Below are 288,358 nucleotides of genomic sequence, written 5' to 3'. Positions count from 1 at the left end.
GAGAAGGCAACAGCATGATCCCTGGCCCCCTCACTGGCTGGAGAGGTAAAAGATGTTGCCCTGAGCGACTGTGACCTTTGCTGCTTTCAGATTCCTCAGGAATCCAAGGACACCTTTCAAACAAGAAAATTAAACTAACAGCAATGTACTATTTTAATCATTTAGATCACAAATGATTTTCCCAGAATGATTGGCTCAAATTTCAGAAGGAATCTGGAAACGGATTCAACATGAGGTCCAAACCTGCAAGTTCCCTATGAATCATGAACTCATTTCTGCTTGCTAGGGAACTGCCTGCTGACATTGAAGTATGGACGTTTGATGGCGAATTCATTTCTCTTTGTAGAGCAGCAACTACCTAATGAATCAGGAAAAATGGCAGCAGCTTTTATATCTTTATTTGCTCAAAACAGATAAAAATCTTTTCATTCCACCTTGTGAAACATCAAATAACCCACTAATAGCAAAAGTCTAAAACCTGCATTTTCACAGGACTTTTTTTTTTAAGTGAATTACATTTGTAAAGGTGCAGCAATATTTTAAATAAAAATTGCACACACTTCAAAATATATCCATTGTGGAGCCAACTGAGACCTCAATCATTTAGTAATTTTTCTCTCTGGAAATGGGGGATTTCAGAAACACATACAGAATCTTCCATTTTTACCTCTTGGGGAACTGAGGAAAGGAACTGATGTTGCTTACTGGCAGATAATGATAGCCCGGACACTGACATTCTTCCAGACATTAAGTCATTTGCAGTTTCCCTCTGACAGGTATAAAGCCTCAGAAATTAATTGTGGGAGCTTGTCCTGATTCACCCTAGAACATGCAGCAGCTGCAAGAACACCTTTTTTTCAAAAGCTTAAAGATGAATCAAGTTTGCTTGTTAAAATGTCCAGCACAGAGCAGAATAAACATGGTCATATATTCCAGTTTGAATTAAAAAGTACAGCAGACTTTAGAGCTATTAATGAAGAAGCAAAAGAGAAACTGAAATATTAGAGTCTGCAAGAGAACCTGATTTTAATTCATGGTTTTTTTGTTGTTGTTGTTCCAGTAAAATCTTGATTAAGCAGGGGAATTGAGAAAAAGAGATATCTAAGCAAAGAAAATTTTGATTTGGCTGGAAAATAAACTATTTTTTCTTATGTGTACAACTATACTATTGAAAATCTTCCTAGAGAGATGATCCTTCAGCCTTAAATTCAATTGACCTTTTATTGGGCACATAGCACATGCTGGCTATGATGGCAGGAGGCTAGAGAGATTACTAAGCAAATAATTCTCCTGCTACCAAGGAATTCTTAGACTCAGTGAATACAGCATATTGAATGTAAGTGAGTAGGTTTGAAAAATATTTATTCCTGGGGTCTTCTAGATCTATCATTTTGAGTTTCAGTTGGCACTGCTTCATGCTGGAGATGGGAATGGAGAAGAATGGGAGGAGGGTCATCGCATTTGGATGGAAGAGTCTTGAGGATAAAATGAAATGAAATAATATGCGTGAATGCTCTTAGCACAATGTATGCTACATTATAAATGTCAACATCATGCATATGTATTTCTTTATTGTATCAAAGGTATATGGTAGACATTATTGTGATTAAATCCTTGGCAAGAGCTTGGAGGTGGGAAGGGAGTTGGATGTCACCAATTTTCTTGGTCAACCAACCAGACATGCACTGTGTACCTACCAGAATAAGATTGAGCTATATAAACCAGGTTGCTCTGAGAATACACAGGAAGGACTCTGAAACCAAATTTGGGATGCCAGGAACTCATTATTTCAGGAGACTGATATATGAAGAGTACTGAAGAAGGTACATTTTAAGATAACATTTTGCAATTTCCAGGCACGCCTGGGTGGCTCAGTCGGTTAAGTGTCCGACTTCAGCTCAGGTCACGATCTCGAGGTTCGTGGGTTTGAGGCCCTTGTCAGGCTCTGTGCAGACAGCTCAGAGCCTGGAGCTTGCTTCAATTTCTGTGTCTCTCTCTGCCCCTCCCCTGCTCATTCTCTGTCTCTATCTCTCTTTCTCTCTCAGAAATAAACATTAAAAAAAGATAACTTTTGCAATTTCCAGCAGTTGTTTCTATGAAATAAATGAACTTTTGGTTCAAAGATTCAGCAGTCAAATTTCTTTTTTTTAAGTGTATTTATTTATGAGAGAGAGAGTGGGGAGGGGCAGAGAGAGAGAGAGAAGGAGAGAGAGAATGTCAAGCAGGCTGAGCTGTCAGCACAGAGCCCAACTTGGGCCTGGGCGCCCCAGACAGCAGTCAAATCTCTAAGATAAATAGCAAAGTGCAATTATTCAAAAACTAAAAGAGAATCCTTTCTTGATATAAAATTTATCACAAACTTCTGGAATGAACTTTAATGGCTCCTCGATTGCTACTTAACACTGACAGAGACGCTAGGATTTCATTTTTCAATAATGATATAATACGAAATGCACACTATATATTTATCAAAAAATGTACTGAGCTTCTGTTATATTGACAGAATTCTCAGGTGATGAAGAAGTACAAAACAAATTTTGAAGTTGTGTCTCTCCTTCAGGAATTTACAATATATTGGGGAAGACAGACTTGTAAAGACATGACTAAAATACTAAGCTCAAAATAGAATAAATACAAATAATTGCTATACCAGTTAAATAAAGTAGGGAACAGTTATTTTTAATATATGTTAAGGATTTAGAAATAATTTTATGGTTATGAAGCAAACTATGAAAATGAGCAGTGACAGTTAATACTTATTCTCTATTTAGCTCTGGGGATTTGAAAACCACCTAAAGGCAGAATTGTTTCTGTGCTCAGAAATGCGGATATTGGCTTTCCTTTCTCCCTTTCCATTTACCTAAACAAATCCTTTACAATCATAGCTTTTCTGCCCACATCCTTGCCTATGGGCATTTGTAATCCTAAAAAGGATGCGTATTTCTCAGTGTTCTATCAGAATTGGATAGTTTAGGATCTTCAACATTGAGATGTGGGTCTCAGCTCCCCAGAAAGGCTGAGGAAGTCTAGAGAACAGTTGAGTTGCTCTTTGCCATGGGAGATCATGAAAAATCTATGACATCAGAAAGAATGAGTATCAAAAAATTCTCTTCCTGCTATACCTTTCAGAGTAGGAATACTGTGATTCTGTGTAAGTACTGGTTTAAACCTCTACTGTGGTCTACAAAACACTAGATAATGTGACTCTTGCCTGCCTTATTTTTAAGCTTTTTTTTTTTTTTTTGAGAGAGAGAGGAACAGAGAGCATGTGAGTAGGGAAGGGGCAAAGAGAGAGGGAGAGAGAGAATCCCAAGCAGGCTCCATGCTTAGTGCAAAGCCCAACATGAGGCTCGATCTCACAAACCATTAGATCATGACCTGAGCTGAAATCAAGAGGCAGAGGCTTAACTGACTAAGCCACCCAGGTGCCCCTCTTGCCTGCCTTTCAATGTGGTCTTATCCCCTTCTCCCCTTCATTCACTCTTCTCTGACTCCCCTGGCTTCTTTCTGTTTGTCCAAAAGCTGCCAGTTATTTCTTCCCTCTTTAGGGACTTTATATTGCCTGTTTTCAAATCCTCTAGATCTTTGGCCAGATGGCTCCTTCTCCTTACTTAGGCTTCAGTTCAAATGTCACATTTTCAGAGTGGTCTTACCTCACCACCCAGCCTTTTGTGTCATTTGCTTTCAGGTACAAGTGAAAGAAAATGTGGTTGAAATCCACTTAAACAATAGGAAACTTTAGCTCACACAAGGAGAAATCCTGAGGTGGGGTGAGTTTCAGGTGGTTGGTTTAGCAGTTCTTTCCTTTTCTTTACTCCAACTTCCACAGCATCATTTCCTTCCAAAGCTGATTCCCTTTATGATTGTAAAATGGATCCGGGGAACGTCTGGGCTATAGGCTCCTTGTTAATACCATTAGACTACTCATTGCTCATGACTGTTTCTTAAAGAAGAGAGAGGAAAAAAAAAAAAAAAGAAAACTTTTGTCAAATGCCTGCAGCAAAATTGTTGTACTTTCATTGGTTGGAGCTGTGTCACATGATGATGCTTGAACCAATCATTAATAAAGGGGTTGGGATGTATTCATAATAATAAGAGTATGAGGTCCTTTCCTCAAACCACATTGCTGCTATTTGTCACGTGAAGATGGATGAAGTGCTAGCGATTCAGCCAAAATGTCTACCCTCCTCTCAAGCACAATCCCATTATCTTTTAAATTTTTTACACTCACAACAATTTTAAGTTATATATTTCTGTTATTTATATATTATCATTGTCTGTCTTCCTTGCCATAGTTGAAGTTTCATAAGAGGATGGCCCTTGTTGTATTCAATGATGTATCTTTACTTAGAAAAATAGAATATTTTGTGCACAATAAAAATTTATTGAATCAGTGAATGAGCTTGAGATCCTGCATCACTTTTTCTTATTTCTGATTTCATGAGGATGAAAAAAATTGCCAATTTATTATATATTGACTTTTTCTTTCTATTACCCAGAGACACTTAGGTCTCAGAAGGTCCCAACTATTGGGTAAAGATTCTTAAGAAAGTGATGATCTTGGGGCGCCTGGGTGGCTTAGTCGGTTAAGCGTCCGACTTCAACTCAGGTCACGATCTCGCAGTCTGTGAGTTGGAGCCCCGCGTTGGGCTCTGGGCTGACGGCTCAGAGCCTGGAGCTGCTTCGGATTCTGTGTCTCCCTCTCTCTCTGACCCTCCCCCATTCATGCTCTGTCTCTCTCTGTCTCAAAAATAAATAAACGTTAAAAAAAATTAAAAAAAAAAAAAGAAAGTGATGATCTTATCAATCTTGGGAATTTTTTAACTAAACCAGAGAATGAATACAATGAAAAGTAAATCAATTATTTGAGAAGAAATAATGAGGAAAGTAAATGGGGAACAGGAACAGTACCAAGGCAAGATAAAATAGCATAAGGGTGGGCTCAGACGTGAAAGCAATCTGGTGTGGCTGGGGCTAGGATGTGTCAAGTGACAGGGTCAGGGGACAGGAAGGGAGGCAGTGAAATTGACTTTCTCCAGGTGTTTTTTCTCAGTTATTTCCCCAATTGTGATCACCTGGTCACTACCTTACTCATTTCACATTTGTGATTTGTTTTATACTGTTATCTTACAAATATTCCTATTTCTCTATACTTGACCCCTTAGGTATATTTTGCTTCTTTGCCTAGTTCAGAAACTCATTGATGGCAATGAATAGGTTTACTGTGTGTTAAAATGGAATTGAACCGACCTACGCTTAAGATAAGTTTCATAAAACCAACGACCTTGAGTGACTTTTTCACCACTGTTTCTTCAGTGCACATGGAAAGCACACATTAATATTGGTAGAGTAACTGAATGAAAGAGGGAATGATTCAGAAAATCTGTTTTTTAAATCCGGCTTCCCCTTCACTCATAGGATCTTGAAAGAGAGTCAGTGAATCCCTTTTAAGTCTTGATTTCCTTATCTGTCAAGTGGGTGTGTGGCTGCTGATGATAAAGCATTGCTGGGAGAGTTAAGTGAGATGGTGAAGGCACTTTGGGAAATGAAAATGTTACAAAAGTAACTGTGATACACAGTGCCAGGCATTATTGTGAAGTCAGTAGCTGCAGTCCAGGTACAGAGATGGGACCAGGAAGAAGATAAAATTGTCAATTTGGCCTCCAAATGGGAAAACCTAATTCTTACATTTTTTGGCCTGTCTTGAAGATTTCAAGCTGTTAGTACATTGTTTTCTAAAAGTTGCACATTTCACTGTAAGAAATGGAGACAGATGATCAGCTCAATAAACAGCTATAGAAAGCCAAGCCCAAAGACCTCTAGAATTTCAAGATATTGTGGTAAGTAAATATTCTTGAGTTGGAATGGGCTTCTTGGTAAGCAGGAATCTCTGGGAATCATGGCCTAAGTCAGATGGCTCTTTTCTTCCTCCTCCTATTCTCTCCTGAGAAGGAACGAAGACATTTTCTTGCCTTGATATAGAAAAATGATTACTGCACCAGGGGTCAGGAAACAAATTATAGTACCAGCTCTCCACTAATAACTTATGAAACCTGACATTAACTCGCATATCAGTTTTTCCTCTCTAAAATGAAGGGATGGTGTGAGATAAACTCTGAGTTTCTTCTATTCTCTAAAATTTGATAATCCCTAAGCATTCAGAGAAAATAGCAAATTTGAATCCCAGGCAACTTTTCATGACCACTCAGTTTCCTGAGTCCCTTATTCTACCAGTATTTGTCCCTTCAGCACGTATTACTACAGAATACTTTTCTTCTGATTTTGACAGGCTTACTTTAGGGAGTCATTTTGCTGGCTAATTGAGGTCACATCCTGTTTTCCAGCTGGATGATAACAATAATAGCTACCACTTATATAACACTACATGTGAGGCAGTATTCTTTTTTTCTTTTTAAAGTTTATTTATTTACTTGGAAAGAGAGAGTGCAAGTGAGGGAGGAGCAGAGAGAGAGGGAGAGACAATCCTGAGCAGGCTCCATGCTGTTAGCACAGAGCCTGACGCGGGGCTTGATCTCACGACCTGTGAGACCAGACCTGAGCCGAAATCAAGAGTCATATGCTTAACCATCTGAGCCACCCAGGCACCTCCCCTCCCCCTGCTTTGTTTTAAACTCGACACATTATTCTAAGCACTTTCATGTCTTAACTCATTCATTCCTCATATTAGCTTTATAAGGTAGATGTTATTGTGATTTTTATGAGTAAACTGAGGCAAAGGTAGGTTATGTAATTTGTCCGAAGTCATACTACTATTAAGTACCAGAGTAGCAATTCAGATCCAGACTGTTTTATATCTCCACATATGAGTGCTAAAGAAATAAAGTATACTGAATATGGAGGGTGGGAGGAGGCCTGGCAAGAGGAGGTCTACAGCTAAAAAGCACAGAGCTAGGCTTACAGATCAATATGTCAGGTACACAGGACAGGTAAACTATCCTAACAAAGGACAGAGAGAAACCAGAAGTCTGAGTTATATCCCATAGGCCAGTTTGCCCCCCAGATTTTGTCTTTGGGATTGCCTGCCAAAAATGTGACTTTAAATATAAGACTAACAAAATGAAATCATTTCTTGGAGAACATTGCTGTGGTTCGCTCTGGAATGCCAAGTTAAGAATAATCTGTCTTACATTTTCAAGCACATGTGTTGTAGTAATTTTATGGGGTAATGAGTTGGCTTCCATTAAAGATATTTTATTTTTACAGGGGCTGGGGCTGGAAAAACGTTACGTGGCAAGCAGTGAAATACCTTACGTTTTCAGATTGCTTTAGCTAATCACCTACAGGTGAATTTTCTAGGAACTCTGGTTTTAACCATTTGACTGCTATGCACTTCAGCGACTGAAAACTTTGGACCTAATGACACGGGACTCAGTAGTGAGCAAAGGAGGAGTTCAGGATATGAAGGAAGTGATCAGAGTATAATGGAAGAAATATGGGATTTTCGTCTCAACTTTAAAACTTTAAATGAGACTTACAGACCATTCATTGGATTCCGTAGAAAATAATTCAAAATGTGACAACAGCTAATAAATGGAGACAGACGGAATTTATAAAAGCTAGTGTAGCTTTCCACTTCCTAGTTTATCATGTGGCAGATGTTGCTAGTTATCTGCCCAATATCCATTGTCTCCTTCTTCCTTACTAACAGAAGCCAAATTTTGCAACTAAAACATTTTATTCCCCAGATTATCTCACAACTGGAGGTGGTGGCCACAAGACGCTATTAGGTGATAGAGATAAGAGAGGATGATGGCCAGGCAAATCAGCAGCTATCTTGTAACTGTAAATGAGGCAAGAGAAATGAGAGGTACAGAAATTATGGTGGTATGGGAAAATAGAAACACTTAGATCCTTGATTCTGCATGGAGTTGATGCAGCTACCCTAGGCTGCTTAGGCATAGCATTCTTGTTTTCTGAAAAAGAATTACATCTTTTTGATGGGTAAGCAGTTGCCTAATTCTGAGGCTGAAGGAAATACTCCTGCTGTGCTCTCCTCTTACCTACTCCCTTCCAGTGCCCCAACTTTTATTTATTAATTTTTATTTATCTTTAAAGTTTATTTATTTTGAGAGAGAGAGAGAGGCAGAGAAAGAGAGAGAATCCCAAGCAGACTCCATACGGCCAGTGCAAAGCCCAGTGAGGAGCTGAAACCCACGAACTGTGAGATCATTACCTGAGCTGAAGTCAGACACTTAATTGACTGAGCCACCCAGGCATCCCATGGTGTCCCAACTTTTAGGACTGTCATGTTTGCACCTAGTCATTTGTGGTGGGCTGGGGATTGGCAAGATAGGATTTGATGCCATTTCCTCCACCGTGACCATTGTTCTTGAATGGGGCCAACTATTCTTGGTGTTCTCTGAGAAATAAAAGGGTTTGACCCAAGATGAGATCAGTTGTAACACTACATTGAAGTTCAACATAACATACATATTAGTCGGTGGAGTAAAATAATCTTAATGAGCATTCTACCAGGAAGGGCAAGTGAACACGAAAGAAGTTGGTGCCCAGTCTTGGTCCTCATAGTAGGGTACAGGAATGTCACCCAAGAGACACCAAGCCCTTCTGCTAGAGAAAAAGTGGCAAAAGGGTGGTGGCAGCTGTCAGTGTTCTGGGACTGAAATGTAGCCCCACTGGGTAGAATTCCTCTGAGGCTAAAAAACAACAGGACAGGAGATCAGGTCAGTAAGTGCTTCTAAGGAAATTTTAAAGAACTTGGAGGGGAAGAGTTCAAGAGTTACCAGAGAGTTAAATGGGTGCTGTTTGTGTAATTTATCTGATGTTTCAAAGAAGACACAAATGTGAGGTTGAAAGTCTGCATGTGAAGGATGGCAGGTTAGAAAGGTCTCTGATGTCATCATTACACTTAAACTAACTGGCCTGGGGCTTCTTTTTGTCGGAGCCACATAAATCCTTTACTTCTTAAAAGTGCCGTTTGTTGGATTTCCTGTTATTTGCAGCTGAACTTTTTTTCACACTGACACAGCCCTTCTCTCTTCGCTGGGCAGGGTGCCCCGCAGATATTTAATAAAGCAGAGAAAGATATCCGGGTGGAAGACAGACCCTGTAACAGAGGACTTTGTGATTATCTAGGCCTCCATGATGTGTGCTTCATGCTTACATTTGTTCGAGATTTTTTTTTTTTTTTTTTTTGGTCCAGAAGTATTTAGGCTCATTATATTTGGATGAGTTCCATGAATATCCGTTTCTTTTTAATTTGAGGTGGGTTGAAATCTTCCAAGGAAACATGGGCATTTTGATTTTCTAAAGACAGCTTGAGGAATGCAGAATGGAATGCAGAGAAGAAGAAGGAAAATGAAGTAAAAAGAAAAAATATATGGGGGGTGAACACCTAAAATGTGCCTGATATGGTATAAACCATTACGGCATCTTCTTTATTCCTCAGCACTCTTTTTCAGGCATGTTTTGTTGAAACTATTTTATAAAGTCAGAAATCTGAAACTCAAAGTGGGCAAAATACCTTACAAATAAGTGTGAAGCCAGATTTCTTCTCCAGATAATCTGACTGAGCATCCAGATTTTCTGTGGCCGTTGCCCAGGAAGGAGACAGCTCCTTTGGTAAACTGGACAGTTATCAAGCCTGCCTGTTGCTCAGAATGGAGACACTATCTCTATATTCCAAGGCCATACAAACATCCTTGAGAAGAAAACATGGAACCTGGGCAGGCTGCCCGTGCCTCTGCTTGCGAACAGTGCAAAAATAAGAAAGGCCCATGGAGAATGATCTGCCCAACGTGTCTACCTTCGTGTTCCTCTTCCCTGCTCTCTCTGACACCCCTTGCCACAGTGCTACCCAAGCGTCCCTTTCTCTTGGGGGATTTCAGGGTTTTTAAGCTCTTTATTCTATCTTTTCGCCAAAGAAAAGTTTTAAAACCACATTTCAGGCAATAAAATATTTAGAATATATTCTAAGGGGTTCTCACAGGATCTTTTCAGGCAACAGAAGCATACACATTAATTCATTAGCTTATTTATTTATTTAATGTTTATCATATAACTACTATACTTAGCAGGTACTAAGTGCTTTCATTACAGAGAGGACAGCTTTTACTAAATAAACCAATTAGCCATTCAGATACCAGTGATAATAAAGAAGAAAATACTAACAAGTGTGAGTTTCATGGGGTGGGGGGTGAGGTTGGTGCTTTGACATGGATGTTTTCAGAAGGCCTCTGTAAAGAATGAAACTGGAGCTAAAAACTCAAGGATAAGAGAGAGCCAGTTATGAAAAGAACTGGAAAAGGAATGTTTCATACAAAAGTATTAGCAACAGCAAAGACCTGAGGAACAAGTCCCAAAGCTCTTTGGTTGAGCCAGGTGGACCTACTAATGTACACGCAAGTAGGCAAATCTTGAAAATCTCATGTAGTTTGACCTATGTTAACAGGAAAGTAGTCAAGAATTTTTTGTGTTTCTGAGTATCCGTTTACTTAATTTCATTGCAAATAAGTTTAAAAATTCTACATGTTACTAACTTTGAAATTAATTCACTGCATGAAAGTCTAAACACTGTGTGATTTTTTGAGTTTCTTTATTAATCAATAGGTTAAAAGCTTCAAGAAAATTGCTGAACAATTTGCAAGAACCTTGAGAAACCATACACAAATATTAATGCCAATTTAGAGTGTAGATTAAAGAACCTATTAGACCCAAATGACTTAAATGAAACTCAACAAGGAGAATAATTTCAAATTAAAGGAAGAGAAAAAATAGGAAAAACAAAAATACTGAACATCAACACATTTTTATCAGCACAGAGGAGTTTAACATAGAGAATATGAGTTTTAATGTGGGTTGTATGAGGCAAAATATTGGAAATAAATAAAATATTTCACTGGGATTGCTAAATTATGCTTAGAATATATACTTTACCTTTAGGGACAGTTATTTCACAATATCTTGTGTGTTAGTTAATTTTATGTGTTGACTTGACTGGGCCTCCAAGTGTCCACATACTTGGTCAAACAGTATTCTGGATGTGTCTGTGAGGGTGTTTCTGAGTGAGACTAACACTGAATCCATAGACCTAACACAAGTTTCCCTTACCAATGTGGGTAGGACTGTTCCAATCCTTTGGAGGCCTGAATAGAACAAAAGGGAAGAGTAAGGGAAAATTCTCTCTCTTCACCTGTTTCCAAGGTGGGACATCAGCATTCTCATGCACTCAGATCAGACCTTACACCCCTGGCTCTCTTGATTCTCATGCCTTCATACTTGAACTGGAACTATGGTACTGACTTTCCTGGGTTTCCAACTTGCAAATGGCAAGTCTTGTCAGCCTCCATAATTGTGTGATCCAATTCCTTATAATAAATCTGCATCACTGTGTGTACACACACACACACACACACACACACACACACACACAATCTCCTATTAGTTCTGCTTCTCTGGAGAACACTAATACTTTGTGTTAGTGATTTAACATGTTAACTGTTATCAGGAATATTGGCATTAAAAATAATGGTGGAGTTTTCAAAGACACTTTTACAGTAGGAATAGCCTTTGTAAGGTAGCCTTTCAATTACAGAACCTAAAATAAAACTACTACCTTGAGTAATTAAGAGATCAGCTTGAATCTGAACCTTGGCTCCAGTACATAATTGCTGCCCTATGAGAAAGAAACTTAACCTAGCTTAGCTTAGTTTATTCATCTGTAAAATAGGAATAACAGTATCACAAAGAACCATCCATCTCAGGGAACTGTTACAGGGATTAGGCAGACCCATGTATGTGTTTTCTAACGTTAGTCTAACATGTGGTAATCATTAAATAAGTGTTAAAATTTATTATTACTGCTGTTATCATCTATATAAACTTAGCTCTGAATGACGTTATTCTAATAACTGCTAACGTGCTCAAAGATGAATAAGATTATAAAAAATGTGAGTTCAGGAGTAGGAGCTACTTGTGGAGAAGAAATAGCATTACCCTTTAGACAAAATGCAGAAGTTAAGAGATCTCACATTTCCACATCTAGTCAGCATCGACTGGAGCAGAAGACCCAGGGCTCCCACAGCAAATCATGATGGAAGTTGGGAACTCCTGGGCTAGATCTTTTAAGGAGGCTCCATTAGACTGAGTTCCAAGAGGACAGGGCTAAGATCATTTATTTCCCCATTCTCAGTGTTCACTGTGACACAGGCACTGGCCTGTACACTTTTCCCATTCTTGCTCAGGATAACCTGATGAGGTGCATATTCTTATTGCCCTTATTTTACAGATAAGGAAACTGAAGTGCACATGGAGTTAAGACCCTTATTCAAAAACAAACACAGTAATGGGGAAACGAGGTCTGGGAACAAAGGCTACATTATTGACCACCAAGTGATACTGCTTCTCATTGTCTGTTGAGTGCATGTATACATGTGGTATAAAAGAGGCTTCAGAATGGAATCTTATTCTTTTGCAATTTTAACCTAATCATTTGTTCCGGAATGGAAAAGGAAAGAGATTATTGACATCATAAACACATTCTCAAAAGTTAACATCAAACTTTTATTTATCGAACACCTATGTGTTGGGGCACCAGTTGAGCGTTGTTCTGACTCTTGATTTCTGCTTGGGTCATGATCCCAGGGGCATGGGATGGAGCCCCTAGTCAAGCTCTGTGCTGAGTGTGGAGCCTGCTTGGGATTCTCTCTTCTTCTGCCCCTCCCCGCACCCCCCCCATGTGAGCATGCACTCTCTCTGTCTCAAATAAATTTTTTAAAAATGTAAAAAAAAAAAACCCACCTATGTTTCCCATATCCATGATTCCTGAGCACCCAAGCTCCTATGAGAATTGATGAAAACTATAAGCACTCTGTATACAAAAATTCTGTTGCTGTTTTAGGGACTTCACAGTCAACCTGAAGGTGGTTCAAATATCTCAGTTTACGAACCCCCTGTGATACCTCAGAATAATCCTGATAAGCAGTTATTCCTACACCCTTCTTCCAATGAAGACATTAAGATTAGAGATTGAAAATAATTTGTGCAAGGTGACATCATTGATGAGAAGCAACACTGAGACTAAAATCCAGGTCAATCTGGGTCCAAGTTTGGTCTGTTTAAGTTATATCATACAGCTTAACATCTAGTGGGCTGTTTTTTCCCTTTTTTTAATTGTCTCTATCATTTGGCATCTAATATTTTTCCTCTCAATTCAGAGAAATTAAAAAAGAAAAAGATCTGAGTTCTCTGGTTGTCCTGTGGCAATTAGAATTTGAACTTTGAAACCTGGAGTATAAAAATGAAATGATTAAAAATGTCTGTCTGCTAGGAGGTTTTGACTTTAGAAAATAATGCCTCATTAGTTGACACAGAAAGGCATTCTTACTGAATGCCTTACTTTGATTTTGCACTGGTGCTATGGTTTGATATGGCTCTGGGGTCACAGGGTTTACGGTCAGTTAATTTAGTTCAACATTTGGCCTAAGACAGGAACTGGCTTCAGATGCAAAAGTTTATACAAATTGTATGGAATTTTAAGCGACATAGTACAAATCAAAAAGTACAATTAAGTTATTAGCGTAAAGCTGGAAATGACTTGTGGCTTGGGAAGGGGGTCCAGGTCCAAAGGGATTGTGAAGACTCGGGGCTTTGAGAAAGCATCGTACTGACATTAACATTTCTACAGATGCTTGAAAAATTCTAATTGAAATGGCGATATCAATCCAAGAGCAAAGAACATCTCATTGTTTATTGTTTTTCCCATAAGGGAAAAAGTCTGGAAGAAAAATTTATAAATGAATGCAGCCATCAACATGCAATTTAAAACCAATTGACATCTTACCTATAGTATGATTTCTATGTGGCCTTGGTCTTTAATAAAAATGAGAACTGTTTATTGTATTTCACTCCTAATTGACTGTTGGGGGAAAAATAATGCTTAACAATATTCTTTTAAAGTTTTTAAAGAAATTAACTTTGTGGTCTTGAATCAAAAGCAAACAGTGCTGAGAAAGGATTCCAAATAAAGAATGCTTCCATATTAGAAAGTCACCTCTAACTATGTTTGACTTCTGAGAACTAAGGTCTTATGATCAATAGCTCATTTTGACGTTCTTTTAATGACCAGAAATACTTATAAAATAAAATTAATATTTTCATAAAGGAATATGACAGATGAGGGAGGAGAAAGTGTTAGGATTCATGGGTCAACTCTATCATGAATCACTACACTACTTCTTTTCTTAAATGTTTTGCCCCATAGCTTTGCTAGGCCAAAATTCACTCAAATGTAAGTATTGTCAGTACATTTACAGAGTTCTACAACCATCACCAGCATCCAGTTTTTGAACATTTCTATTATTCCCAAAAGTTCTCTTGTGCACCTTTGCAGTTCAATCCCGAATTCCACTCCCAACCTCAGACAACCATTGATTTATTTTTGCCGCTATAGATTTGTCTTTTCTGGATATTTTATGTAAATGCAATCACACAAAATGTTGTTTTTCTGTGTGTCTGGCTGCTTTAACTTAGCATGATGTATTTGATGTTCCTCCATGTTGTGGTGGGATCAATAGTGTGCTCCTTTTCCATTGCTAAATATCATTTCATTGGATGGATAGATTACATTTTGTTTTCCCACTCACCAGTTCATGAACATTAAAACTGCATCATGTTTGTGGCCATTGTGAGTGACACTACTATGAATATTCACATACAAGTCTTTGTGTAAGCATATATTTTCATTTAATTTGGGGACATAAATAGGGACATAAATATTCACATACAAGTCTTTGTGTAAGCATATATTTTCATTTAATTTGGGGACATAAATAGGGGTGGAATTGTTAGATTGCGTGGTAAATGTTATAGACTGAATTGTGTTCCTTTCAAATTTATATGTCACTCTACTTGGAGATAGAGCCTTTAAAAAATAATTCAGGTTCAATGAGATGACAAGGGTGGAGCCCTAATCCAATATGACTGGTGTCCTTATAAGAAGAGGAAGAGACCTCAGGGACGCTCATGCATAGAGGAAAGGCCTTGTGAAGACACAATGAGAAGGCAGCCATTTGCACATCAAGGAGAAAGGCCTCAGGAGAAACCAGACCTGCCAGCACCTTGATCTTGGACTTCCAGCCTCCAGAGCTGTGAAAAAATACATTTCTGTTGTTTAAGCTTCCTAATCTGTGGTATTTTTTTTAATGGAGGCCCTAGAAAACTATTTCAGTAAGTTTAACTTTTTAGTAAACAGTCAAACTGTTTTCTGTACCAACTGTACCCTTTTTACATTCCCACCAGTAATATATGGGAGTTCCATTTTCTCTCCATTCTGCCCAACACCTGATGCTGTTTGCCTTTTTGATTTTTAGCATTCTGATGGGCATAAAGTGGTATGGTGTGGTAGTTTTAATTTATGTTTCCCTGATGATTGGTTATATGGAGCATTTATACGCATGCTTATTAGCCATTTACCATCTTTATTTTCTTTCATAAGTATCTGTTCATGCCTTTGACCATTTTAAATTGGGTTATGTTTCGTATTGAGTGGAAAGAGTTCTTTATATAGTACAGACAAAAGTCCTTTATCAATATATGATTTACAAATATCTGTGTGCAGCAGATGGCTTGTCTTTTCCTTTTTTAATGATACATTCTGAAGCATAAAATGATAAATTTTAATTAAGCCCAATACATTCACTTTTAATGGATTTTGCTATTGTTTTCCTACCTAAGTGTCTTTTGCCTAACCCACAATTTTCTCCTATGTTTTCCTCTAGAAGCTGTATAGTTTTAGCTCTTACATTTAGGTCTGTGATCCATTTTGAGGTAAGTTTTGTGTATTCTGTGAGATAAGGTTATAGATACATCTTATTTCATATAAATACCCAAGTGTCCTAGCAGAATATCATCCATTGAATTGCCTTGGCACTTTTGTTAAACATTAATTTATCATAAATATAAGGATTAATTTTTATATTTTCAATTCTGTTGCATTGATCTAGATTGCTTATCCTTATGTCTAAATTACACTCTCTTAATTAATGCACCTTTATAGTATGTTTGAAATAGAGTAGAGTCCTCCAAATTTATTCATTTTTTGAAAAAAAAAATTGTTTTGGTTTTTCAGGACCATTTGCATTCCCATATAAATTTTAGGGCCAGTTTGTCAATTCTCACAAAACTCCTGCTAAGATTTTGATTGGAATTATTTTGAATCTATAAATCAATTAAGGGAATTTTTCTTGGCAATATTGAGTCTTTCAATATACAAACATGGAATAGCTTTTATTTAGACCTATATTTATTTATTTAGATTTATTTAGATAATTTAGAGTTTAATTTCTTTCAGCAATGTTTGTAACTTCCAGCATGTCTTACACTTCCTTTGTCAACTTCATTGCTAAATATTTTGTTATTTTGATGTTACTGTAAATGAAATTGTTTCCTAATTTCATTTTCAGATTATTCATTGTCAGTATGTTGAAATAGAGACAGTACATGTATATTGATCTTAAATCCTGAAAACTTGCCGAACTAATTTATAAGTTCTTGTACTTTAAAGAAATTCCCTTAATATTTTCGATATAGAGAATAATGTCATCTGTATTAAGACAGTTATACTTTTTGTCCTCCAGTCTGGATGACTTTAATTTCTTCTTCCTTTCTTTTTCCTTTTCTTCCTTTCTCTCCTTCCTTTCCTCCCTTCCTCCCTGCTCTCCGCCCCCCCTTTGTTTTTAATTTCCTTTCCTCTTTTCCTTCCCTGTCTCTCCTTTCTTTCCTCCCTCTCCTCCCCCATTGTTGGCAATGGCTAAGATGCCTATTACAATGCTGAATAGGATTGGCAAGAACATATTTCTTGCTTTTTATCTTGTTTTAGAAGGAAAGTATTTGTGGGGCGCCTGGGTGGCTCAGTTGGTTAAGCGTCTGACTTCAGGTCATGATCTCATGGATTGTGAGTTCAAGACCCACTGTCGGGCTCTGTGCTGACAGCTTGGAGCCTGGAGCCTGCTTTGGATTTTGTGTCTCCCTCTCTCTGCCCCTCCACCTCCCCTGCTCACACTCTGTCCCTCTCTCTCTCAAAAAAAATAAACATTTAAAAATTTTTTTTAAAAAGAAAGCATTGGGTCTAAATGTGTGTGTATTCTGTTTTTGATTCTATCTTTTATTGCATTCATGTTTTTATCAATCCAGTCCCAATGCCATACACTTTTAAAGTTTGAATTACTCTAGTTTTATAAGTAATAGTGTGATAGAGTGATTCTCATTGCCTTCTTGCCTGAATATTGGACTTGACTTTTCCAGGTTCATTACTTTTTTGTGTAAATGTGATCAATTTTTCAAAAACTTCATTGGAATTTGACTGAAATAGCATTGAATTCATAGATTGATTTAGGAAAAAGATACACATTTAGCAAATTGAACCACTACATCCATGTGTATGGTATGTCTCTTTACATAGTTTGATCTTACGTTTTGCTTTTATTTTTTTATTTAGTCTGAGAGAGAGAGAGAGAGAGAGAGAAGAGCGAGAGAGAGAGAGAGAGAGAGAGAGAGAGAGAAAGCATGCAAGCAGGGGAGGTGGAGAAAGAATTCCAAGCAGGCTCTCCATGATGTCAGTGTGTAGCCCAATGCGGGGCTCCATCTCACAACTGTGAGATCATGACGTAAACCAAAATCAAGAATTGGACACTTAACTGGCTGAGCCACCCAGGCACCCCTTATGTTTTGTTTTTAAATAAAACTTTATGGGGTACCTGTATGTCTTGGTCAGTTGGGCTTCTGACTCTTGATATCTGCTCAGGTTGTGATCTTCAGCTACAAAGGTTGCAGCCAGCTTGAGATTCTCTTTCTACCTCTTTCTCTCTGCCCCTCCCCCCACTTGTTCTCTCTCTCTCTCTCTCTCTCTCTCACACACACACACACACACACACACACAATAAATAAACTTTAAAGCAAACAAACAAACAAATAAATAAAACAAAACTTTATAATAACCTCAACTAAATCTTATATTATATTGATAGACAATTCTTAAGTAACTTATAGTTTTGAGGCTGTTAGGAATGAATGTCTACCTATCATTTACTTATAGCTCATTAGCTGTTGGTAATTTATGAAAAAGCTACTTATTTTTTTTGTGTTAATTTATTGGTCAGCCACCTTGATGATTTCTCTCTCTCTCTCTCTCTCTCTCTCTCTTTTTAAGTAGGCTTCATGCCCAGTGCAGAGCCCAATGTGGGGTTTGAACTCACAACTCTGAGATCAAGACCTGACTTGAGATCAAGAATTGGATGCTCAACTCACTGAGCCACCCAGGTGCCCCTAATGACTTCTTCACTTATTGATTTCTTTTCTTAATTCTAGGAGAATTTGAATTTTCTTTCAGAATTTTTTCATATAAAGCATCATCTTACCTGTAATAACTATTCCTTTTATTTCTCCTTCTCTAATTGTTTTACCTCCTATTTTCTTCTTTTTTCTTATTGTACTAGATAGAATTAACATCATAATTTTAGAAGAAATAGCAAAACAGCTATCATTTTGGTTACTGGCTCTAAAGGGACTTTGAAAGTTTCCTCATTAATAAGGATGTATTTTTATGCATAGCTACTTACTCACTAGGATTAAGCATAATCTTACAAATAAAATTGGTTTATACTTTTTTCTCACACTTTTTAGATTTAGGATCAAGTGTATGCAAGTTTATAAAGTGATTCAAATTTTCTTTGTCTTGTTTTGCTTCAGTTTTATTCTTTGTAACAGTACAAAATATGAAGTAGCAACTGCCAGTTATTTGAAAGTTTTCTAAAACTAACCTCTGTAACCATCTGGGCTTAGTAACTTTTTTGTGAGTGGCTTTCTGATTGCTGATTTAGTTGCTTCACTATTTTAGAAATCCATTTGAATTTGCCATTTCCTTCTGGGGTGAATTTTGATAAGAATTTTCTTAAAACGCCCTTCAATTTTCAAATAATTTCTTTTAAATTATATTTTATCAATAGTTCTTTGTAGTTCGTATCATTGCTTTTATGTGCCTTTCCCCTCATTCTTGTTCTACGTCTACTAGGATTACAACTACCACCATGGCCACCTCCACTAGTCTGCCAAAGATTTATCTACTTTATTAAGTCTTTTCAAAGAAATAGATTTTGAATTTATTGAAATCTTTTATACCCTTAATAATTTTTTGTTGGATTGATTTAGCAATTGATTTTGACAGAGGCATCTTAATCTTTCATCTTATTGGGCATATTTTTCCATCGTCCCCTGACTACTTGCTGCTGAAAAATCGAATTATTATTCCTTTTAAGATAATCTGGTATTTCTCTTTGGCTGCTTCCTAAGATGTTCTCTTTGAATTCAGGGTCCTGCACTCTTATGACAATATGTCTATGTGGGGACTTATTTGTATTTGCTCTAGTTCTGTCCTGATATGATTTGTAAATGTATGGATTCTGTTTCTCATCAATTATGAAACAATCTCAATCATTATCTTTTTGACTATTAATTATCTCCAATGCCTTTTACTCACTTATTCAAGGACCTATACGAGATACATATTGAACCATCACACTTTCTCCTAAATTTCTCTTAACCAAAATTTTTGTTTCTGGTGGGCGGCTTTCTTTCCCACTCCCTTACCTTTTTTCTTGACTGGGACTTTTTCAGTCCCACGTACATGAAGGAAGCTACTGTAATCATGTCCTTGCTTTAGAGATGGTCCCTAGTTCTAGCCTGCAGCCACCACTCTTATGCTCTTGGGTCAGGTATAAACCCTAGACCCTAGATTATAGGAACTGTTTCAGGGTTTTCTCTTTTGCAGGATGTTATAGGCTAAAGCAGTTGCTTATCTTTGTCAGTACGAGTTTCTGTATTTTTTTCCTGAAATCTGAGATTTCCATGATGTCTTCTGAGTTCAGCTATTTATTTATTACACTTTATCCAGCATGACCATGTCTTTTTGAGGAGGAGAAGAGTCTGTATTAGATCAGTTGCCAAATCACAAGTGTCCTCTTACCTATTTTTATATATTTAATTTTGTGCAAAAGTAGCTGCAATCGCAAGGGGCTTTCCCTGGAAAAATCAGTGACAACTCAATGGCTAGTGTCATTACAATCATCTCATCTCACACTAAATCCACACTCTGCAACCATTTGCCATTTAGAGCCATATTACCGAGGAATCTCCTTCTTTAAAAATTAAAGAAATAACAACTCCTTCAGGGACAAGCCAGGATTTTTTTTTTCAAACAAATGAAGAGTCTAAATTGGATTTAAATCAGCTCAAAGAATGTGGCAGAAATAATTGCTGCTTTTTGGAAACCATTATTGTATTGATGTCTTCTTAGGCAATTTCTTCAGCTCCCACTGAATTTTAGTCATTTGCTCCCAGGTCTCTGAGTGCTGCTAATAAGAAGGGGAAAAGTAAAGAGTGAATATAAGAAGGAAACTCAAGTCATAAATATGCCAACTGCATATAAGCACTATTAATTATAGGCACTTGTGAATGACAGAAAATTAAAATAACCTTCTACAAGTTGCTTGAGTTTTAAACCTCCACTTGCTCTCTTATTAAAATACTTCACTGTGTACTTTGGCAAGAGCTGCATGACATTACTCTGAAGGTACCTAGAGTTGGAACACCAGACTCGGGAGTCCAACCCTCCCACTTCTTATATACTGTGTTCTGTTGGGAGACTGCCATTTCTCTTATTGTCTTTATTGAGACCAAATGGCAGGAGAGAGTTAAACTGAAATTTTCTTAAGCTTTTATGTTCTGTTGGAAATGGTCATTATGGATTTATATTATACTACACTTTTGCTTAAATACATACAAAATAAATGATTTATTTAACTTGAGTCAAGCTTTAGGCAGGTAATCCTCATTGTGTAAGACTTCTTGAGAGTGAGAGAATTATGCATGGTGGGGCTGAAGGAATATGTGGTGTAGTAAGAAGGACAGGAGCTTTGTCATTCATTGCTGGATGACCTTTGTTTGGCACGTTATAGAATACCAGCTTCCTCACTTGGAGAACAGACACAGTCTTCCTCACAGGATTGTAGTAAGAATTTAAAAATAAGAGATGTGCAGCACTGAGCCCAGCCTTAGGTGCTCAATAAATGTCAACTTCCTTTCTTGCCTTTCTAAAATTTTGGATTAAGTGTTCCAGTTCGAAGGCAAAGATTTTTTAGATGGAATTTAAGAACTAGCCATTATAGTCTGTTTACAAGAAAAAGATTGGAAACATAAGGTTTCAAGAAAGTTGAAAGTAAAAGAATAAAAAATATATGCCATGGAAATAGAAAATTGGTGGAATTTTTATGAGACAAGTAGACTTTCAGATAGAAAACATTGCATTAGAGTGAGTCACTTCATGATAAAATGTTCAAACTGCTAGAAGGGACAATAATTCTAAAATTGCAGTTCCTGTAAGCATTTACAAATTTGTAACTTGTGTGATTTCTTATCTCATTCTAATATAAACTTATTTTTGTACATGAAAATGTTTGAATTAATTCATAAAATTTGCAACTATAAATCTGAAAAGAACCTTGGAAGTATTCTTTTCTAACACTTGCTACTGTCTGGAGGCTAGGAGATAAGGAGTAGGTCAAGTTCACACAGAAGCTATGTCATAGACCCACTTCTGATTCCATGTTAAATATGTCACCAAAGCTAATGGCTGCGTAGTTTTTTTTATTGTTTAATATAAAGAAAACTTGTGTTATCCCTGTGACATCAGAGGATTATCTTTTTCTGTGGGATTTAAAATAGTATCATTTGCCCTTTATGTTACTGCTAGTCTCTTGTCTACACTTCCCCCATCTCTGTGATATGCTTTGTTGTGCTGCTTGCTACCTCAGAGATTTGCCTCCAATCCCTTACCTCAGCTCAGGTACAAAGGATTCTGTGAAAGTTCAACCCCTCCCTGACACACAGGCGATACACAACCTTCTGCTGTAGGGAAACATCCAGAACGATAGACTCCAAGGGATAGATAAAATAAGAAAATAAAAAACAAAAAGGGAGAAGGGTCTGTAAAAGGTCAGACTTCCACAGACTCTTGAGGAGAAAATGCCTTTCCTTTTCTATGGGGACATGAGTGAGCTTTTTATCTAAACCAAGCTCAGAGATGCAATAGCTAGAAAATGAAGAGCATTAATAATGTCTTCTTTTAGAGGTGCGACTATAAAATTAAAGAATGAGTCATATTCTACTGTTTAGTCTATGAAACTAAGAACTGGTTTTTCCTTTGTTTCTTTTTCTCTTCCCGTCCTCAAAGGAACACACAGATGATTTAAACAGACTTGAGTTACAACATACCTAAAATAATAAAGCAATTGAGGGGGAAAAATCAGCTGAAGGTGTAAACCCCCTCCAGGCTAAATGGCTACGGCATATTTCATCCCCTCAGTCTAAATCAATGCTAAGCAAAGCACAGAAATGTTTACCTTTGTCTGATCTCTAATTCCCTAAATTTATGTGGAATCATGCACAGATGCGCTGGAAACCAGCCTGGAAAAGCCTGGCATTTTAATTGATCCCAGAGCTTCTTGCCTCATGGCTCCTGCTGTGATGAAGTCTCCTACTTGCTCCAAAGATTCTCCGCCTGGTTGCCTAGCCACCGGCAGCTGGCCAATCAAGGTGTCCACAGGCAGCCGAGGAAGTAACCAATCAATTTTTTAATTTCCTTCTGTAAACGGGAGTGAATCAGGAAGGATCTGAAATGTCATTAGTCAAATGTAAGACATGTAGAGTGCATTTTAACATATGTATTAGTTGAATACATTTGGCATTTAGTCATAAATTCTGATGAATATTTGAAAGTCCATTTCAGAGAAGTTTGAACCTTGAATTACTTATTTTTTTAATGTTTACTTATTTATTTTGAGACAGAGAGAAAAAGAGCATGCGTGCTCACACAGGGTAGGGGCAGAGAGAGGGAGAGGGAGAATCTGAAGTACGTTCTGTGCTGTTAGCACAGAGCCCAACTGGGGGCTCAATCCCATGAACCGTGAGATCATGACCTGAGCTGAAATCTGGAGTTGGTACTGACTGAGCCATCCAGGCACTCCTAACTTATTTTTTAAAATCAGTTTTATGGGGCGCCTGGGTGGCTCAGTCGGTTAAGAGTCCGACTTCAGCTCAGGTCACGATCTCGTGGTCTGTGAGTTCGAGCCCCGCGTCAGGCTCTGGGCTGGTGGCTCAGAGCCTGGAGCCTGCTTCCCATTCTGTGTCCCCCTCTCTCTCTGCCCCTCCCCTGTTCATGCTCTGTCTCTCTCTGTCTCAAAAATAAATAAATGTAATAAATAAATAAATAAATAAATAAAATCAGTTTTATATTCTTACTAGTCCAGTCTATATAGAAAGTTTCAATAGACTTTTCTCTTCCTAATTAACACCTGCCACTTTGATAACCAGTTTCTCTCAATAAAATTTCCTTCTAGAGACAATGGCATCTTTTATTTCCAAATCTTCCGAATTCACTATGTTACAGCCATAATTAACTATTTGCCTTCATTCCCCAATGCACCCAGTCCTATGTTTTTGCTTTTGATTCCCCCTCCCTCCTTATTCTGACCCTATGTCTCCATTCTCATGACCAATAGTCTGGTCTACAGCCCAGATTTCTTCACATTTGGACTCAGAATCTGCCCTTGGCTCTAGTTCTTTCAGTGCATTCTATAAGCCATCCTCAGCTGTCATCACTTCAATCTTCTTCTGGAAAACCTTTACTGAAATGCAGGCGGACATGAGTTGAAGTCAGCGCTTAATGATTGGCGTATTGCGGTAAATTGTTTTGGATCTCTGTGCCTGTTTCCTCATCTATGAATATGGAGAAAATTAAAGGAGATAATGTCTAAGCTTAATCTGGCTCATATTACATATGTATTTATTATATAATTATATATACATATATATCTTCTATTTAATTTTCACTACTATTATTTAATGGCTCCTATTTTGTTAACAGTTTCCTTATATTTTCAAGGTCCTTCATAATCTGGCCTCCATCCCATCCATCTGTCCACCCTTATTTCCAATATTATTTTTCCCACACCCCCTTTGCTCACTACCATGTGCCCATCATTCTAATCAGTCTCCTGGCTGAACTTCACATTCCCCATATTACACTCATTCGGGCCATCCCCTGTGTCCTTCAGATCTCAAACCCAAGCACCACTTCCAAGTGAAAGGTTCCTTTATTATATGCTTTCAAAAGGTCTTTGACTTTTGAAGACTTCAGTCTTCAGACTGAAAGTCTTCAGGAGACTTTTCTCAGTTTGTAATTATATATTACCAGTACAGCTATTTAATTAATATTTGCCTCTGCTACTATTCAGATTTCTGTGAAAACAGGAACAGTGTAAATTTGTGTTTACCACTCTATTCCTATTGTCTAATATGGTAACTGTGCTATAAATATATGTATGAGAATGTTGTTGAATTCTTATTAACTGAAATGGCCTCTCTTCTTTTTTTGCCTTCAGGTCTCAAAAATCTTATCTTTTGAAACCCTATATGAATTCCAATAGAGAGGATCAATAGTCAAATAAACATTAATTGTGAACATTTTGTGTGCCCTATATTATCATGGGCAATGTAGTGGGATCATTTTCCCAGACTTCATGAGGAAATCCAATATGGTAGAATGGGAGGTGACTAAAAGGAAGGAGTAGAATGAGGCTGTGTAATCTAGTAGAAAAAGAGCAAGAGACTGAGAAATAAGAATCCTGATAGGTAATAATTGATCCTAGATAAATATGAGTAACTCATTTCTCTATGCCTTATTCCTTGTCTGTAATATAAACACGTTGGACCAGTATTCTTTAAAATGTTTTCCAACTTTGTGGATCGAACCAAAACACATGATGGTATTGAGAAATCACCTGTTTTCTTTTTCTTGTAATTCCTTTTCGTCCGAGTTTATATAGATGAATACATGTATTTAATGATCTGTACTTACAATCTTATATTATGATTTTCTCTTGAATAGAGTAACAAACGTTTCTCATGGTGCTACAATAGACTCTACAACATTTATTTTTGTTTTTTTAATCATTCAATTAATATATATCGAAGAAGGGTTTTGTGATAGGCACTGTGTAAGGTACTGGAGGTAAAATGCAGAATGGGAGAGATGTGGTGTTAGTCCTTAGGGAGCTGCTGGTATGGGCTGCATCTAAAACAGGACTCACCCTGTCTTAGGGTTGCGATTTTACACATGTCAACATGTGATAATTCGGGTTTCTATTGATCTTTTTTGTTAATCACATGCCTGTAATGCTTTCCTGTCAAAATTATGAATTTCTTAGAAGCTATATTGGTGTGTGTGTTCTTAAACCACAGAATTTTCATGTCAAATTTAGATTAAATATTTTATGTGGTTACCATAAAGGCACATAAGAATTTCCTGACAAAGTATCCCATATATGTTTAGAAAATTTTGTCCTTACTTGTAACTGTATGCCATGACTAATATATGTGGGAATGCTTCTTATGAACCAGCACCTACCATGGATTATTTTATCTAATCCTCACAACTAATTTATGTGATGAATACTATTAGTAAGCCCACTTAATGGATGGGAAAACTGAGGCCTACAGTAATTAAAACACTTACCTGAAATCACACAGATAGCACATGGTGTATGTGGGATTCCAAGCCAGATTCTGACCACTATGTCGTACTAAGCCTTTTGCGTGCTATGCTTTTTCATATACTCCTGTTTCTCTCACATCACTGAGCAAAATACAATTACTCTTATAACATAATAAGTGCCCAAAAAATTCTTATTGAATTATATTTTTAGTATAATCACAAAAGTTTATTTTGTAACCACATATATCTTTGTGTTTTTTCTGATAAGCTGTATCAGATTCCACGGAATGGTATGTAGGAGAGAAAGGAGACAAAACATATTTCACGCTAACTCGTGAGTTGCAATTATTTTAAATATTGGGAAAATTTTTCAAAGACATCTACTTTCCAAGCACCAGTCTTTAGTACTTTGGCTGCGTGATATTATATAAGCTTCAAAACAACCCTATGGGGTAGGTGCTATAATCATTCCCTTCTTAAGGATGGGGAAATTAAAGCTTTCTATTAAGATACTTGCCTAAATTATTTAGTCTGTATTATAATACATATTGCTTTAAAAATACTGATTTGCTGGGGTGCCTGGGTGGCTCAGTCAGTTAAGAGTCTGACTCTTGATTTCTGTTCAGGTCATGACCTCCCAGTTTGTGGGTTTGAGTCCCGCATCAGGCTCTGCACTGACAGCATAGAGCCTGCTTGGGATTCTCTCTCTCTCTCTCTCTCTCTCTCTCTCTCTCTCTCTCCCTTTGTCTCTGCCCCTCCTTCTCTCTTTCTCAAATAAATAAATGAACTTTAAAAAATGCCAATTTGCCTCTACCCATATTAGAATAAATAGTTAGACACCTTTCTTTCTTTTCTTCTCATTCCCTTTCTCTCTGCTTCCTTACCAAATTTGTAATCTCCAGCACTTATGGCTTATTGGTGTTCTATTATTATTCCTTGGTGCAAGGAATAATAGTAAGAGCAAGAAGAATTAACATTCATTCAACATTTACTATGTGTCAGGCACGGTTCTAAGTGTTTTATTTGTATTAATTTAATTCTTATAATGTCCCTTTAAGCTACTACTATGATTAGTAGTATCTCATCAACTAAATGAGATAATGTATTACATGTCTTAAACACATCTGGTATACTTTAGAGGTTCAATTAATATTAGCTAATATTATGATAAATATTATAATCATTATTTAAACTTGCATTTGGGACACACATAGTATTAATTAAGCTTGTTACTGTACCTCGACACTGTGAGCACTTCCTATGTATGTGTACGTATGTGTGTGTAGTATGTCTGTCTATCTGTACTTGGTAAATAATCATAAGGTTTAGACCAAGAGGGAAATGTAATGCCTAGCATTCCAACAGAGTAATTTATATTCCTCTGACCTCTGGTTGAATTTTCTTAGTGAATTCAATAGGTTTGAAGACATTTATTTATTTGATAGCTTTAGTTTTTAGAAAGTCTCATTTCATATTGAGTTAAAATCAGCTTTCCTAGAGAGGCAGGTGAGTGTAGGGAAAAAAAATGGTGCACCCTTAGATATCAAAATCTACTAGGTTTTGGGGGGCACCTGGGTGGCTCAGTCGGTTAAGCGTCCGACTTTGACTCAGGTCACGATCTTGCGGTCCGTGAGTTCGAGCCCCGCATCGGGCTCTGGGCTGATGGCTTGGAGCCTGGAGCCTGCTTCCAATTCTGTGTCTCCCTCTCTCTCTGCCCCTCTGCCGTTCATGCTCTGTCTCTCTCTGTCTCAAAAATAAATAAACGTTAAAAAAATTTTTTTTTAAAGAAATCAACTAGGATTGCCCTTAAAATCTGACTCTATCACTTACTAGTTGTGGATCTACCTGAAGTTTTCAGTGTCTCAGTACCTCATTTTCTATTCTCTGTAAACAGGGCGTCATAATCCTTACTGCAGAGGGTTACTGTGATGTTTGAGGTATGTTTACATTGTTTTGAAGTGCACTCACAGAGTGCTTTGTACTCATTCATTCTGCCCCTGTTCTTTTCACATCTGGCAGGCAGTGCCCTCTCTTCTGAGCCACGTTAGGCTAGCAGGAGGCATCGTAGTTCAAATAGATGGAGAACAGGGGCTAAGGTGCTTGCCAGGGAAATGTGTGCTGCCTTCATTAGCTTCTATTAGATCCAGCTTGCCCTGTTGCTCATAAGCTGGCCTTTCACAATATCAAAGAGCAGAAACCCTCACAGAACTACTGACCTTACCTTCAAATGGCTACAGGGGTTTATTCAGTCACAAATCAAATCTGGAAATAAGTTCCCTAGAGAATTCAGTTATTAAGCTGTGCAGTAGCAATAGTCACCAGGGTAAAGGGAGCATGGGCGAAAGCTATTCATGACTGTGGAGCAGGAGACTGAACAGCTCACAATGTCTGAGATGGCCTGGAGGAGGGTAGTGGGTACTGACTTTATGAAAAAATCAGCCCTCTCCATGCCATAATGTAAAAAATACTTCCAGAAAAAAATATGGTCTAATGATACAAATAACACTTCAATACGTATTTTGTGGCCAACTAAATGCATCCATGATTGAATGAGTTAATGAGTGACTAGCGAGTGCATAAGAGTGATTCAAAGGTACAATTCATCATCTGTCCTTCAAAGTGTCCATTCATTTATTTATCCGACATTAGATGCCAGACATTATGGTGGATTTTAGGGATCGAATGTTAACATGATGTAACAGCTATCAAATAATTCTTAATCAAGTAGGAAAAGATGGGAATATATAATCATGAAGAAACATAGTTAAGGTAGTAACATCATAGTGGGAACTATATTGGAGAAAAAATGTTATTTGTGCTGGAGGGTCAGGAATAGAAATGAAAGCCACATTGAAGAAGACATTTCAGTTGGGACCTAAGGAATAAGTAGGAATTTCCCAGGTGAGTAAAGGAGGGTGAGAAGTGCATTCCAGGGAGAAGGAATAGCATTTACATATATATGCACTTTGGGGAATGAACAAATAATCTAGGGTAATCAGTTCATTGAGAAAAAGCTGTAGGATGTGAAGCTTAAAAGAAAGGCTGAACTATGACTTGGATGGACTCCAGTTTGAGAAGGGAATTTCACGTGGTAGATAACTGCAACATTTGTCCATGCCTTCTAGCTTTGGTTCACTTTCCACCCAAGTTCATCCTTTGGATGAACTGCCACATCCACTGGTCACTCTGCCTATGGTGTCCTGCAATATTTACAGCTTTGCCCCCTCGGACCTGGAAACGTGCTGTCCTGATTAGGAGTCTTTGAATTCCTCATAAAGCTGTAAAACCCTTGAGGTGGCCAAATAACATTACTGTTATGACTTTGTTAAATTACTATTTATTACCATTTATTTATTGCCATTACCACTTAATAAATGGTGAGCCATGGTTGAAGAAAAGAACACAAGAGAAATTGAAATAGAGAAGCTTACTACTCACAAGTTCTGGATCGAGTATGGGACATGCCTGGAGGGGTCACATGGGGAGTCAGAGCAGAGTGCAGGCAGAGAAAGAGCCAGGATCTAGGGCATCTACCTTTATTAGGGTCTGTGAGTGGAGTGCTTTGGGGTTCCTAGGCTAAAACTGGATTGGTCAGTTCAAACCAAAGAGAGGAGGGTTTGGGGAGCTCCACGGTGCTCTTATCTAAGGCACACAAAGGGAAGGCCCTTTGAGCTGGGGAGACTTACTCACAAGAGTTGTTGGAGGAGTTGTTTCAGGAACGCTTGCATTTGCATGTGACTCTGCAGGCTGCTTTCAAGGGCATGCACTTGCATGAGGGGCTAGTGTCAGTTTAAGGTTGGCCAAACTAAATGGACATCCAGCAGTAATACCATGGAATAGTTTAGCTAACCTCTTGACAGTTACATTCTCCTGGTCATAAAGTCTCTTTGTCTTGTCCCTTTTCTTTAAATTTTCCTTCAAGCTTTTCCTTAAAGTTTCCTTCTTTAACCTTTGCTTACCCAGTTTGAGAAGGCATCATTCATTTATTCATTCATTCATGTATTTATTAATTCAATAGGGATTTAGCAAATACCTGTGAAGAACCAGGCACTCTAGTAATCCCTGGACATCATCACATCTCCATCATGCCCTTCATATTTGCCTTATTCTTTTCCAGATAACTCTTAATCATTTTGGTGTTTCTGGGATACAAAAAAAAGATTCCTCATGCATATTTGCCCTCTGAGCTGTTTATCTTCATTGGAAAAATTGACAAACCCTCAATCCCAGGATTTACCTGCCAGAACCCTTTAGCAAAGAAGCTTACCATAGGAAAAAAAAACTCACTTTTAAGACTGTAAGAGCCAGCTGGACTTGCAGAATCCATTGTTGAGGGGGTACTGTTGATTCATTAGAGAATACGAAAACAACCCAAAATATTTAGTGTTTCGTTGTGCATAGGCCACATTCCAAGAAATCCCAATTCTCTGCTCACTCCAAACTGTAATTATGTGCATCTCCTTTTGGATTACAGGTTTTTTAAATTAAGAAATGTATTTTGAATATCTAGCATTATCTTTCCATGAAAATGAAATTTGATGGTGGAAAATAAGGTAAAAATTTAAAAGGCTAAAAAAAAAGTCCAAACATTCCAATGAACATTGACTAATTCCAGAGCATTACAAAATGTAAGTTTTTTACTGTGCAGAATAATTTTGAAAAACAAAATGGCTACTAGTATGTAAAAATCTTGTAAACCCTATATTTTTTGAAAATACTTAAAATGTTGTTTATCACTGTTTTGCAAACATGGAAAATGTGTAACCAAATTTATGTTCCCTTTTGCAGGATGCTCATTGAAATATTTAAGGTGATACTCATACCTTCTACTTTTTTAAAGTAGATACACAGTTGGTCACTCAGTTCATCAACTGAATTCACCAGACAGCTCCAGTTGGAATGTGGTTAGCTTGGAGAACAGCGGTACCTCTTGATTATGTTAGAACACACTATTACTATTTAATACTACAATCTAAGAATTTTTAATTAATTTGTTGACAGAGAGAGAGAAAGGGAGCAAGAGTAAGGGAGAGGCAGAGTGAGAGGGAGAGAGAAAATCACAAGCAGGGCTCCATCTCATGAACCAGGAGGTCATGACCTGAGCCAACACCAAGAATCGGACACTTAACAGACTGAGCCACCTAGGTGCCCCTAGGATGGTTTTTATAACTGTTTCTATAGGGTATGGGTTAGTGAAGATGTTAAATGCCCAATTCAATGGCAAAATTCTAGGGCAAAAATTGCGAACACAAGTCCAGTTTAAGAGACTGACAATACCTCATTAAGTGAGCAAAGTAGAGTTTTATGGTATCTTTTAGATTTTTATTTTGTATTATTTCATTTATCTTTTTTCCTTTGGCTAAGTTTTTATTTCTTTGAGATGCATGTATTTTACTTATAATTCCCATCCCCTCCCTAATAGAATTGCAATGACAATCATATGAGGCAGCACATACAAATATATGTTAGGGATTATAAAACTCTACAGGTTATAACTGTGATTTTTCGCCACTCACCAAAAACATTCACTAAATATATCTGATTTGTTAATGAGCACTCTGTCTGTGTCTCTTCAGCACCAAAGGAGATTAGACATTACTGTAAATTATACATTTAGTTTCTTCTAAATAATTCAGTTTATAAAGCTGGTATCCACAAAGAAGAACTGATGAGTAAAACATATATTTAAAGAGAAGGAGGTTTAAAAATCATAACTGTAATAATGTTATTCTCTATCTTTGGTCTTTATTATGAGAATATTTTTAAAACCACCAGTAAAAGGATTTCTGTAGTTTTTGGCCTGAAAGGAACAAGTCCCATAGTGATCACAACGTGCTCGAGCCCTTCCTGCTCTGTGAGTTTTACAATCCTGAGTTCAACAGAATACAGATGTCTGCAGATGAAAAGAAAACATATGAAATTCTCACTCTCAAGCCAGGAGAATTCAAGCCAATCCAAGTGTGAAGGCTAATGTCACAGCTGAAATAGAAGTCAAGAGGGTAGCTTTGAATATAATTAAGATATGACAGTTTCACTCAGATCCAAAACCCAGGCACCTAAAAGCAGAATTTTCTCAAAGGGTGTGAAGGTGAAAATAAAATGTTTCTGGGATTTGGGCTGTGACCCAAAACTAATGAATTTCCCATTGAGTTACTAATCATCTAGAGCCATGGTCATCAGACAAGAGGCCAGGGAGATGACAATCCTCATTTTAGAGTTATTTGGCTCTCTCTTCTCTTCGAGGTCTGTGGAAACTATTCTTCTGGTAGAGAGAAAAAAAAACAAGAGGGTCAAAAAGAACAGAATTCAGATCTTGTCACTATAACTCGATCCCTATCATCTAGATATACTGTTTGTGTCGACTGTTTGCTAAGATTGTCAGTCATCAGGAGAATATCAGCACAGTTAGTTTAATATTCACATGGTATAACCAGGATATGGATCCTTTGTTCTACCATGAGCTATGCTTTCCCAGACGATTTCCACTTTATTAAGAATTACACAGAAAAAAAAGCAAAACTAAATCAAATAAAGTGAAAATCTTTATTTAGTTGTGTTTATTTGTACACACGCACACTATAAAATGTTAGTTTTTATCTTCTCTTAAGGAACAGGAAAGATTAGTTATTCGACAAAGGTCAGCCCATACAAAAAGATATTAGAAAAATAGATAGCAGGATGGGAAAGGAAATGGAAGAAAACAGAAAAGAAGTGACAGAAACAAAGGGACAGAAAAAGGAAAGAAAGCAGAAAGAAGAGAAGTGGAAAAGAAAAAAGGCTGCAACTTGATTTTTTTTTACCTGATCCTTAAAGTTGATTATGTCAAACCAATGAAGAGATTAGCCTCCAACTATATGGTGAAAACTGTATTTCAGAACTGGATGAATGAGACCTGGTGCCTGTCTCAAGGGCTTTACCATCTACTGAAATGTTGAGCTGTAAAGTAAGGAGAACCAGTATTTATAAAAACCAAGTATGTCCAGGCACAACTATAGGTGCTGTAAATATGTTGTTTTATTTGTACACATTCAGCATTGCATCCCACTTTTACAAATGAAGAAATTGAGTCTCGAAGATCCCCTGTTACATGATGGAAGCAAGAATAAAACCCAGATAGATTTGATGAGACAGTCCATGCTCTTTCCACTGTATCTTACAAAATCATAAGTACTACAATCGAGCTGTGACCACAATGTTTTTGGAGAGCAGAGAACAATTTATCTTGTCTTGAAAATGTAAGTAGTTATTGTTTTCAACTCTAATTTCTCCAATTTTCACAACCTGAATGTAAAACAGTGTTTACTAAAGTATATTTTTGCAAGTTTCTAACTCTTCAAGTTACTGGCCAGTGAGAGGTTCAGTGGTCAAAAAGGTAAGAGAACTCTGCAATTCATATACTTCTTTTGAAAAATCTCAGTGCCTATTGGTCTGTTAAGCCTATAAGATCACTTGTTAAATATTATTGATTGGTTGAAGATCCAAGGTTAATGTAGTCATGGAATCTTCTCTTGGAAATGCTGATTTAGAGGCCATATCTTGAATGAGATAATTAGAACATTTCTCAACAGTGTTCTGTGATCAGAATTATAATACAAGTGCTCATTTTTCTCTTTTTCCTTTGAATTAGTTTTTATGAAAAATTATAGATTACTAGAATTCTAAACCAAAAGTTGATAAGAATTATTATGGTAAATGATTGACTTGCCACAAACCAATGATCACCATTCTTGCTTTTGCATCATCCAGGAGTGTTTCCAATTGTTCCAGAGAGTTTGTAAGTCATAGAAATCATAATTCATTCTCATGAAAATAAACATAGTTAATATTCATGATTACCAAATATTTCTGTTGGGACAATCTCTACTTCACACCCTCCACTTAGTCCCTATGTCTTCATTTTTAACTAAAAAATATGGCCTTAATATTCAAGTTAGTCACTTATTGTTCATTTTTCTCTTTTTTTTAAACGTTTACTTATTTTGAGAGAGCATGTGCGTGGGAGAGGAAATTGCAGAGACAGAGGGTGAAAGAGAATCCCATTGGCATTGTCAGTGCAGAGCCCACCCAATGTGAACTCAGTACCATGACCTTGGGATCATGCCCTGAGCCAAAATCCAAAAACCCAAACTCCTAATTTAGGAATCAAAACCTAATCAAAACCCTAAAATCCAAATTCCTAAGTATTTTATATACCTAGGAATAAGCCTAACCGAAAAGGTGAAAAATCTATACACTGAAAACTATAGAAAGCTTATGAAAGAAATTGAAGAAGACTTTAAAACATGGAAAAACATTCCAAGCTCATGGATTGGAAGAACAAGTATTGCGAAAATGCCAATACTACCCAAAGCAAACTACATAATCAACCCCACTCCTTATCAAAATAACTCCAGCATTCTTCACAGAGCTAGAACAATCCTAAAATTTGTATTGAACCAGAAAAGACCCCGAATAGCCAAAGCAATTGTGAAAAAGAAAACAAAAGCTGGAGGCATCACAATTCTGGACTTCAAGCTGTATTACAAAGCTGTAATCATCAAGACACTATGGTACTGTGACAAAAACAGACACTTAGATCAATGGAACAGAATACAGAACCCAGAAATGGACCCACAAATGTATGGCCAACTAATCTTTGACAAAGCAGGAAGGAATATCCAATGGAAAAAAAGACCCTTTTCAGCAAGTGGTGCTGGGAAAACTGGACAGCGACATGCAGAAGAATGAACCTGGACCACTTTCTTCAACCATACACAAAAATAAACTCAAAATGGATGAAAGATCTAAATGCACGACAGGAAGCCATCAAAATTCTAGATAAGAAAACAGGCAGCAACCTCTTTGACCTTGGCCACAGCAGCTTCTTACTAGACATGTATCTGGAGGCAAGGGAAACAAAAGCAAAAATGAACTATTGGGACCTCATCAAGACAAAAAGCTTCTGTACAGTGAAGGAAACAATCAGCAAAACTAAAAGACAACCAATGGAATGGGAGAAGATATTTGCAAATGACATATCAGATAAAGGGTTAGTATCCAAAATCTATAAAAAAGCCTTATCAAACTTAACACCCAAAGAACACATAATCCAGTGAAGAAATAGGCAAAAAAACATGAATAGACACTTTTCCAAAGAAGACATCCATATGGCTAACAGACACATGAAAAGATGCTCAACGTCACTCATCATCAGGGAAATACAAATCAAAACCACAACGACTTACCACCTCACACCTGTCAGAATGGCTAACATTAACAATTTAGGCAACAAAAGATGTTGGTGAGGATGCGGAGAAAAAAGAACCCTTTTGCACTGCTGGTGGGAATGCAAACTGGTGCAGCCACTCTAGAAAACAGTATAGAGATTCCTTAAAAAATTAAAAACAGAACTACCCTACAATCCAGCAATTGCACTACTAGGCATCTATACAAAAGACATGAGAATGCTGTTTTGAATGAGCACATGCACCCCAATGTTTATAGCAGCATTATCGACAACAAAGTATGGAAATATACATATATGAATATTACAATGGAATATTACTTGACGATCAAAAAGAATGAAATCTTACAATTTGCAACAACATGGATGGAACCAGAGTGTATTATGCTAAACAAAATAAGTCAGAGAAAGACAAATATCATATGATTTCACTCATATGTGGAATTTAAGATACAAAATATACGAACATAAGGGAAGGGAAGCAAAAATAATATAAAAACAGAGAGGGAGACAATCGATAAGAGACTCTTAAATACAGAGAACAAACTGAGGGTTAATGGAGGGGTGTTGGGTGAGGAGATGGGCTAAATGGGGAAGGGGCATTAAGGAGGACACTTGTTGGGATGAGCACTGGGTATTATAAGTAAGTGATGAATCACTAAATTCTATTCCTGAAATCATTATTACACCATATATTAACTAACTTGTATTTAAATTAAAAAAAAAGAGTCAACAGCTAACTGACTGAGCCACTCAAGTGTTCTTTTTCATTTTTCATTAATTTATACTTTTATTATTAAAGTAAAGCATATTTATGGTAAAAAATAAGTTTAATAAGTAAAGAAAATGAGATGAAAAAAATTTAAAGGGCCCTTTCCCTACCCTCAAACACTACTTCTTTGCCCTAGAATTTAACTACCTATTACTTTTCATACTTTGAGAAAGCCACATGCCTATGCATATAGTTTTTCAAAAAACTAGATCATTTTATACATATTATCCCATAATGATTTTGACATTTAATTCTGTATCTTGATTATCTTCCTATAACCAAAACATAATAATTTACTTTATTTTAAAGTCAGCTTTATTGAGGTATAATTTATAATAAAACTCACCAATTTTAAGTGCACATTTTGATGGGATTTGACAAATGTGCAGTTAATAGAGTCACTGACACAATCATATGTACATTACTAGTGAAGTTTCCCTTATATAAATTTGCACCCAAGCTCCTTCTTGTCTTTTAAAAATCATTGATCTGATTTTCTATTTCTATTGGTTTTACCTTTTTTTAAAACAATTCAAATAAATGAAATCATACAGCTTGTAATCTTCTATGGCTAGTTTTTTTTTTTTTTTTTTCACTCAGAAAAATGCCCTTGAGGTTGATCTAAGCTATTGTATGTATTAATAGTTAATTTTCTCTCAGGGCCAAATATTATTACATTGTATGGATATACCACATTTGTCTATTCATTCATCATCTGATGGACATTTGGATGCTGCCCAACTTTTGGCTGTTATAAACAAAGCAATGTGAATATTCAAGCACAGATCATTGTGTGGACATATGGTTTCATTTTTCTTGGGTAAACACGTAAAAGTGGAATTGCTGGTTCATATGGTAAATGTGTGTCAATGAGTAACTGCCAAACAGTTTTCCATCAAACTGTATTCTCCCGACTGTACCTGAGGAATCCAGTTAGTTGATAACCTTGCCAAACCTGGTATTGTCAATCTTGGTGATTTTGGTTATTTTAGTGGCTAGGTAGTGACATCTCATCGTGGTGCTTTTAATTTGCATTCCTCTAATGACTAATGGCTTGGAGCATCTTTTTGTATGCTTATTTTCCATTTGTATATCTTCTCAGTGAAATGTTTCTTCAAAATTTTTGCCCATGTTTAACTGGCTCATTTTTATTCTTGTTATTGATTTATAAGAATTATTTATACATTCTAAAAATAAATTCTTTATCAGATAGATATATGGTTTTTGCAAATGTTACTCCCAGTCTGTGGCTTGCCTTTTGATTCTTGTAACAATGTCTTTTGAAAAGCAAATTATTTTTATTCTATTGAGATCTAATTTATACATATATATATGCATATATATTTATATATATGTATATATTTTATTATCTATTGTTTTTTGTGTTCTAGATAAGGTATCTTTGCTCAACCCAGGATCACCAAGATTTTCTCCTGTATTTTCTTCTATAAGTTTTATGTGTGTGTTTCTTACATTTAAGTTTATTATCCAATTCAAATCAATTTTTCTGTGCCTCATGAAGCAAGAGTGAAGGTTCATTTCTCATGAGGTAATAGTGAAGAGTGTGTGGTTATCAATTGTCCCAGCACAATTTGTTGAAAAAATTATATTTTGAATTGCTTGGTGACTTTGTTGAAAATCAATGGATAATATAAAAAGGGACCTATTTCTGGACTATCTACTCTGTCCTATGTATGTATACTCTATTTTTACATTAGTACTACACTGTCTTGATTATTGCAGCTTTATATGAACTCTTGAAATCAAGAATGAAATTTACTTAACTTTATTCTTATTTTTCAAACTTATTTTTGTTACTCTATGTTCTTTACATTTTCATATAAATTTCAAGTTCAGCTTATTAACTTCTACCAAAAAAAGGCTGCTGAAATTTTAAAGAAATGAAAAAAAATATTTTTTAATGTTTATTTATTTTTGAGAGAGAGAGAGAGAGAGAGAGAGAGAGAGCGTGATGGGGGAGGGGCAAAGGGAGAGGGAGACACAGAATCCAAAGCAGGCTCCAGGCTCTGAGCTGTCAGCACAATGCCCGATGAAGGGCTCAAAGTCACAAACTGTGAGATAATGATCTGAGCCGAAGTCTGATGCTTATCCAACTGAGCCAACCAGGTGCCCCTCAAACGTATTTTTGTTACTCTGTGTTCTTCACATTTTCATATAAATTTCAAATTTAGCTTATTAATTTCTACTAACAAGAGGCTGCTGAGTTTTTTTTTTTTTTTAATGTTTGTTTATTTTTGAGAGAGACAGAGACAGAATGCGAGTGGGTTAGGGACAGAGAGAGAGGGAGACACAGAATCCGAAGCAGGATCCAAGCTCCAAGCTGTCAGCACCAGAGCCCGACGTGGGGCTCAAACTCACGAGCTGTGAGATCATGACCTGAGCCAAAATCGGACACTCAACCGGCTGAGCCACCCAGGCGCCCCCACATTTTAATTGGTATTGTGTAGGTCGATTTGGAGGAAACAGACTTCTTGGCAGTATTGAATCTTCTGGTCCTTGAGCATAGTGTTTCTTCATTTATTTAGATCTTTAGTTTCTATCAGCAATATTTAGTAGTTTTAAGGGTATAGCTTTTGCAAATATTTAATTAATGTATTTCTAAATATGTCATAATTTTGCTATTCTTTTAAATGTCAGTTTCTGCTTTTTGCCAGCAAAGAGAAATACAGTTGACTTTTGTATGTATACCTTATATCCAGTAACATTAAACTCACTTATTAATTCTGGTAATTTTTTTTTCTTTGAGGCTACATAGAGTTTTCTATGTAGACATTGATGTCAAGTGGGCATAATACAATTTTATGTGTTCCTATTGTCTTGCCTTAGACTTCCAATACAATGTTGGATAAAAGTTGAGAGAGAACATCCTTGTGTTCTTTCTAATCTTACAGAAAAAAACATTGTCTTTCACTATTAATTATGATGTTAGTTATGGGTTTTCATAGATATCTTTCAGCAGATTGAGGAAGTTCCTTTTTATTCCTAGCTTGCTGAGAGGTTTTTTGCTTTTTTTTTTTTTTTTTTTTTTTTGGTTTGTTTGTTTGTTTTACCATCAATGGCTATTGAGTTTTGTTAAATACTATTTCTGAATTTATTAAGATTATCATACAGTTTTGACTTTTCAATTTGTTAATATGATGGTTAGAGTGATTTACATATGCATATACTGTAGAAATGTTTAATATAATTCATATATTTTATATAGTTTTCTGTACCTTGTTTGTGACATTTGTGCAAATAATTAGTTCTTAAACCATATGTCTAGAACTAGAATTCCTGGGTCTGGGTTTATGCATTAAATACGCCTTTAATATTTTGGCCGGTATTGCCAACTGCCCTCCAAAGAAGGTTTCGGTAAACACTGCTACCTATAATTATTAAAAGTATTTTCACTGTTGCTGGTACTGCATTCTAGAAAATGTTTAAATCCTTGCCACTATGCCAGGCATTGTGGTTTCTTGTTTTAAGTTTTAATTCACTTTCCCTTATGCAGTTGGAAATGATGCAGAATGATGTTGTGACATCAAACAGATGCTGATACGCTATTCCAGCTCCAGAAGGTGAGGCGTGAGGGCTGTATGCACAAGAATAACACCAGCCATCACTTGAGAAGAATTTAGCATGTGCCAGACACTGCCCTAAGCACTTTTCTCCTATCCTACCATTTAATTGTCATGGCAAGTCTATGACAAATGTAATGGATGGAGGAAATAAGCTATCTGCCTAATTTCCCAGCATTAGAAGGAGACTGCTCATGTTTCCCACATGGTGAAAGCAACCAACCAACAACCAAAGTAAAATGCCAGTCCTAGCTAATGGAGTAGGAATGAAAATTCCAGCTTCGAATCTTCCTAAAGACAAATTAAGGGGCCAGACAAACCATGTCTTTAACATGTTTGTTATTAGGGCAAGCATATTGTGCTTATATTTTTCCCCTAAATACAGAAGATAATACCTCCAATGACTGATTTCTATGCTTTATTCCAAAGCTTTCAAAACAAGTGCTGGATCAAATATGGAGTAAGAGTGTTGCAGTGATAAACGGTTTCATTTACAGGCCTCAGTACTTCCCAAACCCAACTCATTAGGTTTGAAGTGGTACAATTAGAGCAGTATGGGGGATGGTCTGGTAATGGGAAGACCCGAGGGTTTGCAGGAATTACAATTTTAATTTAAATTTGTGGTCTTTCACTTCTGATTTCTTCTCTTTTCGCTTCCAATCAGGGCTGTAAACTACTCCTTACATGCTTTCTGCAGGCTTCTCTTGACTTCCCCGAGGAACTTACACTTGTTTTCCTCTCCATTAATGTGAGATTTCTCCTCCCGTTTCATTGTGCACAGCTACAGAGGTGAAGTAATTGAAAGCACCCCTTTCTTTTCACTCTGGTAAATAAGGAGATCTTTTTTCATGCTGACAGTGGGGTCTCAGAGGCCAGATTCTGTTTGTACCAGAAACTTGTTTTTCCAAACCTCAAAACACTTCACCATATGTTCAGCTCACATGTTCTCCTGGCTGGTTAATTTAACCCATGCAAAGTTCCTCCCTGCTTGGGGTGAGCACTGGAGACATAGCCTACTTGTGAATTATTATTTATGGTGATGTCAATTCACAGGTCACTTGCAGTGACCCCTGAGTGCTTCACTGAACTGTGAAAGACACCTATGAGGAGTGATTACAGATACAAGATATCTGGAATTTTAAGACGAAACATAATACCCAGGTCTGACACCTAGAGTTTTATTTAGTTCATATTCAGTTCATAAATTGAAAGCAAAACATACTTAAAAAATTATCAATTTGTTGTATACTTTGGTGACATCCGACTCACTCCAAAATGTCAGTTTACATGCGTACATATAATGCCACTGGGTAAAATAAATATGAGACAAAAGAATAGGGGTGACAGAAAAATTAAAGAATAAAAATGACTTGTTGCCCAAAGGTACGCCATATGATCCTATAACATTGCTGCAAATAGGTTGTATATTTGACTCTGAATTTCCTAGCAGCCAATGCAAAAACTTAAACAAAGTACGTTTCAAAATTCACTGTAGACCTAACATACAAACTGTCCACTTTCTCAGCAGTATATTTTAGCCAGTTCCAAGATTTAAGTTACTTTTCTCCTGGAACTGCACATTAAAGGGTCTCTGAAAGAGCGTTTTCAGTAAGATTAAAGTGATCAGCATCCTCATTCATAGTCCCAGAATCAATATTAGATGATTCCTTAATATACTCCAATGAAGTTTTATCTCTTTGATACTGATCAGTTTTATAAAAGCCATTTTATTACGTAGGGTCAAGACACCATAGTCCACGTGCTCATCTCACAGGTACTTTGTTCATTTCAAGAACAAAATGTCGACCCTCCAGAGGGGAAAGTGAACAAAATACTACTAAGGTAGTCTTTTATACGTATCACCTCTTTACAGACACGGTCTGATTATAGCTAGCAAGCAAAGAATTCTAGGTTATATTCTTCAGCGTGAGCTCAGAGTGCAGATAGGTTTTGGTAATCATCTGAAGAGGGAGTAGAGCTGATATTTTAAAAGACTGTCATTAAGAACCGTGTTGTTTATTTTGGTCTTCATTTATTGCTTCCAGGCCCGAAGCTACGGTGGCGCACGAGTGAGCCTACATGCTGTTCTAGCCGTGAAAAGCCAAGTTGCAGAAAAGGTTGAAGAAATATGGCAAGGGTCCAAACAGGGGCCGCTGGAGTTGTAATAGCCCTGAGGCCCTAAATTATGCTTGTGCACACCCCACCCACCTCTCTGCTGGGCCCGTGAGGACTGAGTCTGGCAGGATGCCACTACCTCATCACCTCCACTCTTTATCATGAGCTTGGAACATTCTAGGATGCTTCAAGAGATTAAAGCAATAGTCTCCACTCCAAACTTCTTTTGAATCTACTCTCTCCCAGAAACCATAGGGTGGAGAATAAATCATATTTTGTCAGTCCTTTTCTTAAATCATGGAGACTTTGAGACCCCAAGGAAAGCTGTGAGCCTTCTTTCCTTCTCCAGAGCCACTCTGCTCAGGACTCTGACATCCTTATGCAGTATTTTGTGCAGTTTTGGAGGGTTTATGTAACCTTAGATAACTAGATCAGGCGCTCATGTTTCTAAAGACTTTGCAACTTATAAGAAAGTCCAGACTCTTTAGGTGGCCTGCATATCTTTTCAGATGGGCCATGCTTCTGTGTGCCTGTCTCTCTCATGGCTCATCTTCTGCCATGTCTCCTACCCCGGGATCCTGAATACTGCAGTTTTGTAAAGCATGCCATGCCCATTCATGCCTCAGAGTATTTGATTATGCCCTTCTCTTTTCCACCTTCCTGGTGAATTCTCATAGAGCTTTCCAGAAACAACGCTGAAAACTAAGTTCTCCATAGTGTGTCTCCTCATTCTCCCATAATCGCTCCCTTGCCTCTTTGCCCACAACATACTAAGCAGACTTCTATACAACATCGGTCATTCCCTGTTGTAGGTATTTGCTGACATCTTCAATATTAGAAAATTACTTTTAAGAGAATTCACCATTTTTTAGTCACGTCTGGATCCCAAGAATATAGTATAATTCCTAAAACATAGTTGTTTCAGAAGCCTTTCAGTTTCTTAGAAAACTATCCAGATCCTTAAAATCTTCCTGTTAGTTATGGACTCAGAGGCTCAGAGAAGCATTTGTGGAATCAAATGCTGTTAGAGATTCCAGGACTCAGAAGATTTATAGTATTTTGGAATATGTTCCTGTGCAGAAAATTGGTTTGGCCAAACATCTCAATGTGTTAAAGAGAAGTATTTACAAGGAATCTGATTTAATTAAGGTACATTCCCTGTGATTAACTGCTAGACACTGTAATTACTGAGTTGGAAGTGTTACAGGAATGTCTAATACCATAGGATTTTGTAGAATAGCTTTTCCCCCTCACTTTTAAAATACACAATCATCATTTAAATTAGTTGGGATATTTTACAAGTGGATCATAGATTGATACCTTTATATTCTTCCAGACTTGAAGAATGAGAATCTTTGCTGAAAATGATGCATTGTATATATAACATAATATATAACAGAAAGAGAATATATAATATATTATATTCATAATATAACAGATAATGGAAAGAGAAGGGCTTAATGATATAACAGAAAGAGTAGGGCTTAATCCTAGCTTTTCACCCAGTCGTGTTTTGAACCTGTTAGGGTCCTCAGATATGAAATGGATGCAGATGCAAGGTGAGGATTACATGAGATAAGAGACAGGGAGAGGAATGGGATATTTCACAGGACCAGTCCATGGAGAGACGTTCTTTAGAGTTGCCTCATGCTGAATGCATGGAGTGTTCTGGGAGCAGGAGTTACCGGTTATGGGGCAAGATGGAGACAGTGGCCCCACAGGAGGATGGAACCTGATGCTGGCCTTTGAAAGCAGAACAGCCTCCAATTATTTTTGCAAAATTCTTCCATTGCTTTAAAATCTTCCTGGAATAGTTAAACAATTAGAGGGAATCAATAGTGCAGAGTGACTAGAACATTGCTTTGGATTTAATGTGTGACCCTGCCTCACATTAATATCTACCATTTGAACCTTTAATAAGATGATAAACACAGTGTGCACATGCATATAGTTTTACTTCATTCTTAGAACAACCCCATGGAAGCCAAGAAATCATTTTGTTATTATTTTCATTCCATACACAGCTCTGTAGACTGTCTTAGAAAGGTTAAATGACTTGTTCAAAGTAAGGCCACCTGAATGGATGCAGATCCAGGTCATTTAGGACATAATCACCTCACTACATTGCCACTTGAGCTTGTTGAGCTTTTGATCCCTTCCCAGTGAGATGCAGGTCATGATTTCTGCCCCCCGCCCACTCTCTTTATTTATTTTTTAATGTTTTTATTTATTGTTGACAGAGAGAGAGCACAAGTGGGAGAGGGGCAGAGAGGGAGGGACACAGAGGATCCGAAGCAGGCTCTGCACTGACAGCTTCAGCGCTGAACGCAGGGAGCCTGATGCAGGATTCAAACTCACGAACTGTGAGATCATGACCTGAGCATGATCTTGATCGTGATCTTGAGGTTGGACGCTCAACCAGGTGCTGCTTGCTATAATATTTAAATGAGATAATATATGAAAAGTGCCTCATGATAACTGCAGGATCTGTGTAGCTTGTTAAAAATAAAGATCCATCTCAGAAGAGGGTGTGTGTGTGTGTGTGTGTGTGTGTGTGTTCTTGTATCAGCCTGAGGAGTGGGATGTATTTTACCTGCTCACATGGAGGTGCCATAGGAAATTGGCTGGCAGTCAGCATGCAGTCTAGGGTTTATGATCCTGGCTCAGGACTCCAGAGCTGGCCAGCGTGCAAAGCAGTCAGTCTCTGAGGTAGGTAGGAGGGATCCAAGTCAGGATGGCGATATGAGGAGGTGGTTTCCACCCAGTGTATGTGCCTTTTAAGGAGCTTATAAAGAAAGAAACAACCTCATACACAATGCCTGAATTTACACAGTGGGGACCTGAGAGGTGGGACAAAGGAGCTGGGCTGGAATAAAGGATTTGTTTATTTTTTCTCCTTCTTCATGAGCAGACAAGGCCAAAGTGTTTTTGCAGCTTCTCCCCCTCCCCACCAAAAACACTTGTTTGGAAAGACAGCAAAGGTAGTAAAGCACCTGTAATTCTATTATCTAGGCATAAGTACTTCAAGGATTCTTTCTAAATAGTGGAATAGTGGGTTATACACTCACAGGGATTGCTACAGAATAACTAGGAAACAAATTCCACACTGTATCTTAGACATATTAAGAACTTAATTAGCCTTCACCATTACATAGTTGGAAGCTTACAGATTAGTGATCAGACAGACCTAATGTAAAATCCCACTTCTACCACATGTGACATTTGGTCCACTCCCTAACCTCATCTAGCCTCCATTTTGCACGTCTATAAAATAGGACGAATAATATCTGCCTTGCAGAGATTGTTCATGAATAAGTGACATGGAAAATATAATGCAACCAGAGCAGTGACTGGATCAGCAAATGTGAGTTGCTTTTCCATACAAGAGGGATCTCCAATAGATTCCTTGACAATTTTGACCACATTGACCGTCACTACTACTCCCTCACCCCATCACCATCCATTCTTCTGCAATTTTTTTTTCAAGATGTAGCATTTGTCCTCTACCTCTAGAGGAAGGAAACTCTTTTTCTGCTTTTTTACTTTACTCCCACCCATAATATCCATTTGATGATCGCACTTTTGACTGAAGAGCAAAGAAAATGGGCTGTGCATGATAGAGAAATGGTGCCTTTTGAACGCCCTTCTCCCGGCAGCAGAAATCCTGCTCAGTATGAAAGGGATTGCCTGATGCATGTGCATTATTTGGATATTCCATGCCCTGAATCCCTAACTTGACTATTCCATGCTGTACTGCTCGCTCCATTTTCTTAACTTCTCTAGTTACCAATCTTTCATTTTTCTATCATTTCATTCTTGGCTCCAAGTATGTTGCCATCTCTCTGAGTTGTCAATTTTGAATATCCTTCTGATTAAGTAGCATCTTTTAGTTTGGACTTGACGTACTCCTGGATCAATAGATCATCACTCAAGATGAAGGGAAGCAAGATGCCACATAAAGGACCTGACATCAAGTTCTGAAGTTGAAGCAGTCAGAGTGGCTGCTTTTCAGTCCAATGACACAGCAAGTGGGACTTTCCGTATCAGTCCGCATCCCAAGGAGGATGGGCACAGAGAAAATCAGGCATGCAGCTAACTACTGCAGGGTCTCTGGAGGCTTATCAAGAAGGGAGACTAAAGATTTCGTTGCAGAGAATGACAAGTGCAAACCAGAGCGATTCCTTCCCAAAGGGAGCAGTGCTTTTTCTAGGGTTCCTGTGGCTTTCAAGTGGTTAGGAATGAAGCAATTAAAGAAATAATGTGTGTAGTACACAACCATGGGTTTTCCGATCAATACTACATTTCTAGAAATCACTTCTCCTCCCAAACTTGTATTTGCAGTGACAGCAGCTACGTTTTTATTTTTATTTTCCAGTTCATTGGCCGCTATTATTTGACCCATGGGAGGGAACCTGACCCAAACTGGGCCAAACAATTTCTCCAAGACTGTTGGACTTGGACTTGAGGTCTGAAGTATTAAAAAAAAAAAAATGCTCAGGGTCTATCTTGGACACGTATAAGAAGAAAGAAGCTAGTCTTTTGAGAAGGAGAAGAATGGACGTACAAAACAGTGATATTGAGAAAGAGAGAGATCTGACAAAATTGGAATCTTGAGACATCCCATGTGTTTATAACACATTCTTTTTATTTAAGGTAGTGATGTTCACTTTGGTCACTAAAATATAAAATTGTCCAACTAAACATGCCAAGCAAATTGTCATCATTAAGCTTTTGCTGAAGCCATTTTCCTGACTGGGAATGCCTCCTTTCCTTTTTTACTTTGTCTATATCTATTGTTATCTGCTCATTAAGTCTCCTCCTCTGAGAAGCCCTCCTTGACCATATCTAGTGCAAGTTTTCTGGGATATCTGGCATAGTTCATGGGCAACTTGATGAAACTATTCATGGATTGAAAATAAAAAGGTTTTTTGTATGCTGTGTTTTCTTTACTTTGAGTTTGGGCAACCCATCATCTTCTCTAAGTAATTTTTACACCTCTAACTTGAAAAACAATTAGTTATGCATTAAAGCCAAAGAATTCTGTATCAGAAAAAGCACTTTTCAATGTCACAGAGTAGAGATGTCCATTACTGAAGTATAAAGAAGTAGAACATTCTATTAGAAAAATTTCCACTGGCCACAAGAAGTAGTATTACCTGGCAATGTGCTGTTGGCCAAGTGAGGGCCTAGGCTTGTGCTTTTGGAAGATAAGAGTGTATAAAGAGAACACAAATAATCTGCTTGGTCTGAGTATTTAAATAAAGCTCAGAGAAATGTATTTGGATTTTCAGTTCTCTATATAGTAGGGTTCAGGATAGCCCTCTTGTCTCAGCCCAGATTTTAAAATGGAAAACAACAACAACAACAAACCCAACATTGGCCCAAAAAAGAGAAGACTCATGCACACGCATCTGCGCGCACACACACACACACACACAGGCACCCATGCATGTGTGGTCGCCTTCAGCTCTGGCTGTCTGCGGCAGCATTACGAAATGCAGCTGCCGGACCCAGTGATGAGTATTGACAATAGGAGAGGCGACACAGCAGACGGTCAGCACATTCGCCCAAATGTCAAGCAGTCGCATCATTAACGTAGTGCAGTGTCCAATAACTCTGAGCTCCCCACAGTGTGGACTCTGCAGGAATAATTACTTGGACATCACATGTACTTCATCACTTCCAAATTAGATTTTACTAATCCACCGCTTTATTTTCAGCATAATCTCATTACTACATTGGTGTTTCTTTCTTTCCTTTTTTTTTTTTTTTCAATGCCTTGGAAGATTTATTGCTTTACGCTAGTAACGAGATTTAGCGATTGCCAGAGGACATATTATTTTAAGATTTAGACTGATGGGAGTGGGGCTGTGGAAATCCATTCCTCCTTCTCTTCCATCCCCCACACCCTAAGAAAGATTTTAGGGTGGAAAACAAATTATAGCTCCATACCTCGATGTTCTTTTTCACAGTGATACAAATAAAACTATATTAAAGAATGCAGGTGATTATCTAGAAAAAAGAATAAGGGTCAAATGATCATTGCACACAATCTTTCTTTGTAAAAATGCACTTAGGAAACAATGTCATATGTTCTCCGTGGAAATGCTGTCATGTATATTTTATTTTTTCTCCATTAATACATTTTTTTTTCATGTTGACCCTGAGAAGATGAAGTTAGAGAACACTGAATGATTTCTTCCTCCAAGATACTGTAGTGTCTCAGGAGCTACAAATTTTAGACCATGCCAGACAGGAATTCTTTTGTTCTTTCACGGGGTTAATCCCACATAGCCTGGTTATTTTAATTGACAAAAAAATGTTTCTAAATATTATGGAGAACAAAACAAATTATGATGAAAAATTACCAAAAACCAATGTCCTGCTCTGAGATTTATTAATTGCTCTCAGGATATTTTCCTAATTATACACATACTTATACATACCCTATATATAATTTCATCCATCATCTAATTTCCATATTAGGGAATCAAAAAATAGTGATTAATGATCAACTGAATGAATGAACACTAATATATATAGTTATAATAATTACTTGTATTCCCATTACAGGAAGATTTTTCAGCACAGAAGCATTTAAACTATCAGCAAAAACTCAAATAGGCATTGACATTAGAAAAAAAAATCAAGATTAGCATGTTTTCTGCACCACTCCTCCCCGCCCTGCCCAGGGCACATAAAAAGTAATGGGGAAGCCAGAGAATTAGATGCACTGTAGTTCTTTAACGTGATGAGTGAAGTACAGGGTGCAAGAGACAGATTCTTCTTCACTGAGCAGGGCTGAAGAAGGAAGAGGAGGACAAGGAGGAAGAGACAGGGTACTTGATATCTTCCCAATTCTCCTTTCAATGACCCAACTTTGTCATTTGGACCATGTACTTTCTGAGTATTCCTAGGAGTTTGTTGACTGATTTCCATCATATGCCCTATATTCAGGGTGTTAGCTGGTACCTTTTCTGCTAAAGGAAGAAATAGAAAGCATTTGAAGACCCAGCATTTGGTCCTGATTTGGTCAGTAAACAATGCTCCATTTTGGGGAAGAGCTTACAGTGTGTCTAGGCTTCAATCTCCATATGATGAAAATGGTGAAGATTTGAACTAAAGAATCCCTTAGAATGTTTAGAGTTCTGAAAGCTCATGCAATTAGTCATATTTCCAGACTATTTCCTCTGCTCTTTAGAGGGTATATTTGAAGACTGTCGAGACTCATGAAAAGAAGAAAGAGAGGAAGAGGAGAATTAATAACAACTGAGTACCTGTTATGTCATGTGGCATTGCTACTTCATAAAAAAAAAAATCTAAAAGTAGAGATTACATCCCAGGAGTACTCTGCAAGATTTACTAACCTGCACACAGCGTACATACGCGCACACACACACACGCGCGTGTGTGGTAAGATGAGACTCAAACACAAACACAATGCCTAAACACTAGTGATGACATTCCAGGTATCTAGACATAGAATTAGGAACAGAAATTGAAGATAGAGAAGGCTTCTTGGAATCTGGGGACAGACAATTTTTTAAAGGCTAACACTCTACCTATGAAATAAACATGTTTGGGAAGACAAGGACAAACAGAAAAACAAACAACAAAAACTGAGGAAAGCCTTTGGCTGAAGATGCCCCCTTCTGGAAGGTGATCTTTTTTACTCGTAAAGTATACTTCCTAAAGTGTACTTACTCTTTTTATCTCTAAAGATAATACTGTCCTCCACCTGGAAAACATGTCATACTGACAGGATGGTACAGAGTCAGAGGACTGGCTGGAGTCTGGTGAGGAAGGAGGACCATTCAAAACGGTTTGATGATCCCACACTTTTCTCATACTTAGTAGTCCCAATAAATGAGTTGACTACATGTTTTCACTTTTGTATGGTTGCTATGGTAATACAGCTCAACTCTTATCTAAATTTCTACCCTTAGTAAAATGTGTTACATAAAAAAAGAGTTGTTTTTGCTCAACCTTGTGGGAGGAAGTGGCAACTATTCTAGCTGTCAGCACCTAAGGGGGACTGGCAAAACCGGAACTAGGGAAGAGGTGGAGGTCCGAGATCCTTGAGAGGTGGGAGGGATATCAAATCCTAGCTATTTGGTCTTGGTATCCGACTGAGGTGTCAGAACTGGGGTGGACTGAATAGGGGTCTGGACCAAAAAGTAGGACCCATGAGCAGGAAACCCAAACATACTACAGTTCAGTATTCTGTTATGTGGGGGAATACTTTGAGTGACTGCAACTCCCTAAATGCACCATGACTTTTCTTAAAGGCACAGTAGTTCTATTTAAAAATAAAAATTTTGGAGGTTTCTGGGTGGCTCAGTCAGTTGAGCATCTGACTCTTGATTTGAGCTCAGGTGATGATCACCGGGTCATGGGATTGAGCCCATGCTCATTGTGGAGCCTGCTTAAGATTCTCTCTCTCCCTCTGCCCCTCTTCCCCACTTGAGTTCTCACCGTCTCTCTGTAAAAATAAAATAAATTTAAAAAAATAAATACAAGAAAATATAAATAAATAAATAAATAAATAAATAAATAAATTTTTACTTTGGAATAGAACACTTGCAAAGATAGTCCAGAGAGCTCTTGTATAACTTTCATATCAGCTTTCTGTAGCTATTATAACAAATTACCACAAACTAGGTGACTTAAACAACACAGTGTACAATTCTGGAGGTCAGAAGTCCAAAATGGAGTTCACTGGGTAAAATAAAGGCACTGACAAGGCTGTGTTCCTTATGGGAACTCTAGAGAAGAAACCATCTTCTTGCATTTTCCAGTTCTTAGAGGTGTCTCACTTATCTTTGATGTGTGGTCTTCTTCCATTTTGCAAAGCCAGTAATGGCTGATCAAGTCTTTCTCCTACTACATCACCCTGACATTGATTTTTCTACCTCCGTTTTCCTCATTTAAGGACCCTTGCAATTAGATTGTGTCCACCTGGGTACTCCAGGATTGTCTCCCTACTGTAAAATCAACTGGTTAGCAACCTTGATTCCATCTGCTGCCTTAATTCCCTTTTGCCGTATAATTTAACACATTCATAGGTTCCAGAGCTTTGGACATGGGCATTTTTGGAAAGCCATTATTCTTCCCATCACAACCTTTAATCCAGTTCCCCTCGTTGTTAACACCGTATATTACCTTCTCTGGTACATTTTTCAAACCTGAGAAATTGGCATTGGTACATAACTAAAGATTAAACCTATAATTCATTCAGATTTCACCCATTTTTCCATTAATGTCCTATTCTTATGCCAAGATCTGATCCAGTATACCACGCTATATATAGTTGTCATGTGTCTCCAGTCTCCTCTAGTCTGTGACAATTTCTCAGTCTCTCTTGATTTCTACCGCTTTAGGAATGCCAAATGACAGTGTTTTGACTGTTTGCCACTACTCTGTACACATCACATTTATTATTACAGTCCATTAACAAACTTAGGGAAGCAAAATCTTTTCGTAATTTGCAATCGCATCATATTCCAACTCTGCAAGCAGTCCAGAGAAAATGTGCTGCTATGAATGGGCTCTTTCAAAGCAGTGTTCAGTCGTTGGCTCTAGAAGACAAACAGAGCTCAGTGGTCAAAGCCAAGCCTTCAAGGATTTTTCTCCATTCGTTATAAAAATACATAGGTTCACCATTAATGATGTAGCATGGTATAATGCAAAGAAAGGGAGTTGGGATCAGAATGTATAAGATTTTTTATTCTCGTTATTGTTGCTGCTGTTCTCATTCCTATTTTTAAAAAGTTTATCAAAGAAAATGGGAAAATGCAAGTAAGAAAATATTTAAAATTAAATGTAAACCATGTAGAAATAACCTTGTAAATGCCCTGCTGTACACTGTTTCTGAAAATAATTTGAAAATTATGATTATATAACACTTCAGGTTTGATCTTTATCACTTATTGTCATCTTGAATTTCTAAATGTACCTAGACGAACTATGATTTATTTGAAAGTGTAGTTTAGCTCCAAGTTCGCTGTCATGAAGATGAAGTTAGCTAAAATTTTGTGAACATAATTAACTATTTTTGTAGGATAAATCCTCAGTGGAAAAATTTCTGCCACCCCTGGGTAGCTCAGTCTGTTAAGCACCCACCTTCAGCTCAGGTCATGATCTCCTCCTGATTCTTGAGTTCAAGCCCTGCATTGGGCTCACTGCTATTAATGCAGAGCCAGCTTGCGATCCTGTCCCCTTCTTTCTGTCCCTACCCCCTTGCATGCTCTCTCTCTCTCTCTCAAAAATAAATAAACATTAAAACTTTTTTCTGATATGGTACATTATATTGAGTTAGCAGCAACTCAGTACCAGGGGCTTATGGCAGTGGTTCATGAGCAGCTGCTTGAGATCTGTCCCGTGTCACCTTCTTCCCCCTGAACCAGGCCATCAGAGTAGGCATTATGTTAAGATGCTGCTGGTGATGGAGGCAGTGAGCAGAGAGTAGTGAAGCACTTGATGGCCTTCCAAGTTTCTCTTTAGCTCACGAGAATTCATTAGCCCTGTCAAGTCACGTAGCTAAATGTGACTTCAAGGAGGTAGAAAAATATAATAATCTGGTAGAAATGCACTGCCAAGTGACCCTTGTAACAAGTTTTATCAGTTTCCATTTCCACCACAATATGTGAAAGTGGTGATTTCCATAAAGCTTTGTGAATGTAAATATTAATCATGTTTATATACTTGTCAAATTGACAGAACATTGTATTTTATTGTTTTTTTAAAAAATTATGTTTAAAAATTTTTTTTAATAAAAATTATATCTGGCTTTTTACTAGTAAAGAAGAGCCCAGGGGAGCCTGGGTGGCTCAGTCGGTTAGGCGTCTGACTTCAGCTCAGGTCACTATCTCGTGGTCCATGAATTCGAGCCCCGCGTCAGGCTCTGGGCTGATGGCTCAGAGCCTGGAGCCTGCTTCCGATTCTGTGTCTTCCTCTCTCTCTGCCCCTCCCCCGTTCATGCTCTGTCTCTCTCTGTTCCAAAAATAAATAAACGTTAAAAAAAATAATAATAAAAAAAAGAAGAGCCCAGTTTAGGTTTAGTTTTGCATTTAACAGATGTAAAGCCTTAGGGAGGTTAATCTACCTCTCTAGCCTCAGTTTACTTATCTGTATAATGGGAAGAGGGAAAATTTCTAGCTCATTGAATTATGGTAAAGATTAAATTTGATAATATATGGGACTATTTCGTAAACTGTGAAAATTTTGAAAGAGGAATCCATTTCATAATCATCTATATAGTATTGAATACCCAATCCAGTATAACAATGAAAATAATAATGGAGACTACAATAACATTATGTGCTGAAGACTGAGGTATACAAGGATGATCAGGGTATTGCAATCAAGAAAATTCTGGTCCCATGCATACTAGTCATAATTCATCCAACTTTTAAAGGATTATAATACCTTTCTGCAGAACTACTATGAGGATTCAATGAAATAGATTATGTAGGGATGTATTAAAGTATTGGAAAATATTTGCCATTAATGGAAATATAGTAGTAAATAAATATCTAGTGAATGAATTCTATCATCAGTACCATTTGAAAATAATTATTAAACTCATAAAAACAATGTTCCAAGTTCTAAAGTTTTTAAATTTATCTTTGTCTTTTGTGGATTTCTCTTCATCTTGGGGCCTGTTAAGCATGTTTTTATAGCTTTGTGTAAATTTTTTTTAAGGTTTATTCATTTTTTAGAGAGAGAGGCAGAGAGACAGAGCACGAGCGGGGGAGGGACAGAGAGAGAGGGAGACACAGAATCCAAAGCAGGCTCCAAACACAGGGCTGGAACTCACAAACCTTGAGAGCTTGACCTGAGCCTAAGTCAGATGCTTAACCAACTGAACCACCCAAGCTCCCCTCTGGCTTTATTTAAAGTAGGATTTGTTAAGCATTGTAGCCAACACGTCTTTGAAGAACATAAAAATGATATTAACTGGAGACCTTTTATCTATTAAATGTGCCATCTAGTGAAAAGAGAATTACTGAATTGTTTGTGCACAGTTTGTTCATGTAACTTTCCACAGTTGTGTATAAGGACATACTATTCATTTTAACTTCTCTGATTTTTCTTTCTTTTTCTATTTTAATAAGTGTTGGTGCAAATCACAGATGTCAAGTATAGAGAAGAAAATGGAAGTCTGTTGACTTATTTAAATTATTTATTAATTTGCTCATTCATTCATTCAGATCATATATACCAAGCCCTTATTCTCTGCCAGGCTCTGCTCTAAACCTTCTACATGGCTTATCTTATGGAATCCTCCTAAATAAATGCATAAAATAGATATTATGAATACCTTAATGATTTATAAAATACGAAATAAACTTAGTGCATTGAAGTAATTTGTCAAAGACTGCAGTAGGGAATTGGCCAGCTGAGATCACATGCCTTCAGGAAGCATACTCTTAATCGTTATCCTAGGCTAGCCCAAGGCAAATAAATTTTGGGAATAAGAATAAGTAGAATATTTGTCAAAGCTACAGGTATAAGGTAAGAAAAAGAGTTAAATATTATTCAGAGTTTTTGACCCTGGATAACCTGGAAGATATGTGTTGCTAAATGGAATTCATATCATCCAAGATAATTTATTTTAGTGCATTTCTCAAGATATGATCAAGGCAACAATTATTGGTACATTCTACCTATATTTTACCCTAAATACCTGAGCAAAGAAATAGATTAATATGGATAAAGCCCTATGGAGATTTTGTACATGGAATTAATTGTATAAACTCACTATTAACCTAATTTATAGGTGCACCGTAGTACCATAAAGTCGAGGTCCTTGGATGACAATTTTAAGCAGGACAAAAACCAGGAACGTGTTTTCATTATTCTTCATTTGAACTTTTACAATCATGACTTGAAATTTCTGGATTATATTGATGCATACCATTCTGCCACTGAGAAACGAAAAATACATAGTTTTCTCTATGACAAAAACATGATATGAAGCTGCATACTAAGGATTGCCTTAGAAAACAATGGGTCACCTGCTTAAGATTCTGTCTCCATCTCTCTACCCCTCCCCCGCTTGCATCCTGTCTCTCCCTATCACTCTCAAAAATAAATAAACACTAAAAAAAAATTTGAGGTGCCTGGTGGGTCAGTTGGTTAAGCGTCAAACTTTGGCTCAGGTCATGACCTTTGGGTTGGTGAGTTCAAGCCCCACGTGGGGCTCTGTGTTGATAGCTGGGAGTCTGGAGCTTGCTTTGGATCCTGTCTCCCTCTCCCTCTGCCCCTCCCCCACTCATGCTCTGTCTCTCTGTTTCTCAAAAATAAATAAACGTTTAAAATTTTTTTAAAAAATTTTGAAGAAAGCAATGGGTCACACATCCTAATTATTTTCAGTAAAAAAATGCCTTAAGATTCTACAATGAAAATCATTTTTATGGCAGAGATCTCCCAATATTTATTTGGCTTACCATTAACAGTTTGATGCACCAGGTCAAATCTCTCAGCTACCAAGGAAGTACATTTAGCAATTAATTTAATTCCAAGAGATTGCCAGGAAGTTGCTCTATTGTGAATTTTTTATGGCAACAGTGAGTGATTAGTAACACCTGTTTCAAAAATTTCCGGTCATGATTAATAGTGTAGAACATTGAGCTTTGGCTACAGATTTATTTCTGTGTTAGAGTAAAGCCAAATCTCTTTCCTGAGGAAAATGTGGACCTGACTCCTAAGCATTTATTCAAATCTCTGTTTAGACCCATGCTAGCCAAATAGCCAAATATGCTGGGTAACTCCTCAACTTTCCATATTATATGTAAACCTTACCCTATTCTAAGCTGATTGGAAATATATGGAATTGCTCTGAATCAGAAATCTACCTTCTCTGTACTCCAGGCCCTTGCTGGAGGATATTACCACAAACTAACTGCCATCCATTTCTTACTTAAAGCCCAATGAAAAGAATTAACACCCATGGAAGATTATCTGAAAGATATTCAGTCTAATTTCTCTGAATATTCTAAATTATCTTTTAGATTCTTGGATCAAGACAGAGTATGAGGGCGCCACATGCCTGGATAGCGTTGCTTCACCACTTTGCTGAGTTGGTTTCACTAAATCACTGCTGGTTATGGTGGCAACAGTCTTCACTGAAGGACATTGCAATAGACAGACCTTTTATCAAAGAGATATTACTGAAAGTGTTGTTCATTACCTGGTTTGTAATACTAGGAAAAGATGTGCTACGAAACCCAGTGTTGACTTGCCAGGCGACTATAGCCAATAATGTGTACCTTATAATTTACCCATTGTACACAGGCATTTTCTCTACTTTTCTGCTCTCATTGTCGTTTTGGTCTGATTTTTTCCAGCATTTAGTTTTTGGCCTATTATATTGTATATAATTATAAAAAATATTCATTTAATAAGGCTATTTATTAAATAACCATACACAGCTTGGTGTGTAGCACAAAAGAGCACAGCTTGGTGATTTTTTACTAAGTGAATACACATATTCGTCAACAACCTATGAATAGTGAAGAAATACATTGTCAGCGCCCAAAAACCATCTCTTACGCTTCTTTTCTTTTTCTCTGTATTTATTTAAAAATTTTTTTTTCTTAATGTTTATTTATTTTTGAGAGAGAGCGCAAGCAGGGTGAAGAGCAGAGAAAGGGAGACACAGAATCTGAAGCAGGCTCCAGGCTCTGAGCTGTCAGCAAGCTTTCAATCCTTTCTCACTGCCTGCAAAGTAAGACCAAACTCTCAATGTCAGTATTCAAGGCCGAAGTGCAAAATAGTCTCATCTCTCACTCCTATAATCCAATCAAACGAAACAATTTGCCATTCCCTGAATATACCCAGGAATTGATACTACCAGTTCTTTAGTTGGCAAAAAATCTCACCTTCCAAATCCTGTTGTGAACACCAACTATCCCATGAAGAATTGTTTCATCCTCCTAAATTATGTTCCTCTCTGAGCATGTTTCCCCATCAGAGAAATGGGAATATTAACATCGAACCCACAGACTTGTGCTAGAGCAACTTTTCTTTAATGTCTCCCCTTTTGGACGCTCATAGTTGAGTATCTGCTCCCTTCTTTTATCCCTGTAACTTATATATTCTAAAGTTGAATGAGTGCTTGTAGCCTTCTGGCTACATAGCAAATATATCAGGGATTATGAAGTACCTAGGGTTGGGACCTTGCCTCATTTTTCTTTGTATCCCCAGCCCCTAACTCTCTGCCCAGTACTAACTAGGTGCTTAATAAATTCTTGAAGTATTAATTTGGATCGATTAATACCCCACCACAGGCTGCCTTCTCAGCATCTAGTCCTCAAGCACTGAGTATTGCTGGAGAAAAATTTACATGTTGGGGCAGTCTGGGGGCTGCAAACATGAATCCTTCCAACAGCCCTGTGGTTTTCTATCCATCCCTAGGCAGCACTCCCGTCCTTTCATCCCAGTAGCTATTAAACCTTCTCAGCTCTTTTCAAACTCCCTGCTACTCTTATCTTCTCCCTCTCTTTATCCATCACCTAGGATGTATGGCATGCCCTCCCATATCACAACGAAAATAGACTCTCTCAGTTTTCTGCAACCTCATCCACCAATTTATTTCTATTCCCCTGACAACATTGCCCTGTTCTCCTCCCCGCTGCCCCATTCTTACTTCCATTTTCGCTCTCCCAATAGACTAGTCACTCCTTCTATGTAAGATTAATTTCTTCAACTGTGTTCTTGATTTCAAAACTTGCCCACTTTCGCAGGTGTTCCTCTACTACTTATTTTCCTTCTCTCTCTTTTCTCCACTGACTCCTTTATAACAACACTTGAACATACTTAGATACTTACTGGTCTCAAACCTTAAAACAACTAAGTCATCCATCAATGCTAAAGATTTCTGAGGTAGCAGACCATCATGCCACTCTCTTTCTTGAGTCAGCTACGTTTATTGCTTCTTCTCTTGTGTACCCCACAACCTACCTACCTGGAGTCTCTCTTTTGCCACTACCACTAAAATAAAAATGTTCATCGAGAATGCCAGTGGTTTCTTGACTGGCAAATCTGACAGACTCTCTCTCCTCTGTGGCCCCCACATTACTCCCCCGACACTCTACTGCCACCTTCATGGTCTCCTTGACCTCAGCCTCTTCTACAAATCTCCATGTGCCGCAGATCCTCTGCCCTCCTCTTTCCCTTCTCTCCAAGTGATCCTATCCTTTCCCTATAAAATGATTCTGAATTCTGTAATTCCAGACCTGATCTCTTTTCCCACCTCTGGACCTGCATCTCCATCCAGCCATGAAACATACCCACAGTGTGCCTAACCATGAAGTTCTAACCTTCCTCTTACCTCTTTATAGCTCTTCCTACTCCTTGCCTTCAGGAAAAGCTCCACCATCAACCCAGGGGTCCAAATCAGAATTTATAGGTTCATCAGTGGTAACTCCTTTCCCTTACTCTCTTTCTTAGCACACTGAATGACTCACCACTTTGTGTCAACCTTGTCTTGTTACTAAGCCTCAACCCTGCGCACTCTTTCTACCCCCACAGCCATAACTGTGTTTCAAGCCAACATGCCTTTTTGTTTGTATTGCTTGTGTACCAGATTGCTAGGGATGCAGTAACAAAATGCCACAGGATGATGACTTCAACAAAGGAAGTTTATTTATTTGCTGTCCTGGAGGCTAGAAGTTCAAGATCAAGGTGTCAGCAAGGTTGGTTTCTCCTGAGGCTTCTTTCCTTGGCTTGCAGATGGCTGGCTTTTCATTGTATCTTTACATGGTCTTTCCTCTGTATGCACACATGATTCTGGTATCTCTTTTCGTGTCCAAATTTCTTCTTATAAGGGCCCCAGGAAGATTGGATCAAGGCCCACTCTAAGCCTCACTTTAATTTAATAACCATTTTACAGGTCCTTTCTCCAAACACAGTCACTTTCTGAGGCACTGTGGGTTAGGGCTTCAACATATGAATTAAGGGGAGCTTACGATGCTTAACACCGTAATTGTTTCTGCATTAGCTCCTTATGGCTTCCATTAAAAATTATCATAAACTGGCTCATAATAACAGAAATTTATTGTCTCACAGTTCTGGAAGCCAGAAATCTGAAATTAAAGTGTTGGCTGGGCCATAAGCTCTCTAAAGTCTCTAGGAATGATTCTTCCTTACCTTTCCTAGCCTCTGGGGGTTGCCAGCAATCTTTGGCTTTCCTTGGCTTGTAAACACATCACTCCAATCTCTGCCTATGTAGTCACATGATATTTTTCTTTGTATAAATTTCTTTCATTTCATAAGGATACTAGTCATGGGATTAAAGCCCAAACTAATACAGTGTGACCTCATTCCAACTTAGTTGTATCTCAAAGAATTTTTTTTTAATTTATTTTTATTTATTTTGAGACAGAGATAGAAAGCAAGCAGACAGGGGCAGAGAGAGAGGGAGACAGACAGAATCCCAAACAGTCTCCACACTGTCAGTGCAGAGCCCAGTGTGGGGCTCAAACCCACGAACCATGAGATCATGACCTGATCTGAAATCGAGTCAGATGCTTAACTGACCAAGCCACCCAGGCACCCCTCAAAGACCTTTTTACTATTAAAGAAGTTCACATTAACAAGTACCAGGGGTTAGGACTTCAACACATCTTTTTGGGGGACACATTTCAAATCACAAAAGTTTTTCAAATGGCTTAACTGTCTCCCCAGATCAACTTCACTCCCTTCATCCTGGTACAGTTTACCAATGATGAACCTACATTGACACAATCCCTTGAAGTATGTGGTTTACCTTAGGGTTCAACACTTGACGGTGTATATTCCTTGGGCTTGGACAAATATATAATGACATATATTCATTACTTTAATATCATAAAGAATATTCTTGGGGGGCCTGGGTGGTTCAGTCAGTTGAGCGTCTGACTTCGGCTCAGGTCATGATCTCACAATTTGTAGGTTCGAGCCCTGCATTGGACTCTGTGCTGACAGCTCAGAGCCTGGAACCTGCTTTGGATTCTGTGTCTCCCTCTCTCTCTGCATCTCCTCTGCTTGTGCTTTCTCTCTCTCTCTCTCTCAAAAGTAAATAAACATTTAAAAAATTTAAAAATGGGTATTCTCACTGCCCTAAAAATCTTCCATATTCTGCCTATTCATTCGTCTCCCATCTAGCCCTGATGCAACTACTGATCTTTTTATTGTCTTCATAGCTCTGCCTTTTCCAGAAAGGCATATAGTTGGAATCATAGAGTATATAGGCTTTCAGATTGGCGTCTTTCACTTAATAATATGCACTTAAGCTTCCTACATGGTTTTCCATGGCTTGGTAACTCATTTCTTTTTAGCAAGGAATAGTATTTCTTTGTCTATGTGTAGCACAGTTTATTTTTCCATTAGCCTATGGAAGGATATTTTGGTTTTTTCCCAAGTTTTGGCAATTATGAATAAAGCCATATTTGTGTGTACAGATTTTTGTGTGAAAGTAAGTTTTCAACTCTTATGGGTTAATAATACCAAGAAGTGTAGTTGCTGGATCACATGGTAAAAGTATGTTAAGTTTTATAAGAAATAGCCAAACTATCTTCCAAAGTGGCTGTACCATGTTGCATTCCCACTGGCAATGTGTGAGAGACTTCCTGCTGACCCACATCCTTGTCAGCATTTGGTGTTGCCGCTGTTCCAGGTTTTGGCCATTTTAATAGGTGTGTGTGCTGGTATGTCATTTGTTGTTTTAATTTGCATTTCTCTGATGACATGAGATATGGGGCATCTTTTCATTTGTTTGTTGGCCATCTTTATATCTTCTTTGGTGAAATGTCTGTTAAGTTCTTTGGTCCATTTGAAAATCAGGTTGTTTGCTTTCTTATTGTTGAGTTTCAAGAGTTTCTTGGTACATTTTGGATAACAGTCTTTTATTACAAGTGGGCTTTGGAAATGTTTTCTGCTAGTTTAGAGCTTGTCTTCTCATGCTCGTGAACTTCTTTTGTTGAGCAAAACTTTTGTATTTTAATGAAGTCCAGCTTATCAATTATTTCCTCCAGGGATTGTGTTTTGGATAGTGTATCTAAAAAGGCATGAATGATTATGTTTTTCAAGTCACCCAAAAATGTTTCCAAAAATGATTTCAGGTTGAAAAGTTGAGAAAAAGATTTGTGTTGGAAAATTTCAAAACAAAATTTTGCCTGTGAGTTTCAATGACTTAGTCTGTGCGTTTCTTTTACCCAGTCTTCCTGTCTTGATAAGTTCCTCTGCAAGTTTTATAATCATAGAAAGTATTAATATTTAAAATCTTGGTTATTTGTAGAGTAAGAAGAATCAGGGAAATTAAATGTAATGGCATTAGGCTCTCATTTTCCTTCTGCAGAACACATCCATCTTTAGGAAATATAATTATTCTCCTTTATATTAGTTCTTTCCTTAACAAAAATTAATGACCCTATAATCCAAAACCTTTTCCTTTGACTTAGATGAGAACATCACCAGGACTCAAATAGCCTTCTGACTTTTAGTCAGTTGTGTAGAAAGGGAAAAGGATGGCATTTTAATAGGTCAGATCGCATTAAGAAGCTCTAAGAAACCACACACATTCTTTGTGTAGAAATGCAATTGATCTTGGTATATTCACAGAATGGATGACTTCCTTGACTCCTATGAATTCTAACTGTTCAGTGTGCGATCTTTTGACTTATGAAGCAAACACTTGTTGTTTGTGACTGAAGACAAGTTTTTTTCTTTCCACTTTAATACTTTCAGTTTTTTTCAATCATTAGCACACTGTCTGGAACTGCAATGGTGGCCAAACTTGTTTTGTATGTAAATTTAAAAAGAAAGCTTCTAACCTTTCATTATTAAAATTGATGTTGGCTGAAAATTTATTGAACATGCCCTTTATCAGATAAAGGAAATTGCTTTCTATTCCTTGTCTGCTAACACTCTTTATCATAAATGGGCACTCAATTTTATCAAAGGCTTTTTCTTCATCTGTTGATTATGATCACATGTTTTATCCTTTAATCAGTCAATGTTGTGGGTAATATATGTTTTTCTATTAATAAAGTCTGTGAATGTGGTTTTTTTCTGTTAACAGTTACTTCAGCTCTTTTGGTTCCTTTCTGCCTAGCATATCTTTTTTTATCCTTGGAATCTTAGCCTTTTTGTGTCCTTAATTTTAGATGTGCTCCTGGCACATAGAATATTTAGCAATCATTTATTGGATGTCTCCTGGAAGCCACATTCAGTTAGGCACTGGAGAGACAATGGAGAATAAGAGATCTAAGTTCCCTGGCCTCATGGAAAGTTCACGACCTGGAGAAATAAGATAAAAATGCACACAAATAATAAACAACTAGATGGTTATACATTGTGATCAGTACTATGAGGTACAGAAGCAAGTGCTAAGGTAGGACAGGGAATAATGGTGCAGACTATTTCAGGCAGTATGGGCAGGAAGATAGCTAAAGAAGGCAATGCTTAAGCTGAGACCTGAAAGAAGAGGAGAAGCCAACCATGCGAGGAGCTCGGAAATCAAACATACCTGAGAGGAAAATGTGCACATCCTGTGCCAGTATCAATTTAGTATGCTCTAGAAAACTGCAGAACAGCACTCTACCTTGAACATTGTGAGCAAGAGATTGGAGGATCCTAAGAGAATATTCAAAAGAGAGGAAAGGGAGAGAAGGTACAGAACATTCGTGTTATAATAAAGAATTTGTATTTAAGTATAACGGGAAAACATTGAGAATTTTTACACAGGGATGCAACATTTCTCACTTATGTTTGTAAAAGTTCACAATGTTTCCTATGTAGAAGCTGGATCTAATGGATGGAGAGATAGGGAGAGGAAACACAGACACAAGATAGGATACTATTTCAGTGAGTGATGTGGGTGGCTTGGATTAAGTCGAGAAGAGTGGACAGATTTGGAATACATTTTGGATATAAACTTAATAGGTCTTGTAGGTATTTTGGACTTGCAGGGTGAGAAACCAGGAAGTCAGGCATGCTTCTCATGGTCATGTCTCAGAATGGTAACTTTAATTGAAATGAGAGACATAACAGGGCTATGTCTTGAGGTATATCTATGTGACCTCTGGGGAATGGTTGTGGAAATAAAGAGATCAATTTTGGACATGTTATCACTGAGGTGCCTTTGAGACATCCAAGTGAAAACATCAAGTTAACCATTCTATATACACATCTTCAACTTAGAGGAAATGTATAAACTAGAGATACAAATTTGGGAATTGCCATCCTATTGGATAGTGGTTAAAAGTATGGGTTTGATTCTAGACTGCCTGAATTTATCTGGTCTTGCTAGCTGTGTAACCTTGGGCAAGTTATTTAGCCTAACTGTATCTCAGATTTGTCATCTATAAAACCATGATAATGATGCTAGCAACTACCTTATGTAAACAAATTAATACATGTATAGATTCCAGAAACATTTCTGCTTGTATTAAGCCTAAGTAAATGTTAGTTGCTGGCATCGTCATCATCAGACCATCATCATCATCATCATCAGCTCTATGGGTTATCTCTCTTGGGTAAATTTTTCTTTTTAACTAACGTATCTTGGAAATACTACTTTGCTCTAAAGGTGATGACTCTCTAATATTAAAATTTAAGATGGAAAATTATTATAGAAGAAATACTCTTGGAAGCAGCATATTTCTGTAGCCTTCAATCAGAATGGTAAATTAATAACCTATGCTACTTTCTGTCTGAAATCCACACTAGAACGCACTTTATCCAGTGCATAGCACATAGTAGGTGCTAAGAAAATGTTTGTGGGCTGAATAACATTGAAATGTATTGATAATACTCTGGATTTTTTTAAATTGTGTATTCCCTAGAGTGTGCTAGGAATTTGTAGAACATTGCTGGCTCACTGACATGTCAAAAGGATCTTTTGCCAAATTTCATACTAGGATTGCGTGTATGTCAAGCTGTTCTATTACATTTGCCAAACAGACTCCCTTCTCCACTTCCAGTACAAACTTACAATTCGAAATACACACACCAAAAAGAGCGATGCGTTACAATTTTGGCCACTGAATGAAGTCATAATCTTTGTTTGATTCAAATGACTGGATTTTTTGTTTCCAATCAGCTAGGGGTCCTGGTCTATGTAAAATCTCTTACAGACATGTAAATGTTTATGTGATAGAATTGTCAAATAGAGAGAAAGAATGAGAATCTATAGTTGAACCATAGTCACTGAGCTTTCCATGCCAGTAGTAAATATTCTGGTGCACTCTAGTGGTGGAAGAAAATAGGCTGGAGGACTTGGAGGGGCATGAGGATTAGCAGTTGTGATTGTTATTTTGAAAAATGTGCCACCAGTTGTGGGCTTCAAAACGTGACCAAGGTAATGTTTCATGTAAAAGCTAGAATTCACACATAAGCCTTGCTCCTCTCCACTCCTAAAATATCTGGAAGAGGATAACTACTTTAATAATAAAACATCTCAGTTTAAATAGAAATACAGTGTGTGTTGCTGAAGGTGTCTTGTTATTTTGTGATCATTTTATTTTGAACAGGAGTGAAGTTCATTGTTATCTTCCCATAGGTAGAGTAAGAAGTATTTTTTGTATTTTTAAATTTTGTTTTAGAGAGAGTGAGCAAGAGAGAGAGAGCACGCACGGGGTGGGGGGTGGGGGACAGAGAGAGAGAGAGAATCTTAAGTAGGCTCTATGCTCAGCGTGGAGCCAGATGCAGGGGCTCAACCTCACGACCCTAGGATCATGACCTGAGCCAAATTCAAGAGTTGGATGCTTAACCAACTGAGCCACCCCTGTGCCCCAAGAACTATTTTTCAATAAAAAGCTGTCAGGGACTAGAGTAGGTGCATGTGAATAAAACAAAAATGGTCATAAATGCAAATTATACATTCGTACATACATTGAAAAATGTTCATTTTTGATGATTTTGTAGTTTCTTCCTATCTTCCCATCATACTTCCGGCTTTTCCTCTCTGTAATCAACCCTAACTCCCAGATCTCTGATCATTCATTCCTTGCTTCACAAAAGCTTCTTTTGGGCGCCTCTTGTTTTATTCCCTTGCTGCCGTTAATGCCTTTTTCTGTTACTTTGTACAGCCACGGATCGTAAATTTCCGGACGACTCAGCTGCGCCTGATCATCCCGGCCACTTGCCCAGCACCCTGCACAGTGCTTGGTGCATAAGGGGCATTTAGAAATTTCTGATGAGTGAACACATTTATGAACATCCTGACCTGCTGTTTTAGAGACTCATTATAATGATGGATTATATTCATAAGTCTGCATCTTCCCAGGTCCCCAGCTCAGTCCCAAAAGCTGGATAGCAGGGAGTTTGGATCTCTTCAGAGCTGTTGCACTTTGAGAAACCATGAGCCATACCAACAAGAACTGAATTCACACTTATTTCTTTCCTTTGAAGGGACAAGCGTAATCTTGTCACTTGGGATACCCCAGGGGGGAAGGGAAAATGCGCTCAGACAGTTCGGTGTCCAAATTATTTTACTAAATTAAAAAGTGTGTGCCTGTGCGTGCATCTGTGCATAATCAAGGGTGAGAGTGGAACAAAACCCAACTCTACGTGGTCCAGGAGAAAGACCCTGGGTTTAGGAATCTAGAGAACTGACACGGATGCTCTAAAATCAGCTCACCGCATGACCTAAAACAAGTTCATCCATAGGTCCCAGATATCTTATTTATCACATAGAACCATAATACACAGACTCTAATGACACAATAGATGTGAAGTGTTTGGCAAAAAGAATAGTGCGCTAAGAGCTAACTTTTTTGTTTTAAGCATCGGGCCTTTGGAAGTATCATGCATAATACAGCTTTAGGGGAAACATTTGAGTTCATTCATTGACTTCTTTACTTATTTTTAAGGTTTATTTATTTAGTTTGAGAGAGTGCATGAGTTGGGGGGGGGGGGGTACAGAGAGAGAGAGGGAGTACAAAGCCCACAAACCGAGAGATCATGACCTGAACTAAAACCAAGAGTTGGGTGCTCAGCCAACTGAGGCACTCAGGTGCCCCCATTCATTTGTTTAACAACTATTTTGTGGAGCATCTATTATGTGCCGAGTACTTTTCTTGGAGCAGGAAATAAATATAACATGAGAAAAGCACACACACCTCTGTCTTCATGGAACTTGTATTTAATGAGAGAGAACAACAATGAATAAAGAAATAACATGTAATAAATGAACATAACAAATTCAGTGTTGAGGACAGAGAATGACAGAGGATACAATTTTATAAAAGGTGGCCAGGTATATACTCTGCAGAGGTGTGCAGAGTATTGGTTTTTAAACCAAAACCTGAGCAAAGCAAGAGAATGAGCTGTGGGAATATCTAGGGGAGGAACATCTGAGACAAAGGACACAGAACATAAGCCCTGAGGTAGGAGAATGCTTGTATAGGCTCAAGGAATACCAAGAATGTCATTGTTGCTGAAGTGAGTTAGCAAAAGAGGCAGTGGAAGGAGATAAGATCTAGAGAGATAGCTAGGGGGTCGGTCATTTTATGCAATATCTTGCAGGCCGTGAAGAACTTTTTAAAATATATTTTTTTACAATAGGGGAGCCTGGGGGGTTCAGTTGGTTAAGCATCTGACATTGGCTCAGGTCATGATCTTGTGGTCTGTGAGTTCGAGCCCAGGGTCGGGCTCTGTGCTGACAGCTCAGAGCCTGGAGCCTGCTTTGTGTTCTGTGTCCCCGCCTCTCTCTGCCCTTCCCCCACTCGTGTTCTGTCTCACTCTGTCTCTCAAAAATAAATAAATGTTAAAAAAAATTTTAATTTTTTTACAATAGCTTTGGAATTGTAGAAAAGATGCAAAGATAGTACAAATAATTTCCCACATACCGCATGCCTAGTTTCCCCTATTATTAACATCTTACATTAGTATGTGACTTTGTCGCAACTAATATACTAATATTAACATATTATTACTAACTAGAGTTCATACCTGATTCATATTTCCTAAACTTTTACACAACAATAATTTCTTCTGTCTCAAAATCTTATTCAAGATACTACATTACATTTAGGCATTGTGTCTCTTTGAGAGCCTCTTGGATTATGACTGTTTCTTAGACTTTCTCTGTTTTCAAGGATTTTAAGAATTTGGGGAAGTACAGGTGAAATGTTTTATATAATGTCCCTCAGTCTGGGTTTGCTCTGTTTAGGCTGGGGTTATGGATTCTTGAGTGGAAAACCACAGAAGTAAAGGGCCCCTCTCATCCTATCATATCAGGGGTACATGTTACTAACATGACTTATCATTGATTTTGCTAATCTTTCACCTGACTAAGGTAGTTTTGCCAAATTTCTGTTGTTATTTTCCCCCTGTTTTCATACAGTACTCTTCTTCAGAAGGGCATCAATATCAGCATCCCCCACTTAAGTGGTGGGGGCTTGTTCTCCATCTTCTTCAGGGTAGAATATCCACATAACCTATTTGAAACGCCTACATTTGTCTATTCTTTTATATTTTAATTAGTTCACCAATTAATTAATCATTCATTCATTCATATATTTACATCAGTGTGGATTCATGGATACTGAGTTTACACTTTGGGTTAGAATCCAATACTACATTATTTATCAGTTGCTCAGGTTGCTCCAGGTATAGCCACTGGGAGTTCTTTCAGTGGGTTCCCATGTCCCTTTGACACAGCCCATCATTTTGTTTACTTGAGCTACAGAGAGACTTTGGTATGCAAAGTAACCAGACTGGAAGCCATTGAAGAGTTTTGGGAAGGGGAGTGACATGATCCCATTTGCATTTTGGACTCCCATGGCTGCAGTGTTGAAAATAAATTACATGGTGGCAAGTATGGAAGGAAGGATATGGTAGGATAGCTCTTACTCTAGTGTGGGTGAGTGATGATAGTGGCTTGGAAAAAAGGTACAACAGTAAAGATGAAAAGGGACAGGATTTGAGATATAATTTGTACATTGAATTGCAGTATTTCCTGATGGATTGAATGTGGAGTGTGACATAAAGAAGAGTCAAGTCCAAGGTTTTTGTTCTGAGCAATTGAATAACAGGTGTAGTATTTACTCCTATAGTGAACTCTGGAGAGGGAGCAATTTTGGAACTATATATATACATTTAGTATGCATTGGAAGTTACAGTATGATATATATATGATATAGTATATATGATATAGTATGAGATATATCTACCTATCTAGATAGATAGAGATACTTATATATCAGAGCACATTAAATAAAGCTCTACTTAAAAGAGCAGTTGCCTTGAAAACCTTGTTTTGACTGGTTTTTCTGAGGGAAATCAGCAGCATGATTCAAACACAGGCTCTTGGGCCAAGAGAGGCAGATGGTAGCTGTTCCTCAGGCTTAGGCTTAAGGGAAGAGTTTCCATTTATTTTTCTGAATATAGTTCCCAGTATCTTAGTTTATAAATATTTCTCTCAGACTGTGAATCTGGGCTTGTTTTGTCTGTGTATATTCAACTCACATAGCCCTGGGTGAAGTTAGTCATTGGGAAATCAGAGAGCTCACCAAGAAAAGCAAATCGAGGCAGCCCTAAAAAAAAGGTAAAATTGCTCCTTCCAAGGAGTGAGAGAATACTAAAAATGAGACTTGATTTTGAGGGACTTGGGTTTTGGATTAAGATATTATATAAATTTTCTGAAAGAGTTTATGGGTAATTCTGTCAGCCAACAGATATCTGCTATGGGACTACTGTGCACTACCCTTGCTTATGGTACCAGGGAAAGAGTTGAAGTTCTCTAATCAACTAGGGGATTAGAGATACTGTGCAGAAGGAGTCCAGGCTAGGACAGGGTATCCCATCAATGAGATAAATGATTACATATACTCTGTATCAAGTACTTTTACCACGTTGGACCACTGTGCATGCTGCTGTCTCCATCTGGATGATACTTCTCTTCCTTCCCTGCCACTGATACCATTATTAACTATACAATTTGCATTATATTGGCTCATTATTTTTACTTAATTCAGCTTCACTTAGGCAATATTACTCACAAAATCAAATAAAAAATTCCAGGCACCTATTGTATTATTCAACACATGACAATGAATATATAGTATTAACATAAAAACAATGTTTTCTTAAATTTCAAACACAATAAAAAAATCATTTCTCATACCACCATTAAAATGTATACATCCAAACACAGGCTCTTGGGCCAAGAGAGGCTGATGGTAGCTATTCGAGACCCTTGGGTTATGTTTTATTAGGATGAATTATTAATAGATTGCCAATTCTCAAGTCTTCATTATTAGGATGAATTATTAATAGATTGCCAATTCTCAAGTCTACCCTCCCTTTATCCATACCCTTTGTTATGCATCTTTGTGGTGTTCTCCCACTGTGGACCAGGTACAAATCCCCACTCTCGGGCTTGGGGCTTGGCCTTGTGACACTCTGGCTGATGGGATGTTGCAGACAGAGTCTAAGTGAAGGATTTCAAGCCTGGACTATCGTGCTTCCAGTGAGGTACCTGGGGTACAAAATTTAAGGGAGCACTCACTTTCAGGGAGCAATCCAAGTCTCAGGGCTTGGAGTTTTGAAAAAGCTATTGGACTTCTCTCTGGCATATATCCCAAGACCATGAAAACAATATACCAACTGGCCTCAGGAGAAATATGAGACACATATGTAGCAGAGCTGCCCCACCCTAGCTGCCTGAGTCAAGCTCGGTCTAAGGTAGGTCGCGGCCAACAAATGGAAGCATGTGCAAGCCAGTCAAGATCTACCAACCCTCAGACAGCTTCCAGCGGACATTGGCTCATGAACTTCAATAGCAAATAATTATGGTTTTTAGCCACTGAAATTTGGGGTGTCTGCAATGCATAAATTAAGATGTATGTGTTTTCAATTCTGTATTTTGAGCCCATCAAGGGGAAAGACTATTTTAAACATAGGCTCAGCTGGGGCTTAGTACTCAGGAGATGCTACCAAAAACATGTTAAGTGATGATTGATGCTATTACCGTGAATGTGATATCAGCGAAAGCCACACAAGCTCCCGCTCCAAGGTATTTGCACTTGCCACTCCCTTCCCTTGGAAAACTTTTCCCTCAATATCCACACAGCCCCCTCTCTTATGTCTTCAGTATTCTGTTACAATACTATTTTATCAGAGGCCTTCCCTGTGATAGGCATTCTACCTGATTTATCACCACCCAGCCTCTGTCATCCCTCTGCCAATGGTTCTCATCCTGGGATACAGGGCCCCTCCAGGGGGGTTCTGAGCAAGGACGGTCAATCCTTTGAAATTATGTATAAAATAGTGAATATGGTACAAATGTTCATTTTTCTTGTGAAAAATTCAATAACTTTCAACAATGCTTAGCAGCACCAGTGCCCCAAAAGAGGTTAAGGACCACTGTGAGTTTACTGAGGTGTTTTTTTTGTTGTTGTTTTTCCTCAGAGCACTATCACCTTCTTATATAATGCTGATTTGCTTAGTATCTGTCTCCTTGCAGACATGTAGCAGGGATATCACACTGGCCAATTTGTTCCTCCTTGCATTTAAAATTTTGGTTATTCGATTTCATAATTAATCACTACAAAATTGGGTAATCTTTATGATAAACCTGCAGGGCAGTGGAAGTCATTTTACCTGGGAGACACTTGTAACTTCCTTCTGCCAAGGGAATGAAGCATCTTCCTACAAACTCTGCATCCCACGCAGAAATCTTTCTTGGTCATTCATAAACAACCCACTTTTTAAATTGCCTTTTATTCAAAGAAAGGCACTGTATTTGTAGCTGTCAAAACATGCTATGATTCAGTCTCCTTTTTGAATGTCAGCTTTCTGTGTTCGTGGAATAAGTGGCTTGATTTAAATTCTGGCTCTGGTAACTGACTAGTGGCAAAACCTGAGATAAGGTGCTTCCTTTCTAGTTGTCTCAGTTCTTCTTCTGAAGTTAGAATACAAATAGTATTTACATCATGAAATTATTCTGAGTTTTATATGAATTAATGGTTATAAAGTGATTCAATAGTTCGTAGCATATAATAAGCATTCAGTAAACTTTCAGTAATGGTTATTGCTAGTGGTTATACCTAAGGTGAGTTTCTCAGCCTGACACAGAAAGGACTATATTAATAACTACCTCTCAGGATCAAACAGGATTGCATATGGGGAGGATGTGTATTGCACATTGTATTGTGTTTATGCATTCTTCCTTAATATTTCCACCTTTTTGAATTATCAATGTGTGCAGTTTGCTCATCTATCCCTTGTAATCTTGATTTTTCCTTTATTGCCTTGTATTTTTCCAATAAAACACGTTTTTCTGATTTGATTTTGTGTAAGTAATTCCGTAAGTTATTGCCTCTGTCTTTCCACTGCAAAATTTAAAAGATTATGTTAAAAATTAAATTATTTCAGTAGGAGATAGAGGTGACTGTAATTATTTCTAGGGGATAATATTTTCCAGACAAAATATTTTACATACACAGATCAAAGAAGTTGTACTTGGTTATGGGGCATATAGTCTAAATATGCATCACTGAATCCTCCTGTGCCATATTTTTGTCAAGGAGACTAGTTATTTATGAAATTCTCTGAAAGTCATAAATAAAATGAAATATATTGGCACCTAACATCCAGTATGAATACTGCTTTGAAAGAACATAAAATAATTTTAAAATCCATAGATATTTTTAGAAAGCTATTCATTTATTGGATTGAATAAGCATCACTGAATTATAAATTTCATAATTAAGTATTCTTTTTCTAGAAGAGGAACATTAAGCTTTGAGTTATTATTCACATAGTTTTTAAAAACCTGTGATTTTTGTATTTTACCTCAAGCTAGACCCATCTCCCATGAATCTCTTTATAGATACTCTATGACAGCTTCAAAGGTGTCATGGCAGCAATTAACTAGCTCATAACTTACAATAATGCCAACCCTTTCCTAAACCTTGGATTTGAATGTTAATTAAGCAATTAGAGGCACAGGGGGCAATCACCAGATGATGCCTCCTGGTAGACTTTTAGTCAGCAGACAAAAATGATGAATTCTATTAGGATTGTGTTCAAAAATAAAAAAAAAAAATCTCAAGCAGCCTAAAATAAAAACCAAAATAGCAATCACAAAAGCAATCTGAGAAATAAGAGCTTATTTTGTTGTGGGGCTTTTTTTCATTTTTATGAGAGTGTTGGCAAATTCCATTAATAAAACAGGAACAGGAACTCTTCATCCAAGCTCTTCCCCTGTGAATCATTTTTGAACTGTTGATTTGAGCAAATCCTTCAAAATGGAGCACCATATTAAAACCAAATCCACGAGGTACAGATGGAAAGGAAAGCTCTTAGCATATGTTTGGATTTTATGGATGAATGGTTCATTCTGATGTGCCCTACCTATTAATGAATTTCCCCATCTTCATATAACCCACACTAGATCAGCAAGTTCAATGTCCTCTTCTGCTGCAGTTGATTCTCATCCTCTCTTTTACGTATCTCCCTCTCAACACCTGCCCTCTGACTCTATCCTGAGGAAGGGCTCTCCACAATCATGTCACCATGCAGGGTTCCAGATCCCCATTTGCCGGGTCTGTGGACAAAAATCTTTGTTTGGAGGGGTGAAAGCAGTAAGAGAGCTACCCATGCAGAACTTAAATACAAACCTGCAAAGGGCACCATCTTTTGAGATTAACTATCTTTCAAATTTATGATTTCAGGAAGGTAATGACTCCACCCAAGTTAATTTTGATACCAACCCCAAGAGATTTAGGATCGAATTTTTAAATGGAGGTCGTTCAGGTTCTCTATGAGTTTCACTCCTCACTCTCTCTTTTGTTTTGTTTTCTTTCTTTTTTTTTTTTTTAAGAAAGTTCAAGTCACAGTCACTAGTTTCATGCGGCTCAATAAGCTAGACTACTTCTACCATTCTAGACTATTGTTTTTTTTTTTTACATTTTTTAATGTTTATTTATTTTTAGAGAGAGAGAAAGAGAGAGAGAGAGAATCCAAACCAGGCTCCAGGCTCTGAGCTGTCAGCACAGAGCCTGACATGGAGCTAGAACCCATTAGCTGCGAGGTCATGACTTGAGCCAAAGCCATTCACTTAACCGACTGCGCCACCCAGGTGCCCCTAGACTGTTTTTTAGGGGTCCAAATCTCCCTTGTAACTTAGCTGCTGCTGGACTTTTTGCCCTGCAGCTCACCAAAAAAAGTCAATGTCTTTCTGACTCAAACATTTGAACAGTGTAAGCTTTGCATTTCCACAGATGAAAATGTGAGGACCATGAAACTGAATATATGCTAATAAGTATAGCAGCAATCAGGGAGAGTGCCTTAATACTGCCTATTGTGGTTTTAAAATCAACTCCACCACTCGGGGCGCCTGGGTGGCTCAGTCTGTTAAGCGTCCATCTTCAGCTCAGGGCACTATCTCGTGGTCCGTGAGTTTGAGCCCCACGTCGGGCTCTGGGCTGATGGCTCAGAGCCTGGAGCCTGCTTCCAATTCTGTGTCTCCCGGAGAACAGAAGATGGCGGCGTAGGGGGACGCTGGGCTCACCTCGCATCCTGCTGATCACTTAGATTCCACCTACACCTGCCTAAAGAACCCAGAAAACCGCCAGAGGATTAGCAGAACGGAGTCTCCAGAGCCAAGCGCAGACGAGAGGCCCACGGAAGAGGGGCCCCTCCTGAAGTGGATCACCTAAGGAGAAGCGAGCTAAGCCTGCCCCTCCTGCCCCCGTGCACCTTGCCTACCCACCCCAGCTAATACGCCAGATCCCCAGCACCATAAGCCTGGCAGTGTGCAAGTAGCCCAGACAGGCCACGCCACCCCACAGTGAATCCCGCCCCTAGGAGAGGGGAAGAGAAGGCACACACCAGTCTGACTGTGGCCCCAGCGGTGGGCTGGGGGCAGACATCGGGTCGGACTGTGGCCCCGCCCACCAACTCCAGTTATACACCACAGCACAGGGGAAGTGCCCTGCAGGTCCTCACCACTCCAGGGACTATCCAAAATGACCAAACGGAAGAATTCCCCTCAGAAGAATCTCCAGGAAATAACAACAGCTAATGAACTGATCAAAAAGGATTTAAATAATATAACAGAAAGTGAATTTAGAATAATAGTCATAAAATTAATCACTGGGCTTGAAAACAGTATACAAGACAGCAGAGAATCTCTTGCCACAGAGATCAAGGGACTAAGGAACAGTCACGAGGAGCTGAAAAATGCTTTAAACGAAATGCAAAACAAAATGGAAACCACGACGGCTCGGCTTGAAGAGGCAGAGGAGAGAATAGGTGAACTAGAAGATAAAGTTATGGAGAAAGAGGAAGCTGAAAGAAAGAGAGATAAAAAAATCCAGGAGTATGAGGGAAAAATTAGAGAACTAAGTGATACACTAAAAAGAAATAATATACGCATAATTGGTATCCCAGAGGAGGAAGAGAGAGGGAAAGGTGCTGAAGGGGTACTTGAAGAAATTATAGCTGAGAACTTCCCTGAACTGGGGAAGGAAAAAGGCATTGAAATCCAAGAGGCACAGAGAACTCCCTTCAGACGTAACTTGAATCGATCTTCTGCACGACATATCATAGTGAAACTGGCAAAATACAAGGATAAAGAGAAAATTCTGAAAGCAGCAAGGGATAAACGTGCCCTCACATATAAAGGGAGACCTATAAGACTCGTGACTGATCTCTCCTTTGAAACTTGGCAGGCCAGAAAGGCTTGGCACGATATCTTCAGTGTGCTAAACAGAAAAAATATGCAGCCGAGAATCCTTTATCCAGCAAGTCTGTCATTTAGAATAGAAGGAGAGATAAAGGTCTTCCCAAACAAACAAAAACTGAAGGAATTTGTCACCACGAAACCAGCCCTACAAGAGATCCTAAGGGGGATCCTGTGAGACAAAGTACCAGAGACATCACTACAAGCATAAAACATACAGACATCACAATGACTCTAAACCCGTATCTTTCTATAATAACACTGAATGTAAATGGATTAAATGCACCAACCAAAAGACATAGGGTATCAGAATGGATAAAAAAACAAGACCCATCTATTTGCTGTCTACAAGAGACTCATTTTAGATCTGAGGACACCTTTAGATTGAGAGTGAGGGGATGGAGAACTATTTATCATGCTACTGGAAGCCAAAAGAAAGCTGGAGTAGCCATACTTATATCAGACAAACTAGACTTTAAATTAAAGGCTGTAACAAGAGATGAAGAAGGGCATTATATAATAATTACAGGGTCTATTCATCAGGAAGAGTTAACAATTATAAATGTCTATGCGCCAAATACCGGAGCCCCCAGATATATAAAACAATTACTCATAAACATAAGCAACCTTATTGATAAGAATGTGGTCATTGCAGGGGACTTTAACACCCCACTTACAGAAATGGATAGATCATCTAGACACACAGTCAATAAAGAAACAAGGGCCCTGAATGATACATTGGATCAGATGGACTTGACAGATGTATTTAGAACTCTGCATCCCAAAGCAACAGAATATACTTTCTTCTCGAGTGCACATGGAACATTCTCCAAGATAGATCATATACTGGGTCACAAAACAGCCCTTCATAAGTTTACAAGAATTGAAATTATACCATGCATACTTTCAGACCACAATGCTATGAAGCTTGAAATCAACCACAGGAAAAAGTCTGGAAAACCTCCAAAAGCATGGAGGTTAAAGAACACCCTACTAACGAATGAGTGGGTCAACCAGGCAATTAGAGAAGAAATTAAAAAATATATGGAAACAAATGAAAATGAAAATACAACAATCCAAACGCTTTGGGACGCAGCGAAGGCAGTCCTGAGAGGAAAATACATTGCAATCCAGGCCTATCTCAAGAAACAATTCTGTGTCTCCCTCTCTCTCTGCCCCTCCCCCGGTCATGCTCTGTCTCTCTCTGTCTCAAAAATAAATAAACATTAAAAAAAAATCAACTCCACCAGACTAGAACACGACATAACAGAAATCAATATGGTAAAATGAAAATGTCACAATGCATCTCATGTAGTTAGAGTAGGCATTGTAGTGAGGTTTTTTTTTTTTCATTTATATATCTTAAGTGAACTTAAGATCCTGCCACACTGGGATCCCAAGGGTTCATTGTTGTATATTGTACATATGAATGTACAATAGCTCAGTTCAATAAACACTTATGAGATGCCATATCCTTGACACTATGCTAGACACTGGGCACAGATAAGAAGCCATGAGTTTGCTTATTGAATGGGTGAATCAATGGTAGGACACACGGAATCCTGTAAGAAAGAATGTGGGCTCTTGATGCACCCGAAGTGAGGACAAAGGGAGAGAAGAAGATTACCATGATAGTAATAATAGTAAACCACACTCAGAGAATTTTTATTCTGAGCCAGACCCTAAAGACTTTGCATGTATTAAGTCATTTGTCCTCAAAAAAATCCTATAAGCTTGAATTGCTTCCACTTTATAGATGAGAAAAATTAAGTGTAAAGAGGTGACATAATATGTTTCAGATCACACAGCTCATAAGGTAGAGCAGAGACTGGAGCCCAGCCCTCCAGCTCAAGAGTAAATTCTTTGTCACCATGTCATCTTTTTTCTCACCACAAGAGACAGAGGAGAGAAAGTGGCAAGACAGTTTTCCAGGATTTTCTCTTCTCTCCCACCTCCCCAAGGCTGAAGCAGAAACCCTTCCAGTTTCTTCTAGAGGAGCTGTGAACATGAATTTAGCTCCCTTTATCACCAACACTCTCCACCCCATGGGGCCTTCATATCAGCTTGTCTTGTGAATGAGGAAGAATTGGAAGCAAGTTGGTTAAGTGAATGACTTTGGCTCAGGTCATGACCTTGCAGTTAATGGGTTCTAGCCCCATGTCAGGCTGTGTGCTGACAGCTCAGAGCCTGGAGTCTGGTTTGGATTCAGTCTCTCTCTCTCTCTCTCTCTCTCTCTCTCTCAAAAATAAATAAACATTAAAAAAAACAATAGTCTAGCATGGTACAAGTAGTCTAGTTTATTGAGCTGCATGCATGCTTAATCTTCCTTTTATGCTCTGACTTAGCAAGCAGATGCTAACAAGTCCATTTCTCACAGCTAATTTTTGTGCTGGTTGGCCTCCATTTCATCTGATTTCTGTATCCTGAGCATGTCATTGTTTTGAAATTGGCAATCTACCTGAAAACTTTCAAAATAAAAATAAGAAATAAAAAAAAAAGATCAGTTACTGTCTTTTTTCTTTTCTTCTACGTTTTGTGTTTTCTTTCCCTTCACTGGAAGCTTGCCTTCAAGATTCTAATGTTTGGAAAAAATATTCAGAGAGAACAGAGAACAATCAAAATCCTACATACAAGAACCAAGAAAATGAAGTGTGAGTTCGGGAGAATTGAGTGTGATTGCCTGGGAGCATTCCAGTGGGACAGGGCCTGGCTTCTAAATCAACAGACCAATCACGCCTTCTTCGTTTCTCCTCATATACAGGTTTTCCTGAGTACTTGGCTCAGAAATCAAGCAGCTGTCTTATTAATTACTTTAGGCCTCTAGTGTTAGTTGTTAAAAATACTTCCCCAGAAGGAGTACTGCCCTCACTGGTTGGTACTGGGCAAAAGACAATTTCTTGGGTTATGTGATTTGGTGGAAATTAGAAAGCCAACACCTTAGCCCACCCACAGCTGGCTAAAACAAATATCTCTGCCCTGGCAGACCTAGTTTTCTCTGTCTCTACCAGCAGAGTGCTATGTCTGCTGAGGCCTCTATGACTCCCTTTCCAGGAGCAATCCATCAATTTCTGAACCACTACTGGGGAGATTAGGAGGAAAGTAGAATGGCCAATAATAACTAAATTTGAGCATCTACACTGTGTTAATGGTGTGTTAAACACCATCCATAAGGTAAATACAATTCATTCTCTTTTTGCAGAAGAGAAATACAAAGCAGGAAACAGTTAAACAGTGTCAGAAGCTAATGGGACAGAGAAGTAAGCCATCACTAGGACGACAATACATTCTGGTTTACCCAAAGACAGCCCCTCCGACACTCATTGTCTTCCTATTATTCTTAATAATACCCCTCCTCTGCACTCTCAAATGTTAATTATATGGTCACCCTGGTGATCAACCTTGTTTGAACTGGGGTTCTGTGGCCCCAGCAATTCTTCTGAGTTTCAATGCCCTTTTTATCTCCCATCCAGAGTCTTACTTACTTCCAGTGAGGCAGGAAATCTAGCATAAAAAAATGGTGTAGGGCCTAGATGTTACCTTTAGACACTAAATTGTGGTTTTTCCTAATCCTGGAGTAGGCCAACTTTGAACCCTGAGTTTTGACTAGTTTGTCCCTCTGCCAGTTATCCTGTCTAGTATTCAAACCTTCTATACGGCTAAGGATATGCCTTTAAGTAGTCAGAATTCTGATACAGCTAATTAATATTCTACCAAACCCTGAAGTAGGAACCAAATTAGTTTCCTGTTGTTCCTAAACAATTTGGGAAACACTTCTTATATGCACAAGACAAGACCCTTGATGCTTTTGGTTAAAGTCTGGTTGGTGTCATTTCCTATGCTTGGATTTAAAAAAAATGGGGGGAAGGATAAAGGTGAAAATATAACAGCACCACTGAAGGAAAAACATTCTATGAGTCAATGAGGCCATGAAGGGTGTTGTGGTTACCAAAACACTAAATGAGACCTTGGGCCACATTAAAATTATTATAATATTTAAGTAAGGGATACAACAGATCCATTCTATGGTTTGCTAAATGAAACAATCCTGGGAAACTCTCTTACAGTGAAAAGATTCTTGGTTGTTTAGATGATCACGCCCATGACATATGAGGAATTATTTCATTCACTCAACAACTATTTATTGAATACCTACTATGTACTTGGCACTGTGCCAGTGTTGGGGATCCAGAGTTCTCTGCCCTAGAGATCATAGAGTCTACTGGGGGACGCAGACATTTATCTAATAGTCACATAGATGAAAAAAGTGCTGACAGTAATAAAAGCAAAGAGGATTTCAGTGTGCTCGAAATAGAGCATCACTGGGGACTCTCTGGACAGCGCATGACACTGCTTCTCTTGAGGAAATGACAGCTGGACTAAAAAAGATGCGTTAACAATAATCAGGGTAGTTTAACATAGTGTTGCAAGTTCTAGCATGAGCAATCAGACAACAAAAGGAAATCAAAGGCATCAAAATTGGCAAAGATGAAGTCAAGCTTTCACTTTTTGCAGATGACATGATATTATACATGGAAAATCCGATAGACTCCACCAAAAGTCTGCTAGAACTGATACATGAATTCAACAAAGTTGCAGGATACAAAATCAATGTACAGAAATCAGTTGCATTCTTATACACTAATAATGAAGCACCAGAAAGACAAATAAAGAAACTGATCACATTCACAATTGCACCAAGAATCATAAAATACCTAGGAATAAACCTAACCAAAGATGTAAAAGATCTATATGCTGAAAACTATAGAAAGCTTATGAGGGAAATTGAAAAAGATATAAAGAAATTGAAAAACATTCCATGATCATGGATTGGAAGAATAAATGTTGTTAAAATGTCAATACTACCCAAAGCTATCTACACATTCAATGCAATCCCATTCAAAGTTGCACCAGCATTCTTCTCAAAGCTAGAACAAGCAAACCTAAAATTTGTATGGAACCACAAAAGACCCCAAAGAGCCAAAGTAATTTTAAAGAAGAAGACCAAAGCAGGAGGCATCACAATCCCGGACTTTAGCCTCTACTACAAAGCTATAATCATCAAGACAGTGTGGTATTGGTACAAAAACAGACACACAGACCAATGGAATAGAATAGAGATTCCAGAATTAGACCCACAAAAGTATGGCCAACTAATTTTTGACACAGCAGGAAAGAATATCCAATGGAAAAAAGACAGTCTCTTTAACAAATGGTGCTGGGAGAACTGGACAGCAACATGCAGAAGAATGAAACTTGACTACTTTCTTACACCATTCACAAAAATAAACTCAAAATGGATAAAGGACCTGAATGTGAGACAGGAAACCATCAAAACCCTAGAGGAGAAAGGGGAAAAAACCTCTCTGACCTCAGCCACAGCAATTTCTTACTTGACACATCCCCAAAGGCAAGGGAATTAAAAGCAAAAATGAACTATTGGGATCTCATGAAGATAAAAAGCTTCTGCACAGCAAAGGAAACAACCAACAAAACTAAAAGGCAACAGATGGAACGGGAAAAGATATTTGTAAATGGCATATCGGACAAAGGGCTAGTATCCAAAATCTGTAAAGAACTCACCAAACTCCACACCCGAAAAACACATAATCCCATGAAGAAATGGGCAGAAAACATGAATAGACACTTCTCTAAAGAAGACATCCAGATGGCCAACAGGCACATGAACAGATGCTCAACATCACTCCTCATCAGGGAGATACAAATCAAAACCACACTCAGATACCACCTCACGCCAGTCAGAGTGGCTAAAATGAACAAATCAGGAGACTACAAATGCTGGCGAGGATGTGGAGAAACGGGAACCCTCTTGCACTGTTGGTGGGAATGCAAACTGGTGTAGCCTCTCTGGAAAACAGTGTGGAGGTTCTTCAAAAAATTAAAAATAGAACTACCCTGTGACCCAGCAATAGCACTGCTAGGAATTTACCCAAGGGATACAAGAGTGCTGATGCATAGGGGCACATGTATCCCAATGTTTATAGCAGCACTCTCAACAATAGCCAAATTATGGAAAGATCCTAAATGTCCATCAACTGACAAATGGATAAAGAAGATGTGGTTTATATATACAATGGAATACTACTTGGCGATGAGAAAGAATGAAATATGGCCTTTTGTAGCAATGTGGATGGAACTGGAGAGTGTTATGCTAAGTGAAAGAAGTCATACAGAGAAAGACAGATACCATATGTTTTCACTCATATGTGGATCCTGAGAAACTTAACAGAAGACCATGGGGGAGAGGAAGGAAAAAAAAAGTTAGAGAGGGAGGGAGCCAAAACATAAGTGACTCTTAAAAACTGAGAACAAACTGAGGATTGATGGGGGGTGGGAGGGAGGGGAGGGTGGGTGATGGGTATTGAGGAGGGCACCTGTTGGGATGAGCACTGGGTGTTGTATGGAAACCAATTTGACAGTAAATTTCGTACTTAAAAAAAAACCATAATCAGGGTAAAGGATGAGGGAACATTCAAGGCTGAGAAAGGGCATGCACGAAGGTCTTGAATCAGGAAGGAGGAGCCCATTGCACAGAGTAAAAGAAATGTAGAGCCAGGGAAGTTTCCCACTTAAAGAGCAAATTGCAGTGGTGAGAGGAAAGTGGGGTGGGCTTGGTGAGGTGAGAGTTTTCCAGATAACCTGTCCTCTGGAAGGGGAGCTGGCTTGCTACAGCCCCACTGGGTGGAAGCTATAGAAAACCATTTTAGTTTAAAATAAGGAAGAACTTCCTGAGTCAATGTTTTGAAGGCAGGTGAGTTTCCGTCTTCAGAGCTGTTTAACTGTAAGCTAGATCAAGACTTGGATAAATCTCATAGAGATGATCAAAGGGTGTTGCGCCTGGTGAATATTTAAATCCGTCTCAATAAGGTTTTGTGAATCACGTACTTTCAATTAAAAACAAACAACAAGAAAGCAAACTAGTCCTCCACAGGGGCAAACTTCTGATGGAAGGCTGCTATTACAAATTCCCCAAGGACAAAGTGAAGTCTTGGAGATTTCTTTCTGATAACATAATGGCAAGATTTTCAGAAATCTCAGTCCTGGCTAAAGTTGTAGCGTCCTAGGAACACAACATTTACCTTTTAAGAAAGCTGTTTTTTATCTTGCTTTCCCCTTCCTCATCTATCCCCCACCGGCCCCCCACCCAGAGATATTAAAATGTTGAAAATGCTGATTTGTTATTGCTGATTGTGTGTGACTAGTGTCAATAACCTGTATGCAGCTGAAGTGTGTGAGAAAACGAGACTGTTCCCTACAAAACTGTAAACTTTGATTCCACTGTTGAATAAAAACTGTAGATGGACAAAGGTGCTTGTAAGGTCGCTCTTTTCTGATAAACCTATTCTTTTCTTCTAGTTTCTTTTAATTTTGTATTTTTGAATGATCTGGAATTTCTATACTTTTCTTTGTGCACAGTATACTTTACACAGTCACCCCTGCTAGACTGTCCACTCAATCATTTTTGTGCAAGAGAGAGAGTTCTTTCTCTTGCAAAACAACAAGGAAAGCAAAGAAGAAATATTCTTTATAATAAAGCACATCTATTTTTTATCATAAACTAGAATTGATATGAAATATCTTAATCAATGACTATAGACAATTATGAAGAACCCTTTTTTAAATGCATACATGCTTTGGTTACATGCAAAAGCCCTGTGTGCCTTTATAGACTCTCATAAAAATTTCTTCAAGCCAGATGCTGAGTTTTACAGAAACATAACACTTTCTAGTTGTCTCCCAGTCACACACACCTGAAATACACACACACACACACACACACACACACACACACACACACACACAGAGTAGGCTGAGGACATACCTAATTTCCAATGTCCTTTTTCACTGATAACCCAGTCATCTCAAAATGACTGTAGGTTGTTTTTCTCTCACTCTCACATCATAGAAGGCATAAGTCCAGATTCTGTTGAGAGGGAAAGAAAGTGCCATCATCCTTTCAATGCCAATGTTTTTCATCTACATATTATTTTTCTATGTCTCTTTTACTAGGAGAACTTTAAATTCTCAGATACCTTGGAATTCTCTAGTCTTTCTCTGTAAATGTGCCACAGCATCTAAAGCCCCTAAGAGGGTTGTCTAGTGACTTGAATCTTTCCTATAAGCCAGCATTTGCATCAAGCTCCAGATAAAAGGTAAACTTTCATTTAGTAAAAAAAATATTTTTTTAACCTGTCTATTATATTTCCAGCTCTGTGGTAGGTGCTGAAGATATAATGATGAATGCAATTTTGTAGTTTTGAAGTGGCTTATATCGAGGGGAACCTGACAAGCAAATAATGATACACAGTGATAAATGCTAATAGAAATATGAACATTATGCATACCAGGGTTCTTATTCCTCTTTTGGGTCGTGGACCCTTCTGAGAACATAATGGTCTGTATTAGTTACCTGTTGTTATACAATACATTTCTGTCTGAATGCTTAGCAGCTTAAAATAACATTTATTATCTCACACAATTACTAAAGTTCAAGAATTCTGAAGTAACTTAGCTGGATTGTTCTGGCTTACGGTCTCTCATGACATTTCAGTCAAGCTTTCTGTTGGGGTTGCTGTCAGCTGAAACCTTGACTGGGGCTGGAGGATCTGTTTTCAATATGGCTCATTCTACATGCCCATTGGAAGGAGGCATCAAGGAGTCCTCCATAGGCTGTGTTAGAAAAACTTCATTCCCAGCCACATGAGCCTCTTCACAAGATTGATCATGACATGGTAGCTGGCTTTCTTCAGAGCAAGTGATCCATGAAAGAGAAAGAAAAGAAAACCCTGATGCTTTTTATGACCTAGTATCAGAAGTGACATACCATCACTTATATAGCATTCTATTGGTCTATAGATCAATCTTTTTCTTTTTCATTTTTGTTTTTGTTTTCTTTTTAGAGAGAGAACACACAAGTAGGAGAGAGGGTCAGAGGGAGAGAGAGACAGAGTCTTAAACAGGTTCCACACTCAGTGCAGAGCCTAATGTAAGGCTTAATCCCACAACCCTCAGATCATGACCCGAGTTGAAATCAAGAGTTGGATGCTCAACTGACTGAGGCACCCAGGCCTCCCATCTATTGGTCTATAGCCAAATCTTGATAAAATTTGGAAGAAGACTATGAAAGGGCATGAGTATGAGGACGCAGAGAACTTTGGGGGCCATCTGTAGAGTTGATTACCACTTTCCAGAAAATATATTATAAACCCTGGGCTAAGAAATGTTATACTAATGGCCAAATATGCCTGGATAAGCCCAAAAGCTTTTGCAAAAGGTATGAGCTTAATCATAGCCTTGCAAAGTGATGATTTCATCAGTGGGTGGGATAGACAGGAAGGTGGATATTCCAGGCAGATTAGGCAGGAAGAGCACACAGATATGACAAAATTCACCCTATATTTGGGAAACTACAAGACACCCCAAATGCCTAAAGAATAGGAAAAGTGAGAGACATAAGCCTGGGTCAGGTCACAGAAGACTTTAAAAGCCATGCCAGCAAGGATGACTTTTATTGTTCATTGTGGAGAACCTGTGAAGTCATGTAAGGACCTGATTTACAAAACCCAATTTATATTTTAGAAAGATTGTTCTGTCCATTAATTAAAGATGGAAAGTAAAGAGCTCAGTTTGGAAGCTCTTACACTGGTATGGAGACAAGACACAATAATGACATGAGCTGGGCCATGTACAGTGGGAATGGCATGGAGAGTTCATTTCCAAGGGTTTGTTAGGAGGTAAAATGTATAGCAATTGGCAATCAACTGATGTGGGAGATGAAAGAAAATAAGACATGACTGAAGCTTATGAGCTTTCCCTCTGGACAACTGTCAGAAGAGGCTCTATCTGGGGAGGTGACAAAACATAACTATCAGCTTTTGAGATATCTGATAAGTATTGTCCAATGCATATCCACTGAAAACCATGCAGTTGAAAACTTCAAAAAATAAGTTGCCATGGAAAATTAGGTTTAAAAAATACCATGAGTCTTATGCCATTGGAGATTTACAATGCACAATCAATACATTAAAGACGAAAGTTTTTTGTTGTTTTTTTTTTTTTCCAATAAAGAGACCCATATATTTTCAAGGTAATGTTTCAAAAAAACATTTGACAATGAAACCTTTTACTCAACCTCTATTAACATACTGCAAATCTAGCATTCTGGGTAACAATTTATACTTCATAACAATTTACAGTTTGCTCAACTCATCAGTAAATATCCAACAAAAATTGCCAAAAATGACGTTGCAACGTAGTTACCAATTTTTTGAGCCTCACATTAGTCATGGTAAAGTCTTTAGGAACTAATTTTGATTTTAATTTATAAAGAAAATCAAATTGAGTTTTATTCTTTTAGCTATTTCAGTATTTGCAGTTCCCTCTATCAGAACTAACACCCAATAAGGTTTTTTAAAACCACGCAAAGAAAAAAATTATACTTCGGGGAATAAAAATTCTTCCCGGCTAAAAAATAGACCAAGTTTTTAGTGCAATACAGTAGTTACCTGTTGCTATATAACAAATGTTTGCCCCACCCCCACCCCCAAGCGCTGCCCCATGTTGAGGTTTCGAAATGAAAAAGACTTCATGGCCCGGGTGACAAGTGGTGTGTCAGCCAGTGTGCTTTAAGTGAGTGCTGCTTACGAGAAACTGACAATAGGCTGACATCACAGGATCGTGATCGGTCGGAAGCCCCACTCCTAAAGTGTGGAGAGTTTGGAGCAGAGCTCACTGCAAAGCTGGAAATCCACTATGGTTCCTGAAGCTAAACAGAAGGTGTTTCTGCACCTGTAAATAAATACAGACACTGAATCTTACCCAAGAGAAAATAATTTGCTTCCAGCGTATAGTGTTTTTTAAGCTTCAAATTTCTGATTATAACCCCAAAGAGCCCAGTATGTTACCTGGAGATGGAATAGTATGGCAATTGAGAGGAAGGTTTAAACTGGGTGAGTCCTGATTCTGCTCTTTATTGCTATGGAACTGAGCAAGTTACATAAACTTGTTTCTCTTGTTTTCTCAACTGTAACATGGAGGTAACAATGCCTTGGTCTAGGGTTTTGTGAAGATTAAGAGAATAATTCACAGAATCCTCAACTAAGATGAACTATTATTATCAGCAAAAAGGCGATTTCTGCATATAATCTAGATCACCCTAATTCAGAAAAAAATTAGATAGATTTCACAGCGGTAACAAAATAATGACAATCCCTTAGATTGAACCCTGCTTCAGAGTATACGAGCGATTCCACGTAGCTAAGCTCATTTGATAATAAGCACGCTTCTCAATAGAATCCTGTTAGCAAAGCTGTGTCCAGCGCTGGTGGGAAACGGATAAGCCTAGTGAGCCAGGCAAGCACGGGACCGACAGCCATTAGTGAAGAAATAACAGATGGTGTCTCATTTTTTGCTATAGGCAAAGATCCAAATGACATGACTAAATAGAAAGACAGCCCCATAGGACTGCATTCTGGCTCCTACTGAGCACGGAGCCTGAAAGGCAGGGACATTTTTAATAACCTTTCTTTGACAAGCTTAAAGCCATTTAATGTCTAAACCTGTCATACACATCCAGCCAGGAGAATAGACCTCCAGAGAAAACCCCAGAGCACACAGTCTCACCTCCCGGTGAAAAAATAAAAATTCCACACACACATTACAAAAAAAAAAATTATTCAGCAAGGTCACAAAATGCTTACTTTCCATTTAAATAAAAACAATCATTGTCCTTCTCAATGGCAACCTTCTAGACCTGCTTCCCATTCTGCAGTGGATGAAAAGTTGAGTTTCCATCCACTCATTATTAAATAAAACAATAGAGGACTCATGCCTGCTTTAGCTGAAATTTTAGTTCAGTCTAATTAGAAGGAAATGTATTATAAATTATTACGTGTTGAAAGTCTACACCAAAAAAAGAAAGAAAATGAACTCATAATTCTTTATATATTGGATTTCACTTTTTCATCAGTTCAATTGAAACAAGTAATTGCTTCTTTTTTAACAGCTTCTGAAGTGGATGGAAAAAAAATCAGTAATCAACATGATTAAAATCTTTGTTATTTTGTCCATTGCTATAATATTCAGCACCGGTACACCAGTGATCTGCAGAAACATTGACTACAGCAAATTTATCTAATAAATTGTATTTGTTTTGCAACGAGTCAGCTAGTAGGAGCATTAGTGTGGACATGAATTTGATTTTCCCTGGAGTCCATGGCTTCATCTTGTCCCAGCTGTTTCATTTTCTTCTCATCACCAAATCATTTTATTATAATAACTTTCCATGCCTCACTCTCCTATAGTTTTATGTGAATGCAAGCATATAAGAGTTACGTCCATGCTGAGCAGTTGGTCTAACGTTTGCATTTAAAGTCCACCTCAAATGTACATTTGTCAGGAGGAGGAAGGCTGATAGAAAAAAATAGTTTGAAAAATATCATTTTATCATTACTTAACGATATTCTGTGAAAACTTATTTACAAGGGCTGCAATGGAAAAAAAATCACCTTAATAGAAACAGTCATAATAATGCCTGTTTGTTCTATAGATTAACGAATTCAACTCAAGTCAAAGACATTCACTCATTGCTGGTTCTAGGTAGACCCAGCATAACTGTCTATATTTTCCTTTTAAATCTCTCATGCCAAAACATTGTTTCAAACTAGAAATATATGTTTATTTGCAAATTCAGTAACACTGTAAATTCCATGAAAGAGGCACTTTTTCTTGTTTACCACTATATTTCCATGCCACCCATACATGGTAGGGGTTTAATGACTATTTGTTGAATATGTAATGGAATCAGCAGCAGAAAATGGATAGGACTATGAAAGCGCAGTTAAGCAACTGAAGCAAGTTAGAACACAGTTTATCCTGGCCATACCAGAATAAGTTTGCGGTTGATAAACCTGGGTCCCAATGATGGAAAGGAAAAATAGTCAAGCTCATTCCTTCATCAGGACAATTTCCTAAAGGATGTCTAGGGTCTCTCTTCCACACTCCGTCATAACCCAGGATGTCCATGGTTATCTTGATACTTCACCCCATGATGTCCACTCTTCTTACTTTGATGAACCAGATCTTCACATCCCTTCTTTCTGCTGTGAGCACTCCTGATGGTTGTGTTTACATTGCTGCTTCTGGTGGAGGTGACATAGTAAGTCCTCAGAAAAATGAGTCCAGACACAAGTCCCCCACTTATGGCCGTTCAACTGACAGTTGTTCAACTTTATGATGGTGCAAAAGCCAAACGCATTCAGTAGAAACCTCACTTTGAAGTCTGGACTTTGATCTTTTCCTGGGCTAGCGGTATGTGGTAGGACGGTCTCCGGGATGCTGGGCAGAGCAGAAAGAGCAGCTCCACTCCCCGTCAGCCACGCAGTCACCGAGATAAACAATGATACCCATTGTTAGAATGGACTTATTCTATCATTCCATACCCATACAACCATTCTGTTTTCCACTTCCAGTACAGTGTTCAATAAATTACATGAAATATTCAGCACTTTATTATAAGGCAGGCTTTGTGTTAGAAGATCTGCCCAATCTTGGGCTAACATAAGTGTTCTGAGCACTTTTAAGGTAGGTGAGGCTAAACTATGAGGTTCCTAGGTTAGGTGTGTCAAGTCTATTTTCACATATTTTCATCTTATGATGGATTTATCTGGATATAACCCCATTGTAAGTGGAGGAAGATCTGTCATGAGCAAGTGGGTTTACTGCTTTTATAGTCAGAAATACAAATGTTATTTTTTTTTTAATTCATTCATGCTGTGAATCTTGAAAAAACAATTGTTAAAGAGCTTGCAACCAACCTGGGCTATGTAAACCTGGTTCATTTTTCTGTACATAAAAATAAATATCCCAACATTAACTTAAAGCAAGTTGTTCTAGGGAGATAAAATGACACATCCTATTTCAAGGGGTTTGAAGGCATATATGGCTTCTCAGTGCTAAAAAGCCTGGAGGGTAGTCTTCTCCATATCAACTCTCAGCATAAACTGCTCAGCCCTAAGAATTACTTTACTTAAAATAGTGTAACAAGTAATAAGCATAAAAATAAATGTTCCTTCCTTGTCTTTTTTCCAGTGTTCAAAATCAGAGTTATTCTGTTGGCTGCCTTCAATCCTTTATGTGAAAGTATTCTTCCCCTTATGAGCCCTTATAGCATTTGCTTATCATGATCTAAGCTGAATTACAGTAACGCTTTCTCTCGCACTGGATTTTAAGTTTCCCGAGGGCAGGCAAGGCCTGTGTGTGTTCATCTTTGTATCTCTTTGTGTAGCACAATGGCTAGACAGTGTTTAATACAGGTGGGTTTCTTGAGAGTTAAATGATAACTACTCCATTGCTTTTCCTAGTTTGTGGATGGACTCACGGACTAGCATGGATACAGCACGCTCCACCAACATTTGCTTAAAATACATCAGGCTTAAAGACCAATTTCCCATCCTGGCAATATCTCCAATGAATATAACATCACTATGACTGATAAAACACAACTGGCTTGTATGCATATATCAAATCATCACAATGTACACTTTAAATATCTTACAATTTTGTCAATTATATGTCAATGAGGCTAGAAAAAATTCTAATAAAGAGAATGCTAGTTTTAAAAAGAAAAAAAAAAGGCTTCATTCATGAAAGATAGTATTTATCATCTGACTCTTACCTAATGCTCCTCTGGAGAAGTACCCAAATCCATCTTATAAGCCTGGATTAAAGCTTAAGTGATGCCTGAATATAATAATGCAAAAAATTACTTGTAATGAAACCCCTTGTTTATGTGCATTGTTTTGTAACTCCAAAGCTAATTCATGTCTGTTCTTCAGCATAACCCTTTAAACTTCTTTTATTTAATTAAGTAAATATCTGAAGCCTCACTCTGCCAGGTATTATACCAAGTGCTGTAGATACAAAAACAAAGAGAAAGAAAAACATCTGTAGGGGCGCTTGGGTGGCTCAGTCGGTTAAGTGTCCGACTTCAACTCAGGTCATGATCTTACAGTTCACGAGTTGAAGCGCCGCATCAGGCTCTGTGCTGACAGCTCAGAGCCTGGAGCCTGCTTCATATTCTCTATCTCCCTCTCTCTCTCTCTGCCCCTCCCCCATTCACTCTGTCTCTCAAAAGTTAATAAACATTTTAAAAATTACCAAAATAAAGAAAGAAAAATGTCTGTCTTCACAAAGTTTATGAGTCAGTGAGGGAAGCTAAGGGAATATGGATTAGTTAACAAATATTTATCAAATAGAAAATTAAGTGCTATAATTTTGGAATTATGACAATGCTAAAGGAGTATATTTAAGAGTCTTTAATCCAGAAAACAAGAATATCTATCTATACTCATTTTCTTTTCCTTTTTTAAAAAAAAAACTTTTAAAATGCTTATTTATTTTTGAGAGACAGAGAGACAGAGTGTGAGCAGGGGAGGAGCAGAGAGAAAGGGAGACACAGAATCTGAAACAGGCTCCAGGCTCTGAGCTGCCAGCACAGAGCCTGATGTGGGGCTCAAACTCCTAAACCATGAGATCATGGTCTGAACTGAAGTTGGACACTAAACAGACTGAGCCACCCAGATGCTCCTATACTCCTTTTCTAATGAAAAAAATTCTTGTGGTTATTTTCTGTTACCAATTTGTTTAACTAAGCTCATTTTTAAATTGTTCTGGCATTATAGATACCTTCCCTTTCATCGCCTAGGAACTTACAAATTGGACAGCCCAAGCTTATATTAATGATTAAATAAAATAACATATATAAAGCACTTAGCAGGGTACCAGGGCCACAGTAAATGTTGTTCTCATTGGCCTTCCATGTGCCACGTGTTCTCCTAGGTACATTAACAAAGGCCATTTGTTTAGTCCTTACAACTACCCAATAAGGTAACTATTATCAGTATAATTCCCATTTTAAAGACCAGAACACCAGGGCTCAGAGTTCAAGTAACTGGTCTCAGATCACCAGGAAATTTGTAGTAGTGCAGTGAAAATCTGAACCTTGGTCAGTCTGAATATTAAGTGCATGTCTGCTTTTTCTATTGCACTCTGCTATCTGCACTATCTCCTTAGCAGCCTAGATATTCCTAAATATTCACTTTTGTAATATTTTTTTTTACTTTTTAAAGTTTATTTATTTACTTTTGAGAGGGGGATGGCAGAGAGAGGGAGAGAGAATCCCAAGCAGACTCCACACCATCAGCGTGGAGCCAGATACAGGCTCGAAACCACTTAACCATGAGATCATGACCTGAAATGAAATCAAGAGTCGAATGCCCAACCGACTGAGCCATTCAGGCACCCCCTAGATACTCACTTTTATTTCTGTCCAGATGTTTCAAGGGCCTGCAGACCTGTCATTATACTTACCATGTTTTCCTTTGCTACATATCTACCTTGATGCCTCCAACCCTGCTTGCACTCTCTCTAGCTCTATTACATTTCTTCCAATAACTCTAGTACACCTCAATCTTCCTTTTTGTTGCTTATAACTGGTAACTGGTGACCATTCCTCTTTTTTATTATTATTATTGTTATTTGAGAGAGAGAGAGAGCGTGAGCAGGGGAAAGGGGCAGAGGGAAAGAGAGAGAATTGTAAGCAGGCTCTATGGTCAATGTGGAGCCTGACTAGGCTGGATCCCACGACCTTGGGATCATGACCTGATCTGAAATCCAGAGTCAGACATTCAATTGACTGAGCCACCCAGGTGTCCCACTATCTCTCTTTTGATATTAATTTTATAACCCTTTTCCCATGGCTAATGATAGGGCGCAAATTTGACGATCAGAATGTTGCAGGAACCTAGAAGGATAGTCCAGATGTTAATAGAACTACCTTTAGATTCAGATCAATCTAAATTCAAATCTTACTTCTAGTGCTTATGTAGCTTCCTGAAATTCTTCTGCTTCTGGCTGTTTACCTGCAAAATGAGGATAACATAATTATTGTGAGAACTAAATTAGGTAATGCTTCTGAGTGCTTGGCATATGACTGGTACATAGTTAAGAGCTCAGTAAATGGTACACCTGGTAAATATCATTATTCAGATATGTTTAATGAAATAGAATAATAAATTTCTTAATAATGAAAAATTGTTAAATGAAAATAATGTTATCTCATTTTATCACAATGTGGATAAAATAATGACAAGATTTGCTGAATATATACATAAGACCCATGTAACCAATTACAGATCTCTTACACTACATTTTTATAACTCTGTATTTGGCTTACCTTAGTAGTCAACAATAGATAACAAGCCACTTTTCAAAGTTGTAGAAAGGTTAGAAACTGGGATAGCTAGACTTTTATGCCTCTAGTGATTCTTACTTCCTCATGTTCATAGCCTTTTAAAAATGTTTTTTTCTTTTAATGTTTACTTTTATTTTTGAGAGAGAGAGACAGAGCATGAGCAGGGGAGGGGGAGAGAGGGAGAGAGGGAGACACAGAATCCGAAGCAGGCTCCAGGCTCCGAGCTGTCAGCGCAGAACCTGACGAGGGGCTCAAACTCATGAGCTGTGAGATCATGACTTGAGTCGAAGTCAGCCGCTCAACCGACTGAGCCACCCAGGTGCCCCTCCTCATGTTCATATCCTTCTGTGGTTTTCTTCCGCATAAATCAGAGCTGGTATGTGTGATTGATAGAATATGACAAGTGTCACAGTGTGTGACTTTCAAAGCTAAGTCATAAAAAGGATAGCTTCTGCCTTGGTTTCTTGGAATTCTGCTCTGCTGCCGTATTATAACATAGAGCAGTCCTATGGAGATGCCTGCAAAGGATACAGGGTGAGATCTCCTGCCAACAGGCATTGCTAATTTGCCAGACATTGAATAATCCACTTTGGAAGTGAATCCCTCAACTACCAAATCTTCAGATTCTGCAGCCCCAACTGACACCTGTCTATAATCTCATGACAGACCCTTAGCCAGAACTGACCAATTGAGCTACTCCCAAATATACCACCCACAGAAACTGAAAATAATAAGTGATTATTATTGCTTTAAGACACTTAATGGATGGATGTGTTATTCCAGCACAGATAACCAATACAGACACGGGGGACTTAACCCAGGCATTGTCTCTTATCTCAGTCTTCATGTTTCTTATTACTTTCTGCTGGAAGAAACTCCATTTCTTCAGGATCTTTGAACTTTTAGATTTATTTCTCTATGAAAGAATATTTCCAATTAATATCTCCAGCTGTCTGCTGGATCTTGTTGCTAATACTTCTAAGTCACTACGATTTTTACCTCTGTTCTTTGTTTTTATGCTGATTTAGGTAAATTAAACTTTTAACGTCATATCTACCTATAGCTTTTTCACTACCCAGCCTTTCTTGGACCGTATTTGCATGAAACGTATATCCCACCAGCCATCATTTTGGTCAGAGTGGCTCTTATGAGCACATTAAAGAAGATGAAGAAGGGGGATATATTACTCTAGGGCTTTCATGTGTTTGATTTGTGGTTATTCTTCCATTCCTTAGGGTCATGAGTTCTCCAGCATAGGCTGGAATAAATAAGCAGTGCTTATTTATTGGTCTCAATTATTTCCTGTTTGTTTTGGATCATATTGACAATCTTCTTAGACTGTACAGCAATTTTCCACTTCTCCTTGTATATCTAAGATGTTCAAAGGCTGACGGTTCCTGGAAAGGCCAATTAAGATGCCTTAGAAGCTCTTTAATCACTAAATCTTACCTGATTGGTCATAAATAGTCATTATCGTACAGAGGGGAAGAAAAAACCACAAGAGACAAATGATCAGAGTCTTGTGTGACTCTGTGAAGGTTGTTTACTCAGTCTCAACTTCAAATCCTCATCCATAAAGTCATACCTACCATTCAAACCTGTAACGAGGACAAGATCTAAAGTTAGTCCCAGATACTCTACAAGTGGCAGCCATTACTAAAGGGGATCTTCCCATGATTCAAAGAAGTGCATATTTCCCCTCAATTGCCCCTCCACATGCAAGTGTTTTACCTTTTATTCTTTTTAGAGTGATCAAAGTCTTTTAGAAAACATGAGGGTGATCATTTCAAAGAAAATTTGGGAATCCCAGGTAAGCCACCTGTAGTGGTCCTAATTTGAGGTCTATATAAATCACTACAGGTTATTTGCAGGTTATTAGGCATTTCAAAAGGTCTGTCAAAGTATATAATATATCCTTCAGCTAAAGACGCTGCATTTGTTAAAGTCAGTATCGTTTTCTGGTTAAGAGCACGTGTTACGAAATTTGACTTCCTGGCTTCAAATTCCAGTTTGGCCACTTATAAGCTTCACAGTAAGTTGCTTAACCTCTCTGAATCTCAACTATACACATGCATGTGTGTGTGTGAAATGAAGATATTAATAATGGCTGCTTCACAGAGTTTTTAAGGACATTAAATATGGTACGATATATTGAATATGTAGCATATTACCTGGACCAAAGAAAAACTCAATACAATCCCAAGAGATGCACTGCTATGAGGGCAATAGGCTATTATGTTGCGTTAACAATTTACCTGGCTCACTTCTGCATAAGTAAAAAAACCAAAGTTCTTCTTCCCTTCCCATTAGATAAATGCTTCCCAAATAGTTTCCTGTACCACATAGAGCTCTAAAATATATTTATGGTATAATTTAAGAAATGATATTGAGGAGCACCTGGGTGGCTCCATCATTTGAGCAGCCGACTTGACCTCAGGTCATGATCTCACGGTTTGTGAGTTCAAGCCCGGTGTCAGGCTCTGCGCTGACAGCTCAGAGCCTAGAGCTTCCCTCGGATTCTGTGTCTCCCTCTCTGCCCCTCCCCCACTCACTCTGTCTGTCTGTCTCTCTCTATTTCTCAAAAATAAAAAAATTTTTAAAAATGATATTGAGTCCGTTTATAGCCCATATTAAAGTGTACCTCGAAGAAAAGAAATATGTCTAACACTCCAGCAGACTACTCTTCTCAAAGAAGTTAAAACTAGTTACAACTTAGGCTTCTTCAATGTTTCTTCCCCAATGAAAATCTGTTCTTGTCAAATGGCTTAAAATGATACATGTCTTCACCTTCAATGACATTGTACTTTGGAAGTTCTTCCAGATGGTCTCTGGAGTAGATTTATTACAGTTTTTGGATCAGTAAATATATTTCAAAGTATATCCATCCATAACTCCTATGTCAAATGAATGAGACCTGGGTTGAGTCCCTGGGTATTTTCTTCATCATCAGCCACCGTCACCAGGCCAGATTCCATCAGAGAAATTTTGGCATGTTCAATCAATGCAACACAAAGCTTCCAAGGATCAGTTATGTGTCCTGTGAGGAATGCTGGTTTTAACATTCACAAATCCTCTTTTGTCCCAAACTGTAATTAAACTGGTGTCCTCAAGTCCATGGCAAATTAACAATTGGCTGTGGTTACCAGGAGTGAACATGTGATTCTATAATTAACATTGCTTATCTCCAATTTCATAAGCAGAACTTTGTCAAACCAATGAGAGTTGAGATAATAAGAAACAAGTGTTTTCATACTTTTCATTCCATAATTTATGGACTCTTTCCAGGAGAAGGAAATAAGAAGAGATAGGAAGAGAGAGGAACTTAACTTTAATCAGATAAGTTTCTTAAATGTTTCTATTTGTAAACTTCTTTTATTAAAGAAAATTAAAACAAAACAAAACAAAAAACCGTAACATCACAAAAGCCACATAACCTCTGTTAACATTTTTAAAATAAAAAATAATATATGCACATAGCTTAGAATTTCTAAGAGTATATATATACACACACACATATATGCTCCTATGTGTATATGTAAGTATATAAACATACTCTTAGATTATGTATAATTACACATATTTATATCTATCTATGTATATAGATAGATGCTTGTAAGTGCAGATATTTTATTTTATATACCTGAGTGACTAGGACTGCTTGGTAATACAAATGACTGACTCAGGATACATAGAAGATAAACAAAATAAGTTTGTAGGGAGAGGTAATTTACGAGTCACTAGTTTATACTAACAATCTTAAACTGCTGAGATTAGCCCAAGGTTCAAATATTTAGCCTTTTATCCACAGATCTTATTATAAAGATCTCATTATAAAGATTTTAGCTATTGCATTTTCACAAGGGAGGATAGTCTAGGAGCAACTTTTTCTGGGTACAAGGAATTATAAAACCAATATCAACAATAGCTAATGTAAGAGAAAATTTATTCTGTTTCAGTTACTGTGTTAATAGTTTCTCGTTTAATCTTTACCATCCTTATGAAGTATATACTACAATTTTTCTCATTTTACAAATGAGGAAACTCAGAGTTAAGCAATGTGTTCAAAATCTGATTATCAAGTGTAGGGTGTGGAGCCATGTCGATCCAACTATAAAAATCTAAGCTCTTAAAACATTGCTATAAGATCTGAACTTTCTAAGACCTAGAAGATACCTATCTCACTTGCCTGCACTGAACCTGCACAAACAATATATAATTTTTAGATTGAGTATTCAGATAGGCACTTTATGATTCTCTTAATTCTCACAATATGAGACGAATGATAGTCTGTTTTACAAATAAATTTTAAAGATGTTTACAGATTATATAAAATACTTTAATAATATGAATTACTTTGAATAAATGTTAAGAATAATTTTTTTCCTCCAAATTGAATCCGTATCTGTAAAATAATTTGGCTTTGTAAAAAGCAGTTTAGACTACAAAGTAACAGCATTTCTATTGATCGGATTTTTCTCCTATTTTCTATTATTCTAAGAAATTAGCTATTCAACCTGTCAGTTGCCCCTTTTCTGAGGTATCATTTAAAAAAATACTTTCATGAAAGTTTTCATGTCATTTCCTTTAGCATCTAAGGTACCTTAAATGGGAGTTAATGTTCAGAGTGATGACCTTCAGCACTATAAAATCATCATCATCAAAGATTCAATGATATATCCACATTTTCTAAGGCAATCTTTTATCAAAAAGAAAATCTACCCAATGAAAACACCTCATAACTTGGAAAGCATAACTATTCTATTGGAAATTTAATAAAAAGATGAGTAATAAAGACAAACTCTGGAGATGGATAGGCAGAGGAAGCCATGGACGTGGAACCTAAACTCAACAATGGAGAATCAATTGGGGTAAAATGGAATGTTCATTGCTTTGGCCAGAAACATCGTGCAGGAAAAATAATCACTGTTATGAGAAAAGTAGAACCCTGGGAGAGAATTTTCCAAGGCTTATGCCAAGATCTATAATGTTACTATTATTTTCTATATAAATATATGTTCTGTAAAATGGACCTAGAGTGATTTGATACGAAGACCTGATTCATTAGCAATATCCAATAAATCACAGCTGTGACACAAACCCTCACAGAGCATCTAATCATGAGGCATATTTTATTTGCAACTTTGGCTCTAACCAGAAGTGTCAAGTTATTAGTTTTCAGATTTTATAGACTGGTTTTAGTAGATTCAATATAGCCAGAGGATATAAGTTGGTATTAGAACGAACGCCCTTATGGAATTTTCCATCGAAGCTTAACTGAGGATAATCCCGGAAACGACATATTATAATTCATGCGTATGAAGGTGTACGTATAAAGCTTTCACAGAGAAAACAAGAGCACCTGGCTAAGGATTCATTTATTCATTCGGGGATGGACTTTACTCAACATCTCTTTCAGCCTTCTTTTACAGCACTTTCCTGTATATGGAGTCTGGAAAGGTGAAAGTGGAATTTCCTAGACTCCCTTGAAGCTAGGGTTCCAAATGTGATATTGGTTCTGCCAAGAAAGTGAACTCTGAGGAGAGAATCAAGATATGAGGCAACCATTTTATAGGTTCAGGTCAGCAGGTAGAGCAGGTACCTGAAGCCAACCTTTCCTGCCGTTTCCTCCTGACCTCCATATCACTGCTAAGCAATGATTTCCTACAGACAATGATGTAGTAGGTGTAGCACCTTACTGAATGGATTGTGGATGAGCTAATGTAGTACCAGGGCCAATAGCTGGTATCATGATTTCCTGCTTCCTCAGCTTCCTTGTTGTGGAAGAGATAGCAATTCCCATAATAAGCAATTCTTGTAGTTTATTCTGGGATTCTTTCCTTGGGGACAAAGGCTAGAACTGGCTCCTCTAGCCCTTGTAGTGATTTTATAAGCACCTAAGAGACTATTTCAAATATCCTTCTGCTCAGAGATCAGATAGGGGTAAATTTTCAATTTAGACTAATATGAAAGACGGAAGCTCTGTTTAAGTCTGTTAGTGCAAATTGAATTCCATATTCCTGAACTTTTTAAGGATGAAAGCAGAGATTCAGTCTTAAAATTGGTAAATGTTGATGACTTTAAGAGTAGAAGAAGATATTTTTCTCTTTATGTAATTATTTATTATTATTATTATCATTGTTTTAATTGTGGGAGAGATCGATTCATAAACTTCATGGTTAAGTTCCTACTCAATATCTTTGATTCAGCTCCTGATTTTGGTGGAGTTGATCAAATGAAAGTACTTCAGATAGAGATGTCAAAAACTCTACTGGAAAAAGGTTGCTGTGATCCTTGAATGGGGAGGGACTTCTCAGCTGTCTTCCATGCCAACAAAACCTCTTTGCTCTTTCCAAAGCAATGTTTTATATACAGATACAGATATAGATAAAGATACAGGCGTAGACAAAGACACAAATGAAAATAGATGGATTACAGACTAATTGGGCCTCGTTGACTACTTGATTGGCTACTGGCAGAGTTAAGTGCACCCATATGCATGTTATGCTGAGGGGTAGGTAAACAGAGCCTTCGTTTTTCGTAGCAGATTAAACCGTCTCACTTTTTGCTCCTCTTTTCTTCCCTAAATGCAGCAGTATTGTCATTTCTTCTGACTCCGAAACCAGCTGGGGTAAGTTTCCAACTGAACTAAGACAAAAGATAAAAACTCTATTTCGATTTTGAATCTAAACTGATTTTCCAACTTAACTTTATCAGTATCTTACATTATGTGATACCAGGCCCTTGACAAGTTAATAAAAAACAATACCTATTCTGCTGGGATTTGAATGTGGAGGTTTCTGTGAGACATCTTGGGTCATGAATAAGGCAATAGTCAGTTATTCCTGAGTTGATGGTGATCATATCAAAAACCTCACCTTCAGTCCTGGACTTAGGAGTGGGAAGTAGAGTTTTTTTCATTGCTCTTCTGGTAGTCTAGTATTTTTGTGAACATCTGGCAACCCAAGCCTTAAAACTATAAAATGGAAAGAAATAGTTTAGTGGTGTCCAAAATAAATATTCACACCTAACAAGATTATATTTGCATAAATCCTTGACCTACTTGGGTAAAGATGGTTTTAGAACTGTCAGGTATTCTACTTAAAACCACAAGGGAGTTAGTAAAAGCAAGTACAGAAATAACCAAGGCTGCATCACTTCTTGGGAAAAGTACTGTTTGATCGAGTTCTCATTATGTTGAATGCTATTCTTCCTCTAAAATAGATACTGCATTTCCCTTTTAAGTGGGCACTTCAAGGTAAAAACAAGATCCCCCACTGTTTAACTATGGTACATACCTAATCAGCCAAGTACATTTTGTCAACTGTAAACGAATGCCAAAATGCTAAAGCCCTTTAAAACATGAGTAATTTGGTCTAAAATCCAAGGTCAGATATATAATTCATTAGCTGCTTTAAAATATTGTATAGATAGTAGAGAGAGAGAGAGAGAGAAAGAGAGAGATGAAGTGAGGCTAAATCTTGGGCCTAACCTTGCTAAGTTAGATTTCACCAACCCCCTGCAGAAATTGATAGCAAATGCAGGAGGCCCAGGATTGAGAGGCAGCTCTGAATAAGAAAGCGAGACTAATGAAAATCAGGTTTAAACTTCTCTAGATGGTAGACTTCTCCGCTCACCGTGACTGACTCCACAGTTTACAGTGCTTTGCACACTGGCTGAGAATCTTGATCTATTTCATTGGTTAACACATCTGAATCCCCACTCAGCTATAAACACCTGAAAGACAGGGATCAATTTTAGCACTCTAACAAATACAAAGCTCTGTTCACCCCCAGCAAAATTTCAGTGAAAGTTGGTGGAATGAATTAACCATTTGCACGTTGGATTTCACGTCGGTTGATGGCACCAAGAGCTCTAGCCAAGTGCTTCTCAAAACAAACGTGAATGGTTATCTGAATTTTGTTACAATTTAGATTCTAGATTGAGGAGATCTAGAGATTCTTCACTTCTGAGAAGCTCCCGAGCTACTTAGATGCTTCTGTTCTTCTGCCCACACTTTCAGAAACAAGGATCTAACTCCCTCCAAAAAGGTCTTATTTCTGTGGGGCAATGCCGCACAGTGGTTAAAATCATGAAATGGCGCCAGAGAGACATGACTCAGATTTTGCTCCTATACTTACTAATTGAGTGATTAGGAAAATTATTAATCTCCCCATGCTTTAATTTCCTTATATATAAAAATTGGACAAATGTATCAGATATTGTGGGTATCATGATGTTTTAATGAAATAATGACTGAAAATATTTAGCAGAATACCTAGCATATGGCAAGCACTCAGTAAGTGGAGCTATGCATTCTATAATTTTTCTCCCTGCCTGTGACTGAGACATTCAAAAAATGTCTTTGTAGGCTACATGAGGTTAAACCTCAAGCCAGTCTTGCCAAATTTGATTCCCTTGACCTGCTGCAGAAATTGATAGGAAATGCAAGAGGCCCAGGGTTGCAAGGTAGGTCTGAGTGAGAAGGCAAGACTAATGAAAAGCAGAGACTTAGAGACATCAGGTAGTAATGTGGAGATAGTTACTGAAAAAAGCAGAGTTTTTATAGTGAAATAAAAGAGGGGCGGCTAGGTGGCTCAGTCAGTTAAGTGTCTGACTTTGTCTTTGGTCATGAACTCGTTGTTGCTGAGTTCGAGCGCCATGTTGGGTTCTGTGCTGACAGCTCAGAGCCTGGAGCCTGTTTCAGATACTGTGCGTCTCTCTCTCTTTCTGCCCCTCCCCCACTTGTGTTCTGTCTCTCTCTCTCTCTCTCTCTCTCTCTGTCAAAAATAAACATTTAAAAAATTTAAAAAGAAAGAAGGAAAGAGGGTTAAAGAAGAATATGTAGAGAGACGACCTGTTTTCACAGGAAAAATGGAAAATGTGTACAAAATATAAAAATGTCATTCAGAATGTTTTTATTTTCTATGTCTTATGTCAGGTTGCCCACCAGAAAGACGGTGAAGCAAGGATTCATGGTAAGTGGTTTAGTTTGGAAGTTTTCTCAAGGAAAACCAGTAAGAGTGTGGGAAGCTGACAAGGGAAAGAGAGAACACTCAACAGAGGTGGACTGGCTCTCAGGCAAAGTCTCACAACAAAGCTTCAGCCAGACCTTTGGGGGAATCCCTGGAGTGTAAATTTGCCTCCAAGATGTCTTGACTTGAGGAAAGAGAGCTGGTGTTTTATTCACTGGTTTCAAGCTACCCCAGAGAAGTGGGAGAGACATAAAGTTAAGTCTCCACACACTTTTTATTCTCCACAAAGCAAAGCAGGCCCCAGCGCCTGAAGGAGTCTTTCAATAAAGAGCCACAGGTCCTTGAGGTGAGAAGACAATCCCTACAGAAAGAAGGGAGAGGGCACAAAATGATAGATGCCAGACTACTGAAAATTAAATTACAAAGGAAACATTATTGTTTATACCTTCCCAGGACAACTGCAAACAATGAAAGTAGTTATTTATCTCTGTGATTCTTTCAGTGCCTACGGCTTCTGATTGTGAGACATTAAACAGAAATGCCAATGTTCCCTGCAAGTCAGGTTGATTTTTCAATGTGAGGTCTTGTCTTGTTTTATTGTTTGTTTCATTGTTTTAAAAAACTCACTCTTCAGTACCAGAACCAGTGAAAATAAGCAAGATGAAGGGAATGTTAGTAAGCACTATCGTATATAGAAATTAGGATGGGACGCCTAGGTGTCTCGGTCGGTTAAATGTCAGACTCTTGATTTTGACTCAGGTCATGATTGAGCCTCCAGTTGGGCTCTGCACTGACAGCAAGATACCTGCTTGGGATTCTCTCTCCCTCCCTCTCTGTCTGCACCCCCCCCCCCCCAATTGTGTGACCTCTCTGGCTGTCTCTCTCCAAATAAATAAATAAACATTTATAAAAAAGGAAATTGGGATAAATATATATATCACTTATAAAATTTAGATTGAAGATTAGCTATAGTCAAGTTGCTTAAAACCTAGTGTTGTAGATCAGAAAGGAAAATGTCCAAAAATTATATGCTACAAGGAAACAAAATATGGCACCAAAAATGCAATTAATCTATATGACTTTAAAATTTGTTTCCCTCTTGTGTTTGTCTCACTTTCTGAGATGAATAAACTATCATAAAAACTATAGGGCTGAATCAGTGATATAATGAATGATGTTCAAAATAGCTGTGCAATTTTAAATTTCATTAATTGACTGGCAGAAACTTAGAAGTTGAACATAGAATGAAGTGTCTTAGGGTAAAAATAAACTGAAATGTTCGGTTCATTCACTCCAATATATATATTCACTCCAATCTAGTCCCATATATCCCATTGCACACAAACTGAATCTGAGGTGAAAACTAAAAATACTTGAATGTATTTTTTGCCCTTGCTACCAAAAATACTGAAACTGGAAGAAAAAGAGGAATTGCTTTTCTCCAAAGACAAGAAATTTAGAATATTTTCTTCTAAAATTTGACAGTTCCATTAGCTAAGGCAAGCTTTAGGTTAACGCTCAAATAACTGAAGTTTAAGAGAACAACAAACACAAGTATGTGTGTATATGTGTGTGTATGTATAATATATATATTTGTTGTATATACATATATATAAATCATATTTCTGAAGTAAATTATTTTACATATAGTTATTGAATTAAAATATTCGTTATAACAATAGACTAGTAAAGTATCTAGGGTCCTTTCAAGTACTTTATTTATTTTTTTATTAAAAAATTTTTTTATGTTTATTCATTTTTGAAAGACAGAGGGATACAGTGCATAAGCAGGGGTAGGGTGCGGCAGAGAAAGAAGGGATGGGGGGGGGACACAGAATCTGAAGCAGGCTCCAGGCTCCAAGCTCTCAGCACAGAACTGGAGGCAAGGCTTGAACTCACCAACCACTAGATCATGACCTGAGCCGAAGTCAGATGCTCAACTGACTGAGCCACCCAGGAGCCCCCTTTCAAGTACTTTAGAAACAACACATATTTCAAAAGAGCAACAAAAACTATCAAATACCTAGGAAGAAACTTAATAAGAAATTTCCAAGACCTATGAAGAGCAAATTAAACAATACAAATGAAAAAAATACAAGTAAAAACCCCAAATAGGAAACATACAATTTTCCCAGATGGTAAGACTCAAAAATTATAGAGATTGTCAGCCCAAATAATATGTAAATTCTATATAATCTCATGAGAAAGTCATTAAATTTTCAGATGGAATTTGGCATGGTAATTCTAAAGTTCACCTGAAGTGGAAAATATGACAGAATAATGGAGATATTCTTGGTAAAAATAATGGAAGCAAACTTATCAGATCTCAAATCTATAAAGATACAGAAATTAAAACAGGGTTGTTGTAAGTGAAAAGATAGATCAGTCAAACAGAATAGAGAATCTATAAGTATTTGCATAGGGATTTTAGTATTAAAAAGTTAACATTGCAAATCAGTGGGAAAAATATATGCTACTTGATAAGTGGTGTTTGGATGTGGTGCTTGGGTGGTTCAGTCAGTTAAGTGTCTGACTTCAGCTTGGGTCACGATCTCACAGCTCGTGATCCTGAACCCCACATCAGGCTCTGTGCTGACAGCTCAGAGCCTGGAGCCTACTTTGGATTCTGTGCCTCCCTGTCTTCTTGCCCCTCCCCTGCTCACGCTCTGTCTCTCTCTCTCTCTAAAAAATGAGTAAACATTAAAAAATTTTTTAAAAACTAAGTGGTGTTTGGATAATGGGATCTCCATTTGCATCTACTAAAGGCAAAAATAAATTCCATATGGACTAGAGATCAACTTTAAATGAATTAAATATAAACAAAAAGTACACATGAGAAACACAAAAACCAAAAACTATAAAATTTTAAAAGAAAATAGAAGGAGATGGCTTTGATAATATTAACGTAGGGGGAACTCTCCTAAGCAAGCAAATCAGAGACAAAAAAAAAAAAAAAATCAGAAGGGTCTTTTAAACACTTAAAACATCATAATGATTAAAGATGCTATAAAAACAGTTAAAATATAAGGGTCAGTTCAGAGAGAGAGTATTTGTAACATTTTTAACATAAAATACCAACGTCTCAAATATATAAGGAGGCTAAAAACCTATAGGTAAACAGATATTTCACTAAAGAAGAAACACCAATGGCCAATTACCATATAAAAGATACTCAATGTCACTGATAATCAGACAAATACATTATAAAATGGGAAGCTAGCATGTAAGATAAGAATACATTCATACAAAACTTGGTAGGGCAAATTGTATATTTTTAATTAATATTTGAATAGGTAATATTTCCTGTGGGCCCAAATGCACAAGTACAAATACTATATAATAAAAATCTCCTTCCTACCCAGTTCCCTGCCAGCAGTTTCTCTCTTACAGGCAATTAATCTAATTAATTTTCTACGTATTTTTACAAAAATATTGTATGCATATAAGCCAATACACAATACTTGCACTTTAATTTGCACATAACCATACAAAGAGCTTTCTCATTCTTTTTTATGGCTTTATAGTATTCCATTGTACAGATATGACATAATTAATGGATAGATAGGTTGATTACAGTGCTACCATAAAAAAACACTACACATAAATTGTATCACATAGATGTGAATATACATGCAGGATAAATTCCTAGGAGTGTAATTGTGGATCAGATAATATCTGTGCATTTGTAAATAAGTACAGCCTTTTGAAGAGGAAATTTGGAGCCTATCCTGGGTAAAAGCACTTTTCACGTTAAAAAAACGTTCTCTGCAAGGATTGCAATAAACTGGAAATCTAAATGTCCCTACTATGGGAATGGTTTTGTATATTTATAAAACATATAATGATCTCTTCACCTCCCAAAATAACATGCAGCTATTAGAAAAAATGAGTTAGGTCCATATGAACAAAGATGGAAATATCTCCAAGAGGTATTTAATTAAGTGAAAAAGCAAGTGACTGAACAATATGTATCATATGATTTGTTGTTGTTGTTTTTTTAATATCTCTTGTGTCTGAAAGGATACACACCAAGTTGTTAAAAGTGATGGTCTCTGAAAAAAATGAAGAGACACAGAGTAGAGGGGATGGGACAATGTGAAGAGGAATTTCATTATTTTTGCTGTAGGTCTGGAATTAAATTAGTTTTTAAATTACAAAATGAAAATGTTAAGAGCGCTACCTGAGTTGTGAGAGGCAGGGGCATGGCTGAACTCTCTACGAAAAGTCAGCTTCCGAAGTCCTTTGCGTGGCAGACTCCGAGATCCTAAGGTGAAGGTTGCAGACGGCAACAGATAAAAAGGTGTGTCCGCAGGGATGACAACTAGCCAACACCAGCACAGGCAGGAAGGCTGACTACCTTTGCCGGTACATGTGGTATTCCCATTTTAAAAGTACCTTTTCAGCTTGAAGTCATAAATCTCATGTTAAACTAAAAAACAAAGAAAACATAGCCACAATCTTTGCAATTTTTAAATGATGAAATGTGGTAACCTTGGCTCTCTCTCTCTCTCTCTCTATATATATATATAATACATTTTATGTAAAAAGGAAAATGTGGAACTAATATAAATAAATCATGTTTTACAAGTTATTTGCAACTGACTGCTTTATATGAATCTACCACATGAGCCTATACTTACACCTTATAAACATGAAAAAAAAAAACCTAAATCAGCAGGAGGGACTTCTTTCCCTCAATAAAAGAACCATATGCCAGGTAGAAAGGAAAATGATCAAATCCACCAATGCTGTGTCTGAACCTCTGTCCTTGCTCAGTCACAGTAAACAGCTGAACCCGACCATCCATTTTACATAATGACATACAGTAATCTTTACTTAGGATGTGAATCAGGGGAACAGCTAAGTGGAGGGACTTTCTGTTCCTGATTCCATCACCTGAGAAGTCACACACAGAAATATTCTTACTGAAAAGTCGGATACAGCCCATGATAAAGACCTGGTGTAAAAGTCCCTATTCCCCATCCCAGTGGGGTGAGGAGAAGGTAATCAGCAAATGCTGTCATCATCAATCAACCAGAATTATCACCAATCCAGGTGAAAGTTGAAAATTTTCAGTTTTCCATTTGAATCTTTCTCTCTTGTTGGTTAAGATATTTGGTTCTGCTGTTGATTTTCATAGTTTAACACTTGTGATAATTGTGATAGTTTATGGGGGTAATAAGAGTATCTGATTGGGGGCACATGGGTGGCTCAGTCAGTTAAGCCTCCAACTTTGGTTCAGGTCATGATCCCACAGTTCGTGGGTTCGAGCCCCCCATCAGGATCTGTGCTCGCAGCTCAGAGCCTGGAGCCTGCTTTGGCTTCTGTGTCTCCTTCTTTCTCTGCCCCTACCCTGCTCGCAATCTGTCTCTGTTGCTCAAAAATAAATAAATGTAAAAAAAAAAAAAAAAAAGAGGATCTGATTCAATAAGGAAATATGTTCATCGTAATTTTCATAGGATTTTATCCTTACACCTACTCTATCAAGTAGAATGTTAAGAATTTAATGATTCACCCCATATTTTTTAGTACTCTACATTGAAAAAGAAAAAAAAACCCCACTAATTTCTTTCAAGAAATTTCTTTTAAGTTAATTTCTTTAAAAAAAACCTTTTTTTATTTATACCTACAAAGCCGAAAAGATCAGTCTCTCCCTCACTATACTGAAACGAATCATTAGTAAATATTTAGTATGGAATATCATCTGCTTTCCAAGGCTCTTGACAGGGAAACATTATTTGTGAATACCTCAGTACAAAAGGCAAAGTTTAATATGCGGCTTCAACTTCTAGATTTTATCATTTCAGAGCCGGCCTTTAGGTGCCCCCACTCTTTCATTCTTTTTTTCTTTGCTCTTATAGTAGTATTTATGCTTATGTTTCCTTCATTCTCAGTATTTCTGAATAGAAAAAATAATGATAAAGATTTCAGTGCATTCTATTTATTACTTATGCAATAACAAATATGTTAAGTCAAATTTTAAGAAAAGGAATAGATCAAATAAGTAAGACCTTATTTTTTTTTTTTAACGTTTATTTATTTTGGAGACAGAGGCAGAGCATAAATGGGGGAGGGGCAGAGAGAGAGGGAGATACAGAATCGGAAGCAGGCTCCAGGCTCTGAGCCATCAGCCCAGAGCCCGACTCGGGGCTCGAACTCACTGACCGCGAGATCGTGACCTGAGCTGAAGTCGGCCACTTAACCGACTGAGCCACCCAGGCGCCCCATGTAAGACCTTATTTATGTAACACTTAAGCTTAGCTAATTTAAAACTTAGAGTCCTAGTTACCATTTCCATTGTAAAAACTAATTATTTATTAAATTCTGTTAAGCTTAGTTAACAAAGGGTTAGTTTTTTTTTTATCCTTGTATTTTGCCAGTTTCACTATGATATGTCGTGCAGAAGATTGATTCAAGTTACGTCTGAAGGGAGTTCTCTGTGCCTCTTGGATTTCAATGCCTTTTTCCTTCCCCAGATCAGGGAAGTTCTCAGCTATTATTTCTTCAAATACACCTTCAGCACCTTTCCCTCTCTTTTCCTTCTCTGGAATACCAATTATGCGTAGATTATTTCTCTTTAGTGCATCACTTAGTTCTCTAATTTTCCCCTCATACTCCTGGATTTTGTTATCTCTCTTTTTCTCAGCTTCTTCTTTTTCCATAATTTTATCTTCTAGTTCACCTATTCTCTCCTCTGCCTCTTCAATCCGAGCTGTGGTCATCTCCATTTTATTTTGCAGCTCATTAATAGCATTTTTAGCTCCTCCTGCCTGTTCCTTAGTCCCTTGATCTCTGTAGCAATAGATTCTCTGCTGTCCTTTATACTGTTTTCAAGCCCAGCCATTAATTTTATGACTATTATTCTAAATTCACTTTCTGTTATATTGTTTAAATCATTTTTGATCAGTTCGTTAGCTGTCATTATTTCCTGGAGGTTTTTTTGAGGGGAATTCTTCTGTTTGGTCATTTTGGATAGTCCCTGGAGTGGTGTAGAACTGCGGGGCACTTCCCTTGTGCTGTCTTGAATAACTTGTGTGGGTGGGCAGGGCCACAGTCAGACCTGATGACTGCCCCCAGCCCACCGCTGGGGCCACAGTCAGACTGGTGTGTACTTTCTCTTCCCCTCTCCTAGGGGCGGGATTCACTGTGGGGTGCTGTGGTCGTCTGGGCTACTTGCACACTGCCAGGCTTGTGGTGCTGGGGATCTGGCGTATTAGCTGGGGTGGATCGGCAAGGTGCATAGGAGCAGGAGGGGCAGTCTCAGCTCACTTTTCCTTCAGAGATCCTTGGGGAGGGGCCCTGCAGCACCGGGAGGGGGTCAGACCCACTGGAGGGATGGATCCGCAGAAGCACAGCACTGGGTGTTTGCGCGGTGCAAGCCAACAAAGGGTTAGTTTTAAGAAGGTCAGAAGTGGATGAAATGGCTTTTTATCACTTTTTGTCACAAGCAACTCTAACTTTCATAATTTTGTATCCATGTTGCAATTTAGGGTGATTTAAGTGTTAACATAGCTTTTGTAAGTGAACCAGTCTCAAACTATACAACGGAAGTGTTTATCTTATGTGTTTGCACATTTCTTATCATGATCAGAGCCTTACCTTATGGGAGTTATGGTAAGGTGTTAACCGACTGAATGAAGAACTAAATGCGTGAATTAGAAAATAAATAAAGAAGATCTGGTTCTTTTGATAAATAGATGCTATGTATTGAGGTAAACATTGAAAGTCACTTAACTTAAAGGAAGATTACGCATATCATGCATATAATATAAAATGTATTGTGTGTACTCAGTGTGCATTGATGGAGTTGTACCTCTCCTTTGTTGCCAATACAGACACTCAGCAGTTTAGAGAAACTTAACCATCTTATTAGTGAAATAAATACGATAAATAGTTAATTATAAATAAATTCTGGGAAGTGCTAACTGTACTTCCTTGATTTAAAGTACATGTTTCCCACGTGTAATGTGATGGTGAACCTTTCAATTAATGGCTTATGTAGGTCAGGAAATAGATGAGCTATACAACCTGTCTCTAACTTATAATACTTCAACATACTCCTCTTTAGCCATCTCTTTATCTTAGAAACATAAAGATGTGGCCAGAATTATGTGTAAACAACACTCACACTCAACACTGAAGTATAGTGATGAATGGTCTGCATGGCTGTACCAAAGAGCTGTTCCAGCAGTTAAAATATGAAGAAATTTGACGAGTGGCATATATCACTAGAAATTTGGGTCCAAAACGTTTTCTCATATTCTACATTGTGTATTACTCATATATGCTCAGTAGAAACATATCATCTCTCATGTAATCATTGTTCTTTCCTATAAAAACAGATTAACCAGAAAACCAACTCGAAACCAAAATATGTATGGAATAGAAAAACAAGTTTTCTTAATTATATCTTTAAAAATAAGGATATATATCCAAATGATCTATTATGTTGGATATATTTTAATAAGCCCTCAAGCTTCACTTTAAATGTTATCATTTACAGTGTTAAAATGGCTTGGTAATCTTTTCCAGACTGATAGGCACATTAACAGCACAAGGAAACCATTGCAGTGGAAATTTACTGCCATTAATTTAAGTAAAAATGTTATAAAAGGTAAAATGTAAAAGATAATACATCAATCTACAAAAATGTACTTCATATGTAATCAAGGATATTTATCATATTAAGATGAACAAAAACACAGCAGTCTTGCTTTAATTAATAAATGTATATCCTCAAAGGGGCATTGAAGTATTACTCATTACTTCTTTTGCACATGACCTATGGAAACATAATTTGATTCAATTATTATTGAGTTAATATGTTGATTATATTGTACATATTCCATATAATAAAATATACATAATACATGTCAGTATATTTTAACAAAATTACACAAAATACTGCATTATTTTATTGCTGGAATTTAAATGAATGACTTCAGTGAAATGCTATTTCATAAGACTTGTAAATCAAAAAGGAAAAAACCCTATATTTCAAAATTCTCAATTCTTTACCACAGTTGTTCCCACGAAAGGACCATAAGAATATCAGAGGAATCGGAACACAAAAATCATTGCCCTAAAAAGTAAAAGTTACATCTGAGAAGACGTTACTTATCAGTTACAAAAGACAAATAGTCTGAATCACATAAAGGAAAATGACCAGATTAAGAAATTCATAATTAAAGTCTACCCAATATGTCCCTAATACTACTATTACCAGGAAATGCTCTGAGCAAAAAAGCGTCATGTAGTCTTGGGAGAAATACCACATTTTCTCTGAGAATCTTTTACTTCTATCAATGTTTGCCTACATGTACATGTGTGTTTGCGTGCTTATTTCAATCTGTCTTCCCCATTAGTCAACAAATTCCGTGACAATGGGACTCACGGTTATTATGTCCAGCCTAAATGACAAAGACTCTCTACTTGACCAAGTTTTAGTCAGACTCCTCTGAATTTGTTTCTCAACTAGACCCTGACTCAGGCTTCCTTGTTCGGATTCTGCAGAGTCCAATTTTAGCAAGAATCCTGCGAAGTCAGTTTAACCAGCATCCCCCATTCTCTATCAGTATCTGATCACACTCAAATCTGATCTGGTTGCTCATCTTCCAACCACCCCTCAGGAGATGTCTGATTGCCCTGGCCTGCCTTCAGTAGGAAGCCTGGTTACTAGTTGGTTAAGCCAGAGTCCTCCTCAGTCCTGTTGTTTCCTCTTAGTGATTTTCCATCCACTGACCGCGCCCCACTCCCCCACCTCCACTCCCTGCATCCGCATCTGCACCTGCACCTTGGCTATGAAATAAAATCTTTACTCTTCTTTGTTGTAAGTAGGAGCTCTCTCCAGTCTCTTTCCCTACTACAAAAGTCCTTTGCAGTGGTTATTAACACCTACTGTGATGGCCCTGATTAAAGTCTGCCTTACTGCCTTTAACAAGTGCCATGAATAATGTTTGTCCTTAACATGACAAAGAGTATGCCCTCAGATTTCTTTTTAAATTACAATAACATTAAAGTGTCTCTCAGTTGGAAATTAATGATGCGTACTAGAATATTAGAAGTTTTGGGGCGCCTGGGTGGCTCAGTCGGTTGAGCTTCCCTCTGGCTTCAGCTCAGGTCATGATCTCACAGTTTCTGAGTTTGAGCCCCGCATTGGGCTCTGTGCTGACAGCTCAGAGCCTGGAGCCTGTTTCGGAGTCTGTGCCTCCCTCTCTCTCTGCTCCTCCCCCGCTTGTGCTCTCTTTCTCTCTCAAAAATAAATAAATATTAAAAAATTTTTAGAAGTTTTAAGTGACTCTTCAGTAATGGAAACTATTTAATTTTTAAATTTCTGTTTTGCAACAGAAAAATTCATTTTGGGAAACTGAAATGCTGGGCTAATTGTAGCTTTCCAACTCTGGCATGTAATGTAGTCAAAATAAATATAAAGATAAGACAAGAAAAAAATGGCTATGAGGATAGGGATCCAATTTGAAACATATGTTTAAGGCAGAACTCATTTTGTAAACTATTTGGGCATTAAGCAAGTTTTGCTACCTATGATTACTATATTCCAAGGATTGAACTTGGTTTTTAGTTATTTGAATCCCATACACAATGCTATGTAACATGAGCAAGATACTGCCTTAATACTATCTTTACTTGTATATTTTTCCCATGCATATGTTAACCTAAAGTAACGCTTTAGGTTGTGCTTTCCTATAATATTAGTAGCATCAATATGATAACTGATATGTAGATATGATAATAACTTTCTTGTATAAAATTAATACATTGGGGTGCTTGGATGGCTCGGTTGAACGTCTGACTCTTGATTTCAGCTCAGGTCATGATCCCATGGTTTGAGACTGAGCCTCCCATTGGGCTCTGTGCTGACAGTGAGGAGCCTGCTTGAGATTCTCTCTCTCCCTGTCTCTTTGCCCCTCCCTCACTCTCTTTCTCTCTCTGTCTCACTCTCAAAATAAATACAGAAACATTTTTTAAAGAGTTAACACATCCATATTATTGACTGAAAGTTAGTTACACTTTTCAGTGGTGTGGAGTTCCTCAAAAAATTAAAAATAGAATTACCCTACGACCCAGCAATAGCACTACTAGGAATTTATCCAAAGGATACAGGAGTGCTGATTTATAAGGGTGCATGTACCCCAATGTTTATAACAGTGCTATCAACAATAGCCAAATTCTGGAAAGAGCCCAAATGTCCATTAACTGATGAATGGATAAAGAAGATGTGATTTATATATACGATGGAATACTATTTGGCAATGAGAAAGAATGAAATCTTGCCATTTGCAACGTGGATGGAACTGGGGGTATTATGCTAAGTTAAATAAGTCACTCAGAGAAAGACAGATACCATATGTTTTCGTTCATATGTGGAATATGAGAAACTTAACAGAGGATGATGGGGGAAGGAAAAGGGAAAAGTAGTGTCAGAGAGGGGGACAAACTATAAGAGACTCTTAAATACAGAGAACAAACTGAGGGTTGATGGGATGGGTGGGGAGAGGGGGAAATGGGTGATGGGCATTGAGGAGGACACTTGCTTGGACAAGCACTGGGTGTTGTATGTAAGCAACGAATCATGGGAATCTACTTCCAAAGCCACGAGCACACTGTATACACTGTACGTTAGCTAACTTGACAATAAATTATATTTAAGAAATAAATAAATAAAGCTAATCTGCAGTGCAAAAAAAATTGAAAAATTTATTTTTATGTAGATTCAGCCATAGTCTCAATATTCTAGACTTTGAGAGAAAGCCATTTTAAATACATTATGCATGCAATTATATATGAAAATATATATACATCATAATAGATGTAATCTTTTGCATTTTAATTTTTTCATACCTGCAGTGTCTTTTCCACATTTTTCTATTTTCTAGCCAAAACTACTATTAGTAAAAGATGTATTTATTTGTACTGTTTGAAGTAAAATTCCAGGAGTAAAGTTCTGAAAGATAATGCACAGCTATTGTGAATAGTTTCAATGTTTCATCAAAATCTATTCAATGGGTATGTCAGTCAAATCAGTAAATCCTCCAAAGATAAGAATCACTTCCCCCAAAATCATTAAGCATAAGTTAAGTAAAATTCAATATGAAAATTCTCTGTACCTTTAGGAAATATATTCTTTTCTATTTGCATGAAAAATATTATAGAAGTGCAGAAAATGTATACTTTGTATCTCAATAAAAATTAAGGCTTATTTGTCCATTATAAAGTTTCATATAAGAAACTACATCTTTGATTCTTTTTGCATGAGTGGAAGAAAATGGAAGTTAATGGACTACTAAATTTCCTTCTACATAAGAGTCTCAGCAGATATGAATTCTTATCTTTCCATGTTTATAATTCTAGCATGATAATTTGTATAATATCTACATGGATCAGGAATATATCTTTCTGTTCACCACCTAACATTTTATCAGGATGTCTCAAATTAATCTTCTCTTCCTCCTTACTTTCTTATATGCCTTTTACTATGTTTCCTTAAAATTTCTTATACTATTTTGCTCATTTGATTAGGTGTTTCTTGAAGCAAGAAAATCTCAAACATTATAGTTGCATTGATAGGTATATGTACCAGGATAGAAATATCTGAATATTTTTTCTCTGACCCTCACTCTCCCCAAATCTCTCATATCTTACACTGAAGCTGTTTCTTAAACATCAATATATGCCACACAATTAAAAAATATTATACATGTGCTAAGTTATCTCTTGTGATTGTAATGGTTTTAATAATAGTTGTCTACTTTAAATCAGAGATTTATCATTTAAAAATTTTTTTTAACATTTGTGTATTTTTTGAGAGACAGAGAGAAACATAGCGTGAGTGGGAGAGGGGCAGAGAGAGAGGGAGTCACAGATTCTGAAGCAGGCTTTGAGCTGTCAGCACAGAGCCCGTTGTGGGGAGCGAACTCACGAACCACTAGATTGTGACCTGAGCCGAAGTCAGACTGAGCCACCTAGGCGCCCCTCAGAGATTTATCATTTTAATTTAAACTGGAAATATATGATAACATTAGTATATGTAACAAAAATAAGTGCACCTTTGCAAACAAATCGAAATTTTAATCAAATCCTATTTTACCTGTTCTTAGATTATTATCTACACCATCTATTTGGATTATCTTGGAGATTGCATATATAATTTTTAAATATCACTAGATGAATAAAAAAATATGATCTAGAGGTGTTCTGTCCAATACAGTAGCCACTGGTCACGTATGACTATTTAAATGTAATTTAATTAAAATTAACTTTAACAAAATTAAAAATTCAGTTCTTCAGTTACATTAGCATACTTCAAGTACTCAATAGACACTTGTGACTGCCATATTGGACTGCACAGATTATAGGTTAAAGTTACTTTTGCCATTATAACATTTCATTATCAGGAAAGTTCTATTGTTCAGCTCTGGTCTGGTGAGGTGAGATCAAATCAGCTGTAAGAAACTAGAAGGTATTTTTTCTGAAGTCATAGTCTTGCATATAAATAATTCAAGATTTCCCTTTTAATATCCTCAATATTTCAGTGACACGGGCAGCCAGTAAGTAATGTTTCCTTCACCTTTCTCACAGATGTGACATGGATGTGTTTATTTTTTTTGTTTCTTCAGGGCACGTCACACTTGGAGTTCCCCATGGTACTATGCTACTAATTCCCAGAATTTCATTCCTTTTTGCACTCAAACATTTTACTGTGACCGAAAAATCTAATTTTTCAGTTTAGTTGATGTAAAGTAATTATTCTTCACCATCATTTTGCTGCCAAAGATCCTGGATTAGTTGAGGCTTACTGATACTGGATGACTTTATCATGAGAAAAAAAAAAGATAGCATACTCAGTGCTCTCTCCCCTATAATTTAATATAAAGTTTTCTTATCAAGGCCTGAAAATTCCTTCTAGTTTTATGAGTTCTTTCTTTCCAAAAGACCCTTCATTATAGCTATTTCATATCTTCTTTCTTCTTAAGGTTCCATTTACTTCCCTTCATCCTCACTTAGAGCAAGTGACTATGTAATATTTTCTTTTTTTTTTTTTTAATTTAAATTGGAGTTAGCATACAGTGTAGTCTTGCGATCAAGGCTACCTACCTGTGCTTTTACATGTAAGTTCTCTCATACTTTTTGCTTCCACACTCTTGTCTACATCTCTGTTCTCTCCCTTCCCTGATGTTGTAATCTTCTGGGAAAGAGAGCCTATCTTCTGTTCCAAAAAAACTTTTCCATCCATTGCCTTTAAATTCTACCCGCTCTTGTCTTTCTGTAATGTCTTAAATCTCTAACTCCTTCCTGGTTCCTCTTTATATTGCATAGGATTATATGGTCACAAACAACAGAGATTATCCCTGGCCAACTATGAAAAAGAAAATTTATTGGAAGCACATAAATTCCTCACAGACTTACAGGAAGAGTTGGAAAAAACAGGACAGGGCCAGAAACCAGAGGAGCTCTAAGGATCCAGACGATGAGCTCAAGTCAGGCAAGACACCACGATTAAGGTGAATCAACTCTAACCATTTTTCTCACATTTTGGCCTAGGAGAGAGCAGAGCACCTTAACCAGAGTGCCACCTGCCTGTATACAAAGGGACAGAGTAGTTTTCCTAAAGCAAGAGCAGGGTGTTGTTACTTGAATAGACACTGCATGCTAGAATGCATGAACTACAAATCTGTATTATACTTCCCTTTCAAACATACACAAAACCACTTTAAATTCACATGTACACCCAAATGCACCCCCTAAAATATTATATCATTGGCCTCCTACAATTATCATTCCATAATAATATATATTATTCATTGGGCATTCATTGAACATTGAGTGTTATATGCAAACACTGTTCTAAATATTTTTATACGCTATATTATTTATTTCTACAAGTATGTTGTTGGTAGGTGCTATTATGATCCTCATTTCTTTCAAATGAAGAAACCAAGTCTGTCGCTCAATAGGGTCCAACTTGCATCTTCCTGATTCCAAATACTGGATTCTAAGCAAATATGCTGGAATGTTTCTATTTGCAATGAGTTTTTCAAGTAAGGAGTCTGTGGTCTGTTTTGTATGTTTTTATTGCATTCATAATTTTCTTCAGTCTTCTAAAAATGGTCTTCTGTTTCTTTCAAGCCCTGAGACACTACTAAATCTCAGTTTATCAAAAATTTTCTCTTAGTCAAATGCAAGGCAATTTCTTTCAGCCTCTCAGACTTCTGTTTCCAGATAACACCATGAACCATCCTTTTATCAAAATGTTCTTCAGTTTTGCGGCACCTGGGTAGTTCAGTCGGTTGAGTGTCCAGCTCTTGATTTCGGCTCAAGTCATGATCCCAGGGTCACGGAATCAAGCCCCATGTTGGGCTCTGCACTGACAGCTCAGAGCCTGCTTGGGATTCTCTCTCTCCTCTCTTTGCCCCTCCCTTGCTCTAGCTCTCTCTTTCTCAAAATAAAACAAACAAAAAATGTTCTTCAGTTTTTGTGACACCATGTTCCTCTTGCTCTCCTCTCATCTTCCTGTATGTCAGCTCCAAAGATTGTTCTTCCTCCTTTTGTGTCAGAACCCTGGATGACTTCCGTAGAGTATAAGCCATAAATGCCAAAGACAAAAAAAAGAAAAAAAAAAAAAAACAAGGCCAAGGACAGAACTTTTATGCCAACTTTCTTAGAGAGCTAATCAAGTCTTGTGGCCATCATTACTCAGTGCTATTTATGTCAAATGATGTATACCAATTTCTAACTCTTTAAATTCTAATTTCATATTTGCAGCTATCTGCAGGCCACTAGACTTTCCAGCTTATTTATAAAATGTATCTTAATTGGCCATTCTTTGGAACATCTCTATTTCTGTATTAGAACAATTAGGCCACTAAATCCTGCCAACTATTTAAATTATTTTAGGATTTTTACCTGGGTCACTGAAATTGCCTTTTAAATATAATGGAATGATGATTGCTTAATTAATATTAGTCTTAGGAGGCGCCTGGGTGGCTCAGTCGGTTAAGCATCCAACTCCTGCTCAGGTCATGATCTCATGGTTTGTAGGTTCGAGCCCCGCATCAGGCTCTGTGCTGATAGCTTGGAGCCTGGAGCCTGCTTCAGATTCTGTGTTCTCTCTCTGCCCCTCCCCTGCTTCACATGCACTATCTCTCCCTCTCTCTCAAAAATAAGTAAAAACATTTAAAAATTTAAAAAAAAATATTAGCCTTAGATTTTCCCCAGTCACTCTGATCTCCAGAACTGAATACATCTAAATAGCATACTCCACTTTGCTCACTTCCCCAGCCAATCCTCACCATGGGGCAGAGCTTAGAAAAGATTTTCGCGGTCATAAACCCAGTAGTAACTGCTATACCTTTTTGAGTCATGAACATCCACCCATATGCCCATAAAAACTTAGTATCTTCAAACCCTGCTAAGGAAGACGGTATCATGCAGCAGTCATAGATATATACCTTTGACTGAGTTGTTTAACTTTCTATTCTTCAGTTTCCTTAACTGTAAAATGAAGAGGATAAGGTCACTTACTTTACATGGTGCTGTGAAGAAATAAATGACTAATCAAATAAATGAACAAGTAATCCCAAGCAGAGTAAGTTCTATGATAAAAAATAAAACAGACTTATGTAATAGAGTAAATCAAGCACGTAAAGGGTGGTGGGGAAGGGAGGGTTACTTCATACAATCAATGTATCCAACTAACAACTACCCAACTTAGGGGCGCCTGGGTGGCTCAGTCGGTTGAACGTCTGACTTAGGCTCAGGTCATGATCTTGTGGTCTGTGATTTCAAGCCCCGCATCGGCCTCTGTGTTGACAGCTCAGAGCCTGGAGCCTGCTTCAGATTCTGTGTCTCCCTCTCTGTCTGCCCCTCCCCCGCTCATTCTCTGTCTCTCCCTGTCAAAAATACATAAACATTAAAAAAAAATTAAAAAAAAATAAACTACCCAGCTCATATTCCTCCATCTGGCACACACAGATATCATGAAATATTTTGTCAAATATCTTGCTCAAATTGTGATAAGTTTTGTCTATGGCATTTCCAAGAATAGCAGCCTAGTAAATTTCACATAAATTCAATAATTTTTGCTTTCATGACTTGTTCTTAGTGAATTCCTTGCTGGCTGTCTCCAGTTACTTTCTGCTTTTGTCGGTGCTCACCAAATCATCTGTTCAGTAATTGGTTATGAATTTTAAAGTAAACAGCATAATGCTTGTTTCTATGTTTGTTTGTTTTTTACCAGTGAGCAGATTATATAGAAAACCCTAGAAAGCTATACCTTTAAGTTTGATTTATCTCAATATTGTGACTCTGTTAAAGAAAGAAAAGACAAAGACAAACAAGGATCTATAGACAACCAGCAGGTTGAGGGGGTAGTGGGTGGAAAATTACTAAGAAGAGACATCAAACACAGGGGGATTCTTGCTAAACTGGCCTTACAAGATTCTTGCTAAAGAGAGACCAAGGACCTAACATTTAAAGTAGGAGTTGAAGAACTTTATCAGATATCAAGGGTGATCAAATATCAAGGGTGGGACTACTTAGAAGGATTATTTGCTAAAACTGGACTGAGCAGGCCAAAGACAGAACTGGATAGGGGCCAAATTTGACGGTTGGTTGAAAAAAAGTTTCAGGAGAGCCTAACTAAAGTTAGCTGAAGAGAGAGTGTTGGTCAATTTGAAGTCACCCATTTTAGTTATTAATTTCTCTATGACATAACATGGGTTGCAAATTAAAAACAAAAAGAATCTAAATGAGTGATGGCTGGCTATGAACTGAATAAATGACACGATTGTCAGTGATTTAAAAAAAAAATCCCTTCTTAGCAATTTCTGACCTCAATTAAAGCTTAGCAACATCTGTCCTTTGGAATAAGATGAAGAAACCATTATGGTGACAAACACTCAAATAATATCCTGTCTTCAAACGGTTATATGAGCCCATTTTCTTGAAAGTTATTCTAAACTGAGTTATTTAAATTATTCACCATGCATAATTATATCTCCAAGGTGCCATTGTAAAGCAGATATTTTTACTGACAGCAGAATTTCAGAATAGAATATTTGAAGCATGATAAACAAATTTCTATTAATTCAATTAATATAAAATAAGACACTCACATAATTATTGTACTTTCTCTTTTCTTTCTTCTAATTTTTTAAAAAAAAATTTTAAATATCTTTTTTTAATTTGAGAGAGAGAGACTGTGCAAGCAGAGGAAGGGGGCAGAGGGAAAGAGAGAGAAACTTAAGCAGGCTCCTCACTGGGCACGGAACAGGACTCAATCTCACAACTGTGAGATCATGACCTTGAGATCATGACCTGAGCTGATATCAAGAGCTGGATGCTCAACTGACTGAGCCACACAGGCGGCCTGCCCCCCTTCTTCTAATCTTAACATTGTGTATCTTTATGTATTTTTTCATAATTAGGATATCAAAAAAGGTAGAGATTTGCTTGATAACTAATAAACATTGTTAACCAATATGTTATCTTTTAAGACATGCCAATAGTCTGCAACAGAAGGGTCATAATCATTTCTACCTTTCTTCCAATCTTTTCTGACTCAAAAGAAATTCTGAAAGGCACTGATTTCCTACTTCTATCTCAAAGTTACAAACAAATCACTTTCTTTTTTGTTTTTTGTTTTTTATTGTTTTTAACGTTTATTCATTTTTGAGAGACAGAGAGCAAGTGAGGGAGGGGCAGGGAGACAGGGAGACACAGAATCCAAAGCAGGTTCCAGACTCTGAGCTGTCAGCACACAGCCCGATGCGGGGCTCAAACCCACGAACTGTGAGATCATGACCTGAGTCAAAGTCGGACGCTCAACCGACTGAGCCACCCAGGTGCCCCCAGACAAATCATTTTCAATGAACAGATCTAATCATAAACAAAGTATGTTATTCTTCCTTTATAAAAAGAAAAACAACTTCTAGCAAAATAAATAAAATAATAAATAAATTAATAAATAAATAAATAAATACATTTGGTTGTGAAGTATGTATAATTGTTTATAGTAACACACACACATTTTGTTTTATCAGTTAGACAATTGCCTCTTTTCTCTGGCTTCTTTCATCTTTGTGCCTTCTGTTGTTACCATATATATTAGTAGTTCAGGGAGAAAATGTATCTGATTGCTGCGCAACTGCTCTCAAAAAAGATATAAATCAGTTCCACAGGGTCTACAGATCCACATTTGAAATTTATCAAATCCATGGCCCACTGATGAGTATAAAGTTTACATGTCTGGTCAGCTTGGCAGTGGTTACCAAATCAATTAGATGGTGGCTATGTTGACATACTTCCTTAATGGCCTTCATAAAGATCATTTTAAGAAAAATATTTGGCACTTTTATTGTCTATAAAAATTCTATATGCTTACTACAATAATTCAACAAAAGTACCAATAAAAATGTAGGAAAGTCTTTCTTTATTCTATTTAGCAATGACAATCATTAAATTCAGCTGAACTGCCAGATACTTTTCTATGCATAGATCTATGTCTATATCCATGTTGATAGCTGGATCCATATCCACATCTGTCTAGGGATTCAGGTAAGTAGATAGTAAATACACAAGCAGATAAATAGATAGTATCTACTATGTAGTAGAGAAGTATGTAGGTATAAGAAAGTAAATATGTTTATTAAGTGACTTTTATTGAATTTTAACTGACATACAATATAACATCACAAAAAATAACATTACAAAAATTGGATTTACCACTAAAAATTGATGGACCCTATGCTAACAGTCCCTGATGTTAACATTGCAAATAATAACATTGCAAATAATATTGGCAAATAAAATTCTGCCAATATCTTCTGCTGAGGCACTTAACTTTCAAGCTAGATTTTTCTTTCTCTCAGAAAAAATAAATTTGTTTCATCAAAACATATTATTGAAGAATGAGAAAAAACATCAGTAGATAGTAACACTAAAATGACATGCATGTTGGAATTGTCTGACAAGGGTTTTAAAGCAACAATCATACAAATGATTCAATAAACAATTACAAGCACTTGAAATAAGTAGGAATAAAAAACAAAGGAAAGGTCCCAATAAAGAAATAAAAAATATAAAGAAGAACCATGGGAATATCTTAGAACTACAAAATTCAATAGAAATAAAAATTCAAAGGAAGAGCTCAACAACAGAATGGCGGGGTGGGGGGGGGAGGGCAGAAAAAGAATTAGTGAACTCAAATATAGAATTCTAGGTATTACCCAACATGAACAAAAGAAAGAAAATAAATTGCAGGGGGGGAAATTATGAGCAGAGCTCAGTGACTTATTTAAGTAAAACAAAATAGTTAACATCATGTCATTGGACTCAAGGAAAGAGAGGAGAAAAAGAGTGGGACTGAAAAATATTCTAAGACCTAATGGCTGAAGTGTTTCCATATTTGGCAAAAGACATAAGCCTATAGATTCAAACATGGATGGACCTTGAGGGAATTATGCCAAGTGAAATAAATCAGACTGAGAAAAGCAAACATCATATGATTTCACTCACATGTGGAATCTAAAAAACAAAACAAATGAATGAATAAACAACAAGCAGAATCAGATCTATAAATACAGAGAACTGATAGTTGCCAGAGGGAAGGGTTTGGGGGATGGATGAAATGGGTGAAAGTGGGTAGGAGATATAGGCTTCCAGCTATGGAATGAGCAAGTGTTGAAAATAAAATGCACAGCATAAGGAGTATAGTTAATGATATTGTAATAGTGTTGTATGGTGACAGATGGTAGCTATACTTGTGTGAGCATAGCATAATGTATAGAAAGGAGAATCATTATATTGTACACCTAGAACTGATGTAATATTGTGTGTCAACTATACTCCAATAATTTTTTTTAAAAGAAGCTGAGTAAATTCCAAATGGGGTAAAGCCAAAGAAATCCACAAAGACATACCATAATCAAACTTCCATAAACTATAGACAAAGAAAAAAATCTGAAAGCAGAAACAGAGAAATGATATTTTCCCACTAGAGGTAAAACTTCAAATGACAGATTTGTCATCATAAACCAGATACCAGAAGGAAATGGCACGTTTTCAAATGCTGAAAGAAAAGACATGTCAGCCCCAAATTCTATATCTGGCTTCAATTATCCTTCAGAAGTTAAGGGGGAAATCAAGACATTCTCAGATAAAGGAAAATGAAGAGAATGTATGGCCAATACACCTACCCTAAAAGAATGCCTAAAAGAAGTTCCTGAATATTCATGCACTTGATTGTTTCACTGAAGAAAGGTGTAGTTAGTATTCTTATCCAAATTATATAAAGGAAAAGTTGGAAGCTTAAAGCTATGAAAAACATTATTCAAAGTTGTCCAGAGATAGTGTTTTATGATAAAAATCAGTCATAAAGAAAAAGCTATTTAACATGTTTTATTTCCTCCTTTTTGGGTCCTTAGTTACACTTTACTTCCTCCACCATAAAAAGTGATTGTTTTCTTTAATCTTTTAAAACTCTTTAATGGAATTATAAATGCCTTTTAATTGTAATATAAGGTGTAATATTCCATTCATATAACTGGACTATAAAAATGGGTATAATACCTTTAACAAATTACAGAAACTATGTTCTTCAAATATCCTGCCTTAGCTAACGTCTATAATGACAAACAGTGAAATTATTTTGAATCTACTGGGGCCAATTTACTGGTGCAGCACACAAGGTCCAGTGCTTCCAGCTATAATTAGAAAATGGCGCCTGCTCTCGATTAGTTTCGGTTACTATAGTAATTCCATATGCAACCTATGCCTGCTGACTAGTGAACTAGATCGTGTATCTTTTGTAAATTGCTCTTGTTAGTCACTTGCAATTTATTTTATGTTTCCAACAACAATTTTAAACCAGCATTGTCAGGAACACATGTTTTTGCAATCATTGGAAAAACAGACCAGAGAATGTGCACCCTCAACCTCATCCCCACTATTGGCTATCAATATTCATGCAAACTACTGAATATTTTTGAAGATAATCAAATCATCGTGAACATATTTTTTTTAATACAAGACAGAAAACGTACTTCCTTTTGGCCAGAATATTGCAAAACTATGAGATTGCATAGCATATGAGAATCTCTAAAAGAGACTGTAAAATAACTTACAGTCTGCATTGTTTTCCTCATTCTGCATTCTGATAGTCTTTATTAGTAATAGATTTTTTGAAATTTTATCTTAACATCCACTGTGGATTCAAATTCAGGGAATATTTTTAAGGTACCTAATGTGTCTAAGGTTAGCGAAAACCTTTTACCCATTCTTGTCCATGGCTGCATCTATATTCAGTGGAAGCTAACAGTGTGCTATTTTCTTGTTCCATTCTGGCATATTGTCAATGCTCATAAATGTATGCATAGCCTCAAACAGAATATCTTACAAAATAAGTATTGATAATATGTCAGATGGTTGGTATAATAATGAATATTTCAACAGCTATCCCATAGAGTTTTGAACAATTATAGAAGGTAAAATATCCAATACTGATTTACACACATATCTATATTTTATATATTGCTTTCCAGATGTACTTTTAAGAAATAAAAAAATCGGTTCATAACATAAAAATATATACACTAAATAAATTGGTTTGTAATAAGTTTTAGTGTATTAAATCACATACTGGTGTATAAGTAGGTGATCAAATGCTATTTGAATAAATGAGTAAACATTTGCAACACAAATATGAAACTGAAAGGTTATAGTGAGGAGGCTTTATTCGTGGTGAGAAACAAATAAATTTGTCTTTAGAATAAATTTATTTTAAATATTTATGCGATATATATTTTAAATATTTATTTTAAATATTTCAGTATAAATTTCAAATATGTCCCTAACATTAAGATTATAATAGACCTTATTCAGAACTTGATAATGCTACCTGTAATATATGCATAAATGTGAAATATACACTGATTATTCACATTTTATAACCCTATGCTTATACTTCTGAATTACTGCATAACAAATTTTCTAAGATTTAAGTCCTGATCATCCATGAGATAAAAAGATAAAACCACAATGAGACTTTAAAACACTGTAAGCTCTTTTGAACCCAAACCTTTACCCCAATATTAAGAGTAATGAAGCTTCAAAAGACAGTTGTATACACATTAATTATTGTAATTATTCAAGCTGCTTTCCCTTAGGGCCACCAGATTTCTAAGCTGAAAGGGCATTCTTAGCCCACCAGGACAATTAGTACCTGATAAATGATGCTACTGCCACACTTCTAAGATAGTGATTGATCATTTCCAATTAATTCCTGAGAGAAATCAATGCTTCCTTCCTAGAGCATTTATGTTAACTAATTTATGTTAATATAAATTTCTATATCCACAATTATCTAGGGAAGATGGGCCATTCTATTTATAACTGGCCCAGGAATTTATAACTTTAGAGCATTGTTTCAGAGCTCCAAAAATGTGTAAAAGAGCTATAAAACCAAATGAAATTAAGCAATTTAATGACAGCAACTAAATCTTGACATTGATGAAGGTGGATCCATATCAAACACAACAAATAAGCTTTAGAAGGTTTTTCAGATTGTTGGCTTACAGTTTGAAATAGCTACCACATATTGAGGGCTCCACTCTCTTTGTTTGGATTTGTATTCCTTGGACCTACTAGGAAAATGACTTGTGTTTCTTAAAGATATGACCCAAAGGGTGACACTCTAATGAATAGGTGACACTCCTATTTTATTGTTGAGTCCATTCCCACACACTCATAAATAGTTATCAACTACTTATCATGCCAGTATGTCTAATGCTATGGAGAGGACAAATAACTTGACATCAGAAAGCTATCCTTTCAATTTGGCATCAGGTATTGAGGGCAGAAGTTAAATTGGTATGGGTTAAAGGGAAAATGAGGACTTCCACTCTGGCGAAGCTATAACTGTATGTCCCATAGGGCTCAACTGCTACAAACATTTCAATTCTCAACAAAACATACTTTTAATGCTTCATTGGAATTTTAGGAAATAAAGGAAATTTCCTAGCCGCCTCTCTCACACTTCACCACCCTACCCCTCCACCCCCTGCCAAACATATATGTCCAAAGGCAGGGAGATGTGAGTAGCATGCAAACGTGTGGCTTCATGTTTGGGGCTACAGAAGTTCCAGCTGACTTCACCGATATGATTCAAAGTAGCTCACTAGCACCATACTAACATTCCAATACATTTGAAGGGAGAAAGGGCATATGGAAAAATAATTTCATGATCCTAGACTGTGAATCCTAAGCTGTTCCTATCAATTCTGCTTATATGTAACTGGTCAAAACCTAGTGTGAGAACCATACCCAACTGCAAAAGAAACTTGGATATTTACTAACTGGGTGGCCATTTCTAGCTGAAATGTGGGGGTGAGATAGTTTTCTATATCAAAAAAGATATGTAGTACATCAAAACACAAGACTTTCAGTGAAAGCAGAATTCAGAAGTCACTTTAAATGTTATATAATAATACAAAAAGAGGGTGCCTGGGTGGCTTACTCAGTTAAGCCTTCAACTTAGACTCCGGTCATGATCTCCCAGTTAGTGAGTTCAAGCCCACATCAGGCTTTGTGAGGACAGCTCAGAGCCTGGAACCTGCTTTAGATTCTGTGTCTCCCCCTCTCTCTGCTCCTCCCCTGCTGGAGCTGTCTCTGTCTCGCTCTCAAAAATAAACAAACATTAAAAAAATAAATAAACATAAAAAGAAGAGTTACAAATAAGCTAAATGTCTTTGTTCAAGAAGGAAAGAACTGAATAAACAAAAAAAATGAACTTTTGAAAAGGAAAAAAAAATGTATGATAAAGTGTTAGTTTGCTGGTAAAAATTATGTAACATTTAACATCTGAAGAGACTAATTGAAAAGAAAGAAAAGACAGGCTATGTAAGAAAAAAAAAGAGACAGAACTACAGATAATTAATGAAAAAGCTGAGAAGATACTACTGATTAAAAAAGTAAGAAACTACTTTGTTCCAATAAATTTGAAAAGTTAGATGAAATAAATTTTTAGATAAGTGTAACTTACCAAAACTGACTTAAGAAGAAACAGAAAGTGTGAATAGCTCTTGTAACCACTAACAAAATTTGAATTTTAGTTAAGCAATTCAATAAAAAACCATCAAGCTCATATTGTATTAGAGAATAATTCTCTGAGCTATCAAGGAATCGATCATTCCAATTTTATAAAATTCTTCCATATGGTAAGAAAAACAGAAATAGTCCATAATTCAAACTGTATGGACAATATAATCTTAATTTCATACAAAAATAAGAATAAAAAATTATAGGCTAATTTCACTCAAGAATTGAGAATCAAAAATCTAAGCAAAATATACATGAAATTGAGCAGAATATTAAAAAGTTTATACATTTGACCAAGTTGAGTATCCCAGAAATGCAATGACAAATTATCATTAGAAAAGTTAACATAATAAAGGTGGAAAAATACCTCAACATTTTCATCTCATTAAATGTAGGAAAAGCATTCAACTAAAATTTATTTAGGGCTTAGTCTATAATCAGTGCAGGTTTTCCTAATTTTAAAGACTAAATATGAAAACATTTGATAACTTTATAAAATTTAGGAATGGTATGTACATTTATTACAGCTATGGAAATAAGACTTATGACCAAAAGATGGGAAGGAATACACAGACATGTAAATAGTGCCAAGGTGACAGGCTATCCCTTTAATATTGTCATTATATTATTTATACAACAGAAAAGTGTTTAAAATATTGAACTATTTTATTTTTAAATTTATTTTATTTTTAAATTTATTTTATCAGTCTCATTTTATTTGTAAATTTATTTTAATGGTCAAATCTAAATAAGTTTCATTCTTAGTTCTCATACTTGTCTGTATGGTTGCTTTTCATACTCATACTAATGGATTAAGTGTAGATCATAATTTACAAACATGCACTTGTATTTATCAGCTTAAAGAAGAGAAAATAAGTGAATCTGCCTATTTATAACTTGTGACATCTTGTTCATAGGCATTATCATTTTATCTTTTAATTATGCTAATTAGTAGACAAAGTGGCATTTTTCCATTTTAAGATGAATAAACTCTCAGAGAGTAAAATAACTTGGTAAAAGTTATAGCAGGTAACAACCCAAACGTAAAGAATATTGAAAAAATGTAACGCTTCCCCTGTGCCAGACCCTGTGTCAATTTGAAGTATACAATGATGATACAGACCTTTTAATTGAACGTCGGTTTTCAAGTTACCAGTCACCTAAGATTACCTAAAAGATATGTGGAGCAATTCAAGTTAGAAAAGATCCAGATCTATGTTGACTTTACCACCTAAGAGCCATGCGGTGTTGGACAAATCGCTACCCTGAGCCTCAATTCCTGAGTCTCAATAAAATTGGAAGCTCATAGGACATTGCCTTGTTTTACAGAGGTTCTGCTAGATGATTTAATCGTAGAACTTTGTGAACTATAAGACACCATACATAGGACACCATACATATGCCTTATTTATTCTCCAAAAGCCAAACCTTATACATTTTCCATTAAAATGTTACAAGTAGCCAGCATATAGACAACAGCATTTAAATTTGAAATATTTTAATATACTTAATGTACAACTAGCCCAATAGAAGTTCTAAGAGAACATTGAGATAGATGTCGTTAAATAATACTAACAGCAATACAACAGACAAGAAGTTGTTTTATTTGCTGACTCATGAGAAGCTTGAAGCTATTTACTCAATTTCCCATTCTTTCCTCTCACTTTTTCTTATAGATTCCTACAGGAATAAGATTGCTATATTCAATAGCATATTTTCAAGTATTTAATGTTGCTTAAAATGAGATAAAAAATACAGATTAAGGTTCTAATCTTAGCTTCATTTATTGAAACATTTGGAGTACCTACCACATGCCAGGCACTGTGCTAGGCTCTGGGGGAAATAGAAAAAAACAAGATAGGGCTTCTGCTCCCATGTCGCTTATTTTGTGTGCCCTTGAGTATCCTACCTGATCTCTTTCAGCCTATACCCTGATTTAAAGAATACAGTCTTGGTGTGAAAATTCAACAAGATTATCTGTGTAATGAACATAACAGAGAGCCTAAAATAAGGTATGGAAAGTATAAAAATGGATTTTAAAATTTTCTTTACTTAGGTCTATGTCCATTTTTATCATTTTAAATAAGAGTTTTCAATGTAGCTATAAAACTAGGGAAACAAGTTTACAAACTGTCATTCTCTAAAGCTCAGAATTATGGAACTTAGGGTTATGGGTCACAATTAGGACTTACCCCCGTAAAACTTCTCAGGGTTGTTTCCTGAAACAAGACTTTCGCGTAACTGATAAAAGGAATTGCCATTCTATGGCAAGCAATCTAAAAGATGTGCTATATGGATGAGAGCTAGAAAAAGGAATCGGACCACAGGAAATAAAAACTGGATACTGTTAACCCAGATAATTCAAAAAAAAGTGCACATGGTAGGGGAACAGTAGTTTACTCCAGATTCTACTATAGAATTAAAAATTCTACAAGATTACACAAGTCCTCATTCTAATTCCATTTCTGAAATTAGAAATTAACTTTCTGAAGCTTCATATGTTTTCCAAGAAAATGTTGCTACCAACTAACTTGGATAGGGACAAAAATTTCTTGATGAATGCAAAGTTATATCCCCCTAACAAAAATTAACAAATTGCTCTTAAACTGAGTGATTGGGAATCACTCTGCCAGCTGTGGAGCATCTGGGTAAACTCACGAAATTAGGTTCCTACAAACACTAGACAAATATTCTAAACTGTCCGCAAAGGGCTGCCACCAAGGGAAAAATGAGGAAGTTTAACTATTTTAAGCACTTCATTTAACATGAGGCAACTGTAACACCAAAGTTGTGATTTATTAACCTAGTTGATGACAGAAGCTGCTCTAAAATCTGGGTCTTCTAATTCATGTTTTGTTTCTTTTACCAGCAAATGCTCTATTAAACCCATGGGCATATATACGTATTTACTATACTTTAAGCAAAGTTCTTCCTCATCCTGAAGTCAGCGCTTTAAAGTACTCTTTGGTCTTTGAATTTCAGGGAGTAGTGATTTGCAGAAATGAGAAACAAACTTGCTGAACAACACAATTTCAGTACTGGTTGAGGCTGATTAATTGGTTAGAATATTAAGTTAAAAAGGCCAAAGTCCAGGGTTTAAACTCCAAATAGCCCAGTTAGCTTTTAAAATGAATATATATATATATATATATATATATATACACATACATATACACACACACATACCAACACATGTTGTTGGTTAAAGATTAAAGAAAGCTTTTCACTACTTGGGGGGCAGGGGAACCTAAAAAAGTAAGTTATGCTGATAGAAAAAAAAGTGTTTTGTCACTTTGAAAACTACATTATCTTTTCAGCATTCGTAGAAATGAGCCTTTAATAAAATTTTTTTTTAATGCTTACTTATTTTTGAGAGAGAGAGCACGAGAGCAGAGAGAGACACAGAAGGGGAAGTGGGCTCCAGGCTCTGAGCTGTTAGCACAGAGCACGAGGAGGGGCTCGAACTCAGACAGCAAGGTCATGACCTGAGCTCAAGTCGGAGGCTTAACAGACTGGGGCCCCAGGCGCCCCAGAAGTGAGCCTTCTAATATGCAAACTATTGTTCACCTCATGGCTTTAAGGTACTTGCAATGTCACTCCAGTATCCACAAAATCCATGACAACACGAGGCAGTTACTTTGCACAATTGTAATTGTAAATTATAATTCCGTCTATTACAAATTAGCACCTAAAGTACTATTTTGGACACATGAAAGTACAGATCTGGTGCAAGCACTGGAATTTTAATTTGGTAAACCATACATTCAAGTAATAACAAAACATGGCCCAAAGTGAACTGGCGCCCGGTCTGAGACCTAAAACTTCTTTTTTCCTAAGTGCAATATCATGACCCACACCCAAGAGCTAACAACAGGTCTGTCCAGATGCTGAGACCACGGACTTGAAAATCTCCATCCTTCGCCTTACAGGACTCCAGGGCAGCTAGAACGTCATCTTTCAGAGGTGGGGGGGCCTGACAGAGGCTTTGAAATTTGCCATACAACTCCTCCCAGGGCACATGTTGGGACTCAGTTCCAATCCAAATGCCTTTCTGAAGGTCGTAGTGCAGATGTCGGGCCCAGTCTGCGAGCAGACCCAGATAGACCCGGGAGAGCTCTGGGTGGCGGCCTGCCACCGAAGTTAAAAGCCCGGCTGGGAGGTTACGGCAAAAGGCGGCCATGACATCCGACTTCGTCAAAAGCCAACGGACCAGCTCCTGATCCCCGTCTGCGAGCGTTTTGGGGGTTCCCGGTTCCAGCTCCTCTTCTTGGGGCCGGGGAGACGACGGGGGGAGCAACAGCGCGGCCGCTATCACCCTCAGAAAGTTGTTCTGAGGCAAGCGCTCCCACAGGATGCTGAGAAACCGGCTAGGGCCCTCGGCTTCGGCCTTCGGCACCTCTCGCAGACGCGCCAGCAGCAGCTCCGCCTGGGTCTTCAGCACTGAGTCCTCCTCAAGCACCGAGTTCTCTCCGTAGCCGCTGAGGCGCAGCAAGTGGACAGCGGATCGGCGGCGGGCGAGGCGGGCCAGGCTGCCTTGGAGCGTCTCCGGGTCGGCGTCCGGGACGCCAGGGCCCGGAAAGAGCTCCTGCAGCAGGTAGTGATAGGCGGCATCCCCCAGGGCCCGGTTCTCTAGCAGGCGCAGAGACAGCAGGAGGTCACAGCGCTCCAAGGCCTGGAAGTTCGTCAACCCGGGGACTGGAGAGGACCCAGAGCCGCCCTCCAGTCTCCACTGGTTTTGCAACCGCCGTTCCAGAGCCATGCGAATGCGGACATGGCGTCCAAAGCGCCTATGGACGTGGCGCAGGTAGCGAGCCCACTGCAAGGCCCTGCGCACTGTCGCGGTGTCCCAGGTCCTGACGTGGGTCGTGCGGGAGACCGCCAGCACCTCGGAGAAGCGCTCAAAGTGCTGCAGGAGCGATTCCATGGGGGCGTGCTTACTTCCGCGTTCACCTTGGAGACGCCGACTCTCTGCGTGCCGATTGGAGCGTCTGTGTAAGGATACGCCTCTCTACAATGCTATTGGATAAAGTCCCTGTCGATATGACAAGGACGTTCATCCGGGTACTTTGACCCTGGGAAATTTAAACTGGAGAAAAGTCCCCGCGGTTTTACTTTTGCCACTAAAGTTAAGGAGGGAGGGGGTGCAAATGTGGGGTGTTCAAAACAGAGTTCCCTGCGTCACGTGCGAGATACCGTTAGTCGCGAGAGTCTCCATGCTTCTTTCACTTTGGAAATAAGCCCAAGTAGAAATTTCTTGAGCTTGGCCTGAGATGGTCTTTGCTGAGGTTTATTGGGTAATGCCAGACATGCTGTTAAATATTAAATTAAATCTTTAGTTCAATTCAGCTTAGTAAAAAATGTACTGACCACCAATTAATTAATGCCAGGCACGTTCTTAAATTCTGGGCCTTCACATTGTTATTTTGCTATTAGAGCTGAAGCCCAGATTAACTGAAGCAAACAAAAAACTTCAATACTTGTACTTTTAAATTTTTTTAAAGAATTTAAATTTTTATTACAAAATTGCACTTTTTTTGTTTTCGTTATTCCCATGGCAAAATAGCTTAGTTGACTTTCATTTCACACAAATAACTGAGCAAAATGACAGTTAAGACACTATGACAGAAATATATTTGACTAAGATTGTGGGAAGAGAGGGGAGAGGAAGAAGGATTCAATTCTGGAATGTCATCTGGATTATTCACTCATTTATGCATTCAAAAAATACTTGCCAACTTCTTAGAGGTTGCATTGTGTAAATACGACAGTTTCTAACTTACTGATGTTGGTGACATAATTCATTTAAGCTGAATTTCTTTACAGTCCTAAAGACACTAGCCAACACTTTTAATTTAAGTAAGCAGAACTGATGTTTCCTTTTCTTTTGTTTTAACAAAAAGGGGAAGAGAAACAAATTTAAGAGGGGGAAGAGTCATGTTTTATTAAAATGAACATTCCCACACTTTTTTTTTTTAATGAATAAATAAAGCAGTGGTGCTTATGCTGTTAATTCAGTTTTATTTTTTTGGTATTTTTTAGCCCACATTCTTTTGGTCTTGAAGTATTACTTGATTTTATGCTAAGGATACCGTATCCTGAAATTCTTTGTATTGGCTACTAGAAACTTTGAGCCCAGTGTGCAGGCTGCCTTTAGAAAATGTACAGACTCCACTAATTCACTCATTTTTTATGCTTTTATGAAGAGTACTTATTACATCACATCCTGTAAGATACTAAGGATTTAGTGCTAAAGAAAATCAATGTGACCCTTGTCCTGGTGGAGGAGTTCATCTCCTCACTTTTGAGAGTGATATTAAACAAATAGCCTCAAATGTGGTAAGGAAGATATAATGGAGATAGGTCAGCAAGACTTAGGTGATAAGGAGGCCTCTTTAAGAAACTGGCTTTTCGGGGCACCTGGATGGCTCAGTCGGTTAGGTTAGGTTAGGTGTTGACTTTAGCTCAGGTCATGATCTCACAGTTGGTGAGTTGGAGCCCCACATTGGGCTCTGTGCTGACAGTTTGGAGCTGGAGCCTGGAGCCTGCTTCCAATTCTGTGTCTCCCTCTCTCTCTCTGCCCCTCCCCTGCTCGTGCTCTGTCTCTCTCTCAAGGATAAATAAACATTAAAAAATTTTTTTAAAGAAACTGGCTTTTCCCTGGGAAGTTCAAAGATGAGTGTTGAGAAAAGTTTTCATGACCAAGGGAACAGTTAAGTTGCAGATACCTGAGATGAGAAAGTCAATCCATTCGAGAAGGTGAGACATCTTCTATTCAGGATGGGGTGAGACCTTATGGCAAGAATGGTTCATAACTTTTCCAGCTTCGTATCTTTCCACTTACCTCTATAAAATGCTACTTTAGGGGCATCTTGTTGGCTCAGTTGGTTAAGCTTCCAACACTTGATTTTGGCTCAGGTCATGATCTCATAAGTTCATGAATGTGAACCCCGTGTCTGCTCTGCACTGACAGCATGAAGCCTGCTTGGGATTCTCTCTCTTCTCTCTCTGCCCTTCCCTGCCTGTGCATGTGCTCTCTCTCTGTCTCTTTCTCTCCCTCAAAAAAAATAAATAAACATTTTTTAAAAAGCTATTTTATTTTAAATCCTTACTTGCGCATTATAATGCATAAATGTATGCATATTTCACATTAGCCCATTTTCCTTTTTTTTTATATATGTTTACTTATTTTTGAGAGAGAGAAAGACAGAGTGTGAACAGAGGAGGGGCAGAGAGAGAGGGAGACACAGAATCCAAAGCAGGCTCCAGGCTCTGAGCTGTCAGCACAAAGCCCAATGGCTGGGAGAGGGGGGCAGGGTGCAGTGCAGTGCTGGAACTCATTCAGGTACCCCAGCCTATTTTCCTTAAACAATGTCTGTGAAGTTTTCCCCCTTAGAAGAAAAAAAATAAAAGCCTAGGGTTTAGAGCTTCTCCTCAGTGTTCCATTTAATTCAATAACATTCAATGAGCATTTATTAAGCTTCTACTCTAAAGTGTTAGAGATTGAAAGATAATTATGACAGGGCTTTCACTTCAAGAAATCTACAATCTTGGGGCACCTGGGTGGCTCACTCAGTTAAGCATCTGACTCTTGATTTGGCTCAGGTCATGATCTCACAGTTTGTGAGTTTGAGCCCCGCACTGGAGCCTTCTGAGGCTTCTCTCTCTCTCTGTCCCTTGACCCTCACCTCTCTCTCAAAAATAAATAAATAAGCTTTAAAAAAAGGTGTCTAACAATCTTGAAGCAGGGGTGGGGAGGGGCACAAAAATACTTAACTGTAATGCAAATCGGTTGTTATATGTTTTAAAAACTGTAAGAATGATTCTATGAGAGACCAGTTGTAATCTGGAGAGTTCTACAGGAGCTTTATAAAGGACCAGTACTTTATTTAGGCGTTAAACTGAGCAATCAGGGAATAAAGGAAAATTGAAATGAGAGGAATAACACAGTAAAACATGTAATGACATGACCATGTACCATGTGGACTACACGTACCAGAAGCAATCTCCCATTTCTTGCTTATGATCCCTAAATTCCTGGGAGACAGTAAATTAAGACAGTGAATGGAAGGCTGACAGCTCAGAGCCTGGAGCCTGTGTCTCCCTTGCTCTCTGCCCCTCCCCCACTCATGTCTGTCTCTCAAAAATAAATAGCATTAAAAAATTAAAAAAAAAAGAGTGAACGGAAGGCCAAATTTCAGGAGATTTTTGTTAAAATGTGATAATTATTCAAACCATGGCTGTTAAGCAAAGGTTAAGGCTTTTCCAAAAAAAAAAAGGCTTTTACAAAATACATACTTCATAGGGTCCTGGTGAAGAGCAAATGAGATAATAAATGTAAAATGCCATACTTGATATTGTGACTGTCTTTCAATAACCATGCTGTCATCACTCCCACCCACTTTGAAAGATAACAATGCAATTGGGGATACTGACTCAGCTCAGCCCAAGGGGTAGTACCTGGGAATTTTGAGCGAACCATTTTAATCCACCCCGCTCTTAATTCAGTAATTAATTTAGGAACCCAGTCTTTTATTTTTTTTTTAAGTTTTTTTGTTTTTGTTTTTGAAAGAGAGAGACAGACAGAAACAGCACGAGTGGGGGAGGGGCAGAGAGAGAGGGAGACAGAATCCCAAGCAGGCGCTGAACTGTCAGCTTGGAGCCCTAAGCGGGTACACAAGCTGAGTATCAGTCATGCTTAAGAGCTAGTTTCTGTCTTCCTCTTGATATTGTTATACGTTTATATGAAGTCCGCAGCTGCCGCAGCCATCTCCTTCCCCAGAGCCAAGAGAATCTCAGAATCACAAAGAATCCATTGAATTAAGACAACCCTCAAACTAACCCTGTTTAGGATTATAGCCCGATATATTCCCAGTTGTGGTGGGTGTGTGTCTTATTTGTTTGGCTATGGTGGGTTTTCTTGCGTGTGTATGCCAGTTTCAGTTTCATTTTTGTCACTTTCAGCTAAATGCACCCAATTAGTACAAGCCCTTTAGAACACTGTACAGCACTTGTAAACAATAAGCATTGGCTGTTGTTGTTGTTGTTGTTATTATATAAGCCTCCAAAGCATATATTTTCTCACATCTGCTCTAAATTCCACTCCTCCCAAATACAAAAGAGCAGCCACCAACATTGTTACGGGTGATGGTGAAGAAAATTTTATTGAAGAAAGATGCAGCTTGCTGTTGAAGTATTTACTCATGGTCCTGCGAGTTTTCTAATACACTCTTGTTCAATGGACTATAAAGACTAGAGAAATCAAATTGATTTTATTCTCTAGGTTAGGTCTAAATTTCTGATTATTTTAAGATATACAATCAGCCGGAAATTATAGGACACTATCCATCTGAGAGACCGCCGGAAACAAAACATGCTGGTATCCCTTTATTCTACTCTGAACAATGTCATAGTCCCATATCACTACATTAATTTCAGCTACCTGGTTGTTGAAATAATATCTTTCTATATGAACAAGCAGACCTGGACTCCCCATCTTCAGGCAAGGTGGACACAGAGGGTTTTCCCTTCATCCAGGAATGCCTTCGTGAAAGGAAAGTGTTTTGACTTTTTTATAGTCCCTCTGAGAGCAAATATTATGGGCAATGATAACACCGGATCCTGACTCCATTACCTCATTCAAAACAGGGGTAAGAATAGGTCTGTCTGTATTCTTCAGTAACAACAATGAATAACAAGCTGGTACACCTTTTAAAGAATTTTATTATTGAAATATAGTTGACATATAAGTTATATTAGTTTCAGATGTGCAGCATAGAGATCTGACAATTCCATACATTAAGCAGCGCTCACCACAATAAGTATAGTTACCATCTGTCAAGTTGGCACAACTTTTGAAGACAGATTTCTCATAAAAACTTTGCAGACACTTTCGGATTTTTTTTTGTTTTTTGCAACAATGCAATCTATCTTTCTGAGAAACTCGTCATGGGAAAGGGGCCCAGGAAGTTAGTGGAAGAGTTCCAGATGTCCAAGAAGGACAGGGCATAGAGGAAGAAGGGATTAAAAGGTGAGACTCTCCATGTAGGCACAGGTGTAGATGTCCACCCCAAATCTCTGTTTTTACAAATTTGAGACACTCCTTTCCATTTGCAACTATATGTGGCTTTAAGTGGTCTTTTAGTAGCAGAAAGGCTGCTCTAACAATGCACATATATTCTGAAAATCAGAGCTTTCACGAAAACTTTTAAATTCTTGGTATTAGAAATTTTTGGATTCAAAATTCATTTGCAACATTATTGATAAGGTTTAACATTATGTTGCCTTTATAAGGAAAGAAGAGCTTTTCTTTTAAATATAATCTCATTTCTTGGGGCACCTGGGTGGCTCAGTCGGTTAGACGTCCGACTTCAGCTCGGGTCATGATCTCGTGCTCTGTGAGTTCGAGCCCTGCCCCGCGTCGAGCCCTGCCCCGCGTCGGGCCCTGTGCTGACAGCTCGGAGCCTGGAGCCTGCTTTGGATTCTGTGTCTCCCTCTCTCTGTGCCCCTCCCCTGCTCATGCTCTGTCTCTCTCATTCTCAAAAATGAATAAATGTTTAAAAAATTTAAATATAATCTCATTTCCTGTAAATTTTAATTGGCACAAAAATGGTTGTATCTGTTTTATTAACAATATTTCTAGTCAATGATGACTCTCAATGATGATCAAGAATTGTGATGGACCCTACCAAACATAAAACTAGTATCTATAAAAAATCATGGACTCAAGAATTTCCCTCTAAAAAATCTCAGAGTTTCAAATGTCGTTAAGAAGTTTATTATAAATTTAATATGTAGATTCATCTCTATTCATACTAGCATAACAGGAAAGTGCAAAAAAAAAGTTTTTTTTCACCATGGTTCCCAACTCCTCTTTGTTGACTGCCAGGTGCCACCATGTGAGAAGGGTGGAAAATACTGCTCTAACATAGGCATTAACACAGCTAAGGAAAGGGGAAAAAATAAAGGGCATTGCAATTCAAATTAGCCTGCCTGAGGTTTTTATAAATATGATGAGGCAGAAAGTTAGGTGGTTAATTATTCTCTTTTTGTACCTCCCATTTTATTTCATCCATTTTCTCCCTTCTCTCCCCTGCTCTGCACAGAGGACTGGCCTCATCCTTGATTGTGTCAATCTCTTCTCTTACCCTCTTGCATGCTGCTGAATTAACCAGCCAGAGGCATTAGCAAGCAATCAGAAGGAGGAGAGAGTCGTAGGGTTTTTCTTTCTCTGCTCTCAGCTAAGACCTCAGGATTCTTGTTTCTTCCTCTAAAAGTTCTATCAGGCCCCCTTGAGCTTTTGATAGCAACTATTACTCCCTGCAGTCCTGGGGACTTCCTGCTGTTGCTAACCCTGGATACCTTAACACACCTATTGATTTCCTTAACCCTGGCCATACCTCTGTAAATATTGCTCTGCTAAATTATTTTCAAAATCCCTGCTGACTGAGCCTATTTCCTGCCAAGACCTTGACACAGTTATTTGAATTCTCAGCCATTCCTATAATTAACACAAGTCTGTGAGTCATAATATGATCAATCAGTATATGTTTAGGGAATGCTGGGTAGTCTAGTACAATGATTCCCAAATACCTTTCACTGCCATACACTGCTGCCAATCTATTACAAAGTCATCATTATTACAGTGATACATGAAAGATAGACGACAGCACAATGTGAAATGTTTTCATAAACATAATTAATTTAAGCAAAGGGAAAAAAACATTCCTTTATAAAGCCATGGTGATATTAAATGGTAATTTTGTGTTTTCATTATTTGGAAAAATGAGAGTCTGCAAGTATTATCTTAGATGCCTGCTTTAAAATACCTATGTGTGTGGGGCGCCTGGGTGGCTCAGTCGGTTAAGTGTCTGACTTCAGCTCAGGTTATGATCTCTCGGTTCGTGGGTTCGAGCCCTGGATGGGGCTCTGTACTGACAGTGTGGAGCCTGCTTGGGATTCTCTCTCTCCCTCTCTCTCTCTCTCTCTCTGCCCCTACCCCACTTGCACACTCACTGTCTCTCTCTAAATAAACAAACCAACGTAAAAAAAAGAATATATATGTGTGTGTATAGATATATGTTTCTATCTAGATATATAGATAGCTTATAAATCTATGAAATCCACAACTCTGAAAATCTCCTGTCTACTGTAGAAGTGTTTATGAAGACCTTGGAAGATTGTACTAAGTAACAGGATCTGTGCTCAATTGGCAATCAAATGCTACTGACAACTTTGGAGCACAAGAATGACATGATTCTATCTACTAGAATGCAATGTAGAGAATTGGTTGTAGCCAGCTGGGGAAAATGGCTAAAATGGAGGTCCAGTAGGAAAATATTGCAATAGTTGAAGTGCATAAAATGACAGTTTCATTAAGGGAGTAGCAGAGGAAACATTAAGGACGGGTGGGTAGAAGTTGTGGTAAATTGATAGGAAAATTCTTTGTGAACGAGAATCAATATCCTAATGGAGAGGAGAATCAAAATTACCTAGCATATTCTCTTTAAGTGATTGGTGAAATCTCTTTGTTTTTAATTTTTTTAATGTTTATTTATTTTTGAAAGAGAGAGAGAGAGAGAGAGACAGAGTGCAAGTGGGGGAGGGGCAGGGAGAGAAGGAGACACAGAATACGAAGCAGGCTCCAGGCTCAGAGCTGTCACAACCCAAGCGAAGTAGGTTGTTTCACCACCTGAGCCACCCAGGCGCCCCTGGTGAAGTCTCTTTACCTTTGGAATGGAATGCTTGGATTGGTATTGATTTTGATTCATAGCAGTATTTGGGAAAAAGAAAAAAAAGCTCATAGCAAAACATGGCTAAGTAGACATTTTAATGAATTTGTTTAATCCCAGACTACTGTCATCCCTTACCCTCTTTAGGGTCCTCTGGATTAGCATGTTAGATAGTAGAACAAATAATTCGTGGATCGTATGCTAACTTGAGAAGACATCTTGCCTGCATGAGGATTGAGTTATTAAAAATATGGATTGAATTATGCAAAGGGAAGAATTTAAGCAAGAATCTCTCCAGTTCCTTAAATAATCTCAGATTCAATTCCCAGAATCTGAGCATTTAAATTGATACCTCTTGGATTGCTGATATTCAGAAACTATTTAAATACTTGAATTAATCACACTTGAAGAAGCTGTTCTGACTTTTATCATTTTTATGTATTTTCCACTGCTTGGCACATGTTTTTTTGTTTTAATTCTATATAAAAAGGACAATGATGAAATTCATGTTGACATTAATAGAGTATATTATATATAGTTTTATCACTATATATCAATACACAGATTAACACCTTTCTCTATCTATATGTGTGTATTTGTACAGAAGTAAATGACATGAAATTTCTGATAAGACACTGGAACTAAATAATTGAACTACACTTATTTTTAAGATTTCATTTTTCTTTCACAGTTGATGTTTTTTTTTCTTTTTTCCTAACGTTCATACCAGAAAGAAAAAAATAAGATGAATCAGTTTCTCTCTTTACCTTTGAATTAGGAGTTTGATTTCCATGGAGGAGAGCTCTGTAATAATGTCTGGATGCCTTTATTTTTATCCCACAGTTATCAGTATATTGCTATATAACTACCTGCCAGGAAGGGCTTTTTTTTTTTTTCTGGTTCAATAACTTTTTAAGTGTCTGTTGTTCCCATTTTCAAGTCTCCAAAAACTTTTATGTGAATTCTTTCAGCACATTTTTTTCATTATTTCCCAACCTTCTTTTTTTTCTGGATGGCTGAAGTTTCCAGACATATAACCTGAAATGTCCTGAGAGAATTACTATATAAAAAAATAAAACTAAGGAAATGGAAAGCAAAATATGCATGTATAATACATGTATATAGATACGTCAATTCATTTCAAATTTTCCTTGAAAAAGCAATAGATGAATCTAATTTTCCTTATTAATATTCTCTTACAAAATAGCAAATATGGTAGAAAAGTTCTCAAGAAACTTTCTTGTTTTTAATAACTTCCAGACCTAATCTTAGTTCTTAGATTGGGCTAGTCTGTTAATATCATTAATGTCAAGAAGTGTTTTCCCCAAAGATTCCTAACATTGCAAAATAAACGGACCGAAATAAGCCAAATAAGTGATTAAAACAAAATTCACGGTATCACAGAGACATTTTATTGGAATGTAAAAATTCTTTCTGGTAATGTTTTATCAGTAAGTTACAGAATTTTAAATATAAAGGGAGGCTTTAAAGGGAATATTTCACTGTCAGATGTGAGGGAAACACTGCATTTGAGGGGAGGGGGAGATGTTTGAAGCAAAAGTGCCATAGTTAATATTTCTTTTTCCTTTATGCTTTTGAGTGGGATAATGAAAGTTGTAACTTTCTACCTACCAGTTTGTGTGTCTTTACTTCAGCTGACCTAGCGAGTAAAAGCCCCTATTTCTTGTTATCTTAGAATATGATGAGTCTTCACCTTCCTCTAGTTGATATATTTTGGTATTCATCTGTTTTATTGATGCTGGACATAGAGGAGGAGATACATACAACTGAGCAATATCTCTTTTTCCAGGATGTTCATAGTACCTGGATCCGTTTAAAGACATTTCAGTTTTCCTTGGACATCTCAGAAAATGCCAAGAGTTCAGAACAAGACAAAATTATTGAGGGAATTGTAAGGTAGAAGGAAAAAAAGCAGTTATAATAATAAAGGCAAGATTTAAAAAAGGTATGTAGCAAGTTAAATTTGACCATATAAAGGGAAACACTGAGAAAATTGTTTTTCAGAGAGATATGTGCCAAATAATGTTATTGAGATATTACAAAGTTAGGGATATTACAATCAACAATATAATTTTAAGCAAATTTGAAAATGTCAGATTTTATAGTAAGAAGCTTTGTGTATTAAAAAAAAAAGTATTTTTTTAAAGTATGTCAACCTAAATAAAGAGGTAAACTGAGGCAACGTCAAATTACCAGAAATTGAGTCTATTTGGGAATAGCAATTTGAGAAATGCATACTGTAGCAAGCTACATATGAGTGAGTCCATTGAGGGTTTGGGGTGGGCTGCATTTATGGTCCAGAAGTGCGAAGAGTGGGGAGTTCACCCCCAATCCAAGCTGCAAGCTCATGGGCTTGAGGATGGAGAGGGATTCTTAGCAGATGTTAGCTGGTTAAGAGATGTATCTCTCTCTTCCGTAAACCAGGTGTTTATGGGAAATCAGTTTCTCCAGATCTTAAGTTCGGTTCTTCCGAGGGTGCATTCATGAGATTCTCTATTTCCTATTTCCTGGGTTCCATTGTAGATTGAAATTCTTTCACCAGTGTAACATTCCTAACTTTTCCTAGTTCAAATAGAATTTTCTGCTCTTGGGGTTCTTGGTTGTAAAAATATAAAATACGTTTGGTTTTATTCATGTAACTGAGAAAAAACAATTTGGTATTTTTATCCTCTGCCCAACCAGGAGAATATCAATTAATATCTGCAATTGTGTATGATGAAAAATGATTAAAGAGAACACTATTCTCTTCTAGCTTTGCAATGTGGAAATTTTAATTAGTTTTCTTTCTCTCTTTTTTTTTTCTTTTACAGATTTTAGTGAAAAGGAAAAAATAGCTTACTTTAAACAAGATGACTGAATATCTCTATAGTGTGGATTATGATGAATTTACCTTTCATTGCCTATATTAGCTGCCAGATTTTCCGTTACTTTCCTCTGGTTTTTCAAACTTAAAGTACTCTGAAGCTAGCGCTCAAGTTCCAGCAGTTCAAGCATTTTCAACTTAAAAAAAATTTTTTTTAATGTTTATTCATTATTTGAGAGACATAGAGAGAGAGCATGAGCAGGGGAGAGGCAGAGAGAGGCAGACACAGAATCCGAAGTAGGCTCCAGGCTCTGAGTTGTCAGCACAGAGCCGTAGGCGGGGCCCAAACGCGGGAACCCAACCGTGAGATCTAGACCTGAGTGGAAGTCAGAGGCTCAACCAACTGAGCCACCCAGGCGCCCCGCATTTTCAACTTTAAATCCATCTATGTGTTCTTGAATTTTGTAATCTCATTAGGTATATAGGTGAGGAGCATGATCTATGAATATTAATCTGACAACTAAATGATAGGAAATTGGAAGGTCACCCTGCGCACATCGTTAAAGGAAATGGACCACTGGAACTACAAAATAAAAGTCTATTTTGAGAAAGGTGGAGTGTTTTGGAAACAGAATCATAAGGCCTTTGACTATGTTAAATTGTTTTTATATGGCATCTTTTTTAGAAGGTAATCCAGAAATCAAAAACCTCCTTCACACACCAGTCATGTCAGCTGCTTAATGAAGTAGAATTAGCACACTGCCAAGTTTGTTTTCTATTTCTGAAGTTTCCTCCCTCCCTTCTTCCTCCTCCCTCCCTCCCTTTCTTCCTTCCTTCCTTCCATTCTTTTTATCTTTCTTTTTTGTTTTTTTTTTTTTTTGTCTTTCTGTTCACTCCTTTTTTTTTTTTTTTTTTTTTTTAATATATATGGTCAGAATAAGACTCAACAGCTTTGCAGGATACAAAGCCCTAAGAAAAAGGGAGCTAATATTATTTTGTGCGTATAACAGCTGAAAAAGTAGCAAGAAATATATGCAGGCTTTATTTTATGATGTTTTCTAAAAAAATATGCACTTTACCTCTAATCTGACTAAAGTAGTTTCATTTCTATTCCAGAACAGTCTTGTTTTTTCTTTTCTCAACCATGTTGGGACTAATGATTCTTGCATCTGGAACCATTGTCTTCCCTTCTGCTTTACATGAGACTCTTATTTCCAAGCTACAAAACCTAAGTCAAGTCCTACCTCTTTTATGAGTCTTTCCTGATAACCCCAGCTGAAAGTAATCTGTTTCACGTCCAGATTCCAATAACACTTGTGGCTGGACTGTTAATTTGTCATTTACTATTTACTGGCTTTTACTACAAGTTAGGTTCTTTTTATGATGCACACAGCATAATAGTTTAATGACATGAACCTACTGGATCCGTCACCAAGCTAGGTATATTGCTACTATGAGATCCAATAGTCTAGGTTCATTGTGCAGGGTCTCTCCTTCATAAAAATGGCAAGAATACACAAGTTAATTACATTTTCAAGTGGATATGTGCATCTTAGGTCTGACTTCACCTTTTTGAATGGGATGGCTGTGTTCTTAAGAGTATTTTTAAAGTCCACAATACTTTTTACAGTAACTTACAGGATGCAGGAATGCAAGATGATGGACTGGAAAGGATATTTGTCTTCTTAGATGGTAAGACTTCGTTTCAACAGATGTTGAACTTCTAGAGGAGAGAGACTAAGGCTTTGAACTTTTGGTTCTTCGAATAATCACTGTTACATAGTTGGTGGTTAGTAAGTGTTGAGGTCAACCAAAGCTTGGAATCAGACAGACTTGGGATTAATATCAGTGTTGCTTTTAAGTTTTACCTTGGACAACTTACTTAACTTTTCTGAGCCTGTTCCTTCATCTGTAAAGAAGACATAATATTTGTTGTAAAGACTCCATGAAATCATGTTTGCAAGGCATGTAGCACAGTTACTAGTACATCATCATGTACAATTCATATTAGAGAGTTCTTTTTCTCATTAAGGATAGATAGACAATAGATAGAGATGTTAATTGGCAGACAGGAGATTGAGAAGGGTATTCTAGCTACGAGGACTGGCAATATGAAAAAATGAGGTGAGCAAGATGCATTTGAAAAATAGTTTATTCATTTTTTCAACTAATACTTTTTATTTAAAAAAATTTTTTTTAACGTTTATTTATTTTTGAGACAGAGAGAGACAGAGCATGAAGAGGGGAGGGGCAGAGAGAGAGGGAGATACAGAATCGGAAGCAGGCTCCAGGCTCTGAGCCATCAGCCCAGAGCGCGACGCGGGGCTCGAACTCGCGGACCACGAGATCGTGACCTGAGCTGAAGTCGTGACCTGAGCTGAAGTCGGACGCTTAACCGACTGAGCCACCCAGGCGCCCCTCAACTAATACTTTTTGAACCCGTATCACATACCCTATTATGTGCTAAATATATGCTAATGAATACAATAGAGCCTGCATCAGCAGACCCAGTCTAAGAGAGAAGAAAACTTCAAATAGTCAATAGTCATAGTTGTGATTGGGTTACTGGGTCTGGCAGTTTTAAACAGGGTCCTAGCAGGGTGCCAGGGTGACTCAGTCGGTTAAGTGCCTGATTCTTGATTCTGGCTCAGGTCAGATCTCAAGGTTTGTGAGTTCTAGCCCCGCATCAGGCTGTGCTCTGACAGCACTGAACCTGTTTGGGATTTTCCCTCTCCCTTTCTTTCTGCCCTTCCCCTGCTCGCACTCTTTCTCTCTCTCTGTTGAAATAAAGGAATAAACATTTAAAAAATAATAATAAAAATTGGGGCGCCTGGGTGGCTCAGTAGGTTAAGCGTCCCACTTCGGCTCCGGTCATGATATCGCCGTTTGTGAGTTCGAGCCCCGAGTGGGGCTCTGTGCTGACAGCTCGGAGCCTGGAACCTGCTCCGGATTCTGTGTCTCTCCATCTGCCAGCCCCTCCCCTGCTCATGCTCCGTGTCTCTCCGTCTCTCAGTAATAAATAAACGTTAAAAAATAAATTAAAATAAATAAATAAGTAAATAAATAAATAAATAAACAGGGTAACAGAAATAGTTGACACTCCTCCTATTGAAAGGATAGACTAACATTGCACAACAGAAGGCATGCTACAGGACTCCTGAGGCTAGATCCGAAAAGGGCCTGCAGCTTCCATGGTTCTCTCAGACTGCCTGCTCTCAGGACATTCCTCCAGCAACACTCTCTCTAGGAATCTGGCCACCCTGCTGTGAGAAGGCCAATTCACATGAAGAAGCCTTCTGTTATCCAAGCCCAGACACCAGATGTGTGAGTGGCAAAGTCTGCAGATTATTCCAGTTCCTAACTGAGCTTTCCCACCTGAGATGTTTTGGAACAGAGATAAGCTGTCCTGCACTGCTCTGTTTGCTATTTCCCATAGAGTTTGTAAGCAAAACTATGTGGTAGCTGTTTCCATTGCTAAATCTGGGGTGCTTTGTTGCACAGCAGTAGAAACTGGAGCACGAGGGGATACCTGGGTGAAGGTGCTGAATTCAAAAACGAAGTTAAAGACTATGAGGTCATTATCACTTAATGGTTCGCTACTATTTTTAAATTCCTCCAGTCGGAATTATTTAAATACTTTTCTTCCTAGGTAAGTGTAAAATAACTTGTAAAGTAACTCATAGGTCCAAGTGATGGGAAATAAATAATAAATAATATAAAAGTTACCTCTTTTTTCCTGATAAAAAGAGACATTCCTTCCTATTGTGTAGTGTCTACCTGGATCTTTATTACGAAACTAAAAGACCATAAAGAGTTAAATGGTTAACTATACTATTGCTCATGGTTAGAAACACAATTTTCATTAGAGAAAAAAATATACTGTGTGATGCTTACATCTGAATTGATAACCAACTCTGTTAGAAAATTAATTGAATTGGAGCTTGAGTTATACTCTTAAGGGTCCAAACTTCTTTTTTTTAAAGTTTATTTATTTTGAGAGAGAGAGAGACAGTCAGGGAGGGGCAGACAGAAAGGGAGAGAGAGTATCCCAAGCAGGCTCTGTGCCACCAGCACAGAACCTGATGTGGGGCTTGAACTCACGAACCATGAGACCATGACCTGAGCTGAAACCAAGAGTCAGACACTTAACCGACTGAGTCACTCAGGCACCCCAAGGGTCCAAACTTCTTAATATTGTATCCAACTCTATCTAAAATCTGGTCAGAGCCTCATCCCCTGTACTAGCCTCTATGATCTGAATGCCCAGGCTCTCCAGACTGCCTCTCATTCCCTGAAGACCGGACATGTTCACACCTCTGTTCCCGGGCTCACCTCCCCCTAAGGTACCATCTAAGGAAGGGTCACCCCACCTTGCCACCTGCCCTGATTCCCAGGGACATGCTGACTCTGCATCACTTTCTTCTTCTGTGGATGGCCTTTTGTACTGATATTTAACATTTATTTCATTTTGCGTTAGGCTAATTCTTCATGCCTGTTTCCTCCATCAATGGAAGATATTTCAAGGGAAAGACTGTGTCTAATTCATCTTTATATTCCCACAGGATCTATCTTCGGTACTTAATAAAGATTTCCTAAATGATAAAAAAAAAAAATACAGAACACACTCTGAGGTAAGTGTGTAACATGGCAAGAAGCATTCCAAAAACACTATCAGGGTCTCCATCTATTCTTTAATTCCAAAATTTGTTCAAAGAACTTGAAAAACAAGAGCAACAAAAAAATTACTGTACTTTGTTGAAATCATAAATTCCAAATAGAAATTGCCAGTTTGTTTTGGAAAAAATTAGTGTCTCTATTGATGAAGACATCTGTCTGTATAACTCCCATACATAATTTAGTTCTACTTATAAACTCTGTCTCAATGAAAAAAATTAATGTATGGTTTGGCAGGCCTCATACATGCCTCATCTGCTGGAAAAAAAAAATTAAACCAAACCATAAAATGTAAGTAGTATTCTTTCTTGATACAGAGCCTAGCTTTATTCCCTTACCTTCTATGTGTGTAGCACAAATATTTAGGGTTAAATATTAAATTTTAATTAGCAAGATTAGTGCAATGATTAAGGGTGAGTATATGACATTTTTAAAGTTATTTAATAATTCTGAGGAAGAGTGTTAAATAAGTTTTTTGTTGATAGTATGTTTTTGTATTTTCTGTGCCTCTTGGATCGTACTTTATCCCTGTTATTTCATAGAAATATTATTTAATAAAAAGTAAAAATATCCTTACATGGCGTCATATTGTCTGACTAAAACTGCAGACCAACATTATTCATGAACAAGGAACAAAAAGTATTTCTAAACGAATTGGAAATTTCTTACTTCAATCACAATCATAATTTCTACAAACCTTACATCAGAGCGTATCCTAGTTTGTTGGTGTGTCTTCTGATTCTTGCCTTAGAATTCCGGTCTTCAACTTGGCCACATTTCCTGAAACTTGAAGCTTTCCCTAGTCTCCTTATGAGTTACAGCAACATATGTCATTAATGAAGGGAGTTGGGTAACCTCCCTGCTCTTGTTCTTAATTCAGCACATGACAGACACCAACCATCAATTGGGGAGATCTGCCTTAGGCACAGAACGTTGAAAATAAATATCTGATGAAGCAAAGGGGATGATCTAAGAAAAAGAAAAAAAAAATAGAACAGGACTGGGTAAAGGAGAAATTGAATGAATGCGAAGAGTATGTTCATGTGTTGGAGAAGAAAAACAATGTATAATCCAGGTAAACTATAAAGAATTATGGGAATTTAAAAAATAAAAACAAAATCACTGAGAAGTAAATCCTATGCTTCAACGAATCCACAACCAAGTGGTAAAGCAATATGAACAAGTGAAAATCATCCCCATTCTTTATTCACAAGCTACAAGATATATGAGCTAAAGAAAATTGCTGACAGTGGAAATAGTCAAAGGTAGTTCAAGTTACAGTGGATATCACACAGAAGTATTGCTTATTACTTTCCCACTGGTCGTGTCTGTCATGACTGTGTGTATGTCACTTATAACACCTATTTTTGTACTCTGTGCTGGATATTTTCACTTTTACTCTCTTAAAATTTTAATATTTTTCACTCTTCTTTAGTTTTCTCTTTCACATAGTATTTTGAGATAACTTACACAAATTTATGAGCACAGGGAAGAATGATTACTGTATTTCTATAGCAAGGAGATAGTGGGAAGGAAGGAATATTCTAAGAGAGAAGAACAATGAAGCAGGAAGAATCCAGTGACCCTGTAAGAGGGGAAAAACTCTGGAAATGTGAATAAGGGGAAGAAAGGGCAGTAGTAGGATAAAAACAGAGTTCTCCATCTCTTCCTTCTTATTTTATAAATTTAAAGATTCTTTTCATGGCAGGACACATCAAAACATAGTGACCCTAGGAGTTGAAAGTCAGAACTCTTTGTTACAGCTCCAGATGAGAGAAGGGTGCCAGGCAGAGTCATGTAAAGTATTGCATCCTGGAACAGGGTAACAGCAAACAGGAGCTGGAGGGGACAGCTTTTATAGCAAGCTCAGTGGGTTTACACAGTTTTTCAGAGTTCCCTGTGGACTGAATAATTTGAATAGCTTTGCAGACGTAGGGCAAAGGGGCTCCCCCAGTTGTTGATACCTGGCTTCAGGAAAATTAGAGTGATTGTGGGTAAATATCTCCTTGTCACCTCTTTCTCCTGTGGTGCTTAAGTTTATGTATCAGCCTGACTAGGCCCAAATATTTGGTCAAACACTATTCTGAGTGTTGCCATGAGGATGTTTTTAGAATAACATTTAAATTGGTCTACTGACTTCCCTAGTGTGGGTGGGCCTCATCTAATCAGTTGAAGGCCTGGTAGGCTAAAAAGACTGACTCTCCGTTGAGTGAGAGGCAATGCTTGACTAATTTTGAACCAGAACATGGCCTTTTTTCCCACCTTCAGGCTCAGACTGAAACACTGGCCCTTCCTCCGTCTTAAGCCTTCCGGCCTTCAGACTGGAACTACATCAGCTCTCCTGAGTCTTCAGCTTGTCAACTCACCCTGCAGATCTCAGGATTTGCTAAACACAAGAGCCAATTTCTTATAATAATCTCTTTTGGTTTCTGGGCTATTTGGCCTGCTTATGCAGTGGGAGCTAATTAACAAGAAGCCTTTCCTGACTCCCAACTAGCCTTTCCTGCAGCGAAACCCAAAAGGAAGGAAACTATTTCTAAGTAGAGTTTGAAACCTTCTCTTGACTTGTCCTGGTCAGAAAATCTGTCATCAAACCTTCTGCTGTGTTTCTTTCTGTGAGCTCTTTTTTCATACTGCTATAAGGCATTTGATTAATTCTACATGACATGGAGCCCTTGGTACCTGGGGCAGTGCATCGGGCCTTGAGTGAGGATACCTGACACAAATGGTCTTCTCTTTTCAAAATGATTCTATTATTTTTCTCTCAGAGTATTGCATTACCATATTTTAAACTTTTAACCTAAATTCATTTTAGTTTTATCTCAGAAGTAAAAACTGTTAATGTATAGGCTCTTCCCTATGCTTAAAAAGAGAGTAAAAAGAAAGCAAAGTCAGAAGGAAGGAAAGAAGGAAGGAAGAAAGCAAGGAAGGAAGAAAGGAAGGAAGGAAGTGAGGAAGGAAGGAAAGAAAACATGAGTCTGAATCCCACCTCTGTGCCATTCAACAGACCATTTTTCCTGTTATATTGTGAGCTCCCAGAGAGCAGGGCATATGGCCTCACTTTTATATAATAAGTACACAGACAAGGCTGGAGAATGAATGAATAAATGAATGAATGAATGAATGAATCATGAAGCCATTGATGTAAAAGGGTATAAAATGGAATGCCATAAAGTGGGGACGAGAGAAAATTCAGAGAAAAGATGAATAAAATTCGCTGATCTTTTGTACATTTAATGATGGTAATGTCCTTATCCCTGGGGTTGGGATGAGGAATTACTGTAATGAGACAATGAGATGATTTAGGTGCTCAATTAGTAATAAAATACTTAATATTCATTTCACACTTGCTATCTGCCAGAGAGTAAACTAAATATTTTACAGGTATTATATTATATAGCACTCAAGTCATGCCTATGAGAGAGGAGACATTGGTTAATTTCACTTCACAGATGTGGAAAGGATAGCTGGAAAGGTTAAGTAATTTACACGTAATTTTTAGCAACTAAGTGAAGAAACTAGAACTTGACCTTGGGTTTGTCTTTCTCCAAATCTGGATTCTTAATTATTATGCTAACTGTAATTACTATTATTTTTTACAATTTAATATGTTTATTCTTTGACAGCTTCAGTGGGGACAATGGCTGGTGACATCTCTTTGCAAATCTAGAGTCTGAGTGGCTACTGTGAAAGCAGCTGTACTTTCCTCTGCCAAGGGAAGCCCCTGGTCACTTCCTGTATTGCTCTCTCACTTTGGGCCAAGTGTGCCACATTTCGCGGCAAGTTGCCTGGTCTAGAAAAGCCCTTTGATGAAGAGCTATTTCTCTAAATGTTTCATGTAAATCAGCAGTCGGCAAAGTTTCCCTGATTATAAACTAGGTTATAGTTACAATAATGGAAGTTTCAGCAAGTTTTCTCATTCTTCAGCAAAGTAATCCTAAGTTTGTCATTATCAGTGTTCTTAAAATGTAATGGACAGAAGGACCACGGTCTGCCTTAAGTCCCAAGAAATGTGACAGTAGAATGTCACTTATAATGTAAATTGTTCTACCCACAATGATGCAAAATCAGCAGCTGGTGCCATCTTTGCAGAAGAATTTCCATTTAGTTCTTTTTTGATGCACACAGTTCTTCCGTTCTTGTATCAGTTCCATCACTATTTATTCATTCATTCAACAACCTTTGGTTTGGTACCATGCTGAGGACTAGCTATGCAAAGATGTATAACCTAGTCCCTGTTCTCAAGGGACTCACAGTTTAGTGGGGGTGGGGCAGGGTGGTGGAGATATAGATGCATAAGAAAATCACTGTGATGTTATAAATAAGATATACAAGAGATGGAAAAATTCTCAGAGCACCAGACAGAGAGACACAGCAGTATTTCTGCAAGAGAGAGCAAGAAAACCACAAAGAAGATTAAGCCACTCCTAGAAGAATGAGTCTGATTTCTTCTGAGGGAGAAAGTAAAAGGTAAAAGATCATTCTAGTCAGCATGAGCAAAGGCATGGAGGTGTGATGGTGTACAATGTTTGGAATATTGTGACATTACATCATGTCAAGTCTACTGCTAACAATATATAGGAACATCTGTTTTGTAGTTTATAATGAAACCATCTGTTCACTGATACCCTATCTTCATTTTGACTGATTCCCTCCTTAGTTTAGTTTCTAGGTCAGATTTTATTTTTTTCAAACTGTGGGTTGTGAAATGTATTTAGCAGTTCTTCAACAGCATTTCTTTTCAAATGAGTGGCATGGGAAGACTAGAAAAAGCCAAACAGAAAAATATCACACAAAAAAATTTTTTTTAAATATCAGAGTGCACTAATGGAGGAAGGTAAGTACTGTTATGTGAAACCTGGTTTGGTCCTGGGTGTCTGAGTGTGTGTCTATGGGTCTGGTCCATAATGTATTTTTTATCGTGGGTCACAATAAAAAAAGTTTGAAAGCCACTGAAGTAGTAATTTTTTCTATTACTTTTCACTGCAATCATATTATATTGGTTATGATTAAACCTTGAGTCCAAATCAACCTTGGTTTTTAATGAAGTGACAAGTGACACAGACTGACCTCATTTATAAGCCTGGCACGCAGGCAAGCATCTGTTTTACTGAACGCTAGTTACATTTTACCAGATGAAACGATTCTAGCTTGGGAATGAAACCATCATTTACAATGTTATTTTAACATTAGTTTTCTATTCTGAGTTCCAAACTACTAAATTAAAGACAATATATAAAAATCTAACCAATTAGTAGTAAGTTTCCTAAGAGACTGGCTTTTACTGTAGTAGTCATTTATTCATTCAACATTTATTGAGTGCCTACTATATACCCATTGGCATTCTAAATGCTGGAGATAACAGTGGTGTAAAAGAAAGACAAGGTTATTGAAATAAAAATAATTTATATTAAGCACTCATTAAATTTGAGCTTCTTGCAATTAGGACGCCATGATATTTTAACAAAAGGTTTAGAAACAAACCACAAAAAAGTTTAATGAAAGACAAGTTAAAAAAACCCACCTCCAACCTAGACAAGGAAAATCACACAACAGTCTACATTGTATAGGGTATTTAAAACTAGATGAGATAAATGGCATATTTCATGAAATGATTTTAATCTATCCCCTGTGTAAAAGTGAGAAGACATAGGCTTATATATAGCACACATTTTGCAAAAATATGAGTCTTAAACAGTAGGGAATGAACATCTCTGCTACTGTTGTGCTGTGCTTATAAAGTTTAAAGTTCTCCATTGAGAGTAAAGGCAATAGATTTTTTTTTTAAGTTGCATGTCAAACTGAGTAAACCTTGAGCTTTTCCCATGAAACTTCTCTCGTTTATTCTTTGTAGTTTTATACATGAATGGTGATGAAAAGTCACAGCCTCCACTTTTTATCCCTAACAGTATTTGTAATTACCACGACAGGACTTTTGTTTGCCTTATGATATTTAGAAAACATTTATTTCAATATATATCAGTTGAAGGTCTGCACCAAGGGCCAAGATGCTAGGTAGGGAAATATAAACATGTTTTACATCACGGATAAAGTATTTCAATAAAATGTAAGTGTTTCACTTATTCCATGGCTTCCTGTGATTCTCCAGCATCACCGCATGTGTCTGCATGTTGCTTTCTGTATCATTATTCTCACCTGCTTTTACAGCTATCACTTGCCGTCTTTAAGTGCCTTTTTGAAGTTATTTGGCAATATAAGAGTGTCTTGGTTACCTTTGCACATTTATCTTACCCAATATGTCTTTCCATGTTATTTAATGTATTCCAACATGCTGTCTGATCCCCATCATCTAGTGAAGGTTTGCCCCACTTTTCAGAATAAGCGAGTATTGATTATTTCCATGAGGGAGAGAAATGAGGGAGAAGAGAGAGAGGGGAATGGGAAGGAGGAGAGGCTGGCCTATAGATGAGGAAAAAGTAAAGAATTTATTGCTCATTTTCTCTATGTACATATTAAATGAAAAGGCACACAGGGGCGCCTGGGTGGCTCAGTCGGTTAAGCCTCCAACTTCAACTCAGGTCAGGATCTTGCGGTCCGTGAGTTCGAGCCCCACATAGGGCTCTGGGCTGATGGCTCAGAGCCTGGACCCTGCTTCCGATTCTGTGTCTCCCTCTCTCTCTGCCCCTCCCCCGTTCATGCTCTGTCTCTCTCTGTCTCAAAAATAAATAAACGTTAAAAAAAATTAAAAAAAAAAAAAGAAAAGGCACAGTTCATATACAAGATGATATCGAAGGTTTAGAATGCCCGAAATACATATTAACCCCGAAACTTTCAATATGGAGATCCTCTAAATTGTGATAACTTGAAAAGGAAAACTAAACTATGTTTTCTTTAAATCTGGCTTGACTTTTCCCTTTTTATGCTGTCAAGCTTCAGGAATGTATTTAGACATTGTTTTTTTACCTCATCAGATGAGGCACTTGTTTCCTGCACCGTCACGTTGGGGAGGTTATAGTTGGGTCTGTTGGGCCATGGTTTTCTAAGATGAACACATTTAGGTTGAGACCAAGTCAAGAAAATTCTTGGGTGAAAAGAGTGTCTGACAAATGTATCAGTGGCCAATCAGAATACATAAACAAGTTTGATTTTGAAAGTCACAAAATAAAAAGCAAACAGGAGTTGTTAGAAATGCTGAATAATTGTTAAATGAAAACATTATTTTGATGCCTCATCAGAGCTCTTTTGTATTATTTCTCTTTTGTCACTAAAAGAATATTTAGCACAATGCTCAGATGTGAAGGGAGAAAATGCATATTTCTCCTAGCATTTTCCTTTTGGCTCTTGCTAAAAGGACAGAGGATGTGCTATAATGCAGATATTAAAACTAAAAATACCTGGATGGAAAGGCCTTGGAGGGAGTAATTTGAATGACTATGCTTTCCCAATGCCTCTGTAAGCTTCTTTATTGTCCCAGATTGGGTTGAGCATTGCTCCTGAATCAACAATAATACTGCCTTAAGCTTTGCTTTTTATATTATCAATATTGAACAATATGACAAGAATATTGGTATCTGGAGAGAAATAGGATAAAAGATTTTCAAAATGCATGGTATTAGATTCTTTGAACTCTTATTACATACCCTGATGATACTTAAATTAACATCTATTGGCTGATGATATTTTGATCACAAAAAAGTATCAAGGATGTTTGATCTTCTACTTAAATTGCACAGATTCAGAAACTCCAGATACTTTATTGGGGCTCTTGGAATACTCAGATCTGGTTACATTCTGAGAAATTTTTATTATTCAGCATCATTCACTCAAATTCATCAGTAAGCTGCTCGGTATGTTTTGTTGTTTATGTGTGTCTAAGCAATAATATAAGCTTTTTATAATGCTATTTCTCCTTGAAATGAGGAATGGCTCTTTTCCCCTTCTTGTGGGAAGCCAAGGAGGACTATGGAGCTGACAGCTGCGACATCAAACCAAATTAAAATAAAAACCTTGGAGTTCAATGATGTCCAGCTTTCCAATCTTTCTTCATTCTTTGTACTGCTACAACAAGCAAATAACTGATGCAGTTTCTAGATGTTGTAGAGCAAATAACCACTTCCAGATGAAAGCAATAATACACGCAAAATGCCTTTTTCCCCATTATATCTAAAGTTATGCACATCACTTAGCTATGTGGACCTACAGGTAGTTACTACCGGGAGCGGGGGCAGGTGGTCTAAGTTACTCACCAGGTAAAAATATGATGTTCAACAGAAGATCAGAATACCTGTGTCCTGCAACCACATGCATGGGATGGAGCTGTACAGGCCACTGATGAGCATGTAAACACAATCACAACACAAAAGTGTGATGGTTTTCATCTACCCTCCGTGGAGAGGGGTAACCTGCCGCTATGAGGACACTCAGCAAGAGTCACATGTATAGTAGAGGTGAAGCAGACGCTTGAACATCTGTCCGTTTCATGGGAAGGCTTTTCATCTCAGAATACACGTACTAATAAACAACAGTTGGAGAAAATTGTCCACGACATTCAACATGAAGCTGAGCTTTAACTGAGAGAAGGAAGGGTGGAATTGTATTTCCCTTTGCAAGGCGAAAACAGCCGTTGAGCGCGGCCTCTTCTAAAATCTGATATTTAAAAAGAATTGTAAGAAATCAAATTGTTCAATTTGGGACGAAGAGTGGCTGAAGTTACTGGAAAGCTCATGCCTCTGAGTCTGCAAAACCGCGGGCCAGGAGAGCAAAACTTTTCCAACACCCAATTTTAATATTGTGCTAACGCCATTGACTCTGTTAAAAACCTGGAGTTAAATAGGATCCCCTCCCCACTGCACCCCCGCCCTTTCTCTCTCAGGTTCGTGTTTGGGGGACAAGGGGGCTGGAGCTTGGCCCCAACCTCGGAATTGCTGCCAAGGGCTTGTAATACAATCTCTCCCCATTTGAAGGGTAAATCAGTGTCAATTGGGTTTGCCGTCCACCAGAAAAAGTAAGCATTTTACTTCCGCTCGGTCTATGTGGACTGATGAAATGTAGGAAATCTGTTTCTGGCAGGGGGGAAAATCGTTTTCCCAAACAGCACCGAGAGGAGCCATCAGAGAAGTATGAAGAGGGGCAGTGCGGCTGTAGCTGCTGCCGCTGCCGCCGGGCTGCTGGGGTGCGGAGCGCGGCTGCTGCAGGACCTGCGCCGGCAGGGGGCCGGCCCCGAGACGCGGCGGGAGCCCAGCCGGGAGCCCCGGCGCCCCTGAGAGCCGCCAGCAGCCAGCTCCGGACGCGGGGTGAGCAAGGCGGGCCGGCCGGCTTCCCGCCGGCGCCGCCGCAGCCGCCGCGCGCGCTCCGCAGCCGGGTCGCTGGGGGGGCCCTGCCCGCCGGTGCGCGCGGGGCGGCGGGGGAGGGGCGCGCCTGACGGTGACCTCGGGGGCGCGTCCGGGAAGGGCGAGGAGCCGCGGCCAGGCGGACGGGCTCTGGCGCTGGGTGGGTGGGCACAGCAGTGGGTGACTCGGGTTCCCTGGACGCAACCATCCCTATTGTGGAGCAGCCCAAATGACCGCGTCAACGAGAGCCGGCTGGGGCGGCTCAGCCAACCAGGGACGGAAGTGAGGATTTCTAATCAGCACATCGATTATACACGCACACTTCTGCATGCGTGCACAGGGGTCTCTGTGATGCAAGCTCAGCGTGGTCGGTTCCCGGGAAGAGGCGAGCGGAGCGAGGGCGGTCTTCATGGATTGATGTTGGGTGTTTCACTTGAGTGGGGGAGGCGGGGATGGGAGGAAAAGGGACGACACTTGTGATTTGGGGAGATACTCCTTGTTTTCAACTGATGGGTTTCACAGAGTTGAGTTCTTTTACGTGAATAACAGAAACGCTAGCCTAGGAACCAACCCCTTTGGGGAGATTTTGCATAGTAGTATTGTTCTTTTCATCCAAAGAGCGGAGCTTTGGAATCCGCAATTGTTTGGGGAGCAGAGGAGCCAACTTTGCTTTGGAGGCATTAGTTATTCCGGCAAAATTAAATTCTATCTGCCCAGTAGGGTAAATTGTCATTAACCCGGCCCAGACACCCGAAGTTTCCACGGCCTTGAATAGAGAGGGAGCAAAAGCAGGGGTTAACAGATTCTGTTTTCTGCATTCCAGTACAATTGGGGTAAGGGGTGGGGGGTGGGTTGTTCAGTACTTCCCTCCGGAAATCAAAGCCTTCGCTTCCCCACCTTCCTCGTCTTCATTCTCACACCTCCTTCACTTTCATCCACTTCTAGTTAAGAGTTTGCAAAACTTTACCGTCCCTCTTGTAAACTCCTCCCTCCCCCCAAGAACCCTCTCCAACAAAGCTAAATCAGTTGTGTAGGGGAGATCTTTTGTGGGGGAAATAAGATCTGCGTGTGCACAGGAACACCCATTTGGCCTCCCAGTGTTAAAATAAAGGTGCAGACAGGTCGGATGTGCCAACCAGGCAGAGAAGTCCACCTTTTCCCCTCACCGAGCCCTGAGGTTCACCGCCGCAGGGCTGGAAACAAGCCCGTGTCGGTTATTGATTCCTGCCCCCAACCTCTTCGTGGGGTGGACACTGATTAGCTGCAGCTGGGGTCTAGTTTACCCAGCCTTTGAAATCGATCAATGAGTTCCCTCTCGAGGAATGCTCTCCCTTAACTGCCGAGGAGAGGGGGGTGGCTGTGGTGGTCTTCTCCAACATGGGCATCCTGGTTCTGACTGCCTAAGAGAAGGTAAGGGGCAGATGTCTGAGGCATGGAGCAGGCGGCCTTTGCAATGCACACTGAAGCCTTCACACATGGCTCCCTGAATGGGCTCTGGAATGGAAAGGTAGCTTGAATTTCAGCCTGTGTGTTACTAAACTTTGGGCTTGTTTCTTCACCCTACTTTTTGTGATGTGGACTGCGCTTTACTGGGATATAAAGTCATATGGCACAATTTATTTCTAGTATCTTGGTAAGAAATCTTACTTAAACTTGTAGGTATGGTGAAATGGTGGGTCTTACATTAATCCAAGTGTGTTATGTAGAATTTTAGAATTTTGATTCAAGGCTGCAAGTCTGTATTCTAGACTTTTGGAGCCTTTGGAAGGCCAAAGTTACCTTGGTTGAAAGCACATAATGAGGTTCTGGCAATTTGTTTGCCGAGTTTTGTTAAAACTGCAGTTGATGTTAAGGCTGTTTTGATATCTTTGTGGTTTTGATGTTGGGGCACAAGCCGGATGGCACTATTTCTTTTCATTTCTCCTGAGCAACAATCAAGATTTTCCACTCAGTGTTTTTGGACTAGAGAAAAGAACTGGAGAGAAGATACAAAATATCCCTTGTCAAAATGAGTAATGCTTGTGTAATCTTTCTGACCTAAGTGTTTTCAGGGTCAGTGGAGTTTTTACTACTGTTTTCCCCTTATATGAGACTATTCTGCACAACAGATGTATGTGTTCAATGGAGTGTAGAACTCTGCTAGCCCTCAATTACATTATAGGAATCTTTGCATCACAGACAACATCCAAAGCTCCAAAGTGTCCTCATGAATTAAGGTTTACTTACTCAATTTAGATGAAGGTTTGAGGTAAGTCTTTAGTCTAATTGATTAATTACTTTCAGATGTTTTTCTATTCAAATTATGTTTTACGTTAAGCTGGTAGGGGTCCAAAAACCTGTGCTAAGTTGTTTGGAAAAATGGATTAATAGGACTTTTAAAAACTTGAAAAAAAAATTTTCAAGTGCCATGAAAATACAAGAATCAGTGTCTACTCTGTTATTTTTTGGGTCATGATTTGAGAAAGAATTATTATTACAGGTATACCATCATTTAGTTCAGGACAAATCATCATGGGGCTGCAAGAAGAGAAAGAGATTCCTGGAAAAAAAGTTAGCATTACTTGAAATTGGAGGCCAGGAGAGCTGAGTAGGATATTTTTAATGATTCTGTGACTAAATAACTTTGTTGCTTTGGCCAAAGTATCTTAGGTCTCCAGTCTCTTACTAAAAACCAGGAATTTGACTATTACATCTTCTATGGTCCTTTTGAGTTTAAAGATTTTGTTATATAATTAGAAAAATTAATAATGAGTGTCATTTTGCCTTTACTCTTGGTGTGTGTGTGTGGGTGGGTGGGTGTGGACAAGTTGTGCTTCTTAGCCGAAATGTGCGTCCATTTCTAAGATCTACAATGACATTTCTGATTAAATTTTGGACTTTTATTTTCTAATTAGACCCTTAGGTTACAGTTTAGCATTCATGACTTGGTTGGGAAGGTGTAGCTTTGTAGAGATACTAGTGGTTAGCCAAAATGGATCACATAGGAGGAAAGAACTCGGAATGATGGAACAGCACATCTAGAGTGGTCCTTGGTCATTAGTTCTTCGAATCTCAGTTGGAAGATAGCAGTTTTTCCTTCCAAATTTTGAAAGGGTGTTTGGCGTGGGGTGTTTTTTGTTTGCTTAATTAAAAAAAAATTGTGCTCGGCGCCTGGGTGGCTCAGTCGGTTGGGCGTCTGACTTCGGCTCAGGTCATGATCTCACGGTCCATGAGTTTGAGCCCCGCGTCGGGCTCTGTGCTGACGGCTCAGAGCCTGGAGCCTGCTTCGGCTTCTGTGTCTCCCTCTCTCTCTGACCTTCTGCTGTTCATGCTCTGCCTCTCTCTGTCTCAAAAATAAATAAACATTAAAAAAAATTAAAAAAAAATAGTGCTGTTGGCCTATAAACTTTGTTTCTGCAATGCTTCACACTCATAACACACAAAATTGAAAAGAGGTGAGGTCAGTGCTGTTAGATCAGAACAAAATTGGCCTTTAGGGATGGGAGCCCTTAACTGTGGGTTCATTAGCACTGTTTTAAATGGCCACAGTTAAGGAGTGTGTGTGTGTGTGTGTGTGTGTGTGTGTGTGTGTGTGTGTGTGGTGTGGTGTGTTGGGGTGGGGGTGTGTTGTGAGATCTTTCCTCATTTATTTTGGGAGGTATAGCATTCCCCCCATCTTAATTAATAGCTTCTGAGTCTTTAACTGGTGCCAAAAATGAACTATAACTTGTTACCAAAATTTGTTTTTAAAAATACTTGTAAACTTCTCATTTTAGAAAGTAACATGTCATTCTTCACCTTGGGGTTTCATCCCTGTCAATAAGAAGACTTTGGATTTTCCATTATTTATGGCTTTATTCCATCAATACTTTGTTTTCATTTCTCCTTTTTTTTTTTTTTTTTGGCTTTTCTTTGTGATTTAGTTCTATAAAATCTATTGTCTTACAGGAGTTTTATTTCGGCACATTTTTTATGAGGGTGATTTAGGCTTCGCTAGTATTTATTGGATATAAAGTATATACCTCAAACTGGCACAAATATTTAATCTTCACAACTATCTTTGAGGTCTTTGTCTCCATTGTATACACTGGGGAGCTCCAGTACAAAGAGAAAAAGTCATCTAACTGGAAAAGAATAGCTATTCAGTGGCGAGGTAGTGGAACCAGTATTTGACCCCAGCACTTCTGATTCCAATTCTAATATTCTAATCCATTAATTAAGCTTCTTAGTGGATATCACAGCAGACAGTAGTGATATAATGTTTATCATTTTATTCTTATTTTTCTTTGCTTCCACTTTATTTTCTATGCAATACATTTTTAATAACATGTCAGCAACGTCTAGAGATAGTCTGGAAACCATCTTGGTCATAATCAAAGCACACCTCTAGGTGGCGTGAAAGAATACTTTTTTTCAGAGTCAAAACTATGATGTCTTCAACTGGGATTGTGGAGCAACAGACTAAACAGTCTTTAAACATGTGAGATTTTACTTATGGAGTCATTAATTTTTTCTTCTTCCCCTGGGCTAGTTCAGTCTCATCATATTCATAATGGTTATTCCAGAATCAGTTCTACTATGGAAAGAAAGAAAAAATAATACACACACACATTCTTTGAAGAATTCTGTATTAAGTTTCTGCATGTTTTTCCCTTTAAGTTTTATTTTTCTGAATTCCAAATCCTGAGGGTTGCATTATCCATTTTTAGATAGACCCATACAGCTTGAAGAAGCCATAGCTCAGAGAGTCACGGAAGCATTTGAATCCTTACTTGTGTTTCCAAGGCGATTGGCTTTGCCTAGTACTTACCAAAGTCACTTATCAAGCTTTTAAAATATTTAGATTACATGAATTTTCATGGTAACATCTTTCAGTGCTTACATACCTGATACAAAACATTTTTCTTTCCCCAAAACCTAACTTTTTGCTTCAAGTTTAATGGTCCATTAATCATTTTATTTCCCATCTTTAAAAGCTACTCCTTGGCATCTTTTTTGGTTTTTGAAAACTTTTGAATGGATTCAAAGGATCAGAAATTACTTTTTGTTATAATTTGTTCTTTGTGATATAATTCAACTCATCCACTTGGTTAAAGTTGAAAATATAAAAAGATTACAATCCTGCAGTGATCTTTTTATCTGAGTGATATAAATTCATTTGGTTGTTACCCACACCAGTTTAATCATTTCAATTAGAAACTACTTCACGATGCAGTAATTCTTCCACAGTCCAAATTTCGATCCTAGCTGAATTCATTTCCATGTTTCCTATTCACGTCTCTGCCATATTTAAATCCTAGACTTCCGTGTACTTTCAACTAAACCACAAAGGCATGCTAGGTTTGATGGTGATTTGAAATATGAAAAATGGATCAGGAGAACATGGATTGAAATCACGATTTTTTCCCAAGGCACATAAACAGAGGAGCCTTGTCTATGACAGTGACTTTAGGTGTCTATGTATTTGATACATGTTTAATTAATTTCCATTATATGCTAATTACCCACTAAGCCATCTTTCTCCCCCCTTTTGCTTCCTGGGGAAATATAATCCTATTATTGCTTTTTTCCCCCCTTTGTATATAATTTTGACTATACCTGAAGCAGCATAACAAAAATTGCTTAGTTACTCTTCTTATTTTTACTTAATGATCATCTATAAATATTAGAAGATAGTTTGAATTACATTTCTGGCAAAATACAGGACAGACTACATGAGAAATAAATGTGCCACTGTCAAGGAAAATAAAAACTTCACTGTTTGGAAGGATTGAGGGGAAGGATTGTGTCCCTTTGGCTCATTGAAACTGTTACATGCCTTTAGGCTTACTGTAAACTATCCCTTGATGAATTCTTTGCTGAACAATGAGCTTAAGAATCTGAGGTGTCTTCTTCCTTTTACCGAGCAAAGTAGGCTTCTGATGCTTAAATGGAAGTTGCACAGCACATAATAGGATGTAGGTAAAGTTACTGAAGTACAACATCTCACTTTCAGGAAAGTAGTGGGAGAGATTGTGTCTTGAGAAGAAAGGCATTTTAGAGGTAACCCTTTTAAGATTTCAATGAGTTATTTAAATGTATCAATCATGTGCTTAAATGTATTATTACTTAAATGTTTGTTTCTGAGGCTAGCTAGCCTTTACCAATCCTAACCAGCCACAGGTAGACGTTTTGTTTTCCTGGGACCGGACCTATTTTTTAAAAGAATGGGAGCAAAACTCTTTTAGGTTTCTGATATTTAATCACAGGGTTTGGAGAAAGCTTCAGGACATTGTATGAATAGTATGATGATTAACCGCCAAAAAAAAAAAAAAAAAAGGCAATAATGATATTGTAATGATAATTTAGAAACATAGGACAAATGTATTAAAATTATTTCACATTTGCACTGGTTCACTTTAGGTAATTAGATATATAGAGATTTATAAAAAAATGTTTTCAAAGACAATTTATGGGAATTTTTTTTTTTTGCAAAAAGTTATTCCAAAGCATAATTGCTTTGGAAATGCAATTGTCTGTGTTTTTAAATTATGCATCTATGACACTTTTTAGGTGTTTATTCACATTAGCAGTTTTTTCTAATACTATGGCAGAATGTTTGGGAAGCAGTCACGTTTTAGAATTTTCTAAACACCAATGTTGTCTTGTTTTTCTTTCAAAAGCAGTCTTTAAAAGGCAAAAAATTAGCCTATGGTAAGAGAATTAGAGTTGGACATTAAGTAGAAAGGATTATTACGTAAAGTTTCAAAGAATAGAACCGACAAAAGTGTATACAACTTATATTGGTAAATTTAAAATACTGTAAATCATGAAATATAGCTGAAAACCCCATTATATCTTATCATACTTCTTGCCAGCTGCAAATATTTTCATTTTCATTAGTCGTACCATACTTGGTTATTTCATATGCACTATTTGTGTACAGAATAGAGTCCTGCATGTTGTTGAAGTGATGAGTTTATTTACTCTAGCTACTTCAATATTACTTCTATAGTCTTAGGTCCTATAAATAATGCATACAAAGTGCTACATTCAAGGCCAAGTATATATTCAAGCATCTCTTCTACAGCCCATACAGGGGACTGGGCTGCTCATAAGCCCATAAGGGACTGGGGTAATGAAATCATCTTTTATTTTATAGACCTAAGACATTTAATTACTTCTACTCTAAAAATGATCACAAGCAAAACCTAGTGTGTAAAATATATAAAGTGGGAAGATCCAAAGTAAGTTAAAAAAAAAACCTTTGGTAGTATTTATTAGAATTCTGTTCAATTCTTGGGTTATAGTATGGGTTCTCGATGAATCTATTTTGTAAAAATGTATCATTCTGGCAAGAATAATGGTCTTAGAGTATGAAGACCTAGGTTCAAGCCTGACTCTGCCATGATCTTGTATATATGATCTTGGTTGAGCCACTTATCCTCTCTGGTTTTTGTTTTTCATTTTTGTTTTTCCTTTTTTTTTTTTTTTTTTTCATTAACTGTAAAATGAGAAAAGTGTGGTAGGGTCTCTTTGAAAGCACCTTCTACCCTGTCTCCCCACCAATTATCTAAACTGTGAGTTCATATTAACTTACCCAGCTGAAAGAGCCAAGTGCTATACTTAATTGTATAGGTAAAAGTTTTGAGAGAGGTGACCATGTTTACAATAAATTGTGCAAATTATGTCATTGCTTGCACTCAGTTCTAAAATTTTGTGGAAATCTGTGGTTTCAAACATGAACCCAAACATTGGGAGTGTACAATTGAGATTCTAAAATTTTAATCAAGCCCTTTTCATTGCTTTTGAATAGTGGAATTTCTTGCCTTAGACGCTGACTTTTTCTAGTATGGTGTTTCACATGAGCTTAGAGCTTAGTGTTTGATTTTTCTATTTGACCTCAGATTGCTGCTGTTTCCTACCAAGTGATTGGTCAAAAGTGATAGGGCCAGTGCAGATAAAGCAAGTAGTGTTTTCTGGGGTTTAATAATTAAAAACCTCACCCGTCATCAAAACGTCCATGGATCTGGTTCCTTACTGTGTCATTGGCAGAAAGATTTTCACGAGACAAGTCTATATAAAAAGCAACTCCTCTTTTTTTTTTGTTTTCAAAACAGGTATTACAAGTGGATAAATGATGTGCACTGCTCTGAGCCCAAAGGTACGCAGTGGACCTGGCCTTTCTGATATGCATCAGTATAGCCAATGGCTGGCCAGCAGACATGAAGCGAATTTGCTACCGATGAAAGAAGATCTGGCCTTGTGGTTAACCAATCTACTAGGTAAGGTTATAAGATCTTATTTTGTGAGCCAAGGTAACAGGCTGTTTTTTCTCCCCCCATCATGTAGTGTCCTTCACCTAAGCATGTGACAGCACCTTGGGAAGAAAGATTTCATTATTTGGATTTTGCATCTGGGAAACCTGAGGCAGGTGGAAATTTTAAATGAATTTCTCAATATCTCTCACATGAACTGTGCTGAGGAATACCAGTATCATGCATTGAAATGTGGAAATGTGTGGTCAAATCTCTGGTTTTGTCTATAGGCCGGTCTGATTTATTTTTTACTTTTCTTTCATGCAGCTGACCAATTTGACCTGTTCTTTTGACACTGCACACGGGCCACAGTCTGTGAAAATCTGACTTCTAAAACTAGATTTCTTCATCCTACTTTTATAGCACACCTTCCAAAACTGCTGAATACCCAGACTCTAGAACAAAATTGTCTATCTTTTGTCTAAATGAGCTGGCTGGAGTTGTCCAACCTTGAACTAAAGTTTTCTTTGCATTTCATTTTTGTTTGTAAGTGCTCTTCCAAAATTTGTCTCTGAGAAAAATGCTACCTCATGCTAAGGCTGCCTTTTTTTTTTTTTCTGTTCTGCCAGCATATTCATAGGATAAAATTTCAACCATGTGCACAATGGAATCGTGCATTTAAAGGATCATCATGTTTTCACCAGTAGCTTTTCACAGAGAATAGAATTAAAACCTGAAGAAAGGACCTTTATAGATATATGATAGAAGAGTTGAATACAGAGTAAACATAGAAAGCATGTGGTGCTTTATCATTTGTAGAAGGGATTTCACAACATTATTTTCTTATTTAAAGGATCCGTCAAGGCACATTTTTTATCTTCATTTTCCAGCTGATGAAAATGAGGAGCTTAGTGAGAGTGCCCTGTTTATCTAAAAACGTAGCAAGGTTTTGGCAGGGTTTGGCAAGATTTTAGCACATTTTCGCAAACGTTTCCTTTTGCTCACCATGGCTCTGGAGTTTTGCAGGGCTTTTACGTTTTCTAAGCCTTTATCCTAAGGTGAGATGTCTCCTTTTTCCTCAGTGTGTACATACGACTCTATGTGGTGTAGCAGGGCTACGTGGCGGTTTTCAGCGTGCCCAGCCACAGGGTAAGGACAGGAATACCAAAGGCATTCCCAGGAAGACCCTTTATTACACTATGGCACTATATCCTCTGGAAGGAAGGGGCTGTCCCCTTTTAGTAAGACATCCATACAAAGGTAGAGGCTTTATCACCATCACATACAGGGAGTCAAGTTTGTCTAGGCAGATGGATTTGCCTCTCTCTTTCTCTCTCTCTCATCCTTCAAGGGTTTACTAATGATTGTTACATTAGTACTTTCATTAACTTTGAGCTGTCCTCAGATACACAGGCTATTGCAAGTGTAGCAGCATAGAAGAGAAATTAAGAGCACAGATTTGAAGTAGACTGCCTATTGTGCTTGAACCCCAGATCGGCCACTTAACTAGCAATGTGATCTTGGGCAAGTTACTTATGCTGTTTCTCAGTTTCTTCATCTGTAAAGTGGTAATAATAGTAGTGTTATTCCACAGGGTTGCTGTGGGAGTAAATGATGAAAATACATATGCTAATTAGTACTGGGCATCTTCTAAATGCTATATGGTTTGTCATTGTTATTCCATTTATATAGTTTGGTGATAGTGTTAATTTGATTTTGTGGATAAGTTAATATATTCAACAAATATTTGAGTGTGCTACAGAATCATATATCAGTTTAGGGGCCCCTGGGTAGCTCTGTTGGTTAAGCTTCTGAGTCTTGATTTCGGCTCAGGTCATGATCTCATGGTTTTGTGAGTTTGAGCCCCACATCTGGCTCCACAATGACAGTGCAGAGCCTGCTTGGGATTCTCTGTCTCCCTCTCTATCTGCCCCTCTCCCACTCACACCATCTCTGTCCCTCTCAAAATAAAGAAATAAATCTAAAAAAATATATATTACATATATAATATATATTAGTTTAAAAAATGAACTCTGGAATCAGAGTGCTTGAATTCAAATCTCAATTCCATGAGTTACCAGCTCTGTGATACTAGGCAAGTGTCTTAATGCAGTGTGCCTCAGTTTTCTCATCTATAAAATAAGTATAATATCAATACCAACCTCATAAGATTGTTGGAAATTTGAATGACATCACCAGCTTTAGAACAAGATCTGGCACATAGTAATCAATTAGCTAGGAAATACTAACTCTTGTAGTTAACTGTATTTTAGACACAGTCTGCTAAGTCTGGAGGATAGAATAGTGATTAGGAATAGAGTACCGGCTCTTATAAGAGCTTGGAGTAAATTGAAAAAGAAACATTTTAAAGAAGTAAGTGAATAAATAATTCATTAACTGAGCTTGTTGTAAACACTAAAAGATACAGGTTGCGATAATGTAAAAAGAAGGAAGTGTGAATGGGCAAAGCTCAGAGGGCTTGGAGGGGGGATCCTCTTTAAAAGGTCTTATATTTGGGGTGCCTGAGTGGCTCAGTTGGTTAAGCATCTGATTTCAGCTCGGGTCATGATCTCACAGTTAATGAGTTCAGGTCCCACGTCGGGCTCTGTTCTGACAGTTCAGAGCCTGGAGCCTGCTTTGGATTCTGTGTCTCCCTCTCTCTCTCTGTCCCTTCCCTGCTTGTGCTCTGTCTCTCTGTCTCTCTGTCTCAAAAATAAATAAACATGAAAAAAAATGTTTTTAAAGTTCTTGTATTTAAACTGAAAACTGAAGAATAATTAACAGCTAGCCAGAGAAAGCATGGGAGAATAACCTGAGTGGAGGGAATAGCATAGGCTGAGACAGGAAGAAATTTGGTACCTTGGAAGAACTCAATGAAGGCTGGCATCAGTGGCACAGACCAAGAAGGAGAGAGGTTCATGTGACTTGTTGGGGCTAGATCGCATACTGCTTTGAAGACTGTGTTAAGGGGCTTTATAATTTTTTGTAGGGTGAAGGAAAAGTCAGAGAAAGATAATGATTAGAGTATAGCCTGTTTGTATAAGCATGTTCCAAGGTCCGGTGACTTGTCATCAAAGACATTTTATTTGCTGAATGTGATCATTTACAAAGCAGATTGATCAGGGTGAGCAGCCCAAGACATCCTCAAAGAATAGAGACTCACTGTGTGTGTAATGGAAAGATCGTTGGATTAAAAGTCAGGAGACCTGGCTCCTAACTGGGTGTCAGGAGACCTGGCTTCTGATTCTGGCTCTGCCACTCGGTAGGAAATTTGCCCAAAGTCACTCAGCTATCTGTTCTGGGCTCAGTGTCCTCAACCATAAAATGAAGGGCTTGGAGTGGATGATCTCTAATGTCCTTTCCAGTTCCAAAAGTCTAGGTTTCCAAGAAATCCATCTCTTGAGACCCAGTTTGAGATCATCAATATGCATAAACAAAGTGAAAACAATTTACATAAATGAATAATCTTTCTTTTAGAGAATAAGAATAATTTTTTTAATGCTAGTGTTTGGTAACAAACATGCAACTGATGGTTTGTGAAATTTTCTCAGAAAAGGAATCTTAATCTCAAGGTACAATAACGTACCACCTCGCATTGACTTATATTCGTAGAAGTAGAGAGATAATAGCTTTCAAGTGAATATTCACATGGTAACTTAGAAAGTAAACTCATAACTTGAGATTATTTTAAAGTGGTGAAGCATTTGGAGTTAAGAAAATGCATTATGTACTAGAATGGTAATGAAGAGGGGAGAAAAAAATGTATGGCTATGTTAGAAGATATTTTTATGGGGTGCCTTGGTGGCTCAGTCAGTTGAGCATCCGACTTCAGCTCAGGTCATGATCTCACAGCTCGTGAGTTCGAGCCCCATGTCGGACTCTGTACTGAGCTCAGAGCCTGGAGCTTGCTTTGGATTCTGTGTCTCCCTCTCTCTCTGCCCCTAACCCACTTGCATTCTGTCTCTGTCTCTCTCAAAAATAAATAAACATTTAAAAAATTTAAAAAAAGAAGGTATTTTTATTACACATAATAGATACATTTAGAATTCACATATTTTGGAAATGGAGTCCTTAAATTAAATTTTAAAATTATTTATTACTGACCATTTTGTCACCTCAGATATTTGCAAATTTATATTGTGTAGTTCTCTTTCAATTCTTGTTTTTCATCTACTTGAAAGTTAGAAATGTTTTGAAAGTAGTTTCAAAGTTGATACTGTCTCCATATAAAGTTTCTGCATTTTTTGGCAATGTAGAAATTTATATACTAAATTAAACCTTTCAATTAGATGGTGCCATTGTGATGTGGACCTTACTTGTGGAAAGGCTTTCTGCTTCTTTTAAGTAATATTGATTAAAATATGACTTTTTTTGTCTTTCAAAAGGAGTATTAATGGTTGTTTAAATTCATATATTTCTGCTCCTATATATCAAATGTAAAATATAAGATATAGTTTCTTAAAGAACACTCAATATGTATTCAGATTTTTTGGTAGATAAAAATGTTTGTTAGAGAAAATAATTACTTTATTGGTTCAGAGACCAATATTCACATTCATGCCATATATGGAGTTATATAATACCATAATTTCCAGGTACTTAATAGGTACTTATTAATTGGTAACAATAATAAATAGCACTTTACATTCTTAGGCATAAAATTAAAGCAACAATAGTGAATTTTTATATGGAAATTTATATATTAGAATATTAAATGCCAGCTATCTTATGACAAATTAACTAGTTACGGTGAATAAATAGTTATGGTAGTTGGGATTTGTTTATGAGATAGCATACCAACTTGATTCATGAAAAGATCATCGTGTAATGTTTATTGACTACTCACACATTCTTGGAAATATCTACCCATCTTATTGAAAATAGTCTTTGTAGTCCAAGTATGTTTCTAGTACCTGGCACCATGGAGCGTTTTATGAGCAACATTCAGAAAAGACAGCAGAAGAACCCCAAAGACCCCTTTATTCTTCCCTATAAAACATTTCTTTGGCCATTGTGTCCTGTTACACATTAAATATACATTTCATCTTTATTTTAGGCCTTCTGTTTTGTTATTTTTTTTCATGAACTAGTTATTGCCCATTTGTTATTTAACTGTGTCCTTAGGACACATTTGAACTTCAAGTGATTATACAAATAAATCTTGGGGAAACAATTATCACTTTGAATAAACAGCATGTTATTAAATTAACAGTCCCAGATTATAGCACCCACCCCTCCTTGAAATAGATGAGGCATATTCTATGAATTTCATGATTGCTGATGGAGTACTGAATATTGCTGTTGGCTTAACTTTGAAATGAATATACTAATGTAAATGTTCTCAAGTTGTTTATTCCACTTGTGTTTCTTTAATCATTTAAAAATAATGGTCTACCTTTACCTTCAATTAGTATTTGGTTGATAACATTGTATGAACCATATGGTAATATATTTTTGAGAAAAGATTTTAGTTGTTAAGCATCCAAGAAATTGACATTGTTTTTAAAGATTGTAGATCTTTAGGATGTAAGTGTATAAGTATTTGGATATATGCAGGGACTTTGAGTAAATCATAAGATATATTACAAATTACATTATGCTGAATTGTTTCACTTAAATTTAAAAATGCATTATAGTAATTGATAGTATGGTGATTTACCCTTTGCCTGACTTTCCTACATGCACAGGAAAGAAAATCCCGTTATTATATGCTTAATATGATCAATATAGAATATTTTAAAATTTTCAGTTATTTCTAAAATTAACCATTTTCAACATTAAAAAATTAAGCACCTGTTTATTGAAGCTGCTTCTGTCAAATACAACTGCTGTATAATGAGTTTGGAACAAATTTCTTTTCTTTTTTCTTAAAACCCTTATATCAGATCCGTATCCTGCAAAGTTTTCATATTCTTGACATAGTCAATAAAAATTCCTTAGGAGAGGTGGTATCTTTTGCTAGTTCAAAAGTTTAGAGAATCAAATTCATGTTCACGAGTTAACACCTTTCAGAGAAGATACTGCCTCCATTTTTTTTACCCATTTTTTCCAACAGAAACAGCTTTGTATTTTCTTGATATACATGCAGGGTAGATACTGTGAATCAGAGGGGACCAGATGCTGATCTAGGGTTTCTGGATATAATGAGTCCTTTCCTATCTCCCAACCTTCAAATTTCAATCTCAAAACACTGGCTAACCCGAGTTAAGATAGCAGATGAGTTTCTTTGAGTTCTGCAATTAGTGAAATATGCTGGGAATGAGCAGTGCATTGAGCTTGGAGTAGAGTTTGGTCCTGCCTGGATCAGCTCTAGAGAAAACATACACCAGTTTTCTCTGCAATGAATCAGGCCTCACATCAGAACATGCCTAAATGACATTCTCAGCTATTCTCTGATCTACACAGTGGACTGCTATTCAGTTTTTAGCACCACTGTCTTCATCCCCAAGCTGTTTCTGTTTTTTCTTTTTGTTTGTTTTTGTTTTTGTTTTTTCCTGAAAGGCTTTTGGTGGAGTTTCTACAGAGAAAAAGACAACAAGAATTAGGGAGAATGCTTTATTATAGAAACTAGTCATTTGTGTATTCAGCAAATATTTATTTAAGTAGCCAAGCACAGTGGCTAGCTAGGAGCATTGGACTGTAGGCGTAGACATCATGGGTTAAAAATCCAGATTCACTGAGTAATTTTAAGCAAATTGCTTAATCTAATGCCTCAGTTTTATCATCTATAAAGTGAATACAATAATAGCTAAACTTCACAGTTTGGTGAGATGATTAAAAAACATGAATACCTGTAAAGTGCCTGACATATAGTTAGGTTTCAAATGTTAAATACCATTATTAAATGTTATCATATCTGCTAACTGACTGGGAGGAAAGCTTTCTTTCTTTGCAAGGTAGAAATTAAAAGGGATTCTTTTCCACGTGGCTCTAGTCCAAAACACCACAGGTTGATACTTAATCTTTATGGAAATTATGACAAGGCATATTTCTGGGAGGAATACACCGATATGTAAAAGCGTGTGTGCTGATTTAGTTACTTGACAAAAAATTTCAGGCAGATCTGCCATTTCATATGATTGTGCCCTAACATTTTATGAGGAAGTGAATTAACTACAATCTTTACTCAAACTCCCTGATCTTTGTCTATTGGCAAGCTGTCAGTCATGACTGAATTGGTGGTATGACGATCAAAGTCCGCAATTATGAACGCAAGAAGTAAAGATAATTACTTCTAGACAAGACTGTTTTAGATTAACCTTCAAGTCAACGGTCTTTACATCCTAGTGTGGGTCAGTTGGTGCTCCAAGATGATTTGATTATATCTATACATTGCCCTATCTTTTCTTTTCTTTTTCAAAGTTTATTTATTTTGAGAGAGAAAGAGTGCACACATGTGTGTACACATGAGTGGGGGAGGGACAGAGAGAGAGAGGGAGAGAGGGAATCCCAAGCAGGCTCCATGCTGAGCGCGATTTGGGACTTGAACTCACAAGCTGTGAGATCATGACCCGAGCCAAAATCAAGAGTTGGACACTCAACTGACTGAGCCACCCAGGCACTCACCCTATTTTTTCCTAAGCATACCAATAACCTGGGAGGACAGAGCTGGGGAAGAAGTGATTCTATTCTTCTAGAATCTTACTGCATCTAGTATTTATAATCTAATATCTCAAAACAGTTACCCAATTCAGATTAAAGAAGATCTGGTTTTGCCTAGCAGAGATATTTCATTTTTTATAATGTTTACTTCAGAATTGGAATTAGTATTTCATACCTTGTTCTAATGGACTTGTCATGGTTAAATTGAGCTAACTTCGTATACTGATGTAAAAAAAAAAACTAGTAATATTAATGTAATAAGATAATATATATCATTCCATCTAAAGTTTATATTGATTTCTTATAATTATAAAGTATGTTTAAAAATATATTTTATGATTCTTTGTGTGGAAAATATATTACACATGAAGATTAAAAAAAAAACTTCTCCATCTTGCATTTTTTCCTTCATCCAAGGCAGTATATTTCAACTATAAAGTATGTAACAGTGTCTGTTTTAGCAAAAAAAAATCCACCTTTTGGAGCTATAAAATATACAGAATTGAAAGCTGACACCTAATATATTTTTCATTAGATACAGATGTTTAATGTAAACTCATTCTTTAAGTATTCAGGAAAATCAGGCTAATGAAAATTTTTCAGGTATAATGTATAAAAAGTAAAAATCATACCTTTTGGTAAATTGCTAATAACTTTTTAATGAGAGACATTTTTCTTTTTATAATTGACAAGTTCTTTTAAATTAACTGTAATCATCTTGCCACTTACCATATGAATAGAATCTTTACATTGCCATGGAACTTCATGAAAGACGAATACCTAAAGAGCTCTTTTAAATGAAGGTAATCTTATAAGTAATTTATAAAGGGATCCTTCAACAATTTGGAGTAAAATTTACCTTCTCTACGTCAAAATGTAAATTTGATAATTTTGAAAATATTTCTAATACTTATTTTTTCCTACTTATTTCCAGACTTACTTTCTTACTAGACAATGCAGGCCAACATGGTGACTGCATAACACAAATTTTGCTGGACCAGCCTTTTGTATCTCCAGAATATTACTTTCATTCCTGAATGAAGTTCAGCTGCATACAATTTTGAAATAATAGTAGTGTTGTGTAGGCTACCTCTGTGGTGAGTAGTTAGGGCTCCTGATGTTTTGCCACCTGCAGAAGTCATCATCCTATCTGGGGGCTAAAATGTGAAGCATCCAGTAGGGAAGAAAGAACATTTTTAAAAAGTTAATTGTCTTTCCTTCTTTACCTGCCCTTCCCCCCAGACCAAACCAAATCAAACAAACAAAAAAGAATTCCAAACAGATGTTTCTTGAAATCCAAATATATTCTATGTTGTGAGTTGAACTTTAAGCCAGGACTTTATCTGTTGTTCCAGTTGGGTTATTTTTAGGTGTTCATGGAACTGAGCTGCATGCGTTGCCCTTACGATAAAAGCTGCTCCTAAGAGAGTTTCAGTACAAAACTTTAAAGCACTCCTTTTTTCCTTTTTTTTTTTTTTTTGGCTTTAACTTAACCACTCTTTACAAAAATAATACCCAGCATTTTCTCCAAATTTTCCAGCAGTTTATTTCTTTATTTGTTAATTTATGTGCTCACTGAACACATTATCTAGGTGCCTACTATGGTAATATCATTATACTTCCCTCTGTAGGACCAAACAGACACACACACACACACACACACACACACACACACACACGCAGGCACGCGCTATTGCCCCAAGAGGTTTGAGGAAGACAATAGGTGCTTTTGGAGCACCTGGGTGGCTTGGTCGGTTGAGCGGTTGAGCATTTGACTGGCTCAGGTCATGATCTCATGGTTCACAAGTTTCAGCCCCATGCAGGGCTCTGTGTGGACAGCTTGGAGCCTGGAGCCTGCTTCAGATTCTGTGTCTCCCTCTCTCTCTGCCCCTCCCCTGCTTTCTCTCTCTCTCTCAAAAATAAATAAACATTTAAAAAAAGAGGTTTACAATGAGATACCACCTTACACCTGTCAGAATGGCTAACATGAACAACTCAGGCAACAACAGATGTTGGTGAGGATGCAGAGAAAGAGGATCTCTTTTGCATTGTTGGTGGCAATGCAAGCTGGTGCAGCCACTTTGGAAAACAGGATGGAGGTTCCTCAAAAAACTAAAAATAGAACTACCCTACGACCCAGCAATTGTACTCCTAGGCATTTAGCCATGGGATACAAGTGTGCTGTTTCGAAGGGACACATGCACCCCCTTGTTTATAGCAGCATTATCAACAATAGCCAAAGTATGGAAAGAGCCCAAATGTCCATCGATGGATGAATGGATAAAGAAAATGTGGTGTGTGTCTATATATATATATATATATATATATATATATATATATAGACACACACAATGGAGTATTACTCAGCAATCAAAAAGAATGAAATCTTGCCATTTGCAACTACGAGGATGGAACTGGAGGGTATCATGCTAAGTGAAATTAGTCAGTCAGAGAAAGACAACAATCATATGACTTCACTCATATGAGGACTTTAAGAGACAATACAGATGAACATAAGGGAAGGGAAACAAAAATAATATAAAAACAGGGAGGGGCACAAAACAGATGAGACTCATAAATATGAAGAACAAACTGAGGGTTGCTGCAGAGGTTGTGGAAGGGGGGATGGGCTAAATGGGTAAGGGGCACTAAGGAATCTACCCCTGAAATCATTGTTTCACTATATGCTAACTAATTTGGATGTAAATTTTAAAAAATAAAATTAAAGAAAAAAGGAAAAAAAAGAAGTTTGAGGAAGACAGAACTTTACACAAAGCATATTACTAGCAGTGGAAGAAGTTTGGAAAGTTACCAAAATGAGTGATGCCTTTGAGTGTGGCCATGTAGAAAAGAGAGCAGTGTACACTGGGAGAATCTCTTTGTGGATTTCTGATTAAAGGAAAGATAGAACTTGGTCAGGCAGATATAAGGTAGGAGGATATTGTAGACAGGGGCCCACCAGGAAGAAAGCCTTGGTGGTAGGGATGGGAAGGTCTTGCTAGAGAAACAGTGAAGGCAATGTGTAGACCAAGAATCAAGGAGACTATAAAGATGCTAGGTTAGAAAAGTGGATTAGAGGCATAAGGCTCATCCTCTGGATATGTTAAAGTGGATATATTTCATATTTTGGGTAGCACAGAAGATTAGGGACTATGAAATAAAGAAGAATAATGACCCAGGAAGGGTAGTGTTTAGCAACAATAATTTTAGCAATGAGTGTGATATGTATTGGAGAAGGAAGTTGAGGATACAAGGAATAGCTGTTGTTTTTGTTGCTAGAGGTTTAAATATCAAATCATGAAAATTAAAAAAGAATTTTTTTTCATTTTATTTATTTTAGATAGAGACAGTGAGGGAGAGGGGCAGAGAGAGAGACAGAGAGAAAGAATCTTAAGCAGGCTCCACACTCAGCATGGAGACTGACACAGGACTCAATCCCATGACCCCGGGATCATGACCTGAGCTGAAATCAAGAGTCACATGCTCAACCCACTGAGCCACCCATGCACCCCCAAAATTTTTATTAATATTATGGTACCAGAAATAAAAGGAAGCATGGATCTATAGGAGCTGTGACTCTTAAGTTATAGGAAATTAAGGCAGGAAAATAAAATATGTTGAAACTTAGAGACTTAGAGTGCATGAAAAGGGGAGAGGTTAATTTGGGTTGCATATAAGAAAAAAAAATAGTGGTTTATAACACTGAAAGAAAGAAGGAATCAGGAGTAACAGGTTTAGGGTATAGGGTTTCGTTTTGGGGTGATAAAATGTTCTGAAATTGTTCATGGTGATGATTGCACAAGTCTAAAAGCCACTGAATTATACACTTACATGGGTGAATTGTAAGGTATGTGAATTATATCACAATGAAGCCATTATAAAATAAAAGGAAAATGAAGAAACAAAATCTGTTTGGGGAGAATAGAAGAATGAAGACAAACGACCTTTAACTGGTTAACTGCCAGGGATGAACAATGGGAAATGATGGTCATAAGAGCAGTAGAAGAAGCCGAGTGGTTTTGAGGAGAGAGAAAAGCAGAGACTGAACCCAATAATCCTCAGTTCAAGGGTGGTGGTAGGAAGAGGAATGGTTAGAGGGGTAGTGTTTCTTTCGGGGTTGCATTAGTTTCACCTCATCATCTTAATCAGGAAAACAAACTCAATAGAACTTAGAGATGTGGTTTACACATTGGCCGTGCTACTACAGTTGCCAATGGTGGTTGACTTTTCAATGCACTGTGACTCTATTTCAAATTAAAGAAAAGAGAGCTTATGGTGTTCTTGTAGTCAAAGACATAAACAAAACACAGGATGCCAGCTCTGCCTTCTTTCTGCCTTCACCTTGTGGGCCAGAGTAATCAAATGGGCTCCTGAGGGTGAGTTGAGTGCATCTCAGAGGTCAAACTGCAATCATGGGAAAAACATTTTGAATTTCGTTGACTGGTTGGTTTTTATTCCTCTGGATTGCCAAGTGGAGGGACTCTCACATAGGATATCTCTTTGCCATTTTGAATGTGAAATAAAACTTTTATGCAGTTGAAATTATGTCATGAACATCTAAAATGTTGAGATTCTTGCCACCAGAGGAAAACATAAAATTCCAGAGAAACATTCTTTTCCTGTGTTCCCATCCCAGATATGCAACCCAGCTGGAATAGAAGTTTTGGTGATAAAAGCTGTGTGTCAGATATGTTGGCATGAAAGTCATATTTGCATTGGGGAATGCTTATGCTTTTATAATTCTCCTTTTTGTTATTGCAGGGAAGGAGATTACGGCAGAAACTTTTATGGAAAAATTGGATAATGGTGCCTTGCTCTGTCAACTTGCAGAAACCATGCAGGAGAAATTCAAAGAGGGCATGGATGCTAACAAGCCTACAAAGGTAGGAGATCTCCAGGCAAAATCATTCAGGAGGCGGATTACATTTGTAGTTGCTTATGAACAGAGGTTAATTTTAGTATTTTGTTGTCAATGGTGCATTAATATGTCTATTAACAAAACACAGAGGATGCATTTTAATCAGGCAACATGTAATTTGCACTGTACATAAATTACATAATCCTTTCAGTAAGTCTAATTAACTAGAAGGTTATGAAAATTGATGGTATTAATACAAAACAAGTACTGTGTATAAGCTGGTTGAATCTGATGTATTGATTACAAATTTAGCACAGAAATAATTTATGTAATCAGGTGATGAACACAATCTGGTCAAGAAAGATTTACTGAATAGGTCTTTGTTTCCACATAGATTATTATAATAGATCATTGGAATAAAGTATCTGGAGTGTGTAATTTTTTTGTAAGTAGTAGCATTGAACTAAGTAACTTTAGACAAATTACTTTTTTTTGACTGCTCAGATTTCCTTTGTGCACATATTCTTTTAAGATTATTATGAGTTCATAATGAGAGTATGATGCTTGTTATCTTTTTAAAAATTTCTACATTGTTTTATTTATTTATGTTTGAGAGAGTGAGGGAAAAAGAATGAGCAGGGGAGAGGCAGAGAGAGAAGGAGATCCAGAATCTGAAGCAGGCTCCAGGCTCTGAGCTGTCAGCACAGAGCCCCACGCAGGGCTCAAACCCACGAACTGTGAGAGAATGACCTGAGCAGAGGTTGGACACCCAACCGACTGAGACACCCATGTGCGCCTGATGCTTGATATTTTTTGGAAGAAACAAGATAGATGACACTTTTTAATTTTTAAAAGAGAAAGAAAAAGCATAAGAAAAAATAAGGTTAAAATAATGTTGAAAATAGCTTAACATAAAAACTTAAAAATTGTTAAATTTTCTGCAACTGTGGCAAAAAAAAAAGTAAATCTGATTACTCATGTATAGTTTCTTTATGATTACTGAACTAAAATTCAAACAAAACTCAAGCTCCCTAAAATAATGCATTTTTTTTTACAGCTCTGTACTTACTTTGGAGATAATATTTTACATCACTCTGTGAAGTACTGTATGCTATATACAAAGCCCCTCCATTATATTTTCCATCTTAAAAGCAGCTCTTTGAAAGTGTTAGTTAACGCAGTGGTTCCCAAACCTTGCTGCACCTTGGAATCACCTGAGTGTCTTTAAAAATGATTCAGGGGCGCCTGGGTGGCTCAGTCGGTTAAGCGCCCGACTTCAGCTCAGGTCACGATCTCGTGGTCTGTGAGTTCGAGCCCCGCGTCGGGCTCTGGGCTGATGGCCCAGAGCCTGGAGCCTGCTTCCGGTTCTGTGTCTCCCTCTCTCTCTGCCCCTCCCCCGTTCATGCTCTGTCCCTCTCTGTCTCAAAAATAAATAAACGTTAAAAAAAAAAATTAAAAAAAAAAAAAAAAGATTCAGACTGGGCTCCTGTGCCTGAACATCCTGATTTAATTTCTGTGGGGTGCAACCTGGGGATTGGGATGTCTCAAAAGTTCTGCAGGTGATTCTCATGGGCAGCAAAATTTGGGAACCACTGTGTTCATCTTTTTTTTTTCTCTATTGGATAGATGCTAAGTGATCTGTGGAAGATCACCAGGCTAGTAAGTGACAGAGCAAGAATTTGCTGTGGACCTTCTTTTTCTAAGCCTCTCATTTTAGCGCACTGTGTATAGTATAGACGTGAAGAGATAGATCATTTATTAACATACTTATGTCACACTTAGTGTGAGGACGTTAGGAAACCAATAATTCTTTTGCCGTGCTTTCCACTGTAATGAGACTCTACTTCAGCTGACCGAGCAGAAAACATAATGCCTAATAGGAGGACAATTTGTATAGAAGGTTCGCTGTGAAATAATTAACAAAGAGGAAAAAACTGCTGGGTGCAAGATTGTTTTGAGATCATTATGTTAATATTGCATTGGTCCTGAAACTTCTATTTATATTGCTTGTTGTTGAGAAGAGAGACCATTACTTCAATGCTAAGGTCTTGAGCCCTTCATAGTAACAAAGAATAAACAACTCTACAAAGGCTGGTGTGAGGTTTTCTTGTTTTGTTTTGTAAGCTTATGTTTTATAAAACAGAAGCTGAGATCTCCAAATAGAATTGTACGGCCATCAGCTGTAAGAGAACCCCCAAAGCATAAACCTATAATTTAAAGGCTTTGTTCTTGGGCACATTTTTGCTTGGGTTTTAGTTTTGTTATTTATTAATTGGACATGTCTATCTTTGATTTCCTTACCTGTAAAGTAGGAGTAATAATTATGCATATATACGTTCCAGAAAGCATTGCACAAAAAAGACTTTAGATAAATATTATTTCCCTTCCCTATGTGAAAGAGCTAAGAGATCCTGATGAGAATTTTTGATTTGCTAGAAGAAACTAGAAGAAAAAGATGAGTACTTTGTAAATATAACTACTCAGTTAACACCATATATACAAATAGGTATATCTCTTCTGTAAATCTCCATGAGAATATGTAATAGTGAGAATAGTTATGGATCAGGATTTTGATAGCTGTTTCTCCTTTGAAACATTCATTTCAAATTATATCATTTTTATAATACAACTATAAAACATAAAAAAGAAACAAATTAAGTTTTCCTTTCAAAGTGAGTAAAAATAAAGCAAGGTCCTATTAAACTTGAAATACTTCATTGACTCTAAGCAATTTGTTTAATTAAATATAAAGTTCAAATTTATTCTGATTATAATAAATATATTTTAGTATAAAAACTCAACTGGTAATTGAACAAGTGTAGATTTAAAAATACCCTTTATGATCTCACTTTCAGTGCTCAAAAAATCAAATTTAATTTGAGTTAGAAGTCGACACAATTACTCTTGACTGAATTACCTTCTGTGTCCTTGGCAGAATTTATATATTTTACAACTTACTTCCAACAATATGCAGCCTAAATCAAAATAGCATATGTCTTACTATATGAAAAAAGTGCAAAGAAGGTTAGTTTTCCTTTTTTACATTTTATGAAATATTTTTCAAAAGATGAGAAACCACATGGCTAATACTTCATTGCTATTACTGTTCATAAATATAATTTTGTCAATCTATCCAAGTTTGATATGAGCACTTTCATAAATCAAATATAATTTTGTTTTCAATCCATCCTTTGTCTAAAACAGGAATAGATGTTATATGAAATTGTACAGTATTTTGCTGTTATTAAATCTAAATTTAAACAAGAATAAATTCACTTAAGACCCAGGTAGTTAGGTTGACATTGAATATTTCCCATAGAAAAACAAGGAGGCTTTCAAATTGCATATAAATAACCTATGGGTTACAATATTACCTGATTGTATGTGTGTGTAATTATTTTCCACTTTGGCACTTTAGAATCTAGGAAAAACAATAGTGGTAAAGACTGATAAGTTGGTTAATACCTTTGCTGAATTAGTGAAACTGTTACATTTAGGGAGATATTAAAACATAATTACTTTTAAAAAAATCAACCACAAACTTGATCCCTTCTTAAGTCATGTCACAGGAAGTCCTTTGTAATTTTCTCCTAGCACTTAAATCTCACATGTTCGTTCTCATAGCAATATTTTTACTTTTCCTAATTGATATTTAATTTGGAGATTTTATAGCTATGTAAACACATTCAGATGAGTAAGTTATACTTGGTACATGTGAAGTATGTCTGTGTTAAGAGTGACTTAAACAATCCTAATACTTGCAAGCCTATTTAATAAATATGTTAGACAGTTTACATCTTTAATATTTGAGTTATAAATCCATGAGTTATATCCTATTCTGGCTTGATAACATATCTCAATGAAAGTAAATGATATCCTATGATTCTTTCTTTCTAGGCATCAATAATAGATCAATAAAAGTAGCCTCTCTCTGTTTGTTAGCTATAAGTAGTAAATCCTAGCCTTTGCATTTTTTCACTTTGCATGGAAGCAATGCAGAAATTTCATAGAATTAAGCAATAGGTAGGTAGAAGTATTTGAGACTCACGTGCATCAGTTTAATGTATAATTTGGTTTTGATTAACTCATATATACCACAATATGATTAATTAAGTCTAACTATAAATGTTAATATTCCTGGAGCTGAAGACCTTAAAAGGCAAAAATCTAACCAAAACAAATCTTTCCAATATCATATCGGGGTAAGAAAACCAAAATAAGCGATAAGTCCAAGGTCATATTTTATGTATTTTGACCCTTAGTTACCTGACTCAAAGTTAGCATCTCCAATCAGGACAGAATAATTGTTATCTTGATATACGAACTTTCACTTCCTGGTCCGGATAGTATTCAACTGTAGGAACCCCTTCTTATTGTGTATTTACTTTTCTTTTAACACCAGCCATCTTGTATACTTGCTGATTTGTATACAAGATTCTCAACGACTGGGGCATCAACATGGTGCAAGTCATTCAAAGGGTTCAACCTCTCTTTTTCTCTCCTAACATTCCTTTCCATTTGTCTCATTTATCTTGACAGTCTCTGCCCCAGGCATCAGAGTTTTCCTGGGTTAAGAGCTTTCTTTGACTTCAAAGAGCCCTGAATGGTTAGATCAGTTTTGAAGCACAAGAAGGGAAAAGAAAAGAAAAAAAAAAAAAAAAAAAAGAAGTTCTGTTAGCTAGTAGAATGCTACATTATGCTCCAAGGAAGGAACTGAACATTCACCATCTAAATGTAGAATCCAGGCCTTGTTTGAGGGAAAGAACATCCTAGTCAGATAGAATGTCCATAGTACATTTGCCCATCAAGAATATCTAGTTCTCAGGGCGCCTGGGTGGCTCAGTTGGTTAAGCGTCTGACTTCAGCTCAGGTCATGATCTCACAGTTCGTGAGCCCGAGCCCCACGTCGGGCTCTGTGCTGACAGCTCAGAGCCTGGAGCCTGCTTTGAGTTCTGTGTCTCTGACTCTCTCTGCCCCCTCCCCCGCTCGCACTCTGTCTCTGTCTCTCAAAAATGAATAAACATTAAAAAAAAAGAAGAATATCTAGTTCTCTGAGCTGTAAGATAACACTACCTTAGGATGTCTAACCATCAAGGAATTAGATAAAACATAGAGATTTGAGTTTTTCCCCTCAAAATCGATAGCATGTTTTGTTTAGAGAACATCTTACTTACCAAGATTGATTTCAGAGAAATCCAGAAAAGTGTGTTTACTGCTGAAGCCTCTGACAGAACAAGGAAGTATGATAGAAATGATCAAAGGTTTTTCTTGAAAAGAAAATCTCAGCTGTGATTAATCTAGAGTCATCTATATCTGGCTGTACAACTAAAATAATTGTGTATTTCTTAAGAAATTCATGGTTTTTAAATACAAATGTAATGCTAGGACTAGGACTAAACCAACAGAGTGAGTCATGATAAATGGAGGGACTAAAGGTGTAATGATGTGGACATAAATGTTTTTTTTCTTTTGAGTTATTTTGCTGTCTGGGACTGAGAGGAAAAGGAAAAAAAAAGTCAGGGATAAAATCCAATTACTCAGGATTTAAAAAAAATACAAATATCTTCAAATTTTAAATATATAAAGGTGAATTATTTACCAATATAAAATTAATTCCTTGTCACCAATTTTCTAAGTCCTTGATCATCAGGAAAATCTTAATCAGAGGCCATGAAATATCTTGCCGAGTTTTTTTTTTTTTTTCTCATTGGGAGTATTTCTGTTCTAGACCATCTTACAGGGTTATGTCTAAGTCAGGTTTCACTGCCATAGCAGTAAGTGTTGATGAATCATACAGAATGTTAGGAAAAGAAGCGCAACTTTTTTTTTCTACCCATAGTCAAATAGTCATAAGAGACTTGATACTCAACTTGATCTGGGTTGCTGTATGTATGGACTAAGGAGAACAAAAGCAGCAATATGAAAGAATGGGTATAATTGGGAGTGAATGATGTACTTATGGAATTTACCTGTATCTTAAGGCCTAATTGAACGAATGCCATATGTGAGAGAATATCTGTAAGTGATAGAATATTGGTATCTTAAGGCCTAATTGAACGAATGCCATATGTGAGAGAATATCTGTAAGTGATAGAATATTGGTGGGCACCACCGAAAATGTGGCCAAGTTGATTATCTGGCACTAAGTTCATAGTAAACATTTCAAGTTCTATGGTCCCTGGTGTCCCAAGATGGAGATTCGACTTCCATAAGACAACAATAGCAAGTTAGGAACATGTGCATAATATCCTTTACATAGAAGGCAGTGTTCCGACATGGCCCCTACTGCTGGACCCAGAAACTTCATTTAGTTAACAAAACCCCATCCTGAATTGTCACGTAATTTATCCCCTAGAGCGCATGTATTTTATGAAGCCATCTAGTTTGCCTACTATTCCTGCTCTGTAACGTCAAGTCAGCCAAATACCGTGGACCTAGTAGAAGAATATGTTGTGTGATGTTGAAATGTTCCTATAGTTTATGTTTCAGAGCCTGAGCCGATGTACAGGATAGTAAAACACTTCTGTTATTTTTGTCAAGTGTATGCAAACAGCTTCTGGAATTTTCTATGTTTCAGGATTAAGAAAATTGCATTTCCAGACCAAGAGATCCATGCTAAGTACTAGGATATTTTCTAATATGTATACTTCAATGGAAAGACCAAATCTGGAACAGCAACTCGATTGACACTATTGATTCATTATAATATCCCTGCTATTCCCCATGTCCCATCCATCTTTCATATTGGCTTGAATTGAATGGAGGTGTGATAGAAATCACTTTTCTGGCAATGTTCAGGTCACTGATAGCAGCATGAATCTCTGACTTTTTCTAAGTTGTGACATTTTATCCCATATGTTAGGGAACAAAAATTATGAAAGTTGCTGAGAATATCCTTGCCAATTATATATTCATGGAAAAATGTAAAATTGGCTTCTATATGTTCAAAGGCATAATAGTCATAGTGTAACTTAGGCTTAGGTCAAAATCCATCTGTCACTTGATCCCCATAAGGTATTTCCCTTTCCCTAATGCATAGCAAACTCTTCAGGTCCCTTTAAAGATTAGAAGGAAGCTTTATAGGAAAGACTTGAGATCATTACTCCTTTCATTCAATGGGCCCTGGGTCTATAAATTGGCTGTAGTCTAAGAACTAGGCCATCAGAAAGATTCTCTTATTGTGTTGCTGTTGCTGTTTCTGTTATACAAAGCAAGAACTTAGGAAGTTGCCTTTCAATTTTCAGCTAAAGGCCTCATGATTAATAAACCACATTCAGATCTCCTGTGGGGCAGGTTATTCTAAGAGATTTGATTGGCCTACTTTGTATGCTAGCAACCATATCCACCTTGCCTATGAAAGTGCTACCATGTATTTCTGCCACCCTGAGAATCCCCATTCACATTAATAAGAGAAAGCTCCTGTCACCAGCATCCTCTCTCTGAAGCGAAAAATCACATTAGGAAATTAGGGAACTCTCCTCACCAACCTGTTCTTCATATCTTAGCGAAAAATAGAGCATCTTTGGGCCCCACTGAGTGACACTGTAAAAAGTTTGCTTTGATGAGGTCCACATTACAAACTGCATGCTGCATTTCTTTTCCAAGGTTTGAATCCCTTCCCCTGTATTTTACTAAGTGATTTCTGGCCTTTTATTGTCATTTAGTGTGGGCTAGCATCACATCTACGTTTGTGTCAGCAAATCTAGCAGACTATTAACAGGATCATCTGTGGCTGTCCACGTTAGCACACCGAATTCTATTTAGTGCAGTTAAAGTGCATTAATTCTGCCAAATCTCAATTTACATCCTGTTCCCCTCAGACTAACACTCCAAGTCTATTACATTAATAAAGAAAAACCCTGCCATAATACACTTAGTGGCACTCAAGATTTTAAATGTATGTTGAGATACACAACCGGTTGGCCAGGGATTCCTGTGTTGGCTAGGAGTTATGCTGTGAGAGGGATCTAACTCCATCCTGATCCAGACTGCAGTATTTTGATACCTGATAGAGATCATCAGCTCTGACTATGGCTAGCTGAGATTCGAAGAACAGAGCAATGGTACCAGGAATGTCCAGGTTAATTCGTAGTCCTTTCTTAGCCTGGTCCGGGAGAATACCAGAGGTAGGGGGATCCACCATGTACCTTCCCTAGTTCCTGAGAAGGCGTGCTTGCTGTTTCATCCCAGCTTACCCCCACTCTTTGTGTCTCTGCCACTCTCCCAAGATAAGAATGTCTAGCTGTGTCCCATTTGGAAACAGAAAACTGGTCAGGGGACAGGAATTAAGCAAAGGACAAGAGCCAATACCAAATGCAAGTCATATCACTTGAATTATTTCTATCACAACTATCCTGTGGAAAATTATTCTGCATGCAAAAGCTCACATGTAAAAGAAACTTGATAAATTTCTCTAAGTGGCACAACAGAATTTTAGTAGATTTCAAAATTTATGGCATTTATTAGTAATGAGTTATGAGACTGAAAGATTATTCTAAACTGTTAAAAAAGATTTCGTTTTGCTTACTCGTGCTAAAAGAAAGACCAGGTTATCTTTCTATTCTCTCTATGAAAAGATTTCCAAGTTACTGTTTGTGAAGGAGCAACCAGAAAGTATAAATAAAGCCAAAATCTATAAGGAAAAGTAAAATAGTGTTCTGTCAGGCAGTTAATTGATTAAGATACTATATTCTTTTTCTTTGATGGTTCCAGTGTTTATCCTCTTTAAAAGTTATTTGTTTGTTGGGCCTTATTTTATTATCCTAAGTAAACATCTAATTCCCTAAGTTTTTGTTCATAACCCTGTATTCTTTTTCATTAAGAGGATGCCAAAATAGTGTAAGCTTAAAAGCCCACAAAAACAGTTTATTCTCCATAAAGAGAATGCTAGTTTTCCATTCCAGTATTAGCCTCAACACCAATTCCAAATATCCCATAGTTTTCTAATGCCAAATGCCTGAACTTTACTCTCTGAGACTAAAGAAATAAAAACCGATGGCTTTGGAGGACCTAGGATTTATACCAACTCTGAAGGTTATAAAGTGTGGATACGTGGGCATTCACTTCAGAGTACCATTATTAGAATGAATCATTTTAAACACTTTCAGAGAGCTCAGCTAAATAGAGTGGTTAATTGTGTAGACTCAACAGGCACACTTTCTGGGTTTAAATCCTAACTCCACTGTTAATTAGCTTGGGAAAACTACTTAATTTCTCTGTGTCATAACATCCTCATTTGTAACCATGTAGCTAATAATAGTACCTAACGTATCAGTTGTTATGGAGGCTAAATTTAATATACATAAGCACTGAGTAATACCTAGTATACATGGGTGCTCAGTAACATTAAACTATTAAATCCATTTATCATTTCTCTCAAGTTTCAAATGTTAGCAAGAGGGAGTTTGTTTAGTGTGATGAACAGTCAGCTGTCTGACCAGGTCATGGCTTCACCTTGATTGATGTGTTCTCAGACTAAATAAAATGAGATAGGGAATATTTCCTAAAGAAAATGTAGAGGGATTTTGGAAAAGTAGAGATGTTTTTAATATTTATGGTTTCCCCATCTGTCGGAGTATCTGTACTATATTGTTATACTTAGTTTTTTGCTTGCCTTTATCCTTTACTAGACCCTAAGATCCTTGAGAACTTGGTTAATGTCTTATTTGTATGTAGGTCTATCATAAAATCTGGCATATAGGTCTTCAGTAGATCTGTTTTTAGATGAATGAATAAATGAATGAATGGGCCAATGTAGATATTTACTTGTAGATCCAGAATGCTGTTGTCAGTGGGTTTTAGCAATTCTCGATTTTTAACCCGAAGACTTTTGTCACCAAGTTTGAAATTCCTCCCTCTGCTGGTTTTGCTTCACTCAAACACTTTGATGTTCAAAATCATAAGGCACAAAGCTGACGTTTTAAGTAATGGGGAAAACAGAGAATCGGAGAGTTTTGGGGTGGTTCAGGGAAAGAAAAAGGATCTGAGGACATTAAAAGTGCTGACAAGATATTGGTGAAGTAATAGACCATAGAGGTCTAAGTTAGTAAGGAAGTTCTGGAGGAGATTGGTCATTTAAGTTAATTGCAAATGAGATTATGTCACACACTATGTTATATTATTTGAGTTCAGAACATTATCTAAAGGTAAAAATGATGACAAAAATGAGCATATTAATATCCCAATGTTTTATTCCATTGAAGGATTACTTTTCAAGACCTGTTTATAGTGTTTGCTGTGGTTTGAATAAAATATAAAATATAAAAGGATAATAAAAGGATCAGATGAGTGATAACTAATGGCTTTATGAACTTGCTTATCATTGATAATTAAGAAAAAGAATAATTTTAGGATCTTTCATGGACTAAGTTCTCAAGGGGTACTTTTGACCTGAAATAAGGTACTACTAGAGTAATTAAGGGTTGTGTCTTTCAATGACTGAGGAGCTGTAAAGATATAATCCCTGTGGAGGTGGGTTTTGTTTTTTTTTTTTTTTTTTGCATCTTTTTCTCAATAACTGCCCCTTTTGTCCAATAAAATAGTTGGTGAGTGAAATGGGAATATAAGAACCATTGTTTCTTTTCAGAGCCCTAATTAGCCATCTACCAAAACACTCTTTAACAACCAAGGTAAAAATACAGTTTCTGTAAAACTGCAGGAGTGAGTCAGAGAATTCCAGTGCGTAAGAACAACGAGCAGTAAACGCTGCTGTCAGCTTTCCAAAAAAATGTGTTATTTTATTAACTAAGGGTTAACTCAAAAAGGAGATAAAAATGATCATGGAGCAGAGCAAGTTCATCATTTTAACAACCTTAAATAATACAGAATAGTATGAACTACAAATATTTTACGCTAACTGAGTCCTATTTCTTTTTTTCTTTTTCTTTTTTAATGTTTATTTATCTTTGAGACAGTGAGAGAGAGAGAGAGAGAGAGAGAGAGAGCAAGGGAGGGGCAGAGAGAGAGAGGGAGACACAGAATCCGAAGCAGGCTCCAGGCTCTGAGCTGTCAGCACAGAGCCCAACATGGGGCTCCAACTCACTGACCAGATCATGACCTGAGCCGAAGTTAGACCCCTAACTGACTGAGCCACCCGGGCGCCCTATTTATATATGTTATTTTAAAAGTTGATATGTGATTGATGAGTATAAGAGCTCTTGTTAGAAACAAGAGATGACATTATTTACTGTGAATATTTCTGTGCGTATGTGTCATTGGTAATAATGGTTGTGATGTGAAGGTAGACAGTCTTCTCAAGGAATTTACTACCTATTAGGGAGAAATAAGATGCATGCAGTATTATATAGATTTTGAGATCAAGCTCACAAAATGATCTGAAAACAAATTAATTTTAAGCAGCCACAGTTTAAATAAAAGAAAGGCAATATTTATCATGTGACTGAATTTAGAATAGAACTTAAAGCATATAGTAGTATACATTGAAAAGTTTTCATGCACATAGTTGTTTAAAATTTTTATTTTGAGTGTCTCATCTGCTTTCTAAATCAAAAGGTATACCAATTAAAAACCATATCTGCTTTATAAAATAGAATGGCTGTTGTGCTTAAGCCTACTGCAATGATTTTAAGTGGATTTCAGTATATTAATTTGATTGTTCCTACTACCCATACATTATTATTACAGCTTTTTCCTCTTTTATTATCACAAAGTCAAAATTTAAACTATTCTCATTTGGTTGTCCTCAGTAAATCATAGAAGAAATTGCCACTTTCCCTTATATATATATATAACTCCTTCAGTGGGTGGCAAAGACAGCCAATGTCTAAGCAGGTGGGCTGAAGTTTTTTGAGAATTACCTAAAACAGTATAAAGTTTGTTGAATTGTCTGTATGATGAAATTAGAAGTGGAATGATATTATGGGTTTACATGCTTAAAATTATTTGGACAAGCATACAGGGCTCGCTAAATGGAATATAACCAGGTGCAAAGCATGGAATTAACCTTTGTGACAACACTCATGTTTGAGATGGTTTTCTTTTTATGTACAAAGAAGCAAATGAAAAGAATCAGAATTATTTTAGAATTTCCCTCAAATTACAAGAGAGTAAAATATACCCTACTATTATCATATTTGGCTCCCTACTTGTTTTGTTCTAGACCAGTAGTTGCCAACCTCTTAATGAGCAAGAGTGAGTCATTTTCCCAAATCCTAAGCTTCTTTTCTTGTTGGAGTTTGCTACTGATGAGCTAAGAGATGTGAAGGGGTATTTCTAGCCCTATTCAGTACCCTGCTAAGCATCTCCACATTCCAGAGTGAGGGAGAGAGGAGAAAGACAAGGTGGCAGCACTGAACTTAGAAATTTGCCAGGTTTCAGAAGCTATATGTTTATGTGAATCTGCTGATAAATCGCCCTCCTTCAAAACTGCTCAGCGGCTCTTTCCTCTCAAAAGTTAAAACTGTAAGCTATTGTTTGGTAGTGTAAATAATGGTTGCATTAAAAGCATACGAAGCATAAGACTAAAAATGAAACATGTCGAATTGAAGTTCCAAAAGCATGAAAAAAAAAAAAAAACAGATCTGGCTTAGAAGAAGGAGTACACACACACACACACACACACACACACACACACACACATTTTTCATCTACATAATTTCATAACATCAGCAGAACATTGCCCCCGAGCGTAAAAGTAAACCTGATCGAATTTTTCCACAGTGACATCATCTTTTCCACTTATAGGCTCACATCCTGCATTTAACCGCATGCAGGCACATGGGCAAGGCGTGTAACTGGGGAACTGTTTTTCTGATATTTGATAGCACTGACTGTGGCCACTGCTGTTTCAAAGCACTGTGGATATAGAATACTATGTCAGGAAAAGTCACTCTCACCATATGGAAAATAGAAAATTAATTACTTTAAAATGAGCTGTTACTAAATGCTTTGGAGAAATTCTGGTCATTTAAACAAATCAATGATGAATATGCATGCCATTTCTTAAAGCAGACCATTTACAGGTTTTATAACAAGAACATTTTTAAGGGGCTGTAAATTCGAGGAAAAATGTTCCTTTTTAATTTGAAAATGTCTGAGGATTGCTAGATGATTTAAAATGTAAGTACTCACCATATGTGTGTGTGTGGTCCAAGGTATGTGGTACTGGTGCATTGCAGAGTAATGGCATAATGTTTTCTAGATGAGGTAATTGAGTTTATAGTATGTAGAGCTCTCCAACTGTATAAGCTTTTAGGAGCTGCCTACATGAATACCTGCTATTGTTTTGCTTAGCAGTTTGAAAATGCATTACATATCATGCATGGAGCTGTCTCGTATGTGTTTTGTGTTTATACCTCTTTGCTGGTCATGTCTGATTTCCCACAGGCTGTTTGTCTAATGGATGCTCCCTGTAAGAAGTAATAATGCAGCAATTCCTGTATCTTGAAGCCAAAACTAAAATAGAAACAAAACAAAGAACTTAGCTCTATCTACAGTTGTTAAAAAGAATGAAACCTCTGAAGTAAAAAGGAAGAAACGAATCTTTTTTTCTTTTTACATTTATTTATTTTTGATAGAGAGATACAGAGCACAAGTGGGGGAGGGGCAGAGAGGAGACACAGAATCCAAAGCAGGCTCCAGGCTCCCAGCTGTCAGCACAGAGCCCAGCGCGGGGCTCGAACTCACAAACTTTGAGATCACGACCTAAGCAGAAGTCGGACACTTAACTGACTGAGCCACGCAGGCGCCCCAGGAATCTTTTTTTTTTTTAAAGGTTTATTTAATTTTGAAAGAGAGAGGAAGATTGAGAGACAGAGTGTGAGTAGGGGAGGGGAGAGAGAGAGGGAGACACAGAACCAAAGCAGGCTCCAGGCTCTGAGCTGTCATCACAACCTGACACAGGGCTTGAACTCAACAAACCACAAGATCATGACCTGAGCTGAAGCTGGACGCTTAACCGACTGAGCCCCCCAGGTGGCCCAAGAAGGGAATCTTAAAATGGGAGTGAACTGACTAAATTCTGAATAAGACTAGGGAATTTCTTGAGAGGCAGTTTTGTACTAGGTGTTATAAAGGCCAATAAGTCACCGACTCTGCCTTCTAGATCAGAGACAATTATTTTTGTATCCTGCCTTCTTTAACCATTGGGTGAGGCCTGCCAATCCTTTTTCGTGATGATGTTTTTAAATGCATGACATTAAGGATTATAAAACACAAAATAGAGGGTATCAACATTTTTTGAAATATGCTTACTACATTATTAAAAATAAATATTAAAGCACAAGTTAAAAAAATAAGCAATGTGTTTGCTTATTTTTATTAATCTGGCATTGGTTTTGAAGATACTGTAATTTTTTAAAAAAATGTATTTCAATTCTATTGTAGTTAACATACACTGTTATATTTGTTTCAGGTGTACCATGTAGTGGTTCAACAGTTCCATCCATTACTCAGTTCTCATCATGACAAGTGTACTATTTAATCCCTTTCACTATTTCACCCATCCCCCACCCCCCACTTCCCCTCTGTTAACCATCAGTTGGTTCACTCTAGTTAAGAGTCTTGTTTTTGGGTTGCCTCTTTTTTCCCCCCTTTGTTCATTTATTTTGTTTCTTAAATTTCACATATGAGTGAAATTATATGGTATCTATCTTTCTCTGACTAGCGTATTTCACTTACCATTATATCTTCTAGATCCATCCGTGTTGTTGCAAATGACAAGATTTCATTCCTTTTATGGCTGAGTAATAAGATTCCATTGTGTATATATATATATATATACATATACATATATATATATGTATATATATACATATACATATATATATACTACATTGTTTCATCTATTTATCTATCAGTGGACACTGAGGCTGCCTCCATAATTTGGGTATTGTAAATAATGCTGCAATAAACACAGGAGTTCATATATCTTTTCAAATTACTGTTTTTGTATTCTTTGGGTAAATACCTAGTAGTGCAATTACTGGATCTTAGGGGACTTCTATTTTTAACTTTTTGAGGAAACTCCATACTGGTCCTCAGTGGCTGCACCAGTTTGCATTCCCAAACAGTGCATAAGGGTTCCTTTTTCTCCACATCCTTAACAACATTTATTGTTTCTTGTGTTTTTGAATTGACATTGGAAATCATTAGATCAGAGGGGTACTTATATTTTTAATTTTTTGAGGAACTTCCATTCTGTGTTCCACAGTGGTTATACCAGTTTGCATTCCCACCAACAGTGAACAAGGGTTCTGAAAAATACTGTAGTTTTAAAGTAAAAGAGAAAGTAAACTTAATATTTCATGTATACATTCTAGACATTACATTCATAATAAAAGTATATTGAAAATCAGAGGAGAGGGCAGCCTGGGTGGCTCAGTCAGTTGAGCGTCTGACTCTGAATTTTGGCTTAAGTCATGATCTCATGGTCATGGGATCAAGCCTCCCATTGGGCTCTGCACTGAGTGTGGAGCCTGCTTAAGATTCTCTCTCACTCTGCCCCTCTCCCCCACTCTCACACTCTCTCTCTTTCTCAAAAAAAAAAAAAAAAAAAATTAGAGGAGAGTAAAAATAAACATAATATTTTGCTCATCTCAAGTTCATGGTCTTCCCAGACCAAGAACTTATTCTGGATGATCACAATCTAGTGAAGAATAGTGTTATAGACATACAAAACTCAGAATAAACATATTTTACACAGGTACAGTGGGAACATTAAGACAGGAAAGATTAATCTCTATATTTGTATGTATATGATAAATGCATGTACAAATGTATAAAAAACATGTGTATGTATTGAAAATCATAAATGAGGAACCACCCCATATTTTGTTCTATGTTATCATATTTGCTATGTTTAAATATTTTTTAAAGTTTGAGAAGTAGCTATCTGATCTTTTTTTCAGACTTACTGAATACCATGAGATATGATAATAAAGTAAGCTTTTACTAAGTACTTATTCTCTGTCAGAGTAAACTTTTAACATAGATTAAATCATCAAATAATTTAAAACTTATATCATATCATGCTATTCCTTAGCTGAAAATTCTCTAATGGCATCATGACTCACTTCAATTAAAAGCCTAAATCTTTATGATTACATACAAGGCCCTACATACTCAATTTCCTAGCTAACTATCTGATCTCGTTTCATGTGACTTTCCCCAGACTCTGCTTTGCTGCAGTCATAATGACCTCCTTGGTCTTTGAACCCAATAAACAGGTCCCAACTACCACAGGGCCTTTGCAATTGCTCTTCTATCTTCTCAGAATATTTTTTCTTCAGAAATATATATGACTTGCTCCTCACTCCCTTTAGGTCTGTGTTCAAATGTTGTCTTTTGGCTGATGCCTTCTCTGACTTCCCTATATAAAGTCTTTCACAGATGATCTAGAATTTTCAATTGATAGATATGTTTTGAGTGCTGTATTCAAGATACTGATAAATAAAAGAAAGTGTAAAACATTCCTGTCCCCTCTCAAAGGGCTTAGATTCTAGTTAAGTTAATAAAATATGAACATGTAAGAATACAAATATAAATAAATGTTCAATAAATGACATATATCAGCAGTTTGTATCACCATGCCATCCATTATATTGATGCCATTCAATCAATTATTCAAAAAACATTTATTGAACACCTAAAATATGCTACCTTGTAGAGTAGCAGGTTGTTAGGAAGAATAACATTAACCAAATAGTTAAGCTAACAGTGCATTACAACTGTGTGATGTGTAAGTATGGGAAAATCCAAGTATATGGTAACTTTAAAAGGGCAATGTTGTAGAAAGGGCAGTCTTGTCGAAAGGACTTTTATATTATTTTGCAGCAGGGATGGGAATTAGCCAGACAGAAAGGGGATCTGGAATGTTCCAAATATGGAAAATAGCACATGGGAAAAGCCCTCAGTTGTGGAGGTGCATATGATGACTTTAAGAAACTAAAAGTCAAGCAAGTGTTTGGATACTAGCATGTAATATTAGTGTCCAGAATGAAACCAGAGCCAAATCTGTTGAATGTTGGCCTGTATATTAAGAACAACAAATAAGCTTCCCACTTTGGCTCAGGTAGTGATCTCACTGTTCATGGGTTCGAGCCCCATGTCAGGCTCTGTGCTGACAGCTCAGAGCCTGGAGCCTGCTTTGGATTCTGTGTCTCCTTCTCTCTCTTTCCCTACCCCACTCACTCTAACTCTCTCTCTCTTTCTCTCTCTCTCTCTCTCAAAAATAAATAAATGTTAAAAAAAAGATTTTAAAAAAGAACATTATGCCATTGAAGTATTTTAAACAGGGGCTTGATAAAATCTTTTAAAAAGATGACATTTGCAGTGTGGTGAATGGGTTGGAAGGGAGAGATGAATATGGAAGTAAGGACCTCTGGTAGGAAGCTATTGCCCTGCTTAGGAGAGAGATAATGACCATCAACCTGAGGTGCTCGCAGTGGTACTGGAAAGAAGCACGTGGTTTTGAGATCTATTGAAACTTGGTGGGACAGGGATGGAAAATGTTTCCCTTCTTCCTTTCTAGGGTCTTTGGCTAGTCTAATAATTAAACTGACCCAAGACAGATTAACAGACAGAAAACAAATTTAATTTCATATGTTTGCGAGTCCCATAAAAATATATGACCCAAAGAAGTGACCAAAGCAGGAAGCTCTTATATATAGCTTGTAGACAAAGAAACAATACGTTTGTGAAGAATTGACAAGACAAAGGGGTTTGGACTTGGGAGTAGTAAATTAGTGAAGAAGAAGCATAGAGCTTGTTTACATAGACTTCTTGGCCCTAAATTCCCATTCTCTGGTGATAAGGATGCTGTCTTCCCTCCTGGTACCTTTCACATGGGAGATTTATCCCCTGCTTGTTGAGAGACCAAGTAAGGTCAGAGCGCCTTTCTTGCTCTGGCTGTTTCTCAAGTATCTCTAATTCAAAATAATATGCCAAAAGGTGAGGGAGATTGGGTTTCATATGTGAAGAAATGGATGGCGGTACTTTATTTTACAATTGGAAAAGCAGGGGAAGAAAAGTTTGGGGAAAAATCATGGGTGTCTGTGCCATATACCCTCATGGGTATCCAAGAGTTATGAGCCCTGTGGGCTCATCTCACACCACTCTTTACATTTCTGCTCAAGAAAAGATATAAGCAAATGAGTTGGCAAACTTACTTGGGCAAAGAGGTAAGGGAAGGACAGAGAGAACCCTTGTGTCAGGGCTGTGTGGTGGGAGGGAGCACGAGGAGCATCAAAAGTGGGAGTAGAGGCTGGTGAGCCTGTAGGGAGCATTGAGGTCCTCTGCTAGGTCTGCAGGTAGGAGTGGAGCTAATACAAATCGTGGAAGCTGTACTAGAAGGAGCTTTGCTTTATCCTAAAAGCACTGGGACGCTAAATTTGCCTTTTTAAAAGTCTACTCTAATTGGAATGTGGAGAACAGATATGAATGCACAACATAATAATGAAAAGAAATTAGAAGATGGATAAAAACAAATTGTGATTAAATCACCATACTAATGTAGAGCGTCTGCTTTAAATTTTTTCCCCTAATTACAGATGTGACGATGTAACTATTTTTCACTTCTCCTCAGGGCATTCTTTGTAAAAAGAACTGAAAGTAGACACATATTTGAAAAAAAAAATAACATTAATCGAAGATAAGCTGTGGTCTAGGATAGACACTTTCCAAAACATCTTATTTAATTCTCAAAACATGTTACAAATGATAGATCTGAAGTTCCAAAAGGTTAAATAGATTAACTAACTTCTTGATGACTCAGTCTGATTGCTGATGAGTTGTAGTTTCAAGGCTTAAGCCTTTTCTCTTTGATTTACTAAAAGTTTAACATTTCCATCATTCAAATTTACTGAAAGTCTAGGGAGCTATCCCTATTGGTGAACACTTGTAGTGTGCCCAAAATCTGTAGTGCAGTGAAGTTACCAAAACAAAGTGAGAGAGAGAGAGAGAGAGAGAGAGAGAGAGAGAGAGAGAGAGAGAGAGAGTCTTTGCTCAAAAAGTGTTTGGAAGTATGCTAGCCACTAAAATAAATTGGGTTTTCTGGAATCCATTCAGGAAACAATCCTTGGACTTCTGACAATGCTTTTCTTTGTTGGATATTTTAGAGATGCCTACCAAAAAGTAGTTTTAGCTAAAATATTAGCATCAGTGACTCTGTGAACTCAAAATTTGCTGCCAATCATTTTAAATTATTATGTCTTAAAATGTACAAAACGTTAGTGGGAAATGAAAAATTCAAGATGATGAGGGTAGGGGGTAAGCTGAGGGCAAAGTGCAGGCTAACAGCACCCCCCCACCCCCCCCCCCCCCATGGGACGCATATGATACTCCTTGAATACTCCAGGCTATCCAAAAACAGGAAAGGACAAAAACAAAAACAAAACAAAACAAAACAAAATACAACTGGTTAAACAGATAAGAGTCTCCACCAGTTTACCAGAAAAAGGCAATCCCATCATAGCCTAAAGTCCAGGAACTTCCTACTGTCTTAATGTTAATGCTTTGCTAGAGGGAAAAACAACCTCAGTTTGACAATAGCTAGGCCTCCAGTAAGTCTTTAGCATATGAAAGTTTTTTTGGAAACCCTTTCTCCCTGACTCCATTAAATGGTCACCCCTCCCACAGCCCCAGTGCACCTCTTAGTGCCCATGGGTCCTGTCTCTGTGCTTTATTAACATCACCTTTTTGCACCAAAGACATCTTCAAGAATTCTTTTTTGTCCGTCAGCTCCAAACCCCATGAACCCCAAATCATCCCAAAACTTCGTCACAAGATACATCTGATAAGACTTTTCTTGCTTGTTTCCTTAATATAATTCCTTAATTTTAGAAGGGACACAGAAAACTAACATACATTCTCAAGAACATGTTTGAAACTATCATCAATTTGTTTGAGCTCCTATAATTAATTAATAATTAAGAAATCTGAAGGACTGCTCTGCCTAGTATCCAACAGCCCTGTTTTTTTCTCTGTGAAATCTTTCCGGTTCACAGAGTAAGTTTCTCTTCTTCCGATTGACGCCTGACTCTTGAAGTCTTGGTACTCTAGCTGTGAAGATGGAGATGGCAGAAGAAAAAGAAATCAGTTATTTTTTACTTCCATAGAATTATCTAAATTTTTTTATTCAGTCCTTTAAGTCACTGTCGACAACAAATAACATAATTATTTTTCCAGAGGATATGTGTAGTTGGATTACTTATTAGTTTATATGTTAAAATCGTTTCCTGCAGGCAAACACATGCATCTGTCTATAGATTCAATTGTTCAGAGTCAAGGAGTTTGCCCATCAAAATGTCTAGATTTCCAAATTCTTCTAAAAAATTGAAATGTCTAACAACATTGAGACTGTGTTTTTTATGGTGATGTCTTAGACTTAAATAAATATGTCGGCCCCTCCTGGACTGGTATGAGTTCTTCAGATTTCCACAATCCCCACCACTCCTTATAATCTCTGGGAACTAGCTGCTTCATTCTTTTATTTGGTCTGCCTGGCCACTTCTGGGCCTTTGAGTTTGTAACCCTGGTTGAGATTATAATATTGGCAATTCTCGTAAGGTATAATTATACCTTTTGTGACTCAAACCCAGTTGACTTTTCTGGTCTCATTTTCTCTTCTACGTGCATTTTATGCTCACCCATAGCAGCCATCCTGGTTGAGGCTTTGTCAGATGTTTCGCTTTAGGACAGTACTGTCCTCATATGCCTGTTGAGCACTTGAGATCCTTCAATTGTGTAAATTACTGCCCCTTTCTAAGGCTTTCCTATCATGATGTTCAATCAGCCCCTCCCCATTCAGGTTGAAATTTCCCAAAGAGCTAAATTTTAACTTCTATTTAAATACTTAAACTTCTATTGTATTTCTTATCATAAGAAGTGATGATTTTATTTATTTATTTATTTATTTATTTATTTATTTATTTATTTATTTTTGATGATTTTTTAATGTTTTTTTTTTAATTTTTTTTTTTAACGTTTATTTATTTTTGAGACAGAGAGAGACAGAGCATGAACAGGGGAGGGGCAGAGAGTGAGGGAGACTCAGAATCTGAAACAGGCTCCAGGCTCTGAGCTGTGGGCACAGAGCCCGAAGCGGGGCTCGAACTCACAGACCGCGAGATCATGACCTGAGCCGAAGTCGGATGCTTAACCGACGGAGCCACCCAGGCGCCCCTTTAATGTTTATTTTTGAGAGAGACAGAGACAGAACATGAGCAGGGTTGGGAGGGGGGTGCAGAGAGAGAGAGGGAGACACAGAATCCAAAGGAGGCTCCAGACTCTGAGCTGTCAGCACAGAGCCCGACGTGGGGCTCGAACTCACGGACCCCGAGATCATGACCTGGGTTGATGTTGGACATTTAGCCGACCGAGCCACCCAGGTGCTGCAAGAAATGATGATTTTAAAGTCTTTTTCTCAAAGTCACTGAGGGTCTCTGAAAAGCAGCCTCGGCTTTATCTTTTTTGTATTTCTGTCTGCAGTGCCAACCGTTACAACTGATGTGGAGCTATGATTTAATAATGATTGCTTGAGTTGATTCAGATTAAATTATTCCTATTCAGAATTAGTAGCTGTGCCAGTTAACTGAATTTTAAAGGGTAGGACTAGACTTTTGAAATTTTTAAGAAGCTAATCTCCGTCTGGTCATATGTAAATAATTATTTGGGAGAACAGAAGCTTTTCATAGTAGCATAGCATTTATATAATGATTCCCATGTGGGTGTATATGTAAAATTAGGCACAATGTACATAACAATGGAAACAATGAATTTTTTTTGTTTAACACCAAGGTTTTTTTTCTCCTTTGTGAAGCATTTGGTGCTTTTAAACAACTATCAATAACAATAATAACTTTTTTATATACTTTAATTTTTAGAGCAGTTTTAGATTCAAGGCATACTTGAGCAGGACATACAACTGGATGGTACATTTGTTACAAATAATGAACCTATATTGACACGTCAATATCACTCAAAGTCCATGGTTATAATAGGATTCAGTCTCCTGTTGTGAATTCTGTGGGTTTTCACAAATGTGTAATGATGTATATCCACCATTATAGTATCTTACAGAATAGTTTCAGTTGTTCAAGTATCTGACTCTTGATTTCTGCTCAGGTCATGATGTCATGGTTTGTGGGTTCAAGGCCCATATCAAGCTCTGCACTGACAGTGCAGAGCCTGCTTGGTATTCTCTCTCTCCCTCTCTCTGCCCCTCCTCTGCTCATGCTTGCCCTCTCTCTCTCCCTCAAAATAAATAAACTCAAAAAACATTTTTTTTAAAGTTAGTTTCACGTCTTAAAAATCCCATGTGATGAATCTTATGGTGAATCACCTATGCATCCTTCCCTTTTCCCTATCCTTTAATTATTTTACTGTTTCCATAGTTTTACCTTTTGTATATAATTAGAATCATGTGATACGTAGCCTTTTCACATTGGCTTCTTTCGCTTAGTAATATACAGTTAAGGCTCCAACATGTCTTTTAAGGCTGGATAGCTCATGTCTTTTTTTTTTTTTTTAACTTTTTTAATGTTTTTATTATTTATTTTTGAGAGAGAGAGAGAGAGAGAGAGAGAGAGCATGAGCAGGGGAGGGGCAGAGAGAGAGGGAGACACAGAATCTGAAGCAGGCTCCATGCTCTGAGCTGTCAGCACAGAGCCCGACGTGGGGCTCAACCCCACGAGCCATGAGATCATGACCTGAGCTGAAGTCGGATGCTTAATCCACGGAGCTACCCAGACATCCCAATAGCTCATGTCTTCTTAGTACTGAATAATATTCCATTGTCTGGATGTATGTAGAGCAGTTCCATTCACCTATTGAAGGGCATCTTGGTTGCCTCCAAGTTTGGGCATTTATGAATAAAGCAAAACTGCTATAAATATCCATGTGCAGGTTTTTGTGTGGATGCAAGTTCTCAACTCATTTCCATCTTAACTTTCCATTATCCATCTCATCCTTTCAGCCTGAAGTTTGAGCACTAGGCTTGGATTTCATTGCCAGCATCAGTTTACGTTATGCCAGAAGTAATTTCAGAGGATTCAAAATCTTAACATATTTTCTACATTTATTTAAGTGATTTCCTCATGATTTACTGGGTATACCAGAATTCTGATGTGAGAAACCTTTTAAAAAATATTTTAAAAATTTGTGTGAATATTTCTATGCCATACAGCATGGAGATTACACCAAATTTTGCTCTAAGACCTGTTCTCTCTAGGGTAGAATATATCTGGAGAAGGAAAGGAGAGAAGAGGTTCATTTTGAGTTAAATCCAGTGAGTTCAGTTGTGACTGTACTAAATCATAGCTCACTCTGTCTGAGGCATAAAGTCCTATTGCAGAATTCCCAGGAGAGGTTGGTGGCACCAGAAAGAAGTTTCTCCTATTTTTCATTTTAATAATTTTGATCTTAAAGGATACAGTTTCATCCTTTCCAAAGCCACTTGGTAGTTCTGTTTAGATACCTTGATACTGTGAATGTTCGAATAATTTTATTGAGAGGTTTTCTTCCATAAAATATATCAGTGAAACTAAAAGCAACAAGGGGATACAAGTGGAGACATTAATTCCATCATGGAAAGAGTGACTTTATTGCCTGTGTGTTTGAACAGTACATTCTATATACTCTTTGGAAAAGGAAAGATATTAGTTCTTGGCAATTTCCACATCTTCTTTTACGTATGCCTTCTGTTTTATATCTGAAATGTCTACTAGATGCAATCAAACTTTGGTGAAGAATGGATTATTTAAACTACTAGTATTAAATTTTCAGTTCTCTGCATGCAGAGGACCAGAGATGCCATTCTCTCTATTCTCTTTTTAGTTTGACAGGGGAGAGAGAATACATATTCTTCATTTTAATGTTACCTGGCCAAAAAAATGGGAAAATAAATCAACTGCTGAAATATATTAAATTCCAAGCATTGGTGAGCTATTATAGAACAGTTAGAAGCATATGGGTATAAGAGATTGAATAATTTGATTTAAACTATGTATGAGCTCAATTTTTTCATCTTGGAAAATGTAGAAACTATTACCTACCTAATTCAAGGCATCATTTTTTTAAAGAATGAAATAGGATAATCTATATGAAAGTAAGTTTTGTGTGCCTGAAGCATGGTTGTCACTCACAGTTTTAATCCTCTCTTTTCCCAACCACCATATGATTCAGACCAAAATAAATAAGTCAGTACTCCTTGTAAGTAAGGCACTAAGTAAGATTCGGGTTCTCTAGGTGTAGGCTATTGTAAGAATTATAAATAGATCTATAAGTACTATATGTAATCACGCTGCCCTTTTGAAGCTACAACACTCACAACCTTAACTAGGACATACACAAGTTGAGCTCTGCAGCATATAAGTTAACTCTTTGTAGGTGACCAATATAATTGTGTGTCTCATGTAACTATATCCAGGGGAACTATTGGTTTTGAGGGTAGTTGAAAGAAATGAAAATGGTATTAGTTCAAAGGAAACTAGTCAAGTGGCCAAATATTGGACCCTCAAACCCCAAAAGCGGCTGTCCTTTCTCTATTATGAATGTGCTAATAGGGTAGCCATAAGCCACATGTGGCTTTTGAAATTTAAATGGATTTTCCCAGTTTTATGGAGAAATACTTGACATACATCAGTGTTTATGTTTAAGACATGCAGCGTTATGGTTTGATTTACAGATATTATAAAACGAATCCATCATAGGTTCAGCTAACATCCACCATCTCACAGAGATTAAAATGAAGTAAAATTGACAAATTAGTTCTCTAGTTGCACCACAGTTCAAAGTGTTTACTAGCCCCATGTCACTAGTGGGTACTCCCATGGTAGTGGAGTAAACTTTATGAAACACTTGCTTCTGCACTTGAATTATATTATTTAACTCACATTCACACACGTATACCCGATGAGATGCATTGTCTTCTATGTGCATTTGAACAGGAGGCTGAGGCACTGAAACATTAAGTCATTTGCCCAGAGTATCATCCCAAGAAGGTGAGATAACTGACTGGCCTCTAAAGCCCTAGCAGATAATGGAAAAAATTAAAAGCCTTTAGAAGTAAATTTAAATTCTTTTTATTGCATTCTTTTTATTGCAACCTAACTTGCTTGTTGCCAGAGGGGAATGGGAAGACACTTTGGAATTGAAACCATTCTTTTGTATGTTAATCATCCAGTCTATAAGTATTTTGGGGGCCATGAGTACATATCCTGAGTTAATCCCACTGAAAGAAAAAATATAAACATTTAACTCGATACTAGAAAAATTAATGTGCACCCCGTTGACTACTTGCATGTGATCCCATTGATTGAGAGTCACTTCTCATTTTGCTAACACAAAATATCAAATCCCATGCTATGGAGGCTGGGATACAGTAGCATGACTCTTGCCAGTGAGTCAGTGAGCCTAAATTTTGACCCAGTCTCGGTTCAGCGTGGTGATTATTCTGTACTCACCCTTCTATATTCAGTAACTTTCAAAAACAGTTCAAAGGTGTTACTTTGATTTTTCAGTTATACATTTCTTAGTTTACAGAAATAATGTAATGTATAAGTTATCCTATGAATTTAATGAATTTTAAAGGCCCTGGAAATGTGCCCCCTGGGAATGTAAAAACTCTGATACGGTGTTTGCTCCTGCCCTACATTGATTCCAGTCTAGTTTGAGGGGTCAAGTCTTAGCATTCATGCAAGTCTTACCATTCATCAGTCAGGTTTTGGGGACATAATGAGTAACAACACTGCCTGGAAAAACTTACATCAGTAAATAATTGAGATGGTCTATAATTTAAATGTTGTAGGAGTTGTTTGAAGAGGTGAGCAGTAAAGGGAAAATTAATATGGACGATATGATGAGCCATGTGGGGAGGTTCCCTTTCAAATCTCTAGTTCTTTAGGGCAGAAGTATTTCTCTCCATATCTATGGTCCATTTTCAGCTTTTCAAGTGTACACATCCATGATTACTTATAGCAGTTCTCTGTAATAAAACTCTTCTTCAAGATTTTCTAGGCAAGGAAATAGTTCGATTTTATCCAATTTATTAGTTTTTATTTTGTTCACTGATATTAAAGAAGAGATCCAGAGTTGGTTCCCCACCCCCCACCCCAGGATTTTCATGAAAACCTAAAGAAATTAACAAGAAAATAACAGGGAGAACCTGGGTGGCTCAGTCTGTTGAGCATCTGACTTCAGCCCAGGTCATGATCTTGTGGGTTGTGAGTTGGAGCCACGCATTGGGCTCTGTGCTGACAGCTCAGAACCTGGAGCCTGCTTTAATTCTGTGTCTCCCTCTGTCTCTGCCCCTGTCCCACTCGCACCCTGTCCCTCTTTCTCTGTCTCTCTATCTCAAAAATGAATAAACATTAAAAAAAAAAAAAAGAAAGAAATCACAGAACTGGAAGAGATATAATTGCCAAGGTGTTCAGAACTTTATAAATACTTTGGTATAAAATATGTCAAAAACAATTTTAAGTTCAAAAGGATTGAGGGCTGATATTATTAAATCATTTGTTCTGTAACTCAAATGAAATCAAACTTCTGCCCTAGGACTCTTAATTATAAATGACACAGTAACCCTGGAAAGACCTTTGGTTTGGGGGTGGTGTTCAACCAGGAAGAATATTAGATTCTATAAGTATGCTACTTCTCTTAGCCAGTGCACAGAGATCCTTATTCCTGGTTATGTGTTATGACCTTTATAGGTACTGTGTGTGAGGGCTCAATTAGTTAGCCATTTGGACCAATGAGGATGACTTTTTCAAATTTTACCAAATAAAACATTTCATCTGGATGGAGATTGGAAGTTTCCTAAGTCTTCAGGTGATACAGAAGCACTAAATCTGACAGCTCCAGAACAGAAACAAACACCCTATAAATCACTTAAATAACACCTTGTTAGATTGCTATTACTATTGAATTCCTTGCACTGGAAATTCCCAAGTTATGGAGTATCAGTAGCCATCTTTCATTTTATTTAGCCTACAATAACTTTCATGTCTTCAAATATGAATGAATTTTAAATAAAACTTACATTCAGGTATATGTTATGTAAATGACTTTGTAAGGTTACAAGCTTATAGGGGAAAAATGCTGTTTTCATTTCTGTGCTCAGTGCTTGTCCTTGTAAGTTCTTCAAGAGTAGGCTGAATGATATTGAGGGCTTGTTTCTTGTGAGTATTCTCTCAAAATGTGTCCCTTGGTAGATTAAGTGTCAAATCAATCTCTAGCTTCTCGAGTGCAATATGGATATTGTATTCCTTTCTGCTATACAAGCTGTGAGCTGTTATGTCCTTAATGTGCCCTTAACTGTGTCAAATAGTTTATAATTTCTAGGTTATACTTCCTATATGAAAACTCGTTCCTATGTTTTAAATAGCTTTACATGTTATTTCTTTCCCCACCCAGGGATAGAGGTGGTAAATCTTTTTTTTTTTTTTTTTTTTTTTTTTTTTTTTTTTTTTGAGGTGGTAAATCTTAACGTGGCTGTGTTTGAATCTGTTGATGTTCTTTCTTTAGAGATGATCTTTGCCTTAGTCACATCATAAAAAACTTTATAGTCACCTCTTAGAGATTTTTTTTCCCCAGAAAATCCTCTTTTATCTTTGAATGATACAATTGGCTGATTTTGACGATTTAATCTGAAAATATTGATAAAATAGTTAAAGTCATTTAAAATCATCCTACTCAGTTTGGAAATATGTAATGAAGTAAATGAAACTATATGCATCAATCACCTTCCTCAGTGGTAATTACGATCAATTTAATGCATGTCATTCTTTAATTTTCCCTAAACTAACATTATTTAAGTTAGTATGATATTCATATTTATCATACAACATATTTATATGCAACTAAACCTTATATATGGCCATCTGTATCTCTCCGTATATAGTGTGTGTATGTATACACACATGTACACACAATCATAAAATGAAACTGTGGTATACATATCTGTTGGCAAATTATTTTCAAGTACATACTGAATATCTGTATAGTTCAATATACATACATTTTTTTCCTTACTTTTTAAAAATAATTGCTTTGCGTTCCATTGTATGTATACTGTGTATTATTCCACCAACCAACCCTCTTTTGACATATTCTTGTTTTTATATTTTCTGTTCAACATATACTTGTATATATATTTTTAACCCCAAATGCTATTATATCTTTAGGATATATACTTTGAAGTGAATTGCTAGATTTAAGGATATATATATTTTAACTTTAATAAGTAGTGATTGATGGTTGTGAATATTTTTTAGAGGAAATATTAAACTATGCTATTTCTGATTGTTTTTACAATTCATATAGAAAATCATTTCTTTGGGATGCCTGGGTGGCTCAGTTGGTTAAGCATCTGACTCTTGATTTCCACTCATGTCACGATCTCATGGTTTGTGAGATTGAGTCCCATGTCAGGCTCTGCACTTGAGATTCTCTCCCACTCTCTCTGCCCCTTCCCCACCCTGTGCACATGCACCTGTCTGCTCTCTCTCTCTCTCTGTCTCTCCAAATCAATAAATAAACTTAAAAAAAAAGAAAATAATTTATTTCAAAACCATTACTTACCCAAAATCGTTAAGGGGTTATTGCTACATAAGTAGCCCCATACATGATTTATGTATATGGCAGTAATGCCTAAAATATATAACTATAGACATATTTGTGTGAAAAAGTCTTGATCATGTCTCCTCTAAGTTAAATTCAGTCGGCAAGAAAAAGATAGACCTTTGTGACTGGACAGACACAGACTTTAAGTGAGGTAGTAACTGAATGTTTTAAGTATGTGGCTATAAAATCTTTGGACAGGAAGAACTCTAGTATGATGTTAGCAGGACTTCACCAATCTACTAAGGCCACTATCTCATTTTTTATAGCTGTTCCTGCAAATGAACTCAACAATCAACAACATTTTGCTTCTATTTTTTCGTTTACAGTGAATGGAGGAAACATTTATTTATGAATTTAAATCACAAAGTGAATTTCTCCCCTTGAGGCAAAGCTCTATGTAGCCTCCACCATGCAAATGCATTGTTCACTCTTTCCCATCACATAGAATTGCATTCTGTGACTTCCTGGAATGCCATGGAAATTGATTATGTTCTATTAAAGAAAGAAAGCCCACACAGTTCTTTATAACACTTGTTATGGTACCAGTGGAGATTTCCTGGCTAAAATTTTATGACAGACTGTTAATAAAAAAGTCTGTCCAGGTTCACACCCTCCCTTTATCTTAAGAATTTTCTTATCCCAGAAGAATGTCAATATGTTTCAGGGTCAGATAGCAGAAATCCAACCAGAATTGTTTTTATATTATAATGTAAAATATTAATAATATAATATATTGATATATGTGTATGTATGTAGGCACATAAGAATGCAGGTTTGTGTGTTACATATTATCTATCTTCATATAGTATATTTGTGTTTCATTCTTTCACAAATGGAAAATACATTTATAAATAATTTGTGAGAAGTAATGATAGAGTACTTGGATGAAAGATAAAGCCAAAAAAAAATTAATACAAGAGAAAGAAAAGAGGCAATCTGAGCCAGGGAAGGGACTTCTGTGTATTTCTACTAGATAGTAGAAAAGGCAAGGATTTGTTTATATGGACAGTTTTTTAGAATTTTTTTTTTAAGTTTATTTTGAGAGAGAGAGAGAGTGAGTGGAGGAGAGGGGTAGAAGGAGAGAGAGAGATCTGTGAATGCCAAGAGGGCCCTGCACTGTCAGTGTAGAGCCTGATGCAGGGCTTGGACTCACAAACCGTGAGATCATACCTGAGTTGAAATTAAGAGTAGGATGCTTAACCAACTGAGCCACCCAGGCACCCCTATAGTTTCTTAATGGCATCTAAATGTCATGTGCATTTCACTTCCTTTTCTATAGCTCTTCACTAACCTATTTATTGACATGAGGTTATTCTAAAACATTTTGTTGAAAACATAAATGTTTACTTAATGTGCTGCTGTGATGACTTTGCCAGACTTTCCACCAGAGTGAGATTTTTTTTTTTGGTTTTTTTCAGCGTCTGCCTTTGAAGAAGATCCCATGCAAAGCCTCTGCGCCCTCAGGCTCCTTTTTTGCCAGAGACAACACAGCAAATTTCTTATCCTGGTGCCGAGATTTAGGGGTAGATGAAACCTGTCTGTTTGAATCTGAAGGTTTGGGTATGTATTTCCTTCAGAATTTTAGCTGATAAGATTATTATGTATCTTTGTCATAGCTATCAAAGACTTTGTATAGCTATCAAAACTTGTTTGTGTGGTCATTTCACAGGTTAATTGAAAAACTTCATGTAAACTTGCAGTTTTGCTGTAAACTTGAATCTTTGAAGGTAGAAAAATATGCATGCCCTTTTACTGTTTGTCACTTTATGCATGAAAAGATAGGAATATGAATAGTGCCATTCTTTCCAAGCTAAAATCATGTATGTACAATGCAAAATTCAGGTATTTGGAAAATGTAGGCTTCAATTTTACCATCAGGCTCTAACCTGGACTAGAACAGCAGCTCTATATGTCTGCTACAGCCATAAAGGCACCATTGTCTTTTCACCTCTACAAAAGGATGAAACACCATTCCCTGTAAACTCTATCTTTGTTGAAATGGAAGTTTATTTATGTATCTATTTTTAGTGAGTTAAAAATCAGGTAAGCAAGCAGGAGATTGGGATAATTGAAGATGATGAAATAAAAGATACTTTAGTGTCTAAACCTACCCAGATAATTATGGGGTTTTTGACTTGTTTTACTTTATAATTGAATTTTGGCAAATCCACTTCCAGACCATAGAGCAAGCTTTTGTATTTCCTTGGGAGGAAACATACATTGAATGGTTCAGTGTTTTGACAGCACTTGATAGGCTACTGTTAAATGTTGAACCCTCCTGTGTCAGCTCTGCCCAGTATAGCTCTCGCACGTAAAGTATTGGAATTAAAGTCCCATTATAATGAAATAGAACTGAGTGAAGAATGGAGACATCTGTGGGGGAAGGATGGGAGCTTTGGTTCTTTTGCCTGAGGCTTTAAAAATCAATTCACAAAATCACATAATACCAAATATTAGCATCAAAGTAAGCGGAGCATCCTTTAGAGAGAACAGGTATACAAATTGCCTTCCAAACGGTGAGAATAACCTTTTGCCCCGAAGCCTCACAAAACATTTCCCTGCTGAACCCAGGAAAATTGATGGTTAACAGCTAAAATCTTACTCATTTTGTATGCTTATGGAAATTTGTGTTTGTACTAAGAGGAGGGAAGGTGATGTGGAAAAGATTGCCATCAAATTTCTGAGAATTCTCTCAGCAGAGAGGAAAATTATATGAATTTAGATTAGGAGAATATTTTATACTATACCTGAAAGAAAAAATAAACTGGAAGAATTGCACAGTAGCCTACCATACACAATCATGTGCTTCTTGAATGATCGTTATATAAATGGGCTTTGACTACTGTTTCCGCACATTAAAGTAAACCAACCTTGGTGGAAGATGTGTGTACGTATATCGCTCTTCTTCAGTCTTCTGCTAATTTTACAAATAGATTTTAACTTTCATGTTTATGGGAAACTATATGAGTGAGGAATTATAGGAGGGGATCGTGGTGGAATTGTTCACACACACACACACAAATGTTTGAAAGATCAAATGAATGAACGATAAGTTAAAAAATTCAGATCTTAGTCACAAGGAGTATACTCTTCCTATGTGGACAAACAACATCACGATTTAAAATTCTGCAGTGCCCTTGCGTTATAAAAGGAACTACCACGTGGGGAAACTCCTCTATTACTTGAGCATTTGTTTGTTGTACTGGTTTTCATTTAAGAAACATCTTTTTCAGTGACTACCCTAGGATGAGGAGGAGCTGGGAATGGGAGTGTGATCTTGTCTCAGTTTTCTCACTGCCTCTGAGTTCCTTTTGTTAATTGAAGTAATAAAACTTTTGGTTGGAAGCCAAGAAGCTTGGATGGCTTTTTAAAACCCCATTCAGATAATAAGTAATACATTTTATCTTGAAACAATAAAGCCTAAAGCAACTGTATAATAAAGGTCCTGGTATATAAATACATACTCTGCAGCATATAAAATTATGTCAAGTTGAATTTTGCGATGACTTAGTTCTTCACTCTGCTTGAAAAAGAAAAAAAAACGCTGACTTTATAAAAAGAAAATCCAAGATAATTTATGCATAATAGCTACTGAGTATTTTATTGAAACCTCTTTCATTTTGAATATCTTCTATATTATAACTTGCAATTAAAATGTATTTATGTATCTAAGAAAGTTTAATGACACCAAGTTTTCGAGTAATTTTTAAGCCTCTCAGTACCAAAATAAATCAGATAGTTGGGCTTTCTGGTATGTTGCTCAATGAAAGACAAATTTGAAATTTCTGCTGCTCAGAATAGGACATGAGGTGAGGTATAATAGACCCTGTGGAGACAGAAGGGAGCCAATATTATAGCGTTGACTTTAGGATTATTCAGAGAAAGGAAACAGCTGTGCCCATAGATGCTAATGATAATCAAGAGAAGGACAATGAGAAATTCCATTTCCCCAAGTGGAACCCTTTCTTCTTAGATTTTTCTTATTATTCACTGTGGGTAAGGAAGTGATTGAGTCACTGCCGATGGCCTTGGACTCCGGATTGCAGAATTGACTTTCTTGCAACAATAACGCTGTGTACTCTGCTTGATGTCTTTTCACACTTCACTTTTGAAAGAGAATTTAGGGCAAGCGTTTTTCTTTTTTCCTACCTCAAGATTTCATTTCAGTGACACACAAGATGAAGTGCATCCTTTGTGTCCTGGTGTTTTGAACAGCAAATAAATGAAAAGATGCCCTGATGAAGGGGAAAAATCTGTTTGAATGAATGATAAAGTAGATCACTGTCCTGAGTGTGTATCAAGAGGCTTCTGTCTTTAGCTGTTCAAAGGTCTTTGCCTGCATAAAGCATTCTTATCTTTGTGGCAACTGATATGCTACCCTCTGTTGCAGTGTTTCTTTGTACAGTTATTTGCAAGGGGATCTAGATTCCCAACTCACTCAATCTGTTCTCTTTCCACAACAGCTAATGACAAGAAATCTCAGTGGTGGGGAAGGTATGCCAGGGATGAACTGGAGTGTATGGATAGCGGCTGACTCCATATGCTTCTCTCATGCTTCTTGTCTTTTTGATTCTTGGCAGATAGCTTTTTATGCCACCCGATATAATCACATACAGGGTATAACCTGCAGTTTATCTTCTATGAAATTCTTGATAATTTTTCCTCTGTGAAATGTCAACTCTCAGATCATAAATTCACTCTATCCTAAATAGTGTTTCAGAAATGAGGCAATAGAAAAACGGACAAAAGTCATGAACAGCCTCGTCATAGAAGACATAAAAAAATCTAAGAAAGATACAAAACCTTAGCAATAAGGTAAATGCAAATAAAAGCTATGGAAAATTAGCAAAATAGAAGAAAATTATATATTTAGGTTGAGTGTGTGGGAAGATAGGATCTTCTATACATTGCTGAAGAAAATTGGAAATAGGCATGCCTTCTTTAGAAGGCAATTTGGCCTTATGTATTAAAGACCTCACAAGTGTTTATTTATTTATTTATTTTCAGCAAATTGTTCTACTTCTAAAAGTTTATCCAAAGGAAATAAGTAGAAGTAAGCACCAGAATGCCCACTGAAATGCTTTTTTTTTAAATAATAGTAAAACAAGGGGAAATGAACTGACTCTATGACATTTAGTGATATCTTAAACAAACTAGAGGCATCTGTAGATACGAACCAAAAATATTGCTGAGACTATTTAAGGATATAGAAAACCTACAATCTGCTATGAACATGAAGTCACACATATATAGTAAATGACCATTAAAGTATTTTTAGAATTTGAAAGAAAGACAAACAGAAATCGAGTTATAAACGATATTATTTTCTTCTTGTTGTCTGTTAACAAACATCAGTCAATAGCGGTGGCATGCCATCTGAAGTATGAGCAGTTAATGTTATTTATATTAAGATATCATTGGAACCAATTTGCATAGAGAATTATTTGTTGGCCTAGAATTGTACACACTGAGAATTGTAAGAGCTATTTCCCATTGTCGAAGTTAAAGTGACATTTCAAGTGTTCGGCGAATTTTATACTGCTCTAAGAATAGACCACGTGGATCTTTGTGTGCTCTGCGGGACAGGCTTTACCCTTACAGGTCTGCATATAATGCTCAGCTACAACCCCCACTGTTCAAACCACGCTGTCATATAGGTCAGTGGCTAGAGGAGATTTGTTTTTTTTTGTTTTTTTTTTTTCATGTCTCACAATTGGTTTCATTGGATTCTTTAAAAATATTTAGGATTGTGCTTTCGATTCAAAAGATAAACATGAATGCTTCCTTAAATTTAATAGTATGTAGTTTATCATTCTAAAGACGAAATACTCCCACCAATAATTATTTTAAAAGAAATGAACTTTTCTTTTAATGGTGGAGTAAAGAAAAAATGTTTAGAAGATTCTAGGTGTGAAAGCATTTCGGTTTTCAGTCTATAGAAGTTAATAGAATGTATTAATATTCTCCCTAATAATAAATATAATAATTTTCAAAGGTTAAATATTTTAACAACCTTTTGTAACCCAGTGCTGGATATTTTGATATGGTTCATTTTTTATCATTTAAATTAAACCAAAAATCTATGATATACTCTCAGTCTTAAAAAGTTTTAAGTTATGAATTCCCAATATTGATGCTCTTATATGAATTTCTCTAAGATATTTTAAGTAAGAAATTATTTCATTCATTAGCAATGTTCTTGTATAGGGGATTTATTATTTGTAATTTATTTTACTATGCTAATTTAGAAATTTTCAAGTGTAATTATTTTTCCCAGAGCCTTATTTACGTTGCTCAATATGTATACATTCCAGGGAGCTGTGAGATGGGGGGGTGGGGGGGGAAGGATGGGGTGGGGAATACTTTAAAAATGCATAATGTTGTGTTTGCAGTAATTGTGTCTATATCATTATGTCATTGGATGATTATAGGATTTGGAGGCCAGTGACTATCCTTCATCTATTTCTCAGAGAAAGAATCTACTCAGCAAGAAAAGGGTTTGCTATCTGTTGTGCTAGCATGCAAATGTGTGTGATTTGCTCTTTATTTTTATTTTCTGTGTTTGTGTTGGCTGTGTGGCGTTGTTTTTTGTGGATGCATGACCCCAATGAGTAGTTTTACAAAATCCTTTCTTTTACTGAACCTTGGTCAAGCACTGTTCTATTCACAGTATTGGTTTGATGTTGCTGCAGAAAACTAAAAAGGATTACGTGTGGACTTTTAAATATTGTTCTCCATTTTATAGTTTAAAGTCACTTGTTAACATCAGAAAAGGAATCTATGCCTATCTTCCAGTGTTTGATAAATCATCTCTTGTTATTATCTTGTTATTATGGACTCTAAGAACATTTCTATGGAAAAAAAGTTATATTAGTTTTATTAGTATAAAATAAAATATCCTTTTGTTAGGATGACAGTTTCAAGACATCCATTCAGCATTTGGGTTATTTATATTCAGTTTCTTTCCCAGAGACAATTATGTTAGACTTTTGTTTTTTTAATTTTAATTTATTAGCATCTCAGTTCACATTTTTACTTTTGAACTCAGAAATTCTTTCCAAATTTAGCTATTTGCCATATGCCAGGGCAAAGGTATGAGAAAACAGTACAGAATCTGATTGAGAACTAAACGTCTCCCTAGAATGATAATTACATCAAGACTCAGCAAAGTCAAGGTTAAATTAGGGAAATTAACAGCTTTCTAGCTTTTCCAGGATCAAATTTTTGCTGTACAATATTCATTACTAATAACTATATGCTCAATAATGGTAGCTAGGCAGTGCACGTCTAACCATATCTACTTCTCCAACAACCTTCATTTTATAAATGAGATCCTGGGGCCCAGAGAATTAAATAACTTGCCCAATGTACACACCTTCTCCATTTACCTCCAAAGATCATGCCCCTGTGTTATAGAAAGTTATGCTCTGAGTTAATTTTAGAAGTTCATATGATTATTTAAAGAGGAAAAATAAAGTGTAACTACAAACCAAATTAGAAAAGATTCTTGCCTCTAATTGCTGTTCTGAGTGTTAGTGACTTAACCCATTAATTTCACATGAAGTCCAGTACTAAAGAAAGGAAGGACATCACTTGGTGCAGGACATTTCTTGACTCAGTGGCAAAGGCACTTAACTACATTTCATTCTTTACATATTCCATAACTGATGAGATTATGAATGAAATATTCTTGTTTCTGTGAATTATGTGGATGTCATAGCCTTTCTAAATGTGAATAATGATTCTGAGAAATCTGGGTACACACACACCCAACGTTTATGAGTTGGTGAGATTCTTTGCTTTTTCTTTAGCTTTCTTGAGATCAGTTTCAAGGCACCTAAATTGCTGTACTATCCCTAATTGCCCCCTACCTTTAAGCTGAAAGGTTTCTGCATGGGTCTTACCAGGAGTGACATACAGGGAGCAGTTTGTGACTAGCCCTTAAATTTCTAGAATTTCTAGGAAAACATTTTTAGTACTTTATTAATCCTGGCAGGAGAGAAATGCCCATAGTACCCATTAAGGGCTAATTCAATGCATGAATTACTTTCCCTCCATTCATCATCATCATCACTGCTATCTGAAACATTTGTAGAGCATATTATATATAGCAAAGCACATTGGAATCTTTTTAACAAAATAGAGGAATTATAACTGATGTTTAATGTTTATTTTTGAGAGAGAGAGAGAGAGAGAGAGAGAGATAGACAGAGTGAGCAGGGGAAGGGCAGAGAGAGAGGGAGACACAGAATCTGAAGCAGGCTCCAGGCTCTGAGCTGTCAGCACAGAGCCTGATGTGGGGCTGGAACTCATGAACTGTGAGATCATGACCTGAGCTGAAGTCAGATGCTCAACCTACTGAGCCACCTAGGAACCCCTGACTGATGTTTATTATAATAATCACAGCATTGATTTTACAACCTTAAAGTGCTTACTCATCCCCCGGAGAACTTGTTTAATTGTAGATTCTGATCAGTAAGTTTGGGGTGGGGCCCAATAATTTGTAGTTTTATTCAGCTCCCAGCTGATGCCAATGCTTCTGGTTTGTGGACCCCAATCAAGTAGCAAGGGAGTCACATTTATTGAGTACTTGCTATATGTACCAAGTGCCCTTCACCTCATCAGGAAGAACAAGTAGAAGGCAAAATGCCTGTTTGAGAGATGAAAAATTATGCAGCCTGGGCTAGAACTTCATCCTTCTGACTTCTAGTTAACTGTATTTCCTGTTATACCACTTTTCTGAGTATTAGAGCCTTCCCTATTCTGGGAAGGTGGACAGCTATTAATTTGTGATATTTTCACGACTAAACAATATTCAGTCAAAAACATAATTGTATTTCAAATTTCCTTCCTAAATATAAATCTAAAAACCGGTTTCCCTCAAAGCCAATGTGTAAATATTGTAGTCTCTAATGTACAGACACCAAATAGACAACACAATTTTTCATGCTTTTGTTTCTTTGCCCATGTGTTGAAACTTAATACATTTAGCTAAACTATACATTTATGGTTGAATGCATTTTATACTTGCAGATTCTGTGACATTGAAACTCTACCCTTTGCTTTAGTGGAAGGCCTCATTTCTATTCCTGGAGCTAGCAGCACTCCATTTGACATTTGATGCCCATGAGATTTTTATAGAATCTAGGTTATAAGACTGAGTCTCTTGCCACATATTTTTGAATAGGGATCTGTGTTACTTTCCCCAGAGGTGTTCTGCATTCTGCTTTTCTTTGAGATGGTTTTGATTATTAAAAGAAAAACCTCAATGATAAAACCTTTGGCATAATAATGACCATTGACCAGAGAGCTTTTGATTTGTTTTAAAAAGAATTTTTTAGAGGACAGAAAAAAGTAGTGATCCCCTCTTCTAACTTAAAGCAAAAGACCATGTAAATGTTTCGATGACAGACTGAAAAAAAATGTTTTCTACTCTAAACTTCAGCATAAGTAGAAGGTTTTCTTAGTTTTTTTGAAAAGATGAATCAGTAAAGTGATTTAACATAAATATACTTAGGACTCAATACAAAGTCTTTAGTTCAAATACAATATACTAAAAGCCATATTTTTAATCATTGTGACAAAGACATGCCTTCAGTAATACATAATCAACTTAGGTAATTTACTAAACATGGACTCATCTAAATTATTTCATTCACAGATACAGGAAAATTAATGTAAGGTGTTTGCTGTTTCACAAAATCACGTATTTTAATACAATTGTTACTTAAGCTCTGTATTGAGCACAAACTTGTAATAGGTATAGGATATCTGCTTTAAATTTCTTTATATGCTGACCAAATTGACCTACTTAACCTGGCATTTGATTTAGATTGATTGATTTTTAATTATTTCTGATATAAAATAAATGATAAAATATTCAAAATACACTCATTATAATGGGACCACTTTAAATTATACACATTTTACCACTAGTAATTTTTTATTCCAAAGTTTTTTTTAACGTTTATTTATTTTTGAGAGAGAGAGAGAGAGAGAGAGAGAGACAGAGTGTGAGTGGGGGAGGGCAGAGAGAGAGAGGGAGACACGGAATCTGAAGCAGCTCCAGGCTCTGAGCTGTCAGCATAGAGCCTGATGCGGGGTTCGAACCCACGAGCCATGTGATCATGATCTGAGCTGAAGTCCGATGCTTAACCAACTGAGCCACCCAGGCACCCCTATCACAGAGTTTTTATAGTGCTTAGTGTAGTGACTAGTATCTGATTGGTGCACACACAAAAACATGTTTTTAGGGGAAAAAATAAGTGAATTATTGTTGGCTAAGCTAAATGAAGTTAATCTTTAAACAAAGAATTTATAACAAAAATTTAAAAAATAATAAAACTAACCTCGGGAAAATCTTTCCTATGTGCCAAACACTGTGCTAAGAATAACAATAAATATTATTTGGCTTAATCCTCGCAAAAATATTGCAAGGTGTAAACTGTTGTGTTTCCCAAAATGAGATTTTATAGAATAACTGCTCAAGAGAATACAGCCAGTAAGCATGAACACTCACACTCAGATCTTTGTGATTTGAATCTCTTTCTATTAACTTAGTTTAGAACTTGTTTCAGTGCAAAAACCAAATAAAGTCACCTCTTTGGAAAATTTAGATACTATTTAAAGACTTTTGAATTTAATTTTATAGCAATAGGGGAAGAATATTTGCTTTTACCATTAAACAAACATTGCCATAATTTGCATTTTCTCAAGACACCAGGTAAGGTTTTAGTCTTTACTTAGTTCACTGTCAAAACCACTATCATCGCCAGATGATTGTCATCATCCTTGAGTTTTGAGATATATTATTTATTGAGTCATTACTGTTTTGTGTTAAATTATGCACCTGTACAGATTCATCTCATTCATTGCTTATTAGTCATCAGATACTGTTTTTTTTTTTGGGGGGGGGGGGCGGTTGGCCATTATGAGTCAGTTATAATATGCCAATTAAAAAAGCCATTAATATATGAGGCAATAGCACAAGTGGGTTTTTGAAGCAATGTTTTCCTTTATAAAATATATTTCCAAGAAAACTGGGCAGTAAAATATTATCATTCTACTAGTTTTTCCTAAGAAATGATGCTGAAGAAGAGGTTCATTTGTCTTAAATTGTATAGGCTGAATCTGTTAAGGATATGAAGAATCATGCAGTTACTTTTTAGTTTGCCAAAATTAATTTTCTGATGAGTCCATGGTAGATTCAACATCTGAGTTTGGGCATGCTAAACCTGTTTTAAATTGATTAGCTCAGTTGAGGAAGCAAAGAAGTACACAACAGCAATGTGTCTTTCCTTTAAATTTTTTTTTTATTATTTATTTTTGAGAGAGAGAGAGAGAGACAGAGAGAGAGAGTGGGAGGGGCAGAGAGAAAGGGAGACACAGAATCCGAAGCAGGCTCCAGGGTCCGAGCTATGAGCACAGAGCCCGATGTGGGGCTTGAAGTCACCAAGTGTGAGATCATGACCTGAGCCAAAGTCGGACGGTTAACTGACTGAGCCAGCCAGGTGCCCTAGTAAAGTGTCTTATATATCACATTGTCTTTCCTTTACTAGCCACATGATTGTTTTTTTCAGGATGAATTTTATTTTCCATAAAGTGTATCTATCCCAGTGCTTACATAGTCCTCAAAATATGTATAATGAGTTGGTTAAGGAATCAGTATAGTTGGGTCAGGTATTACTTTTTATATCTGGGTGTTGACTGCACATTGACACAATTTGGTCAGTTCACTAGTAATTTATATATTTTGACACCATTTCCATTAAGAAACGCATGAGATTTTATCCAGATCTCCTGGTGCGGTAGCCACTTGCTTCACACAGCTTTCACCGAAGATGAGGGTATTAACAGAGCCTTGAAAATCTTCCTCTCCTCAGTTTTTGTATATCCCTTTTTCCACTCAAAACTCCTATTTATTATTTTGTTCTATGGACAGCGTATTTTTTTAAAGACTGAATCAGAAAGAATTGATTATCTAGACAGGAAGATTGATTTATTTGTTAGATTCTGCTTTCCAATGTTTGTTATTGTTCTTTTTTTGAAATTGATGCCTATGTGATATTACAGTCCATATGTTATATTGCACTGAAGTCGATTTAATATGTCAAAAGTTGTGATGTTTGTATCATTCCAGCCAGGGTCAAACAGTAGTGCATTTGAAATTGGAAGTAGTAAATATCCTTATTTTAAGATCTTTTAATTAGAAATAAGTTTAGGTTTCTTGATTAGGGGAATTCACTGAAGGTCAGCTAAAACTTATATGACCAAGAATTGAAATAGTCTATAATTGAGATTTTTCCATAATTCTGTCTTAAGGAGCATTGTTGGTGGGAATAGAATTTAATTTAAAAGCTTTAAAGGTGACATTTTATGACAAGATGACAAAATTGTGTCCGTCTAAAGCCAAGTGAAATTATATACATTTACAATCCAAGTAAATGTTCGTTTTATACTCATCACAAACAAACTCCACTCTGGCATCAGTGAACCAAATGTTGCCCCTACCATAATCTGTGGAGATAAAGAATTAGATATTTAAATTAAAGGAATAGAATAATGCTGGGAAATGGAATTATAAAATTCTATGTTTAAGAATTAAAGCAAGATTACTTTCTTAAAATAGATCAATAAGCTATCAATAAGCCAGTATGTGCTTTTATCAGGATATTGTCTATGTAAAGACCATTCTCAAGTCAATATATTTTTTTCAGTATCTGTTGACTTTATTAGGTGATATATATAATAATATTTTTAAAATTCTCTAATCTTTGTTTAAAAGAAAGCAATACAAGCAGGAAATACTCTTTTGGTAGACTCAACAAATGCAAGCGTGATGGGACAGCATTACTGAATGTGTCCAAAGCAATTAGTAAAGCAAATTTTATTAAAACATGAGATTATATTAGAATTTGATCCAAACAAAGAACAGTCTTCTAATTTTCTCATTTTATGGGCAAAGCTGGCTGATAGTATATATATACATATATATGTATACATATATATATAGGTATGTATTTGCAAATCCATTCATTTGAAAGTATATCATTCTAAAGTACCATTTAACCAGACTTGATCAGGAAGGGACATCAAATTTCAGAATCTCACTTGATGTTATTGCTTGGCAGATAACAGGATATTTTTTCTTATATAATTTTTCTCCTTATTCATTGCATTATTTCTGCCCAAATCACTGATGAAGATAGACTCAGGATTTTGCAAAGTCTAGTCTTTGCTCCACTGTCTTCTGTGTACTGTGTATTTTAGGAAAAAAAATTTTAAATTTTTTTTTTCAACGTTTTTTTATTTATTTTTGGGACAGAGAGAGACAGAGCATGAACCGGGGAGGGGCAGAGAGAGAGGGAGACACAGAATCGGAAACAGGCTCCAGGCTCCGAGCCATCAGCCCAGAGCCTGACGCGGGGCTCGAACTCACGGACCGCAAGATCGTGACCTGGCTGAAGTCGGACGCTTAACCGACTGCGCCACCCAGGCGCCCCAGGAAAAAAAATTTTAAATCATTTTTGTAACATTTATTTATTTCTTTTTTAATTATTTAAAATGTTTATATTTGAGAGAGAGAGAGAGAGAGAGAGAGAGAGAGAGCAAGAAGGGGAGAGGCAGAGAGAAAGGGAGACATAGAATTTGAAGCAGGATCCAGGCTCTGAGCTGTCAGCACAGAGCCCAACACAGGTCTTGAACTCATGAACCATGGGATCGTGACCTGAGCCGATGTCGGACACTTAATTGACTGAGCCACCCAGGTGCCCCTGTAATGTTTATTTATTTATTTTGAGAGAGAGAAAGAGAGAGAGAGAGAGACAGAGAGAGAGAATCCCAGGCAGGCTTTGCGCTATCAGTGAAGAGCCCAATGCAGGGCTCGATCTCATGAACCGTGAGATCATGACCTGAGCTGAAATCAAGATTTGGATGCTTAACCTCCTGAGCCACTCAGTTGCCTCATGTACTATGTATTTTAAAATGTCAACTATTTATATCATAATACAGCTACTTGTGTTTCCAATATTGACTTACTAATACTAACTAATAAAGCATTTTCCGGGGGAGATTTACTCAGGATGAGATTTCCTGAGACTCATGGCTTTGAGGAGGGATATTGGGCAGAGTTTTGAAAGGGCTTTAAGACTTTAGTAGAGCTAAGTGTATCGTGGGATAGGATGGTTTCTGTGAATGTCAGAATGAAGACTAGCTCATTTACTGGAAGCATGAGAGAAGAGAGGTCATTGGCAAGCCTGTTTGCTATTGAGCTGCTTTACAGTCCCTTCTATTGTAAAGGTGTCCACCTCTGTCTTGTCTTTCAGTCCTCCACAAGCAACCCAGAGAAGTGTGTCTCTGTTTGCTAGAGCTTGGCCGGATTGCAGCCAGGTAGGTCAAACTGCTGCCACTATGTCAAGACATGGACCATCCTCAGCATTGAAGCAATTGAGAAGCTTGCTGGTTTTTCGTTGCTAATTTAACCTGGGTTTTGAGAAGCTACTTTTTCCAATATAATCCGTCCGAACAGCTCAAGAGCAGTTGTTCAAAATAAAGCATGCCACTAATATTCTTAGCACCATGATCTTGTCGAAGCCACTATGTCTGATAAGCATTTACTAAAAGCATATCCTCCCATCCAATACATTTTCTCTCAACTGACTGAGCCACCTGGGCACCTGTCAGCTCTCTTAGCTTCTACTTCTGAGTAGGAGGATAGTTTTTAAATTATTCTCCATATTTTGATTAAAGACAGTCCTAGAATATTATCCTTCATAAGGGGAGAGATGTTTGGAATCCTTTTCTTCTAGGAAAAAAGGAGTAATTGTAAAAGTCATAATCCTAGCTAAGTAGGCAGAGAAAGGGACTTTATTACCTCAGCTAATCTGCTTTGGTTTCACGTCTTCTCTTTTATTATCTGGCAAATGACCAAATGGAACCTCTGACAGTTCTATGAAGCCCAAAGAATTAGAAATGAGGATACAAGTGGTTGAAGAAGTCTTGATTCAAAATAAAACTTAGGAATTGATTGGAAGATGTTGTTTTCATCTAGGTCTGGGTATACTTTTTTTTTTTTAATTTTTTTTTAATGTTTATTTATTTTTGAGACAGAGAGAGACAGAGCATGAACAGGGGAGAGGAAGAGAGTGAGGGAGACACAGAATCTGAAACAGGCTCCAGGCTCTGAGCTGTGGGCACAGAGCCCAAAGCAGGGCTCGAACTCACAGACCGCGAGATCATGACCTGAGCCGAAGTCGGACGCTTAACCGACCGAGCCACCCAGGCGCCCCTTTTTTATTTTTAAAGAATTCAAAGTAAATCTGACTGAGGCTCCACTCAAAGTGAAAAAGTCAATTTGAGACATTTGGAGGTGTCCCTATTCTCTCCCACTCTGTTCCCAGATACTGTGTGAAGGCCTTGGGAGAGGGTCCCCTAGGCCTCTATCTCTCTACCACTAGGGCTTAGTTTGAGCTTGTAGTGTCCAGCTGTTTCCTGGAACCCCACTCCCCTACAGCACTGTCACCTTCTTGGTTTCTATAAAGGAGTAAGACCAAGGTATCAGTTGCTTCTAGGACTCTGCTAAACTACTCCTCCACCAGTCTTGGGGCTTCTGACCTGTAGGGCAAACAACCTTGAGTGAAAGGGCTACCAAGGACTCTACAGATGTCCCCTAAAAGGGGGGAAGTTAAATACTCAGGCAGGAGGAAAATACACCAAGTAAAATCTCAGTAAATGAGCAACTGTCCCTGAAATGGTAAAGTGAGAGAAACATGGATGGTCTGGAGTTCCTGCTTAATAGAAGGGGAGGCAGAACACTTTTTGTTCAGTTATTTATTTAAAAAAATTTTTTTAAGTTTATTTATTTTTGAGAGAGAGAGAGAGAGAGAGAGAGAGAGAGAGAGAGAGATACAGCACAGTGGGGGAGGGGCAGAGCAAGAGGGAGACACAGAATGTGAAGCAGGCTCCCGGCTCCAAGCTGTCAGCACAGAGCCTGACGTGGGGCCCGAGCCCACGAGCTGTGAGATCGTGACCTGAGCCGAAGTCGGACACCTAATTGGCTGAGCCACCCAGGCGTCCTTCAGTTGTTTATTTTAATTATACTGCTAGAATATTCTACAATGCCAGATTCCATTTTGTTGCTTTCATAATCTAAATATATGAATGAAATAAGCATCATGGTTCTGAAAGCTGTGATATGGAGGTAAAGAGAAGGAGTTGCACTACCTGCAGAATTAGCCGTGAGTTGTCATTTTCCTCTTTAATTTGTATTAGTTGCCTGTGTTTTGGGTTTGTTTTATATTTTGTAATTACCCTTTTTATGACCAGAACACTCTGATTAGGAATCCTGCTGAAGTAAACTTTCTATGACTGAGTCATCAAAGGAGAAGACATGCTTCCCAATGACAAAATCCCTTTAGAAATCTCCGTGTCTGGTGTAAATTGCCCCTTGCCATAGTATATAAAACAAATTAAAATTTTAATTTTAATGGAAGAGGATCATAATGGCATGGTGAATATCATGATGAAGGATCATGTCAAGTGTTATGGGGGTTTTTTTCCCCAAATATTTCAAAATTGAGATTCTGGGTTGCTCCATTTCTTTCTTTCCTTTTTTTTTTTTTTTTTTTTTTTTTTTTTAAAGCACTTTATTGCATACGATTGGCAAAGAAAAAGCTGTACATATTTAATGTATACAAGTTGATGAGTTTAGAGATAAGTATACATCTTTGAAGCCTTCCTGCAGTCTATGCCATAAATCTAACCATCACCCCCCAAATTTTCATCCTGCCATCAGCAGCAGCAGCATCTGTGATAGAAATGGGTGGCTCAATTTCTCACCACACTATGAGCATGTGAGCTGGTGAAAGCAGTAATTATTCACATTACAAAAAAATATTCCTAATTTCACAAAGGAATTATCTAAGGATTAAGATAGCCTTCATGTTACAATGCTTGATTTGTAAACATTGCTATTTTATTCACCTATTTAGGTGATGTGAAGTATTGCACACCTACACTGAAAACCAGAAATGTGTTGGGGTTATTCAGGGTGTTACTTCTGTTGTGTGCAGGATAAGGCAAAACAGTCGAATGCCAACTGGATAGATTGAACATTAAAATATAAATGTATAAACAGGGCGCCTGGGTGGCTCAGTCGATTAAGCATCTGACTTCCGCACAGGTCATGATCTCCGGTTTGTGAGTTCCTGCCCCAGGTCGGGCTCTGTGCTGACAGCTCAGAGCCTGGAGCCTGCTACGTATTCTGTGTCTCCCTCTCTCTCTCTGCCCTTCCCTTGCTTGTGCTCTGTCTGTCTCTCTCTCTCTCTCAAAAATAAATACAAACATTAAAAAAATAAAAAAAATAAATATAAATGTATGCACATTTTATCTGCACACATTTGAAGACCTTTTTATTTTTATTTTAATAGAAGGTCAGTTGTGTTTTACAGTCAACAACCCAATAAACCCAAATCTCATTACCTAAGCCCTAAGTTGGAGCATATTAGTTAAAGGGAAAAAAAAGGAAAATTCATCTACGTGATCTAATTTTACTCCTAAATTTTTCTGTAGATTTATTAAAACCCATGTCTACCTCTTTATTTTGTGCTTCCTCCTCTCCCCACTTCTCCACAGAGGATTACATAAATTATTGAGTTAAGGCAGATTTAGCCAAAACTGGCAGTTTTGCTCTTAAAACCAATACATGAATTTGCACGCACAGTAGATGAGTTGTGACTCTAACAAAGTCTCTAGTACAATCTTGTGAGTTTGTGTGCATTTAAAAAAATCACTGATAGATGATGCTTTTTTTTATATTTGATTGTGAACACTTACATCTTAACATTACACAGATGTTATCTTAAAAGCATCAACATCACTTCAGATATGATTATCAGGATGCTTCTGATTCTCTGCCATGTTCTTTTGCCTGGGAACACTCAGCTAAGCCCCATTGGAGCTGGGCTTCTCTGAGTTCTGAGATGGGAGAATGAGACCACTTAGTTTTGTTCTCATGGGCAAAATTTCCTTTTATTTTCAGCTAAATAGAGCTATCATCACTGGAGAGTGAAATCCCACTGTTAATATTTCAGAAACCAAGTCAGTTTCTGAGTGTAAAATATGCATGTTTTTCTTTTGAAAAGTAAAACACTCAGCAAAAACAGGTCAATAAACACTGAAAGATCTTTTTAATGACAATGCCTTGATATCCATTGCTGAAAAATGTTCCTGTAAATTCACCCTCTTACAGACTGCAGAGTTAAGATTAGCTTTATGCTAAAAGTGAACTTTTTTTTTATATTTTGGTTTGGGGCCATAATCAATAATCAATATCTTAGTGGAGCTTTTTATATTTTTATTTTTGAGTACTTCCTTAATTTTGAACAAAATTTATGACCATTTGAAAGAAACATACTTGGTGAATATTTTCATTAGTCTCCTATTTCAATCCATGGCCTAATTAAATGTTGCTTAAAGTAAATATACTCTTATACAAGATTTATTAATTAATGCATCCTAATTAAAGCACTTGACTCTGACTACTAAGAACATCACATGTGTTCATGTAGGTGAAATTTCCTTCCAAATGTAAATCTATCTTTAAATTACTTCAAAACAGAATAAAAATGGGCAAAACTGCAAGAACCTATAAACTATCTGTTAACTATAAACTTATTCATTTATCTCTAAACTTATCTGCCCTAAAAAGGGGGAGTTTTTAAAATGTCTCCCCCTAACTCTAGTGAAATAGGCCCCGGATGTCTTTTGTTTGAAAATTCTAGTCTAGTTAATAGTTTGAATGAATTCTCTCATTCAGGGCTCAGTTTGGAAGCTAAACCATGTCATCTAGACTAATCTCAAAAATTGTGTCATGTGCCAGAAAAATAAAAACACCATTCCTAGAACCTCTTCATAAAATCCTTAACCAGAAGAGCCTTCTCCTAGCCCTTTGCATTGTTTTTTCAATGAGACAAAACCAAATTCATTGCCCTTTCATTACTCACTCTAGTCTTCTATAACTGGAGTATACAGAAGATTTTTTTTGCCTTCAACCTTCTTGCTATCTTTAGTTTGACCCTTATTCAGTGGGAAAGCAACAAACTCTCTTTTCCAAAACCCTAAAATCTTATAGCCAAAAAGGAATACAAAAAAGTATAGATTTGTGAAAGCCTCGCAAAGTAGAAATGTGAAGTGGTATAGAATTAATCATGGAAACCAGAACGGAGCAGCCTTTTGGAGAGTAGGAAAAAAAAGACCTATTTGGTGACTAAGTTGGCTTGCAGGTGCGGGCCCCCTGCCCCAGGGGAATGTCATGATTTACAGCCTGTTGACATCTCCAGACAGACAGGAAGCCAATGAACCGTATTTAAGTGTGCATTTTGGGACTAGCTGACTCTACCTTAGGCAGCTTGAAGTATTTAAAAGCCAATATAAGCAGAGATTTGGAGCTTAGTGTTGATTTTCTATGTTCAGTGGCAGAGCTAATTTTCAACATTCCCAGATAAAGAAAAGCCTCCAGGGCAAGGTTTTCTGCATAAGACTTTGTTACCAACTTCATTCAAACTAAGTCTACTTTGTATCGGATATGGTGAAGGCTGTTGTTACTCTAGTAACATATTTTTTATTATTTTACTTTGAAAAAAAGAGAGAGAGGGAGGGAGGGAGGAAAGGAAGAAAGGGAAAAGAGGAAGGAAGAAAGAGAGAAAGAGAAAGGAAAGAAAGAGAAAGAAAGAAAGAAAGAAAGAAAGAAAGAAAGAAAGAAAGAAAGAAAAAAAATATGCAGCCTATTCCTGAAAGGTGGCCTGATTCCACCAACAATTACAAATGAAATCATATTTTCCAATTGGCTTAATTTGTACTTTGAAATATGATGCTTTTACTTATGACTGACTTTTAATTGGCTGCGAATTCTAGTGTGTTAAATTCCTCTAGCTTCACTGCCCAGTTTGTGTTATTCTCTTAAGAACATTAAAACATAACACAATTTTATGCCTTGATGGACTAAGAATTCAAAGAAATCCAGGGAGATTAAAAAGGGTGAGGTAGTAGCAAAGCTGAATTTATAACTTGCTGTGTGACAATCCAGCACTGAGATATTTTCTGCTGTTGAAACTGGTATAAAGAAAGCCTGTAATAAGTTCTTTTGTAAAGGATACAAACAATAGTAATAATATAAACAGTAGTGATAATACTACTTTACATCTTAGTATTCAGGCTGTTACATTATTTCATCTGGTGGTGTAATATATTTTTCAAAAGCTTTGCCCAAAGTACCTTAGTGCTGTAGTTTCCTAGTGGTACAACCTTTGATATGTCAATTACCAACACATTTTCAGAGGCTATGCCATGTATTAGACCCTGTACCGAGCATATAATGGATACTCCTTTAAAATTCCTTCTAACATTATTAAAACACAGGAGTCAGAATTTCCATTTTCCATTGAACTTAAAAGGAGCCTCAGAAATAATGTACGTCAAGATGCCCAAATGTGCTGGATACATTAAAGATGGTCAGTCAGCAGTAGTTGCTTTTCCAACATTCTCCCTCCCTCCCTGCACTGTTCCATAGGACCTCTAGGGCAGGCCATTTTCATTTCTACTTTCCTGATAGAAAACAGACTTCCAGAGGTTAAGTGACTTGCTAAATTTAAAGAATAGGTCAATGGCACAGTTAGCTCAAGTCTACCTCAGGGAAAAATGATACACAAATCTCCACGTGAGTGTTGTTGGTACTTGTCAACAGTAATGAGATGCTGGGTTGGGTTCAGTGTAATTAATGAAGTAGCAGAAAGGAAAAACAAAAGATGTATTTGGGTTGGTTTTGGACGGGGTTTTAAATCTGGAAAAACTTTTGGTAAATCATTTCTATGCACTTACTATTGACATGTTTTATGACAATGATAGGCAATTAAAGATCCAGAATAATGAAACCACATTCATATTTGGAACCCCAATCATTGTTATATGACACTATGAGGTTTTTTTTTTTCATTCACATAGTAGCTATTGAGTACCTGCTGTGTGCCAAGATCTATGCCAGCTCCTGGGGATGCTGTGAATCAGACTGTGGGCTCCACTGTTACAGATTTGCAGGCTAGTGCATGCTGTCCTTATGTCCCATGAACTGAATAATATATGTAAAACGTTAAAAATGCAGTAAATGGTGCCTAGGTCTTTTAGCTAATGATTTATGTAAGTAAAAATTATTATGTTCATTAGAGACATTTCCCCAAATGGCTATTGTTCGGTTGAGTTGTGGCAGCTTAAACTGTTTTGTACTAAATTCCAGGTTTTCAGCTTTCAAAGAGCCTCTGACACATCATACATCCTCAGCCTCTAAATTCTGAAAAAAATCAGATATTGAAATACGAGCGTTGCAAATGGAACATCAAATAGCACCTTTATTACTGATAAGATCCATGTTGACAGGCATGCTCAGCATCTTTAACTGACCTCTAGAAGTTGGCCAATTTAACTACCTAATTACAAAGATGAGTCAGGGTGGAGTTTTCTTTAAAAAAATTTTTTTTAATGTTTATTTATTTTTGAGAGAGAGACAGAGTGTGAGTGGGGGAGGAGCAGAGAGAGAGGGAGACACAGAATCCGAAGCAGGCTCCAGGCTCCGAGCTGTCAGCACAGAGCCCGACATGGGGTTCGAACTCATGAATCTCAAGATCATGACCTGAGCTGAAGTCGGACACTTACCGACTGAGCCACCCAAGTGCCCCAAGGTGGAGTTTTCCAATGGGGCCTTTTTGAAGGCAGCCTCTTCCCTAGAAGAAGGAGGAACTGAGTCAAGTATGCTCAGTTGATTCTTAGATTTTACAATTTGATAAATTCCTTCATCTTGATGGAGAAGAGTGAGTAATGAAAGAGAGAGGCCAGGAATTAAACTAACTGAACACCCTCAACAGAACAAAACATCAAGAGTGGAGAAATTGCTTCCTTTACAAGTATGTACTGAACACATGTGATGATGTTAGTTAAGGTAACAAGCTGTTAGAAAAGGACAATAATCTAAGCTTTTGCATTTAATGATCTTTTTAATATACTATTCATACTAAAGTAGTAGACATACCTTCTACATAGTCTCTCTATATAGATTATTTACTTTGTAGGTTATTAGTAACCTATTTTTTAATATTTCCAAGGGACTTTTTCCTCTTCTTTCTTTCTTTTTCTCTCTCCCTTTTCCCCCCTCTCCTTTCCTCTCCATGTAATCACCCGATTAAAATCTCAGAGAAAAAGAGCCTCAGCCCTGCACTCAAAAAATTTGGATTTCCTTGTCTTGCTCCTAGCTAGTTCTGCACCCTGTCTGGATTGTTATTCTGTAAAAATGTAAGAGTATAACTAGATGATCCCAAAGGTCCTTCACAGCTCCCAAATTCTGGAATTGTCTTTGGTCTTCTCCACCTAAATAAACTGATATGCATCTAAGAAACCAAACCAATTTTAAATTTAGCCTAAGAAAAATATAATTATGGGAGATAAGAATGCTGATAACAACTACATCTCTTTTTTCCTTGAACTCCTATGGCACTGTTAATTTATAACACATAATTTTTAATATATTATTATTCTAAATTGCTACTCTATTTCCTCCCTATTCATTTTCTTCCACCATACCCCTATATATGCCTTCATTATGTTGTTTTTAATTAATTAATTAATTTCTTTATTTTGAGAGACATTTATTTTGAGAGATAGCACAAGTGAGGGAGGGGCAGGGAGAGAGGGAGACAGAGAAATCCCAAGCAGGCTCCACACTGTCAGCACAGAGCCTGATACAGGGCTCCATCCCACCCCTGTGAGATCATGACCTGAGCCAAAACCAAGAGACAGATGCTTAGCTGACTGAGCCCCCCAGGTGCCCCTGTTCTTTAAATTTTATTAAATGTTACTTTGTTTTATTTTTGAGAGAGAGAGAGCCAGAGAGAGACAGAGAGCCAGAGAGAGACAGAGCATGAGTGGGGGAGGGGCAGAGAGAGGGAGACAAAGAATGTGAAGCAGGCTCCAGGCTCTGAGCTGTCAGCACAGAGCCCAATACTGGGCTCGAACTCATGAACCACGAGATTATGACCTGAGCCGAAGTCAGACGCTTAACCAAATGTGCCACCCAAGTGCTCCTCCTTGTGTTGTTTTTAAGAGTATAACATATGACACAGTATAACCCATAGTACATTGCTCTGGGCTCATAGGAGTTGTACAATTAGCAGCGAATAAGGATGTTTACCTTGGGGATTGCTATTTTTGTCTTTAACAAGTTTGTGTTCAAAATAGAAATTCAGTTATAACATTAATCTCAAAGCTAGTAAATCTGAAAGCTGAAGACTAAACTTTACATGCTAATTCATGTTATTGCCTCAATATATTACATGGGGTATTTTTATTCTTAATATGTCAGGTGTCTATTAGTGTGTGTGTATACATATCTAAACATAAGTGTGTATGTGTGTGTATCTTTATTTACAGACCTATATCTTCAAAACACACATCTATAGATACATATATCTAAATCAGATATATGTGTTTTTTCCTGCTTTAAAGGATGCCAATTTAAGAACTTACCATTTCAATGCCAGAGAAAGTTAGTTTTAAAGTCAGCAATTTGGTCCTATGCAGTTCATGATCAAACGTAACATATGGCAAGTCTGTCTTTATAAGTTATGCATGTGTATTGATCTGGTGTCTTTTAAAAGGTATGGTGTGGAACCTCCTGGTTTGATAAAATTGGAAAAAGAGATTGAACAAGAAGAAACACTTTCTGCCCCTTCTCCTTCACCTTCTCCTTCATCAAAGTCTTCTGGAAAAAAGAGTACGGGGAACTTACTGGATGATGCAGTAAGTAAAATTGGTTGGACTTCTTACTAGCACTTTGTCGTTTTTGAACTTCAGAACTCATTCTGTATAATTTCTTATCAGTCTAACCTTTGAAATTCATTTTGAAATCCTATGAAAAAGTTTGTAGTCCTACAACAGTTGAAGTAGCTAATCTGTGATTCAAAACTGAGCCAGTCATTTGCAACAAAGTATCACTTAATTCTACCAAGCAGTATCTAAAATTTTAGGCTGATTAAGTTGGCTTCCTAAAAGTTACCTTTACAAACAGTTCAACCTTGATAGTTTTGGTTCACGGTTCTTCATTTCACAGATAAGGAGCCTGAGGCATGAGATCTTGAGGTTTGTTAAAGAAGAGAACACAAACATACCACAGGGAACATAATGGCCCTTTGGTGCCTGCCTGCTAAAGGTCAGGATCCATCATTGTTTTTCAAGTGCTGTTGTTATCAGAGGATGCGTTTCTTGTTGAAGAAGCTGAAACTTTGGGGTTGAATCACCTGCTGAGGGGAGAGGAGCTTCAATCCCAACCCGGTTTTGCCAACTGTCTGGGGTCCCCACCCTTCTACTTAGCAAAGTCCCAGAGTCACAGTCTTTGGCAGATTAGGGAATAGTTTCATTATACCCTCATAATCACACAAAACAGATTCTGGGAGTAACAGCAAACTGGATGAATTAAAATGCTCTGGCTACCTCTGTTGTCTGTTAAAAGTAGCTTTTGGTTATAGGAAGCGTGTTTGATGATGTGCAAGCATTCATCTCCCAGCACATCTAATTTGAGTGCAAATCTAAAAAGTACTGATGCAACTTTTCAAAAAACTGGTTACCTTAGGGATGTGAGACTGAAGTATGTCTCCGACATGGGCAAAGTCCTTAGAAACTAGCAACAACCATAACACCAGTTATGTGGGCTAGGCAGGACTGCAAAGCAGTGCTGGCCCATAGCTTGGTTTCCTTCTCTAGGGTCTGAGCTGCAAAGTGCTGGGAAAATGGCTGACTGACACTATAGGCTGCAGAGACATTGCCTCATCTTTTGCTTTTCCCCATGTGACACAATGGCCTATATTGCAGATTCAGATAAGCAGAAGTGCAACAGTTTGACAGATTGAGAATTTCCATTTCTAAGGGGAACAAGCTTAACCTTAGCTTGTCAGGGTATCTTAGCCAATACCAATTTAATTGAGTTTTCTTTTGTTCAATCCACTCAGGAATTAAAGACTAAGCAGGGCATGTTAATACAACGCCATCTAAAAGGATTTTATAACCACAGGACTGTTTTTAGGTTTGGTCACATGCCTTGCTTGCTTCTCATAATTATCATTTTTATTAGAAATAAAGGAAGTTAAATAAAATATTGTATTAATAGTAGATAATGGTGTGTTATTTATAAAATGATGAGAACATTTTTTTTTTCCTTTCCTAGCTATACTTCTTGGATTCAACTTATTTTAGAGTGAGATGTTCCTTTAGTCTTTCTTATAAAGTGTTTCTCTGGGGCTACTGCACTTGATTTTTTTCCCCTTTTTGTCTTAGCTGTGACCTCTGTTCACTTTCTCCAATGCGTTATATGTAGAGTTCTGGCCAAGTCAATGCTTAGACTTTTAATGAGTAAATTTCTGAACCAAATGAATTTTTTTTTAGTTCTCAAATTATGAGACCACTTTCTGGTGTTTGATACTGTTTACTGTTCTGTTCTTATAATTTTCTCCCCTGAACATTATTGCTACCATATTGATTAGCAAAAAATGCAACTGGGACTTGATTAAAATTATATAGGGGTTCCCTGTGACATTCCAGGGTAATGCCCAAACTCATTTATATGCTACATGAGCCCTCCATGTTCTGGCCCATTTTGTCTTTCCTTGACTTTTTATCCTCTGGACTTATTCTTGCATTCTGATATATCCATTGTAAGCATGTCTGCTAATCCCAAATTTCTAAGGAAATTTTATATTCTGTGTTTTTCCTCACTTGCTTTCCTCACCAGAATTCTGCTTACTCACCCTTTGAATGTTCATTTAAGTACTCTTTCATCTTTTAAAATTCAGTTTGCACAGCCTCCTGTAAACTTTGTTGGCATCTCTTATCCCAGGCAAAATGGACAAATTAGTCCTTGATGCCCCCAAAGTTTTGTGTATATTTAATGAGGGATGTGCCTTATTGGGCATAAATGCCCATTCTTCTCTGGGTGTAATTCTCGTTCTCAGTGACAGGACCATATTTTATTCATCTCTATCACACTGGATAAATTAACAGCGTAGGTAATAAACGTTTAAAAAAGCTTCTGCCTTTTTTCCATTTATGAAGAAAAGCCATGTGTACTGGGGATATGTGTACTACTCAACCGTGCTGTAGCTTTGCAGAGGGTGGAGACATTGCCACTTGAAGCCATTTACATGAACCTGGGAGAAGTAGCCAGAAAGGGTCCATTTTTTTCACCAGCTTGTCCAGTGTGTGATCATCCTCATCTTGAGTAGAGGAGAACAATGACAGGAGGGAGAAGGTGGTGCAATAAGTATGAAAGGGACTTTTGAAAAGTTTTGCCAATATTCCAGCTGAGTAGAATGAGATGGGCACTGTCTTTAAGATGGCCAGATTGTCACTCTCTGGTGGTCCTCTCTACTCCAGGCTCTGCTCACTCCACTGCAAACAAAGAAGGGGATTTCAGAAGAGCTTTAAACACCCTTTAACATTTACCAAATGGAGTTTGGGAACATAACCATCTATTTAGTTAAGGGGTTTTAACTGAATGTAGGAAATGTGTAAAGTGGATATTTCTGTATTGTTGCCAGCTAGAATACTATGTTTTAAAAGTCTTTAAACCAGCCTTTCTCAAATAGTGTTTAATCAAACACACTGCCAGATGCCCCATGGGGAAAACAATTCTATGGTTATGTTAGTCTGAGAAATGCAGCTTACTACAGTCCCTGTCTGGAGTTTGGCAGTGCTCTTTGGCATGTCAAAGGCAGTAGTGAGTTCTATAATACGGTCTTGTTTAATCTGGAATTTTCCAAACTTATTTGGCCACAGGAAGTCTCTTACAGTCTCCTTCATGCTACATTGGGGAAATTGCGTTGAAATATTCACATTCTGCTTAAGTGATAGTTTCTCATTGGCGTATTTTATTTCAGGGACAGTGGAACAAAGACAAAAAATAATCTGAGATTCACTAATGGTTTAAATCCGAGCTTCATATGTCAAATAGATAGAGTTCCTATGGCAACTGCTTCACTGTATGTAAGGCATATATAGCCATTGGGGAGTTGAAAGTCATGAACTGCAGAATGCACTGTAGAATAAGGTATAAGATAGAAATTGCTTGCAAAGTCCCTGTGTTTATTTAATAATATTGGCTATTTTTACTCTGGAAAAGTTATTATTTTACTAAAAAAAAAGGGAAAGGAAGGAGAAGAAAGATGGGGAACAAAAGAAGAAAAAAGGGGGGAGAGGGAAGAGAGAAGAGTAAAGAAAAAGAAAGAGAAGCTGACCTGTGCTAAGATATCATATTCCAATGAACAGTTCCAGCAATAACTGCCAGTTTGAAACTTTCAGTGTTTCCTCACATTTCTTTTGAGAAATTGTGGAAAATTGAAAAAAAAAAAATTGGTGACCTTTATGCAGATAATCCGTGCCACCTTCTTTAATCAAGATATCATCAGAGAAACACAGTGGAGTCCATTCAGATGAATGTATTCTCCAGATGTCCTGATAGAGGGAATCAGCTGTGATAAAACAGTGGGGTTAGGTTGAGTTCTCTGTTTGCCTTCCCTCATGGTGAGCGCATTCCCACACAATGAATTGAATACAGTTCTAAGAAACCATTCTTACTTTCTTCCTCTTCTCCATCAACTTCCTCAGTCTGGGGATGAGAGATAGTATAATTCTGAGTAATCAGGCTCCTCTTGAAATCCTATTTCAGCAGAAAATTGGCTGGGTTCCTGGCCAAAAACAGAACACCTGCCAGACTGACTTATCCCAAGGTAATATTAGAAGCACAGATGTCATCAGTAACTGTTGACTTAACAATATATTTCCACTACCCACAGTCTGGCCTTGTCTCTTCCATTTCTGCCTCCACCCCTCACACAACTACAAAAAAGCCCTTGGTTTTAAAAAAACAAGTCCATTTTCAAAGCTAGGAAGGCATTGGAGAAGGGCAGGTCACTTGAGAAAATGTTCCTTGTGTTTTACTTCATTTCATCCCAATAGTTTCTTTGTTTTGTATAAGAACATTTCAAGGTGGAAATACTTTCCATATATAATTGTGATTGTATTTTCTTAGCAGAGGAACCACTTGGACACCAGTCTACTGTTTTGTCCAGTTACTGTGTGGCAGTGAAGCTGTGCCAAGTATGGCTCTCCTAAAGTTTGGGCCATGTGTTTTTACAATGCTCACTGCCTGATTTTCTTCTGGATGGCCAAAGTCCTTCTCCCTCCCTCCCTTCTTTTCATCTCTCCCTTCTTTCCTTCCTTCCTTTCTTACGGAAGCCCTTATTGGGGTGAAAAGTTATGGTATAAATTAGCAGTGGTATAAATTCAACATAATTTATATATAGTTGTCCTATGTATACATCTTTATTTTAAACACATTTTAAGAGACATATATAGAAAGAGATACACATAGAGGGACTCTGAAAACAGCCTACGTTCATTGACACCTCCATACCCCAGAATGTGGTTCCTCAATATGGAAGGGAATGACACTTGTATTACCCAATTTTTGTACTTCTTGTTCGATAATTGCCATCTTGTTCAAGAATATCCCTTCAAAAAAATCCCTAGGGGCAGAGTTCTCTTAATACTGGGGTGGGTGGGTGTATATAGCTGTGAGCCAAGTTTTATACAGTACAAAAAATTCATAACTCAAAGACATGGGCCCAATCACTAACTTAATGATTGTTAGGTAGCTTCCTCATTTTTCAGTGAAAACCATTTCTACTATTCTTTGAATCCAGTCTTGATTTTATTGCATTAATTTCCCCCTGTGTCCTATATAGGCACATGTCTTATTTACCATTCATTTATTATTCAATATGCATTTATTGAACACATATTCCATTAAGGCATCATGCTTTATTTCAAGAAGTTAAAACTGTAATGAGATATTATCTTAACCCAATGTAACTCACAATCAAGCAAAGAGACATTAAGGTTAACCAATAACTGAGACACAATTTGCTATGGTAAAAATAAGTACCAAGAGTTACAGGTTTGTATGTTGGTAAAATCAGGGATTCTGGAGGGGGCTGATGAAAACATACATCCTGAGGTTGATTCTCTTTCCCTCAGCAATAGTGTTAATTCTTTATAGGTCTTCACTGAGGCATATTGTATAGTTCTTAAGGTAAGTTTTGCTTCAGGATTCCTCCACCCTTTCTAGTTTTCCCTCTAGTGTCTTATGCTTCCATTCTTTCTAAAACCTCTCTTATTCTAGGGAAACTAAGCTGTTTGAGTCCTTCACACCAACATGCACGTGTGTTCGTGTGTCACTCTTCCCGTGGTTTTTACCTAGTGGAAGGCTGATTAAAGTCAGACATTGAGTTGAGGGACTATTTGAGTTTCTTTAATGAAAAAACTCCTGGGGCACCTCTGTGGCTCAGTCAGTTAGGTGTCTGACTCTTGGTTTTGGCTCAGGTCATGATCTCATAGTTCTTGAGTTCAACCCTTGCATTGGGCTCTGTACTGTCAGTGCGGAGAGCCTGCTTGGGATTTTCTCTCTCTCCCTCTCTCTCTGACCCTCCCTTGCTTGTACTCTTTCTCTCTCAAAATAAATAAATGTAAAATGACAAAGCTCCAGGAACCATATCTTTGTGGTAGAAAGAATTTGGGTGAGGGGAGCCCAAGTGAATTCCTTTAGAATCTAAATTTGTTCTATCTAGCTTCTCAAATGCAGGCGGCACATGGCAACCTTTCTTTTCTTTCTTCCATGGTGACTTTGGCTCAAAACACAGGAAATTATTGTTCTGGTTGGTTGGTTAGTTGGAGAGAGGACAGTTATGAGATACAGCATGGCATCATGTCAAGGAAAACATAAGTATAAACTTGTTCCTAAAATCTTGGACTATCCAGGGGCACCTGCGTGGCTCAGTTGGTTAAGCATCCAGCTTCGGCTCAGGTGATGATCTCACGGTTCGTGAGTTCGAGCCCCGCATTGGGCTCTGTGCAGACAGCTCAGAGCCTGAAGCCTGCTTCACATTGTGTGTCTTCCTCTCTCTCTGCCCCTCCCCTGCTCATGCTCTGTCTGTCTGTCTCTCTCAAAAATAAACATTAAAAAAAATTTTTTTTTTAAATCATGGACTATCCATTATCGTCTAAGAGCCACAACTGTTTATAAGTGTTGTGTGCATATCACTTAGATTATGTATTTTTTAAAGAGTAGCAAGATAGAGAAAATAGAGATGGACTCCGATATTCAGACATGAATTCTATAACATGTAAATTGTAAGATACTGCCACACAAATAGGTTTTGGTAGGTGAGGTTTACTGAGGTGGAGTGAATTTCTGGGTGACTCTGGGTGAAATAGAGACAACTTCCTAAAGGAAATCTTAGAGTTCAAAATAATATGAAACAATGGGTTCATTTTTTAAAAATAATAATTTAATTCTCATTTATTTTTAAAATGGTAAAATTAATATCATCACAATTATAGTAAGGAAATTTTACTCTGTTAGCATACATTCTGTTCTAGCTTTCAATCTATTTATCTTGGCAACCGGATGTACACTATCTTTTTAATTCTCCCCAGTGAGAACCTTACTCATTATTCCTCCACTGCCAAGGGATTTGCTCATCATTATCCTCCAGCATCATTATTATTGTCATCATCCAACTTATGCCTTAGTGCAGTTATTTGGCCTTCAGAAAATGCCTTCAGGGCCTGACTTTTACATAGTTAGGGTGTAATGTGATATTTCTGTGCTCATATCATGTCCATAGTTTAATATAGAACAAATTTGAAAACATTAATGGTCCAGGGCCTTTGAACCCATGGAACAAATCAATCTAAATGGAACCTGATTAAGGAAAATGAACTTGCTTGCTTTTCTCTTTCAGGTGAAGCGAATTTCTGAAGATCCTCCTTGCAAATGCCCGAACAAATTCTGTGTGGAGAGGCTCTCCCAAGGAAGATACCGAGTGGGAGAAAAGATCCTCTTCATTAGGGTAAAGTTTTACTTTTTACTTGGTATCTTGTCCTTTATGAGAATATTCAGGGCTTGAGTTGGTGGTTATAGGGGAAATATGACCTGTAACTAAGCGAGAACTTCCCTTACGGTGTTTACAGCTGGATTTGAAGATACCAGGTATGAACATGTTTTTAAATGTATTATACATAATTACTACTGAGGGCTAAATAAATAGAACTATCTTTCTCTTTTTACATAGATACAAACACACACACCAAACAGATCATAGAGATCGAGTAGAATGAGAAAAAGAAAAATCAAATTCCTTTTCTGTTTACACATTTAGTTTCAAAGGAACTAACCCCCACCACCACCACTATCCACCGACCTCTGCCTCCCATCCCCATGGGAAACAGAAATAGTGTTCTGTCCTAGTCTTCCATATTCCAAGTTTAGGACATGATCATCCTATTGGTTCTGGTAACTTTCAAATGATTTGAACATGATTTGGGTTCAGAAGTTTGGGTAATGAACCAGAGCGAGAAGAATGAAAGCTCATTCCAATGGCATGGTTAAATAGTGACCGCCATTTCTCACTTAGTGTTCTGGGTTAGAATAAAGAAATGTGGATGTGTGCCAATGAATGTTCTGGTGGTCTCTGTCCGTTTTACAATCATTTACAATCATTAATGTCCATTTTACTAATGAAAAATCTGACTAGATACCAGGAGGTTTTAGGCTGTTACTAGGGGCTCAAAGTAACATTTCATGCCTTTCACTTGATCTGTTTTGTTAATAATCAAAATCATTTAATCTCAAAATAAGTTTGTGACTTTTCCTAAGACCAAGATTCTTCTTTTCAAAAACGAGAAGACGAAAATACAGTACTGACATATACCTAGAAATCTGCAATTCATAAGTATTTTTCCACCATATTTTTTAGTCATTTCCTAAAGAACAGAGGTTATGATTCAGAGGAACTGTATTCTCTCATTTGAATAAGTTGAAGTATCTTGCTTGTTATTCTGTTTTGTAGAGCAGAATGAGTGTGTACATCAAGTACCATCAATGAAAATTCCTAACAATACTCAAAGTCAGTGATGACCCAGTAGCAATTTTGTCACTGTAAAGTTTTCTTAATTTCAACTTTTGACTGAAAATTATTCATGTGAGAATTTTTTAAGACTCTACAGCATATAATTAGAAGAAAAGTTTAATCATAATTAGTCCTCAAAAATAATGTCAATCATTTTGTATTTTAATCTAATTTTAGAACCATGTTATTGATTTTTTAAAAAACTTCCAGCTAATAATTGCTATTTTGCTTTGTAATGGCAATGAAAAAAAATATAATGACATGTGACCATTAGAGGTTTGAGAACAAATCTGCAAGAATGTCCTCGCTCAGATAGACAGTTGCCTTAGTAATTGCTTATTGTTCTCTAATTCCTTATTACAAAGATTACATACATGTTTATTTTTACCAAGCTGCCTTCTTTTGCTTTTGCTTTAGTACATTAAAAAATAAGGATTTAGCAAATGTGTTTACATTTGACTAGGTTGATCTTTCTCAATTGAAACTCATGCTTCTTGAGAACATTAGGCCTTAGTGCCTGGAATCAAAACATAGGGCTTCATTTATTTAGAAATGTTAACAAACACATGATCAGTAAATTAGATGCTTTTCCCTATAATGTAACCCAATATCTTTAGGCAAAAATATATATCACATATGTCTATTTCTGTCTGGTCTTCCATATTGAGTCAGTGGTCTGAGAATTTAATACCCACGTTTATAAATAACCTGAATTTATATCATATTGGACAGATAAAGTATTTTTTGATGCTCTGTTTTTGTGTTCAGAAAATGGTTTCCTTTCAAGTGAAATCTTTTCATGGCTTGTTTCTAGAGGTATTGAGATTTGCTTTACTGAAAACAGTTGCCTCCAAGTCCTGAGTGATAGTGTTTGAATTTAATGTCAGTTAACAAAGCAGAACATATCGCACACATTCAGTTTCATACTTTTGATGTTCCAAGCGCACTAAGAGGGTTAACTGGAATATGGTCATTCCCTGACTGGCCCCGCAAGTTAGGGCATCACTCAGCTATGACAAGTGCTGTAGAACAGTGTTATAATGACCCGTAGTCCTCCCCTTTCTCTTTTGGCGACGTCCACAGGTAATTTATACTGTTTTTTTTTTTTTTTTACAACAGGTTTCACTTTAAAATTGGTCCATTTTTTTTTCAAATCCTTTTAAAAGGAAACTTACTATCATTGCATAAATTGGAAACTAAAACTGTTTGCCAAAAAAGGAAATTATATTAATATGTATTCGTTGAAATTCTTATCCCTCAGCTTGCTAGGAGTCTATTCTCCACCCCACCCCCACCATGGAGTAAGTTGATTTTAAAAACACCCCTCTCCTTGTCTCTGCTTTCCCTTTACCTCCCATTCTGTTGCGTCTAGGAGCTGAAATTTCATATGAAGACTATATTCACCTTTCATTATATGCTGTCTCCCTATTTCTTCTTCTACACTGAATTGACGAGCTAAAAAAGTCTCATTGATGTGTATGCACTTTGGCTAATACTTTTTGATTTGTGGCGCAGACCATATTTAATTGATTGTCATTTTGCACTCATTTATTGTAAGGAGCTGACAGTTACTACTCAAAAATACCTAGGGTATTGGTTTTCAAATGATCAATTGGTTGTTGCTGCTAACATCTTAACTTTAAGTTGCTCTGAACACCAGGATTAAGTACTAAGTGCCTAGAGTCAAAATCTCAAACACACTAGGGGGGATTACCTACCTCCCTGTCCCTGAATTGCAGTTCTGTGGTTTTTATTTTTGCACTTTTAACATGGGCATATTTTAAACTTTGCCGTATCTCTTTTGAGGCTGCAAGGTATGGTCATATTTACTACATTATAAGTCAGTACATTTATGCATATTATTATGTAACATGTACAAACAGTGAAATATACATGGTATATTATCATTTATCCCCTAGTGTTCTGTCCATCCTGAGAGCAGCAGTATTTTCATATGGCCATAGTGAACTTGTCCATCCAAAGAGCAATTTAGAGTCATTTAGGTCTGTTAAGACTGTTGACTTAGCATTTACTTAAAGGTAATACAATTGCCAAAACACGGACTTTCTACCCCTTAGAAAGTCATAAATACAAGATTCTCTGAATTAGTCTGTACCTCGTACATTTACTCTTGATCTACGCTTCTCAACATAAGCCAGAGTTAACAAGTTCATTGCTAACTGATTTCAAGGTTTGTTGACAACACCCAATCACCTTACCTACGTATGGTTTTATGATTATTATGTATATGAACGCAACTTCTCCTTATACATTCAAAAAGATATAATAAGAAAAAATCAGAATGAAAAATACAAGAATGTTTGCAACTTTAGAGAGAAAGAGCCCAGAAGACATTTTTGGCAGATGTTGTCTTTGCTAAGCATATGTCTTATCTGTGAGTTTCTAGAAAGCAAGGTATGAATAACTACTTTGCATATCTGGCTATGCATGTGTACTTATGTACACACATCTGTATGCTTATGTGGGCTTGTTTGTTTATACACATATATATCTTCATTTAAGGTTGAGAGACTAATTTCTACCCAAATATAAAGAATGTCTGAGATTTTTGACTGTGTCTTTTAGGCAAGCATGCAAGTAGTCCCCTGACAAAGTCACGATGCTCTTATTTCTAAATGTAAAAACAATTTCTTGAAGCCAGATTTTTGCCTTACATCTTCCAGTGGGTGACATTGTTTTTGAACTATCTGGTGGACAAGCAAGCTAAGTGCTTTCTCTCCTCCGAGGTATTTCAGTTATGTTTCATTGACTTGAAATTGGACAATGATGCCAAAAAGCTCCTTGTTGACTTCTGTGGTGGCAGATGTTTGGATGTTACCATTTGGCCATGCTATGTATCTCTGGAATATAAATACACGGATCTGAGGCCTAAAGTTGTGATTTTGAGGATGAGAAACATGCACATTTTCCAGTGTTTTCGTTCATTCAGTTACTTGGTTTCTACACAGGCTTCCAGTATCAAGAAGTCAGGTGCCAATATAAATCTGTATAAGCTTGTAGGAAGGGTTTTCCGAAATATTTCTTAGATGCCATGAAAATGTACTATTCAATTTGTCAGTCCCAATTCAATGATGATAATATTCTGTATAAATGATAGTAACTTTTAAAGTGATCTCCCTGCGGGGTGCATGGTTGACTCAGTCAGTAGAGCATGCAACTCTTGATCTTGGAGTCATGAGTTCAAGCCCCATGTTGAGCATAGAGCTTGCTTTTTTAAAAAAAAGAGACTACACTAAAAAAAAAAAAAAAAAAAAAAAAAAAAAGTGATGTCCCAGATAAGCAGCATTGGCATCATCTAGAAAGTTGGTGGAATCGCAAATTCTTGGGCCTCACCTGGGGTGGCAGCTAGCCATCTGTTTTAACAAGCCCTCTGGGTAATTCTGATGTGTGCTGAAACTTGAAACCTCTAATCTAAAGGAAAGAAACCACTACGTGAAGGAAGAGATTTGTTGTACAACAACACAATTAGAAATAATTTGCATGTCTGATGATGGAAAAATATAACCATTCAGATACTAGAAATGATCATTTTGGAAACTTTTGTGTATCATTGTGGGGAAATACTGAAGATACAATGTTAAGTAGAAAAAAAATCCAGATTTTGAAACCGTACTCACATATAAAATATCTCTCTGAAATACTTATATATTATATAAATATTTCTATATTATATACATAATATAGAAATTATATATAATTCTGATTAAGACTTGAAGAGAAGAGAAATAATTCAAAAGTTTTTAATTGTTGAGGGCATAGAATTATGAGTGAGCTTCTTTGTTGTTGTTCTGCATTTATTTCCGATGATGACATTAAAAATATGAACTCTTTAGAAGAAGAAAAATCAGCAACCTGATACCGTTGCAAATTTGAGAATAACTAAAGATACTTGTAAAAGGCATCAGGTTAATTAGCTGACTGCTCATTTTTCTGGTCACTGGCTAAGCTTCCCATCTTCTGAAAAAGGGTACAGAGGTTTATTGGAATCGTGGTGTTATTTAGATGAGGGAGGACTTCACATTTTGCTGTATACTTGCAGCATATTGTTTCCTTGGATGAAGCTCTCACCTTTTATTCACTTCCTTTTCTGTTTTATATCTCCATTTGGAAAATGGCTCAGATTGTTTTGGGTTAGCACTAGCAAATATGCAAACATCTGAATAATGTCCCTTCTCGTTGCAGATGCCATCAGTGAGCCATACACTCAGTTTTCTCTCTCTTAGTCATTAAAGCTTTAATCATTTGATACCCCTTTCCTTTTAAGGCTCAACTTTCAGTGACATGCAAATGGTCCAATATGATAAACTGATCTCTGCCAATGCATGAAATAGGCGTAAATGGCTCTAATGAGTAGAACATCCCTGGGGTAAGATCTTTACACCACATAGTTGCTCTAATGTCCTGGTTATAGGAATCTCTGGCAAAAAATACAAGCCAGGGGAATCACGTGTTGTGAGGTAGTTGACTTTTTTTGTGTGTGCTACTTGATTTGGGCACTAATATGCTGAATAGTCTTTTACTTAATTACACTTTGTCACTACTCTTAACATCGTACTTTAGCATTGTTCAAAGAGTGTTCCAAGGAAAAACAGCTCCAGAAGATGTTCAAAGATATTATTTGTAAAGAACAGTTATCACACTAAAGAGTTTAAACAGGACTCCTTTTATTGAACTGACTCTATTGGCCTCTGTCTGCGCACATGGTAGATCTCATTTTAACCTCTCCTCCTGATGGAACATACTGTTGCCATTCTTACTTTACAGATGAGGAAACTGAAACATGGAGGTTGAATAACTTCTCAAACTGATAAGCTCATGAGAGATAAAAGTGGCATTCACAGGCCTAACTCCCAAATTTACACTCTTTACCACAAAGCAATACTAATTTTTTTTTTTTATCTGAGATTATCTGGGATTTCTCCAAGGGTTGAATATACTCATATGATCTATTAATTCCTACAGTGAGATGTACTATTTAGCATTTTCTAAAATGTATCCCACCATGGAAAGTTTCTCTCTCCAGCCCTTCCCCTCCCGCCCTGCCCCCCGCAGTCCCCCCCACCCCACCCCACCCCCACTCCCAGCATCTCATCATCCTGGGATAGGAGGTCATGAAAACATACTTCGGGGAAGACAATATCAACTGAAGCAAATTAAGAAAAATAATTTGTAACATAGAATTCTATTGAAATGAAAGTTTTCTACCATTTGCCAGAGTTGCAACCCATATATATTGAAGTACTGCTAAGAAATACTGAATTTATGCTCATTTTTGCTTTCAAGTTCCATTTGGAAATTATGACATAAGGAATGACTGGAAAATCTTTAAAGGAAAGAGGGCTAAAATGTAACAAGTATCATTTATAGCAGCCATTTCGGCAGGTGCCTTGTATATATTGCCTCACTAGATTCTCTCCATCTCACAGCTGGTTTTGAAATTGCTTTTATCTTTTTGTTACAGATGAAAATACAAAGTCTTAGGGAGTTTAAAGTCTCAAGTAGGTAGTATGATAAACAATTTGAAGTCCCAGCTCCCAAACGCATAATACTACACTCCTCTCGAAGCTGTCTCCCTAGGGCATGTCCATCAAATACAAGTATGCTATTCCACAAGGCTGGTCCTCTAAAAAGGACCTGCAGCTTTTTATAATATATTTAAGGCTCAACCACGTAGTAGTGTATTCCTTATATCATCTTTACTTTAAAAATTTTGGATTGAAAAGGTCATTACAGTTGCATAATCAGTAGTGCCTACTGTATAGAAAGGGATATAATGTGTTTGACTGTATTATGATAGTGATAAAAATTATAATAATATTTATTAGGATTAGGTGTTTACTTGTATGCCAGATGCTGTTCTAAATGCTTTATATAGCCTATCTTGTTGATTAGGCAAAACAAAGTAGAACTCTATGTATTACAAAGTATATTTTCTGCACTGTTATCTTTTTGATAGAAGTCAGAATTTAATTCTTCTATATTGCCAGTAGGGTGTTGTTGAATCTTCTTGCTAATTGTAGATATTTTTAAAGTAGATTAATATCATTTCAAGACATTTTTATACCAGACCTTCACAGCTGGGTAAAATCGTATGAGGTTCCATGCTAACACTCTAATGGGTCAAGGTATTTTTCCCCCACATTTTAAGAAATGGGACTGCTTAAGGAGCCTAAAGAAAAGACAATGAATAATTTAATTGGAAGTCAGCAAAGGAATTTGAAATCTTAGGGAGTTACTTTCTTAATACTACTTTTGAATTAAATCATCTCAGATCAATGGAAAGGTCAAACACCTTGTTATTGATTCTTTGTAATTTCTTATTTACCATAAAAATTCTTCAGGTTTATACCTGTGTGATAAAGATCAATTCACTGTAACAAACCAAGCAAGAGAGGCACAAGAGCTCTGTTACTATAGCAACCCAACCTGGCAGTATCTTCTGGGACTAGCTCTAAGGGAAGGTCCAATGATAGCGAGGGATATTAGTTTCTTTTCTGCTCTTATGACACATATTGATTTACTGTGAGTAAAAAGTAGCATGGTTCCAATTGCATACCTTTCCTGGTAATGAAAAATGGGCTGTTGTGTAAAAATGCAAAGGAGTTTTAAACAACTGGCAGGGAAAATAAAACTTTCATTTATCTTAGTGGAAACATTGCACAAACAGCCATTACTCAGCAGCTGAATGTTAAAAATTCATGTTTTGAGTAACACGAATATAAACCCTTCATCTCATTTAGCAATTTATGGGAGCAGTGGTTATGATTTCAAAACTATCTAATGGCTTATATTCACTTCTATGAAAAAATATGGCCATTTTTGCCTCTGATAGATGTAAAATCTCAGACAGCATTCATAGTGCTCTAATCCATGGTGAGAGAAACATGGCTGTTATTAGAACGTGAATGTTTTAAAATTGGATCCCTTTCTTTGCCCAACTGCCTCAAAATTGAATGCTAATTCAGGAAAAGCAAGCAACGGCATTAAAAATGTATCCAAACACTTTAATTTCAGATTTTAAATTATTTTTTATAATAGTTTTGCTCCATTAAAAACACTTTCATTTGTTTGTAACTTATTCATGTTCAGTGAGGCTGGGCTAATAACATGGATATAATTTACAATTTGGTAATACATCTCTCAAAGGACTTTGCAAATGTTAATAAGTCCTCTTCACCTTTTTTTTTTCTGAGAAAGGCATAGATCTTGGATGAATGCAAAATAGTGATTAACCATTGCTGTAAAATTTTAGCTGATGAAGTACTATCTTTCCGGTAGATTCATCTCTTGAGTCTGAAAACCTTTAACCAGGGAGAAACTGAAAGTTGACTTTGTCCAAGATTGTACCCACTACTACACCTGACACGACTTTTGAAAGCAAGGGAAAAAATGCAGTTTGATATCTCTTAAAAGAATGGAAAGATTAGCTAATATATCAGGACAGTTCTTTATGTTCTTATTGGAGAATTCACTTCATCTTCCATTGAATTGTTAACAAATGTATCAAGTGTGAAGAACAATGAATAAATGAAAACTCAAAACCAAACATCCCTTTTCCCTGAGAATTTGTCACTATTGACCACTTAGCATTGAGAAGATTTTCAAGAATTGTATCTATTTTCAGCTGACCTGAGAAGCATTTTTATCCATCTCTAACTGGATTAGCAGGATTTACCTACCATATTGTACAATACATGTCTGACTCTATTTCACCTTCAATCATTTTCTTTTGCCATTGCACTGCATCTAAATAAATGGACGATTTTTTTTCAATAGCCACAAATCAAAATTATTTAACTTACAGAAGCATTGGGAAATTAAATGGCTTCACTGAAGAAAAGCACAGGTCCTATGATCTGCATTTCCAATTTCTGCATTGCTACAACCTTCCTGCCATTAAGATAAATTTGCATGTGTGTGTGCATATCTTATATAGTAATATGTGTGTGTATGTGTGTATGTGTGTATATACACATACATGTATGTATATGTATATGTAATGAAAAGGTACAATATTAGAGTAAAATTATTTCAATGATTGGGCATTTCAGTTGTTAAAAAATTCTCAAGTTGATTAATCTGTGCCTAAAGTCTCTAGTCAAGGATTTTGTCAAAAAAAAAAAAAAACCTTCTATTATGTCTATGTTTCTTTACATATACTATATAACACTTGCCAAATGTTTTTGTGTGTCAGATGCTTTTCTAAGAACTTCCTTGGATTCTTTTATTTAGCCCTCACAACTGTTTGAGATAGGCACTGTTATTATCTCTGCTTTAAAAGTAAGGAAACCAAACATTAGTGAGTTAATTACTTGCCAAAAGTCATAAAGCTAGAAGAGTCAACCCTCTTTGAAATCAACATATCCGATTTCAGGGATAGGGTTTTAACTATACATTATTCATTCTATTTCAGACCGTCTAGTCTTTTGGCAGGTCATGTTGTGAGTCTTACTGTTCAACCTTTCAGCATCTGTAAAGAAGTGATCCATACTTAAAGTGTAGCTCCTAATTTGCCTAGGCCTTTGTTGGTTCTGACAAATGGAATTGAACGGCTAATCCCTGTTGGAGTGTCAGACAAGAAGAGTACCCAGGAAACAAAGAATCTTGTAAAACAATAGCACTCCCCACCCCCATAAAAAAAAAAAAAAATCAGAAAAACCAGCCAGAATGGCATTCACAGTGTTCAATATATTCATTGATTTTTCTTTTCAATATATTGACCAGATTTGAAAAGTCTTCCAGAGGTAGAAGTTTACTCTGGAATCTAAGGAATATTTTCAAGCTACTATAATTACAGTTACTTTAATTACCTATTTCCAATTTGCTTTTGTGCAGTTAAGATTAAATCTCTTTAATCTGATTATATATGAAAGGATTTTCTGTACATGCTATGGTTACAGTAGGGAGGTGACATTGTCTTTTAGACCTTTTTATACTTTTATGAAAGGGTCTAAATTAGACTTAGGACAAAATGCAACCTGAACGCTTTTGACATAGCAATTGATGCTTTTGAAAGCAAGTTCCCTAAAAATGGATGTCAAGTAATTTTAAATAACATTTTTTTCTTAACTGTTTTTCTGCTGGTACTTCATGGTGGTAAAGTATATCTTAGTTTTATCTGATTTGTAAAATACATTCACTTATACATGAACTCATTTTATTTTCATTACTACTCTGTGAGAAAAAGCAGTGTGATTGTTAATTTACACATTTTACTGATGAAAAAACTGCAGATAATAGAGATTTAACAACTTTCCCAAGGTAATCCAACTAGCAAGTGCTTGATCTAGGTTTAAATCATATTATGGTTTTTTATATATTAAATTCCACATATTTTAAGTTTCACACAATAAAATTTCCCTTTGAAGGTTTTTGTTTTTTTGTTTTTTTACCTTAACATAAATGAAAACCCTTAGTTGTTCACTGTGTTTTTGATTAAGGATCATTGGCCATGCTTGCAAAGTAGATATTTCACAGTAATGAGATTGTAAAGTTTACAAGATTTTTATCTTCCTTCCATTTGTCATCATCCCAACAAGAACATTTCTGGGTTTATATGTCCTATGCTGATATAAATGTGAGTCACTTTTAGCGATTAAAATATCAGTGATTTATTTTGCAAAAGGGAAAGAAACAATTATGCACAATGTGTCATGTTCTTGAATTATTGATGAGTCTTCTAGAAGCCAAAGAGCAAACCAGTGAAATATCTGTCATTGTAAATTGTACATAATTAGGGGTACCTGGCTGGCTTGGTGAGTAGAGCATGCAACTCTTAACCTCATGGTTGTGAGTTCAAGCCCCACTTTGGGCGTGGAGCCTACCTAAAAGTAAATAAATAAATAAATAAATAAATATCATAATTATCCCACGGGCTCAAGTTGCATAAACAGATTGTAGCAAGATTCATGAAGAAACACACTTTGCAAATGTGGCCATCCTGAGTTTGTATGAATGTAGTCAAAATGGTGGAAGTTCTATCATTACAGCATTGATTATAGCAATTTAGGACTTGTTTATTAAAATCAGTTGGTTAAGTGTCTGCATGACTTGGTCAATTTAGACTTTGCCTTGCATTTCCCTCTAATACTTGGCATTTTGAATTTCAGTTCCTCAGTAAAAACATGGACTCTCAGTCCTGGACCCAGTAAGTGCCACCATCACCTAACTGCCCAGCCTTTCGTTGCAAGAGCCTTACTGATTCACATCAAATTTTAGTTCACTAGAATGGTGTGTTCAAAATTTTATTAGTATTAACATTTTCATTTGAAGCTGGGTTGTGTGTTGTTTCAGAGCATATTCTGCCAATTCCTGCCATCTTGTTAGAAGCATACTAAGATCTTAAGGAAATCTTTGCGTAGATTTTGGGAGGAACAAGGCATAACTAATCATATTTGATTTCATGTTAGCCTTAGGATATATACTCAAATTGCTTTATAATAAAAATCATGATGTTACAAAAAAAAATCCCAATCCCAGTGAGTTATTTGGTGACATTCTCCCTGTTTCCCTAAAAGGAACATCAGAAAAAAATCATTACATTACATTAGTCTTCTAGTTGTAGCTTTCTTTTCACATTGTCATTTCTTATACACATTCACTTCACTACACTCACACATTGTTCTAACGTTCTTGGCTATTATAAAGAAATGCCTTGTTTTTACCCCAGAGTTTTTCTAATCTACTATGTGTTACAGACAAATTTGAAGGGCCTGGAAATTCCATGGGAAAAAAAAGATTATAATTTCTTGAGCTATCACCATGTAAAGGGCTTTTTATCCTTTTGTTTTTAAACCAACCCATCCCAATGTTTGACTCTTCATTTTCCCTTGGTTAACAGTCTCTTTTACTCTGAACATTCCATTTGTCATCTTTTTCTTGAAATCCAGCCTCATAGAATATGTGGGGCAGAGATAATTAAATTGTCTGAAGCCTCATTTGAAGGCAAGTAAAGGGCAGGGCTGGTTTCAAATCTGTCTTCTAACCTTGGCATTAGGCATAAAGTCTCCAAGGGTCACATTCTCAAACAGCAATATCCAAATAGTAACAGATTCATTTGTCATCATCTACCAGTGTGTTAGTCATTATAATGTTATCCAGTCTGGGATTTTTTAAAAAATAATCATGGTGTTTTGAAGTCCTGGGTTAATAGAAAAATTATGGGAGCTCATATGGCACAGAGAACATTAGGAGTATTGTTAAAATCTCATTCCCTGCCCATCTGATAGAACTAAGGCTAAGGTGGGCTTCAACCTTGCACAAAGAGGCACTTTGGACCACAAAGTATATGTCACCAAATTCCTCTCCCATCATGATGTCTACAAAATACCTTTCTACCTCCTCTATTTCCCTAAATATCTGCAGCCAACATGACAAAGAACTGGAAGTGTTTTCAGAGGCAAAGAGAGGAATGTCTCTCATAATGAACCTTGAGAATCTTATCTATCTCCTGTATTTACTCAGTATCTTACAACAAAAAGGAAATTTCCATCGAGCACTGAAAGAATTCCAGAGAAACCTGGATTTCAAGTGACACCCTGGCACCAAAGATTGAATAGGATCTTTCTTCATATACAGCATTCATATATCTGATGGATAACACTTTGACATATATCAACTTGAGGAAAGATAAGGATGGAATATTCTTAGCATGAGAGTTTCCTCTTTGACTAAAAAAAAAAAAAAAAAAATTACAGCCATGATGGTATCTAATCATGGGAAGGGAAAGAAATGTTTTCTAAGAATGACTTTACTTTGGAACTCTGATGCTTAGGCAGAGAATCTGGGACACATCCTTCAGTTCTGATTAAAGAACTTACAATAGATCTCTTTTCCAATAATCTAGGTGTCTCCTTGTGAGTATGTGACAATTGTGAGATTAGGATTCTGCATACATTTTAACTTACAACAGAAGGAAATGGTGGAGTATCTTGTGTGTCACACAACTTTCTGAGGGTGAATATAATGGTAGGACCTTGAGTAAAGAGCAAAGGGCCAAAATGAATGAGCAGAATAGGCATCAGCAAAGTTAGAACAAGATGGCAGGATTTCCCCCTAAAACAGGAAATGTCATACAGAAAATAAACACTTTGTTTAACTTAACAATTTTCTCCAGGATTTCATTAGACATTCTCTAGAGTGTGGTTTGTTTTTCTTGTGGAATCGAGACACAGAATGATGTCTCTTTCCCTGGTAAAATTACTTTCTTCCATATCTCATGTTTATGATAAAAGCTCTGAGCAAGGAGCAGAAGACCAAAGGACCCCGGAAAATAGGTAGTTCCAACATTTGTGTTTTAAAATGTCAATGGCCAGCACTGTCCACAATTCTCAGTCTGTGTACACCTCAGTTATCACTTAGGATCACTGTAAGATAAAGTTATCACTATCAGATAAAAAGGAATATGGGAACAGTTCTTACTGCAACTTGACAAAAAAAGTTTTCTCTAATCTTATCGCAAGAGATCACAATTTGCATTTTCAGGTGATGTTCGTGTACCTCTCTGCAATGGATACGAAGAACATTTTATGAACTTCCTATCTTCTTGTTTCAGTAGGGTCTTCATGGTTGTGACTATGTCTCCACAGCCAAAGCAAAGCAGACATTTAAGGTAATTACTTAGATAATTAAGGGGAAAACCTCTCCACTTTGCTTTCACTGTGGAACCTTGGCCTCCAGTCAAATGAGGAAAGTTGGGCACCTAAACGTGAATATTGTACCTGTTTTAAAAATTTCAGCGAGGTATTAAAATGCTGTTTCTTCTTTGGTTTTCCCATAATTCTTTGTAAAAACAGCAAGGTAGGGCTTACTGTGTGTGGGTGGCAGGCAGTAACCTAGTGATTTCTGTCTTTTCTTAGTACAATTTCCATGTTCCTCGTGTGTTCCTTCCCTGAGCTTGTTATTGGAATTATTTGGAAGTATAAACCTGCTTTTGGCTTCTGTATGCAGTATCAGCTTAGTCTTTGCTTTAAAATATTTAAAAACAATACCCTTGTGGAATAGAAATGAAACACGATATAATTTCACAATATCTCCATACCGTTCCCATTGCACAAATTGCCTTTGTGGTTTAACACATGGAACCTCATGAACCCCTGCCAAATTTCTGCTTCTGACACCACACCTAACCTCTCAATGTATCAGCAGTGCTTTAACTAACACATGTGACTTACCACTTTAGTACAATAAAAGTTAAAGAGGTTGAGAATGGAATAGGACCTGAATTTGAGGCCTTGAGGTTGCCAGTGTAAGTAGAAACATTGGATCATTTTTTTTGTTTTTAAATATTAATAGTTATGATTTAGAAAAAAGTAGCCTACTCAAGTAAGTCTTATCTATTCCACATAACTACAAAATGGTTGTTAGAAAAGCCCCATTGTGTAAATTCTCCTTTAAACAGGATGACTGTATCTCGAAGCTAATTATGAGAATTCGTTTAGATTTCTAAAGTATTGTTACATTTATTTCTTTATCCGTAATCTGCTCTGTTATTCATTTGGCAAATACATGAGTGTATACTGTGTGCAGAGAGCTACCAGAAAGCCTGAGGATACAGTTTCTCAGTAAGCTCTGTTTCTTTATAAAGATTGTGCTTAGCAATGTAGATAATGGGTCATACAGTGCTAATAATTCTGACAATGAAATATGATGCCATTGGTTATCCATATGAATAATTGGCAAGCAGGAAAGAGAGATGAGTCCCCTTAAATTCACTTCTAAAATCTTCTCTGAACCTGAGAATGTCATAGAACATCAGAGTGCATGACCGACTCGGGTGGCAGAAACACTGGGTGTAACTTTGCTTGGACCTGTTGAAAGACATTGCGTGGTCTTGGGAAGCAAGTGATTATTAAATGAAGGTGAAATCTCAATCAGTTGGTCTACTCTGGCTGTGACCGCCTTGACCCCCATGTGTCACCAGAGCTGACTGAACCACTCCTGCTGTCTGGGTGTGCAGTTTCTCTTGTCACTGTTCAGGTGTCACTTGGTTAAAGAAGAAGAGGCTGCCCTACAGGTTTTCCTTGTTTAAAGTATATAAGTGGCTATGTTCTTTTCATGACCAAAATGACCACACGTCTCCCTGCTTTCCTGAAAATTGTTTAAAAATCCATGATGCCTATTGCAATCACACTAATGTCAAAGATTTTTAAAGAGGGCATGTATTGTTGCACTAGAATGTCAGGCAGGGGCTACCTAATGACCCTTATCACTGTTCTTCATATTGTAAGGGTGAGTCTCTGTAGAAAGACTTTGATGTTAGTGTGATCCCTTTAAGTATTGTGGATCTTAGAGGGGAGATTTGTAACGAAGCTGGCGTGCCAGTTCTTTGCGGGTAGTACACATCTCCCTTTGGGGAGGCCCAAAACTGTGCAGAGTTCTCTTCTCCCTTTTTCTCTGCCTTCTCCTCTTTCCCCAGAGAAGTTTAGAAGAAGGGAGTATACGTCGCCAAGTTTTTTAAGGTGACATCCCTTTCCTGGTTGTTGTTCTTTCTTTCGAAGCATGTGTGCTCTAAGTATGGACATAGAACAACAACACTGGCATTGTCCTGACTGGAGTCAAATGCACCAAAATCAACATCTAGGCTTTCTTCCTGGGGGGCATTGCTTGGAGACCCCCTAATGCCTAGAGAAAGAGTTCCTGGAGGTAAGTTTTATTGTTCGGTAGGTATGGTCCTTTCAGGAGTTATTTCTCCTTTTACTCTTGAACTCAGGAGCTTCTGGGAGAGTACCAAGAGTTTCCTAGACAGTGGAAGACATGATTTAGGAAGATTTCTCACAGCTTGGACCCGTGAGTCAACCTACCTGGGGGCCAGCAGAGGCCAGTGCCCTCATTCTTTCTCCTCCTGGAGGCTGCAGTCCGCCTCCTGTGATTCCACCCTGCTCTCACACTGTTCCCTACAGGAAGCTCAGGCCTGTGGCCTTTCTGACTTCTGCTGGAGAGACTGTCAAGCTATCTTCATCCGTGAGTTTCATTATCCATGTCTGTACCCAGTTTTCAGTTTTCCCTGCATCGTTTCATACACCTTTCCACCGGTGGGACTTATGCCCTACCCCTCTTTACTCTATATCCAAGGCCACACCACAATCCTAGTCTCCCCAATTTAGACCACCTTCAGATCTTGCCAGACCTGTATAGGCCTAGAATTGGCCACCTGCCTTGGGATTTGTTGGTATGAACTGTTCTCTCTGAAGCAAGATTACCTTTTCTGCCTGCTGTTGTTGACACCGTTAGATCAATTCTTTTTATCCCCAATATGTCACTTGCCACAGCAGGTTATAAAAAAGATGGCACGCACCATTTTAACCATTTAGATTACAGCAGTTTCTACATAACCAGTGGCTGGTGCAGGAGGTGTTGAGGTACTTAAAATGCCTCCACCCAGTGTTTGCTGCCTGGACATTACTAGTTAAATACATCAAAGTTCCATTTACGTGCAATGTTTTGAATTTATTTTTGAAAGAGGTTAGAGTGGAAGAGAGCCAAAGCATAAGAGACTCTTAAAAACTGAGAACAAACTGAAGGTTGATGGGGGGTGGGAGATGGGTATTAAGGAGGGCACCTTTTGGGATGAACACTGGGTGTTGTATGGAAACCAATTTGACAATAAACTTCATATGTTGAAAAAAAAATAAATTTATTTTTGAGAGAGCGAGAGAGGGATTGTGAGTGGAGGAGAGACAGAGAGAGAGGGAGAGAGAGAATCCCAAGCAAGCTTCATGCTGTCATTGCAGAGCCCGATGCAGGGCTCAAACGCACAAACCACATGATCAAGACCTGAGCTGAAACCAAGAGTTGGATGCTTAATCAACTGAGCCACCCAGGTGCCCCTATGTGCAATTTCATAGTCAATGATCTTCAGACCTATTTACTGTGTAACAAGTATCTCCCCCGAATAACCCAGTGCTTTCTTGTATTACCAGGTGTTGGAGCTACTGTAAGTGGCTCATCTTCATCCACATTCTCTCTCTGATTTCTTTAAAGTGAAGGGTTTCAAACCAAGAGTTATGTCTTTGATTAAAGTATATTTGGTATGCCATTTTGAACAGAACATTTTTACCATATTTTAGAAGAACAATTCCTGGACTTTTTGTTTGTTTGATAGCAAAGCATTGGAATATTTATCTAAGAGACCCATAGTTGAATTGCCTTGGGAAAGTGCTTAAGGCAGAGCTTGTACATTGACTTTAAGAATTTAGGCCATGTTGGGGGAGACATCAAAATCAAATTAGAGCTCTATCTTTCACTAATCTTTCATGTGATACATTTCTTGGTGTTAGATTGGGGGTTAGAGTTCCCAAAAGAGTGTTACTTATCCTAGGGTTTTCCTGTTAATCTGGATCTCAGGAATCAAGAAAGGCTATCAAGGGAAAGAGAAGTCTGAGATGAGACTCAGGGAATAAGCTGAGGTTAGCCAGCCAAGATTAGAAGGAAGAGTGTTTCAAGCAGAATCAGGAAGGAAACAACATGCACAAAGGCTCAGAGCACCAGAGGGGAGAAACAAGGGGAAAGAGAAAGGGGCATAAAGGGGAAAGACAGAATGAGGCATTGTCAAAACTCCTAGAAGTGCAACCATCAGACCAGAAGGCTCAAGGGGAGGAGAGGGTGAAGAGAGGTGTGAGGCAAGGGGAGATGTGAGGTAGGCAGGTGCACGAGTCAACTCCTGAAGATCCTCCTGTGCTATAAGAGCTTTGGCTTTCTCCTGAAGGCAGTACAGAGATTTGAAGCATTTTCAGAAGTGGAGAGATATGAATAGATTGCATTTTAACTCACTCAGGCTGTAGTACAGAGAATGAATAGAAAAGGTATAGCACTGGAGGAATACCTTTCAACCATGTTGGCTTGGGAAGTAGGTGGGTCATGACAGTGGCAGCCCAGCCTGGAGCGTTGTCTGATAAAAATCTGAAATATAACACATATTATGATCTACTGGGTGAGGCTATCTTGGCATATAGTTTATTCAGAATTGAAACACTGTTTGTCCCTTAAACAGAATATATAAAAACCAGCATGTTGATTTTGGCTTGTTCTGACACATCTGCCTGGCATAGAGGAATTGGCTGGGTTTCAGTAGGTCAGAATTTCTGCTTGTTAATAAGGAGTTTCTTTGGTGAGAATTTTACATACGATAAAATTGTAAGTTACTCATAGAAACTAAAAAAGAATGGTGGGAAATGGTGTTTTTATATTTTACAACTGTGGTGTTTTTTTTTATTTTAAACCTCTGGGTAATGTCAATTGACAGGAGTCAAATAAATTAATAAAAAGGCACAGGTTAGTGCTCCTATCAACAGGTTTTTAGAAATTTGTTACCCTAAGCTCTTATTTTCCAGATGTTACCCAGTTTCTCAGTTCCAGATCTGCCTGGTGATTTAGTCCATATTTCATTTAGCATAGCAGGGCTATAAAAAATACAGTGCTCTGCCCGCAATAAGCTCCATGGCGAGACCAAGGCATTTTCAATGAAAACTGTTCTTTGGGCCAAGAATCCTCCCCTGAGTATTCTTTGGCCACTTACAAATTTCTTTACATGAGTTCATTACATATATACCCAGAAAGCAGTGATTCCAGATGTGTGGCCAAGTTCCGAGCCTTCAGAGGTACCTGTTAATGCAACTTATCCTCTCCTGTTAAGTCTACGAGTGGTCAGCAGCAGATATTAAGCACCTACAATGTCCCAAATACAAGTTTCATGGTTAGAACAGTGAACAAAACTGTCTCCCTTCATATTCTGATTGTGAGGAGACAGACAATAAGCAGGGCATGGGTCAGATAGTAAAAGGCCATATATAAGTATTTTAGGCTTTGTGGGCCATATGGTTTCTGTCACAGCTACTCAACTCTATTGTTTTAGCACAAAAGCAGTCTTAGACAATGTAGGATGAATGAGCACATGGCTTTGTTCCAGTAAAACTTTATTTATAAAAAAAGAATGAGTGCTAGATTTGTCCTATGGGCCATATTTTGCTGACCCCAACATATGTCAAGAACTGAGTAGGCTGTTCTCATGTACTGATATGAAAGAGGACAGAACAGGATCATATAGAAGCGAGGTAATGGATGTGTCTGCTTTGGCATCAGCAGTTATAAGACTTCTTTGTGATTGGACTAAATCAGTGTCCAAAGGATTAAAGAGAAAGTTGTTAATATCATCTATCTTTCACTTAAAATATGCATAAAGCTATTAAAGCTAAGTGACAGATCACAAAGTTATAGAAGGTAGGGACCATATAGAACAGCCTGACATGTATAGGGACTTCATAATTGTTACACTCTTCTTGAAGAGAGTTTGAGATTATCTTCCCATAATGTCTCAGTCGTCACTGATTCACATTTCCTCTGAATTTCCATGGCATTTATTAAATGACGATACTCACTTAGCATTGAGAAAATATGGCATTGGTCAGTAGTATGTCTTTTGTGTATGTTACCTTTTGCTACCCTGAAGTGTATGGGCCCTGTTTTATACTAGTTTCTATCCAAAGTGCCTAGTTTGGTGTCCTTATGTTGTTGACACACGATAGCTATTGGGTTATCATATCATGAGGATCAGAAAAATTAAAAAAGAGTGCAGCTAGGATTCCAACGAAAAATGGCTACACTTGAATTTGCTTTCACAGCATATCAATGATGTTAAAACATTAACTGAAGGAAAAGGAGGAATATACTTTTGAATCTCAAGTGGTCTCTCTGATAAGGTCTGCAGGTCTTGTTGTTTTGGGTGAAGTTATTGTTAAATTCTGAGCCATACAAGAAATCAGAGAGCACAAGCTTACCAATAATTTTATTTGTGGTTAAAGCATGTGGAGTAATCTTTTAAACAACAGGTATTACATCCTGTGTCTAAGGAGCTGAATAGAAATTATGACCTCAGACCTCTAAGATCCAGTTGGGAAGGGATCCAAGAATTAATAACACAAATAAAATTTAAAAAGACAAGATAAAGGTTGCCAAAAGACAGGACATGATTTCAATTACAGATTCAGCAATTCCTTTGACAAAAATTTGCTGAGCACAAACAGTGAGCTAAACACTATTCTAGGCACTGATGAGTTTAGGAACAGGTGGATCCATGTGCATTGGATTTATCTGGAAAGCTTTCAAAGAGAAGATGGAAATCCACCAGGGTTTTGAGAAATGAATGGGATTTGGATGTGGGACAGCATTTGGGGAGGATAATGGGTCAGCATGGTGGAAGAAGAGGAAGAACTCAAGAGATGTTTAAAGTGAATGGGCCAGGTTACCTGGAGATCATGTAGAGAGTTTAAGTAGGGAATAATGTAATAAAGGATGCTAGGGACAACTGTGGAGGTCCCTGAAAATAAAGCCAAAAAATGTCCATTTTGACCTGAAGGTGTTAGACAGCCACTGAAGGTGTTGATCAACAGCATGATAAATTGAAATGTAAGGCAATAAATTTGGGAGAGGCTTAGATATAGAATTATCAATTGGAGCAGGGAGAGACTAATAAGTAAGAGGCTATTCCAGTTATTCATAATATAGGAGTATTAATTAAAATGGTGGCAGAAAGAATGGAAAGAAAAATATGAATAGTATTTTGAGGGTAGGCTTGTTTGGATATTAATAGAACAGAGGAAGGAGGCAAAGAAGAAACTAGAATTTGAAAATGGTGATTTTCATATGAGACATTACCTTTTTCCTGAAAAATTCATAAGAACAAACATTATAGCTTACAAGAATCTCTGAGGTCAATGTGATTGATTCTGCCATCATCAACTTGCTGTGTAACCTTGATCAAGTTATTTAACATCTCTGTGATCCATCTGCAATGTGAATTATAATAATACTCATTTTAAAGAACTGAGCATTCATTCATTCATTCATTCATTCAACAGATGTGACACAAATTATTTTCTAGCTCCTGAGAGTAGGGTAGTCAAATAAGACAAAGCCTTTAAGGAGTATGCTTTGTAGTACAGATAGATTATTTTCAAGTAGGCAAATATACAAGGTAATTTGGGGTTCTGGCAAATGTTAAACGGAAACATTTTATGTAATAAAGAATAATGGAAGTCAGAAGGGGTTACTTAGGTAAAGTTCTAAAGGATGGCCTCTCCAGGGAGGTGATCTTTGAAGTAAGACCTAAACGGTGAGAAGGAGCCAGGCTCAAAAACAGCAGGCAAAGATGACAGACAGCAAGTACAAAGCACAGCTTATTTGAGGAGCAGTGTAGCAGATTTTTTTTTTTTTTTTTTTTGCCTTCTATTTGAACAATTCTGGAAAATGAGACCAATTTAAGCGTGCGTACCGACAATCCTAGCGGTGTGGTGGTTGTGTAGTGGGTGGAAATTGCAGCAGATTTAAAGGAGACACCTGCCCTCTAGTGTCCTCCCTGGGTTATTTAATCCATTAATAGGTTTTTCCCCACCTCTTCTCAGTACTATGGAGGCTGTTACAAGTGGGTATGCGTTCACTGGTTCCGTGAAATGCATTAATGTATGCAGGAAACAAAGGGAAAAAAAATTCTGAGAAGCCAGATTCTGTCAAAGAGCAGATTTATATTTATTTATTTATTTTTGCAAATGAGAAGGGTTGGAGACAGAGGGGAACAAGAAGTGTTCTGTTGAGAGGGACAACTTGCATATTTTGGTCTGGTCTGTTCATTCTTATATAAACTAGGGCAAAACAATGATCCCATTAAGCGCTGTCTTTTCTCACATCAGTGTTTTTCCTTTTGGGCGGGGGATAAAACTAGAATCAGGGAATACTTTGATTCTGTGGTGTGGGTGTAAATTCTAACTCCTCACCCACATGAAAATTCAGAAAAATGGGCCATAGAATTTTTCTTCTTCATGAACTCTTGTCCTCTTTCTCATTTTTTTTTTTTTTGGTCCCACCCCCAGCGCCACCTGGTTTAGAAGGTGATGGGGAGACCATAGAGAATAATGTAAAAGGTTTTGGACCCTGACTTCCTCTACACTTACATCTGGTGTCTTTCTTGCTCTGCTCCAGCCACATTGGACTTCTCTTCTTATGACACATTGTGTTGTTTCCTTAAAGGTCTTTGGAAATACTGTTCTTTGTTCTGGATGCACCTCCTCTCTCTGTCCATTGCCTAACGTCTCATGTTTAGTCATTACTCCTAATGGCCTGTTGTCCAGCAAAACTTCCTTCCTCCCCACGTTGGGCCCCTGTTAAATTAGGTTTCTCGGTTAAGGTGCATGGATCCCAAGCACCCTATCCTTCTCTCTCTCTTTACTACAAAGGACCTTGGGGGTATGACTTGTGTTGTAGTTGTTCATTGATTTCTCTCAGTACAACATAACTCTCCAGTACTCCGCCTTGCATATGAGAGTTGCATAATATTCTCAACTGTATTGCACTGAAATAAACAGATATTGTTGAGACATAATGCAGAATTCTGGAAAGTTGAGGGACTCTGAAAACAAGGATGTGGAAAAGTAATTTCATTAGTTGGCCGTGAGTAATAGGAACAAACAAAACATCAGTAACTTGAAGATGGATGTGTGTCTCTCTACCATAAATGTCCGGGGCTGGTTTGGTGGCTCTGCTCCTCCGAGTCCTCAGGGACACAGGGTTTCTCTAGCTCGACACTCTGCCATTACTAGTGGTGGGTCTCGGACACATGGTCTAAGATGTGTCCGTGCCTCAGGCAGAGACATAGAGGAGAGAAAAGACAAAGAGCCTGTACCATTTAAGGAAAGCTCCCGATGCACTTGACTCATCTCCCTGCAGCGGAGACTAGGTAGGCAGCCTTTATACTAGGTAAACATGTGCCCAGTTACATTTCGACTACTCTGAAGGAAGACACAAGGTACTACAGATGGACTATATCTTCCCCAGGAGATCTGAGTAAACATCACAGAGAGCAGGTATAAGCTGAATGACCACGTGGCGTATAGTCAAGAGTTAATTGTGGCCTTGGATTTAAGACTTTGATTCCATAATTTATAACAAAAATTAAAGGTACAAGACAAGAGTTACTGATAGTAAAGGATGTATTTTGAGTAGTCGCTTATGTGTTTGTTTCACTGTAATCTGTACAGGGCACGTGCACATCAAGGAATGCTTTAAAAAAATTTTTTTTAATGTTTATTTATTTTTGAGACAGAGAGCATGAGTGGAGGAGGGGTAGAGAGAGGGAGACACAGAATCCTAAGCAGGTTCCAGGCTCTGAGCTCTCAGCACAGAGCCCGACGCAGGGCTCGAACTCACGAGTTGTGAGATCATGACCTGAGCTAATGTCGGACGCTTAACTGACTGAGCCACCCAGGCGCCCCATCAAGGAATGTTTTTAAGAAGAAACAGCACGCTTGTCTCATGAAATCGGTTGACTGGCAAGCAGTTTAATTCTAATGTGGGTTCAAGGTTAAATTCAGTCAACCATGTGAGTCTCTAACTTTCAAAAAGTAAGATAAAGGAGAATAAGTTGGGAAATAAAGGAGAAAAATATTCTCAGTACTTTATGTTTATTTAATGCATGACTATTGACAAAACACTTTGAGTTAGGGATATTTGACCTCATAGCAGCCCCCAAAGCTAGACAGATTTATGGATAATAACCTGAGAAATTAACAGACCAAGCCAGTGTCAGGCACCTTGTAAGAGATGGAGTTAAGACTGGACTATGTCCATGTCACAGCAAGTCCAAGTGCTTTCTCCTGTCCCCAAAGACTTGTCATACTGGGTGAGGGAGGGAGCACGTTGGAGTATGGGTAAGAAAAGATATACCTCCTAAGTGCCTTTTTGGTAAAGCAGGCCATAGGAGGGGAGCATACATTATGATGTTTATAGCTGTTATTCTTTGATCATAGTTCTTAGAGAAATCTTTTATGGAATCTTCCATGGTGAGGGCTTTTCATTACTTAATTACTGCAGCAGAGCCAGCAGAGGCAGCAGACTGCCAGGGTCTACGGTCTCTCGACAAACAAGGGACAGCACACGCACAGGAAAGATGCTGTGGTCTACACTCTGCTGTCACTAAGCAACGAGAGCAGATTTCTTTGTATTCGGAGTTATTCACCGAGCTGGGGGGGGGGGGGGTGCTCCCAGAAGGCCCTTCAGAGCTGGACCTTATGGAGAGCTAGATTAAATGAAATTCGAGGATATTATGGCTGTTCTCACAGGATATCCATTTCCTGACGTGTGTCCCGCCTCTGCTATCGCAGCAGGTCACGTATGAGTGCAGCTGCCACTTGGCCTGATTCAGAATTTTTCACTCACAGGTTTAATTAAAATTTCTAGCGAGCACCATCTATCATTTCTCTTTTGTAATTTTTCTCTCTCAGAGAGAAAAGCATAGTGCTCATTACCTCTTGTGTGTTTATACTGCCCATGTTTCCATAGGAAGAGATTCATAACCCCTTTAACAATTCATAGATTTTCACTGGGAGCATTAATGGAAAGGAAATCATACTTGTTGGTCTGTGCTTTTAATTAAAGATGTGTGGGTAAAGTCCCTGAGGTTTACTATTTAACTCAGTGTCATATATTATAAAATATAATGTCGTCGGGAATTATTTTATAAAATAATGTAACAAAGTAGTTACTACCTTGAGATGTCTAGATCCCCAGGTCTTTGCTTGTAGAAATGGGGGTTCATAGGCTAATTTCAGTTATATATCTTCCCCAATAGCAGGGGTACATGAGCTTACCAAATTATCAGGCCTCAGGTCAAATTAGTATAATAATTGTTTCTGTTTTTTGTTTTTAAACTATTTTTTCAACGTTTATTTATTATTTTGACAGACACACACACACACACACACACACACACACACACACACACACAGCGTGAATAGGGGAGGGGCAGAGAGAGAGGGAGACGCCGAATCTGAAGCAGGCTCCAGGCTCCAGGCTCCAGGCTCTGAGCTGTCAGCACAGAGCCCGACACAGGGCTCAAACTCACAGACTGCAAGATGGTGACCCCACCTGAAGTCGGACACTCAACCGACTTAGCCACCCAGGTGCCCCTGTTTCTTTATACTAACCAGTTCATGTCCTAAGTAGAACAGCTTTGTTTTTGATTAACTAGAATGGAACGAAGTTATTTCTTCATGAGTGAAGTTTGAAGACAGACTTTCTCAGCACGAGATGTAAAAGGATGTTGATTTTAGAATAATATACACAATGTAGCCCTGGTACTGTTATGTCATTTTGAGTAAGCCATGCAAGTACTGTGAGGATGAATTTTCTCGTCTGTACAAAGGGGATCAGTGACATCTGTGACAGATTTGTTGGGAGAACTAAAGAGCGCACCTGGCCCAGTAACTAGCATACAGTAGCCTCTGTTTGAAAGCTCAACAAAGTCAAGACTCGGTCAATCTGGGTCAAGCCAGCTTGGGCAAGCCATGACATCATTTCAGAGCTCCCGACTCATCTGTGAAAAAAAGGAGAAAGCACTGGATTGCTCATCTCTAAGACACTCTCTAGGTTAGATAGTTTCTCTTCCTTACCACCCAGTTGAAACTTCCCCTGCCATATATGAACATGCATGAACATACATATATACACGAATAGTGTCGTCTGGCACGACACGGGTCTTGTCTATTTCCTTGTCTATAAAATGGATATAGAAATATCTGCTTTCCGGAGTATACAGGAAGTGCCTGGCATATATGAAAAATTGTTTAGACTCAATGGCAGCTCAAAGCAGTCCATTCAACTCTTCCTACACTACACGCAAGGTTTTCTGGGTTCTTCACCATCCTGGTCATACTCTCTGGGTACATGCCACATTGTCCATATCCTTCCTCTGTGGCTTGGAAACCAAACCAGTCCTGCACACATGTTCTCATAAGTGGCCTAGATTCTCTGCCTATCTTCGATCTCTACTCTTAGGTAAGGACCTTTAACCTTCATTTCTGACACCTCTCTCTTGATAGTCTTTCTACCTGGTTTTCTCACCTAGTTGTTGACTCTGTAAGGTCTGAGGTCATGGGTTAGATTCATTTGTAGACCAGTTTGCGTCTTCCGGCACGGCCACAGAAAGCTCTGTAAACCTGACATAACAGGCAAAAGCCCGCCCTTCCATTGCAAAGACATCCTCACTCTTAGAGAACAAAAAGGGGGAAAAGTAGTGAAAACTCCAAAGTTTCTCTACCACACTCCAAATGCTTCATCTCCATGAATTCTGAATGCCAAGGACAGCTTGTTTGACCTGTGTGAGCCACTGCTGTATTGTCATCTGAGTCCAACCTACTCCATGTATCATAGGTTCATGATTCACAACACCATTGCTGAGGGAAAAAACAAAGCAAAACAAAAAAACCCACAGCACGCAGAAAATACATCCTCATGGGCTGCATGAGCAAAGAAGGTCAGTGGCACAAAGCATTTGGAACTCTACCATCTCCTCTGTTTCCCTTCATCCTGAGTGGGTGGATCTTCCACCTTCTTTTAGACTCTCACCTAGCTTCCCTGACTCATTCTGACACATTATCCTCATTGGAAACTATTTTCCCGTACGCCCGACACATTCACACTGTATCAGGTCTGTGTATCACCAGAAAGTGCCAGATGGTACTGAATCACCAGCTGCTTAATATTCGAGAACAATATTATATACAGAGCAGAACAATGTACGTGCTGATTAAAGGACTTTGCTAATGTCTTGGGAATCAGGGAATGCCCCAGTCACCTCCACAGCTGTGCCTTGACAATTTGTATGGATTACCAGCTTCTCTGGGGACTGTTTGCTGCTGTGTCTCCACCTTTACTTTTGCTACTGTACCTGCGGCACTGGGGAGTTTTAGCTCTGAGCTTTCCATTCAAAGTACTGGATGATGTGTCACTTTCACTGGAAGGGTTGTTAGCCTCCCGAGTGCCGTGTGCCGCTCTTCAGGATGGAGTCTATAGGAACATAACTACAAAAACAAACAAGCTATCAACATAGATGATTTTACTTTTAAGGAGGAATTGGCATTATAGTTCTGGAAGATGTCAACATGCTAGCACATCTGGGGGTTGCTGTTATGCTATGAGTTATATGAAGTGATGTGAGTTGATTCTGCACATAAAGAAGTACAATACATAACAAGCAGACCTCCTCTCAGGTAAGTCCTGCAAAAGGACTTAATTTTCCATGAAAGTGTTGGTTAAAAACTAAAGCAAAGCAAACCAACAACCAACCAAACAACAAACCCACTGTTGCTGCGGCCATCTCAAAATAGCATAAAGTATTGCTGATTATGTCTCATAGTTATGTTAAGGCAATCACATTGTCTTGCCAGAACCTCATTTCTGAAAACCAATTGCATTTAAATCAGTTGGTTTAAAAAAAAATGTGAAAAGGAGAATTTTATCTGAGGTGTCACCATCAATCTTTATTATTTTTTAAATAATTTGCTGGATAGAAATACTGGTAAAGATTACTCTGAATGCCCTGAACTGGGTTTTGAAGATTAACCAAGAAGACTGGCCATAGATCTCATCACTTAATAAGTCACGGTATGTCCATTTCTCTGTGTACTCATATAGCAGTAGGTTATCACTTGTCTATTATGTGAAAGGATCTGTGTTCAATAATAGTAATTTAGAGTTGGTATTAATAATAATCACATCTCTAGATATATCTTGAACATCCTGCTGAGGTGCTAGAAGATAATCAGTAATATAGGACAACGATGATTCTAACTGTATGTACCACTAATTTCTATGAATATTGGCTTTGCATGGAAATATTGTTCATGAAAATAGACAAAAATAGATTCCCACCTTTCTCACTGAAGTCACAAAATTGATCACATAATAGAACACAAATGTGTTCTCAGGGTTGGTAGGCTGCAAACTTGTATCGCCTTTAGTGCCAGACATCATTGAATAGCCTCCATAGCTCTTTGGCATTTGCCATTCTTTCTTTGAGTGCTTATTGAAAAGAAGTGAGAAAAGTCTTCTAAAACTACTCAAAACTTTATTCTCATAGTCATGACCCTACAGATTCTCAACTATAGCTGAATATTAGAATCACCTGGGGACCTTTAAGAAAACTAGTCTCTAGATCAATGGAACAGAATAGAAAATTCAGAAATGGCCCGACAACTATATGGTCAACTAATCCTCAACAAAGCAGGGAAGAATATCCGATGGAAAAAAAAACCCTCTCTTCAGCAAATGGTGTTGGGAAAACTGGACAGTGACATGCAGAAGAATGAAACTGGACCACTTTCTTACACCATACACAAAAATAAATTCAAAGTGGGTGAAAGATCTAAATGTGACCCAGGAAGCCATCAAAATCCTAGAGGAGAACACAGGCAGCAACCTCTTTGACCTTGGCCAAAGAGACTTGACTTTTTACTAGATAGGTCACCAAAGGAAAGGGAAACAAAAGCAAACATGAACTATTGGGACTTCATCAAGATAAAAATCTGCACAGCAAAGGAAACAATCAACAAAAGTAAAAGGCAGCTAAGGAATGGGGAGAAGATACTTGCAAATGTCATATCTGATAAAGGGTTAACATCCAAAATCTATAAAGAACTTATCAAACTCAACACCCTCCCAAAAAAGAACCTAGTTAATAAATGGGCAGAAGACATGAACAGATACTTTTCCAAAGAAGACATCTAGATGGCTAATAGACACATGAAAAGATGTTCAACATCACTCATCATCAGAGAATTACAAATCAAAACCACAATGAGATACCACCTGACACCTGTCAGAATGGCTAAAATTACTAACAACACAAGAAACAACAGTTGTTGTTGAGGATGTAGAGAAAGGGGAGCTCTCTTGCACTGTTGGTGTGGATGCAAACTGGTGCAGCGACTCTGGAGAACAGTATGGAGGTTCCTCAAGAAACTAAAAATAGAACTACCCTATGATCCAGCAATTGCACATTAGGTATTTGCCCAAAGGATACAAAAATTCAGATTTGAAGGGATACATGCATCCCAATGTTTATAGCAGCACTATCAACTAATAGCCAAACTGTGGGGAGAGCCCAAATACCCATTGATTGGTGAATAGATAAAAAATATGTGGTATATATATAAATGGAATATTACTCAGCCATCAAAAATAATGAAATCTTGCATTTGCAATGATGTGGATAGAGCTAGAATGTATTTTGCTAAACTAAATAGGTCAGTCAGAGGAAGACAAATACTATATGATTTCATTCATACGTGGAATTTAAGAAACAAAACAGATGAACATATAGGAAGGTGGGGGAAGAGAAGAGAGGGAAACAAACCACATGAGACTCTTAACAACAGAGAACAAATTAAGGATTGATGGAGGGAGGTGGGTTGGGAGGTAGGCTAGATGGGTGATGGATACTAAGGAGGGCACTTGTTACCATGAGTACTGGGTGTTGTATGTAAGTGATGAATTGCTGAATTTTACCCCTGAAACCAATATTACACTGTATGTTAACTAACTAAAGTTTAAATTTTAAGAAAAGAAAGAAATCTACGCTTGTAAGAAATTCTGGTTTAAATAGGGACCGTGCATGCTTAGTAATCTGCACTTTAATGCATCAAAGCAATTGCTTTCATTTTCCCACATGAATTATATTTACTTGACACCATCAAATGAGCATAAGCTATTCTTACAATTTATAGAATATATTTGTAGCACATATCTGTCTTTGGTGAGAGAGAATAGAAATTAAGATGAGATTCCTCATCTCAAAAAACTCACAGACTTTGAGCTCTCTGAAATATATAACATGAATCCCACTTCCATAGCTTATTACACTGTGTGAGTCTGGCCAAGTTGTCCAACCTCTCTGATCCTTGACAGTTAAACTGCAAAGGGAGAAAGCTAATACCTTCCCACAAGGTTGTTAAAAGTATTAAATGAGATAAAGTGCTCAATAGAAAATGACTGGCATTTTTGCATGTCTATCACTATTATAAACTGCACGTATACCACTTATGCAATAATATGCAATAAATGCAACTTATGTACATATAATATAACGATATGTATACAGTGTATGTATATGGAATGTCCACATGTACACCTAACATTTGTTACTCTCACACAGAGAAACAAATATTCTAGAGTGAAAAGTAGATTTATTAGAAAAAAAGCAATTTCATAATTTTAAGCCCAATAAGTGAAAAAAAAGGCAATGGTGAGAAACATTGGGAGAAAACATGTTTACCCTGTTGTTCCAACAGATTTAAACAATGCAGCACTAAAATTTTAAATGTGGGATGATCATGTGCTTATATGCTGCTGCCACCTAGTGTCTAGATTCCATAACTGCAATTTTTGCTACTTGTTTCATTGACTGGTATTTGAGGTTCGAAAACAGTTTTTGGTTCCTTGCTAGTCATTTTGAAACAGATGTTAAATAATGTTGAGATGTGTCTGTGGGGATTTAGTTGTTCCCCTTCCCTTTTAAATTATGTAATTGTGAAGAGCTGCTGGCCCAAGCGGAATGGGTTACCGACTTCTTGCTGGTCATGTGATTTGTCTGTCTTTAAAGTGTCAGAGTGCCTCTACAATATGAAAGGGTTTATGTTGCCTCAATTCTGCATTTTAACAAGGGGTTGCTTCCCTGCGGGAAAAATTAATGTTGCCACCACTATTATGTCCTGTATTATTCCTATAGTAAATACTATTTTGTGAGCCTTGCATGTTAATCTCATGTGAGTAAAAGCAGCAGTAAAAAGAGAGCCTAAGTGTCAGGAGAAACAAGAAATCATGGCTGAGGTTGAGTGTGTAATTAAATGATTAAAGTGTGTGTGTGTGTGTGTGTGTGTGTGTGTGTGTGTTCCCCAGGAATGGTTTTGCAGTAAAAATCTTGTCATGCCAATCCCTTGCTTAGAACCTGTCAGTGACCTTTGTTATCTCATGTGCATAGAGAGGGATTCCGGTCCCTCTTACCCTTGGTCACTTTTTACCTCACTGGCTGTATCTCCTAGCAGTCTCTTTCTCATCTCTCTCACACTCAGCTATGGGAGTTGTGAACTACTCAGTGTTATATACAGATCATGCTGCTTTACGTTTCTGTCCCTTTGCATTGCTTTTCCTGACACCTGGGAGGTCCTTCTATTCCTTCTTTATCTAGAAAAATCTCAAAAGAGTGCTCTCAAGAGAGTTGAGACTCAGATTACTTCTCCAAGAAATATTCACAAGAACACTTGCCCCTCAAAGACTAGGCTGAAGGTATTTCCAGTAGGTGTTCATAGCATCCTTTAGAAACCTTTACCGGAGCAAGCTTGAGAAGGGTATGTGGGAGATGATTGAAATTATGTTAGAATAAAAGAAATTTAAGATAAGACATGGTACACACAGAGGAGACTTGTTTTTGCTCCAGAGTGTCAAAGAACACAGAAATAAAACAGCCTCTACAAATGTACCCCGAGGAGTAAAAATAACATGGGAACCTAGACAACAACAAGGCTGCAAACAAAGGTGAGACGACATCCTAACAGAAATAGCTTCCATCAGAGGTCACATAGTCTCTGAATGAAAAGCAAAGACAGATCAGATGAGATTAAACCCCCTTCCTGAAGACCTCTTACCGATTTCGGAGAGACACAGAAGCAAAAGGGAAGGTTTGAGATTTAAGAATGGTGAAGGTGAAGAATGGTTTGAGATGGTGAAGGTCTGAGAGGCTGGGTAATGGAGTTTTGTGCAGCTGTGCAAAGGGCTAGAAAAGATGGAGAAGGAGCATTCACTAAACGAACTAGGCAAGGAGGGAAGAGGCGAGGGTTTTAGGTGCGATGTTGCTCTTCCAAGATCACTGCCAGCTTGGAATCCAGGTGTTGATGGATAGTATACCTCAGCTGGAAGACCCCGTGCTGAGGCTTCAAGACCTCAGATGGTCCTGCTTCTAATAAGTACTTTAGAAGCTAATAGGCAAAATATGAGTATCCACCTCCATTAAATGATTTGTATTAATCATGTGCCAAGGGAGAGAGGGGTGATCTAAAATCTCAAGGCCACTAATATGACTTTAATATTAATTTCAAAATTTTCGTTTTTATCTTGCCACAGAAGTTTGTTAGACGCTAGGGAGCACGAATCAGAAAGTGACAGGAAAGGCTTTGGGTGGCCTCAAAAGATATCGGAAGCAGCAAAAGAGGACACTGAAAACAAAAGAAGGAAGGAGCAGAATCAGGGCCAGTTACAGTACTGTCAGCTTGCCTGCAGAGGACCCAAACGTCAGATAAGGGAATGGCTTCAGGCTGTCAACCCCGTGACATCTGTTGTTAGCAAGTAGGAATGGAGTCTGCATGCAAGACCCTGATGTAAACAAGCACACTGGAGATTTAGCTGAATTTGAATCAGAGCATTAGGAAGTATAGATTCTACTTGTCAGTGAGGAGTAGATACTGTTGCTCCTCTATCATTGAAGTTAGAGTATAAGGGACACAGGAAAGTGCCTATCAAAAAAAGCATGGTTTCTTGTTGACATGCAGAGATATATAGATCCTGGAAAGTTCCTGAAATATATGAAGATGTTTGTACAAACAGGAACATATCATCACATCACGTGCATTGGGTGGTTGAAGAGAGAAAAGGAAGTGGCCAAGGGACCCACATGGCTGAAGATGTGTTCTGTGAACTCTGTCATGAGAAAATTCACATTCTTAGAGAAGGACTATATAAAAAGATAGTTACTCCATTGTGGCAGCCAGGCCCTCATTAGGCAAATGATATCCCTCTAGTAAGAGCTGAGGGAAATAAATACATGGGAAAATGGGAATAGATGTGTATATATTTATATGAGATGGAATACACTTATGTAAATTATTTCTCTATTTATGTGTACATAACACACCCACTCCCCCATAATGGGCACTTATGAAAGACTTTAAAAAGCAAAATTGCAGAAATGAGAAAACAGGGATATAAACTTATAGAAACATAAAAGTAGAAGATGAACTGGTGAAAATTTTAGTGTAAACTTTCACATGAAAGGAACCAACATTCTTGGAGATGAAAGTAAATTTAAAAGCAAAGAAGGTCAATGTGGAAATTTGAGGAACTCATGTTTGAAAACGGTGAATTTGAGCTAGCAGTTTCTGGTGATAATTTTTAAGGCATTAGTTATGTGTGGCTTTTATCAAAAGAGTTTGTGCCATCCTCCCTACTGGGACCTCTGGGTCGCCCCTTGGAACAACAGACTCATTTGCAAGGGAGCATGTGACCTGTCCCTGAAGCAGGAATGGGTAGACAGTCTGTGATGAATTGTTTCATTCTTCCGGACTTATTTAAGGAGACTGGATAATCGGAAGTGACCTCCAAACTTCACCTACTCGTTGTGGAAAATGAAAGAAAGAAATAGAATATTCAGCAAAGAAAGATTTTTGGATCAGAAAAAGCACCATCTATTTGAAAGATGTCCAAAGAGTATGGCTGTGTGAAAGATAAAGACAAAGTTGTTTTGTTTTGTTTTTTAAGCCATATACTACTTGGCGATGAGAAAAGATGACATCCTGCCATTTGCAACAATGTGGATGGAACTGGAGGGTGTTATTTTGAGTGAAATAAGTCAGTCAGCGAAAGACAGATGTCACATGTTTTCACTCATATGTAGAACTTGAGAAACTTAACAGAGGACCATGGAGGGAGGGAAGGGGAAAAACCAGTTTCAAACAGAGAGACTCTTTAAGAGACTTTTAAATACAGAGAGCAAACTGAGGGTTGATAGGAGGGTTGAGGGGAGGGGGAAATGCGTGATGGGAATTGAGGAGGGCGCTTGTTGGGATGAGCACGGGGTGTTGTACGTAAGCGATGAATCACGGGAATCTAGCCCCGAAGCTAAGAGCACACTGTATATACTGTATGTCAATTAACTTGACAATAAATTGTATTTAAAAAATAAAGATAAATGCCATATACAAAAGTAATTTTTTAAAATTTTATTTTAATGTTCATTTATTTTTGAGACAGAGAGAGACAGATCGTGAGCGGGGGAGGAGCAGAGAGCAAGGGAGACAGAATCTGAAGCAGGCTCTGGGCTCCAAGCCGTAGGCAGAGGGCCCAACGCGGGGCTTGAACTCACAAACCATGAGATCGTGACCTGAGCTGAAGTTGGACGCTTAACTGAGCCACTCAGGCGCCCCTACAAAAGTAATTTTTATGTATATATTGATAAGTGGGATTGGTTTATATTATATTCTTCTATATTCTTGAACTGTTTAAATAGCATAAGAAACTGACTTAGAGGAAGAGGAACATTTCTGTGCCTTAGAGAAGATTTTGGGAGCCAATTAGGATTATAGAGAATTCAGCGATTAAGCTATGGGAAGTGTCTGGCATTTTATTAGAGTGTAGCGAGAAATAGGAAGAACAAACAGTCATGATCTTGGAATGAAAGTTTCCGGAAGAGAAATGCTGAGATTTATAATTGTTCAAGACTCAGAAATATGGGAAAGGAGAGGATAAAACAAATCAAAAGAAAACAAAGCAAATAGCAGAGCTTTGCACTCCTAAGTTCATGTCATGGTCTTATCTGAGGATATTGTGATGATTTTATGTGATGTTGGGAGAGATCCAGATATGCATGATATGAAAATAATTTGAACAGTGACTTTAGAGGATAAAATGAAATGGTGTTGGAAAGGATTTTGTAAACTACAAAGGACTATTAAAATGTTAGAAAACATATTTGAGATCAGGTAGCCAGTTTGTGCCTAAGGTCTGAATGTTCGGAAAAAAATGTAATCATTCATTTTGCAGTGATTTCAGGTCAAATTACATCCTTATATCAGGACGTATATGAGAGCCCGCCAGCTATTTTGCAAAGAAGAAGGTTTTCATAGCAATAAAATAATTTTCTGGATGCTTAAGGATATATTTTTTCCTATGCTTTGGAATTTTTTTTTCTTTTTGCTTTTGTTTTCTTGAGTACCAGAACTGAATATTTTAAGTGGAATTTTCATTTTTATAAAGAAATACAGGTATATAGGCAACAAAATGGTGCTGTAAGATTTATGATCCCAAATTGCAAGCCTGCCCCTTCCCGTGTCCCCTCTTTCCACTCATTTCTTCTCCTGAGTTCTCCCAGAGGCAACTTGTTTCACCCTTTCTAGCTGTTTCTTCTTTTATTTATCTCCAAGTTTCTAAATTATAAAATTATGCTGGTCTGTCTTAGTTTTTACACTGTCAGCATTTTTCTATGGAATACTCACAAACCCAGCAGAGCAAGAGTAGGAAGATGATGATTTAGTAGTCGCATGCCTTCCCCTCACCCCACCACACACATATGGACTCCCCTTCCTCTTGTTTGCCAGGCATCATCGATGATACCAATATTGGTCAAATCAGTATTCAGTATTTACTTTATAGCAATCATGGGGGTGTCTGGGTGGCTCAGCCGGTTGAACGTCTGACTCTTGATTTCGGCTCAGGTCATGATCCCAGGTCATGAGATTGAGCCCCATGTTAGGCTCCACCTGAGCCTACTTAAGATTTTCTCTCTCTCTCTCTCTCTCTCTCTCTCTCTCTCTCTCTCTCCACCCCTCTCCCCCACTCACATGTGCTCTCTCACTCTCTCTCTCTCAAAATAAAACAAACAAAACAATAATCATGTAAATATTGTAGTGTGCTGTGATTACTTTTCCTTTTCTTTTTTACTTAACCATTTCTCTTTTCCTAAGTAGGACTAAGGAGCCCTTACCAGATCCCCTTAGAGAATTGTAAAACCTGTCACAATGGTGTCATAGGCAGATATATTGGCTAAGCTAGGGGTTTCGTTTCTGGTCCCTCTATGTCTCTCCTGCCCCACGTTGACCTCACAGTGTCGTCTGAGATTTTAATTTGCTCTTATGTTGGATTCCCTGTTTCCTGGATCACATGTCTTTTGTGGATTACTCCCTTATTTTCTTAGGGGTCATCATGAGAAAATGTATAGTCATTCACATATTGATTGAACATATATATTTATTGAACATATATTATGAAAGAGGCACTATTCAAAGAGCTAAAGATATATCAGAGAAAAACACAGATGAACCCTGACTCCCTCGAAGACCTTTATGTTACTCTGTGAGTGCTTGTTTTTGTGTGGTTGGGGAAGTTTAGGGTTGCCAGATTAAATACAGATAATCTACTTAATATCAGGCAAACAACAAATATTTTTTAATATATTATTTTCCAAATATTGTAAGGGAAATATTTATACCTAGAGAATGTTTGTTGTTTATCTGACTCTCAAATTTAACTGGGTTTGTTGTATTTTTATATCACAAATCTGGCAACTTTGATTGGGAAGCTTTATATTGTATAGACAATAATTTATAGACAATAAACATAATAAATATGTAAGTTATAGAGCTTGCTAGAAAGTGATTAGTGCCATGCTCGGGTGGGGAAGGAAGAGTGGGTCAGGATAAGGCAGATTGAGGGTGCCAGGAGCAGAGACTACAATGTTAAAAGGGTGGTTAGGGTAAGCCTCTTTGAGGAGGTGAGACAGTGTCAAGGGCGTGAAGGAGGTGAGGGGTTAGCTCTGCAGTTATCTGGGCAAAATGTCTTCTGAACAGAAGGAACACCAAGTCAAGAGCATGCCTGAAGTGGCCTTCTAGTGTTTGAGAAATAGCAAGGAGGCCAATAGGCTGTGACAGAGCATGGGAGCGGCCTGTGGGAGGACATGAAGTCAGAGATAACAGGAGTCCAGATCACATGGGAACACAGACGGCATTGGAAGCACTCTGGAGTTTACGCCCAGTGAAATGGGGAGCCACACAGCGTTTTGAGTGGAGTTGTAACATACAGTAACTTCTGTTTTAACAAGATGCTCTAGTTTCTCTGTTGAGAATGTACTGAGGGGCAAGGGCAGAAGCAGGAGGAGCAGTTGGAGGGTTATTACAGTAATCCAGGTAAGATGGAGGAAATTTGGATTTAGGAATGGAGATGGGGAGAACAGTTGGGTTCAGGATGAAGTTTTCCTCTAACATTATATAGTGAGAAATTTCAAACATACACAGAATACCCACAGAACGACCATCTGGGTTCTATAATGAGCACTTTGCTGCCTTTGCTTTATCATGTATTTACCCATCTCTCCATTTGGTTCCTGTAACATTCCCTAGCCTGGAGCATCTCTGATTCAATTTCTGCAAAGATAAACCTTCAGTGTCCTGCTGAGATGACACAGTCATTTACACTATGGGATACTGTCACAGGCATAGCAAATCTGAGGTGGGGTGCAGTAAATCTAACCAGTCCTTAGACTGGCGTTCAACCAATTCTCCTTTTTTCAGCTGCACATCTCTCCTCACCTGATGGAAGTACCTGGTGATTCTAAAACCTGAATTTCCTATACTTTCAAGGCATGGTTTGACTTGCTTCTTTTGGGCAAGCTGTCATTTCAGGCTTTGAATTTCAATTCTCTCCACTCTTAGTTGGTTACAATTCATCCCTCTGTTTTCCATCCTCTAAAAATGTGTTGGCCTTTCTTCTCTACTGTAATATCCCCTCAATTTCCCTTTGTCCTGTGACTTGAGCACATTTTTATTCCTTGCCTTTCATTTGAATGGGGCTTTGAGAAGAAAGAGACTCATGTTTTCAAATATTTTGTCGATATAAAAGATCTAACTGTATTTATTAATACTTTATTTTCCGTTTTTCTACCAATATACTAAAGATCCATTAAAAACAGTAGCAAAGTAATAGTTTTTCCAGTGTCCGCATTACAGACGCTGTTGTTGCCTTTCAGGACCCAGGAGGACACCGGGTTGGGAACCACTGAAGTGTATCACTGTCACGAAAAAGACTGTGCTGTCTTTGGCTGTCTTGGTGCTGTTGGGTTTTGGTATTAGTGTTTCGATGAAAGAATGAGAACTCAGATTGACTCAGACAGACTTGAACCCGTTTGATCAGTGGAAGGAATGGGTTTTCATTGCCCCTTGGAGCCCAGCTCCCCTTGCCGAAGGTGTTGCGTCTTTGGGGTGGATGAAATCTAGATTCAGTTGCCCAACTGAATCCTTCCTCTAGCCAGCTCTTTCCTTTCCACCACCAGCATTTTTGCCTCGTTGCTTTCATTGTGCTGAGTGTTCCATAAAATATTTATCATAACTTTGCCTTTCCTGTCTGAAATGGTGCTGTAGACTGGTAATTAGATTGCAGCTAAGCCTTCTTAATTCCATTTGGTGCAGATCTGGGAAAATGGAGACCTTACATAACAAGTCGATAAGAACTGACAGGCAGTTGGCAGTAAGTACTCCTACACATATTTCCAAGCAGATGCAAATGGAACATTCTGCCAGTCGATCGTTACATTCATCTGCAAGCTGCTCTTCTCATATTTGCTTCCAGAAAGAAGCTACTGAGTCTCATTTGTCTACAACGAGCCTGGGAAGTGAACTATTCACTTTCCTTCTCCCAGAGGGAAACAACAAAAGCAAGCCAAGAATTTTTTTCTGGCCAGCCCCAAAAGCCAGACTCAAGGCCCCGTTCATGTTGGAGGATGGTTTGTCACCATTGTCACTGAGTGGTTTAGCCTTCAAATGAGGGTTTGAGGATTGTATTCTCCTTAATGTATGATTTTGTTACTGAAGACAACAGATCACAAAACTGGGAATCTAAAGACTAGGGCTGTGTTATTGCTGTGTGTCTGTGAGCCACCTACCTAACCTCTCTGAGGTTCCATTTGTGCAATGGGAACAGTAATACTAGCCTGCAGAACAACTGGGCAGGTGTGATAAAATGAAATAACTTAAGAGAAAGTACTTTGCAGACTGTCAGGGGTCTCTCCCATAGAGTTTCCTTTTACAGTGTGGAACCAACAGCCAAGCACTCTGGTGTACCTAATTTCAACATTTTTGTATGGGTGAAACATCAGGTTCAAATGCAAATAAATTCTCCTAACCACATATTAAAACACCTTCTCTTTTCTGGTGCCAGGTACATTTAGAGTTGAGCGATATGATCATCAATGGAGACACCATAACACATATTCTTAGAAAAAAGAAGTGTTGTCCATGGAAATAGTCTAGATAAGAAGCCAGACAGTCATGACCCCTGGCAAAGCCCCTTTAGGGCATATAGTTAAGTGGTAATGTGTATTATCTTTGCGGTCAAAGAGACTCAGGTTCCAATCTAAACTTTGTCAACTCCTAGCTAGGTGACTTTGGGAGATGTACTTAACCTTTCTGGAACTGCCATTTTCTCATCTGTAGGTGTGGATAGTAATGCAAACCACTTAGAGCTGTTGCAGGAATTAACTGAAATGAAGCCTGTAAGAAGCTCACCATCATCATTGCAATAACATTATTATTATTTTAATAATAATTTTAATAACAAAAGCAATGGCAGGCTACTGTTGAATATCATGTGCCAGGCGACGTTGCTACATGCTAACATATATTTATCCAAAAAACTGTATTAGAAACATTCTACAGATGAGCAAGGGAGGCACAGAGAGATTAAATAATATCTTAGAGTTATACAGATAGTTGGTGGTGACCACATCTCTCTGAAGCTTAATCTAAGAAAAAGGCATAAAAGATTATTAGGAAGATAGAAGTGAGATAACACCTATGAAAAATGTTTTGTAAACAACAAAGTGGTAATTCCAGAAGCTTGTCTATTTGAGGAGTATTTAGCCATTTATAATTTCAAATAGCTAGAGAGGTTGAGATGAATCCCCAACCTTTGACAAAGAAGTCTACTAGGGCATCTGTGGTAAACAGAGCCTCACTCGCCCTATTACCAGGTGACCTTATCACTTACCTTGAAGATGCAGGTAGCAGGCTTTCAACATGGCGGACTAGCGACTGAACACCTGCCACTTTTCTCCTCCATGTGTCCATGTACCTTAGGCAGCCAGCTGAATTCCCAGTGGCCCAATTTTGAGCATATGCCATTTCAGGATAATACCAGTTGATGACAGAGTCTGTTGTCCTATAAATTAATTTAACACTCTTTCTCTGGAGAGCAGATGACTGCGTTCTAAACACAATATTTTCACTCAAGTTATGATGGCTTGTAAAAACACACAGTGAACGGGGTTGACAAGGAGGTATTAGGAAGCATATGATATCCCAGGAGGCTGAACTGATTTGAATTTAGGTGGCTTACTCCTCTAGGCAGTCAGTGTCAGAGATGGTTGTCTCTTAAAGGGATGGCTGTGGTGGAGAAGAGCGGTTAACAGATTGGGCAGAAATAGGAGCCATTGTGGTCAGTTACGTGGGGGAGGGCTTAATGAGAGCTAGAGTTATGCTGAGAGACCCAAGCATTTTAACACTTAAATATGAATAGAGAAAAAGGAGGGGCTGCAATTTGTAGTGAGTAATTTGTTACTATAGTGAGTGATATTTCTAAAACATGCATTCCAAATGTAATGAGAACTTGTGAAGGGCGATAATGAAGACAATGGTATACTTGATTTTGGAGTCATTTGGGAGATTTTCTTCTTCTCTCCTCCATTCCCCTTCTCCTTTCTCTCTCTCCTTCCATTGCTCTGATGCTCAATTCACCCTCCCTCTCTCCTGTATGATTCCTGTTACTTTGGGTCTTTGACCCAAAATGTATCTTTCTCTCAAAGGAATTCTCTAAGCAGTGGTTAAGGTGGATTATCATTCACATCCTGGTGTTTTTCAGACTCTCCCTCATAAAGACCAATCATTTTCATCTTTTCCCTTTTTTCTTTTCTGTAAATAAGTAATGTGTTCTACATATCACACACTACAATTGTTGTCCGGTGTACAAAGCTGAATAGGATGTGACCTTTTAGAGAGGTCACAGGGAATTAGAGAAATATGGACAAGAAAATAGGCAACAAAATATGACAGGTTCTATGCTTGAAGTTTGTGAAGGAAAATCTCAAGGTCCAAAAGAAGTAATCTAAAGGTTGGAGAGTGCAAAAATATTCCATAAAGGCAGTGATGCCCTGGTGGAGCATTAGTAGGCATTAACATTGCTTAGGCATTCATTAAACAAACATTTATTGAGTGCCCATTGTGGTGTTGGCACTGTAGTCAGCCCTCAGGGCATGAATTTAGTAAGGAATAACCTTGCCGGGCACTCAACACATATTTATTGAATGGCCATAGGAAGGGACTCACTTTAATTCACCTGGTGAATGTGGATGTAGAAAGGCATGAAATCTTTAGGGGATTCCAAGGAGTCCAGAAATTTTGTGGGTTATGCAATTTGGAGTGTAGGTATGGGCACAGACAAGTAGGGCCACACAGTAGCTGCATCATTGTGCAATGCACAACCTACACAACGGTATGTGGTCTTTAAGGCGGAATGAGAAAGAAGGTGGGGAAGGAACAGTAGCTGAACCATGAAGTGCTTTGTGTGTCAGGCTAGTTGTTCTCATAGCGGGATGGGGAGGGGCAGAGGTAGGACAGGGGGTATCAGAATTGCTGACAAATGGTTTCTTCAAATTATGTATGCTTCTGCCCACCCTCAAGATGCAGATTCTGCCCTGGTCCCACACACCTGTACACACACACACCTGCATTCACACCACTGCTCTTTCAGAATCTTTGCCACAGACTTCTTGTGCTCATGAGAATGAGTCATATTCTTCAGGTGAGCTGGAGCTAAAAATGGCTGAGAAGCACTACAGACAATGGAGACCCATGCACAGGTTCTTAAGCAAGGCCGTAGCATGATCAGATTTTCCCTTTGGAATGGCCACTCTGGCCCTGAAGTAAAGGCTAGGTTGGTGAAGTGTGAGAGAGGATGAGGGCATCCTGCTGGGAAGCTTTCACATCCTCAGGGGCTGATGACCTTGGTATACAGAGAATATGACATATATTCCTCTCCCCCAGTTTTCAAGGTCACAAACACAAGATTCAAATCTGAATGAAAGAGATTTGTCAGTGTTTTGCTGAGAAGGTGGAGACGCCTGAAACTTTTCATAGGAATTATGATTTAGGACAGATGTGAACATTCTCGCAGATCTGTGCTGGGGAATTGATGAAATCAAGCTACCAAATATGAATATGAAACATTTACCTTTATTTATTTATTTAAAATTTTTAAATGTGTTTTAACTTTATTTTTGGGAGAGAGAGAGACAGAGCATGAGCAGGGGGAAGGCAGAGAGAGAGGGAGACACAGAATCCGAAGCAGGCTCCAGACTCTGAGCTGTCAGCACAGAGCCTGACGCGGGTCTCCAACTCATGGATGGTGAGATCATGACCTAAGCTGAAGTCAGACGCTCAACCGACTGAGCCACCCAGGTGCTCCAGAAGCATTTAACTTTAAATTATGTTTATTAAAAGACATGTCCTGCTCTTGTTTATTTTTGTTTATGATTTATATAATATAGCTATAGATAGCTTGGCCATCTTGACAACAAATGCATCACCAATAAATCCATATTATTTTCTGGCTCTGTTACATGGCCATTTCTTTTTCATTTAGTCAAACGTATGATTTTCTGTGATTTACATAGATATCAGCTGTGCCTTATCCAAAAAACGTGAGTTGATGTATTTCTGTTTCGAAAGACTAGTGTCCGCAGGAAGAAAAACATACTTTTCTTGCTTTAAGCTCCTTAAGACCTATACATGATGTGATTCCAGAATGTCTCTCCAAGCTATAAGATTAGGGAAAAGAAAATCTCCTTTCTGAAATCCTATTACATCGTAAGAGCCAGAGCACTGGACCCCTTATACCGCAGTGATCACAGCGTTTGTAGGGAGCGGTTGATTAATCATTTCTACAACTTTAAAATTTTCCATTGTGATCTAACTTAATATGGGAGAATTAATGTGTTTCCTTTCAACCCATTTTTTTCCTTTGAATTAGTGTGTGGATGAACCACAGAACTTTTTGGTTATAATTTTTTTCCCTACAGTGTTAGGAAAGTAAGATTGAAAGGTGGTGCTAGAAAGCAGGCTTTAGGCTGCATATTGTAACCTAACAAAATGTGCATTGCATCTGAAAAAACAAAGCGAGGACTTACCTGACGTGTCACGAACCATTGCTGGGTCAATATATTAAGTGATTCACCCACCTTTAAATATAGGATTCATCTTTAGAGTAATAGTTTGGGGAGGAGTATAGCTCTTCAACTGTCAGGCTGTGTACTAGATGGGGAATAAAGAAGTGATTTCTAGTGTGGCCCTGGGGAGCCTCCTGGGTGACCCTCTGTCTGCCTGTGAAATGAGAGCATTGCCAGTGACCTCAGTGTTTCTTTTTATCTTTCTTATTTTAACAAGGCAAATCTGTAGATTACCTGGCACACAGTGGGTGCTCTACTATTATGACTGTGTCATCTAAGGAGAAAAAGTTCCCTTTTGCTGGCATGTAGGAAGAGGCCTCGTTAGAAAACAACACATAATTAAGCATTATGATGGGAAAAGGCATAAAGCAAAATGCCCTTGACACGAATGGAAATGTTTTCTCCCATTACCAAATTATTAAAAACAAAAACAAAAACATACCTTTGAGGCATTCTGGCTCTTTTCTTGGGCAAGGAATGTATGTCACTCATAGACATCAAAAAAGAAAATATTCAGGGCACCTGGGTGGCTCAGTCAGTTAAGGGTCTGACTTCGGCTCAGGTCATGATCTCATTTTGTGAGTTTGAGCCCTGCATTGGGCTCTGTGCTGACAGGTCAGAGCTCGAAGCCTGGAGCTTGCTTTGGATTCTGTGTCTCCCTCTTTCTCTGCCCCTCCCCCACCCTCTCTCTCAAAAATAAACATTAAAAAAAAATAAAAAATAAATAAAAAAATAAAATATTTACAGTATCTGCAACAGTCCAGATCTGCTTAAACTTCATGAAGGCCACTGGGAGAAATGTTGAGACAGATTTTTGTTACTGTTTTGGGGTCTTCCCCCCCCCCCCCCCCCCCCCCGCCCCTTCAGCATTGAGAGATGTTGCTAAGTTGTGCTACGTTGGTGATGAATCTTCTTCACCTTCTTCACTTTTGGAAGGATCAAAGGCACCGTGAGGAATGAGGCAGGTTGTAAAAACTAGGAAGAGCCGGAATAGGCCTGATGGGGCAACATTCGGCTTTGCAACATAGTATTGGAGATTTGTAGCAATTCTTTTTCTTTGCTTGAGAAGAAAGGCCACAAACAGCGGCATGGATAACCACTATTAAATACTCAGTTCACTTGTGAGGCTACCAGTCAAGAGGAGTTATCTTTTGGAACGGAGAACACAAAATTGTTCAACATTGTGAAGCATCATAAGTAAAGGAGCTGTAACCGAACAGAGAATCAAAGTCTAGTCCTACTTATGCCAACAGATGCCTGGCTATAAGTGTATTCTATCCTATTACCTGCACTTGACACATGTTTATTTCTAAAGTAATTAGGGCCACTACAGTATAATCTTCTGAAATTAAATTTGATGTTCATATAGGGTTTATTAGAACATAGCCCCATAAATCATTTTATGTGAGCATTTGATTTGCTTAAGCTGCTTGTTACTATTTCTGACACTGATAATTCCTTGTTTGTGCTAAATTTCACTTGTAAGTAACTAAGCAGGTATGGAAATCCACATTGAAGAGCTTAACGGAGTCAGTGGGTGTGGCAGAATGGGAAAATGGGTCTTGTCCCAGATTTGTGCTGTGATCTTGCCCAGGTGGTTTAAGAGCAGCACTTCTCAGAGCATCAGTGTTGCCATCTGTAAAATGGAGTAATGCTGAAAATGACGTCATCAGTTAGGCAAAGTTAAGTAGAGCCTGTGGAAGTATATATGAAAGAGTATTAATATCACAATATTGATACTGTTCTGAGCCTACATATGGGAGATTAAAAAAAAATGAGAAGCACATCATCACTCTTTTTGGAGAGCTCGCATGTTATTAAAAGAAGCACACAGGTAAATTAGCAATTAAAGTAGACTAAAACAATTGAAATTGTGTCATCTAAACAGCATACAGCAAGGAAGCATTCACTTATCTGGTAAGGTGGATGATTGTTGGAAATTTTTCAGGTGGAGGTGACGTTTGAATTGATGTTTGCGGTCCAGGTAAGTAGGGAGGGCAAGACAGAAAAGACACTCCACATTTAGGGGCAAATATGCAAAAGCATGGAAGAAAGGCTGTGTTGTCTGGGAACATAGAACTAAAATAATTCACGAGTCCCAGAGCTCAGGGAAGGACAGGTGAGGCTGACAGGAGTGGTCTTGGTGAATAATGTATGCAAACAAAGAGAATTGAATATTAGCCTATAGGAGAGAGGGAGCTAGTGAAGGCATTTAGGCAGAAGACAATCAAACAGGCATTTATGGAAGTCCCTTTGGTGGGAATGGCTTTACTAAATGGATCAGACTCCCCCAAGGCTAGAGGCAGTGCGATCCTCTGCACGCAGCAAAGCTTAAAAGTAGGCAGAAGAAAACAGAACCCTGAAAAGAGGCAGAGAAAGTATGAGAGAGGTAACAGGAGGTCCAGTAAAGAGTCTTGTCACAGAGAATAAAGGAGTAGGGAGTTTCCTGGAAGGAATGGTCAATACTATCAGATACCTCAGTATCTGATAAGATCAAGACAGATAAGGATTAAGGACCATCCATTGGATTCAACAATCCCGGAAGCCATGATTCTCTTCACTGTGCAGTCAGTTAAGAGGTGGGGGCAGAAGCAACGTGTAGTGGGTCAGACAGTGACTAGGAAGTTGGAAATGAAGACATCACGTGTAAACTTACCAGAAAGCTCAGAGGTAAGGCAAAGATAGGAGAACAAAGTAGCCTGGGATGGAAGGAGCAGAGTTTTGCTTTGTATGAGAGTGGGAGAGGCTTGGGGATAAGGACCATTATACAATAAGTTGGAGAGAGAGGTGAGTGATGTGATGTCTGATAGGAGCTTCTGCATAGTGGTAACGGGAATTAGGATATATAGGGAGGAGTTGACTTTGGACAGAGGGACTTCTTTCTGTGATGAGGAAAGTGGAGAAAAGGGTAAATATAGGCTGGAGTAAATAAGCCGGTGGAGGTGCTGAGGGAGAAAACCATGTCTGATGACATGCTAGATGCCATCCATAGAATGATGAGGACAGAGATGAGTGGCGCGTTTGATAATATTAGGAGGAACAGGAAATGCCGCTGACCAAAACCAAAAAGCAAAAGGATCAATTGACTGCAACTGACCTAATGTCACCCATTCCTGAGATGAAAGGAGTTCTTCCAGAAGGAGCTCAGTGGCTCTGCGCTGATTCTGAAGGAAGATTATACACTTCAACCAAGGCTGGGGTTTTGTAGGGCAAGCACTGGGTGGGGAGGGAGGGAAGAGCTGAGAGTAGTTTGGTTTATAGCAGGTTAATTTGCTTTTAGGTTAAACAGTAGGGGTTTGGTTTATGGAGATGGGGATGGGTGTTTTCTTTCCTTTTTTTTTTTTCTTGAGACTTAGCACAAACTAAGGTAAGGCATGGAATTTAAATCTCTATAATCAAGGATGTAAATGCTTATGGCCATGAAATCTTAACCCCATGCCTGAAACTGTTGTTCAGTTTGACCACTGGCCTTCTTGGAGAATTACAGCTTGCTGATTAGTTATTGAAATGACATGAGGGAGGGGGTGGGCAGAAATTTAATCCCTATGTTAGTCACATTCAGTATAACTCTGCTTCCTGTTGGATCCACTACGCATGCGTGGATTTATTAAAGAATCTGCGAGAAGGGTTTGTACCTAAATGACCTTATATGCCAGGCGGAAAAACATTTCTTTCACTGTTTTCCAGCGTTAGCTAATTGTTTAAAAACTATACTGACTGGTAGCTCTTTCTGGTTGAAATAGTCAGCTCACACAGTCAAGTGAATTTGGGCATTCTGCCAGGCATTCATACCAAGGATGTTTAGAGGAAAACTCTTAAATGTAATTTGTAGGGCTGGGGGGCGGGGTATGCCAGAACTTCAACAATATGCCAAGCTGTTCTCTAGAACAGTGGGAGAAAGGGTCAGAGTACTGTTTTGATGCCCGCCTTTGTAATTTTTGTCCCAGCCACTCCAAGTTTTGGAAGCAGGCAGTAGAGGCACACACAGGAGTTTGTGGGAATGGAACTAGGTCAGTCAAATTATAAAAGCCTTGATGGATTTTGCTTTACAAAGAACTGTTGGTGGGACAAGTATTAGACTGGAGTCAGGAAATCCAGATACTAGTCAAAGCAAATCACACCAAAGATCTGGGCCTCAGGATCTTCATCAGAAAAACAAGAACACGGTACCACTGGCAGGACTGGGGAAGGCAAAATGGTTACAGCTGAATCCTGACTCCTTTTGTCTGCTTTATGTTACAGGGATTCCCATTGAGGTTTTAATGAATAGATTCTGATGCTAAAATAGGTTTAAAACTTCTAGCTAGATGTTTCTGAAGGTCCTTTCTATTCTAATTCTATTCTTAATTATAATTCTAATTCTCTAAATGAGAATAACCAGTCGAGTTACATTTAACTTCATTTTCTTATGAGTCTTATGGTTTCTATGGATATCCAGCACATTTTTGTTACTTTCCACAATATTTGAAACTGCTTCATGTCAACCACATGAATCAGGATTTCTTAGCTGGAGTCCATGGATGGATTTCTGGGAGTCTGTGAACCCCCTAAACACACATGCAAAATTTTGTGGATACAGACATCTGAAAAGAGAGTCCAGAATTTCCATCAGATTCTCAACAGGTGAATGAAAGCAGTAAGTATATGTCATCTTTCACTTGATGGGAGTCAAACAAACTCCAGATCTCAAACTGACACAGCAAGAGGAATTCAAATAGATTTTACAGGCTCTGCAATGTAAGTGACTCCCCAAATCTCCTCACCCAACTATCTGTCCTTACCAAGACTACACTGCCAGTATGTATTCTTAACATCACGGGCATGGAACAGAGTCAACAGGATCTCTGATTATGGAGCAACATCTCCCCTTTATCTTACCTTTTCTGATATTTGAAAAAAGCCAAGATAAACGTCTTTGGCTCTTCATGCCAGACGTCTACAGCTCTGACATGTTTTTATTGATAAAAAGAACCATACATTCTTCACTTTTTCAATATGTAGTCTGTTACCTGGAAATCTAGATATGTGACATAGGCCTGAAGGTAAGTTTTTTTTTTTTTTTAAAGATGTATTCTAAAGTAATTAGAAAGAATAAGAGTAAAGGAAAATATAAATGTTTGGCCATTCAACAACATCTTGCCTTGAAGGGCTCAGTGACTGGAGAAGACTTCAGTTTTTCTGAGTGCATTTCCTTTCCATTTCGTATTGAGCATTTGTGTGATTATTAACAATTATTTTCAAGAGAGACATTTCCATGGTCTTTTGAGTCCTCGTTCAGAGGGGAATAACTTGGTGGGAAGAATGAAGCACTTATCTGAGACAGTGGGCAGAAAACGGGCAGTGGGCAGAGACAGTGGGGGAAGTGATGAGGCTGTAACGGAACATCAGATGTCAGACAGAAGCCTCTATACACATCCAACCAAACAAGGGATTATACATAAACCCGGATTCCCATAGCAGGGCAAAGCTGGGTCCTGGGGATGTGTACCCATGATCCACTTGCATGGGAAAAACAAAGCTTCTTTCATATACTGTATGCTAACTCAGGCACTGTGCACCAAGTAGGAAAACAATGGGGCATAAAAAAACAAGACAGAAGACAGTAACAGTGCTAAAAATGAAAGTTGGTTTAAGATACTGTAAGAATTCTCAGAATTTAATCCTTTTGCTCTTCTTTCATTTCAGATGCTGCACAACAAACATGTCATGGTCCGTGTGGGAGGAGGATGGGAAACTTTTGCAGGGTATTTGTTGAAACACGACCCCTGCCGGATGCTGCAGATCTCCCGTGTGGATGGCAAAACATCCCCCATCCAGAGCAAATCTCCAACTCTTAAGGACATGAATCCAGATAATTACCTGGTCGTCTCTGCCAATTATAAGGCTAAGAAGGAGATTAAGTAAAACTAGTTGGTCACTACAAGGGGACTCTCCTAATGGCCTGTACCCATTTCTCCAGTGTAGTTAGTTTAGTTCACATGCTCTGACAATTACTTTGGAAAAAGGCATAACAGCCAGAAAAATGCCATTATTATTGAAAAATGTTCAAAGAGTAGCACTATTTATTTTGATGCTTCTGTAGAACATGACCAATTAAAAGAAATTCTAGGCTCAGATTTAAACTAGAAAAATTGTAGGCAAATTATTATTTCTTGATATGTGAACACAGGATTTAGTACACAGTACTAGAAGTACAATTCTAGCTAGAGATAAAAACTATTAGAAGAAAATATTTAGGATTTATAGATAAGTCAACAGAAAGTGCCTGCTTTATGTCTACAAAGTAAAAGCACCCCAGACATTTTTATAATTGCAGGATTTTTAAGCTAATTTTTAAAAAGTGACAATTAGTTTGATAACGTGCTACTAAAAATATTCAACAGCACTACAAATAAGTACAGAGTGTTCATAACCGTAACACTTTACTAGAAAGGCCACTTCAGAAAAGTTTACATTCACTTGGAAGATTGCCTTAAAGTTTATTCCTTATCTATGACCAAATATCTGGGGTACTTTTGGAAGTTTTCAGTACACCCCTTAGAGAATTGCTTATGAAGTGTTTCACACATTCCTAAGCACATGGCTGTGTTGAGACCGACTTAGTGTATTTCACACACATAAGCTGACATACGTTTATATTTTGACAGAATAAATTGTACAGTCCAATGTTCATTGACTTCATGTTATTTTAAAGCATTTTCTTATGAAAATATACCTTTAGTTAATCCTACTTTGCTATGCTGTCTAGTAAAGTAAATTCACTGTAGCTGATGTTACAGACATATGTATACCCTTGTATACCTAGGACAGGGCTGTTGTGTACCCATAAACAGCAAACTATTGTCCTCACTGATTCAAGAATTAAAAAGATAAATTAAAAAAAATTATGTCTCTATATTAGTGCTTCATTCTGAAATAAAAATAATCTTCAAATGGCAACTTTCCCTCAGAGTTCTAGAAAGAGTCGCATTAGGGTTACCTAGTGCTTCTTCACTTTTGAGTGTTAGCATTGTTTGTTCCCCTTAGCAGAAAAACAAAATATTATCATAGGTAATCCCTTAACTGCCGCCTTGAGTTTAATAAGTATAGGCAGAGTTAATGTCATTCCCTCATTCTTCTACGATAAAAAAATCCACCTCTCCTGCTCCAGAAAGTCAGGAAATATCTCAATTTGTCACATGACTGATTTAGTCAAAGTACACACAACCTGTTCATTGTGAAGTTTAGTGGTACTAGAAATGGGGTTGTAATTATGCTGGGAAAAAACAATTAAAATTAAAGTTTTATCAGAGATAAAATCACCTTGGAACAGTAGTAATTGTAATATCTTTTAAAATACAGACATTGAGTGATTTGACTTTTATGTTACTAAACTCACGTTAGCACTGAATTTCTCTATATAGTAATTGGCAATAGTATTTTCCTCAAAACTTTCTCCTGTGCTTAATTTCTTCCCACAAACGTATCTATGTCCTTAAAAATTAAAATTAATTTCATTTAGTTAAAATATGTATAGGTAAACAAAAATCATATTAATCCCTTCATCTATTTTATTGGATGTTCTAGCTAATGTACTAAATTACCAGAAGCGTAGTGGCTTAAACAACACAAATTTATTATGTTATTGTTCTATGGGCCAGAACTTTGAGATGGTCTCACTGGGCTAACATAAAGATGTCAGCAGGGCTGTGCTTCTTCTGAGGAGTCTAGGAGAGAATTCGTTTCCCTGCTTTTTCCACGTTCTAGAGGCTGATTTCCTTTGCTCATGTTCTCTTTCCTCTATCTTCAAAGCCAACAATAGAGTATCTCAACGAGACTTCTTTCTTTACATCTCTCTGACCACAGGTAGAAAGATTTTCTGCTTTTAAGAACCCATGCGAGGGGCGCTGGGTTGGCTCAGTTGGTTAAGCGTTTGGCCAAAGTCGTTTGGCTCAGGTCATGATCTCAGGGTTCATGAGTTCAAGCCCCACTTTGGGCTCTGTGCTGACAGCTCAGAGCCTGGAGCCTGCTTCAGATTCTGTGTGTCCCTCTCCCTGCCCCTCCCTTGCTTGCTCTCTCTCAAAAACAAACATTAAAAAACATAATTAAAAAAAATAATAATCCATGTGATCAGAATGGGTCCACCTAGATAACGTAATGCAATCTCTCCATTTTAAGGTCTGCAAAATACCTTTTGCCATGTAACGTAACTTATTTCCAGGGTCCAGTGATTAGTATGTGAACATATTTGGGGTAGGGTGGCATCATTCTTTCTGCTTATACAACATCTATGATGATCTTTTAGGTGTTGCTAAGAACGTGGTCACAATTGACCTTGAGGTCTAGCTGCTAGCTGAAGGGAATTCAACAAGGATATGGAAAAACGAGACTGCATTCAGAAGGAAATGACCAAATGTAGATTGCTCTTACTCATTGACTCCTTAGTGAAAATTACTATGTTCTTTTTCCTAAATTGTTTTCACTATTATAAATCTTGCATTTCCATGTAAATTTTAGGATCATTTTGTCAATTTCTCTGAAAAAAGTTTGCTGGGATTTTGCACTGAATTTATCGATCAATTTCAGAATGCAATTTTGACAATACTGAGTCTTCTAAACCATGGTCCCAATGGTTTAGGTCCCAAACATTTAGGGTTTTGTTTTTTTTTTTTTAACTTCTCAACTATGTCTTGTAGCTTTTAGTTCAGATCTTTTACTTTTTTCCTAAGTATTTTATTCTATGTGATGATGCTGTAATTGAATTTTCTTAATTTTCAGATTACTTATTACTTGCCTGTAGAAATAGCATTGACATTTTCATATATGGATTTGGTATTCTGCAGCCTTGCTAAACTCATTAGTTCTACAAATTTGTGTGTAGATACCTAAGAATTATCTACACAAGACACTTGGTATTTTTTTAACCTACTTTAAGTATGTCTGTTACTAATAACCTATCTGAGAAATGTAGGATAAGAAAAGGGCACCCTAGGAATTAGGTAGAATAGGAAGTTTAGGATAACTCCTTGACTTCTGACTGATGTGAGAAAAACAGATTTCAGAGAAATAGCCTAGAAAGAGTTTGTATGCAAAACTACTTAGTTCCATTTGAGGTTAAGTTTGAAGTACTTGCAAAAGTTGGCTCAAACCTGTGACTAGAGGACATTGATTTGAAACCCAAACCAAGTATGGTGCTATAAAAATAGGCAATGCATGGAGCCTGGGTGAATCATGACATCAGCTCAGGTCATGATCTCACGGTTCATGAATTCGAGCCCTGAAGCAGGTTCCGTGCGGACAGTGTGGAACCTGCTTGGGATTCTCTCTCTCCCTATCTCTCTCTGTACCTCTCCAACTCGTGCATGTCTCCCCTGGACCCCACCTCAAAATAAATAAACTTGAAAAAATAGGCAATGCAATCTGGGCTACAATAAAAGTATCATGTTCAGGTCAGACCATAATAGTCATATTTAGAGGTAATATTTGCAAGATGAAACATATCTGGAAGAATAGAAAAACAAAAAGCCATGTCATATGAGAAATTTTAACTGAGTTTTCGAAACAAACTTCTCTGAATCAAACCAAAACTTGTTCAAAGTCTATGAAATACACAGATGCCTTCCTAGTGGTTTTTGAGAATATCAAAGAAAATGGCTATGGTGTCACAGTTGAATCAGCTTAAAGCACATGTAGTAGGGGAATTTGAGATGCTTGTTTGAAAGTGTTAAAAACAAAACAAAATAACCACACACACCTTAAATGTCAACGCAGATAGGTGTGCCTATCTACCTACCTCTCTCTTACTAACCTATTTATGCAGATATTATTCAAACCTAAAACTGACAAGTTACTTTTTCTTCTAAGGGTGTACTATAATTCCTACTGAAGATTTACAAGTCAGACTGTTGGAAAAAAAACCTCAAAGCTTATGTCAATTCTCCTGGGGTACAAAGGATGACAGCTAGAACTCTTACATTATTGTATTTCTCTAAGGCAACAGGAGACTATTATCATTTCTCCTTTAGAGTATAGAAAAAGAAACATGCCTATCTGTAAATTCAGGGATTGTATGAACATACCAAATAGCCTTTAGCTCTGTTGTTCTCATTCATGCCAGAGATAAGAGCGTCATGGTTTCCCTAACCATTCACCCAAGTTCTAATTATTCAATACTCCGTGAAGATACAATTTTGTTAAAGAGATGGCCAAACTCAATTTTTATATAGGAAAAATGTATATTTATGTCCCCATAAGGCAATACAGAATTTATAACAAACTATGTATGTGAAAACTATTAATTACATTCCAAATACAATTGGTGGAACCACAGTATCACATATAGATGTTTTAAAAAACATGCAGCATGTTAACAAAGG

The 288,358-nt window shown here is 37.5% G+C and overlaps 2 protein-coding genes across 5 annotated transcripts; one reads left to right on the top strand and one right to left on the bottom strand.

The window, feature by feature from the left end:
- Positions 1–128,937: 128,937 nt before the first annotated feature.
- FANCF (FA complementation group F) lies at positions 128,938–130,262 on the bottom strand. Its single transcript, XM_019456546.2, has one exon. It carries the CDS (start codon positions 130,226–130,228, stop codon positions 129,149–129,151), a length of 1,080 nt encoding a protein of 359 aa, XP_019312091.2. The 5' UTR covers positions 130,229–130,262; the 3' UTR covers positions 128,938–129,148.
- A 24,108-nt stretch (positions 130,263–154,370) lies between these two features.
- Positions 154,371–284,733, top strand: GAS2 (growth arrest specific 2). Of its 4 annotated transcripts, none has more exons than XM_019456549.2 (8): positions 154,371–154,495; positions 162,899–163,063; positions 175,400–175,521; positions 205,490–205,631; positions 218,396–218,459; positions 227,768–227,909; positions 234,962–235,069; positions 283,689–284,733. In XM_019456549.2, exons 2-8 carry the CDS (start codon positions 162,916–162,918, stop codon positions 283,905–283,907), a joined length of 945 nt encoding a protein of 314 aa, XP_019312094.1. In that variant the 5' UTR covers positions 154,371–154,495; positions 162,899–162,915; the 3' UTR covers positions 283,908–284,733. The 4 variants fall into 4 exon arrangements, with proteins under 4 accessions (XP_019312094.1, XP_019312092.1, XP_019312093.1 ...); XM_019456547.2 differs by lacking the exon at positions 154,371–154,495 and adding an exon at positions 154,671–154,784; XM_019456548.2 differs by lacking the exon at positions 154,371–154,495 and adding an exon at positions 155,763–156,230.
- The last annotated feature ends 3,625 nt before the right edge of the window (positions 284,734–288,358 follow it).

Source organism: Panthera pardus, unplaced genomic scaffold (genome assembly GCF_024362965.1).
Source record: "Panthera pardus isolate Hobbes unplaced genomic scaffold, ASM2436296v1 HiC_scaffold_12, whole genome shotgun sequence".
Taxonomy (NCBI): domain Eukaryota; kingdom Metazoa; phylum Chordata; class Mammalia; order Carnivora; family Felidae; genus Panthera; species Panthera pardus.
The sequence above is the reverse complement of the archived record's forward strand: the minus strand, read 5'-3'. Positions and strand labels throughout refer to the sequence as shown.

Bases quoted from the DNA above. Each gene is read 5' to 3' on its own strand.
- GAS2 (XM_019456549.2), top strand. From the start codon at position 162,916: ATGATGTGCACTGCTCTGAGCCCAAAGGTACGCAGTGGACCTGGCCTT. The intron at 175,522-205,489 runs GTAGGAGATCTC...GGTTTTTTTCAG, and splicing joins ATGCTAACAAGCCTACAAAG to CGTCTGCCTTTGAAGAAGAT. The intron at 227,910-234,961 runs GTAAGTAAAATT...TTTCTCTTTCAG, and splicing joins GGAACTTACTGGATGATGCA to GTGAAGCGAATTTCTGAAGA.
- FANCF (XM_019456546.2), bottom strand. From the start codon at position 130,228: ATGGAATCGCTCCTGCAGCACTTTGAGCGCTTCTCCGAGGTGCTGGCG.